This window comes from Desmodus rotundus, chromosome 8 (assembly GCF_022682495.2).
Source record: "Desmodus rotundus isolate HL8 chromosome 8, HLdesRot8A.1, whole genome shotgun sequence".
In the NCBI taxonomy this organism is placed as follows: domain Eukaryota; kingdom Metazoa; phylum Chordata; class Mammalia; order Chiroptera; family Phyllostomidae; genus Desmodus; species Desmodus rotundus.
In genome coordinates this window covers 101,806,542-102,083,540 of record NC_071394.1, presented here as the reverse complement: position 1 = coordinate 102,083,540, position 276,999 = coordinate 101,806,542, and the positions used below count along the sequence as shown (strand labels likewise).

General features: G+C 43.4%; 7 protein-coding genes and 2 pseudogenes across 17 annotated transcripts; 2 read left to right on the top strand and 7 right to left on the bottom strand.

Moving 5' to 3' along the window:
• Window positions 1-3,166: 3,166 nt before the first annotated feature.
• On the bottom strand, window positions 3,167-17,756 carry LOC128781474 (cilium assembly protein DZIP1L-like). Its single transcript, XM_053929263.1, has 6 exons — window positions 17,631-17,756; window positions 16,780-16,929; window positions 13,416-13,550; window positions 7,729-7,791; window positions 6,394-6,532; window positions 3,167-3,201 (listed from the first exon to the last, which is right to left on the bottom strand). Exons 1-6 carry the CDS (start codon window positions 17,754-17,756, stop codon window positions 3,167-3,169), a joined length of 648 nt encoding a protein of 215 aa, XP_053785238.1.
• A 752-nt stretch (window positions 17,757-18,508) lies between these two features.
• LOC128781473 (cilium assembly protein DZIP1L-like) lies at window positions 18,509-22,397 on the bottom strand. Its single transcript, XM_053929262.1, has 2 exons — window positions 21,897-22,397; window positions 18,509-18,646 (listed from the first exon to the last, which is right to left on the bottom strand). The coding sequence occupies exons 1-2, from the start codon at window positions 22,395-22,397 to the stop codon at window positions 18,509-18,511; spliced, it is 639 nt and encodes a 212-aa protein (XP_053785237.1).
• A 4,057-nt stretch (window positions 22,398-26,454) lies between these two features.
• Window positions 26,455-28,101, bottom strand: LOC112309672 (heterogeneous nuclear ribonucleoprotein M-like; annotated as a pseudogene).
• Window positions 28,102-33,204: 5,103 nt separating this feature from the next.
• Window positions 33,205-40,598, bottom strand: A4GNT (alpha-1,4-N-acetylglucosaminyltransferase). The gene is made up of 3 exons (XM_024565706.3): window positions 40,542-40,598; window positions 39,007-39,443; window positions 33,205-33,993 (listed from the first exon to the last, which is right to left on the bottom strand). The coding sequence occupies exons 2-3, from the start codon at window positions 39,415-39,417 to the stop codon at window positions 33,379-33,381; spliced, it is 1,026 nt and encodes a 341-aa protein (XP_024421474.3). The 5' UTR covers window positions 39,418-39,443; window positions 40,542-40,598; the 3' UTR covers window positions 33,205-33,378.
• A 9,094-nt stretch (window positions 40,599-49,692) lies between these two features.
• Window positions 49,693-63,309, bottom strand: DBR1 (debranching RNA lariats 1). 2 transcript variants are annotated; one of them, XM_024566096.4, is made up of 8 exons: window positions 62,862-63,306; window positions 62,002-62,126; window positions 59,775-59,855; window positions 57,368-57,453; window positions 55,659-55,883; window positions 53,148-53,228; window positions 52,760-52,905; window positions 49,698-52,319 (listed from the first exon to the last, which is right to left on the bottom strand). In XM_024566096.4, exons 1-8 carry the CDS (start codon window positions 63,056-63,058, stop codon window positions 51,626-51,628), a joined length of 1,635 nt encoding a protein of 544 aa, XP_024421864.2. In that variant the 5' UTR covers window positions 63,059-63,306; the 3' UTR covers window positions 49,698-51,625. The 2 variants fall into 2 exon arrangements, with proteins under 2 accessions (XP_045056006.2, XP_024421864.2); XM_045200071.3 differs by lacking the exon at window positions 53,148-53,228 and having other exon boundaries at window positions 49,693-52,319; window positions 62,862-63,309.
• An 8,946-nt stretch (window positions 63,310-72,255) lies between these two features.
• Window positions 72,256-172,293, top strand: ARMC8 (armadillo repeat containing 8). 3 transcript variants are annotated; one of them, XM_024566146.4, is made up of 22 exons: window positions 72,256-72,540; window positions 95,102-95,178; window positions 106,046-106,117; window positions 107,500-107,642; window positions 107,745-107,842; window positions 112,217-112,309; window positions 117,399-117,479; window positions 118,930-119,005; window positions 119,102-119,192; window positions 120,811-120,871; window positions 122,804-123,004; window positions 127,742-127,837; window positions 143,220-143,302; window positions 143,609-143,690; window positions 147,178-147,264; window positions 149,780-149,872; window positions 152,316-152,465; window positions 153,627-153,722; window positions 163,123-163,218; window positions 164,611-164,683; window positions 166,047-166,140; window positions 170,153-172,293. In XM_024566146.4, exons 1-22 carry the CDS (start codon window positions 72,496-72,498, stop codon window positions 170,184-170,186), a joined length of 2,022 nt encoding a protein of 673 aa, XP_024421914.1. In that variant the 5' UTR covers window positions 72,256-72,495; the 3' UTR covers window positions 170,187-172,293. The 3 variants fall into 3 exon arrangements, with proteins under 3 accessions (XP_024421914.1, XP_045055604.1, XP_045055605.1); XM_045199669.3 differs by lacking the exon at window positions 166,047-166,140; XM_045199670.3 differs by lacking the exons at window positions 95,102-95,178; window positions 166,047-166,140.
• LOC112309916 (small ribosomal subunit protein eS8 pseudogene) lies at window positions 89,682-90,417 on the bottom strand (annotated as a pseudogene).
• A 2,799-nt stretch (window positions 172,294-175,092) lies between the features above and the next one.
• On the bottom strand, window positions 175,093-194,467 carry NME9 (NME/NM23 family member 9). Of its 3 annotated transcripts, XM_071222297.1 has the most exons (13): window positions 194,236-194,467; window positions 193,926-193,962; window positions 192,194-192,221; window positions 188,652-188,709; window positions 187,742-187,845; window positions 186,250-186,321; window positions 184,429-184,545; window positions 183,197-183,296; window positions 180,513-180,595; window positions 180,113-180,205; window positions 178,978-179,132; window positions 177,426-177,562; window positions 175,093-175,491 (listed from the first exon to the last, which is right to left on the bottom strand). In XM_071222297.1, the coding sequence occupies exons 4-13, from the start codon at window positions 188,674-188,676 to the stop codon at window positions 175,475-175,477; spliced, it is 903 nt and encodes a 300-aa protein (XP_071078398.1). In that variant the 5' UTR covers window positions 188,677-188,709; window positions 192,194-192,221; window positions 193,926-193,962; window positions 194,236-194,467; the 3' UTR covers window positions 175,093-175,474. The 3 variants fall into 3 exon arrangements, with proteins under 3 accessions (XP_071078398.1, XP_053786335.1, XP_053786336.1); XM_053930360.2 differs by lacking the exon at window positions 192,194-192,221; XM_053930361.2 differs by lacking the exon at window positions 192,194-192,221 and having other exon boundaries at window positions 175,094-175,491; window positions 183,221-183,296.
• An 11,658-nt stretch (window positions 194,468-206,125) lies between these two features.
• MRAS (muscle RAS oncogene homolog) lies at window positions 206,126-264,015 on the top strand. 6 transcript variants are annotated; one of them, XM_053930247.1, is made up of 7 exons: window positions 206,999-207,297; window positions 223,016-223,103; window positions 233,590-233,800; window positions 253,013-253,166; window positions 254,796-254,895; window positions 259,238-259,317; window positions 260,656-264,015. In XM_053930247.1, exons 3-7 carry the CDS (start codon window positions 233,608-233,610, stop codon window positions 260,753-260,755), a joined length of 627 nt encoding a protein of 208 aa, XP_053786222.1. In that variant the 5' UTR covers window positions 206,999-207,297; window positions 223,016-223,103; window positions 233,590-233,607; the 3' UTR covers window positions 260,756-264,015. The 6 variants fall into 6 exon arrangements, with proteins under 6 accessions (XP_045056034.1, XP_045056031.1, XP_053786222.1 ...); XM_045200099.2 differs by lacking the exons at window positions 206,999-207,297; window positions 223,016-223,103 and adding an exon at window positions 206,126-206,145; XM_045200096.2 differs by lacking the exons at window positions 206,999-207,297; window positions 223,016-223,103 and adding an exon at window positions 206,485-206,749.
• Window positions 264,016-276,999: the final 12,984 nt, after the last annotated feature.

Here is a 276,999-nt window from a genome sequence, read left to right as displayed (position 1 = left end):
TCATAATGATAATATGCATGCTCTGGTTAAAAGCAACCATGAGGAAGCAACAGCATTCAAACCCTAGTCTGTACCAGACAGGGCATTCAGTGCCTGGCTCACCCACAGCCACCTGCTCAGTGTGTGTGGCCACCTGTGCACCAGTGATGGACGCTTAACCCAAGGGATGCATACAGAGGCCAGACTGAGCCAATTCAATTCCCTCAGTCGGAATTACAGACCCATGAGCAACCAATGAGCAGGCAGCACAGAGAGGTCAGCACACAAGGTGGCATCTGAGGCAACCACTGGAAGAAACAGAGGAAGAGACTCCACTGCCACCGGGACATGAGGGGAGAAGCTGCGTGGGTTTCCATTCCTAGACACCAAAGGCGCCTTCGTTGAAACAAATAAGATGAAGAAGCCTACATTGTAAAGAACCACAGCACCTTCCTCAGCTTAAGAATGCCCCGTGTTACAACGGTGGCCCCCGTACTTACTCTCTTTCTCCCCGTGCTTTCCTGTCTCTCTTGTAGGTCGTTCCCCAGGGTTTGCCCGACTAGCTTCCGCAAGCTGATGTTCTGCCCCTGAGCTTCCAGCACTTTCTTTGGCTCATCTCGGGAATCCTCTGACTCTGTAGCACAAGACAATCACCAAGGTCAGCCTTGGGTACCTGAAACCTCCATCCCAAAGCCCCACTGCACCCACCTGGCCCTCCCTTCCCCAGGGGTCCTGGTTTTCAGCTCATGACCTCAGGGCCACTAACCCAATCCATGTGTCCATCCTGGGTCACAGGTGGGATGTTTCTGTTCCTGGGCACCTCTGCCCAGACCCCCTACCAACATTCCGGACTCTTATTCCCTTCCAGTCTGGACCTCTAAGATCTGGGCTCATTCCTGCTCCCAGGACAACTCTGGGATGCAAGCTTTTGCCTCACCCTTGAGTCCTGGCAGCAGTCCTTTCCTTGACTCCATTCTGATCCCAGAATCCAGGCCCTATCGGCTGCCACCTGCAGCCACAGCCAGCCCCTCCAGATCCCCTCACTCCATCACTGCATCAAATTTTATCCCTTCCTGGGGATAACATGGTGTACAGGATGCACGGGTTCCTGCTCTCTTCAAGTTTACTGTCTAGGTCAGATGCTCTCCCTCCAATTTGAATGTAGTAGACATCCAAATTCAAAGAGGTTCAAAGGCTCATACATTCCCTACCTGCAGCCCCCTCCAGAGATGCTGATTCCGTAAGTCTGGGGAAGGACTCTGGAATCTGCATTTTACGTTGCCCAGATGATTCTGGTGGTGGTGAGCCATAGACCACAGCTTAAGAAATACCCACCCACAGGGTAACAGAACTAGCAATTACAATGAAATGTGACAATTGCTACAAAGGGGCCATCCCGCTGAATCTGGGAAGCCTTCCTGAGTGCTCTTTTGGTCCAGTGTGGGGCCACTGCAGTCAGAACTGGACCAGCCCTTGGATTCACTCAGGGGACATTTACTGACAAGTCACATGAGTGCGAAAGGCCAGTGCTGGGTTCTGGGGCCACACAAGAAAATGCTCAAAAAATCACACTCAAAGGTGGTAACCAACCCCAGCTGTACATCTGAACCACCTGGGCCCCATCCCAAGCTAGTTCCATCAGAATCTCTGAGGTTGGGCCCCTGCCTTCATATTTATTTATAAAACTCCCCAGATCATCTAAGAAACAGCCAGGCCTGAGAACCAATGGTTCCAGAGCAGTGGTTTTCAAAGTGTGAGCCACAGCACAGGCCCCAGCTGCTAAATTGTGGGAAATGCAGATTCTCAGACCCCACCCCAGCCCTACTGCATCCACAGTTTGGAGTGGGGATCCCTGCAGTTTGGGAGTAAGGGGACCCCCTTCTTACATTACAGTCCTGGCTTTCATGCCTCTAGTTCCCTTCACCCACGGGTCAGGTGGCCAGATACACTTAACAAGAGACCATGGAAACAAAGAAGAGGGCAGCAAATCTGTGTCACCATTGGTCACCAGGGAAGGAAACGAGGTCCCACCTTCATTGAAAGAGTCCTTGTCCATGTTCATAGCCTTCGGGCCCTTAGCGCCCCCTGAGGAGACAGAACACTTAGTGACTCTAATACATTGGACCCCATTCCCGCCTGAGAGAAATTGCGGGACAGCATGTGAGAGCCAGTCAGGCGAAGTAAGGTCACTGGTCATTTCTTTACCAGAGAGGGGCAGGCAGGAGCAGTGGTCACAACCACAGACAGTGAAGGCAGAAGGTACAGAGTTCACAGTCCAGCCCTTCCCCTCACTAGCTGACCAGGCCTTGAACCTCTCTAAGTCTCAGTCTCCTCCAGAAAATGAAGATGTCTACGCTCACCCCACATTAAACCATGGGAACAGGGTAATAGGCAATGAATCTGAAGTGCTGAGGAAGCACATGGTGCTCATCCAAGTCCAACACTGTGAAGTCTGGGGCCACAAGAATAGTGCTCCACTGAGTTGGTTGCAAAGAAGAAAGGAAATGTCTAGCCTTGAGGCAGGGCATGGGAGGACACTTGTGGGTTTGCAATAAAAGGCAGAAGGGTAGCTACAGGGATAGGAAAGGAGAGACAGGATGGATGGAGTAAAAACAGCTGGTTTCTTAAGGGGAGGGCAAGGTCTCCAAGCAAGAGCAGTGCCCTGTAGGTTACTGCCTGACCTTCAATGGAGCACCTACACTCCATTACACACTCACATGCACACACACCAGCACACCAGAGTACCCAAGAGAGGAAAGTGATACTCCAAACAGGCCATATTCACATAGATCTGGGTGAACTTGCTATACACCAGGAACAAGGTAAAGGTCGATGGCCTAAACCACAGGCAAAGTGAAATAGAAAGCGCCGGTTTATGAACCCTGCCTATCAAACACACCCCGCGCCCTGGCCCCCCCAGATTCTTCCACTAGCCATGTCTCCATCTCTCTGCAGAGAAGAGAAGGCCAGACAAGAAACCCAGCCACTGCAAGGAACACCCTCAGCACAAATGCCGGGCTGGAGCCCTGTCTGTCCCAAAGCAAAGGTCTTCTCATCGTCCCTCGCCCAGCTGGAGACTCTGGCACCACATGCCCTCAGCCTCATCCTAGAGACTTATGGGTGAGGGACAGGAAAGAGAAAAGGCCAAGAGAGCAGCTGAGATTGTGACAAACAACCCCATGCAGACTTACCCTTCACCTTCCTGCGTGATGAGGTCCGGGTCTGCAAAGATGGAGAACACAGCACATTACAACCAGCAGGGAACTCTGCTCTGAGCAGTGGTTTTGTCTAGCACCATGAAAAAGGGACAGCCTCTATCTCCATACCACCTATCGGAAACTGGAAGGAGCTCACTGTTCACCAGCCCAAAGCCCAACACATCTCATGACGTTCGTATGTGAGATGGATGGCACCAAGATTGACTGGCAGGAACCAGAATGGCACCGTGCTTAATTTCCCCCTAGTGGGGAGGCAGGAATGCCTTCTCTTCAGAGAGGGACTGTGGTTGGAAGGTCAGAACCCCACAGAAGCAGAGTGGGAAAGTCAGTACTGGTGCCACACTGGGTGGAAAACATGCAGGGCAAGGTAGGTGCCACCCCACAACATGGGCATCTGAGATGATGCTCCCTAGGAGCTAGGAGGAGTGATGAGAACAGTCACCAAACCATCTCCTCAAACCCCTTTTCCAGAAAGTGCTTCTTATTCCTCCTTCTGTCACAGTGACAATTGCAATGGTGGGAGATTATAACCCACCCCACCATTCTTTTGACATGGTTTCTGTAAGTGCTGACTCAGACTGATACGTAGATTGTAGATACACAACATGTGCGTGTGAAATTCCTAGGAACTAGTTTCAGAAGATACAGATTCTGACCTTCAATCACCACAGCTCCAGGTTTACTGACATTCATCCATGGAGCCAGGATGACATGAGGCCAGGATGACGTGAGGCCAAGATGATTAAACCAGGATGATGCAAACGAGACCATCACTTACCTTACCAGAATGGATTGCACATCAGCACCTTCCTCTGAGTGTTAGCTTTCACAGCAACAGTCAGCTGGACCTGCTTTCACTACCCTTCCATGTGCATGGGGCAGACACAAGTGACAGCGTGACCCCACACCACAGCAAAAGCTGACTGTCCAGGTCTGGACAGGGAATTCTGGACTAGTAATGTGTAATGCCAAGAGATGATGGCAGCCAACTGGTTTGGGTTTAGGTTTTGTTCACTTGTTTGTTTTTGTCACATGGAACAGATCAGGAATGGAAGCTGATCTTCAGAATAACATAAAATCTGATTCAAACACACAGGAGGGAACAAGACACACAACAGAGGAAAACTCCTGACCATCTTCATGTCCCTGGTTCTAGCATATTCCCGTACTCAGCTGCTCTTCTACCTTGAGTCCTGAGGGACACCGTATCCACCCTCAAGACAGATTCCCTCCTCTGCTTAAGTTAAGTTGTTTTCTATCACCTACTGTCTAAAGATTTCGTCCTTTGCCTCTGTCTATTGTAGACACTATAAAACAAACTATTCATTTTATAGGCTCCCTTGCAGCTATAGCTCTGCATGAGATAGTGCTGTTTTCAATAAAATATTAGCAGAAGTCTTGGAAAAAGACCTTTTCACCAACTTCTTCCATAGAATATGGTTGTGATAGTTCAGGCTATGGCAGCCATCTTTCAACTATGAGAGCAAGCACAAGAACAAAAACTAAACATGTAGAAGATGGTAAAAGAGTAAGAGTCTGGATTTCCAATGGCATAAATGTGCTGCCAAAACAAGGCCAGAAACAGTGACCTCATTTGGTTACACTTAAAAAAAAGCAGCCAACTCTCTTCTGTTTTGCCAATACATTCCGAACTGAAACATTTACAAACAAGAGTTCTGGATATCATAAGGTAAAAACCTCCAGACTGAGACCTGAGCAGCCATAGCACTGAAGAGCTTACTGTTTTGGGGGGTGACAATGCAAAAAACAGCAGAGGAGTGGGTAGTGTAAGTGGCTGAGAGAAGTGCAGCTGGGAGAACAGAAAAGCATCAAAGGAAGGGAGGCAAGAACAGAAAGAGTGGACTAGACAGTGACAGTGGGGGCTCAGCCCCCAGGAAGCTGTGGGGAGGGTGTGGTCAGCACCAGAGCAATGACCTGAGGCCACAGGAGGGCCTCAGCTGGGGAAAGATACACCTCTGTACATACCTGGGGCTCAGGTGGGAAAGTGAGGCCAGCTGGGCAGAGAATGTCAGTAACAGGCAAAAAGTCATGGGGCCAGGTCTAAGGAGAAGGCTGCTTAGTAAACAAGAGGGGTGCCTTTTCATACCCTAGTTTATGTGACAACCACCTCAGAGGCTGTTAGTTTAGGAGAAGGCTATTGGTGAAGAAGTTAGGTCTGAGAACCCAGTGAGAAGAGCACAAGCTTTGCAGCCCACCTGCGGTGCTGGGATTGAATCTACCCCCTGTCACTACAGAGTGCCCTGTGTGGACTCCCGTGAGGCACCTTACTTCTCCAGCCTTTCACTATGGGTCACATGACTATGAGGAGAAGGTAAGTCTACCTTGAAGAGCAGGTGTGATGCTTATGTGGAACAACAAGCCAAGTGCCGAGCGGGTGCCAGCATTGAATATGGTCCCTGGCATCATATGAACCCATCTACCCGCAGCCCCTGAGGACATTGGGCACATCTTCAGCATGGAGGGAGGCAAGCTGCATCCTCACCCCTTTGTGTCCCTCAAGCCTGCAGATTCCTCTCTCCTTAAAGAACCTGACTAATTCCATTGTGTAAATATACCATAGTTTTTGGATCCACGCGGCAGAGAGAAAGAAGGAGCTTATATCCTTTGCAACAGCATGGATGGAACTGGAGAATACTATGCTAAGTGAAATAAGCCAGATGGTGAGGGACAAATACCATATGATCTCACCTTTAACTGGAACATAATCAACAGAAGAAAAAAGCAAACAAAATATAACCAGAGACATTGAAGTTAAGAACAATCTAACAATAGTCAGGGGGGAGTGGGGAGGGGACAGTGAGGAGAAGGGATTACAGGAACTACTCTATAAAGGACACATGGACAAAATCAAGGGGGAGGGTGGAGGTGGGGGAGGGAGGTGGGTTCGGCTGGGGTGGGGTGGAGGGGAAAAAAAAAAAAAAGAACCTGACTAATGAGATAAAGAGCAGGAAGTCCAGAAGAATCTAAAGAGACCCTTGCAGGGAAGAGGCCTAGGGGCACCAGAGGCTGCCTGGGAGGAGGGACAGACCTACCATCTCCTGTGCAGTAATGAGCCTGGCTTGTTCTTGCATCTGGGTGCTGAGGGACATAATGTGCTGCTGGGATTGGGAAGCTGTTACATGTAATTGGCAAAGGATGTCATGTAGTCTCTCATTTTCTTTCTGTAGTTTCTTACTCTCCGTCTGGAGCTTCTCGTTTTCTATCTTTAGCATCTCATTCTCCTTCTCTATCTTCTCCTTTTCCTTCTGCAGCTTATTCTTTTCCCTCCTCAGCATCTTGTTTTCCTTCCGCAGCTCCTGATTCTCATCCTGTAGCTGGTGGGCACAGGGTGGTTAGTCAGTCAGTATCACAGGGACCTCCGAGTGCCCAGTGTCTGTAGGTCCAGCCCCTGTAGGCAAACTCTGGTCAGGGTTTCACTGGGAGCAGGGTAGAGGGTTTCCTGACCTGGGCAGGTGTCTTTATCACATCACTGACTACATTCCAGTTTGGGAACCTTGTCAAGCTGTGCCTGAGGAAAAGGGACAACTGAACACAGGCTGCAAAGATCAGGGCACAGGGGCTCTCTGTCTGGTGTGGCCACCCACGGAAGGGCAGTCAGGGAAGTGGAGGTCATTCAGAAAATTAAATGGATGTTTTTAGGTGAAAACAGAAGGTGAAGAAAATGTGCTAACATGCTGTCTGTGGTTAAGAGCAGGAAGAAAATGAGAGAATACTTATATTTGCATGAAGAAACTAGAAGAGTATGCAAGAAAACAATGAAAGTGGTCACCTGTGGATGGTGGGTTTAGGGGGCAAGTAGATAAAGATGAGGTGGAAGGGAGACTCATTTACCTTAATATATTCCTCCTGCTTGAGAAATAAACTGAAATGCATTTCCCAATTTAAAGTGTTTCAAATGAAATACACTCATCAGACAGGATTACTGGAGTGGGTGGCTACTATGTGCTGCACTCTGATTCGTGCACTTTGACCTTCTTAGCTCTTTGTAGGTAAAACCTAAGGCTGCTATTAATGGGCTCCCTCTTCAACTTGCCTCCTCCTCAGGGGCATTTTTATACTTTTCTCTGCCCTGAAGCCTGGTGCTTTCTGTTCACTGGTCCTGGTACCTGAGCCCTTCCATTGGCGCTGTCCCTGAAATATTACGGAGGTCCACAGCCACCTGGTTCTCTCCTGGGTGGGATTGCAAAGGAGGGCCTGAACACAAAATGACCAGGCAACTCATCAGAGGTTTATGGCAAAAGCCTCCTTGCAGGGCCTCACAGGGTCACTGCCAAGGGGACCACACAGTAAAGGAAGTGTTGGTTCAGAATACAAGGCCTGGAGTTCCGTTTCTGGACAGGGAAGCTGCTGTCTGTGCAGCTGACCCTTTGGTGTGCTGATGAGGGTCAGCAGCCAGGAACAGTATCAGCAACAAAATACTTGCCAACCAATTCAAGCTCAGAAGGGGAAGGTGTGCTGGGAGAAGATCATGGGAACCTATCTCCCCTGCAAGCCACCCAATGAAAACTACCTCTTTGTTATTAGATGCCAATTCTTCTTCCAATTCATGAAATGTCCTCTTCAGTTCTCTTTCCTGAAAAAAAATTACAGCTCCTTCACATATTAAAATATATTATAAAACTGCCCTGGCCAGTGTGGCTCAGTGGACTGAGAGCCAACCTTTGAACCAGAAGGTCGTCGGTTCAAATGCCAGTCAGGGAACATGCCTGGGATGTGAGCCAGGTCCCCAGTAGGGAGCACAAAAGAGGCTACCACACTGTGATGTCTCTCTCCTCTCCCTCCCTACCCCTCTCTCTAAAAATAAATAAATAAAATATTTTTAAATATATATATATATATTATAAAACTACAGGAATTAAAAAGTACTGGCTCATCATTAGGAAGACAGAACAATGAAAAAGAATAGGAAATTCAGACCAACAGGTGAACACATGGAATCTTAGTCTGGGGGAGGATGGACTGCTGACTAATAGTGTTTACACAAGTAGCTAAGTGCCTGGAAAAAAAAAAAAAAAAACCTATGAACTTGGATCCTTATTTCTATCTTAATCTGAAACAAAGTCTAGGTGGCTCAAAGGTTTAAACATAAAAATACAAGTGACTGTCAGCAAGATGGTAGAATTAGAGGTTCACCTCTCAAACCACCCACAGAAGAGATGACCTTTATGGGAACCTGGGAATCCAGCTGACGGCTTCCAGTACCTTGATGGAGCAAAAGATCACAGAAGAGATGCACTGACAGGAGAAGAACTGTTTCACATTACTGCGTCAACTCTCACCCAAGGTAGCACAACTCAGGGCCAAGAGAGATTTCCCTAAGCTTGCAAATTTTCCCTCAAAGGAAAAACCATCCAACCACTGCCCTGGCCGTGAGGGATGCTGCCCAGGAAGCCCACTTCTCTCTCACAGCCCCCAGAAGAGAGGGCATTGGCATGGCTGAAATCGGTGTGTGACTCTTGACACACAGGTCTCAGCAACTGGCCACAGAGGGTAATGACTGGCTTGTGGACACCAGGAGGTATGGCAGGAGAGAAGGTAGAAGGGTAGAGAATTAGTATGCAGTTGAAGTTCAGTTGTTATCAGCTTAAACCAGACAGCTGTAACTATAAAATGTTTTATGGAAGCCTCATCCTAATCACAAAAAAAACACCTATAGCAGGTACAAAAATGATAAAGAGAAAAAAGAATCAAAACATACCACTAGGGGAAAAAAGCATCAACTCACAAAGGAAGATAGCCAGAGAAAAAGAAAATAACAAAGTAACTTCAAAAAGTCTGATAACAACAATATAGTAATAGTAAGTGCTTATCTATCAATAATTACTTTTTTTGATATATTTATTGATTATGCTATTACAGTTGTCCCATTTCCGCCCCTTCACTCAACTCCATCCTGCCCACCCCCGCCCTCCCACGTTCCCCCCCTATAGTTCATGTCCATGGGTCATACTTACAAGTTCTTTGGCTTCTACATTTCCTACACTATTCTTACCCTCCCCCTGTCTATTTTCCACCTATCATTTATGCTATTTATTCTCTGTACCTTTCCCCCCTCTCTCCCCCTCCCAATCCCCTATTGATAACCCTCCATGTGATCTCCATTTCTATGGCTCTGTTTCTGTTCTAGTTGTTTGCTTAGTTTTGTTTTGGTTTTAGGTGTGGCTGTTTATAACTGTGAGTTTGCTGTTATTTTTACTGTTCATATTTTTGATCTTCTTTTTCTTAGATAAGTCCCTTTAACATTTCATATAATAAGGGCTTGGTGATGATGAACTCCTTTAACTTGACCTTATCTGAGAAGCACTTTATCTTCCCTTCCATTCTAAATGATAGCTTTGCTGGATACAGTAATCTTGGGTGTAGGCCCTTGCCTTTTATGACTTGGAATACTTCTTGCCAGTCCCTTCTTGCCTGTAAGGTCTCTTTTGAGAAATCAGCTGACAGTCTTATGGGAAGTCCTTTGTAGGTAACTGTGTCCTTTTCTCTTGCTGCTTCTAAGATTCTCTCCTTCTGCTTAATCTTGGGTAATGTAATGATGATGTGCCTTGGTGTGTTCCTCCTTGGGTCCAGCTTCTTTGGGACTCTCTGAGCTTCCTGGACTTCCTAGAAGTCTATTTCCTTTGCCAGACTGAGGAAGTTCTCCTTCATTATTTTTTCAAATAAGTTTTCAATTTTTTGTTCTTCCTCTTCTCCTTCTGGCACCCCTATAATTCGGATGTTGGAACGTTTCAAGATGTCCTGGAGGTTCCTAAGCCTCTCCTCATTTTTCTGAATTCTTGTTTCTTCATTCTTTTCTGGTTACTTTTTATTTTTAAATTAGAGTTAACATACACTACTATATTATTTCAGTGTACGTACAATGCAGTGATTACACACTTACATACTTTACAAAGTCATTACCCCAATAAGTCTAGAACCCATCTGACACCACACATAGCTGTTATGAAATTTTTACTGTATTTCCTATGCTGTACTTTACCTTCCTGTGACTGCTTTTATAACTGACAATTTGTACTTCTCAATTCCTTCACATTTTTCACTGATCTTCCCAACCACCTTCAATCTAGCAACCATCAATTTATTCTGTGTCTATGAGTTTGTTTCTGTTTCATTTGTTCATTTGTTTAGTTTTTTATATTTCACATGTAAGTGAGATCACATGCTATTAGTCTTTCTCTGTCTACTTCTTTCACTAGCATAATCTCCTCTAAGTCTATCCATGTTGTCTTCATGCTGTCATTCTTTTTATGATTCTTTTTGAGCCCTCCCCTCACACAGAGCCACTAAGCAGAGATGTAGGCTGCCCTGCCCTGCCTATTACTAAGGCACTGCCCTACACACTTTACCAGTGCTTTTTCGACAACAGGCCACACTACTGAGGGAGTCAAAGCAGCTCCACCTAATACACAGAAACAAACATAGGGAGGCTGTCAAACTGAGGAGAAAAAGAAATATAACCCAAATGAAGGAACAGAACAAAACCCCAGGAAAAGAACTAAACTTAAGGCAGATAACCAACCTATCAGATGCAGAGTACAAAACACTGGTGATCAGGATGTGCAAAAAGCTCAGTGAGTACGGCAACAACATAAAGGAAGAAATGAAGATCACACTAAGTGAAATAACGAAAAATCTATCAGAACCATCAGTAGAAGGGAGGAAGCTGGGATTCAAATTAACAACTTGGAACATAAAGAAGAAATCAGCATTCACCAGAACAGCAGGAAGGAAAACGAATTCAGAAAACCAGACATAGTATAAGGACCCTCTTGGACTTCTCCAATTCATAGGGATGCCAGAAGGAGAAGAGGAAGAGTAAGAAATTGAAAACTTATTTGAGAAAAATCATGAAAGAAGACTTCCCTAATTTGGTGAAGGAAATAGACATACAAGTCCAGGAAGCAGAGAGAGTTCCAAACAAGTTGGACCCAAAGAGGACCACACCAAGACACATCATAATTAAAATGCCAAAGGTTAAAGATAAGGAATCTTAAAAGCAGCAAGAGAGAAGCACAGAGTTAACTACTACGACTACCCATAAGACTATTGACTGATTTCTCAAAAGAAGCTTTGCCGGCAAGAAGGGACTGGCAAGAAGTATTCAAAGTGATGAAAAGCAAGAATCCAGCAAAGCTATCATTAAGAATTGAAGGGCACATAGAGTGCTTCCCAGACAAGGTAAAGCTAAAGGAGTTTATCATCAACAAGCCATTATTACCTGAAATTTTAAAGGGACTTATTTAAGGAAAAGAAGATCAAAACGATGACTGTAAAATGGAAACAAATTCACAACTATCAACCACTGATTCTGAAAAAAAACAAAAAAAACCTAAGCAAACAACCAGAACATAAACAGAATCATAGATATGGAGATCATCTGGGGGGTTATGAGGAGGGAGGGGGAAAGGGAAGAATGAGGGAAGAGGTGCAGGGATTAAGAAGCCAGTCGGTGAAAGACAAATACCATATGATCTCACCTATGAGATGACGCTAATAAACAAAATAAACTAACGAACAAAATAGAACCACAGGCATGGGAACATGGAACAGACTGAAAGTGACCAGAGGGAAAGGAGAGGCAGATAATGGTGTAAAGAAGGGGAAGGGACTAGACAAAGGACATGTATGAATGACCCATAGACATGGACAACAGTGTGGGAATTGACTGTGGGAGCGGAGCATGGGCAGAGGATGGCAAAGGGAGAAAAACTGGGACAACAGTAATAGAATAAGAATAAAAAATGATTTAATTTTAAAACACTACTACGAAGCATGTGTAACACCCTTAAAACTAAAATTGGAATTATAGCATATTGATATTCTTTGAATAAAAAAGAACCTTTTTTTTAAAGAAGCATAATTTTCAGGTACAAAATAGGCAAGGGATGTTCAGAACAATATAGGAAATGGAGAAGCCAAGGAACTTATATGCACAGCCCACGGGCATGAACTAAGCAGGGGTTGGAGGGGAGGAATTGCTGGAGGGAAGTGGGGTTCCAGGTTGGGTACAGGGGGATAAAGGGGGAAAAGTTGGGACAACTGCAATAGCATACTCAATAAAATATGTTTTTTAAAAAGAACAACAAAAGGATGGGTTAATTTCCATGCATTATACAAACTCACAGATTGGTAAGGATCAGTAGAAAAATATGCAAAGAATGTAAACAGAGTTCTTAGAAAAGCATGGCTTTCTTCAATGGAAAACTTGTGAAACATCAAGCGGTGGAAACACTTTACTGCTAATTATTAGGTATGAAGCTCTTTCTTAACAAGCTGCAGAGCAGAAAGAGAAGCACAGCAGGACTATTGACTGTCAATGGCCCTTCCTTGACATGGAAATAATTGTCAGTGACACAGACCATACACCGTTGGACTATTAGAGATTCATCCAGTTGTGGCCAGGACCATGTCCAACCAGCTCAGAAGAGCAGATTAGACTCAAGGCTTCCCAAATCCATAATGTTTGTTTTTCATTTGTTTTTAAATGATTTTATTTATTTATTTTTAGAGAGAGGGGAAGAGAAGAAGAGAGGGAGAGAAACATCAAGGAGAGAGAGAAACATTGGTCCATTACCTCTGGGAAACAACCTGACCAGGACTAAATGGACAGACCAGGCATGTGTCCTGACCAGGGACTGAACCAGTGACCCTTCACTTTACAGGACAGGACCCAGTCTCCTGAGCCACATCAGTCAGGGCCCGATTCCATATTTGTTGACTTTACACTGGTCGCATGAAATCGGCCATGGTGGGAATACTGACACCACAGAAAACTGCAAATGCTACAAATCAAAGATCTTCTAGCTCCATAGAGCCAGTTGTGAAATACCACCACACCACTACGTCCATCCCAAATATTTTCAAATCCAGCAGTTTGTTACACTTCCTAAGAGTTGTTTTCAACTGGGTTGGAGTCAGAATGAGGGCAAGGTTGTTCAAGAAGAGACACAGCTGTGTGCATTTTGAAAAAGATCCCAGGTAAATCTGATATTGTACACAGATATATCATCAGTCTCACTCGAGCACCCCAAGACTCCTATTCGGTGCTTTCTTGTATTGGCAGACGGTCTGAAAATACAGAAATTTTGATGTCTCTCAACTGTCCTAAAACCATTGAACAAAGATGAGAAACTTTGTTGGAGGACATAGGGCTGTTGGCTGGCTTTAGGAGGAAAGGCACAGAGGATATCTGCTCACCTGAATTTTTGCCTTCTTGAGAATTCTCAGGGCCTGCAACTCCTGGGTCTGCCTGAGCAGTTCCTCGCACTCCACATCCTGCAGAGCCCCGAGGTTGGAGCACACCGCACTGCGGGACTGCGGGGCCGCTGGTTTCTGAAAAGGCCAGGGTATGGTTTTGTTTAGATGAAGATCTAATCTTGGTTTTGTCTTTTACATCTGGAGCAGAGTCAGATGGGCACATCTTACCCCAACCACAAACTGCCAACCTGTGCTCATTAGATATCGGCACAGCTGTGAGCATCCACACTAGTCTGATTCTCCTTCTCTAGTGTTCTCTTGAGGGCTCAGGCCAGGCCTGAGGAACTCCCACAGATGCGCAGAAAATGGACCGTCTTACAGTATTTTTTACAATCACTCCAAATGGGATCGTACCTGATGTTTTTCCCTCGGAATTTAAAAAAATATATTAAGATCTTGTTATCCACCTACACAGAATTTTGTATCCATTTTGGCTCCCATGCTGTAATAAAATTAATATTTAGGAGAAAGTGATTCAAGTTCAAAGAAAACTGCAGATGTAAAAATTATGTTCTCATTTACCAAAACTCAGAATTTCCTAACTGAAAGTCACCCTTTGACCTTTGATGAAGTAGTTTCTGAAGAACCCCAATTCAAATTCATGCCTATGTATCAAATGCCTGGTCAGCCAATGGAACAGAACAGAGAGCCCAGAAATAAACCCAAGTCTTTGCGGTCAATTAATATTTGACAAAGGAGGCAGGAGCACAAAATGGAGCAAAAATAGCCTCTTCAACAAATGGTGTTGGGAGATCTGGACAGCTACGTGCAAAAAAATGAAACTCCATCACCAACTTACGCCATACAGAAAAATAAATTCGAGGTGGATAAAAGACTTAAATATAAGTTGTAACACCATAAAAGTCCTCGAGGAAAACATTGGCAGGAAAATCTCAGACATTCCATGTAGCAACATCCTCACAGACACGTCCCCTAAAGCAAGGGACATAAAGGAAAGAATGAACAAATGGGACCTCATCAAAATAAAAAGCTTCTGCATGGCTAAAGAAAACAGCATTAAAATAAAAAGAGAACCAACAGTATGGGAAAACATATTTGCCAATGATACCTCAGACAAGGGCCTGATCTCCAAAATATATAAAGAACTCACACAACTCCACTCCAGAAAGACAAACAACCCAATTAAAAAATAGGCAAAGGACTTAAACAGACACTTCTCCAAGGAAGACATACAGAGGGCCCAGAGACATATGAAAAGATGCTCAGCCTCACTAGCCATCAGAGAGACGCAAATTAAAACCACAATGAGGTACCATCTCACACCAGTCAGAGTGGCCAACATAAACAAATCCACAAACCAATGTTGGAGAGGATGCAGAGAAAAGGGAACCCTACCTAGTGCACTGTTGCTGGGAATGCAGACTGGTGAGGCCACTGTGGAAAACAGTATGGAATTTCCTCAGAAAACTAAAAATGGAACTGCCCTTTGACCCAGCAATTCTGCTGCTGGGATGATACCCTAAGAACCCTGAAACACCAATCCAAAAGAACCTATGCACCCCAATGTTCATAGCAGCACAATTTACAATAGCCAAGTACTGGAAGCAACCTAAGTGCCCATCAGCAAATGAGTGGATCCAAAAACTATGGTATATTTACACAATGGAATTCTACGCAGCAGAGAGAAAGAAGGAGCTTATACCCTTTGCAACAGCATGGATGGAATTGGAGAGCATTATGCTAAGTGAAATAAGCTAGACGGTGAGGGACAAATACCATATGATCTCACCTTTAACTGGAACATAATAAATAGAAGGAAAAAGCAAACAAAATATAACCAGAGACATTGAAGTTAAGAACAATCTAACAATACCAAGGGGGGAGTAGGGAGGGGACAGTGAAGAGAGGGGATTACAGGAACTACTATAAAGGACACATGGACAAAATCAAGGGGGAGGGTGGAGGTGGGGAAGGGAGGTGGGTTCGGCTGGGGTGGGGTGGAGGGATGGGAGAAAAGGCAGACAACTGTAATTGAATAACAATAAAAAGTTAAAAAAAAAAAATGCCTGGTCAGCCAGCACCTTGTCAAGGGAAGTGTGGAGTCAGGATGTATTAGATGAGCTCGGGAATGAGGGTTGAGGAGCTGGGGATGGAAGCATGAGGTCCATTTGTGGAAGCAGCTCCTAACTTTCCCCAAATGATCCCTGACCACACTGGGGGAAGCATTCAGGACAGGAGGGTCCTGGTCACTATAGGGGAACACACACACAGAGCTGTCATTTCAACCCCACCTCCTCCGACCCTCCACTTTCCAAATCTGAGTGATATGACCGAGCCCCCAAAATTCCAAACACAATCCATGACAATCCCCTTCCAGAAAAGTTGCCATTTTAGGCAAAATATGGAACAATTATGAGAAACACTATCAGCTCATTTTCAAAAACTAGATTTTCCTTGATGTTCAGAGGACCCATAGGAGCTAAATACATTCTGAAGATATTTCTCCTTAAAACTTATATCCTGACACAGTTTTAGTCATACCGGTTTACACACTAAGATATAGTCCAAGGGTAATTTTAATAAAGTTGCCCTGAATAAACTCAATAATATACCCATTAGGTTTAAAGAGCTAGGTTCCAACCCCAGCACAGTTCTGTCTCTTAAAAGCTGTGTGACCTTGGGCAAGCTATGTGGCCACAGTGTCTTGACCTGAAAAGGAGGAATGTTAAGAGCTTTAAAAATACTTGAAAGACAAAATTAATAAGCTCATGAGGAACCTACTTTGAGAGTGTTATGGGGTGTGATAGTTAGGAACGTTAAAAGTTAATGTATATAAGGTACTCTGCACAGGAGCTGGAAAACTGTAGATAAGTCGATAACTGTGAGCTATTTGTGTCACCTCCACAGACCCCTCAGTCTTCCTGTCATGCAGCCAGCACTCAGCAAAAACGTGTTTGAAGAAAATACATTCATTTAAATTTTGCCTCATTTCTTGTCCAGGGACAAAAGTCCTTTGCATAAATAAAATAATGTCTAGGAAGTTCTTACTTTATACCAGATAACATTAACTGCTCTGTGCTAGTTTAACCCTCTCAGCAACCCATCTTACTGAAAAGAAACTGAGGCACGGGAAGGTTAAGTAACTCGCCTACTGTCACAGGGCCAGTGTGGCATAGAGCAGAGATGCAATCCCAGACACTGGTCTGCAGCATCTGGCCTCACGGTACCTGAGCCCCCACATGGCAGAGGAAAGACAACTAGCACAAAACAAGCAAATGAATTTTGAGACCACAGAAGCACATTTTCAACAAAGGAAATTTGAAAAGTCTTTTCCACTGGGTACCTCTTCTAATGGAGAGTCAGGGAGGACAGAACTTTTCAGCTCATCCCAAAATACTTTTTTTTGTTGGTTTATTTCCTCAGATAGCTCTTCTTTCCACTCCTCAAACATGGCTTTAGCGTCTCTTTCCCTCTGACAGGTGGTCTTTGCTTCCTACAAAGAACATCAGGAACAGTAGAATTATTAATCATGGCAAATATTTACTGAGAAAATACTAGGGCCCCTTGTCATGAAAGGCACCATGGTGACACACAGAACTTTTGTACCACAGTCCCTGTTGCATGCACTTGGAGTGGGCCAAGTTTGATCTTAATTTCAAATCCCTTGAGGATAGAGATTGTGTCATTTCTGTCTCTCAGGTCCTCAGAATGGACTGAGCCTGGCACAGTGGATGCTCAGTGAATACATGCTGAGAGACTGAAGGGTGAATGAATAAAGGAAGGAATGAGTAAGACAGTTTATGTGTTTTCATTTTACAAATATTCACTGAGAACCTCCTCTGGGCTGGATTCTGGAGCTTTCACAATAAGACCCATGCTTTGTCCTCAAAAAGCCGAGAGTGCAGTGTAAGAAGTTAACAATCAGGTTCAATACCTTCCAAGGGTGCAGAATAATGCAGGAAACTTCAACTCCCTGCTCTACTTTTGGCCAGAGAGGTCTGGCAAAGTAATTGAATTTTCCTTCCCAGATGATCTAAAATCATTTGTCTCTTAGGGAAGATGCCACCCTAGCTCTGAACTCCCAGCTCCTAGAAACCACCAGAACTCAGCCTTGTGGGATCCATGTGCAGATAAATCCCAGGTTCCCAGGCAGTTAATGACTTGAGTCTCCTGATGTCTACTCTCCACACCTACCTGCAGCTGCCGCTGCTTCTCCAAGAGGGCTGTCAGCTCCTCTTGAGTTGATGTCAGCTGGGCCCGCAGGTCTCGTACCACCTCCTCCTTAGACTCTTCCTGCTTCTGTGACTCTGTGGGGTCCATGCAAGCAGAGGATGACCAGTTTAGGGGAAAAATTCAGTGGAGTGTAGTCCCTTGCCTACATCACCAATTATACACCTCGGTCTGAGACCTGCTTTGCCACTTACCATGTACATTGAGGGAACATGTTTTAAAATGCTAAATCTATTCTTTGAAAAAGAAATTAAAATGAAGGAAAAATAAGATTTATTGTGGGATTTTTATATTTATATTTTCAAGTCTGTATTGTATGTTTTAACAGCTATTTCTTATGAAACCTTAAAAGAAATGGTTATAAAGCATGCAAACCTCTCCATGGGGAAAACATACAGCTTTGTGCCTCAATTTGGAATTTACAACAGTAAAATTAAAGTGATTATGTCGTAATCAGACTATGTAATAATAAAGTCAAAGAACTGGTCTGACTGCTCATTAAGCCCATGTAAGCTCATTCATAGTAAGCATCAGAGAACAGAAGATTCGTAGCATGAGGGGAGGGAAGGCCCCTTCTAATTCATTTAGTCTAACTGCCCCACTCATAGTGAAAGCCACTGAGACTCAGAGGGGGAAGCACTGACCATAGTCACAGAACTGAAAGGGACAAAACCAAGACTGGAACCTACCTGTGTGCCCCCCTGCTCTTTAGCTCTACACACATGCTCAGAGACCCTCCCAGCCCCAAGTAAGATCTCCAGGATGGATGGCGGGATCACCCCATCCTCCAATGTATGATGAGGTTCTGACGGCAGCTTAGGTGATGTATGTGCCACCACCCACTAAATTCCAGTCAAGGTCCTTCCACGGTCCCAGAAGGGCCACCTGGACTCACCGCCTTTCGCCGTGCCCTCATGCCTGCGTTGAAGGTGGCTCCACAGATAGGAGGCACTCAGGAATGTCTTCTCACACAGATGGCACTACACAGAGAGGAAGCAGTGGGAAGTGCAGGAGTAAGTCACCTCAGTCAGCCTGGGATTCCACCACTGTCAAAACTCCCATTACCTTGGGACCACCAGGTTGCTTCTGATACAAAAAAATTCATTTACTGAGTAAGGCGGTCATGTCAACCCCCCAGATGTATATACTGAGCTTTAAACCACTACTAGTATCCTAAGGAACTCTGAACACTGACTAGCCTTGGGATGATACTAAGAAATTTTTGTTGGTTTTTTATGGTGTGATGATGATACTGTGTTTATGTTTAAAAGTGGGGATGCTTGCCATTTGGAGATATATACTAAAATATTTACAGAGAAAATCATATGATGAATATACTTCAAAAACAGTTCAGGGCTGGGGAGAAGTGGGTAGGGGAATAAATGCAACAACATTGGCCATGAGTCGGTAACTATTGGGCTGGGTAGAGTGCAAATGAAGGTCCAATATATTACTCTCTCTATTGTTGGGTATGTTTGAAATTTTCCATAATATAAAGTTTTTAAAAGATACCCTTGTCCAGATCCCACCCCAGGGTTGACAACCACCAGAGCAAGGACACTAACAACAGCATCTCTGAGTCCACCTCACTTTCCTCATGTTTTTCAGACACTGCCAATCTACCCCATCATCCTTTCACTGTGAAATTTCAAACTTCTTCCAACACTGCACTGCGGGCTGCCATTGTCAGACAATAGAGGACAGGGAAAGATTATCTGCAGTCTTCACAAAAGAGCAACTATGACAGAAATGGCCAGTGGTCTCCCAATACCCGTTGACCTTTTTCCTTAGCAACAGAAACCTTGATTTTTAGCTGGTCATAAAGCTGATGAGAGTAAACACTGTATGTCCCGTCCTTCCTTGCCAAGAGGTGTGGCCATGGGACAAAATCTTGTCCAATGACATGCAAGCAGAAGCAGTATATGCAACTACTGGGAAGTGTCATTCAAGGAAGAGACACAATATTCCTCCCCCTGCCCCACCCTGCTGAATTGAATGTGGACTTCGGAGGTGGAATTTAGGCAGCTATCTTGGACCACAAGGTAGAAGTCACATGATAAGGTTGGCAGAGAAACACTTAAAGATCTGGGTCCGTGACGGTTGTGGCATTTCACACTAGCCCCAGAATGCTTCCCTCTAGACTGCATTCATAACAGGGAAAAATAGACTTAGATCTCGTTCATACAACTAGAATTTGAGGTTTTCCACCACCCACAGTCAAATATAAACCTACATTCACACCCTGGATTGACAGACTTTGCCTACTCAGGAATTCTAAAATAACACAAGTTTCTTGTTTTCAGAAGCAATATGAGGTGGGTGGAGTGGGGAATAGTTTAGACAGCATCTTATTCCTCATTTCAAGTCCTTCCCCTCATCACACCCTTGCCTGCTTCCCCGTTCCCACCTCCAGCAGCCCACTCAAAAGACAGGTACCTGAAGTTGGACAGCCGCCACTGACTTCATACTAAAATGCACTCCCTTCCACATAGTTTAAGGCCACTGTGACCTGGCTCTGCTCTCCTCTCCTGCCACACCTCTCACCAGTCTCCTGCCCAAACCCACCTCAGGCTGTCCAGAGTCATTATCCTGAGCATCTTTCTCACACTGGCACCTTGGTTGCCCCTGCCCATAACATTCCTTTACAAAACTGTGCTCAACATTCAAGGCTTATTTAAACACCACCTCAGGAACACTCTTCCTCTCCCACCTCTGTGCTCCCACAGCTCCTCAGCCATTTACCTTAACACTTTCTCCACCTACAAAGGACATCTGTTCATTTCTGGCAGTATATTAGCCATACCCTCTTCCTCTGATAAGAGCACCCAGCTTTCTTCTGGGGAGTTACCCTTATCTTACACTCAAGGAATGGCCTTCAGTCCACCCCAGCTCCATGAAACACGTGACCGATACCAAAGCCAATCAGAGCCCTGCATTTCCAGGGCCCTGTGACTGGCTGAGGCACTGAGAGCATGAAATACTAGCTGGGGTTCTGGGAACAACTTTGGCCCTCTGGCAGAGCAACCTTAAATCCTGAAAAATGAGAAGTTGGCACTACTGCAGCCCAACTTGCTACCACAGGGTCAGGATCTCTCTGAGAGTGGAATCCACCCTGAGGAAGAATTGCCAAGAGCTTCACAGAAAGAAACGAGATTCTGGTGCCATCTTGTTCATGGGAAAAAGCCCCACCTTTGGGGCACCGTAACCCTGGATTTTTCAGTTAAATCAACCAATAAATTCCTTCTTGGCCTAACCCAGCTTAGATTGTTGTTTGGTCACTACTACTAAAAGGGTTATGACCCTTATGTCATAATTAGCAATTCACCAATTATGTCAACTACCACCCCATTGAAATGATTTCTTCTATCCCACCTACCATCAAACTATGAATTTCTTGAAAATCTGAACCAGCATGATTTGTGACTATATCCTCAGTGCCTGGCACCAGGTCCAGACAACATGACAATTTATTACAGGGCAACTGTCCCCAAACCTCACTTTCTATGCAAATACATGCAAATGCTCAAATGCCACTCTGGCTCATGAAAGGTCATTTGGTTAAATAATGGAGATCCTTTTCCAGAATGGGCCTCACTCTACCAGTCCCTTGCCACACACTCATCACACACACACACACACACACTTCTTACATACACCCTTACACAGCACTCTCTACATGCACACACAAAGCCCTCATGCATACACACATATACACTCACACCTACCACACATACACACACCTTTAGACATACATACACCCTCTCATTCACACAATCATAAATATATCTTTATATGTACACTCCCACATACTCACAAGCACACATTACACACCACACACTACACACACATACCATACACAAACATACCCTCCAAATATTCACATACACACATGAGACACACATATTCACAGCTTCCATAAGCACACACACATGCCCCCTTCATACATTCAAACATGCTTAGACACAACCTCTCCATTTGCACACATCTATACACACACATCCCTCATATACTCATCTGCCACACCTGTATGATCTACACACACACACACAGTAGATATAATCTAACCAGACATTCAGGCTCTCTGGCCATGAGGAGCGTCTCTAAAATCTGCTCCTAACCAATGACTATGGCCCATAGAAGCCTCAGGGCTCAGGGGATGGTGTTGCCCAAGTGGCCCAGTGGCTGGCCACCCAGGCCTCCCACTCTCCTTGCCCTGTTGATATTCCTCACCATATAGTAGCTCTGGCCACCTGACTGTTGGAGAAGATGGTGCAAATCTTTGATCTTCTTGCGCAGACGGTGCCTTTCCTCCTGCAAACCTCTGAGCTCTTCAGCCCGGCAGTCCAGCTCCTGCTGACTCTGTGACTGCTGGCTCAGGCTGGCTTGCAGGTGTACCTCCAGCTGGGTCACTCTGGTAGTCAGGAAGTCCTGGCTGTGCAGCAGGTACTCGATGGAGAGCTGCGCTAGGCGCAGCACGTTGAGCAGCGCCTGGTCCAAAGGCTGCGAACAGTGGCTGCATACCTCCTGGTCCAAGGTGCAGAAGGTGATGTCAATGAGGTTCTCCTGCAGGGTGGCCACATCCATCTCCCGTGTCACACGGCCCACATCCAGGACACTCATGCGCCTCCAGTCCATGTTCCTGTTGCGAGGCTGGAACCTGAAGGGAGGGATTGTGTAGGCCCCAAAGATGGAGTGGTGGGAACCCTCAACAACAGTAGCAAGGACCTGCATGGTTAGTTAAGCCCTGGGGTGGCCACCTTGGGAGAGTGCCACCAAGGTCACTGTAGTAAGTGAAGGAGCTCAGATAGGACCTGAAAAATGAAAAGAGAGTCCAAGTTAGGCAAGGTGTGTGGGTTGCATGTACCAGACACCTGGCCATCAAGTCCTAAGTGTTGAGGTGAAGGAGCTGAACAATAGTTGCAATATGCATGCTACACACCTACTCGGCCAGAGCCATGGAAAGCAAGGGTATGGATTTTACAGCCACTCAGTTGTGGAGTCAGATCCTCAGCCTTGGGCAAGTCCCTTCACATCTTTAGCCTTCTAGGTCTATTGGGACTTCCAGGGCTCACTTTATAGGTTTGTGGTTAGGAATGAGGCAGGGGAAGCACACAGCCTAGTGCCTGGCACCTAGTAGGTCCTCAGTGAATCCCCCATGCCCAAGGCCACTGCCAGAGGTCCTTTTGGGGAAAAACTGTCAATTGTATAAGTTGGTCCTATACAACCCTACACTGACATCAGGATAAAGTCCTGCAACTTGCTATGGGTGGCAGAGTCACCTAAGGTCTACCTCGTTCCCCAACCACCACCACACTTCTCTAATTACAAGATCATAGTGGATAGGATTAAGCTACATTTCCCAGTTTCCCTGCCTGTAAGGTATGATCATATGACTACGCTCTGTCTAGGGGGGTGTAAGTGAGATGGTGTCCACCACCGCTGGGCTAGGGATGTAGGGGCACTTAAGACAGTGGCCGTGTTTCTGCACTCAGACTGAACTCAACCCACAATGGTATTTTTTTCTCACACTTAATGGTTTCCTGAAAAGAGTTCCAGTTTTTGTCAAAGACTCAAATTCTAATCTGCACCTTCTAGGTAGACATAGAGATTGTTCTCTCTCTTTGAAAAATAATTTGGCGAGAGCAACATGGATTTTAACTCAACATTTTCAGACAATAAACACATACAAGTGTGTAAAGGTGCTTCTGTACAAGTTGACATTGCAGTGTTGTTTGTAATAGCAAAGTATAAGAAGAAGTATAAGAAAGCAAAGTACAAAGTGCGGTAGAGGACACAGATGGTATCTCTATACGATGAAACACTATGCATCTCCTGATGAGAATAATGCAGCTTTACCTGAACTGATAGGGAACAATGGGATTAGGAATATATGTGTGTGCATGTATATGTGCATATACATGTATTCAATTCTGATTAAATGATACATTAACACAATTTTATGTAATAACTTACTAAATAGATATGTATACCTATATATCTATATATGATTATATACAGATATATTTGAATAGATATAGATATGACAGTTGTGTGAGGAGGTAAATGGAAATCTGAAATGGGGATAAATAAATGAACAGAACGGTGGTTCATAGATAGGAGATGGGTAAATAGTTAAATAGATAAACAGATACATATATAGGCAGGCTTTACAAAAACCAATGATGATTATATATATATGAATGATTCATATTGCCATCCATGTATAATAAAATTAATAAAATATATGAATTTATGCTGTATGATACCTTATTTCATAAGCATAGACTACTTCTAGAAAAATAGACAAAGCATTATCTCTGAGCATGAGAATGGAAGTCAGGGAACCTTTGTTTTCTACTTTTTACCTCGCCATACTATTTAAAGTTCTATGCATCATCATCTATTATTTTTATGATTTTTAAGGAAAAAAATATAATTTATTCCCTTGAGGAACTTAAAATCTGGGGCAAGAAGAAGTACATATGATTGTACTTAAGTTCTTTCTAGATCATGTGATGCAGACTTTTAAGTGCAATAGAAAGAGAAGGGAAAGGTCACCGAGGAAGGAGAAAGGACATGAGGAAATGGTAGTGGTGAGTTTGCAAAGAGGGGAAGGGCCTCCAGGAAAAGTCCTGACCTGCCTAAGCCTCTGTCTTCTTTTAGAAAAGGTGGTTGGAGCCCTGCCCTCCAGACCCCCAGGGTGCTGCGGGAACTGAGGACAGGCAAAGGGAATGAACTCAGTACTAACACCAGCTGCAGTGCAGCCAGTACCAGCCTTGGTGCCACGTACCTGCTTTAAATACAAACCTACAAACAGCTCTTGCTATTCCCATTTTACAGACAAAGAAATTGATTTCTGGAGAGGTAAGAGGTGTGTCCCAGGTAGCATGACCAGAATGGAAGAAAGTTGGAGGTGCATCTGCTTCCAACACTTGTGAACTCTGAAACACCCAACGTGATTTTTGAAACCATTTGTTTTAAAAATTTGCTTTGATCAGATCATCACTCCTTATGCCTCAAACTCATTCATTCATTCACTCACTCCCCTGCATTTATAGCATGCCTTCTTGGGCCAATCCTCCCCTGGGAGACGGCCCTCAGGATGCAACTGACCCACCTTTTCCATTTTGGCTCCCATGCTTCTTTCTCACACACTCTTCCCCAACGCACATTCAAAAAGTAAAACCCTTCAACCACAAGCACCTGTACCATGGCCATGACGAGAAGACTGGCACATTTCTACCTTACATGTCATATTATTTTTAAAAAAGGGAAATAAAAGGCAAGAGAACAAAACAGAAGTGGGCTAGATGATGCCATGTTCAGTTCAAGCTACCATCATGTCACCAGAACCTCAGAGACAACTGTCACAACAAGCTGCACCTTGGAGCAACAGCAGGTGACCAAGCATGTTCATGCTGTGGCCCAGGGTAACAGGACATGTGCTTTCTGTCCTCCTTCAGATCGGGAAACTCACCTGAGAACTCACTATTCACCTAATCAAGCTTTATTCTTCAGGTGTTTGCTCACAGTTCTCTCTCTCTAACAATGAGGCCTAGAATGATCCATCATCAGGTCTCTCAGCTCTTCTCCCTCCTTGCTCCTCCCAGCCTCTTTCTTAAACAGTTACCACCCTTTCACTCCTCCTTTAAGACTCAGTGTCCCAATGTCCCTGTCATATTCTGCTTCACCCACACCCATCTCTCCTTGCACTGTCTCTCTGGGGATGAGCTCATACTACCCACAGCTTCAGCTACCATAGGCCTGCTCGAAGTACTCAGACACTCCCAAATCTCTTTCTTGCTGGTCAACCTGTCTCTTGGGACCATTAGAACAAACCTTCCAATACTGATTATAACACAAATTGCAAATCCAAATTCTACCAGGCCCAGGAAGGTAGCTTTAAATGCAGGAAACACGCCAGGTATAAGAAAAACCACAGCACAAATTTCATGATAAACGACAACTGATTCTCCATTTTGATGTCCAAGGTACAATTAAGCACCAGATTCAGCTGGGACCTGGTGAGAAATACAGATCTCCTGACTTATTAATTCAGAACCACTACAGTAGAGAGTGTTGGGACAGGAAGTGCTAGCTATTGTGGCAAAATGGGAGTGCATGCCCTGTTTAAAAGAGGCTTCCACCACTGAGCTTCATCCACATGGGAATGGATTTCATGGGTTCCTCATGGGCTCACTCCAAATTCCTTAAGGAGACATTCACAGATTTCTTGGAACTCTTTCCACACCAGCTTCCTAGCTGCATCTTCCACTTATCATATTACTTGCTCTCTTCCTTTTTTTTCAGGAACTGGTATTTCTTATCAAAGTCATATTCAATATCAACAAGTGCTTCTGAATTAGTAAGTCTGGAGATCTGTATCTCACCAGGTTGCAGCTGAATCTGGTGCTGCTGGTCCATGGACCACACTTGGAGAACTGCTGCCTGATCTTGGACATCGGGATAGACAATCAGTTGCCATTTATCATCAAGTTTATACTTTGGTTTCCCTTTTACGTGGCACATTTTCTGCATTTAATGCCACTTCCCTGGGCCTGGTAGAACAAGATGCCACAGCTAACAAAAATATTGCACACATTGCAATCTGAATTCAAACAGTCAAATGGAACCCCAGTGATGAAAACAGTAACTCAAATTATCCCAACAAACAACTTTTTAAAGTATCTTTTTAAATATATCTTCATACATTCACCAACAAATTAAAATGGTTGCCAAAAAAAACAAAAAAAACAAAAACCAATTCAGAGGTCTGGTATTGATATTTTTAAAAGGCAACCAGTAAAGCATTTCTATCAATTTGAACATCAGTCTCTCAGCCACTCGGCTTCATCCCATTCATCACCCACCAGTCTCGTTCAGCCACCTCTGGTGACTCAAACTTAACCACACAGAATCCCTTGGACTTCCCATTCTGCATCTTGATGTTGGCATATAACACATGGCCACGTTCGTTCAATTTGTCTTTTAACATTTTCCATGCCCAATCAAATGGGAGACTTTTCACAACTATTTGGCGGGCCTTCCTGGCTACCCCAGGAGCATGGCCTCCAGCTAAAACAAAGGAAACTGTGATGCTTTTACTAAAGTTGCCATGTTCCATCTCAGTGGCATGGTCAAAGCTGGCACTACCACCGCTAACCATGACCAGGCACATGCCGTCAATGCCAGCATTCAAAGCCAGGCCTATGGTGGGACCCCTGCACTACAAGCTGTTGGCACCCACATGCTCCTGCTCCACAAACTCCCCATGGTTGGCACCCATGTGTTCCAGGCCCATGCACTCCAGGTCATTGGGTCCCATGGGTTCCAAGCCCATGCATTCCAGGTTGTTTGTGTCCACCTGCTCCAAGGTGGTGGCCATGTGATCCAACACAGGACCCATGTGCTCAAGCCCATGTACTCATGGTCTGGGTGGCCCACAAGGTTGATGGATGAGCCATGCACTCAATGCCAGAAACCATGTGGTCCATAACCAGGTCCATGCACTGGATGTCAGAGCCCATGCGATCCATGCCCTACCCCAACCTGTGCCCATGCCCTCCATACTGGCACCCCCAACACAATCAATGCTGTGCCCAATCTCCTCCTTGCTTTGTAATGATCTCTCCTCTTTTCAGTGCATCACTTAGGATTTCCTTTATGCTGCCCATGTTCATCCCAGATACAAAGTGACCCATGTTTTCCATACCACCACCAAGGGTCCCTTCATGCCTCCTGTTTTATTTATTCCAAATCCTATGCTTTCCCTTCCCATTCCTGTGGACCCTGTGTTTCCCATGCCAATGCCTTTATTCACGCGATTGGCATTGACATGCCGCCCCCCCTGTCCTCACCACCAAATCCATGGGAAGTTGCTGTGGACGCGCAGGAAGGACAAAAATCTCCCTTTGGTAAGGCCCTCTTACCCATTTCATGTGCATTGGTCTATCCAAATACCAGTTGGTCATTAAAAATACATTTAGCTAGTACAGCTTCAGTGGACGGTTCACAAGTAACAATGCCTATTCCATGACTTTTTCCACCTTTATCCTTAGACCACCTGCCACCACCACCACCACACCAGCCATACTAAAAACCTCCTTCACTCTTATCAGCCGACTTCATAACCCAGATTTGCTGCACACACCGAGCTTCCAAGGCTTCCAGCCTTCCGCCCTGCTCTCCTGGCGTCTTCACCCTCAGGATTTTCTTCAGCTTTCAGGGTTCTTCCACTCACAGGAGGCTCGTTCAGCATTTTGGCAGCTTCTTTCATGCTCTCTTCCATCTAGAAACCAACAACCGCCCACCCCCCGATGTTCTTCAGCGTCCATTCAGAGCTCCACCTCCGTTACCGCACCAACCGCTTCTCCAACCAGGGCTTTGAGTGCCTGCCGTTCCACATCAAAAGGTATGTTTGTAATGAAGGCTCTGTGTCTTTTGGTTGGGTTGGCATGTGACTCAGAGCAACTGCCTCCTCTTTTTTGTTTGCTCCTTTCTCTCCTCATCGGGAGCAGGAAGTCACCTGCTCCCCGCTTTCCGGCTGAAGCCAGGTTGGCGCAGGCGCACTGTGCGCGCCGCGCTCCGCCTCCATTTTGAGTGCGGTCGCTGCCCCCTCGGCCGCTCCAGCAGCCGCGCCGCCATTTTCTCCCCGTCGGGGTTTGCGTTGCTTCCTAGACTGTCTTAACTCTGGACTATTCTTTGACAGGCACTGTTTTTAGTGCTTTATAAAGAATATCGTGTCATTTCCCAACACTCCCGGAAGAGGGAGATTATTGTCTAAGCCACACAGAAGGAAGAAGCTTGTCGGAGGTGTAGAAGACGGGACCCAAACCCAATCAGCCTGGTTACAGACTCTGAGCTCCTGGCCGCTCGGACATGCTGCCTGTTGCTATAGCTGGCGCTCTCCACATCCTTCTGCCCACACTGAAGGTGAGTGCACGCTTCAAGGCCTTGCTCACACGTGATCGCCATCATAAATCCGTCCCAGGCCCACAGTCAGCAACTCCTGGCCCACCTCCGGGCGCCCAGAGCACAGAGCACGCTCTCCGGGGGTCGCCCTCATCACATCCTGTCCTGTGCTGAGGTGGCTGTGCAGGGTCCCTCATCCATCCCGTCAACAAATGACTCCTGAGCCCTGACAATGTGCCCGTTACCTTGATTCGTACTGAGGATTAATGGGGACCTCGGCGACAGGCTCAGCCATTGTCGACAGAAATAGTTAGAAGTCCTCCATGCAGAGATAATAAAGCTTTACAGGTATCATCCCCTTTAATTCCCACAACAACCCAGGATACTGGTGAAGGAACAGAAAGAGACAACAAGAAGGCAAATGACTTTCCCACAGTCGTACCACTAGTAGGTGATGGTGTCTGACTCCAGAGTTTGTTCTCCAGGAAGAGGGGAAACTACACAGAAATTATTGTACAGAGTGGTGTGGGGGTAGGAGCTAGGACAGGGTGCTGTGGAAGAACCAAGAGGGGACCCAGCAGATGTTTCTGTCTCATTTCTCCCCCCACCCGACCTCCACCTCCTGCAGCTCTGAGGCCCACAAGGGCTGACACCTTGTCTTATTCACATCTGTTGGACTCCAGCCCCTGCAATATTACCTGCAGCCCAGATGGCTATTAAACTAAAACAAAGTTGTCAAAATCTTAGACTGTCTGCCTCAAAATTCTATATTCTTGGGGTCTTGCTGAAGTGAGGCTATGGACCAGCATGAATTAGGAGAAAGGATAAGAATGGAGTTTGGAATCCTTAATTTGGGCTCCTCAGAGTCAAAGGCTGTTCACACTTCGTAAAGTGATTGATTTGTTGGCCATCTGTGTCCATAGCTTAATCCTACTGACCACTAATGAGAGCTCAGGAGGCCTTGTGGGTGGGCTGAGGCTCACCAGCGAGAAGCCCCAAAGCCCACACTCACTGTCAAGATGTGAGTACAGTGTTGTCGCCTCCCGAGCAGCCCTAAATCCCTCACGTTGACACTCTGAGTGCAATCTCTGAAACTGATGGTGGCAGCCCCGATGCCCAGTTATGCAGGATTCTAAATTAGTGGTCCTAGTTCATGAGGTTTTACTAACCCCAAACGTCTCCCTCTTGTCTTCCACTGAAATCCCTACAGTGCAATTCTCAGTTGTCCTGAGGCCCTGACATCAGTGGGTGAGGAAAACTGTGGGGATTGAGGATTATGATGATGATAGCAGCCACCCTTTGCCCCGCACTTATCTATGTGCCAGGCACTGTGCCAGCCTTTCAGACTACTCTTTCTAGCCATCCTACAGCCCGGTATGTAGCTGTGATTTGCCTCAACAGATAAACATAAACACTGAGGCTCAAAACGCTGTGGGATCTCCCCGAAATCGCACAGCTTCTGAGTAATAAAGTTCTGTTTGACTCTGTTTGACTCTGAAGCTTTTGGTGTATGGTAAACGACCTCCCGATGATGGTGGTGGTGATATGTAAATAATTTCTCAGGATGGAAATTACAGTACCTGAGATTTCTTCACTGACAGCAAGCACTGAAAGGTTATAGCAAATCTCAATACAGTAAGCGCTGGAGACCTTCAATTCTCCCTGGATCTCCACAGACTCAACTTCACAGCTGAGTCCAGAAGACAAAGTCAACTGAGAATGTTTCCGGTTACCTGGAAACCACATTCCCTGTGGGGGAGGGGATAGAACACATAGTTTCTCCACACAGAATTAGTAGAGGACTGCTTCTCCCACATCTGGGAACAGGAACACAGGCAGAAATGACTGTCATTAAAAAATCTGAAGCTTTGTCATCCATCTCTCAATGTTTTGATGGGTCCCAAGAAATCCCAATCCCAGACCTATGTCATCCATTAGTGAGACCCAAAAGAATGGTTCTTACGCTAGCATTTCAAAACTCACTGCCTTGTTCAAGAGATCGTTTCTACCTAGGGCAGTCCGCAGACACAGAGGGAGCCCCTGCTTCACACATTGTAGGTGAGGGGGGTTCACCACCGCCTAAGGCAGCAATCCCTCTGGGAAGCAATTCCTGGAGGCGTTGCAGTTCTTTGAAACCCATTCACAAACTTCAATAAAATTGATCAAACAGCTTTTGTTTAAATGCAATTCTGGCTGATTGTTAAATATCAATTGGTAGCCTTGGGGGACTTCTGGAGCTGCTACTGTTTAGCCTCCAGCCACCAATCACTGGAACTGCACAGATACTCCCCAGCTGTGCCCTCCCAGGGCCTAATTCCTGGTAGTTTTCCTAAACTGCCTGGGTCATCTAACTCCTTCAGGAGCCAAGAGAGTGGGCAGAGTTCCCCAACTACTGGCCCCCCAGCTCACCCTGGCCCCACATCTGGGCTCACTCTGCTGTGCTCAATGACTCCCAGTAGTCTCCAGCCACCCTAGGACATTACCAAAATCCAGGTGGTGGCTCTGGCTCCTCCAGGTGAGGATGCTTCCCCAGCCTGGGAAACCACCTTCTCTCCAGGGAGGAAACAGAGCCACATGCCACCTCATTGCTGCCAATGGGACAGGGACAAGAGAACCTCTCAGCATCAGTAACTTGAGGCCTGAGGTGTCCAAGGAATCCCTCTCTCCAGGCAGGCGCCCCAACCCACTATGAGAAGTGGAGCCTCTCCCCTCATTCCTTTGGGATGCGCTATTTTTAGATCTGAGAGGAGGGAAAAGGAGGGAATGCCAAGTTTAATCCCTTAGGAAAGTCCAGGATCCATGTGAATGGCACAAAAGCAGGGGTACCTGCAGACTCCTAGGCAGACAGCCAAGGCCACCAGCCCTAAACTAAAGGGACCTTCCTGGTTTCTGATCCAGCTCCACTCTAGTCTTTTGAGTGAGCCCCAGGCTTGGTCAAATGTCAACTATCCCCCTCCCCTAACCTGCTGGCTTGTCCTGTGCATCTAGCTGTAAAGCCCAGGACCAAAGAGCTCTGTCTCTCCAAAATCAGTCCTTGATCCCGTCCCATAGCCAGCCTTGGCTTTACTGAGACTCACATTTCTGGGAATGTTTTTAAGGCCTTTCTCCCATCTGAGCCTCAATCTGCCAGGCTCTGTATCTTAGGGCAGCCAAAGCAACATCCTGTGGGAACATGTGTTGGCAAGGGTGTGGAGACTTTGGAAGCCCGTGCATTGCAGATGGGAGTAAAAAATGGTACAGCTGCTGTGGAAAAGAGAATGGTGATTCCTCAAAAAATTAATCATAGAACTTCCATAGGGTCCAGCAGGTCCCTTTGTGTCTGCATATTCAAAAGCATTGAAAGCAGAAACTCTGGTATTTGCACATATAAGTTTATAACAGCATTATTCACAATAGCCAAAAGGTGAAAGCAACATGGACATATGAATGTAGTAAAAAATGTGGTACATACATACAAAAGAATATTATTTAGCTTTAAAAAGGAATGGAATTCTGATGCATGTTACATGAACCTTGAAAATATTATGCTATGTGAAATGAGCCAGGCAACAAAGGACAAATATAACATGATTTCACTTACATCATACCTAAAATAGTCAAATCCATAGAGATATTCAGGAAACTACAATAGTGGTTACCAGGGCTGAGAGGGGATGGGTAGGGAGTGGGGAGTTAGTGTTTAATGGGCACAGAATTTCACTTTGAAATGATGGAAAAGTTCTAGGCGTGGATAGTGGTTTTGTCTGCACAACAATGTGAATGTACTTAATGCCACTTTACACACTTTAACATGGTTAAAATGGCAAGCATTACAGTATGTACTTTTTATCACAATTTTTTACATGTTTTTTTTTTTTAACTAGTGGGGCAGGGACCAGGAACAAGTAGGAAGGCCTGTGCACATCTGCCCTGGTGGGGCATCTTGTTCCTTATCCTCTCCAGGTCAGGGTATGCTTTTCTCTCCAGGGATTCCTCCTGCTCACTGCAGGGGAGGGAAGAGCCTGGATCTCTGGCATCAAAGATTCATTTACATTACACATTCCCAAGCTGTGCAACCCTGGGAAAGTCACTTAACCTCACTGGAAAGTGGGGAAAAATGAACTCTACTGAGCAGGGTCATTCTGAGAACCAACTTAACTAAAGCATCTCTAAGCTCAGCCCAAGGTCTGGCCATCAGGGAGTGTCCTGCAAGTTCAGTCCAGTGTGAAATCTGTGGGGAGCCTTTGCTTCCCAGCTCTCTTCCCAGCATATCCCTGAAGTGTGCAGAAAGTAGCTGTGAGGGTGCCTGTTTGTGTTTGCCATCTCTACCAGCTTCAATCTCCCCATGTATGAGTGCAGTACCTGCTTTACAGGGCTGTTCTGAGAAAGTGGACTTGACATGGGCCCCAGTCCTCCTTGTCTGTGAGGCCAAAGAGAAAGACTCCAGTCTCAGCTGACACCGACCTGCCACCCCCTACATGCGAGAGTTCTGGAGCGCTGCTGTGTGCCAGGCTCTGTTCCATGTACCAAGGAGACCAAGAGGTGATAGAGGACTAGATCATGTTGCCCTGGGAAGCTGTCACCCTCTAAGGTGCTACCTCTGCCATAGCATACACACGATTTGGTGGCACCAGGGTCAGTGTCTGATGCAGAATCAGGCCAAAGGTCTCTGGGACTCATCTATGTCAGACAGGGGAAGTTAATCATAACTGACCTATGGGTAAGGCCCTATGCCCCAAGGGAAAGTGGCAGTCAAGGGAAAGCATGGCTCTCCAGGCAGTGCTTAGTTTCCTGATGTAGCAGCAACGAACCAGCATTGGCTCTATTTGTTCCCTGGACCCAACTCCCTGGTCACCAAGCCCTCTGGGCCTTGAATCAGGTCCTTATAGGTCCTGGGACAGTACTTGCGGTAGAGATTCTCCACCAGCGTGTTGCTGCCTCTAACCACGCCCCTCCCTTCCTGGTTCATGTAGTTCCACAGATGCAGGGCATAGGAGTTATTGAAGCTGGGGTCTGTGTCCCAGACCTCATAGTAGCGCCTCCACTCTGGGTAGGAGATGGGGTAAAATCTTTGGGGGTGGAGAAAGGACAAGTTCGAACACCTAAGGTCATTTGCCCCCTGGAAGTCTTCAAGTTTGCACCACAGTCTCAACATCCTTGTCATCAAATCGGGTCCCTGGTTGCCCCAAATGAGTGAGTTGTAGTGTTCAACAAAGTTCTCCATGCACTCCCACAGGAAGGTGTGGTGGGGGAGGAATCCAAACACGCCGTTACTAGCATACCGAGAAGCCTGTGCAGCCAAAAAGTTCTCCTCGGGGATGGGCCTGACGGAGATGACGTCGGTGTCCATGTAGATGCCCCCGTACTTCCAGATGATGGCCAGGCGGGATGCATCTGAGCTGACATGCAGCCAGTTTCTCTGTGCACTGGTGTTGATCTGCAGGAGCAGGTGCGCATCAGCCCCCAGCATCAGGGAGGGGGGTGGGGGTCAGAGCAGGAGGCCAGGGCCTGGGAGCTGGGGAGGGCCAGCAAGCCAGCTTCCCAAAACTTTATTGGCCAAAAGCCCAATTTTGAGTATTTACCAAACTTACCCCTTCTACCCCATAAAGTTGACTTTCAGTAAACAGTTGACAGCAATCTGGATCCATGGGAAGACATTAGTGGCTCTTAAAGATTTCTTGAAATTGTTTTTTAAAAAACGAAAGCAGTGGAAAGGTAAAGTAGAAACCCAAGAGGGATGTCACAATAAACTCTATGAGTCAGTTTTAGTGGGTTGTAATATGTTGGGTGTTCGTAAGGACTGTGAAGGGGAAAAGCTGGTGAGGGGGCTATGAAGGGGCAGGGTGGAGCAAAGTCGTGCTTGAGTTCCAGCAGAAACTGGAAGGAAGTGAGTGGGTGAAGTGTGCTGACAGCTCTGAGGAGGTTCTAGATAGAGGGAAGGGCTAGTGTGAGAGCCCTGAGGCAAGAGCGGGAGGAAGGCCCTGTGGCCAAAGTGGACTAGTGAGGGAAGAGGGGCAAGAGATGAGATCAGAGACGCGTTGGGTAGGGAAGGAGGGCAGATTATGTGGGCTCAGTAAAGATTAAACTTATTTGGGAGATTTGGAGGAAAGGAGGGATATGATCTGAATTAGTCTTCAAAGGGCCCCACTCGCTGCTCTCTGGAAAACAGACAGTGAAGTGGGTTGGGAGGTGGCAAAGGCAGGAGCAAAGAGGCAAGTTAAGAGGCTGTGGAAATAATCCAGCAAGAGGTGAGGGTGAAGGAGGATGATAGTGGAGGAGGTGAGAGAAGTGGTCAGGTCCTGGACACGTGGCAAAGAGCAGCTGTCTGATTTCGGCGGATTGGTCGTGGGGCGGGAAAGCCTGGATGACTGCAAGTGCTACCAGGTGAGAGACACGAAAAATACTTTTTAAAAGAATAGAAATAACTCATAAGAATTGGCAGTGCTCCCAAACGAATGCTAAACATCTGAATGCAAGAAAACAAAAGAGAATTTTCTAAATTGAAATATGTTGATTAAAGATTAAACAGCAACTCTTGGGTTTGACAAGCAACGTGGTGGTTGCCAGAGGGAAGGGGTGATGGGTAGAGAGGGCCTGATATATGATGATGGAAGACGGTTTGACTGTAGGTGGCGGGCACACGGTGCAATGTACAGACCTAATATGATAGAAATGTACACTGGAAACCTCTTTACCAATGCCACCGCAATGCATTTAATTTTTTAAAAAGCCAAATAGCCTTCAGAGGCGAGATGGCGGAGGAGTGAATGGAAGCCACATTAACCTCCTCTCGTGACCAATTCAGAAGGCATTTTTGTATACCACCAATAAAATATCAGAAACAGAAACCAGAGAAAAAATTGCATTGATATAGCAACAAGAAAAATAAAGTACCAAGGAATAAACCTAACCAAGGAGATAAGAGACCTGTACTCAGAAAACTACACAACACTGAATAAAGAAATTAAGGAAGACAGAAAAGGAAGCATATCCCGTATTTATGGATTGGAAGTATTAACATTATCAAAATGTCCATACTGCCCAAAGCAATCTATAGATTCAATACAATCCCTATTAAAATGCCAATGACATATTTCACAGATATTGATCAATCATTTCAAAATTTTATATGGAACCATAAATGACCCCAAACAGTCACAACAATTTGAGAAAGAAGAACAAAGTAGGAGGGATCACAATACCTGATATCAAACTATATTACAAGCCACAGTAATCAAAACAATCTGGTACTGGCATAAGAACAGACACATAGAACAATGGAACAGAATAGAGAGACCAGAAATAACCCCACATCTCTGGTCAATTAATATTCGACAAAGGGGGCAGCAGCATCAAATGGAGTAAAAAAAGCCTCTTCAACAAATGGTGTTGGGAGATCTGAACAGCTACATGCAAAAAAATGAAACTCAACCACCAACCTACACCATACACAAAAATAAACTCAAGATGGATAAAAGATTTAAATATAAGTCATAACACCATAAAAATCCTAGAGGACAACATAGGCAGGAAAATCTCAGATAGTCCATGCAGCAATATTTTCACTGATCTGTCCCTTAGAGCAAGGGACATAAAGGAAAGAATAAACATGGGACTTCATCACAATAAAAAGTTTCTGTGCAGGTAAAGAAAACTACAGCAAAATGAAAAGGGATCCACCTGTATGGGAAAATATATTTGCAAATGATACCTTGGACAAGGGTTTGATCTCCAAAATATATAAACTCACATGACTCCACTCCAGGAAGACAGACAATCCAATTAAAAAATGGGCAGAGAAGAGACATAGAAGCCCGCCTCAATGTGGGCATTGGACTGAGGTGAGCTAAAACCCAAGAGTTGGCCCCAGGGTGAGCACCAGAAAGGGCATTATGGTTCTGGCTACTCACCCCATCCCTCCCCCACAGTACTCAACCCTGGGCATCCTCAGGGGCTACAGTTGCCAAATCAGTGCAACACACCTGGTGGTCACCAGCAGCTGATGACACTTTGGGCCATCCCTAACAACTGGTCCCCAGCTGTTCTGAGGTGGCCTCACTGGGTCAGGACATGCCACACCCAGCTGCCCCAAGGGTAGTGAGCTCAGCCTGTTGTTGTGCCCAGCAGGTTTGGATGGGACAGACACCTATGAGCTGTGTCCCAAGGCCCATCTTGTCTCTAATGCCCAACATAGCAAAGCTGAGCTTAGAGAAACCCAAACTGTGTTGCATAAAATGTTAGCTCCAAGAAAATATTTTCGTCATCCTGAAAGTGGGTTCCATGCTCAAATAAGTTTGTAAAATGCTGGCATGAATCAAAGTCTCTTTGGTTCACAACTGCACAGAGCCTTTAATCTCCTCATGTGTACAATTAGTTTGTGAGAAATGAATAGTGTGTAGCATCTCCCAAAATAATTTGAGTAGAGGTCTCTTTTCCCAAGGAGCACAGTTTAGGTTATGTTAGTTGAGCCCAGAAGTAGGGCAGCGGGGCTCTGAGCCAGCAGACTGTATGATCTTGTACAGCGATGGAGTGCCCTCTTGCAGGAGAGCACTGAGACCACAGGGACCCAACAGGCCTGTGCCCTGAATTGGGTTCTGTTCCACTACCAGTCCCTAACTTCGGCCTGTCCTGCCGCTGCCCAGGACCACACTAGTCACCACCTATTTGTCAGGATCTGGTGCTGGCAACTGCAATGAAATCTCAGTCTGATGCGTCGTTCCACCTCCTCCTTATGGGTCCTGCTTTGAAACTTCCACATGCTTCAGAAGAACAGGTGGGAAGACTGGGATCTAAAGTCACATGGGGCAAGAGTGACACTGATTAATTCCCTACCTGCCCACCTTCCCCCCACACACACTTGTACACTCAGTCCTTCCCCTTAGTCTAGAAAATGTCTCCAGCTGACAGCACATAGGGGCAAGGGTGCAGGGGAATGAGGCAGGGCTGAGGGAGTCTCCCTTTTTTGGACCTGAATACTGAAGTGGGCTGAGTAACGGTGGACAACCCATGCAAATGGACATCAGGTCCTGAGTCCTGGAACCCACAACTGTTACCTCATGGAAAAAAGGCCTTTGCAGATGTGATAAACTGAGGATGGAGGGATGGGGAGATTATCCTGATGGGTCCTAAATGCGATTACTGTACATGTGTCTTTACATAGTGAGGGGAGGGAGAGTTCACACACATGGGACACGGGGTGTAGAGAGGGAGGCAGAGACTGCAGTGACGCCCACCACCACCACCCTACCCCCCACCCCCGCCCAAGGAAACTCCTAGGGACCCCCCAACAGCTCAGGGAATGGGCCCTGCCGGCTTCTTGCTATGCACCCTGTGAAACTCACTTGGGACTTCGGTCTCCATGACTGTAAGGGAACACATTTTTATTCTCCCGGGTCACCAAGTTTGTGGCATTTTGTTATGCACCAGAAGAAACTAATACAAGTGCCTTCATAAATGGCCTCAATTGTGCCTCTTGGCCTGCGAAACCTGAAGTCCTGACTTTCTGAATCTTTCCAGAGAAAAGGCTTTCTGGTGTTTGATTTAGCCTAGGATTAGAACTTAGGACTTCATATGGCAAGCAAATGTTATCATGTATTTTGATGTCAATTTTTAATTACTTAAAAAAAATTTTATTTATAAAATTAACATTCTCATCACTGAACTCACTCCCAATTCATACTAAAACACCTGCTATCACTGTGTGCTCTTCAGGCCCTTTTCTTTCAAATAGATTGGGGGAGGGGTGTTGCATAGGTGAAATAATTGTGATTGCTGCACAATGCATGAGTATTTTAATCCCACGTCGCAGTCTTCATAAGACAACACAGTTGAAACCGCATAATGGAATCATTGAGTGGTTATCCTGTAATTTCCTTAAACATTACCTGACTGTGGGTCCTCATAAGAGAAATATTTAATTGAGATATTATTTTTTTATTATGCTATGTTACTAAGATGAAGATTACAAAATTCCCGAGAGTTTCAGCAGTTTCTCGATTATATCTTAATATACCCAATCTCATATAGCTGCACTCCACCTGATCCTTTATGAGTTTTCTGTTTGCATGATTTTCAAGTGAAATATTGCCTGGTTTCCCCTTCAGATGCAAAGAAGTTTAACATGGATAAGTTTAAAACTGACAGTAGAAAAGATACAGAAACTCATTCAGTTAAGAATAGTCTCAAATGTAACCCACATACTAAGGCAGAAAGCTGGACGCAAAAGACAGCAGGCTAAAGGTGAGTCTAACTTAAGTCTCTCTTGATTACTTGAATCAGGGCTCAACACCATGGAAAGAAGGCCAGGCAAGAGTTAAAGGATCTGGGTTCTAGTCTCACCTCTGAAACTGAGTCCTTACCCTCAGTTTACCCATCTATCAAATGTGTAGGTTGGACTCATTTTCTGTGGTTCCTCCCAACATGGGCGCTCTAAGATTATGTGAACACTTACTTGAGTGTACCATGAAAACAATGGTGTGTCTTCAAACAGCCTTTTCATATCCAAAGGGAAGAGGAAAACATTGTCTATTGCTGAGAGGAGGGAAAAGGCTAGGGAGGTGGAGTTTGGCAGCATCTGCATGGAATGACTGAGACCCTTCATAAAGAACACCACCGGCTGCTCAGGATAAACTTTGGCAGCCGACTCCACAGCACAGGAGACCAGCGGGGGAGGCTCCATTCTCTCAGAGGTCTCTAGGAACACAATGCTGCGCCCCTTGCCCAGGAGGGCTCCTAGCCCATGCTGGGACTTGTTGGAGGCCAGGCAGGAGAAGAGGCAGCTGGACTTCAGGGTGAGCTGATAGAGGAAGCCGCAGGAAAGCAGCAGGATGGCCAACAGGAAGAGCTGGAGCTCCTTTAGCATGTCCACCTCTCCCTCTCGGCCTGCTCCTTTAAGTCAACACAATTAATTAGAAATTGCATTCACAAAACCAGATAAAGATAGCACACAGAAAACAATACAAGAATATGACTTCAAAGCTTACATTTTTTTAAAATACCAAATAAAATATAATCCGATCAAGTCCCACAATATTAAAAAGAAAAATGCATTAACTAGAGACTAACTGGAAAATTTAAAGGTGATTCAAAACAGGAAGATAATTAATTCATTAATAGGAAAACTATTGATCGCATGCATTATCTTATAGCTTAAAGAAGAGCCCTGGCTGGTGTAGCTCAGTGGATTGAGTGCGGGATGTGAACCAAAGGGTAGCCAGTTCCATTCCCAGTCAGGGCACATGCCTGGGTTGTGGGCCAGGTTCCCAGAGGAGGCCACGTGAGAGGCAACCACACATTGATGTTTCTCTCCCTTTCTCCTTCCCTTCCCTTCTCTTTGAAAATAAATAAATAAAATCTTAAAAAAAGAAGAAGAAGAAGAAGAAACACTGTATGATCATTTTGGGGAATAGATGCCAAGAACAGGAGATTTGACATCCATACATGATTTTTAAAAAGCACAAGGAAACTTGCTTAAGCTGACCATGTCCACTAGAACATACAGCAATCATCATACTTAATATGAAGCATTCAAAACACCCCCATTAAGACCAGGAGTATGACACAGGTCTGTCTACTACCACTGTTTCCATTCCGCATACTGCTGCTACGTCTAACCAAGGCAATGAAACAAAGAAAAGAATGTCTACTATGAATACTAGAAAAGAAGAGGTAAAAACATCAGTAGTTGTAGAAAATATGATTACCCACCTAAAAAATCCAAGATAATTTACTAAGAAACTAATAGAATTAAGAAAATTAACCAAGGAAGCAAACTGAAGGCTAGAGTTAAATAACTTGCCCAGACCACACAGTGAGCAGAGCCCTGCCTCCAACTTGGGTCTCTCTGTCCCCTTTGTTCCCCCCTCTCTGGAAGCATTAGCTCTCACTCTGACTTCAGAAGAATGGAGGTCTCACTTTTTCGGTGGTCTGTTTTTGCATTACATATGACTCTTTTAGAAAACACAAAACCAATGAATCAGAGCTTACCTTTCAGCCTGAAAATTGCAACTGCAAATACCTGAGGTCTTAGCAATGACGACAAGTTTTTTCTGCTGTACTTTTTTGATAAATCACCACCTAATCTTCCAGTTCAACAACTGGTGGAAGTAAATCATTGGCAGAAGATTAACAGTACATACAAGAAGCTCCTCCCTTTAGTAAATTCCCCCAAACACAGAGACTTAAAAACAATAAGGGGTTCACATAACTTTTTCAGGTGACCCACACACTAAATTCTGCCTATCTGTGCATCTCTCAGGAGGGTTATAGGATGACGATTTCACCTGGAGAAGACTGTATATAATCCTGGAACCAAAAGCTACTGCATCTGAGCAAGTTTGTTTCAGTCAAAATCATGGGCAGAGATTGGGAAAACTTCATCACCAGGCAACCCTGTAACTTGGTCTAAATTGTGCAAACACAAGGTTTGAGTAAAAAAAAAAAAAAAAAAAGGAAGGAAATCCATCCCCACACGTAAGCAATGGACAACCCTGTAGTCCAGCGTCCTGATGATTTGGAACAAGAATTCATTCTCCAATTTCAGTTGCAGTGGCTTCAACAAGGGTCCTTTTGCCCTGAGGTCCCTTGTGGGGTCTCACAAGGTCAGTGAGGTTCATCATCCTCCACTGATGTGGCAATGCCCACATGTCCAAAGACTGTCATTCTCCTGTGGTCTGCTCCCCAGTGCCCCTGACACAAGTGCATAGTGATCCTCTTTGAAGCCGTCCTCCCTCTGGGAGTTGCCTCCCTGCAGTTCAGAGCCTTCTCTTGGCCATGAACAGGTATCCACAGCTCCTCCCGGATGCTCTGGTGTGACCAGGGAAGGCCCATCCTGAGCAGTCTTTGGATCCTGACACAGCAGGTCCTATATCAAAGAAGGTAAAGCTGCCAACTCATCAATGGCTTCTTGTTTTCTATGTGCCCAAGGCTTTCCAGGAATAGCTCTTTGGGTCTGCACACACTCCTTTTCCATTTAGAGCTGAATTTCTTCTCTGGACCTCATCAATTCTAGGCTCAGGGTACCTTGGCATCTTTCCAAAGTTCCCTGACATTGGATGGATGGGTTGTTTTTTCCTTCCAGGTTGGGGTCAGGGGTTACAGATGGGTAGAGCAGAGCTCTGGCTCCTTGTTCTGGGATAAGTACAGGGCTCCATTTGTGGAGTGATGCATTCCTAGGGCCTGCATTTCAGGTGGGTCACGTACCCAGTGCCTCCCAGCTATCTTCACGATGGCTGAAACCATTGAACAAGCAGTCAAGGCATAGGTCAGAGAAGTAGATGGTGGTCTTTGTCACATGGATGAAAGTGAGCATTAGTGATGCAGTGACATCCCAAACACAGAAAGTAGGACTTGCCTGACCAAGAACCAACTAGGGGGTAGGAAGGTCACTGAGCTCAGAGGCATGCCTCCATGCACCACAGGCTGAGGGCACCAGGGTGAGTCCCAGAACTGCTCAGAGCCCCAGCTTCTCTGCCCAGTGTGGAAAGGGCCTGACCTCTGGCTCACTGCGGGGTGGAAGGGCCCTGCAAACCAAAGAAGCAGGTCTCACTTTTCACCAAGGACAAGAAGAGAAAAATAGAACACTGTTACTGTAGAGGGCACTGGGACTTTCTGATGACAAACATTAAGTTGTTGTTGTTTTCAGATGAGTGAACTCTATTTCCCTGGGAACCTTTAAGAAGGAAGTCCTCAGCCCTGTGTGAGAGCTGATGAGATGTGCACAGAGGCCGGCAGCCAGTCATTGGTACCTGGGGCCTTTTTAGCACCACTTTTCTGATGTCCTTCCTGAGTCTTTCTGAAGAGGACTCCTGTCATCTGAGCCACTCTGCCAGGAAGTTCCCAGGGCCCCAGCTCCATCTCTTCAACCCTTCCCTCTGGTGTGAACAGAACTGCCTTCCCTTCCTTGTGCTCCACTCTCCGCCTTACCTGACCTGTATTACACTATCTTTGTGCAGGCAGGTGACACAGCAGCAGCTCCTCACCTGGTTGCCACAGGTCTCTAGAGGCTCCCAGGATGGGCTTTGGAGAACCTGGGGCTATAGCTTGCATTAGTCCCTTTACCCTGGGTGCCAGTGATGCGCAGCTCCCACTACTATCTGCCCAAAGGGAGGTCCCTGCTCTTTGAACCCCCATGACATTCTTTTCAAAATTCCTCCAAATGTCTTCACCACACCACACCAGGCTTTCTGCAGCCAGCCAAGCAACTGCTAGGAATAGATATCTGAGTAGAGATGTGTGAAGAGTTATTCATCTTTGAGCAGTGGGTGAGTCTGAATACACTTGTGAAGGACACCTATGTGTCCCAGTATTGTCTACTTTCCCAAAAGGTGTTGCCTCCTGTGAGAGAGTTCCTGCTCCCTCCATTATAATGTAGGCCAGACTTAGCACAGTGGGCTCTGGAGCCTGGGTGATTGTTATGGACTGATGAGACCTTAGGAAATGTGGATCGATGTAGCCCCAAATAAATGGACAGGATTGGGGGGAAAACTTGTGAATCAGTGGGCATTTTTTTACATTCAATATTATTCCAGTATTCTTTTTACTTTTCAACACTGTTCTTTGGCTGTTCAGAGCTAGTCTAAAGAAAAGGCAGTATAGGGAGGAAAACCATGGAAGAGAGCAGAGATTTCCACAACTCTCCTGCCCCGCAGATAACCTCTGATAATCCCAACTGGGACAACTTCAATGTTTGGGCCTACACTCCCCCCACTATAAAGGACTCACTGTATCAAGAAGGAAAAGTTAAAGGAATTTTTAACAATAAATGTTTGTTAAACTGAATTACATGTGAAAAGTGCACCTCTTAATTCTTAGCTTCTTTGTACTCCAATTTATTGCAAGGAGGAAATATTCAAGCCACCAATACTTGTCCTGTTTACTTTGGATCCCTTAGAACCACAGTTCCGGTTTTTAACATATTTGTTAAGCAAGTGGGACTGTTAACGTTGTTAGAACATTCAGCTGTTAACAGTGCAAAACCAATACACAGAGTGATATCTTATCGACATTGCCAGTTCCTTTCCCACTGTTCTGAAGCTGCAACAAAGACTGGAGACCAGGGTTTACGTGAGTGAACAGAGGCAGTTTGTGCGGAGGTAGAATCCATGGCCTAACACTTGGGAGCCCATGAGAGAATAACTGAAGGACACTGACACGTGACAGTAACAACATTAAATCCTGAAGAGAATTTTTTTACTGAAAATCAGTGAATTCATGCCAGCACAAAATCCCCTGGTCCCATGACACTATTTTAAACCACTCTGCATTTCTAAGAAAGTGGTTCTAACCTTGCATTTCTGGCAATAATGCTTTTTATTCTCCACTCAGTCTTATCAGTCCAACCTGCTCCTGTTTACAAAGCCATGCCCAGCTATGAAGAATGTATTTCTGGGTTCATTCTGGAAATTACTCTGATCAACCTGTCATTTCCCCCCATTTAAAATGTACTTGCAGATAAAAGAAGGGACAGGGGACAAGGGCAGGGAGATAAGGGAAAACCGTTGCTCTCAGTGAAGTGGTTGTGCACCAGACACCACCTTCAGGCTGAAGAACGGGGTCTGCCAGAAGCCAACAGAGAACAGGGCTCCAGTCTGAGAGTGAGGGCTGCATGAACGAGCTTTGCTTTCAAGTTCTGTAAGTCAGAGTTTAGTTTCTTATTTCTGTAAGGAATTGGAAGCATCTTAGAGCCACCTGTGCCGAGCATCCACGTGGCAGGGGAACTTTATAAACACTGAGTGGCTCAGAATGAGCGCCACCCAATATGGCTGAAAGAAACTGTTATAAACTGAAGGTTTGTGCCCCCTACTGCCACCACCACCAAAATTCTTATGATAAAGCCCTAACCCCCAGTGTAATGGTATTTGGAGGTGTGGCCTTTCAGAGGTCATTAGGTTTGGACGAGGTCATGAAGGTGGGATTCTTACAAGGAGGGGAAGACGGAGAGATCTCTCTCCCTCTCTCTCTCTGCCTAGGAGCATTCACCAAGGAAAGGCCACGTGAGGACACAGTAGGAAGGCAGCTGTCTACAAACCTGGAAGAGAGTGCCCTCCAGGAACCTGATCTTCACCTTGATCTTGGACTTGCCAGTCCCAGAACTGTGAGCAATGAATGTGTGTTGGTTAAGCTATCAGTCTACGGTATTTTGTTAGGGCAGCCCTAGCTATGACAGAAGCCCCACAGTGAGCTTCTTCTCTTTAATCTCATTCTATATGTTTTCATGAGAATCTGTTTTTGAGCCATGGAGGAGACTGGAGCTGCTCTTAAGATTTGGAGAACTGAGATCAGGCCTCCAGTGGGGAAAGGAAAACTTCATCTGTAACAGAAACCTGTAACAGGTAGAACTGTCCTCCCTGCCTGAGACCTCCATGCCCCTCAATCTGTCCTCTTGTTATGCCTTTCCTCTCCAAACAGAGGACCCTGGTCTCCCTCATCTCAGTGCCTGGCAGTCATGTGCCCCCTGTTCCCAAGTCGGAACCCAGGGAGTCGTGCTTGACTCTTCTCTCTCCTGGTAGAAGTTATGCTAGTTCAAATCCTTCAGGAAGCAGACCCCAAGAAGAGATGAACTGTGCGAGATTTTATTAGGGGAAATGCCTGTATGAGAGAAAATAGGGAGGGAGCTGTGTGAGGCTGAGGCAGCTGTCAAATCACAGGGCGAGCCTAAGAGAAGCTTGGGAGGAACTGTCCTAGGCTGCCTTGCCCAAGGCTGTTCTTGTCTCAGCAAGGTTCAGCGAAGCCATCAGGGAATTCTCAAACCAAAGTCATCCACTAACGGAGTCCCATGTCTCCCAGGAGCAGGTCTACCTCAGTATTCTTGCTGCACAGTCACGACTAGGAGAAGCCTGTGGGAGGGGTGGCCTGGGCACAGCTCCGTGGGGCATTGCACAGCACAGCAGCTGGGGCCTTTGGTCAGGGATGCTCCCTCCAGTCACAGGTCTGGGAGGCACATACTCACAGGTGTCACAGTGCACCCCTTGGGCTTACACAGATCTCCTTCCCCACATAGTTTTTGGGATCAGTGTTTCCTGGTTCCTGCAGGCCCTTCTTCCCAAGGGGAAACTAATAAAGGAGGTCAGAGGGATCAACTACAGCCCCTGTCACTGTAGTTGATCTCAGGGTTGCAACACAACCCACTCCCTCCTCCAATATCCACTCTGAATTCCCTTCACCCTCAGAGCCACCTCAGCAGATGTCGGTAGCTTAGCTGGTTGTCCATACAGCTCACCTCCCTGAAGTGCCTGAGCCCTTGACTGAACTATCCTCTCTCAGTTCAGGGTTGCTGCACAGGTCTGTTCATAGTTATAGGAGGGAAAGGGAGCACCAGGAGACCTCAAGGAGGACCTCTTTATATTTCTCCTGGCTGCTATGACATGAAAAGATAAATTTCGGGGGGTCCCTAGGCACAAGAAGTCCAACATGCCTTTCGGCAGTTTGTAATTCAGGGAGTCCCTTGCAGTATTATCTGGCAAGCAACTAGTCTATTTGGGATCAGAAGTTCCAACACTGAAGAGCCCAGATTTGCAGGGACAGAAGTATGAAATCCTCCAATAGGTCGTTAGGAGTGGCGACCAGTGGGGCCACTCCTATTTATACCCCTTAGTTCCTGGGTCTGTGCACTGTTTCTGTTAGGAACAGAGCACCACACACAGGTCGCTGCATTGATATAAATATTCTGTGTTTTGAAAGATGGCACCACATTTCTCAGAGTGTTTTCTCCAAGCTAGCACTTCAGCCATTCCAGAAAGGCCATTCCAGACAGCTGCCTCTGGATGGTGGGATGCGTGAAACAACCAGTAGATCCTGTGGTCATGGGCCCACTCCTGCACCCTCACTGTAAAGCGACTCCTGCCCGAAGTCAAATGCTGTGCTATATGAAATTCCACGCCACTGGGTCAAGCATTCATAACCCCAGGTAGTACAATGGCTGAGGCTTCGCAGACAGGAAAGGCAAATTCATACCCAGAATAGTCATTCCTGTGGAGGTGAACCATTGGAAGAGGTCTAATGTAGTCAACTACCTGGGCACCAAGTAGCCAGCCAGGGTCCTCAAGGACTGGCACCATTTGAAGGACTCAGTGTCGCTGACAAGTTGGACATTCAGAGGCAGAGAAGCTAGGTCAGTCTTGGGAAGGGGGGTCTATGCTGCTGGACCAGTGAGTGTCCCCTCTCTTGCACCCACAGCCATTGCTTTCATGTGCCCATCACTCAGTTCTGGGCTGGTGACGGATTAGCTTTCAGCAGTACACCAGCATCCCTGCAAGGTTCTCACCACTGCTTTAATTGCACTTCTCTTATACCTAAGTGGGAGTTTGAGCATCGCTTCATATATAAGTTAGCTGTCTGTTTTCCTCTTCCTGTTTAAACTTACTTCTCCACATGAACTTTAAAATCAAAAAACATGCATTTATATTTTGATTGGGAATCATTCTAAAATTATGTACTAACTTGGGAAGAATTGGTATCTAAAATGTTCAGTCTATCTATCCAAGAATAAGAGATGTTTTTTTTTCATTTGTCAAAGTCTCCTTTTGTATTTTTCAGGTGTATTTGAAGGTTTTCCTCAGTATAAGTTTTGCACATTTCATGTTGTCTTGTTGCTGTTTATATCACATCACTCACTAGTAATTGTGTATGTGGAAACTGTCGAGTTGTTATGTTAATTTTACATCTTATTATTCACCTTACTTTATTTTTTTAAATATTTTATTTACTTATTTTTAGACATAGGGGAAGGGAGGGAGAAAGAGAGGGAGAGACACATCAGTGTGTGGTTGCTGGTTGCGTCCCCTACTGGGGACCTGGCCCTCAACCCAGGCATGTGCCCTGACCAGGAATCGAACCAGTGACTCTTTGGTTTTCAGGCAGGCACTCAATCTGCTGAACCACACCAGCCAGGGAATATATACTTAATTTAATGTATTAGTTTCAGTTTTGATTTCCTTCTGTTTTCTACCTTAGCTATCAAGTCATCTTCTTAGCTATCAAGATAAGAAAAAAAGATTCTGAGATGTTCTAAATTAAACAAAACAAAACAAAACAAACAAAAAACCCAGCTGCCTGAGAATGAGAGAAGGAAACAGAACAGTTAACCTCTTAGTAATAGCTGTGGACCAGCTCTGATGATTCCTGTAACCCCAGGAGCCTTTGCTTCTTATTTACACATGAACTTTCCAAGCTGCTGCCCACAGTTAATCCACAGGAGTGGACACTTCTTTGAGGACCCTGATACAGCTATCCCAGAACTAGCCCCACTTCACCTTCTCCTGTTCCGTTGTCTATAGCTAATGTCAATCCTTTCAGAAAGGCTGACATCTTCCTCCTTTCTACCTGATATATAAAAATGCTTGCAAAACTCCAGGACAATGGACATGTCTTTCCTACCTAGTCATGCCACTGGTGGTTTAGAGTGTGAGGGGGACCAAGAGTTTTGCCTTTTGGGATATTGATTTCAAGCTGGTTTTTAAGAAACAAAAAACTCAGAAAGAACCTTTGACCCTTCCCCCTTTCCTGCCTAAGAGATTAGAGATTATTATAATCACTTTAGCATTAGACAGTAGACTCTAAGACGGAGCCTGTTGGCCACCCTTCTCCCCATGTCTCATTCTTTTCTGGACTGCCTAGCAAAAATTACCTGCCATGTGTGTTCTGCTCTTCCTCACCCACCTGTAAATTGCCAGCTCTCTTGGAAATCCCATCACTGCCCCTCTCCCTTTCTCCTTTGTCCCAAAAGACATTCACGCCCAATTTTGTCCAGCTTTGGAATTTTCATGGTTATGTGACTTTCCCATGCACATGTATTAAAATTTGATTTTCTCCTCTTAATCTGTTAACTTGATAACTAGCCCTGCTAGAACTTAGATGTAGGGGGGCTCCATCCCACAGAGCCCTCCTGGCCACCACAGATGAGAATAAATCTACCAAGACATGTTCTGCTTGGGGAGGAAAGGTGGCCAATCTTGAAGAGAAGGGCCTCAGGCCTCTTCCTCAATGGGCTTTTATTGGGTTTAGTTTGCATAGTAATACAGAGTGTATAGGTAAAGCTCATCAATCATTGTCAGGCAGTAATGATCAAGGAACAGATCACATTCAAAGAACTATAAGGGCTTATTCTGAGTCAGGGTCAGATAGATAAGAGTGACGCCAAAGGGCCATAAAACTTTGGGAAACAAACTCATTTTATGCTTGGACCCTTGTCATTTAAATTGAGGGTATTCTTAGCAAAGCAGGTTTCACAGGATTTTATGCATTCTTTCTTAGGCCTGATTGCCCCTGAAACCCCAGTTCCAGCACAGGGCCGCACCTGCCTCCGGCACAGTTTCAGGCTTGAGTCAGGTGGGGGATGAGGGCAGCCAAGAGATTAGGAGATTTTTTACAGATAGAATAAGGACTCAGGCTATGACAAAGGGGTGAAGGTCCATCACCCCTTTTCTGTAGTCCCCTAAGTCCTTCCCTGATGGTCCCTTCATGACTGTACCTATTTTAGGTTGTTCCTTCCTTGAGGAATCTTACCCATCATTGACTATCCAGCCATCCTCCAGGGACCAAGCAGGGTGAAGTAAAGGGGGCACAGGCTGCACCCCTGCTGGGAGGATAAGTTTTGTCTCCTTAGTGGCTTATGGTCCCAAGGTCTTTTTATTCGGCCTTAGCCATGGGGGGTTACAGCTTCTGAAACCAGGCAGGGTGGTTCCCAACACTTAGAAAGTGAGAGGAAAAGTATTATTTTTGTTACTCCTCACAACTCCATTCCCCAAGATTGGTCTCTTTGGCTAGCAATTGCTTCATAAACCCTTTCTTTTAAAAGACTTTCAGCCATGGAAGTTAAAATATTTTAATACATGAATGTGCCTCCTTTGTAATTCTGATTCCCCTCCTTGTTTTGTCTGATGGCGCTTTCCATCAATACAATGTTAAAATGTCATGGAAGTAGCAGGGGTCCTCATCTTGCTCCTTGACTTTGACAGTGTTTCCCTGTTAAACAGAATACTAGATTTTACTATTCGAAAAAAAAATCAGAATTGGCCCTTGAATTCTGTCAAAATATCAGTCATGCTATATGATCTGGAAATATAGTATAGATTGTTTGCTAATATTTTATTTTTATTTTTATTTATATTTTATTTAGGACTTTTGCATTAATATTGTTTGTGAAATTGGCTTGTTTTGTGTGTCATTTTTATCTAATTTAGGTCTCAATATTATACAGTACTTGTTTCATATAAAACAAAACTTTCCTTCATTTTCTGTATTTTGGAAAAGTTTACATAATATTAGGGATTATCTGGACTTTAAAAGATTTGGTGGTTTCTTCCTGAAACCATTTGGGCTAAGTACTTTTATAACAGTAATCTTTCTTTTATTTAATGTTTTATTTATTTACTTTTTTAGACAGAGGGGAAAGGGAAAAAGAAAGGGAGAGAAACATCAGTGAGTGAGAGATATATTGCTGAATCTTGCACATGCCCTACTGGGGACCTGGCCTGCAACCCAGGCATGTGCCCTGACTGGGAATAGAACTGGCAACCTTTTGGTCTGCAGGCCACTGCTCAATCCACTGAGCCACACCAGCCAGGGCTGTAGGGGTAATCTTTAGATAACTTTCTCTATTCCTTCTATGGAAATGTTTTTACCTTCTATTGCTAATAGGGTAAATTTCAGAAAATTTGATTTTCATAGGAAATTAATCATTCATCAAATTTATATATACTGTATCAAGTTACACAGAGTAATCTTATGTTTATGTAAATATCCTGCTTCAGTGGCTATTTCTCTCATTTATTTTTTAGTATTTGTGCTTTCATTTTAATGCATAAGCTACAGAAATTGTCCATTTCTTTTGAGAATCACTATCTATTAGCTATTACTTGTTTTATATCTAATTATGTACTTTCTTCTTGTATCTAAATTAAGAGTTTCTGAGGAAAAATACTAAATGTCAGGCATGATGGGATTCAATTAAATCAGTGATGGTGAAATCCGTAGCTTTTAAATACTTTATATAAATAAAGAGAATTAAAGTAGGTGAATTAAGTACTTAACTCAAATAAGAAAGTTAACAAAATGGAAGGCAATATAGATAAAAATCCCGAAGTCCTGGACCATTTTCAAGTCAAGAGCTGACAAGAGGACAGCCATCTGTCCCATCGCTCTAGACTGTCCCCTGGACTTGCACTACTGTGGGATCGTGAGAGCCTGGAACAGTCTTGGATTCCTTGACTCCCCACCCAAAAAGTGCAGGGCCACAGCCTCCTCAGGCAGTTTACCCAGAGACAGGTCAGAGGTGGACTTTTTCCACGTGGCTCTTTAAAAATACGTTAACACTAGCAGCCATTGTGCAGCATGAAGGGCAGCATTTGTGCACCTCCATCCCTGCTCATAATTAACAGAAAGCTGAACTGTGCCAAAAACAACCTACGCATCGTGACGTACGCACGGTTACTACAGTCACATTAAAATGAAGGCTAAGGCTGAAACGTAATGTGCAAAAGTCAAGAGGGTTATATTAATTGCAGTACTTCGGCATAAAATTTTACGTTTACAAATGTTTAGTATTTAAAGTAATTAATTTCCTGAAATCTTATTTCCCATCTTCAATTTCAATTATATTTGACAGACATTAAGAGCCAACCAAGGAAAATATTTACAATAAATAAAAAGAAACCATACATAATTATATATACAATAATGACTTAACTTTGTAAAACAGAATAGAAATATGCCATATTTTATTAACCAAAATATTCACAGTAGTAGGAATTTCTGGAAGCAAAAAAAAGCCGTGTTAGCCATCTTTATAGTGCCGTCTTATAGGAGAGTGCCTGGCACAAAGTAGGTATTCAATAAGTTTTGCTGAAAAAAAGAAACTGAGTAATATCTGTCTTCCAAAAAAGGGCACTCAATCAGTAAATAGATGAAATTTTAATATGTTTGTATCTGAAATATATAAAGGCCTAAAGGCAAAGTCAATTCTCTGTATAACTTCATTATTACAAAGTTAAGTCCTGAGTCAAAAACCCAACTCTAAAAATATAGTCTTAAAAATCACGTATCTGCATAGACACTGAGACCTATGAACTGCCTTATGCGGCATCATCATCCTCTGCTGCAGCATAGATGGCCTGATTCCTCCTCTTAATTTTCTTTCTCTGTTCAGGTTCATGCTCGTCACTCAGCCGCTTCAATGGCACTTTGGTTAAGTCCTTCCCATCTCCAGACTCCTCAGCCTCACCAGGTTTCTCCTCTCTGCCCATTGGGGAGCCCAGTGTATCATCAGAAGAAACAAACATGGAACCTGGCAAGATCCTGACATCAGAGAAGCTTGCAGAAAAGTCAGAAGCTTGATCAGAAGAAGGTTCTAGGGATGTTGTATTCATGTCACTATGTACACTCACAAAACTATCTTCATCTTCCTCTTCTTCATCTAACATTATTTCATCGGGATTAACAGAGGACAGGGCAGATGTGTCTGTGTTATATTCACTAGGATCTTCTCCGGAGTCATTACTCCCCGCTTCATCCTGTTCTTCATATTCACCACCCAAGTGGTGTTCTTCCTTGGCCTTCTGAAGACTGACATTGATGTCTGTGATGCCAAGTTTGGCACAAAACTCAGTAGTCTGCGGACTGATCCTATGAACCAGCTGCATCTGTGTCTGTGGCTTGCTTGGGTCATAGCAAGCAACTGTCACACTAAAGTTAAGTGGAACTTGGAGGTCACAATTCAATTTTTCCAATACTTCATTCATAGCTTCTTCTGTTGCACTATAATCCCACCTATAAAAGAATAAAACAATGGTATTTTATGTTTTATTGGCCTCAGATAATAAATGATGAACTCTAACTATGAACTTCAGGCGCAAGGATAAAAAATAAACCATATATCTAAATTCTATTTAGTAAAATTATAATTCATTTAGTAAAGAACCATTTTGAAATAAAAAGTTAGTAGAAAAAGCTGTCCTTACACCCTAAAGCAAGTATAAATTATTTTAATATGTGAACCAAATCTCCACCATATTATAGTTTTATGCACACTTAATCACTTACACACTTAATTGGGTTAGTGTTCAACGATCCATTTTCTTATAAAACTTGAATTATTCTTATACTTATTTAATAGTTTTCCCCTTAATCAAAAAAAAAAAGGGGGTGGGGACACAAAAACCTTACATGCATGGGGAGAGCAAGTCCTAAACAAGGTCACACTTACTTACCTTGAATGCAGACCATTATTTTCAGGCATATTCCATAGGCGCCCAGTCACATTAATAAGACTGTTTGTAGCCCTGAGAATAGTGAGCCATTCAGTATCATACTCCAAGTGAGTAGGAGCACTGGGGTCATGATCTATTTCTATTACCTACAGGAAGAAATTGGTAATTTTAAGAAATAATGTTCTATGGATTTCAATATAACAATAAAAGTTCAAAGGAATTTAATTCAGTAGCCTAAAAATATTAATGTAATATAAATATCCCAAAGAATTCTTGGACAATATAAATTACAAAAAGCACTAATTAATAATTCAGAAAACAAAAATTATTTTTTTTAATTATTGGAAGAGTAAAACTATATTTCAAAGTTATTTCGTTTTCTTTTTACCTGAAGAAAGTCTCTATGTGGTAAGCATTTGTCCAAGGCTAAAAATTTGGTTGCTTTGGCAGTCTGTCCTTTATCCTGGGCCTAAACAATATGAACCATGATTTAGGTAAGAATGTTAAAACATCACAGATAATTCATACGTTGAATAGGATGGAAATAATCCCTGTTACACAAAGTTGTGTGTCACTGGAACAACTGTTACTTTTCCAAAGCAAGTTAGTTCTATACTCACTTGTGCGGCAATGGCACTTAAACTCTCTGGGCTTCAATTTCCTTACAAAAGTCAAAGCAGAAAACGATGATAATAATGTTAAATCAAAGCATTTAACACATAAATTGAAGCATATAACAAAAGGATTAAAGATAACAGAGCAGCTTAAAAGTAAATTGGCAGAGCTTAAAGCACACAACTTTGAAGAAATCATAGAAGAAACTGGCATTACCTGGAGTTAGGCAAAGATTTTTTTAAACACAACATCAAAGGCAGATCTAAAATATCCATAGAATGAAATACTATTCAATAGTAAAAATGAATGAAATGCTGATATGGGCTACAACATAAATGAACCTCAAAAACAAGCAAATACAGGGAACCAGGGGCAAAAGACGATATATTTTATGATTATATTTATATGAAAGGTTCAGAAAGGGCAAACCCACAGAGACATAAGGCAGATTAGCGGTTGTCTGGGCTGAGGGTGAGAACAAGAACTTGACAGCAAACAGAACTGACAGCAAAAAGGATCTTTTGGGGTAAGGGAAAGATTCTAAACATTATGCCATGTTTGTACAAAAAAATACTGAGAGATCCACTTAAACTAATAAATTTTATGTAAATAGTACACCAATAAAGCTATTTTTTTGAAAAGTCAATTGTCAGAAAGAAATACGTAAGCGGTCACAAACACAAAGGTCATATTGGAAGCAGTAAAAAAAGGACTCACTGAAAATAGTAAGACACAGGGAGGAAACACTACAAGGAAACAAGCTGTGGGACGACTTGCTGAGGACCAGATATCAAAATTCAGTTGTGAAGAGAGACTGAGAGAGGTGGAAGGCACAGGGATTACGGCAGATCTTGGCTGCAGGGCAGTTCTAAAGAAAGGTCATCTTTGTGTTGGTGGCAGAGCTAAAAGAGGACATGGCAAAGTCAGAGGAGGTTGCAAAGCCAAGGAAAATGGATCAAATATGTTGTTAATACAGAAAGCCAAGTCTCTGGATGATGACAGGAGATGGAGTGGGGGGAAACAGCAAATCAGACATTTCAATAAAAATCCAAGCATGTCTGGAGCCTAAGAGAGAAGAATAACACAGATGTGGAAAAGGTGACTGATACAAAGAGATAACTTGGACTTTGGAAAATGAAAGCAGTAACCTCGCCTCCTTTTCCCAGTGAAACTGGGGAGACTAAGTCCACAACAGAAAGCGCCTACGGGAGTGTTTCCAGACAGAACCTTCCAAACTGTGTTTGGGGAACATAAAGTGTGCCTCTACCACTGAAAAGTGTTTGGTTAAGTAAGTTTGGGAAGCACTGGAAATCCCAACCCACTCTTGGAGTAAGGCAATGCCCATTAGTAAACTCAGAAATTCTAGAGAGCCTCTGAGAAGAAATCTCTAACTTTGTTAACCCATTTTTCTGAATGTTTTCCCTTTGAAATACTTTATGGGAATGTCAGAGTTCAGTGGGAATCAGAGATGAGAGAAAGAACAACATATTTCCATAAAAGCCTCATTATAGGCATGCATTTATTCTCTATCTTCCATCAAACACTACCATCCATGCAGTTACCCAAGGAAAACTTGAGAGTCATCCTAGATTCTCTCCTCCCTCCATGACCAAATCCTGATGATTTTACTTCCAAAATCTCTCTAGATCCTGCTTCACTCCCAATGTTCCCTTTGCCTTAGATTAGAATCTCATCTTTTGCTTAGTCTCCTCTACCTCCTATTTTATATTCCTCCAATCCATCTGCAAAACTGCTGCCAAACTAATTTTTCAAAAAAGAAAATCTGATTTCATCCCTCTCCAACTTTCCCTATTCCTTCCAGTGAAAACCCACACTCCAGAGCGTGGCCCAGAAGGTACCTGGGATCTTGTTCCAGCGTCTGTGCCCCAGGCACGGGACCCAGCTGCAGTTCCCAAAGCACCGTGCGCTCAGACTTCTGCCTTCGCACACATTGGTCCCTCTTCCTAGATTGCCCTCAGCGTCTACTTCTTCCTGGCACCACCAATTCCTTCGGACAAGCTTCTCTCACTTCAGCTCTCTGTCCACATTCCCATGTCACCATTTCCCAGCTCAGGTGCTCCCGCCGCACCCTAGGATTTTTGTCACAGATTTATTACACTAATTATCATTGCTTGCTTGTCTCTTCCCACCACCGGAGACTGAGTTACTCACAAAAGGAAAGTTATCTTGCATTTCCTTCTGTAAATTTACAACTGTGTCGACAGTGCGTAGCCCGTGGATGTTCAGTAAGGGTTAAACGAAAGAATAAATAGTGTGTTTTCACCTGATGCTGCATCAAGGCTGCAAACTTCACGTGAAGGTGGGCGGAAAACCAGTAAGTAGGTTTTAAGTGCTCTAAAAGCTCCGAGGCGGCAGGACTTCCTAAGGTGTTATTTTCCACTTCTTGTCGGAAAAAAGATTTAGTCTTAAGAAGTTGCTTCTTATTTCCATAATGGTATATACTTCTTGGCCAATCATGAGATAAGAATATGTCCATAGGCTGCTTCAGCTTTAACAGAAGAAAGAAAAAACAAAAACCCACACACAACTCTTAAAAACAGATGAACTACAAGCAATCCCACTTCCTTCTCTCCACCACCACACAACCATTTACCCACTTAGATCTCTGGATTTTTGTGTGATTCATTCTAAGGATCTTTATGTAAGGAAGTCACAGAAATACTAACCTACTCATTCATGGAGGCAAAAAGAAACAGCTTTCTCTCTGCCTTACAAATCATCCTTATTTTCCAGGAAGGCAGGTCAACAAAGGCACACTTCAGTTAAACTGCCAATCAGCTATGGTCTTTAGCATTGGGATTCTAAAATATGTAATAACCCTTTTTGTTAAAGAACCTACTGTTTTAAGATCCAGAGCCACTAGATTTCACAAGACATCTAACATAAATGATACGGTAAACCTAAAGATAGAGTCTACTTTTTTTTCTAATGGACTCACATAGTATACACCCAAAAGACCTCTCTTTACTACATAAATCATATCAGACGTATTTAAGGTAGGTGGTGTCTTCGCGGTGGACACAAAGTATACTCCATATTTGACTCATCCCAGCACCACCAAGTAATCTGAAACAAATTCTTGGAAAACTAAATTTAAATAAGTAATTGTTCAATACAAAATATAAAAAAAGATATGACTAACCACTGAATAACTAATATGGACAATAAGTGCAATGAAAATTCAGTGAAGCGTGATGACTTTAAACTAGAACACCCGTTGGAAAGTGGTATCTAAGCTGGGTCTTCAAGGACTGAGGGTTTTGGACTGGTGAAAGGGAAAAAGCATTCAAAGTAAGGAAGTGTTATGAGTCGGGCATTAAAGAAATGCCTGTGAGCGTCGTTAAGCTCCCACAGAGGCTGTGTGGTACGGGGGCAAGTGCCCAAGTTCACTCAGACTCGCTCTACCACTTAACTACTTGGGGAAATCTTGTGCAGGTTGCTTATCTATCTGAGCCTTGGCCTCTCACCCTTAATGTGACAGAATTTGAGCGGCAATGATATGAAACATCATGTGTGCGAACTGCTTAGCCCAGTGTCAGGTGCCGAAAGGGTTCTCAGCCAAAAACCTAGCTTCGCCAACTCTCCAGTTAAGCCAGTGTTTCGACACCATCTTCACAATTTTCCCATATTTCTGCCACCTTTACTATTACTTTCTACTTAATACCATTATTAAAAATAAAATGGTTTAATATTTTCTTTAAAGTGTCACTTTATGTCAATATATATTCTTTACTGTTACCCTAAGTAATAATATCTGGAATCATGGATTAAGTGCTTTATTTACTCACTAAAATAAATTTATGACCGTAAAAAAATTTTAATGTTCATATGTGAACTTCCTAAAAACAACTCAAAATCCAAATTTCAGAAGTACTGAATTAAGCTCTTCATGAAAGTAATAAACCAAACTGATCAAAATACCCTTTGACTTTAACTTTTTTTCAATTCTGCCAAAATGTACTTTTTACATACCTGTTTTAATTTATAGACTTCAATATTTCTCACATGATATATACTCCTTATGGTAGCTGAATTATAAGGAGGGCACTCAAAATGACCTTAAATTGAAGAAGAGAAATAAGCAGATTCAACACCTTCAAATACTGCAAGTATAAACAGGTACATACACTTCCCTAAAACTAATGTCTGTTACCAATGCTTTTGGTTCTTAAAAATTTGTAAAAAACAGTGCTCTTAATAACGCTGATATTTTTGACTAGTAAGTCATCACAAACTATAATTCTAGATAATTGGGGGCTTGTAATTTTTAAAATTAAATTATATTTCATTTTGGAGTACACTGTTCATTTACAACCTTTAAAAAATACCTTCAGAAAGGTATAGAGTAAAAATTGTTCTTCCTGGAGAGCGACAAGTGGTTGCCTAGGGCGGGGCGGGAGTGGGGATTAACTGCAAATAGCCACAAAACTTTTAGGAATCAAAGAAATGGTCTAAATCTAGATGGTGGTAAAATCTAGATGCATAACTCAATAAATTTACTAAAACCACTGAATTTTACACTTACAATGATATACAAATTTTACCAAAATAAAACTGCCAGAACAATGCGAGGGGCCCTTCAATCCCTATCCACCAAGCCATCAGCGGCACCACCCGGAGGCAGCTAGTGTGAACCAGGCTTCAGTGTTTCACTCCAGGAATACCATCCATGCGCATAATTTACCTGTGTCTTCGTCCTCCCCTTTCTCATACAAATGGCAGTAGACTTCATACATGTTCTGTGCCTTGTTTTTTCACTTATTTTGGAGTTCTTTTCCTATCAGTTACACATAGATCTGCTTTTTTTCCCTTTATATTTTTAATGGTTTTATAGCATGATACTGTATAGTTATATCAAGATGTATTTAACTGGTTCCTACCTCTTGCTACTATACACAAAACTGAAATAAATAAATTTACATACATCATTTTGCACATGTGTAATCTACCTATAGATACATCCCTGGAAGTAGAACTCCTAGGTTGGAGGACTTTTATAATTTCCAGAGATTACCAATTGTCCCTCCAAAGATTGTTTCCAATTTGCACGCTCACCAGCCATGTAGGAGACAGCTTAGAATCATGGGGAGCAGGGCACTGGGAACAGACTTGTGATTTAACAGTTACATTGAGGATATAAGTTTTAAGTGACCAACTTAATTCAAGACATTTTTAAATCAAATGTGAATCCAAGCTATTCCGTTGGTTTTAAAGTCAAGGTATAATTCATTCAGATATTGTAGGATGAGTAAGTACAGTTGGTGTTCAGAAGACCCTTAAACAACATGGGTTTGAACTGTACAGGCCCATAGGTCCACCTACAGATGATTTTTTTTTTTCCAATAATACCTGTACTGTTTTTTGGTCTGCAGTTGGGAGTCTGCAGATGTGGAGGGCCAAATGTATATATTGATCTACACCATTTTACATAGGGGACTTGAGCATCCATGGATTTCAGTATCCACATTGGTGGTTGTGATGGGGTGTCCTGGAAATAATCCCTCACAAATACCAAGGGACAAGTTAAGTTTTGGGGGAGTCAAATTTATACATGGATTTTTGACCATGCATTATTAAAGGATCAACTATACTTACACAACAGAATACTATTCACAAATTAAAATGAATATATTAGAATTACATGTATCAACATAGATTTCAAGGATATATTAAAGAAGTTGCAGAAAGATACATTTAAAATGATACATTTATATGAAGTTGAAAACATGCTATATAATATACTGTTTAAAGCTGTTACATATATGGTAATGATATAAAATGATCAAGTGATTGATAAACACCAAATTCAGAATAGTGACTGTCTCATGAAGAAAGGGAGGGGTGAAAGGAGATGAATGGGATTGAGCACTGATAATAATGTTTCGATTTTATCTATACTGTTTTATTTATTTATTTATTTACTAATTTTTAGAGAGAGGAGAAGGGAGGGAGAGAGAGGGAGAGAAACATCAATGTACGAGAGAAACATCAATTGGTTGCCTCTCGCACATGCCCCAGCTGGGGACGTGACCAGCAACCCAGGCATGTGCCCTGACCAGAGATCGAACCGGCAACCCTTTGCTTTGCAGGACAACGCTCAGCCAACTGAGCCACACCAGTCAGGGATATTTCTAAAAAATCAAAACTAAAAATGGCAAGAATACTAAGACTTGATAAAAGCTTGATGGTGGATACACAGATAATACATTCTAGTGTCCTCTATATTTCCATATGCAAAAAATATTTTATAATATAAATTTAAGAATAAATCAGTCAGTGCATAGAAAAATTTGAATGTAAAAGTCAAACTATATATTATGCTTAAATACCCTGGGGCATGCAAGTTTTAAAGTTTAAAAACAATTAAGAACAACAATACCTTTTCGATAGTCATGAGATTTGAAGATACCAGAGATTCCACCAATCCTTACACCTCGGTATTTTACAACACCTGCCAAACCTGAGAAATTGCACAGTTAAATAAGATTACTATAGGCAAAGGCAATCTCTTTACTAACTGAATGAACCGTTTAGAGGCCTAGAATTCCATGCAGTCCTAAAATTATTTGAAAATAAAGTATCATGTGAGGTTACTCTTTTACATAGTAACATGCCAACAATATGTAAGGTAGACTAGGGAGAAGAGGCCTAGAAGCAGATCAGTCAAGAGACTAAGCAGAAAGAATAAACAAATAAGATAGAATGCATTGTAATTTGTTACCTAATGGAATATGAGGGTGAGGTGTGGGAATAGACAAAAAGTGTCCTACGATGGATTTATATGTTATATATCTCAAAGTCAACAAGTGTAAGGTATAAAGAACCTGCAGTTTCTGTATTTCATTTCTAAATAATCATCTCCAGACAATTTCACTTTTTCATAATGTTACAGTTGTTAAAAAGTTCATCAATCAGTAGTGAAGTACAGAAATTAAATTTCTGTAGTTTTCAAAAACACCTATAAACATTTCAGTAAAGAGATAAAAGGACTGTCGCAGGGGTTTCCAACGTTTTGGCATCTCTGGGCCACATTGGAAGAAGAGTTGTCTTGGGCTGCACATTAAATACATTGTAACACATAACCACAAAAAAATCACATAATGTTTTAAGTACATATACAACTTTGTGTGGGGCCCCATTCTCAGCCATCCTGGGCTGCATGTGGCCCATGGGCCGCAGGTTGGATACTCCTGGTCCTAAAGGGACTAAAATTGAACCCGTATCTATTCAGGTCTGTAAATCGAAATGCAGATTATAAGCAATACAGAGGATAAAAGGAACATGTTAAACAATTCGGTGAATTCCAGTAGCTACAACCAGAATGGAGGAAATTCTGCAAGAAAATTTCCATTTTTCTTCACCAAATAAATGGCATGGGGGTGGGAAGGACAGACAGAAAGGGACAGGTATAGCCTAAGAGACTTCAGAATCATGACAACACAATGAAATGTGTGGAATTCGTTTGGATCCTATTTGAACAAGTAAGCTGTAAAACAGACATCTCTGTGATAACTAAGGAAATTCAAACATGAACAAGGCAACAGATAATAAGGAATTACTCTCTTTAGTTAGGTATAATAATGGTACCACAGTAATGGTATTTTTAAACATCCTTACCACTTAAAAAATATGTACTCAGTATTTACATGTGAAATAACCTCTTGGCTGGGATTTGCTTTAAAATACCCCAGTTACCTTCTCCCACAAAATAGTTTAGGGGAAAATAGGTTGAAATAAGGACGCCGAATGATAATAGTGGCTGAAGCTAGTTAATAGGTATAAAGATGCATTATACAGGTATCCCCAGCTTTTCAAAAATTTGCATTACACCACTTCACATTTATGAAAGACCTACATTAGTACCTGTTTTCACTAACTGAAACAAATGTGAAGAGGATTTTTGCTTGCACAAAAAAAAAAGGTGAAAAGCCAAAAGAGCATTCAGGATTTGTTTTGCAGCATGCATCCAGAGCAGGGAGAGTGGCCCCACCAAGCTCCTTCCCCGGTAACTACAGTCAGCATCAAGCCACCATAGCTTTGAACTGGGTCTAAGCATCTGTGCTTTATCTGGACTTATTTTGTGCATCCATCAGTGAGATGTGTTCTACGGTAGCACAAAAGTCTAAGAACTTGTAAGAAAGTTACACTCAGCATAAAACTGGATGTGATTAAGCATATTGGTAGGATTTGGTAGGTTATCTTCTGGGTCTGGGAACACTAAAAAATTCTGCATGTAAATTAACGAAAGTTTCATAGCAACACCCTACTTTCAGATAGTGGGGGAAGCCTCTACTATTATCTATTTTTGTGTATGTTTAACAATTTCCATTATAAAAACTTCAAGTTTTTTAATTTAATAAAAAGTGGGGGGGGGGAATAAAGGAAGTGAAAACAGTGTGGAAGGACTTTGCAGTTATATTAACTATTGCTTAAAACACCAGATGAAGCATGGATGTATTTTCTTGATTACCTACTTAACCATTTTAATTTCCATATTAAGTGAATCCCCAATACACCATACATCTCAAGACGCTTCCCAACTGGTATACAAATATTAACAGGCCCTTCCATCCTATCAAACCAAGGACTTACCCACAAACACATACCTAAGTAATAAATGTTTGGTGCCACCCAGCCACCATAGGGTAACTCTTGCAAATGATTCGAAGCTTCATGGTTTCCCCCAATGAAGATTGTGAGAACTGGGGCCTTTTTCTCTCCAGAGTAATACCTAGAACATAACAGTAAAGTTGCCTGTTGGCATAGCAGAAATGAAGCACAGAGAAAAGCAATTAGGTGTGCCTATACAATTAGACATAAGAGAAAAGCAAAATAAGGTCTTAAGGAAAAATCCGAGCTCGTCATGAAAAGTTAAAAAGCTCTTTTTAAATGAATTTCCCATATGGGAGGATGACTTTGTAAAGTATATAATTGTCTAATCACTATGCTGCACACCTGAAACTAATAAAAAAATATTTACTGTAAACTGTGATTGAAAAATAAAATAAACATTTTAAAAATTGCCTACCTTTGTCCTTAAGAATGAAGGGCTGTCACTTTGGGTTTCAAGACAATGAGGTCAAGAACTTAGTTAGTTCACTGCTATAAACCTTAGCTTCTAGGACCGGTTCTAGCACATAGCAGGGGTCCAATTAAAACTCCAGGATCATGAAATGAACTAGTCCCAGAGACCTATCAAGTAGTTGATTAACCTGTCAGCTACTTCCTTCGCGTTTTGCCCTCAGTTTGCGACCCCTTCCGAAAGATAAGACAGGTGAATGGAGAGAAGAAAAGTGACATTTACGAAACGCGGGTTCCGAGAGACGCACAGCTGGAACAAAGACGGGAACCAAGGGAGACAGCTAGTCGGTGGCAGCGGGGAGTCGAGGACAGTCCGGGTTCTTCCCCACGGCCGGCCAGTCGCACCTCGCGGCGCGGGGCCCGAGGGCCGTGCCGCGCACCTCACCTGTAGAAGGTCTGCATGTGGCGGTACTTGGGGGGCACAGCCATGCAGCGCAGGTCTGCCTCGTTGCGCACCGCCTGGAAGTCGCCGCAGCACAGCAGAAGGTCTATCGGCCCGGGGCCGCGCTTCTCCGCCAGCGCCAGAGTCTCGTAGATCTTGTCCAGCTCGCCGTGGCAGCAGCCGGCCACAGCCACCCGCATCCCGCCGGCCGGAGACGGGGAGGGCGGCCCGCAACGCGCTGGAGCACCGCAAGCCCAGTTCGGAGAGCACAGACCAGACTGCTCGTTCGGCTCCCGCCAACGTCGGCGGAGCCACCACCTTGTAGAGACGCCTGCACTGGAATTGACTTCCGGCTTCAAATCTCGCGAGAGAGCGACGGGCAGGCACGCTAAACCCCGCGGTTCCGAGGAGCTTTCCACGGGATTCGGCCGTGCGCGTCTTCGCGGGTCCTTCAGTTTCAATCTGACAGATAACAAAAATTACGTCAAGAGTCAAAATAAAAATAGAAGTCCCCAGAAGTAAGAGTTCAGTTTGATAAAATTAAACCAAGCTAAATAAGTGAGCAGGTGCGATTGGCTAATTCCCTAGGATGAAGCGCTCAGGGCAAAGATAAATGCCTGAAAATAAATTAGAAATTAAACAAACAAACAAAAAATTAAAGTAATTTTAAAATAAAACGTAAAAACTCACTGAGGATTTTTAAATTATCCCCCCAAAGATTTTCCAAATTTATCAGGGTTTATTGTTTGTCCTATTTTGTTCAGCTACCAGGGACTCTACATTTTCCTAGCAAATACTTGTTTGCTTAAGGAGATGAGAGTCTCGCAAACCTCTCGGAGGAAAAAGGACCAAACTGTCAATTGTCGAATGAGTGGCCCAGACAGAACAAACAAAACACCTCTGACAAATCTAATCAATAAAAGTAATCTCGTCGAGATAGTGCAGAGGGTAGTTAATCAATCTCTGCACAACTTTCTTCCCCGCGCGGACGTCGCACTTCACGGACAGGCCTGTGACCGGGAGGCGCCGGGGCGCCCGCGTCTCCGGGGGGCAGTTTCCGCCGCGCGCTCGCTGGGTCGCGGGGAGCTGGCGGCGGGCGGCGCGGAGCCCGCGGCGGCTCCCGACCGCCTCCCTCGGCGCCGAGCGCCGGCCTCTGCGGCCAACGCCACTGGCGGTCGCAGTTCCCTCCAGAGGCTGGGCCGCTGGCGGGACACGGAGCAGACGGCACGGGAGCGAAAACGCGGCGCTCAGTGAGCGGCCACCAACGACGATCAGAATCTCAATGTCCACCTTCTCAGTCATGGTCCCAAAGTCAAGCATCTTTAAAAGCCAAATAAAAAAATAAACAGTATTCTAGAAACAAAGACACCAAAATGAATTCAGAATGAGGTAGATACATGCAGAACAATGGCAATAAGAAAACACTGGAAAAGTTGTCAAGACATAAATCCATTAAAAGATGCTGTACCTAGGCTGATTTGTAAGCAATTTCTTTCAAATTTATAAAGAGGATATAACTTTCATGATATTTAAATGGATCAAAAGGGTAAAAAAAGAGATGGTAATCTAATGTTTTCAATTATTTTTTACATCTCATTTTCATTTTGTATATTTTTAAAATATATAAGAATCTATGCTTTTTATGATATTGCTAAATTTAACTTTTTCCACTTAATTTTTAATCTACAAGAATTGTCCTTTTCGGGATCATTATTTTCTCCATGTAAAAAATTTTAATTGGGGGCTGACTTAAAGAAACACGAACAAATCCAATCTTAAGCACACATTTTGATGTATTTCTGCATATATAATCGCACATAACCACCACCCATCTCAAAATATAAAATATTGCCATCATTCCGACAGATTCCCTGTGCTTCCTCCGAAGCCCCTTTCCCCCAAAGGAAAGCACTAGTCTACCCTCTATCTCCACAGATCAGTTTTGCTTGTTTCTAAACTTCATATAAATGTCAATACAATCACGCACTTCTTAACAGGGATACATTCGGAGAAATGTGTTGTTAAATTATTTCCTCTGCGTGAACTTCACGGATGTTTCACAAACCTACATGGCATAGCCCAGTGATTTGCAACGTTTTTCATCTCCTGCCACACAAAAACTAACTACTAAAAATCTGTGGCACACCAAAAAAAAATTTTTTTTGCCAATCTGACAAAAAAATAGGTATAATTTTGATTCATTCACACAGGACAGCTCTTGTTGTGTTGGCTGTTGTCATTTTTTTTATTTGACAATCTAAGGGAAAAGAGGTCAGTGCCCCTGACACAATAGTCAGGTGTTGCATGTTTTAAAATTCTTGCAGCGCGCTAGTGTGCCATAGCTCACCAGTTGAATATCACTGGTATAGCCTACTATGCGCACACTGGGCTATATGATATAGGCTGTTGCTCATAGGCGACAAGCCTGTACAGCCTGTTACTATACAAAACACCATGATATTAAATCAAACACAAGATAAAGTGACGGCCATCAAGAGATACAGTAAAAACGTATGAGGCTTCTCCCAGTGTAACACTGCATATCGTTTGTTTGTTTTTTTAAACATAAGCCATGCATATGATTTTAGAGCAAACTTTTTTTTATAAGTAGAAGGAATACACTCTAAAACAATGGGAAAAACACAGTTTGGTAAATATACAAACCAGTAATGTAGTCACTTATTGTCATTATCAAGTACTATGCACTGTGCATGATTGTATGTGCTATACTTTTATAGCACATATACTGTTATATATGGCAGTGCAGCGGATTTGTTTATAAAACCAGCATCACCACGACACATGAGTAATGTGTTTTGCGATGAAATTATAACAGCAATGGTGTCACTAGGTGATAGGAATTTTTCAGCTCCATTATAATCTTATGGGACCACTGTCATATATGTGGTTCCTCACTGACCAAAATATCATTATGTGGCCATGACTGTGTACAGTATGGATTCTGTAGTGTCTGCCTTTTTTCACTTAACGTAATGCCTGTGACATTCAAACAGGAATCTGTACTGTAGATAGATACAGGCATAGTATGCTGTTTCTGATTGCTGTGTAGTATTCCATTGTGTGAAAATACCGCAATTTATTTACATATTTTCCTGTTTAAGGACATTTGAATTATTTCTAACTTGGGACTATTATGAATAAAGACACCATGCACACTTCTATAAAATTTTTTTGGTGGATATGGCACTTACTTCCCTTGGGTTACGCCCAGGAAGGGAATCTGGGTAATAGAGTAGGCATATGGTTAGCTTGAATAGGCAGGGTCAGTTTCCAAAGTGGCTGTACTTGTTTACACTTTCCTATCTAATATAAGGGCATTGCAATTATTTTACATGCTCAACAGCACTTGCTATTATCTGTTCCATTTTACCCATTTTGTTAGGTGTGCAATGGTATCTCCTGGTAGTTTCCATGTGTATTTTACAGCAAAATTGTAATATACAAGTTAATTTGAATTATTATTTTGTGATGGATAAAAGCCAATAACAATGCCATAACATTCAAAATTTTGTAATCAAAGAAGGAAATAGAAGGCTATAAATAGAAACGAAGAAGTGCATCATGGCTCAGCCCCTACTCTTCCTGACCTACACCCTATGAGGGAATCAACAAACTTGAAAATTCTCACTGACTTTCTCAAATCCAGAGAGAATCAAACTAAATAGAAAGCCTCACCCCCTTCCTATTCTCAATGAGAAGAAGTGGGTTGGTCGTTGGAGAAAAATGGAGAGAACAAACAGTGAAGATAGTTCTTTTTGATGGATGTGAAGGGCTATTCACAGAACAGGAAGGTGCTCTCAAACTGTGTGTATGGTTCCATGGTGAAAACAAACAGATCTTAGATCTGATGGGAAAGAAATTCCTCGAGTCTATCAGAGCAAACACAATATGTAAATACAGGCACCCAATAATAAGCAAGATGAAAAAGGGATCACGTGTCAACTATGGAAACATGTTGAGAAAAGCATAAACTGAGGTGAGGCTGAGCAGAACTGTTATTTAAAACTTCTTAGGCACAACCAGACGTTCGTTTGTAAATACTATTCCCCTCTAAAAGAAATCAAGTGTGATTATTGAAGTGGTTGACTCCAGGGCAGGGAAAGTACAAAATGAACCTGCAGCATCTTGTGCCAGAAAGCAAGGACGTGTTCAAAGAATCTGGGATGTCAAAGCATAATGATGGAAGGTTTTCTACTCACCGAACCTGAAACAATTTCAACATCAAAATGCATATTCATAGTAACAGACTGTAGCCTATTGAATAGAGTAGGAATCTATTATCCCATAATGATGTAAAAAAATAAATAATGGGGAAAAGAGAGAGCTCTTATTATATAAGAATGCTGTGTATGGGATAAAAAAAAGAATACTGTTGTTCCCACATTGTAAGTTCTACTAGCTGGGCTAATAATCAAATTAATAGATACAGATCAACAAAAGAAAATAAGATCTGAATAGGTGCACATATGGAAAATCCACATAAGAATGAAAATTTCAAAGACAGTGAGGTAGAATTCGGTATATGTGTCATTTTGGTCAAAGGAGAAAAGGAGAGCGGGGGCCTGGTATTTTAAAGGAAATGAGCAGTCTCTGCAGACACATACATGGCAGGTAAGTTCTTGTTCCGATGGAACAAAGGGTGATCTAGCTACAGGCTCCTGCCTGGATCCTTCCCATCTATCATACTCAAATTAGGCTGAGGGGAACACCCTAAAATTTCCTTTCTGAAGCAGGCTTTTCCACCTGAATCTCAGGCAAGTAAGAGATGGGGCCAAAATTTCTTCCCAAGTTTTTGTTCCTTAATAACCAGATAAAACCAATATCCCAAAAGGCTGCTTGGGATGGCAAAACTTTGGGCCCCTTCAGCTGATTGATAAATATAGAAAGAAAGTCAGAGTTAGAAATCATTGTTTGAACATCACAATAATCATTATCTTCATCATAATTGTTTCAAGCATGAATCTTTAATGAATGCTAGCACTACCGGGTAAAACTTTGAAGAGTAGTAGGATACTAACACAGTCTCAATGTATCTATTATTTGAAACTACTTACATGGTCACAAAATATCTTTCCAAAAGATACTTATTGTAACAAAGACAAAGAGGGATTTTACACTAGAGATATCAGGCCACACCACTTTAACAGTGTTCAAAGGTAATCTCACTAGGAATGGACAAACCACATCATATACATTCTGATATGACATATATTACATCTATTGTATTTCTAGCAGAAATATATAACCTGAACCTAATCTTGAAAAGCAGCAAGCAAATTAAAATTGAGAAAGGTCTTTAAAAAATAACTTGCTTCTTTTTTTACCAAAAAAATCATGAAAGGAGAGATTGAGAAATACTAAAAATTAAAGGAGACTGAAGATTTATGATAAGTGAATGCAATGTGGTGCTATAAAAGACATTATTAGGTCCACTGGCAAAATCTGAATAAGCTCTATAAATTAGTATTGTTTCAGTATTAATTTTCCGATTTTGATAATTTTAGTCAGTTATATAAGGGAATTCCTTTTTAAGGAAAACATACTGAAATTATACCTATATATCATATGCTTATGATACATATTTATATATCAAGAACTACGAGATAGCTCTTGGCCCACCTATGTATTTCCAGGTCTAGAAATTAAAAGGAACTACATTTCATTTCCTAGACACCTTTTGCTAGCTGAGGTCTGAATTAGGTTTTGCAAATGAGAAACACATTTGTGAACCATTGAACAAACAAAAATTAACTTCCAAGGCTAAAAGTTTTTCTAAACGAAATGTTTTACTAGGCCATTGCTAGCAAAGACAAAAAGACTGGGCTTGGTGTATAAGGCCTAAACTACCCACCGCATGGCTAGGCAGGAAAGATACGTCCTTCGTCCCAGTATTTTCTAGTGTTTTTAATACATCAAGTAAGGGGCAGAAAGATGTTAGCCTTTCTGAAAGGATTTAGATTAGCTATGAATCTTTAGACAAAGGGGATGGGAAAAGGTGAAGTGGGACTAGTTCTGGAATAGGTGCATCAGTGTCCTCAAAAAAATGTCCACTCCTGTGGAGTAGTTTTGAGCAATAGATCAAAAAGTTCATATGTAAATAAGAAGGGGAGACTCCTGGGATTACAGGAATTGTCAGAGCTTGTCCATAGCTATTAACAGCCTAATATTTCTGTCTTTCTCCCATTCTCCAGCAGCTTTTTTTTTTTTAAAGTTTAGAATATCTCAGTTTTTCCTTCTTGTCAGAGATTAGAAGGTAGAAGAAAGGTTTCTTTCTCTTCTGGTTTTGGCAATGATGGTGGCATCTTAGCATCCCAGGCTCCTTCAGTGGTGGTGAACTTCCTGCAGTTCCTGACCCCAAGTAAAATTCTCCCTCCCTGTTTGCATCTTTAGTCTTTCCAGCCATTTTCTAATCTTTTTGCTTAAAATACCTAGAATGTGTTTTGTTTTCTTGTACGTTGTATTAGGCAAGATGTTGTTCAAGGAAGAAGCAACAAGCTGGTGTTTCCAACCATTAAAAAAACAAAAAACCAAAAAAACAAAAAACTCCAGGAGGAAAATATCCACAGGTCTTTTTTGACAAAAAAAAAAAAAAAAAAAAAATTGACCTGACAGTAAAATCCAGCCAAACCAGAGCTGAAGAAAAATAAAGGACACAGAAAGGAAGAATTGTGTTTAAAAGATGGATGATTGAAAACAGAGCAGAGAAAGGACGTAGGAAATGCCGTGGTGAGGGTAATAGGATACTTAATGAATAAATATAGGATGGTTCTGGAAGACCATACTGGCATGGTGACATATTGAGAAGAAACCTTCATAAGTAAGTGAATGAGCCACGGGGATTTCTGAGCAATGAGGCTTCAATCAGTTTATAAAAGGTTACAAACATCGGGAAAAACATCTATTCTTGCTATCTGCGTCTTAAGATGGAACGAGGTGATTATGACACCTACCACCACCAGATGGCAGCACACTTAGAAAAACCAAGGAGAGCACGTCTCAAGTGATCAAACTAAATGTAAGCAAAACTCAGAAGGATAAAAGAGTTGTGTGGTGTCTCTAGCCTCTGAATCTTAAACTCATTAAACATTTCATTAGACTTTCTAATTTCATCAGAAAACAGACACACACACACACACACAGACAATCTCTCTCTTTACAGGTTATGTGACTTCCAGGTTCCATTCCTGAACTGAACATGGTGAAAAGATCAGATTTACACTGCTTAAGGTATCTTTGTTTCTCCATTATGAAACACGTCTGCCCACAGATCGTGCTTCTTCACATCAGGTAAGGACGTCCTCTCTATTCTATGCACAAGGACGATTCAGGAGGATGGAGAGTTAACAGCCCCAGAGAAAACGTCAACAAGGTTGTACAGGATGCAAGTGGTAAATAAATGTTCCAGCCTCAAGATGTGGATGGACATTCTGCATGTTTCTCAAAGGTCCTCAAGAAATAAGCAGTGCCTTCAATAATGGATGTTTACATTGTCTTTCTATCCTTTCTTTTCTCGCTCTCCGTGATCCATCAATTCTGTTCCCTGGAAACTCTTCTCAAATAAACTATCAGTACCCAACTCATTGTCCCAGGATCTGCCTTTTGGGGTGCCTAAATTAAGGCAAAAATTCTCTCAACAAACATTGAGTAAGTGACTATTCCATGATAGGCAGCGAGATAGAAGGCCTAGAAGATAAAATTCTTAGTCCCTGCCATGAAGTGTATAGCGGGGAAACAAACAAGTAAAAAATTATCAAAAAATACAATGTATTGTTAGAGACACTGTGTTATTGGCAAGAACAGAGTGAGGGAGGAAGACATGAGGGAGGAGTCACCTAACCTAAACTTGGGGGAGAGGCTTCCTGCAGGATGTATGGCTTGAAGTAATAGATGAAGTGTGGATCAAACACACCTATAACAATTTTATATCATGCAAGTATCAACCGAACATTGAATTGATACCTCTGTGTAATGGTTATGCTCTGCACTGTTGTGGTATGTAGTATGTGACATGATTTTAAGTGATGCATGGATGGACATTTAGACTTCTTTGTAGTTATTATGTTAATGTGTACCAGAATAAGAATAAAGAGCACAATAAACTTGATTTGACAGGGTATTATGGTTTAGGATGAAGCCAAAATTATTTCATGAATTGAAATTGGCTTTAGAAAAATATTGAGTGAATAATAATACCTGGGCACAGATTGACAAAGATTGTGGGGATGGTACGCAGATTACTAAAGTTTGGGGCATAGTGTTGTAGCAGAAGGCAAATCTAAAATGAAATTCCTGCATTCCAGAAACTCAATAGTTTGTTAGGGACACACAGACCCATAAGCAAGGCTTGAGTAACGCTACAATAAATTTAGAAACCAAGTACCTGAGAAGATAGGGAAGCAGTGAGGAGCAAAGCAAAGGAGAGGCTAGAGGCTACCGGATTGGTTGGAAAGCTATTGCTGTAGTCCAGGGGAGAAGACAGTCTGAGTTAGAGAGTGGCTATGGAAGTGGAAGAAGAAGTGACATAACAGGCTCATTACAACCATCCTGTAAAAACCTTACTGGTTGCGAGCATCACAAAGGTGAAACTGGTCGGGCCAAGTCCAGGGCAGTTTTGTAGGTACGTACACACAAGTACACATATAGTGGCAGCGTGGAGTTAATCAATCAGAAATACTGTAATTAGAAATATATATATATATATATATACATATATAGTTTTATTTGGCTTCAGTTATCAGCGTTTTAGCTGATATTCAGATATTTGCCGCCATTTTCCCCTACTTGACCCAGAGGCTGGAGAAATGCTAACACTTATATAACCCTTTCTACGTTCCAGGCACATTCTAAGACCTTTGTGTTCTTCATCCTCATAGCCCCTGTTTAACAGAAGAGAAAACTGACTTAAAGGACGTTACGTAGCTTGCCAGAGGTACTGCAGCTGAGACATGAAGTAGCAAAGATTAAACGCAAGTGTTCTGACTCTAGAGTATCTATTCTTAACAAAAGATCAGAATAAGTGGGTAGGGCAGACAATGCTAAAGCAGGTCACACTTCAGCGTTGGATTGTGAAATACTCAGAAGACTGTACTGAGATCGCGGTTTCTCCATAGGTAAAATGGAGATAATTACGCCACAAGTTTGGTGCAAAGAAGGAGTGAGAAAAATGTGCAAATGAACTTCAAATTATATATGTGGCTTCACATACCAGTTTTTCAGAATAGGAATACGCGAACTCAAAATTGCTACGATTCAGTCTTGAAGCTAGTAGAGACAGAGCGAGACTCCGCCCCCGAGGCTCCGCCCACAGTGAGCGGCAGGTGGGGCCGGCAGATATTCTTTGCGCATGCGGAAACTGCTGTCCGCTCCCCACCTCTAACCCAGGCTGAGAGTAGTTGCTGTTTATTAGCCGACGATTCGTAAGGAGGCCACAGGCGCGGTCTCCCTTTGTTCTCCCTTCTGCGGGCTCTGGCGGTACTTCGGCGGTGTCTAAAGCGTGATCTGTTCTCGTCTACCTGCCTGACTTTCTGTAGAGGTGCTGTCGTTGGCCGAATAGTTTGTTGTCGAAAGTGCCGGCCCCCGCGCCGGCGTCCGCTGCAGCCGGGTGGGAAGGCTCAAGATGGCGTGCCTGTTGGAGACCCCAATCCGCATGAGCGTCCTCTCGGTGAGTGACCTGCTGCAGCCGCCAGCCTGGGAGCTCGGGCCCAGCCTGCAGCATTTACCCCAAACGCGGTGTGCCTCTGGGGCATCACCCCCTAGGGTCACCTGCGGCTCAGCTTTGGGCTGGGGAATGAAAGAGGGTGGGCGAGTGTGATAGACGGAACGCGGGCCGAGCCAGAGACGTCTACTGTCGGAGCTCCCACCGGTGCCGGTTCTTAGTACCGCATCCAGGGTGGTTGGGCGAACGGGCAGCTGAGCTGGTTTGGCCGCGCGGTTTGGGATTTGCCAGGCGCTTCACTGAGCTTTCCTCTTAGCAATGTCAATTCTCCAGGGCCGAGGGCTCTGTCCTGTGAGGCGCGGGGCTTGCCGGTGGCCTGGGAAGAAGCGCCCACCCTGCCCCTTGCGGCTTTGGCAAGAAGGGATGCGGGCTTCTTGTTCTCCACAGCCTCAGAGCTGCCAGGCCAGGTCTGTGTGGCTTCTGTCGCGTCCCAGCACCCGGACACTGTTTGGAGCAGCCTTGCTTCTTGGCAATGGGGATTACATATCAGTTACAACATCTAGCGTGTGTAGTTATTAGTTAAGACCCTTTTCTCTGCTGGGGAGGTTGTAGCCCTGAATCTAAAGGAACTTGTGCTTGGCATTCCTTTTTCCTTTACGGGGAGACCTTGGGGGGAAAAATCCAATTTTCCTATTATTGAAAGAAGAGAACATATTGACATGCCAGGAAGTAATACCTAGTTGTTGTTAAGCTTAAACAAAAATAAAACAAAACACGACTTTCATTATGTTGCTCTTGAGAGATCCAGGACCAGAGGTGAAAGTTACTTTGCGATAACTTCGAAGGGTTTTGCCTCAAATTAGATGCGTCTAATTCTGAGTGGTCAGTTTATCCATAGTCTCTTTGCTATTGCTGGAAACAAGTAGGTGTACCCTGCTTGACCATCTTTTAGACTGGTTGTGGAAGGCACTCTGATATTGAGAGGGTAATTGGATTATAGATGACTTGTCAGGTTCCTAGAGTCTGCGACTCCCAACTGTTTTCTTTTCTCTTCCCTGGCTTCTCCCACAAATACACTCAGCTATCAGGAAGCACCTAGGACAGACATTTGCTTATGATTCGGGGTTAGAGCATTCTGGCATACTGCAGCCTTGATCATTTACTTTTGAGGGGGAGGCTGTTAACAAATTTCTCCCCTAATCCATTTTAGTGGTCCTTTGTCTTATTTTTAAATTGCAACTGGGAAATACTGTTCACCTAAACATTAAATGAGATTAACCCATTACTCCACCTTTGATTGCAATATCCAGGAATGTTTTGTGGGAGAGCAGGCCAATGACTTTTCTCTCATATGTTTTTAAGAAACTATGCATCTCCACTGTTCTCAATTCCCTTTTATTATCTTGTTTATCTTTCATTTCACCTGAAGCTTATTTACTTTTTATACATTATCAACTTGTACCTACAATTGAAAATTTTGATTTGTTTCACTTCCTCTGTAAATATTTCTTGATTACTTTTATTCAGAAACTTCTTGAAGAGTATTCCCTACTTTTAGTGGAGATTTGCTTTAGTCCTAGTCTCACTGGGGACTTTTTTTTTTTTTTTTAGATTTTCACAAGTCCCCAAGTCTAGTTTCTTTGTTCTTTAGTCCTACAGCTTTGGGAAGTCATACCTTTGGATAAATGACTTAAACGGTCTAAAGGCACTGATTATACTAATTTAAAGTGAAGCCCATTCCTTTCAAATTTTTGAAATACAAAGTAAGGTGGAACAGGAAATATTAATCAGCAAGTATCTTTGAAATAACTGATTCCGCTAATAGGTTACTTACTGTGCACCAGTTATGTACAACACCCTGTAATGTATACTTTAGAGAATGCAAGGGTATGGCCTCACGGGGCTCACAGTCCGAATGACTCTATAGCTTGATAAGTATAACTTAAGTAAGGGGCAAATCATATCATTTTAAAGGATTTTATTCAAGGCTCTTTTTACCTTCTCCTCTGAAAGATCTTACTCATTCTTGTAATCTTGGCTGTGATCAGCTAGCACATGTACATTACTAGCCTTGACTTTTCTCCATTTGGTCTCACATCTTCAATTGTGTGGATGCTATCCATGACTTCAACAAAGCACATTCCATCTCCTAAGAGGACGTGGTCATGACTTCCATTTTTATTAATGGTATTCTCTTTACCTGATTACTCACTGTAAGCCTCTTGACCTATCATAGACTCGAGTCCCTTATATGCCCCTATGTCTGATTAGTTCTTAAGTTCTGTTGGCTCTTTATTCTTAGTGTTTCTCACATCTCTCTGTTCCCACGGTCATCCTCTCATTCAAGGCCTCAGCATTTTGTGCCTGCATTTGTACAGTGTCCTCTCAAGTATTTTTACTGCCTGAAATGTCTTACCCTCTCAGTTCAAGTTCATTCTCCACATTAATTTTTCTGCAGAACACATTGGCATGCCACGTCCCTGCTTCAATTTTTAGTGGGTTTTTGTTGCAGAAGGGCTGACATTTCATTTTCAGCTTTGGATAGAAGATTGCTTATCCTTCTACAAAAACCTTCTATCCCATATAAACTGGCTTTCTCAAGATGAAGTGATCTAGGGTTCTTCTAAACCCCAGTAACTTATTGTCTGCTTGATCATTTGTACATACGAATTACAGCTTTGTATAGATTTATTCATGTGATATACTTTGAGCTTTTGTCATTTACCAGGCATTGTGTCGGTTTAGGATTACAATGGCAAACTACACAGGCCTGTCTCTGCCCTTTTGGAGATTTTAGCCTAATGGGGCGGGGTGGTGGGAGTAGACAACAAGTTGTCACACAGTTCTTTGTTTGTGAATGGAGGTCAGTGTATGAATGAAAGATACAGGATGCTGTTACAGCATGTGGTAGGGGACTCTGATCTAATGTGGAAGGCAGTGAGGAGAGTTAGGGAGATTTCCCAGAAGTAACAATGAGCTGAGAGTTCAAGGATGAGTAAGAACAAACTAGAAAAATGGAAGAGTATTCCAGGAAAATGGGAACTGCTTCTGCAGAAGACTTTATGCCTTTAATAGTTATTCTATCTTATCTTCTTAGTAGATTAATTTTTCTCTCTTAATCCCATGACTATTTATGGCACCAGGTTTTGTGTACTAGGTACTCAATAAATGTTTGAACTGTCTGTTTTGGGGAATTGAACAAACTCTCCAGCTCTTTCTAGGCTGCACCGTGGTCATCCATATTGCTCTTTGGGTTCACTTAGCCTTACGTCACCCTTTACAACAAATTTATAAGTTCTCTCATGTTTCCCAAACTTTTGGATGACTTAATATTAATTGCATAAAAGGTTTAAAAACCTTTTTATTTTGAAATAATTATAGATTTACAGGAAAGTGGCAAAGATGATAGAGAGATTCCTGTGTACACTTTGCTCAGTTTCCCCCATTGCTTACATTTTGTATAACTGTAGTATAAATTGAAGCCAGGAAATTCATATTGATATAAGTATGTGTATAGATCTGTATCATTTTATCACATGTGTATATTTGTGTAACCCCCACCACAATCAAGGTGCAGAACTAGTCCATCATCACAAAGATCACGCAACCTCTTTGTGGTTACACCTTCCTACTCCCTCTCCCCTACTGTCTAATCCCTGGCAACCACTAAGCTCTTCTTTATGTCTATCACTTTGTCACTTTTTATAATGTTACATAAATAGACTTAAACAGTATATGACCTTTTGAGTTTGGCTTTGTCATTCAACATAATACTCTTGAGATTCACTGTGTGTATCAGTAGTTTGTTCCTTTTTATTGCTAAGTAGTATTTCATAGCATGAATGTCCTATGATTTCTTTGGCCATTCAACTCTTAGACCTTTGTAGTATAAACTTTGGCAGTTTTTTTTCTTTTTGTAATGTAAGTGCCTGACTTAAGCTTTGGTTGCTGAGGCATCCAGGTCAAAGAAGCATTCACTTCAAGGATGGCTGTCTCCAATAAACACTGCCAGCCACCAGACTAGATAAAGAGCCAGGCCATCTCCCTCCTCAGAGGTGCCTTTGTTTTAGAGATTTTGGTTGATTTCAATAACAGGCCCTTTGGGTCATTTGGTTTTACTCTTCCTAAACTTCAAATCCTGGTTTTTGTGTTTTAAATTCACCAATAAAGAGTGAGCCAGTGAAACCCTAGGCTCCCAGCCTCTATCTCAATAGAAGCAGGACCCCAGCCCCATGTGCACATGTGCTTCCCATTCCCTCACCCCATGGTCCTGCAAGGAACAAACCCTTGTTTAGCTTTCTGCTGGTTATTGCTGTTGTGACTTGCAAACATGAGAAGTATCACATGTTTGCATGTACTTTCAAACATGAGAAGTACCACAAAGGCCTGTTCAACCACAACATCGTTTAATGATAGGATGAGACCAGCACACAGTAACATTTTGGTTGTTTACAGTTTTTGGCTATTATAACCTTCTATGAATGATCATGCACAGGTTTTTGTGTGGACATAACTTTTGGTGTCTCTGAGATAAATGGCCAGGAGTACAATTGCTACATTGTATGGTTTAGTTCTTAAAGAACCCAACAAATTTTTTTAGAGTAGCTATACCATTTATATTCCCACCATTAATGTATAAGAGATGCAGTTTCTCTGCACCCTCACCAGTATTTGATATTGTCATTATTTTTTATATTAGCAGTTTTAATAGATGTGTAGTGATTTTTTATCATATTAATCTGCATTTTCATAATGATTGGTAGTATAAAAAATATTTTCATTATTTATTTGCCATCCATAGTTTATTGAAATATGAATGAAACATTTCAGTGAAATATTTCTTCATGTCCTTTTCTCCAGTTTTTAATTGGACTGTGTTTTTGCCTGCTGAGTTTTGAAAGCTCTCTATATATTCTAGGTGAGAGTCCTTTGTCAAGTCCTTTGCAAATATTTTCTCCCAGCTTATCTTTTTATCCTCTTATCCATAGGTAAAAAAATTAATTTTGATCTGAACTTCACACCTCGTACAAAAACTAATTCAAAATGGATCATAGATTTAATTGTAAAAATAAATACAACTTAAAAAAATCAGGAGAAAATCTGCAGAACCTTAGGTTTGGTGAAGAATTCTTAGACAAAACACCAAAAGCATGACCTGTTTTTAATTTAAAAGATTGATAATTGGACTTAAAATGAAAATGTATGCTTTGTGAAAGACCTTGTTAAAAGGATGATTGCATATTACTTTGATCACTTTGTAATTATTTGAGAGAGAAAAGGTCATAAAATGCTTTTGAATAGGGTGTAGCCGATAGAGACAGCTGAGACACTTATTAATTTTAATTGTCTTCTTTATAATCTTTCCCCAGTATATCATTATGCCTTTTTAACAAGCAGCTATTAGAATTGTATCATGTATTCCAAGTCTGGATATTCTTTGATTTTGTTCTGTCCCTAATGTCTATAAGCATTCTGTTGGCCTCATGTTGCATATTGATTTGCTCTCTTCCATGGACAACTGACAATAGTTAGGAAGAAAGTTTTCTGTGAAGTTTTAAGCCCAGCCAGCCCATACGCACAAATTTGGCCTCTTGATTTTTAGTAATAAATGCAAAGTGATACATGGTCAGCACATTTTAAAGTTTACCATTAGTTTACAAAATACCAATAAGCACAGGGTATGTCTAGAGATGGTATGGACTTCCTAATCTTTATTGGCAATGTGTGAAGAATGGGAGATGCTCAGTGTACAATGTTTCCAGACATCTTGCTGTCTCTTTAAGGAAAGATTGCTGCCTGAGTTCAGAAAATGAGTGCTCAGGAGGTCCTTTAGGCTTTACCAAGAATTGGACGTATCTTCATGTTGGGTCTCTTCAATTTCACTTGGAGATCTAGCCTTCCTGTATCCTCGTTCTCTTTAAAAATTTTTAAATAGTGTCATGGCCCAGGAATTTCAGCAATTTTGACTTTTATCTTTTTGATGTCTGAGTTGGCAGTTATTTTGCAGTGCTATCTGTCATGCTGACTTCTGGGTAAAGATAAGGAATTACTGACAAAGGAAATTTTCTGTTACTTTCTGGAAATTGGAGAATAGCTGCCTTCATCGAACGGTGTTACCGTGATCATTGGAACCATTTATAGGAATGAAAGGTATCTCAACTTGAGAGCTGTTTTTCAGAAACAGCCTCCACGTGTCTCTTTGATAACGGAAAACTCTTTTGACCTCATTCCATAAATGAGGATTCCTCCATCAGAAGAATCAAGAGTTGGCTTTATCCTGTAGTATATTCATAATACTGTTATCTTCTACTATGACTATACTAAAATATACTGGTATGGATATACTAGAATACACTAGTATTTATCCTCTAGTATGAATATACTAGAATACTCTCTAGCATGTTCATAATACAGGACCAGAGGGAATGATGAGATTGGCATGCTTTCTATTAAAATGAAAGGTTGTGGTCTACTGGAAGAATTTCTAGCCTCTAGGATCTATTAATATTTGGAGATCTTTACCACCTGGAAAAGGATTATAGAACACATGATTCTTTTGTTTTAGGAGTGTTTTAAGAATTTACTCAGCTTTCAAAAAGTTCTAAGTGGTGACTGACTGGATACGGGGAATGAGGAAAAGGAAAGCGTCATGATCAAGATCAAGCGTGATTCACAGGGTGTTTCCCTTTACGACTAGGTGGTATCATCTGCTGAGATGTGAGGGTTAGGAGAGGAATGTGTTAGGGTAGTAAGGAGGGAAAATGAATTTTATTTTAGACATTCCAAGTTGGAAGTGTTTTCTGGACATCCATTTAGAGTTGTCCAATAAACAGTCGCATATTCTGGAGTGTTTTCAATACCACCAAACAATTCTCCAATTCTCTGTGGACACCACCTGGGTGTTCTACAATTTAACTCAATTCTGATACGATCTACCTGGAGGTCGTGTCAGATCCCCAGGTTAAAGGTCGAGTCCTACGACACTGCTCCCGTTTCAGACACCAGTTGCAAGTGCAGGTTGTTCTTCTGTACCACCGACTGACCAGCTAAAATCAGAGGTTCCCAAAGTCCCTCCTCAGAGTCGATCATTTGTTACCACAGTTCACAAAGCTCAGGAAGACATTTACTTTTGTCTGTTCGTTTGTTATAAAGGATACAAATGAACAGTCAAATACATAGGGCAAGATCTGGAAGGGTCCCAAGTGCAGGAACTTCCGTCCCTGTGAAACTGGGGTCGGCCACCCTCCTGGTATGTGGAAGCGTTCACCAACCTGGAAGCTCATCAAATTTTATTCAGGAATTTATATAGAACTTTGATTTGCAGCCCCTCACTCTTCCCCTTCCCAGAGGTTGGTGGGTGGGATTGAAAGTTCCAGCCCTGTAATCACTAGGTCTTTCTGGTAATGAGTTCCATCCTGACACTATCTTGGGGCCTCAGCATAATCATTCATTAGCATTAGCTCATATGCTCAGAAGGGGGCTCCTTCTGAATAACCAAAGACATATTAGTCAGGAAATTCCAATAATTTTATGAGATCTGTGCCAGGAACTGGGACAAAGACCCAATATATTTATTATACTACAGATACAAAGGTCTAGTGCTTGAAACTGGGGTGATCATTATTTGGAAATTATCTGCATATTTATCGGTGGTTCTTAATTAACCATTTAAGGATAACAGTCTCAACGTCCTGTTCCCAGAAAAACATACATCTGCCTAAGGAATCACATACTTTCAAGAGATTCAGGGATTCCCTGAAACCCACACATCAATTTTGAGTTAACAGTTCCTATTCTTTACTCATCCTAAAGTCAATCACAAAGTCATATATAGCAAAATGTTAAAGTCACTTGAAATCACTTTTAAATCCATGTAAGATACCATGTGGGATTCTTGGCTCTGAAGAACCATAATCTGTTGCCCAGAGTAAGTTGGTGATCTTCTAAACGGTGTAGTATATCTACAGAAAGGGCTTTGTGTAGCAGATGGTGTAGCAGACCTGGGAGGCAGAGCTCAGTTAGCTGCAGACCCAAGTGAGGGCAAAAGTAAGGCATGTGGGTCTGGGCACAGGCAGAGTGGACTAGATAGAGATCACAAGTGGCGCATAATATTGGCATGATTGTCATAGGCCACAATGTGGGTGATAGATCAGACAGCTCCAGAATGGCATTATAATAGGAAAGCTAATGCACCAATTGCTGGAAGTGGTGGGCTGACTCTGAGTCAAGCACCATGGATAGCTCCGAGGCAAGGATGTTTATGCCTGCAAGAGTCTGAAGCAAATAAGGCCTTTATAAAATCAGTAGACAGACAGTTAGCCTGTCTGGACAGTACTACTTCAGAGGTATACCATGAGAGATGCTACCCAGAATCTCTAAGTCGTTACATGATTGCAGTCTTGAATAATAATTTAAATTATTCTTAGGGTCCAGGATAACACCACATTCGTCTGAGAAGTCTCACTCATTCAGGATTGAGACACAGGCATTTGAATGCATCCTAGTGGGTTCCCTGAAGTAGCTTATCATTTTTGGAGGCATTTAAATGAACCCCAGCCAACCCAGAGAAAATCTCAATCTTTGTAAAACTCCTCACAACCGTTGTCACTCTTATGCCCCAGAGGTGGTTCTTGCTGTCCTAGACCTCCAGATTATGCTGTTTTGTACCATACATCCTTACTTAGTTTATTTACTCTATCTGGGGGGATGTCTTCTTGGCCCTCAGTCTTCAGACATTCTGTCTACACTGAAGAGTGAACAAATAGAATTTAGTAGTGAGGGGGAGCCTTAGATGTTATCTAGATGCATATGACTATTTGTGGTTTGTACGTACCTCAAAAGGATAAACAGTGCTGTACCTGATTAGAAAAGAGCACGAATGCTAAATTGCTCCCAGTTCTTGTGACCACCCAAAGTATGTTTATAACAATTGTTGATATTACACAAGGACTATATTAATATTTCATTACTTTAAAAACTCACAGGTAAAGTAAAGGCTACTCTTCATATCCCTTTTAATCTAGTTATGCCTGGATTTTCTATTATTAAAATCCCTTTTCGTGTGGGTGTAAAACTATGGAATCTTTGCCTGGAAGAAACCTGCAGGTAATCTCTAGTTCATTCTTGTCCTTTGTTTTTTAATTGGGGAAAACAGAACCAAAGAGGTTGAATTGCCCACTGTCACATGCCATTATATAAAGTGTCAGAGTCAGATTTCCAAACACCTAAATTAAAAAAAATTGGGTGCACAGCCTTACATTTTAGAATTTTATTTTCAGACATTATGAGCACTGATTTATTATTTATTTTAAAATATATTCTCTTAACATGTAAAGCCCAATTTTCAGTCAGTTATTTATTGAGAGGTCAGGGTTGCCTCTTATCTGAGAAGATAAGTATTTTCATGGTTGTGTTTGTGAAATTAAAGCAAATTATACTCTAGGCATCTGGATTATCATAGTAAATTACTTCTACACTGATGGGACCCAGCCGACTGCAAAGCGCCATTTTATAAACTCCCAGGTTGCTAGAGACTACAGAAAAGCAGGGCATCGATTAATGGGGGTGGAGGGAGGTGCTGTGAGCCTCTAGAAACACCAAAGCATTAATTCATGATTTAAAAATGTTCAGGATAAAAATAGTTGCAATACTATTGATGGGTTTAAAATAATTGAGAATCTGATTGAGTTCTAATGGGGCCAGAAGTTTACCAGAATACAAGAACTGTTTGTTGTGAAAAGAAAACAAACCAAAATCTTGGGTTTTAAATAGTACTTGGGCATTTTGTTCTATTTTTTCTTCCTTTTGGAGGCAAGTAGGAATTTCGGAGTACATTAGAAGGCCATGGTGGCTGTCTTTAAGAAAAAGGTCAGTCTTTGTTGACGGTATTATCCTTATTGTATTGTTCCAGAGGGAGGCAGATATCTTCTTTCAAAATTAGGAAAGAATTATGTCGCAATTATTTTGGTTTAATTGTGGAATAAACCCTCTAGCAGAGAAATACTACGTAGCACCAGAACTCTTCAAAGTAACAGTATTTATACAGCAGTATTTAGGATGTTGTGAGTTTAACCATCTCACCAAAACCAAAGAGGAGGACATATGATTTGAAATTAAGGCACAGGTTAGTAAAATGCTGAAATCAAAGTACTGATTACTAACTTCTGATTATGTTTATTGCTTTTTATCTTTCTGCCCATGCAGATTATGGAAGCCCTAATCTCTTCAGGGGCAAATACAAACACATGGAGTGTTGCTGGGCTTGAAAATGAATAATTATGAATTTGGCATTTCAGAAAATTGTCAAAGTAACCAAAGGAAGCATTATATATTTTTTTGGACTGAGAGTTTTGGAGACATCGGAAAATCAGATTTTGGTTTCAAATCATTTAGGAGATGGAGACAGGTTTCTGGGGCTCCCAGCGGACTGGAACATGAGCTGTTTTAGTTAGTGGTTCCCAAATGTACCAAACTTAACGCCCTTTTCTTGAAACATATTTTGTGGCACAGCTTGTCTATCCTAAAGTGAAATTCATAGATAAGTTAACTATCCTCACATGTAACTTTTAAAGAATTGCCATAATGTTCCAGTGTATTAAGGAAGAAAGAGCAGGAAACTAATATGTATCGTTTAAATTAGTAAATACACAGGTACTACTATTCTAGAAAGAATAATAAAGTAGTGATGTATTTGCAAATATATGTAATTTGGCTATGATTGTGCTGCTGCACTACAGACTGATATAGGTATGATGTGATGGTTACTTATATGCAGTAAGTGGGGTTTTTTTTATGTGACTTTCTGAAATGAACAATGTTTGGTAAAGTTCCTAATAAGACAACGTACAACTTTTTCTTTATTCATATGGGAGTTACATTCTTGGAAAATTGTATAATAAAATAATATGGAACATATTTTGTATTTATGTGTAAAAAAATGCAGTTAACTTGAAAGCTCAGATAATTAAAAATGGTTTTCTTTCCTACTTGACTGCATAGTGGAAAGTTTTTTGGAGATATGGGCCTGTTGTCCCATATATTGTAGAACACCTAGTATCCTTAGTCCTTGCCCACTAGATATCAGTAGTACCAGTTGTCATTTTAACAGCTAAACCACAGCTGCGGACTTACAAAATGTATGTTAGAGAGTAGTGCTGCCTGTGTTTAGGACTGCTAAGATGCTGGGAGCATGCAGCTCTCTGAGTGGCGTGTGTATCTTAGTGTACCTCCCTCTTTCTCTCCTGCACTTCTCCCTTTCCCCAGTTTGTGACAGTGTATGTACAGGGTCCTACACAAATAACGCCCCCTTTTTTTTACAAAATTGTAAGCATGTACTTCTGTAACATAACAATATCACACTCAAGCACACCACATGACATTTTAGGTAAAATGTTTAAATTGCTGTCCATCTCATGCAAGATATTCATGTACCCTACAAACCAGACTCAAGCAGGCGTTACTTCTGCTCTGCTGGACCCTGTAGTATAAAGACATGGAAATAAAGTGTTTCTATTAAACATTTTTCCCATTAGCATGTATAGTGCTCTAATCTATATTAACTTTTTAAAAAGATTTTATTTATTTATTTTTAGAGAGAGGCAAAGGGAGGGAGAGAGAGAGAGGGGAAACATCAATGTGTGGTTGCCTCTCAAGCACCCCCTACTGGGGACCTGGCCTGCAACCCAGGCATGTGCCCTAGACTGAGAATCAAACCAGCGACCCTTTGGTTTGCAGGCCAGCACTCAGTCCACTAAGCCACACCAGCCAGGGCTATATTACTTTTTTATTATGTTTATTGCTTTTTGTCTTTCTGCTCATGCTAAAAGGTAAGCTCTGCAAGTGTGGGCTTTTCTTTTTTCCTTAAGGGACAGGGTTTTTGTTAATTACCTAGAACACTGCCTCATAGCTGTTTAAATATTTGTTGACTGACTAAATTAGAGTACAGCTTCAACTTTGCTTTGTATTTCTAAGTGCATACTATATCATTATAATACTAAATTGCATTTCTCAGACACACTGCATTGCTTCAGAATTCTCTTTTGCATGTGTTGTGCTCTCTACCTAGAGTCCTTGTCGGTTTTTTTTTTCCTTTTTCCCTTGGCAAATTAATACTAGTCTTTCAAATTACTCATCCTTACTGCTTAGACATCACCTCCCATTCCACCCCTAATTTCAGTACTTCTGTTGGTTGTATCTTTGAGTTTCTATCTTGTATCGACTTTTATGGTTACCCTAATCATGTGTTACAAGTTATGTTTGTAACTTGCTTTACATATCTGCTTCTTTTTCTGGGCTGTGAACGCCTTGAGGGTAAGAGACTCCATCTTATCTCTCTATTACCAGGACCTAGCATAACACCTGGTAAATTAAAGATATTCATTCGCATGTTGAATTTGTCTGAAATAGGTCTTAAACTTCCTATTTTTTGGTAGTACGTCTTTCATTTCTCCCCCAACCAAGATTTTATGTGCTGAATGAACATTATGAACAATTTTTTCTTGAAGTTCCTAGTAGTTTGTGGAATAATTGATATTAAAATTTGATTGGCAATCATTAGTTTAAAGTTTCATTTCTTAGGGGTCACAGCTTTCCCCTTGAGGATTGTAATATTTTAATTTCTACACTACAGACAGGTATGAATTAAATGAGAAAATGGATAGGGTAATGCTTTGCAAACAGTAACATACTAAACAAGTGTCAGGTATTATAAAAATATTTGTCTCTTTTTGGGGTGTTGTCTTTTGGGGGTATTGGTTGTATGGGAGAGAGAACACTGTATATAAAATGATTACTCCTTAAACTATACATTGCTATTCTTCACTGTGATCTTATATTTTCTCTATGTCCATGGTATAACACCTAAAGTTAGTGATAAAAACTACACAGATTATTACTTTATACATTTTTAGTGATTTTTAGAAATCCCAAGTAATGAAAAGTTTAAGTTTTTAAGTTTAGCACTCAAATGTGTATTGTTAAATACATAGCTTTCTGTTAGAGAAAGTTGCTAGTAGATGAGAAAAGATATTTTTGTCTGAATTATAAGATTTAATCATAAATATGAGTAACCAAGAGGAGCACGAGCACACTCATTAAAGCCATTTATCTTTTTTGTACAAAAATAGAATTTCCATGAAATCAGTATTTGTATGGTATTTTTACAACATATAAAGGGTTTCCCGTATGTTATCTCATTTGATCCACACTGTGAGCATTGTGGTAGCATTGCCATTTTATAACTGAAGAAACAGTCTCAGAATTTTAATTTGCCCCTAAGTCATAAAGCTTGTTAAGTGGTAAAAGTAGGACTCAAACCTAAGTCTTAAATGCCAAATCATTTGTTCTTTCTACCACATAATGCCTGAGTAAGTTCGAAATAAAGAACATTATATGATAATCAAATATACATAGAGTAAGACTTTAGTGAAATAAAAAGTAGTTTGATATTTTCTTATTTACCTTAAATTGTCATTTTTCATTTTTTCATTGTCTAATACACTCATTGTTTCACCCCCAAATTTTAGTTGGACACAAGTATTTCTTCGGTTTTTGAGTTAAGTCCCATTTGTGAGAAGTCTGGGACTTAGTAATTTTGTATTTAAAACCCTTCCTGAAAAATTTGTTTTGCAAAATGCAAGGTTTTAATTCACCCCAGTCATGGGTAGTTTACTCAGAAGGGCAAATAGAGACTGTTCTAGTTTGCCTTTTCAGGATGTCTGAGCAGTTTTCTGACTGACTAAGTTTTTCCCCTTTTCTTTCGTATTGCTAAAGAAGAATGACAGGTATGGTTATCATGTAGCCCAAAGCTCTTGGTCTATGTGTATTCTGTGACAGTTATTTTAGTGTTCCTGCACTATGATAAACTTGAAGGTCCGTTATCTATTGTATTATTGTGTAAGAAATTACCCCTAAACTTAGCTGCCTTAACAGAACATTTATTATCTCACAGTTTTTATAGGTCAGGAATTCAGGTGTGGCTTAGCTGGTGCCTCTGTCCCAAAGTCTTGTGAGGCTGCAGTCAGGGTGTCATCAGGAGCCGCATCTCACTTGAAGGCTCAATTGAGGTAGAATCCAATTCCAAGTTACTGGCAGGGTTTAGTTTCATGTGGGCTGTTGAACTGAGGAGAACCTCAGTACCTTGCCAGCTCTTGGCCAGAGAGGGACCTCTCTCAGTTCCATGTCATGGGAGCCTCTTCATAGAGGACAGCTCACAGCATGGCAGCTGGCTTTGTCAGAGAGAACTGAATGACATCCATCGCATCTGCTGCATTCTCCACATTTGCTAGAATCAAGTCACTACATCCAGTCTTCACTCAAAGTGAGATAATAATACACAGGGCTTGAATACCCAGGAGGTGGGGATCATTGGGGACCAACTCAGAGGCTGCCCGTCACAGATGGTCACTCTAATAAAAGGGAAATTGCTTCCACATGATGGAATGCAACTCATTACCTGTTTCTGTTTTTTTCTTGCAAGAAGAAATTTACTTCCAACTTCTTTTTTAATGATCTGTACCTGTTTGTGCACACAGTAGATTCAGCTCTTCCTAGAAGAAACTCTAACTCATAAATGTGCTGTCTACAAACGTTATGCTGAAGGGATCCACGTACGTTTTCACATAATATAATTTGGGTGGCTGCTATTAAGCATAAAATATATAATAGGTTTTTAATATGCAAGGGTGGGCAAAAGTAGATTTAAGTATCTACTTCTGTTGGTTGTTGCTTAAATTACCAGCCATCAATACCTAAAAGATAAATTGTAAGTAAGGATACAAAATAATATGACAGATAATACAAGTAATACAATACTTAATAGATAAATACTAATATAAGAATAAACAGTTTTGTATACTCCCAACTGTAAACCTACTTTTGCCCCTCACCCCATACATTTGTGGTCGCTCTATTACAGCTTTGAATGTGTAAAATGAGTTCATGTTTTGAGGGCTTGCTAGGGCATTTGTTTGAAGCCTTCTGCCAAAAGGCAGAGGTCATAGTCTGACCCTGGCTAGCTTTGCTTTTTGTGTGTGTGTGTGTGGGCACATAGTGTACCCTGAGCTTTTAGCTGGTTACTTGACACATTCACTCTGTTGGTTGGGAAAATGGAGGAATCACCATGTATACAGTTCCTTCCAGCTACTGGAAGTTATATACACATAATAATGTAAAAGGGCATTGGTTTTCTGAGGGGAGAATAAAGGCACATCTTGAAAGATCAGAATATCAGAAACCCTCCCACCCTTCCTGCATGGGCAGGAAGGAAGACGGAACCTCAGTGTGAATTTCCAACCCTGTTTAAATTTAACTCTCTCATTCATGTCTACTTCTGTACACTGTAGTGTACCTGGAGGAAAACATAGCCATGCTTACTTAGTCTCACTTTAAATTTATAATCATGACCCCTAAGAGGGCTAGTGCTGCCTGGCAGTCCTGGTACATATTCCTGGCTCATTCAGTGTCTTACTCCTTCTCTTTCTTCAAACCAGTAACCTCCCTATCCTACCCCATCTCCACCCTCACCATTTTTACTCTAAAAAAATAGAAGTGATCAGAGAGAATGTCCACAAGCTCTCAACTACCATAATGAGCTAATTAATTTCCTTTGGTTATTGTACTTTCCATGCTGTATTTGGTTAGTTAATTCCATTCCCTCTGAATTATACGTGAACATTGTTCCAGAAGTTCTCCCCTGCCCCATTGCACCATCAGTTTTTCTTCTCTATTAAAAATTTTTTTCCACTAATAGAATAAGCATGCTGTAATTATTCCATCTTTAAAAACAAAACAAAACAAAACTCTCCTGACTCCACTTTTCCTTCTAGCCGCTCTTCTATTTCCTCACTCCCCTTTTTAATGAATCCCCCTGAAAGAACTGTCTGTATATCCTTTTTCTAATTCCTCTTTTCCCATTCTCTCTTAAACCTTCTCGAAGCAGGCTTTGGCCCCACCACTGTACCCATACTGCTATTATCAAGATCACTCATGTCCTTAATGTTCCTAAATCCAACTGGTCAGGTTTTAGTTATCATCTTAAGCTACATATCAGTAGTATTTGGCGTATGTGATTACTCCCTCCTTGAAACATTCTCTCATTTGGCTTCTTGGATTTCCTTCCACAACACTGGCTACTTCTTCAGAATTCTCCAGAATTCAGTCTTCAAGGGTTGCTTTATCCATGGTTTCTCCCTTATTGAACTCATCCCATTAATATGCTGACAAGTCCCTGATTTTATATCTCCAGCCCACAACTCTCTCCTAAACTCTAGACTTATATATCCAACTGCCAACTTGACATTGTCATTTGCATGTCTAATAAAATTCTTAATTTAACATGTCCCAAACTGAACTTTTGATCTTCTCACTCAAACCTGCACCACCCACAATTTTCCTCATCTCATTTAACTGGCAACTCAATCTTTACAGGTTCTCAGGCAAGAACCTTAGGTTTTATCCTTCATTTCTCTCATCTTTTACATCCCACCTCTAGTCTGACAGAATATCCAATTTGACAGTCATTTCAGCTTCAATATTTATCTGGCATCTGAGTGAATCTTACTACCTCCAAAACTCTTGCCGTGGTCCAGGCTACTATCATGTCATTGAAATAATAGCATTTCTGATTATTGAAATAGCCTCCTACTTAACCTCCCTGCTTTTTGTTCTCTGACTCCCTCCACACATTTGTCTGTTCCTAAAATTGCAGCCAAGAGATCCTTTTAAAACAAGTCAGATCATGTCTCTATCTTCCCAAAACTCTAATTGCTTTCCAACTCATGCCATAAAAATCAAAATTCTTGCAGTTACCAACAGGACTCTATACCAGTGCTGTGCAGTGGAAAAACAATGCAAGCCACACATGTAATTTTAAATTTTCTAGTAGCTGTGCTGTAAAAGTAAAAAGAAAAAAATTAATTTTAATATATCTTATTTAAACCTATGTATCAAGATAGTATTTCCACAGATAATTGATATAAGGAATTACTGATGAAATTATTTTGCTTTTTTATAGCAAGTCTTCAAAATCTGGGGTGTATCTTATACAATTTGGATATTGAATTTTGATTGGAAATACTTGTTTGGTATTTAGGTTTCATAAAAGTTTGCTGTTGAAAAGTAGATTTACATAACTAAGTAGTTCTAAACACTCTTAAAAGTTTTCTAATATATGAATCCAGTGTGTGTGTGTGTGTTGTTTGCTTTTGTTTGTTTATTTGTTTGTAGGGCAGCAGACACCTTTTTTACATGAGCTAAGATAGGAAGGAGGAGAATTTATTTGCCTTTCTGAGCTTTGGTTTTCCTCAAGGAGAACTCTGACTCCTTGCCCTCTGGCACGTAGTTGTCTGCTCGTCTACATTGGCCTGGTCTTGCAGTGATGCATGCCAGGAGCTTGCCCTGCTGGAGCTCCTCTAGAAGACTGCTGATTTCGGCATTCTTCTTCCTTTTATCATTTCATCTGAATTTCCTTTGATCATTTTTTTGTTTAAAACCTCTTCCTCCTCAGGAGTCAGCTTGGCCCCTGTCTTGCAGCCCAGGGGCAGTGCTTAGTGGGACTCACCACTGTCAGCAGTGCTCTGTCTGTCATTGAGTACGCTGCAGTTTTTTACTAGAGTGTTGGTGTGGACCAGTTTGTTGTTGGATACATTGTAGACAACCTCAATAATCCTTAATTTGCCTGTACAACACTCCATACCCCCGGAGAAGTTGTCCACGTCTAGTCTGAAGGCACGGTACTTGTTACCTTCTGGCACGAGGACTGTATGTGTGCTGTGTGGGCCAATCTTAGTTTTGGCAGCAGGGTGTCACAGCTCATATTTTTGCTTCTTGTGGTAGGGCTTTCTCTTGCGCCTGGCGCTTGTGCCAGTTGTCCCAAGAGATGCCCATGGCTTGGTGCCATCTGGAAAGAGCCAGTGTTGGTTTTTAGAGTTTAATTTTAATTAATTAAAGTTAAAAAAATTTAAGTTCAGTTCCTAGCCACATTTCAAATGCTCAATAGCCATATAGGATAGTGGTAATTATATTGGACAACACAGCTCTTTACCAGCTGGCCCCTGTTTGACCAAAAGTCTCCTGCTTTCTCTTTTGCTCATTCTGCTCCAACTGTGCTGGCCTCTGTTGTTTGAGCACAGCAGACACTTCCCATTTCAGAGCCTCTGCATTTGCTGTTCTCTTTGCTTAAAAAGCTTTGCTCCCAGATAGCTGCAAGACTTAGTCCTCTACCTTCTTCAGGTTTTTGTTCAGATGTTACCTTCTTTTATTTTTCCCCAAATTATAAGAGAAAGTCTATTTAGAGAGTTACTGGGGCAGTTAAAAGTGAGCCAGAGAAGAAATGGGCTAAGGAAACAAGTTACAGAGGCAAAAGAAGGGTCCTTTGAGGGTGGGGGCGGCTTTTCCTGAGCAACCTATTTAATATGTGTACCAGTTGCCTTCTCTCTCAAATTCTTACAAGTCCAGGCTGTCTTTTGAAAGAAGAGAAAAAGAGGGCTGAGAGGGGAGAGATGACCTGATTTACACAAGAAAGCAGTAAAACAATAGGGATTGTCCCATACAGACAAATAAATGAATATGTTAGGCAGAAGAACAAAGTAAGGTAAATGTGAAAAAGTGACTATATTGCCCAACTTGCTAATACCTAGGCGGCTCAGAGGATTGTTTTTTGTGTACATGACTGACCTCCTTATAGATTGTAAGCTCCTTAAATGCAAAGCTCTGCCATAGCATTCTCTTTTACTTTCTTTGGCACCTAGCACAGAACTTCAACCAAAAGTCCATCTGAACTCTGCACTGATGGGTCACCTCTTGGTTGGCCTTCTGTGTTTTACATTCTGTGGTCACCCCTCTCTCTACCTTCCCTCCTTTTTCAGTGCCAGCACCTGATATACTTGCTGATGTTATATGGGTGTTGGCTTCACATGTCCTATGGCTGTGATTATGACACTGGTTTTTTCTTTCCTTGCCCATTCTTGTGCAGTCTTACTCATTTTCCAAAACCGACTCCTCTAAGAAGGCCTCACTGAATCTCCTGGTTTATTGACTCCCTCCTCAGTGCTGCCTTTATGTTTGTATACATCTGTTTTGTATTCAAGTAGGGAATATAAATATGTAAACACAATTACAATAGAATATGCATTATTGAGGGCAGCGACCAAGCCTTACTAATTTTTTTTTAATATTTAATGACTTCTTCAGTGCCTTTACATATAGTAGGTACTCAGTGCTTTTTAAATGGAATGAACTAGGCACAGAACACTAAAGAAAATAGCTATTAATGGGCAAAATTTGTGTTGTTTAAGATACAGGTTTTAAACTCAACTACCTTTTTAAAAACACAATGAGAGGCAAGAGATGTAGGAGCTGTGGGAAAATATATTGAGAGGAGCAGTAAAATCAAAGATTAAACCCAAGTAGGAGGGAGGCTAAGGGGCTAAGGAGCTGAGGAGAACTTACCGTGTTAAAAAGCCCGGAAAACACATGTGCTCAAATGGAGTGACAAAACTTACCTGTTTTTATTGCAGGAATACTATTTTCATTTTAATCCTGGAGGTTGCTCTTGATGTATTTGTACAGTTGCTTGCATCCCTACTTCACATTTGACGATCTGATTTCTAGATAAAGATCATCCCTCATTTGTTAACCAAGGGATTTGTCCTGACTCTGTGATTCTGTTATTTTGAGGAAATCAGATCCTGTCAGCAGGTGTTTTCATGGTACCCTGTTAGAATTTTCATCAGTCTTGCTTTTGCTGCCATGTCTTTTTTTTTTTTTAATTTATTGGGGTGACCTTGGTTAATAGGTTCATATAGGTTTCAAGCATATATTTCTTTTCTTTTTTTTTTTAAAGATTTTATGTATTCTTAGAGAGAGGAGGAAGGGAAAGAGAAAAAGAGGGAGAGAAACACCTGTTGGTTGCCTCTCACACACTCCCCGACGGGGGACTGGGCCCACAACCCAGGCATGTGCCCTGACTGGGAATCAAACCAGCGACCTTTTTACTTTGCAGGGCAACACCCAACCAACTGAGCTACACTGGTCAGAATTGAAGTGTACATTTCTGTGGTACATGATCTGTAGATTGCACCGTGTGCCCACCACTCAAAGTCAAACAAATCATCTTCTGTCACCATATATTTGGCCCCCTTCGCCTTTGACTACTCCCCGCCCTCGACCCTTCCCTCTAGTCACCACCATACCGTTGTCTTTGTGTGTCTATGAGTTTATAACCCACATTTGAGTGAGATCATATGGTTGTTAGCTTTCTGTGACTGACGTGTTTTGCTTAGCATAATATTCTTAAGGTCCATCCATGTTGTCACAAATGGCAGTATTTTGTCTTTTCTCATGTCCTTAGTATACATGTACCATATCTTCTTTATCCAGTCCTCTATTAAAGGACACTTTGGTTGTCTCTATGTCTCTCGGCCACCATGAATAATGCTGCAGTGAACATAGTGGTGCATAAATCTTTGCAAATAAATGTTTTCCAATTTTTTTAGGTAGATACCTAGAAGAGGGATTGCTGGGTCATAAGGTAACTCTATTTAAAGTTTTTTGAGGAACCGCCGTACTGTTTTCCACAGTGGTTGTAGTGGTTTACATTCCCACCAGCAGTGAATGAGAGTTCCTTTTTCTCCATAACCTCCCCAACACTTACTACCTGTCTTATTGATAATAACCATTCTAACGGGCATGAGGTGGTATCTCATTGTATTTTTGATTTGCATTTCCCTAATAGCTAGTGAAGTTGAACATCTTTTCATGTATCTGATGGCTGTTTGACTTCTTGGGAGAGTTGTGTGGCAGGTCCTTTGCCCATTTTTAAATGGTGTTTGTTTGGTGTTGAGTTGTATGAGTTCTTATGTATTCTGAATATTAATCCCTTGTTGGAGCTGTTTGCAGATATCATCTCCCATTCAGTTGGTTGCCTTTTTGTTTTGTTGTTGGTTTCCTTTTCTGTGCAGAAGCTTTTGAGTTTGGTAGAGTCCCATTCATTTATTTTTGCCTTTAATTCTCTTGCCTTTGGGGTCAAATTCATAATATGTTTTCTATGACCCAGGTGTTTAAGTTTAGTACTTCTGTTTTCTTCTGTGTACTTCATTGTTTCTGTTCTTATATTTAGGTCTTTGATCCATTTTGAATTAATTTTTGTACAAGATGACAAACTGTGATCTAGTTGCATTCTTTTGCGTGTGGCTTTCCAGTTCTCCCAGCACCATTTATTGAAGAGGCTTTCTTTTCTGCATTGTGTGTTTTTGGCTCCTTTGTCCAAAACTTTTTGCCCATATACCTGTGATTTATTTCTGGACACTCAATTCTGTTCCATTGATCTGTGTAACTGTTCTCCAGCCATTACCATGCTGTTTTGATTATTGTAGCTCTGTAGAATAATTTGAAGTCGGGTACTGTGATGCCTCTGGCTTTGTTCTTTATAAGTGGAGTACATTTTAAAGTGGGCGTTTGGGTAACCTATGAGTATATTTTGGTTGCAAGCTCATAATATGAAAATATGCTTTGATTTTGGATTAACTATATTGTCAGGAAATTAGAATTTATGTAGTTTTTCTTCACAGTTGCTTTTGGTGACTCAGAAGCTTAAGCTGGCCCTGTGTCTTGGCAATTAACTTTTTATTGATGGCATTCTGGGTAAACTGGAAAAGTATTTTCTCCTCACTATAATAATTTATTGCTAATGGGTACATGAGCATATTCCAGCAGGCATCAGAAAGAAAAGGCAAGGGACAAAAATGCTTTTTCTCTGGTTCTTGGACTACTAATAATGTTCTTTTAAAAAAAATAATGTTAAATATTGAAAATTAAATGTAAAAAATCACTGTTACCTCCCAAAAATAAGTATTAAAAGAAATAAATAATAGAGCAAGCCCCATGATACAAATAAAAGGAGGTAAGTGTCTCCCCTTGCCCTTTATGCTCTAACTCTCCCCCTTCTATCCAGCTTTAGCCATTTCAGACTAGCTAACTGTCTCGGACCTGAAAAATCACTCTAATTCTTAATTGTCTTCCCCTCACAGAAAGTGCAACAACTCCTTTGTTTTTGTTTTTATTTTTACATATGTCTGTGTCCTGGCAGCGCAGCTACGGTGCATCAGTCTGAGAGTTTTCCTCTGGCACCTAGACTGTCCCTCATAGACCATTCATGAACTTCTTATCCTTCTTCCTTGCTGAAAGCCAGATTTTCTTTCCCTTGAGTGAGTACTAAACTGAAGCAACATTCCTATCTCTTATTCATATGTAGGTGACATCCAACAGTTAGTTAAGAAACTTAACTGCTTCTTAACACTTAACCCTGTTCTGTTGGCAAAGGTTACAGGTCTCACCACAAAGGTCCTACTGTCCAGTTATGTTTTCGCTGAGAACCAGGTGTCTTCTTGCTTCCTTGTCTTATTATTTATCTTGTCACAAGCTTTTCTCGGAATGATTTAATATAAGTATTTTATAGAAATTCTAATGCATCTACCTTAAGTTAGATTATATAGCTATTTGATGTGGGTGATGCTGTGAATTTGTGATTTGCATGGCTTCAGATGTCATAATTTTTCCCCCCACTTTCTAGGAAGTAACAGCTAGCAGTCGCCACTATGTTGACAGGCTATTTGACCCTGATCCCCAGAAAGTTCTACAAGGTGTCATGTAAGTAGTATGTATTTAAGAGTCTATCAAAAGTCATGTTTGTTTTCATGTTTGAATCTACCAAATACTATAATTCTGAAAATGCAGGGTTATAACTTTTCTTCTGCCGTTTTGGAAAGACCCCTTAACAGTAATGATTTAATATTGTACTGTTAAAAATTGTCTTTTGTATAGTTGTTAACTGACATGGTGAGCTTCATTTTTTTTTTTTTGTAGAATACTTGTTTTACTTTTTAAAGAATGTTTTCTGTGGTGAATGCTTTTGTGACTTTAAAATTCAGCAAAAGCAAGAGAATAAAATTGATGATCTTTTATAATTGGGAAGGGTTAGGAGAGTAGCTCAGAGGATTTTTTGTTTGCTTGTTTTGATTTTGGTTAACTCATTGACTATCTCTAAGGTTTGAATATTGTGGTAATGTTTTAAATATCAGAAGCTAGAAAGCAGTTATTACAAAATTTAAATAAACTTTTGATAACATAAATGCCTTTCTTTTCTCCCAAATTCCCCTGTGTTTAATGAGAGGAAACATTTTTAAGCAACATACTTGAGGTGTTTATGCTTTAAAAAGTTAAGTGGGACAAGTATAAGGTTGCAGCTGATTGAAAGATGAATTCTCCAAAGAGCAGATTATCATGCTCTTCACACCTTACTTCTGATGGATCAGGTCTAGCCTTAGACTCCTCATAGGGTCAGGAACCACATAGCACCTGCAGGCCTGAACTCTGTCCAGAGGAAGGAGCCAAAAAAGGGTCAGGATGAGATACATTTGGGATAGCAGCAAAGGCACTAATGAGTCCCTTTCTTCTTCTCTTATCCTGCTAGTATTAGCCAGTAGTACCTTCAGGTTACTCTTGCTCAACCATGGTATGGAAATTTCTACTGACTGCAGTTCTTAATGCAAACCCCAATTTCCCTTCTCTCACCCCCAACCACCAAGGCATTGTAAAAGGGATACCTTGGGGATGTGATTTGTAAAGTGGAGGCAAAATATTGAATAAAAGTGAATAAAGCTGTTTGTTCAAATTGAGCTGGAAGGAAAAGTTAGCAGCTGAATGGACACCCAGCTGGGATACTTGACACCTATCTTATCTTCACAGCTTCTCAGATTACTGAAACAGGAGATGGTACTTCATGCTTTCTTATTCTGTTAACTTTGCTTTTGTCTCCTTAACTAGGTGGCTTTATAATGATTTCATGAGACTAGTTTGATTATTACCAGGAAATGTGGTATTAAATGAATCTGTTAAATCCATTTGGGTTGTACTTACATACACAAAGTAGTTGAAGGGATAGGTTTAATTTAATACTTCTCCTTAGACAGGCAGACACTCCACACACAATCAGACAGTTTATATTGATAATCCTAGAAATAACTAAGTGATTTAATCTAATCACTAGATTAAGAATCATTTAAGGTTCCTCAATAAATAGTTGAAAATGCCAGACTCATTAAGTGCTCAGTGATTGATGTAGAAGATGATGTTATTATTTTTATCACTGCTACTATAACCATAGTAGCATTTAGGAGAATAACTAAATTTATCAATCAATGATTTTGTGTAGAAAACCTGTACCTTTGAGTTGTATCTGATATGAGTAACTAATTCTAGTGTTAATTCTTTATTTCAGAAACTCTTTATTTACCAAAGAACACTGTAGCTTCTTGAAAATTGATAAAATATCAAGTAACGCATATAAATTGGAAAGAGTGAATTCTAACAACCATTTAAAGTGTAGTTTTCTAGCCGTAGTGCTTCTTAAAAACGTATCAAGTTTCAGACATTTAGCTGTCAGCTAAGACAGATAAGAAAGGCTTTTTGTGAAGGGGTGGTGGAGTGGAAAGAATATGGAGTTGGACAACATATACTGTTGAATTCCTGGTTCTGACATTTTGTGGTGGAGTCTTTACTGTCTGTGTGCTTAGGCAAGTTACTTAATTTCCTCCAGCCTTAACCTCATCATCTGTAAAGAGAGAGTAATACTGCCCAGCTTGCCAAATTGTTGGAATAATTAAGCCAGACATACAAAATTCAGTACCTGGTATGTTGTGGATACTACGAATTAGCACTTAAGCAGTTGGTCAGTATTGGCCCCAATTTAAAACAATTTCAAAAATTAGATGATTCTCCTCAAAGAAGAGGAAAGAAAATGCAAATAAAAAATATCAGACATAAAACAATTCAAACTGAAGGAGAAGAGGGAGAAGGGCTAGACTTCTTGATTCAGAGAAGACAATGCGAGTGATAACACATTCTGGCAAACGGCATTGCTGCTTACAGTACTAAAATCGGTTTATAGTTTTAAAGAGACAGATCACCCAGAATCATTCTACTTTATGTCAGAATAGAGCTGGCCTTACAGGGCTATGTGTAGTGTGTTTTGATAAACCTTTCTTTTTCTCAGAAATATTTATTGTTTCTGACTTAATAATTCTTTCCTGAATTTTGGAACTGTCTGAAAATTAATTTATATACAGGTTCCAGCACAAATAATGCCTCCTTTTTTATTACAAAATCTTTTATTACAAAATCATAAGCAAGTAATTCTGTAACATAACAATATCACACTCAAGCAATCCATATGACATTTTAGGTGAAATGTTCAAATTAAAGCTATAAATTATTACACCCATATTAATTATCCTACCAAACACACTCAAGCAGGTGTTACTTCTGCTGGACCCGGTAGAGTCAAGAGAATAAGTGACTTATATTTTTATTTTTAAGTAATCTTGTCTAATATTGGAATAATACAATGTTGATAGAGGAAAGGGGGAATCAAAATGAGGTTTAGGAAGAGAGAATTGACCAGTTTTTTTCCTTTTTATGCACACTACACAGACACTGTTGAGTCAACCAGAGACCATTACTAGACCGAAATAGGTAGGTAGAAGGGAGGTGGCCACAGAGTGTAAACAACCACGGGTGGCCTACTAAATTTAGGGAAGGAAAAGACAGAGACTGAAGTAATAGGCTTTGAATCCAGAATATCCCATTGGAAAGATATAAAAGAATTGACAATTAGCTTTAGCAAGACAACAAGAGTTTTTATTATTTTTATAGCTATATTGAACTGATTTTTCCCAATAAAATTGTGAACATATAAAACATACTAGCAGGAAAAACAAAAATGGAAGAAGTTAAAGGTGAATAGTGGGTTTTCATTATGGTCTATAACTAATCTGCTCAGCTGAGTTACAGGCATATAGCCTTAACTGAAAATATAGGGAACTTTTTTGTAGACAACATCACAAAAGGACCATTTTACCTACTCAGTGAGTAGGTAATAGAACCAGAAACAGAAGATTAGACCAGATCTCTGTGGTAAACTCAGGCAGCCAGTTGTGGACACTGTAGAATTATTCTGTAGTTTTCACCACCTGGCCATTTCTCAAAAGTGTCTTCTGAAGTATATTTTATTGTACTGATCAAATCAGGTTATTTTAGTAACCTTTCCCGGAAATTATGTACCTCTGGTTTCAGTATGATACAGGGAGGTTCCATTTTCTTACATGAGGCGAAGATATGAGCTCCCATAAAATTAAGCCTTTGGTTTTTAAGAAATTTTAAATTAAAGGGTAAGTTTTAGAATAATTCAAAACAAATATCCTCATAAAAAATAAATACATATGTATTTATATATATTTATTCCCTTAATACTTTTTAATCAGTTACTTTTAAAAAGTGTTGTAGGTAAACATAAACAAAGATGACTTTAATACCAAATGAAATGGAGTGATTCTAAGTCTTGTTTAAAACCGTGTATTCTGAGACAATTCAGTCAGAGAATTATGATTTAAAGGCTGGCAAGATTCTTCAGAAATTACTAGATCAGATTGACATAGTTTTTACGTATAGTTAGATAAGCTGTTTGTATATGTGGAATTAACTTTGATATATAGAATATCTGTATATTTGTAAATGTGCATATATCTTTTCATATTTCTAAATCACTTAACTATATATAATATGTAATTATGTATAACACACTATGTATATATAATATATATATAGCCATATTATTCCACAGTGCTCTAACACATTTTTGATGTTCTTTGGAATGATTACATGGATTCAAATTATTATTATTTTGGCATTTTTTATGCAATTATTAAATGTCACTCGTTGGAGAATATCAGGTGCTTTATAATCTTATATTGATAAAATAAACAGTGAAATACAATAACTCCTAATTTCTGAGCAGGTATTTATACAAATTGCAACTGTATCTGACACTACATACATTCCAAAAATCTGTACCATAGGGTAATTTGTTTATAAGAATGAACTAAATTACTGCCAATTCTCAGTTCTGTTTAATTTATACATATAGTAGGTGCACAATAAATGGCCGAGTTGAGTTGAAGTTCACTATAAATTTCTCAAGTGTCTCTTGGATTAAAGCCTTATGTTAAGCATGACTTTAGTTATTTTTGATCATCTGTTTACTTATTTTTGATGACCTATTGATCATCATTATCAAGTTCTTTTAAAATTGGCAATTCACATATAGAAATAGTAACTTTTATTGGAATATGACTATATCTCATTTCCTAACCATGCTTGATAATAGAAAACTTACTGTACTTGGATGTTTGGATATTATATATATTCTCCAAAAATAACATTATAATAATTATAATTAAAGAGACAGAGCAGTGACTGTGTTTGTAATTTGTCAGGTCCTAATAATTTAGTAAGTTGTTTATTTACCACATTGCCTTATTCTAGCTAGTCACAAATAGGTATTTTTTCCTTGTTTGATGGATGTCCTAATGAACAGTGAGTTTTCATTAGTAGGTCAGACTGTATTTATACTTAGATGGTAGTTTTCAGTATCCAGTGTATTTTTTGGCTACTTGACACCTATTAGACCAAGAGTGAATGTACAATATTCCAAATAAGAGCTTCTTCAAGTAAGCCAAAAATAATGCTGATTCAAAGTGAAGGTGACGAAATGGATCTTTTAGCTACAGGTTCCCATCTTCAATAATTTTGTTTTTAGATAATAGTATATATTCATGTAAAATTTACTCTATTTTGATTGTTTAGGAATAAATATCCTTATACCTGATTGACTGAAACTATGTTTCTCCTGCAGATCTACATCTTAATTATTTTCTTACTTTTGCTACTGTTTTAATGGCACTGTGCAATGTTTACTTTCTTGGTTTTGATCACCATCATTATACTCTTAATTTAGACATATGCTATTGTAGGCACTGTATATATTGTTTCGATATCTGAATCCTTTCTTTTCACCATGCTTAATCTCTCTCAGAGCAATGAAAGGTTAGCTTCCATGTAAAATTAGGTGCCTCTTGAGTTCCTATACAAGGGGAAACCGCCCCCAAAATGGAATTTATTTACTAAAAATTGTGAATTTATTCTTACATGTTTAAACTTCAGTCACCTTCAAAGTACTCTCCACTTGATGCAGTATACCTATTGAGATGTTTCCATTGCTCAAAGCAGTTTTTCAACTTGTCGATTTTGATGCCTTTTAGTGCTTCTGCTGTTTTTTGTTTCACCTCCTCTTCCACATCAGCAAAATGTTTCCCTTTGAGGACTTTTTTCATCAAGTGAAACAAAAACAGTCACTCAGGGTGAGACTGGGTGAATAGGGAGGGTGGGATACAGGGGTTATGCCATGTTTTGGTCAAAAACTGCTGAACACTCAGTGCACTGTGGGCAAGTGTGCTCGTAAATCCCCATCATGAAATATGAAAATTTGTTGAGAGAATCTTCAAAAAAAAAAATTTACTGAAGCCGAATGCAGCCTCTCACAACAACGCCAGCTGGCACACTGATACAGATGAGTTCCTGGAGCACTCATCTGGCAGTGGAAGCTAGTACTACAAGGGGTCCTCCCTCCAGCAGATAACTCTGGTTTTGGGGGGGGATCCCCCTCAGATTAGTGGGCAAATTTAAGATTATAGCCAGATTTTAGCTTAAAAAAATGTTCCCTAACACATGCATGTCTCCTCTTTTCCAGTCCTCAAAGAATGGGATATCACCAAGGCTTACTTTTTAGTATTTCTATCTGGATATTCTTATCTCACCTCAGAGATAATTCAGTGTGTCCAAAATTAAGAGAGATCCTTGTCTTGCCAAGGGATTTATTCTCCAAACTTTCTAGTGTTCTCTGCACCCAGACTTGAAGTACTCACTCAAGATATGTCACATAACATTTTCTGCACCTTCAACTCACCTTGTTAAATGCTTCCTCAAACGTCCTTTGTATTAATGATTCCTGTGGTTGCTACCCTAACCAGTGTGTCACAGAACCAGATACCTGGTAGACTAATTCCTTCAACAAACATTTGATGAGTGCCTACCAGGTGCTAGGCATCATGCTAGTGTGGGAATTTATAAGGATGAATAATGTACTCACTGCTCTGGAGGATCCAAAAGTCTAAAGGAGGAGACAGATAGCTAAAGAGACAGCCCACCATAGTTTGATTAGTGAATGTTATGATAATGATAAGTGCAGGGAGTCTTAGGACCACAAAGGAAGGGCATTAGCCATTGTTTCTTGATTTTAGTATTATCTGCATTCTAATCCATTCCACATTCAGCTTATCTTCCTTAGTTACTGCTTTCTTCATGCTTGTTTTCTGATCAAAAACATGATTGTTCCTTAATCTACCTCCCTTTAGTTTGTCTGTTCTCCCTATGTTTTCTAATATTATGTCCCCTTTATCTTAAAGGGGACACTTTTCAACCCAGGCGCCTGGTATGGCCCCAGAAATATGCCATTTTTACTTTCAGTATGATCTTCTATGAATGGCTTTTCTTTTTGCTTTCCCCATCCATTTGTCCAAATCGTTGCCATTTTCTTAGGTTCCTCTTAGTTCTCACCATTGTCTCAAAACTTGTTAAGCTTGTCCTTTTCATATACTTTCCTCAGCCCTATAAGCACTCAATTTATAATATAGCCTTACATTGTTAGTATTATTTTGGTCTCTCCAAGGAAACTGTAAACTCTTTAGATCAGGCATCCCATTATATGATGCTTTTGTATCCTTCATAGAGGTTAGCACATGGTGAGCTCAAAACTAATTGTTGAATTTCAGTAGTGTATAAGTAGGGCATTTCCCCCCAACATTAAAAGGTGGTAGACATGAGATTATATTTCTTTGATTTAGTGGGAAAAGTATGTCTTTTACTGAAAGTTAGAAATACTCTTTATTTTGTATAAAAATGTAAAATTGAAATGCAGGAAGAAAAAGGGAAAGCTATTTCCTGACTTCTTTTGTTTTATTTTTCTTTTGATTAGATTGTTCTAAATGCTTGATATACCAGAGGCAATGGAAATAATACTTGGTATAAAAAATATGGGTTGAGATCGGCTCTCTCATTTAATGTGGAACTCTGAGAAAAGCCCCAAAGCTGAGTCTAACTTCCTCATCTGTAAAGTGTAATCTTACTCAAGGTTGTGATGAATATTAAATAAAATAATTTACTCTATTTTGAATATATATGGAATGCTCTATAAACTTCAAAGCAGTATATAAATCTTGCATAGTTTAGCTGTGCTTCCATCTTGGATAATAGTTGTGAATTTGCATTTTACAAAAATACGGATTTCTGTATGTCACATTTTATGATCTACTGATAGTAACGTCTCTGATAGTTCCAGGTCAGGCTGGCTTTGTTGCCTCTCAAGACAGATTTCTATCCTAACGAAGTAATGAGTGTGCTATGATAGAGGGCACCGGGGAGGGACACCTAACCCAGACCTGGGAGTTGTTGGGGCCTGCTTCTAGGAGGAAGAGCCATGACATCAATGTGCAGCCCTGAAAAATGAGTAGTTAGCCTGGGAAGGGTATAAAGGTATGAGGGAGGGGTTAAGGAGATGAGAGAATAGCTATAATCTGGTAACAAGAACCTGCATCTGGTTGGCTCTGAAATGAAATCCTATACTGAACTTAGAACTGCTATTGATGGGTATATGTGATAATTATCATCTTTTTTGATTTTAACTCTTTTCCAGAAATGATCTTATAGTATCCCTTTATCCTAGTAGCAGAATAGAATTTATTTGCTGGGCATTAACATCTCTTCTTCCTTACTTATCATAGACATATTTTACTTATTAGAGCCAGGGCAAGAATTGCTTTCTTTAGACATTGGTCCATCTTATTAGTTGTGTTCTCTTTAGTCTAGATTTACTCTGTACCTACCAGCTGGCTCCTTCATGTCTTTTTTGCAAACTATTAAGAGAACTGGACAATTGGTCTTGGAAGGGTTATTGTTTGCTTTTATCTATAAAAACATTTACTCTGACATGGTGTCAGATATTTAAGATATGTTTACATGGTGGGAATACCTCATTTCTGCTTAGGTTAGCAAGAATGGGGGGAAATCTGGGGAAATGTTGTGGTTGGGAGTTCCAGAATAGAGAGAGCATCCAGAATGGAACCTGGCACAAAAGAGACGCTCGATAGATAGCTGCTGGCCAAGTGGATGTGCTGCACTGGTATAGGCAGGACATATTAAGGGAAGGGAATAAGACGAGAGTAAGTGGCGAACTGCTGGGTTGGGGTCTATAAGCTGATGGTTGCAAAGAAAGTCTCTGTTCGGAGGCAGGAGCCTAGATGTACAGTCTGCCACACCTATGCTTTGCTAAATGAGGCTTTGACATCACGTAATTTTAAAATCATGAATAAGAACTTAGTAAAAACCTTGGTAGGTTCATTCAGTTTAATACCCATAAACAAAAAATACTCCTACTATCCCCTGTGAACCATATGGAAGATCTGATGAATAGTTTACAGAGAGAGATCAGGCCGTGAAAAATAGCCCTACCCTCCGGCACCGAGCTAACGGGAGAAGACTAGGCAGGCGTGCAGTGTTTGCCTCAAGACTTGTGCAAACGCTCTTCCAAACTTGTAAGGAGAATAAGCTTTCAGCAGAGCACTGTGCCATAGTAGTGTTTTTCTGCAATAATCTAAGAAGGTAATTGAGGAGAAGGATATAATTACTACCAGGGCTTTTGATGCCAACGAATTTCGTTGGTTTTATAAATACATAGTGACTGTAACAATTACTTGTTGATTTTTTTAAATTAACTTTTTCTCCCTCTGTTTCCTACTCTGCTTTTTATAGGTCATGGTTTGCCAACTATAGAACTCTTTTAGGATTCTCATGTTCAATGTTCGCAAAAAAAAATCTTACATATTGTAGAGTTCTGCCACCTCAAAGAGGAGAAGTCAAAAAAAGATGTTGGTCAAGTATCTAGGGGAGCTTAGTTTGGGTTAGAAAGACATGAATGAGTTAAGAACTTTGAGGCTCTATAACAATGGGCTTGTGCTATCAGACCTAACTTCTCCTTATAAATATTTTGTAACATGCCCTATAGTATGTTGAAGTTAAATCCATAATAATATAACCTACTCACATACATAACTCTAAAAATAATGCCTTCCCTACTTGTAATAGTAAGGAAAATTTAAAAAGAAGGTAATTTATAATGTTTCAATATATAGATGCTTAGGTGTGACTATATTAGAAAACTTAACGAAGTAGTGTAAATGCAGGGGCCACAGATGTGGGCTGATGGAGGCTTGTGGTACTGATGACTCATGATCCAGGAGTGCCGCTGTGCTAGTGAGCTGACTTTCCAAAATGTAGCGACTCTTAACAAGGAGTATACACTGCCTTTTATTTACAGGGCAGGTGCAGTACTGAAAATTAGAATTTTTTAAAACACTGAAAAATATGCTTTCTATTTGTAAGACTATGACCAGAAATTTCCAGACACCTCATAAACTTTCGAAATGTCTCTAGGGGGCTGTATGCCCTCTTTCCCACTTTGAGAACCACTGCTATGGAGATCACATAATGTTCCAGTTTTTTATATTAAGATAGGACTACTGACCGATCAGGGTATTTAAAAAAATTATTGAATGTATTGTTTTTTATTAAACATTTTATTAGTAGTACTAGGTTTATTTTGAGTTATTTTTTCCCCCACCTGTCCTTTGAAACCAACCAGGTTTGTGAACCATTTGGTCATTGATAGAGATACTCTATTAACAAAGTTTTATTCCTGATCAAGTAAAGATCCGAGTGTAGCTGGGGAAAAATTACTGCTGAATATGAAAGAAATATCAAAGGATTTTTTAAAAATTTAAATCTCCTTAAAAGACAGTTGGCTGCTTAAGCAAGCATAGTAACAATATATTATGTTGTTTCTAATTAATTTAAAAATAAAATGTGTAACAGTAGCAGCACAAAGAATGGATGGGGAAATGAAAGTATTATACTTGCAATACTCTTACAATACCTATGAAACAGGGATGATATCCCTTGAAGATTGTTGAAACACGCACATTGTAGATTGTAAGGCAAACACTAAAAAACCCCCAAAAGGTACAGCTAATAAAACAATAAAGGAGATAAAATAGAATCATAAGAAATACTCAGTTCATAAGAAGTCACAAAAAAGAGTGAACAAAGTCATTCTCCTTGAAACAAGGTCAGATACGTTCTGTGGGCTGGTTGCTTTTACTTTGTACTCCCAGATCTGTGAGTGAAAATGTGGTCTATATTTCTTTATATTTAAAAGTTCAGTGGCCTTTTTTAAAAACTCAGTTTTGTTTTGTTTTCATTGGGAGTCTTTTGCCCAGTACTCAGGATATCTCCCATGTCCCCCACTCCACTACCTGCTTTACAGTCCTCAGGTTCACTCCCTTCTCTTTGGCGTTCCAGGGGGAAAAGGGTCAATGCTTTGACTTTGTCACTGACTTCTGTACTTGCCGATCCCAGATGTTACATAATAAAGATAAAGGGGAATGATAGATCTTTGATTTTTTTTGTGACATCTCAACATACCTTACCTTTTCTCTTCCCCTGAATTCAGAGACATGAAAAATGCTGTAATTGGAAACAACAAGCAGAAAGCCAACCTCATTGTTTTAGGAGCTGTTCCAAGGTATGTTTGATATCATTTCCTTTTCTGCTGTTGATACTGATTCTAATGTATTTCTCATTCTCAACCATAGAATGATCTTTTTCCTGTATTGCCTATCCTATTTTTGGAAAGCCTCAAATTTCTTGAGTTTCATGAAGCATTTGTAAGAAACAAAACAAGTCAAAGTACCAGAGAATGGACTATGAAGTGACTGTGTGAATGCCTTGTTGAAATTCAAGATCATTGACCCTGCAATAAAAGAATGTGTCACACCAGCCTAATTCATTCTTCCCTGTCTACTCAGAGCCCTGGCAGTTTTTGTATGATTGGGTAACAATTTCTCAGGTTTCTCAAAATCTTTTTGTAACTTAAAAGAGAGACAGAGAGAGAGGGAGACTTGGTTGGTTTTTTTGTTCCGTTTTTCTTTATTTGATTTCTAATAAAATTTGCTGTTTTTTCAGTTAACAGAAAGTTTTATTTCTTCTGATGACCTAATAAGCTTCCTTTTGGTGGATAATGACAGTTGTAGAACTTTCTATTTGCCTTTGCTCCACAGAACTAAGCTTTATGTGCAGTTGCTATAAGTTTTCACTGAGAATCTTTAAATATTTTGGGGGGTTTTTCAGTTCTTTTTTATCTTTTGATATGGGATTAATGGTTGTATTGTTTTTATCATAACCAACTTCAAATATATACTTTGGTAACCATGAAGCAGTCAGTAGCCTTTTTTAGGGAATTAGTGTTCATTATATAAATATGCTTTAGGGAGCATGAGAGTTCTGTCTTAGAATAAGAGAGGTAGTCATAAGCGGTAGATGATTAGGGTTAGGAGAGTAGTTATTTGTCAGGCTGTGCTGGAATGGAAATGCGAGGACCACCTGAATCCCCAAATGGGAAAATTGGAGATGGAAGAGAGCTTTCCTTGCTTGAAGAGCGGCACAAGGACTCTGACTAGTCCCTCTAGACTGGATCTCTGTGATCTGTGAGCTATAGCTCTGGTTATTTAAGGTCCATTTCTAGTCTGAATGGAAGACCCAGCAGCACTTGGCATTGGTTGTCTTCATATTCCGAAGTAGCAGATAACATGGACTTGTGATATTGCTGTTTCTACAGAGGCCACTTTGGACAACTTTCAGATTTATAGTTCTGATAAACTCTTGAGAACATATGATAGTTCTTTTTGCTCAAAATGAAGAAAAATCTCTTCTAGGTTTTTCCCAGATGTTTCTTTATTAAATTAGCAGCTGATAAAACAAATGACCATTTCCTACCTTTTATAAACTTATCAACTGTATTTTTAGTATGTACAATGTATCGGTAGCCTTTTTCTGTCACATTACTTTCAGCTAATTCACTTTTTAAGTTTTTTAGTCTCTTCTGTTTATCAAGTTCATTCTTTTTAGATTGTTGTACTTGCTTCAGCAAGAAACCTCAAGTACAGAGCTGAAAACTGAATGTGCAGTGGTATTGGGAAGTCTTGCTATGGGTACTGAAAACAATGTCAAGTCTCTACTAGATTGCCATATTATCCCTGCCTTACTGCAAGGTATGTAGGGCGGTCATTTTTATACAAGTAAAACTTAGAATCAGTTTGCAGTTTTAGATACGGGTTGAAAAGATGAGTCTCAAATCTGTTTTCTATTAATAGGACTATTGTCCCCAGACCTGAAGTTCATTGAAGCTTGCCTCCGATGCCTGCGCACCATCTTCACCAGTCCTGTCACTCCAGAGGAGTTACTGTATACAGTGAGTTCCAGTTGTTTCTGAATCATCTGTTACATTTCACTAACATCTTACTTCTCATTTACTTAGCATCTCAAGACTCAACTGTGTTATGTTATAAAAAAAATCTAAAGAAGTACTTGAGTTCTTGCTCATTTACAAATGTCAAATGATCTAGGCTTTGTGAAGAAGTGAAAGATAGTCTCAGAACTTGAAGAATTTACAAGCTTTCTTTTTTTTTAAAAAAAAAAGACCCATTTTGATCTCTTAATATATACAAGTTAAGACAATTTATTTAATATTAAATGAGTGATAGAGAGTTCTGTTCACTCTAGGCTAAATCCAGGAGAGAAAACTTTATAGAGAAGCTAGAATTTGACCTGGGTCTTAAATAATGGATAAGATTAAGAGAGTAAAGAGGCCAGTCTAAGAGAGATCTGTGTAAGAGAATATGCGGGATTGTGGGCAGGATAGTCTAATGCAGGAAGGGCATGAGTATTAGCATCAGTTGGAGAGATGAAGCAGAATCAGTTTGCCAGAGGCTTACTTGCAAGGCTAGAATCACATGTGAGAGAATCCAGAGATCTTTGGAATCATTCAGTAGGTTTCATAAATCTCAGGGTTTATTGGGGGGAGAGTGTTTTTTATCTGTTGATAACTTGGGGCTTTCTTAATGAAAATTATCCAGACCAATATTTTTCAAATACTCTTATCCACAGTCCACAGTAAGAAATATATTTTCCTTTGCCACTCTGTGCATATTGTGAATTTGGGTGTGAGACAGAGTGAGAATGTAAGTGAGAATCCTGAGGTAGTCTTCACAAAACAATTCGATAATTGTGATGCCCTCCGATTTCTGTTATATCCTTTTTCATTTTTAAAAAATGCTGGTTGTGATTCTCTGAGCTAACACAAAGAATCAGAATGTCATATCAGACACATATGAATCAGAGATCTTGTCCAGAATCATGCTTTACAAATATTTCAAGAACATAAAGAATCAAGAGGCAGAGGGAAACAATCAGGAAGAGGGGACACGGCACGTGGCTTCATAATCCGTGATTCCCACATCAGACACATGTTCCTCTGGCTGGTAATGATACATAAGTATTGTAAGGGAGGTTTGTGAGTCACCTCATACAGCAGGGAGGCTCTAAATGATGAAACATCATAATTTTTTACCTCAGGGATTTATGTGACATTCTTCAGGGAGCCATGCCTCATAAATCTGTAAATCTATTACTACAGTGGTTTTTAAACTGGAACATGCACCAGAATTGCCTGGAGGGCTTATTAAGCATAGATTGCTGGACCTTACCTGTAGAGTTTCTGATTCACTAAGTCTGGGGTGGAGCCTGAGAATTTGGATTTCTAACAAGTTTTCAGGTAGCTTAGATGCTGCTGGACTACTCTTTGAGAACCACTGGTACTGTAAGCAATCATAAATTGGAAACATTCTCCTCAAAGCATTCCACAGGACTTTCCTAGTAAATATCAGTTCGTCTTCCTAAGTTCCTATTGTCTTGTTTACAAAGAGGTTGAACAGCCCCTGGTCTTTACCCTAGAACAGGGTTTTCAGCCCATGTGCCGCAAGAGGCACATTGATGTGCCTCAAGAATTTTTAAAACATGCAATACCTGACTGTTTCATAGCGGAACTGACCTCTTCTTCCTTAGATTGTCAAATGAAAAAATGACAGCCAACACAACAGTAGCCATCTGGTGTGAATGAATCAAAATTATACCTATTTTTTGGGTGTGCTGTGGGATTTAGTGGTTAGTTTATGTGTGCCATGAGATGAAAAAGGTTGAAAATCACTCCCCTAGAAGTTTCCTCTAAACCCCCAACCCAATAATAGAGGGAGAAATTTACCCTGGCCAGCCGTTTTAACTGCTTCTTCCTCACACTCTAAACTGGTTTCATAACTTACTAACGAATCATGGTGCATAACTTGGAAGACTCTGGTTGACGCCAGCATAACTTTTTTACATAAGAAAAATTAAGACTCGGGGACATTGGTGACTTTCACGGTAAGGACATGTAAATTATGAAACATCTCAATTTTTTTTCCTTCCCTTTTTTTTTCTAGTTTTTTTTTTTTTAATCCTCGCTCAAGGATATATTTATTGATTTTAGAGCAAGAGGAGGGGGTGGGGGAGAGAATGAGTAAGAGAGAGAAACATTGATTGGTAGCCTCCCTTACACAGCCCAACTGGGGATCGAACCCGCAGCCTAGGTGTGTGCCCTGACCAGAGATCAAACCCACAACCTTTTGGTGCAGGGGCTGATGCTCCAGCCAACTGAGCAACCCTGCCAGAGCGAAGCATCTCAATTTTGTGCCTCAGAGACAATGGAGAATCCATGAAAAGTGTTGGGTAGAATAATGACAGAGTAGTGTTTTCAGTATAATTAACTGCCATCCGTGAGTTGGATAATGAAAAGGTCAGCTGCATAGTAACTCAGGCACTAAACTGAAGACAGCAGTTGAATTGGAAAAGGGCAGGATGTCTAGTTTGAAATTCCATTTATCCAATGGGCAAATTATAACTGTTCTTTTCCTGTTTACTCATAAACTGCAGATATATAACAAAATGGGCAGAAAGTGGGCCAGGTGTGAAGAATGGGATAGGGATTGTTGTAACAGGGAAACTGAGAGGTAAGAGAGCAATGGGGGAAAGGAAGGAGGTGAAACTGGTTTTAGGAGCCTAATAGAAGCTTTTTTTTATCTTCCTCTTGATTGCCAGATCTATCTTAGCTGTTACCTACATCCCCATCTTCTACTTCCAGCCCCCATATTCTCTCTTCCTTTTCTTTCTTTCTTTAAAAAGATTTATTTATTTTTAGAGAGGGGGACAGGAGGGAGAAAGACAGGGAGAGAAACACTGATGTGCGAGAGAATTATCGTTCGATTGCCTCTTGCACAGCCCCAACCAGGGACCTGGCTCATAATGCAGCCATGTGCCCTGATGGGGAATTGAACTGGTGACTTCTCGGTTCATGGGGTGAGGTCCAACCCACTGAGCCACACCAGTCAGGGCACTCTTTCTCTTCTTTCTGTGCATTTAGTACCTGACTTTCTTTGAGGTTTTCTAAGTTTTTCTTTGTTTTTAAACTGCTTGTGTCAACACAGAGGATTATACTAACAAGGGGGAAGATTCTGCTTGGGAATCAACAGCCTTCTCTTTTTCTACTTAGTTTTTATATATCTTGGACATTCTTTTCTTTCTCAGAGAAACCCCAAATCTTGTTCATCCCAACAGTGTTATTCTCTTAAGTTTCCGTCCTTGCCGTCTGTTTTCTTTTATTTATTTTTTTAATATTTTATTTATTTACTTTTAGAGGGGAAAGGAGGGAGAAAGAGAGGGGAAACATCAATGTGTGGTTGCCTCTCGAGCACTCCCTGCTGAGGATCTGGCCTGCAACCCAGGCATGTGCCCAAGACTGGGAATCAAACCAGCTACCCTTTGGTTCGCAGGCCAGCACTCTGTCCACTGAGCCACACCAGCCAGGGCTGACTTCTCTTTTCTTTTGTCAAAGTATAGTCTATGGACCAGCCACATTGGCCTCATTTGGGAGCTAGTTATAATTCATGGTCTTAGGTCCTACCCCAAACCTGCAGAGTCATAATGTGCACACAAAAAATATCTTCCTGGAATTTGCATGCACATTCATACTTGAGAAACATAGCTCTAGGACTCTTGACGGCATTGGTAAGGATGCTTGAGTGTAGTCTCCTTTCCATCTCTGGTTCATTTCAAATCTCCTTTCAACTTTCTATTTCTTTTGCATTCTGAGAAAAGAAAAAGGATTCTTAAGAAACTTGCAGCAGGTTGGGTAGATTCCTCTTTTCTTCTGTACATCATGTATGTTAATTGTCAACAGTAGGTAGAGTGTATGCTATAAGGGAGAAGTTGCTATCGTGAAGATTGAAATTAGCTAACTGTAATCATTATGAGAGATTGTTACTGATCACTGATACTTACCATAAAGTCTCAGAGATCATAATTGCCAAGTTTTATTTTTATGCACTACTTCCTCCCTAGAAGCTATCTATTATTATATATCTTACTAGTTATCTCACATTTGGTTTCAGAACAGATTTCTGTCAAGTCTTACTAAAATGATTTTGTTTTATTGTGGGGATGTAGGCTATTTAGGGGAAAGAAATTGAGAATTTTCTGTTCTTCTCGAGGTTGAATATTAAAGCCCTTCTCCTTTTTCTTTGCCCACACAATTTTGATGGCCTTGTTGCTTTTGTTTTCCCGTGTTCCTTAAGCAGACTTGATTTACTGTCATTAGAGGCTTGCACAGTACAGTATTAAGAGGAACTAGTGTGTTAGATGTACTCTCCAGTATCTAAGTTCCTTGTTGCTGTGCTCTTCTTCCCTTCAACTCCAGGATGCTACGGTGATACCACACCTCATGGCACTGCTTAGCAGGTCCCGCTACACGCAGGAGTACATCTGTCAGATCTTCTCGCACTGCTGTAAAGTAAGAACTGGAATAAATATTCTCTGTGATGTAAAACTTTATATGCCTTCAGGAGATGTGCCGCCTTTGTGTATCCTGTCAGAGATAATCTGTACATATAAGCAGACCTATGTATGTATCTCCTTCCTCCTTTTTTGACATAAAGTAGACCATACATACTTTCTGCACCTTGCATTTTTTACTTAACATATTTTGAAGGCTATTGCGTATCAGTACATAAGGAGCTCCCTCATTCATTTTTTATAAATAGCCATATAATATTTTACTGTATAGATGTACAATAATTTATTTAACCAGTCCTCCACTGTTGGACATTTAGCTTGTTTCCTGTCTCATATTATTACAAAACAATGCCTCGTATGTAAGATATTTTATAAGAAATGGAATTGTTGAGTCAAAGAGTGTGTGCATTTGTAACTTTACCATGTGTTGTCTTGTACAGAGGTTGTACCATTTTATACTCCTACCAGCAGTGCGTGAGGGTTTCCCTACCCCCTCAGTTTCCACATTGTTGGAAATTATTTTAAGTGATCTCATACAAGAACTGGGAGGTTCTTCTGCTCTTTGTTGAGGAAATTTCTGTTATTTAAAAGGGCCTGAACCCAACCTGAAGAGTGCTGTGAGGCTCTAAGGTGTATTCTGCTTCATAGTTTACACTTGTTATTCTTTTGCTAACAATGGGTGACTGTTTAAGATCTTTCATAATTTCTACACATTTGCTAACTTCTAACCAGATAGTTTATCATCTGAACATTCTGTAAGTTGTTCAAGACATTACTCACCTATCATTTAGAATCCAAATACAAAATGAGGAGTTCGAGGAACTATAAGAAAGGAGGGAAAGAGAAGTGAACACCTATATCCTAAACTAGGAATATCACAGATCACATTTAGAACAGTTTCCCAGGTAAATGAAAATTAAATAATTTTGTTCCAGAAAAATTATGTATTGATTATAATTTAAATGTTTAAACTGCTTTTCAAATCTTAGAGGAATATCACAGCCTACATAATTCTGTTTAAGGCATTTAGAATTTAAGATTTTTGTCAAAAATCTTTGAGGTTTCTCCTCGCAGGTTGCTCTGACTCACAGGACCAGGGATGTCAAATGATCCCTTAATCTTTTGCGTTGGGCAAAGAAAGGCTTTTAGAAAACATAATTTTTGTTGCAATTCATTTACTGAAAATGAGGTAAACTTAACAGGGTCTAGAATCTTCCAACAATGAAATGATGTCTTGTAGCCAGCACTGGCAGGTAGAAAAGGATGCATCATTAGAAATCTTTAAGCATCTACAACTGAGTGCTTGAGAACACAACATCTACTAGTTATAGCTACAGTAATCCCGAAAGGGCACTGAAAATTGGACCTGGATATATGTAACTACTACATGTCAAATTATGTTAAATTATGAGCAGTTTGAAAAATCCCATTCCTGAAGTTACCCAAATTGCTTTTAGAATTATTCATTAGAAACTTCTCACCACTTCTAGGTTTGCTCATCTGAAACTCATCAGTGCTGGTTTAGCTGAAATCATGGATAAAGGAATACCATTAAATCACAAGTTCTTGTGCTGGAGAGAAACTTATGCTGAGCAGGAATTTAGAGGCACCCTTATGCCACTAATAGAACTAAAGATAACAGAGAAATTCATCTTAACTCAGCTTGCTTTTAGCCTGATAGGAACATTTGCCACTGTAATTAAATGACCAAGTTCAAGTATTCTGAGATATAACTAGACCTCAGGAAACATTATAGCATTTATAAACCCAGTGACAATAGAAATAGCCTATAATACAATATTAATTTCTCTACTGAGATACTAACAATATGTGTCTTCGAAACAACTGATCTGATGATTTCTGTATTGTCATTATTATAAAAACATGTTATTTTCTCTTCAGTTTACATATAAGATTCATAATAGAGTTTTAAGACTCATTCACAAGTTTGCATGTACTGGTATCAATATTAAATAAATTTACATAGTTTGGGGAGAGGAGACAGAAAAAGAGGAAAGATTACTAAAGTGTTTGTGTGATAAGCTAATCATAATTATATCTTCGAAATTTTCTCTCCCTGATTTATTAAGAAGCAGAAAGGTCTAGTGATAATATTAAGTGGAGCTCTGACTTCTAAATTGTCACTTCTTAGGCAGTTACCCAAATTTCTGACACCTGTCTTTTGGAGTTTTAGATCATGAGGGCTTACGCACCTCATACCCTGTGAATGCTGCCTTCCTAACCCTAGGTTCACGCAGGTTGATTTGGAGAGACTAGAGAGACTTGCTAAGAATCAAACAACAGCTCCTCCTTTCTAGTTGCTGCAGCTGCTAATTCCTTCCTTGCAGTTGTTTTTGCACAATCCTGTGTAAGGCCACAGAGAGGAGGAAGATCTTTTGTAACAAATATTTGCTACAATCTTTGGGGCAAAGAATTTGAGGAATTAAAAAAGTACAGTTCATCTTGTTAGCAGTAGGGAACAGTTTTGTTCAGAGAATTGCATTGTGCTTGATCTTGTCATTTATAAACTTAACTCCATCAGTAAACATATTCCATGAGTGATCCAGCTCTCAGGGGGAAGGGAAGATGCTTGCACGTGGATATTCATTGGCATGATGTTTATAATAGTAAAAAACTGAAAACAATCTAAATGTCTCACTACAGAGTACTAAAGTATGGGGCATTCATGCAATGGAATGAGGCCAAAAAAAAGAAAAAGAAGGAAATGAGAAAGCTCTTTATGTACTGATATGAATGATCTCTGAGATATATTATAAAAAAATAAAAGAAAAGAAATAAAAGGTTTAGGGCAATATATATAATTTATATAGTAATGTATATATAAATACTTTATATATAATATACATAAACCTATATAGTATTGTACCATTTGAGTTAAAATGGGAAAAAAATATACTTACGTATTTGTGTGTGTATAAAATGTCTTGACAAATATAAAAAACATATTAATATTAAGTCATCTCAAAGCTGGGAAACAGATTGGCTAAATGCAGAGGTAGAAAAACAATGATGTGCAAGGGGCGGAGGCAACACCCTGCCTACTTAGCTATTCTTCAAGCACTGCCAGTATTTAAATTGGGATGTTAAAATTTATAAGGAAGGCAAAAAAATTTTAGTATTCTGACATGTCAGCCAAGACTAATTTAGGCTCATCTTCACAGTTTATACTAGTTACTTACTTGCTACTAGGTAAGAGAGAAATGGCTCAGATTCTTAAGAGACCCTTCTTTTCCTTGGTTCCCCCATTACAGTCTCCACCACTACCTTTCTGTTTTCTATTATTTTTTACTGTATTTTTTCCATTACCATTTATCCCCCCATACCTTACTCTTATCTCCATCCCTTCTCTCCTTCTGTAATCACCACACTATTATCCATGCTCATGAGTTTTTTCTTTCTTTTTTCTTATTCGCTCAATCCTTCCATCCCCTCTTTGCCCCCTCCCCAGAACTGTCAGCCTGCTCTCTCTGAGAGTCTGCCTTTATTTTGCTTCCACCACTGGCTTTATAATGAATCAGCGAGATTCTCCAGTTTCCAATGAGATAGTTCAAAGTAAAGCATTTAGAACAGTGCCCAGCACATAGCAAGTAAATAAGAAGTACCTATAATTATAATTGTAGATGCATGGATGAGAATGAGGTAGAAAGACAGAGCACACTTCCAGCCTGTGTCCTAAGAATGCCAGTATTTTCAGTTATAAGGGCAAGTTTGCACTATTAACTGAACGGAGGTATAGTGATAAATACATCAAGCAATTGTACTGTGGGAATTTATCCTCATTCCCTAACAATCTTCACCGAGATACAGCTTTAATAAAAGTCAACAAAACATTGCTTATTATAGTGAGACACTAGAAACTACCTAACATATGTAATTGAGGTTTGTCTGAGTAAACTGTGGATATCATATACTTATTAAAAATAAGAAATTAGAAGTTAGAAGTGTATAGAAATTAAGAGACAGATTGCTGAAGTTTTTTTTAAAACGACTCTTTTAATAGTATATAAAATATTTAGATGATTATTATTCACAAAATAGAATATGGCTGTTTTGTTATTCAGAAATATGAATGCTAATCTCACTTCAAATGATGGGTATTTTGGTCTAAAAAGGAAGGAGCACCTTACAGTAGTTGTTACTTGGCTGAATGGTGGGGTTGGAGAAATTGGTCTGAAAGCTTCTTCCAGAGTAGTATCTGGTTTCCTGTGTAAACCCAGACGCGTAGTCTCCCTTTCAGAGCTACGTTTTTCTTTTCTGAATAACGACAAGCATTACACACCACCCTTGTCCTGGCTTTAATTGATTTTTCATTATTTGGGTGGGTGGGTGGGTGGACCATAAAATTAGTGAATAAAAACTGAAGCAAATTCAAAGCCTTGCTTTAATCTTTAGCTTCTGCCACTTTAAAGACATTCAGTAAATTGATTAGTAGAAAACAGTTGATGAAAAATAAAATACCTGGATTTTTCTATTCTGTACCTATCTACCCTAAGAAGTGGTAATTTTAAGAAGAGAAATGAGATAGAAACAGAAACCAAAACACGTCCTTCACTTCTCAGTTATGGAGTATTGTGTTTCCCGCCATCCATTGCTCAAACTGCCTGATGTGTTGAGATTGGTTAGTCCCTGCTCCAGTTCCTCTTGCAATTATTTAGTTTTAGAAATCTCCTCACTAGTTCATCAGCCTTAAGTTGTAGGAATGACTACCACTGTGGGTGAGGGTGTGCCCGCGAAATGCAGAATTCATAGTTCTGTTGCCATGGTAGTATCTATTTTAGAATTGCAAAGGGCCTGTACCAGGATAGCTTCTGTGTCCCCTTCCTTCTTGGGAGGAGGGAAGGAGGCAATAATTTTACACAATTAGGATGAAGTAAGATATGGCAGCCCCTTGCAAGACTAAAAATAGTGTCTACCTTCCTTTTGGGGGAATGTGTTTATGCCAGAGAAGGAAGGGTAACTGAGAATTCTGCCTTGATTTGAATATGGTTTTCTACATGTAAGTAAATGTCTTATTGGAATGAATCATTGCTCTTTCTAATGTATTACTGTATTCTCTTTTCTTACAGGGTCCAGATCATCAAACAATTTTATTTAACCATGGTGCAGTTCAGAATGTTGCTCACCTACTAACCTCAGTATCTTACAAAGTAAGATGTTAAACATTATGTCCAGATTTTCATACTTTATTTGATATCTAGAATATTGCTGTAGAAAATTACATGTTTTATTCCTAGATAGATATTGTGATCAGTATTTCCTTTTTTTTTCAGTATATGGTTGTGGCATGAGTTGCTATTGATTTTCACTTGTGATCATTAATACTCTCTTCCAGTTACGTGTCTGTGCCAAAGCTGATACCTTGAAGTATATTGGAGCAATGGCTTGCTATGTCAGGAAAGACTTTGGATTTCATATTTGAGACCTTTATTTAGCCACAGCGACTCACTCAATCTTGTATAGCACATATGCATTATGTATATCAACCTAAAATATATTTTGTTTTGTACTTTTGAGTTAAAAAGTCAAGAGTTTCTAGATTTGTTAATTAAATTTTTTACTATCTCTTATATATAGGTAAATGTCATGATATATTGTCATTTAGCTAAAACTTTAGACATTTCATTATTGTTCAACTAGCAAATTATAGCAAATATTGGGACATTGTCCTTATTGTGTCACATTAGAGCTGGGTATAACCCAGAGTTTCCTGTAGAGCAGAGAAGTCGTCATTTTGTCTTCTCTCCACTTGTACTGATTCTAGTTTGCTATTTTGGTCCTTAGCTTTAGTACATACAGCCTGCTACTATGTATGCTGTCCCTACCTCAGATGCGCAGAGTAAGGATAGGAGTATTGCCCAAGTGAGGGACATGTTTCTTTACACCTCATCTACCTGTCCTGTCAGTCCCAGGTTCCACATAAGAATATCAGATATGGACTCAGCCAAGGAAGTGAGGATTCCATCATCTGGTGAAAACTGAACAGAAAGACTAAAAAAATAACAGCTCTCATAGGAGCTCCTGCAGATTGTAAAATATGTTGTATGTGGCCAAGAGTTTGGGCCCTTGGTATCATCCCAGACCAGACCAGTCCTGGTTTTAAGGGATGGTAGCACAATTTATAGATGTTTTAGTTAAAAGTTAAATGAGTTTAGTCCTTTTCAAACTTTTGTTGTAACTTCGTTTCCTTTTTTTCCTCATCCCCATCCCATATACAACTACAAGAGTACTCTTTTTTTTCCTCCTTCAGTTCTGTTTTTTGTAGTTTGGGAAAAAAATGTCCCACTTGAAAGGCAGATGGTAATTGTGTTCCCTTTGCTTTACCAACATTGTATTTTGTACAGTGTTCTTTTAAATTTGTTAGCAATTTACCTAGTTCAATTTTAGTTGCTACTTTACTGCTTTTACTTTTTCATTACTTCAAAATTCATTTGAACTTACTGCACTCTTTAGATATACCAGTCTTACTTCTATTCCCTTGAGTCCTTCCTTTAGTACCCTAGCAGATTGAAATACTTATTTCTTCAGAAGAGTTTAGATGATGAGACATTAAAATCCATATTTACAAAATTTAAGTAAATTGTTCATTTACTTTTACAGGTTCGAATGCAAGCACTGAAATGCTTCTCAGTTTTAGCTTTTGAAAACCCCCAGGTATCGATGACCCTGGTAAATGGTAGGCTGGTACTTTTAGTGGCACCTACATGATTTAATTAGTAAACTTTGTAGATTTAAAGAATTCCTTAATTCTTGTTGTTGGTTTTATTTCTAGTTTTGGTGGATGGAGAATTGTTACCACAAATTTTTGTGAAGATGTTACAGAGGGATAAGCCTATTGAGATGCAACTCACATCAGCAAAATGGTAAAAGTCAAGACAATGTGGGAACAAAGATAGGGTTTTATCAATATCTTAGAGAATTTTTGAACAGACTGATTATGATTAAATCAGTTTCAATCCGTCTTGTTTTGGGATTTAGAAATTTGAAATTCATGGAGTTGTTTCACATATCCTTAAATGGATATGAGTTTTTACTCTATTTACTCAAAGCGTGCAGAACAGGAGTTCTCTTATAACATTTAAGACTGTCTACAGAAAATTACTTTATTATATTCCCCTTCTTATTTCAGTTGAAATAATACAGAATTAGATGAGAAGTAACTGACACATATTATGCTAAACAGTAAAAGTATTAAGCCATGAAAGTGTAATGATACAGAAATATAGAGTGAGAATTAATTGATATTGATAACCGAGGCATGATTTCAGAGAATGCAGTTTCCTCATTTTAGAAGAAACAAAACAAAAAAATCCTCATAGAGATGTAACAGTTTATAAGATAGTTACATAAAGTTCTTACTAGCATAACTCCTGGCTCATGTAAGCCTTCAATACATGCTAATTCTGCAGTTACCAGTACTTTAACAGATAAGTTGAACACCTGTTGTTTAAGATTCTATGCTAAATGAATGATTTCGTTTCAACATTTAAGAAGCTGTGGCTCTAATATTTTGGTAAGAATGAGGAATTTTCAGTGAATTACCCATGAACCATGAATTGTTTTTATTTTATGTTTTTATATTACTTGTATTTTTTGTTTGTTGGATTCTTTTGAGTATTTGATTCTTTGTTAGTAAGGTAGTCCTGTCATGGAACTGATTTTAAAAATCAGTGGGGTAACAAACAGCTATAAAGAATTCAACCCTCTACAACATAAGTAAAGGGATTTTTATTGATTTGTTTATTGCATTCCCTAGAAGCCAGGACATTTTCTTTTGTTTGTTTGTTTTTCTTTTTTCCACTCAGCTTACTAAAGGAATCTAAATGAAAAAGAAAATTCATAAATTAAGTTTCTGAAGTCCTTAATGTTTATTACCTATTTAGGGAGTGCAAACTAATTGTATATGCTTATTCAAAGCCAGATAGAATCGTGAAGGTAAATTGCTTTTCAGTAGAACTAAATCATTGGCTAATTTTTAAAGCCGCTGCTGGTAACTTCTGAATAGTTTAGTTAATTTCTTATGGATACCTATACATGTTAGAAGTTAAATGCTTCTTCTGTGATACTTTTGCTGTTGAAGTTAGAATATCTCAACTTCTTTTAAACTTGTTTTGTTAGCTTTATATTTTAATGTTTTTCCTTTTTATTATGGAAAAATTAAAACATAAAAACATATAGAGAAAAGTATAAAGAACTCTAAGGTGCCCAGCACCTAGCTTCAAAATTTATCACCTATTAGGCCATTTATTTAAAAACAATTTTGTAGATTTTTTTTAAATATCTGGCTTACTATCTGTATACCAGTTAGTTTTCTCTGACTGTTAAATTAACAGAAGCTCAGATAAAAGAATGTCAAACCTCCCTCAAAATAAATGAGAGTAATTGTCCCATTTTTGGCCCATAAAGTCTTAAAGGGAAATAATTTTCCTTTTAAACCTTTAAAGCACAAGAGAAAACTAACTTTCTGCCATCTTATTCCAGTTTAACTTACATGTGTAGAGCTGGCGCAATTCGGACAGATGACAGCTGTATTGTATTGAAGGTGAGCTATTAATTCTCTACAAGCATGTGAAAATTATCCAATCATATAAATGTTGAATATAAGTAAGTTTTGGCATTCCTATTTTTTTACACATCTGTCACTATGGTATGTGTGCATAAAATAAAATAATAGTAAACACCATGCCTTTTCTTTTCAGTGAAATGCTATGTAGTTTTTAAAAATTAGTTTTAGATATGTTTTGAAGGTCAAAGTGAAATAATTATTTCCTTGTCATACCTTTTTCATTTCTATGATAATAAGGAGGACGTAAAAATTGTAAAAATATGTAAAATTCAGGTGAAATAGAAAATATATTTTAACCCTTAATTCTTACTGTTTTGTAGGAAACAGTTCACTAGCTCTGTAGATGAAGACTTTATATCACCCTCATGGCAGATTAATCAAAAGGCATAATGAGAAAGAATAAGTAAATAGCACATGAATACAATTATTACTATTGATGTCCAAATCATCTAGAAGTCAAAAATACCCAGATAAGAGACTAGCCCTAAAAGTCCCAAGACCTGGAATCTGATTCTCGCACTGCCACCACTGCCTAGCTTGATAACCTTGGGCACACCCCTGATTATTTTGGTGCTTCAGACTCCTAATCGTGAAAATGGAGGCAACAACTCCTGCTCATCTTTCCCACAGGGTTATTGTGAGAGTATTTAATATTCTAAACATATTAAATGTCTTACTAGCTAGAAAGAACAAAACAGGTATAAATAAATTATGTCATTTTTATGAATGTGAGATCTCTCACTGTCGGCATTCAAAATTAACCCAGGGTTAAAAGAAGATCAGTGTTTGCTTTAGGAAACAATTCTGCATACAGTGCTAAGCGCTTCTGTGTGAGGACCTTGGTTTGTTTTCTTAACTGCTTTACTCGTCCTTTTCCTCCTCATTGGCCACCTAGGTTAATAGTATCTTCTTTGTGTAGTAGTTGTGAGCATGAAATTCAGTAATCCTTGAATTTCCGGCATTGATAAACGTTAGTAACTGTTCAAAGAAAAATAAGAATAAGGCTTCCTCTTGGAAGCCTAGGCCTGTATTGAAAAGACTGAATGAGCCTGAAATCAATAATAAACAATAAAGTGCTAAACTGTGGTAAAGATAGAATGGGAACCTAGAAAAGAGCAAAGCACAGTTGACTATGGTAGTTGAGAAAGTCTTCCTATAATTATAACATTGCAGTTTTTTACTTCCACGTGGGATATTTTTATTGGGAATCTAATGTAGATAAATAACCAACCAAGACCAGTACCAAGATTTTTGAAGGACTTCCAAAGTAAAATTGGACGACTAGATACTAGTCTTTCCAAGGAGCTCTGTGGAAAACATAGGAACTGTAATTAATGCATTTCACTTGAATTATAGGAGAACCGATGGAATCTGAGTAATGGTAAGATCACTGAATTATTAAAGCTGTATTTTTTTTGTAACTGTAGAAATTAACCCCCAAACAAAATATAAAAGTCAGCCCAGCTATATTACTAAGAAAAAAATAGCGTACTTTTTCTAAGACAAAATTGTTCCTGATGAAATTGCTGCATGACAATTAGGTAAATAAATACATATGTGGTACAGGAGCATCAGACACGATTTATTGGGGATTCTGAAATGTCTTTTATAAAGTTGTACAAGTAACACTTCAGTCTTAATTGATCACAAAGCCTAATTAGAGTTTATATTATTGTACTTTGATTATATGATTAGAGTTTAGTGTGCTAGCATGAATGATTCAATTGCACCAAATTTTATATATTTTTACAGTAAAAAAACCTCTTATTCTCTGTAAGTCTTTATTGAGAATTTGATCACAAGCATGACTCCCCCCAAAAAACCATTGAGTTGATTCAGTCACAATATGCTTTCCATCAATCTTTTGCCTTTACCAAAAAGCAAATAATTAATTTCACTACCTTTCAGACATTGCCTTGTTTGGTTCGAATGTGCAGTAAGGAGAGATTACTAGAGGAGAGAGTTGAAGGAGCTGAGACACTCGCCTATCTGATTGAACCAGATGTTGAGCTACAGAGAATTGCTAGCATTACCGATCACCTCATTGCCATGCTTGCTGATTATTTCAAGTATCCCAGCTCAGTGAGTGCCATCACTGACATTAAAAGGGTATGTTCTCTTTTCCTTTTCAGCAGCTAAAGAAAGGGATTTGTAAAACTTACTTACTGTTCACTACTTTTGAACTAATTACTTTGAACTAAATAATTATAGTTCAAAGCCCTTTTATATAAAGGAATCTTTTACCTTTGGTAACATAGATAATGTTGCTTAATGAGTTTTTGAGTCCAGTTTGTTTCATATTTATTGTCAGAAAATTTTTATTAAGGAGATAATTAGGGAAAAAGAACACTGGATCCCTAATCCCCAACTAAAACCCCAAAATAGTGGAGTCTGGTCTCTAAACTGGTTACTGACAGTGTATCAATTTTATGTCATCCTGTTCAAGTTTCCACAGTCACCTCTCTTGCATTGTTCTCATTCTTTAGGTCAAGGGTGATCTCTTGTTATTTGTGACTGAGTGGCCTTGTTTTACTCTTCACCACTGTCTTCCTCTTTTGCTATCTCTTCTAAATTTTGCCATCTTCTTCTCTTTCCTTTTTGCAGTTTCATACTGTCCTTTGGGCCTATTAGTGACAGCTAAAGCATCATTTCATCTTTAGACTGAGACCAGCAAGGACCAAATTGTGCTAACTTACTCTAAAATACAAGTTCCTTAGGATAGGTAGATATGTCTTTGACTTGTTTTTCTGAGCCTGTTTGTCATACCTGTTTCTCTAAGCAAAAGACATAAATATTATGTCACAGAACATTTATTTAAGAAGGTTATGGTAGACAGAGCATTGCCTCCTAATTAGTAACCAGTACTATTTCATGAATGTGATTGTATTTTTGATATCAGTGGTCCCAACGGTAAACTTTTAAAAACTATTTTCTTGATCTCTTCCATGCCCCTGAGTTCCAAAAAAATTCATCTGACAGGTAACTATTCCTTTGGCATTTAATATTGAAAATAAAATAAACTATTAAGGGTATATCTTCTCCCTGTCTCAGGAAGGGCCTGACATACCTTCACCGATATCTATGTTAATGTATACTGCCCTCTGTGTATTAAAGTGGTGTGTGTGCTCATCATTCAGTACAATTGTGTTCCCAGTAGAGTTGATTGGTTACCTTGAACTATTTGTCTTGTCTGTTTACACTCTGGTTACTTGCCCACACCGAGAGTGTCTCACTGGTACAGAGATACATGTTTAGGTCCTAACTGGGGCCTCATGAACAACCTTAGGTGACCATCCCAGCAAGGCAAATAGAACACCTTGTTGGACAGGAGAGTGAAGGAGCATAGTTATGAGAACTTCTAGCCTATGCACGTGCAAATCATTTAACTAGTTTGTAGATTATCCCTCCTATTAAGATTTCGCCATCTTAATTTTCATTACAGTAAAACTAGAATAATAAGTTTTAAAAATTATCTCCTTATGTCAACCAAACTTGTGTATTAGTTTGTTTTGTTATCTTTATTTTTGATGATGGATTATCTAGTGTTTTCTGACCATGAAAAAGGATAAATAATTGACCCAGAGAGAGAAATTCTTACATTCTAATAATGCGTGATTTTCATGGTAGACCAGTCCAAGTCAGTATTCTAATATCTGTTATGGCTAGAAAGTAGTTAAAACGTTAAGAATAAATATTTTAGGACTTACCCATCAGAATGAGTATTCCTCATTATATATTGGGAGGTTTCCTTCCATAATCAATCAATGACGGCTTTGATCAGAATATTAATGGAACTACTTTTAAGAATTTCCTTCAGAACTACACTAAATGAGTTTCAGGATTTTTTAAAAAATAGATTTTATTGATTATGCTATTACAGTTGTCCCATTTTTTCCCCCCTTAATTCCCCTCCACCCTGCACACCCCTCCCACCCACATCCCCCCCACCCCCCAGTTCATGTCCATGGGTCATATATATAAGTTCTTTGGCTTCTCCATTTCCCATACTATTCTTAACCTCCCCCTGTCTATTTTGTACCTACCATTTATGCTTCTTATTCCCTGTACCTTTTCCCCCATTCTCCCCACGTCCCCTCCCCGCTGGTAACCCTCCATGTGATCTCCATTTCTGTGATTCTGTTCCTGTTCTAGTTATTTGTTTACTTTGTTTTAGTTTTTGTTTTTTTAGGTTCGGTTGTTGATAGTTGTGAGTTTGTTGTCATTTTACTGTTCATATTTTTTATCTTGTTTTTCTTAGATAAATCCCTTTAACATTTCATATAATAAGGATGTGGTGATGATGAACTCCTTATCTTGACCTTATCTGGGAAGCACTTTATCTGCCCTTCCATTCTAAATGATAGCTTTGCTGGAAACAGTAATCTTCATGTAGGTCCTTGCTTTTCATGACTTCAAATACTTCTTTCCAGCCCCTTCTTGCCTGCAAGGTTTCTTTTGAGAAATCATCTGATAGTCTTAAGTGAACTCCTTTGTAGTTAACTGTCTCCTTTTCTCTTGCTGCTTTTAGGATTCTCTCCATATCTTTAATCTTGGGTAACTTAATTATGATGTGCTTTGGTGTGTGCTTCCTTGGGTCCAACTATTTTGGGACTCTGTGAGCTTCCTGGACTTCCTGGAAGTCTATTTTCTTCCCTAGATTGAGGAAGTTCGCCTTTATTATCTGTTCAAATAAGTTTTCAATTTCTTGCTCTTCCTCTTCTCCTTCTGGCACTGCTATGATTTGGATGTTGGAACGTTTAAAGTTGTCCTGGAGGTTCCTAAGCGTCTCCTCATTTTTTTGAATTCTTGTTTCTTCCTTCTGTCCTGGTTGAATGTTTATGTTTTCCTTTTGTTCCATACTGTTGATCTGAGTCCTGGTTTCCTTCCCATCGTTGTTGGTGTCCTGTATATTTTCCTTTATTTCACTTTGCACAACCTTCACTTTTTCCTCTATTTTGCGACCATACTCATCTGTTTCTGTAAGCATCGTGATTACCAGTGTTTTGAACTCTGCATCTGATAAGGTTGGCTATCTCTTCATCACTTAGTTGTATTTTTTCTGGAGCTCTGATCTGTTCTTTCACTTGGGCCATATTTTTTTTGTCGCGGCGCACCAGTTGTGTAGTAGCGGGCACAGCCTTCGGTGTTCACCAGGGTGGGACTACACACATTGCTGCATTGTGGTGCTCTATGTGGGGGAGGGGTCCAGGAGGAAAGAATGCTGCTTGTTCAGCTCTTGGCCAGCTTTCAGTCACTTCCCCTGCTACCCACAAGCAAATCGGACCCTTCAGGTGCCGATTCCCATGTGATTGGGTTTGTGTATGTTCTAGGACCCTGTGGGTCTTTCCAACAAACTCTCCTGTGAGGCTGGGAGTTCCTCCCACCACCACAACCCCCACAGATGTTTTCAATCAGAGGCTTTGAGGCTTTATTTCCCTGGGCTGGAACCCTGGGCTGTGTGGTCTTTCTTGCTCCCCAGTTGTTGTTTCTCCCAGTTTGTCTGCACACAAATGTGGGGTCACCCAGTCTGTCAGCCGCCTTGCGGCAAGTCCTCTCCGCCTGGCTGCCCATCTCCGCCCCTCCTACCCGTCTGGAGGAATGTTTCTTCTTTAACTGCTTGGTCGTCAGACTTTCTTACAGTTCGATTTTCTGGCAGTTCTGGGTGGTTTTTAGTTTTTAAGTTATTTGTTGTCCTTCTTTTGGTTGTGCAAGGAGGCACAGTGTATCTATCTACGCCTCCATCTTGGCTGGAAGTCCCCTTGAGTTTCAGGATTGTTTTGTTTTTCTTTTGTTTGTTACTGTAAATGTCGCCCAACTGGATTTCCCCATCTTCGTACACCACAATCAGTGACAATTAACTTCAAACTCGCTATATATTACAGTCAGGGGTTTGTAGCTAATGTGACAGTTAGCTCTGAAGGAGGTTTTAAAAGAGGGTTTCAGAATGTTTTCACTAACACCTATATATCTTTCAAAGGGTGAACCTCTTGAAGGCAAATCATTTGGAGAAAGTGGTAGTTGGATGAAGTTATAGCTCTTAGTTATAAAATTATTTACATTATTAATATGCCTTGTATATTTACTGGGTCTTAGTCACCAAAATTGTCCTGGGAAGATGCTTCTATTTTCTTATTAGTGGTAGTTTGGTGATAAATCACGTGTATGGAAAATTGATACCTTAGAAGCCAGTTATACATATGGAAAGATAGCATTAATTGTGTCATACCAGTAGGTAATTTTGATAAATTTATCCAAAAAAGGCCCCTGAACATAAATCACAGATAACTGTAATACACAGTGATGAGCATCATGATACATTGTTTATTAAGAATTTTCACAAAAGTTTTTCCTGTTTCTAAAAGTTACTTATATAGTGAAATTAGGTTGGCACTACTCTTAATGTTTGGGAAACCTGCTAAAGACACTGTTGCAGCAGCACTCAAGCTGTCAGCCGTATTCCAGGGCAGCACGGCCTGGGTGTGCCTTGTTTTTGAGGAGGGCATTTCAAAGAGCCAGTGCAAGCAAGCATTAGTGCCACTAAAGTTACCATCCCGGATCACTGGATTTTTACAGCTCAGAGGCTCACAAAAGTTTTGGATATACTAGTGTCAAATATTGTGGCATTCACTTTTAGACAGAAGCAGCGTGTATTCCAAATCATGCTGACACAAACACGGCTAGGTCTCAGTCACGTGAGCAGAACCCAAAATTAATCAGGAATTCAGTGAGAGCACTAGTATGTTAATAGGCGTTAAACGTTTTTTTCTTCAACTCTGCTCGATTGGTTCTGTGGAAAATTTAATTTGTGGACTGATTCAGAACACACCCTTTTCTCCCCTCCCATAGCTTGATCACGACTTAAAACATGCTCATGAACTCCGCCAGGCTGCATTCAAGCTCTATGCCTCTCTCGGAGCAAATGATGAAGACATCCGGAAGAAGGTGAGTCTGGGAGAGGGGCGTCCCCCAGTCCTGACAGCCAGCAGGCAGGGAGTGACGTCAACCTGAAAGTCGTGGTGAAGAGCACTAACAGTGACTGTTTGAATATAATAAAGCAGAGTGACTAAAGGCATAATTGAAGAATGAATGGGACCCGGATTTGGGGGGTTGTTTGTTTGTTTGTTTTTAGAACATAGAGTGGCATGGCCGTGCTGGAATGACAAATAACTGGTGTGCTTTTTTTTGTGTCATTAATATGGATTATTGTGTTGCACCTTTTTGCATGTGTTCTGATAAAAATCAATTCTAGCACTGTGAAGCTTCAGACACCTTGAAAGACCTAACACTAGAATTGTAAATGTTATTTATGGAAATACTTTCCAATACCATTGAGAAATTTAAATCTATTGTATATTGTTCTTTGATATGTGGCTTAGTTATGTTTTGATTTTTTTTGCTACTGTGCAAGTTTGATGTGAATAAAATCTTTGTGGAATGATGATTTTATGTTTAGTGAGTGGTCATGTGAATTTCTAGGTCCCAAAAAAATGTATCACTGGTATAGCACCTTATGTTATTACAGCCTAGTCCAACACTGAACTCATGTTCTTGATGAGAATAGTTTTAAGCAGAAAATAAAGTATAGTGGTAAGCTCTGACTTGGCTCCCTCCTCAAACCGAAAGACTGGAGCTCTACCACTCAAAAAATATATATAATTAATAAATTTAACACAAGGCTTTTAGGAACCACCAGTAAAGTAGTCCCACATGTTCTGTCTTGATGAGCCATAGAGGAAGGATAAATTGGGCATTATTTACCAAACATGGCATTTACTAAATTTTTCCATCTGTATTGATATTTGTGAGAGAAATCACAAAGTATGGAGAATTTACCATGATTCAGAGTTCTCAGGCTTGTAGATAGGAAGTATGGAATAACCATAGGTTTTAATGAAATAAATTGAAAAGGAACCATTCTTGAAGAAAATTGAAATAAGCAGTAAGATTAGATATGTGAATAGCTTTGATTTAAAATTAGTGCAAAAAACAACTAAGCTGAATGTTTTCCACATATCTCAGTTTAGTTCAGTTAACAAGAGATTTTTGACTTGAAGTGTTCTTTAGTAAATGTCTTTGAAAATCCTTCTTGGCACCTCTAAGCTTTCATTTGTAAACTGTTACTTAAAGGCAAACATACTAGTCATATGGTATTCCCTGTGTCTGACAAACATGATATTTGGATGTTGATTCTGATATGTTTCATTCAGTTTAGGTACATGGTGTATTGCAAAGGAAGAGGCTTTTATGGCAACTCATATGAAACATTTTTAAAAATTGACATGGTCTGTATAACATACACATAATGATTTGTTTTTGGATGGTTATTAGGGCTCGTTAGAAAGAGGAGAAGTGTTTACCCTTTCTTTAGCTCAAGGTCATGCCATGGACTGAAAGGGAGATAGATAGATGGACCGTAATGGGGGGCTGGGGAGAATAGGATGTCCATTGTACTTCTTTGTACTTTTTTGTTAATAAACTGTTGTTTTGGAATTAATGACTTAATCTGTGATATCATGTTCTAGAAATACAATATAATAGTCTGATGATCAGTAGTCTATTAAAAGTTGTATTTATAATGTGTATAATTTCCTGGTAAGTCTAAATCCTGATTAATTTCTGTAGAAAGATGACAAATAAAGAATAAGTTATAATTATTATAGTATTTTGTGTGATGAAGAAAAGATACTGTGATTTTTTATATAATGGGGATTATACAGAGTTTTTAGGAAGATATTTAATTTCTGGAAAATTAAGTGTTTGAATAATTTATAGTTCATAACAATTACTGAAGAGAAAAATTGTAAAATGGAAAATATAAATAATTTTGCGATAAAATTTACATGAAAATGTTCTTAGGAGTGGAGAATCCTTATTTTCAATGCATAAAAATGATGATAACCCTTTTCCTTTGAATGCCTTTATTTCTATTCCATTTTTTGTTAACATAATTATTTGGATAGATTTTTATTTACCTTTACCTTTTTATACTTATACCTTATTAACTTTGATTATATTTATTTTATTGAAGTAAAATATATTATTTTATCTTTTCATACAATTTTTATGCTTGTCAAGATAGAATTTCAGTTTACTGAGTTAATGAATGGAGAATTTCTGAAAGAGATTTCAAGGGCTGTAGACCCACCCACTGCCCGCCACCCACAAAAACACAAAAGCTACAAAAACACTTCGTTGCAGGATAAAAATATGAAATGTTCAGTTGACCTGCCTTTTAAACTGACAATGGGACTGTAATTCAGTAAATACAGGAAGTAACATATATTCCATTGCCCTGTTACGATCATTTCAGGAAATGAGGCAGATTGAAGAACAAAAAACTAAAGCTAAGAGGTAGAGACAATGAGAACCATAGACAGCTGTAAAGGAGAAAGATACAGGCCTTCCTTCTTCGTGGAATTATGTCTCTATCTTATTACTTCTAAAGACCTCTGAAGGCCTGCTGTGATTTCATTTCTCAACACCTTCTTTCTGGGACAGGCAAAATTAAGCTGAAGACTGAGCTATGACCTATAGGTCAGAGGTAACAAGCCTGCTCTGGAGCAGTGTTAGCGTATTCCCATTAAAAGATATCAAGTATATAATTATTCCTGGAACCTAATAAGCACCCAGTAAATATTTGTTGAATAAATATACAAATGAAAATGCAGAAATCATGCACAGAGTGACATTTCCTTCAATATGCCTGGATCTCTGTGTATCCTGTACAGAGCAAAGTGGCGTTCTAATTTCTAGCTTTGCATCCTTTATCGCTCTGTGGCATAGTTACAGTTTTCCTGACTTCCTGTGGCGTCCTGTCAGAGAGTGAAGGAGGGTGAAGAGTTCTGCAGGGGAGAATAGAAAACATTACCATTGGCTGTGCCGTGAAGAGGCAGAAGCCCAAGAAAAGATGGACCACTGAGGTTGACAATAGATGTGGCGTGGCCATATTCAACTTAGAATAATTCAAGAATTTTGGTTAAGGTAAGCGAGGGCGGAGGCAGGAATGGAGAGCTCAGTGGAAGAAGGGTCCAGAGCACGATAGCAGTAACTACCCTGCCAGCAACGCAAGGTAAAAATTCACTGTGATCTCTGCCATGGGGAAAGTCTAGTTTTAGTAATAGCCTTTACCACATAGTAATCCTGACTAGGAAGCAGAAGTTCAGTTAATAGGACAGTAAAAAAGAAATTAAGGTACCTAACAAATCAAGTACTGGCATTTCAGTTAAAACCCCAGTCAGTGGTTAAGTCATGCAGAGGCAGTGGTGGCAAACAGTCCTGTAATTGTGAAGCTGATTCTCTTATAACAGAAAATTGCTCCTGTGAAGAGCATCACTTGGTTGGTACCTGTCAATCATAAAAGAGGCTGGAAACTGTAAAGGCTTGTCTCTCTTTACTCTCCTCAAGAAACTAGTGGAATTTCTTAGTATACTTTGAGGAACATTAGAAATAGTAAATATAAATTAAAATTCAAGGAAATTAATAAACAGGATGTTATTTTTATTTTTGATAAAAATAATATACATTACAAATCTTAGATGTAGTACTTAGTGTAGCCTTTGCTCCTTTGAGGTACCTGACTAATGGAGCCTTTCAGGAAGCCTTCCTCTTAGATTTTGAGTGCTTATATTACAGCTGGAGATCCCTTTTGAGGGACTAGGATGCAAGCTCCATGAGGGCAGGGATTTTTTACGTTTTGTTCATCACTGTATTCTCAGCGTCTGCAACACTGCCAGATGCATAGTCAGCACTTAATAAATATTTGAAGAATACATGAATGAAAAAATGAATGAATGGACAAATAGATAAATGAATCATGTTGCAAAATTACATTATTAAGCACCCTTAAATTATATATGGGCTTCCTTACAATAAGAACTTCTATCATTTTACTAGCGGTTCTATGGGTATGTAAGGAGAGAAAATTTAAAATAGGGGAAATAAAATCTGGTCATATAGAGGAGGGGTTTCACTATAGTTAGCATAACAGAAATGCAGGAAATTCCCATTGTTCAAGAGGCAGAAAATCCCAAGGACATGTCATCTACTCACTTTGATATAGATAAAAGAGAACATGTTTTATGGTATGATGCTTGTTTAATTTTGAAATAATTTTTACCATGTCTTAGTTGTTTTTTCCTTTCTAAATGTGTCATTTTAAAATAATGTATATTATTCACAAGTGTGAATCTGGACCCATTTATCTTCTAGGGATAAAAGTATTATTTGGTTTGTAGAAATTAGCCTGACTCAGGAATCAACCTATTCTGTAAAATACACCTGTATAAAATAATTATCTTCCCAATTAATGAATGTCAGATTTTTAAGGTCAGTAATTTTATCCAATTCTGCATAGATTGATTGAATTGCCTACATTGTGTGAACATTATCTGATGGGAGGAGGGAGGAGAGATGGCAGTGCAGTGAGATGAAGAGCAGTAAGACGCAGCCTTAAAACTCAGCATTTATAATAAAACCTGTAAGTTAGAGAAGAGTAAGGAATGGCCAGTAAGGATTTTCTAGGGGCTCAAGGAATTATTTGGAAACAGTTAAAATGGACCTGGTGATATCAGTGGGGCTTTTCTTGAATCAATTTGGAAATCAATAATTTAATATTTTTGTCATTTTTAATGTTTTCTAATTGCTTTTTATTTTATATTTTCAAGAATTGAAAACATAAAAATTTAAGTTTTATTCCTTGTGGGGGGGTCATCCAATCACACTGGTTTTATATGACATGTCAAGAAGGTAGCCAAGCATGGATATTTTTTTTCCTTTTAAACTGGACAGTTTTTAAAATAAGTATAGGCAGAGAAAAATAAAAGGAAAAAAAAACAAGAATGAGAATTTGTCTTCTCCCTTCTTTTTCCTAGCAGAGAAGTTACATCTTCAGGGTCACCGTGAGGATGACGATACAGTGTATTTAAAATACTTAGCATGGTGCCAGTGAGCACTCAATAAATGGAAGCATTATTAGAATATCTTAAATGACTCCACTGGAAGATTAAAAATAAATATATATATTTAAAGTCTGTTGGAAAAACTGAATAATATTGGGGCAGAAATAAAAATGGTTTGCAATGGAGACAGTGACTTTATGCTATAAATTTCCACTTCTCTTATTTATTCTTTGTAGTAAAAAGAATATTTGTACTTCAGAAGCATAGAGGCTCACTCTTTAGCTTATCTCTTATTAATGATAAGACACCTTCTTACTCTTAAAATTTAGAATATATTTAAAGTTTTAGTTTTCAAAACTTTTTGTTTGCTTATAGCATGCCCTTCAAAGCACCAAATAATACTGGTGGCGGGGGGGGGGGGGGGGGTGGGTGTGGCGGGGTTGGAAGTTAAATAGAATATACAATGTCCATCAATGATTTGTTAAATTCATAGGTAATAGCTGTGTTAGGAAAGTATGGAAGCCAGATTCTAACTTTGGTCATCTAAGTATTGATTATCTGACTTTTGGTTGCCGTAGATGCTATTTCTTCAAAGAGTTATTATTCCTATGAAACTCTCTTAAATACATATGTTCAGATTTTGAACAAATGTAAACTCTTCTCTATATTTTTAAAGTTACAAGATTTTAAAGTACCAGTATATTTTAAAATTTAGTTCAATTTTTAAAAATATATTTCTGCCATCTTAGAAACTTGCTGAGCATTTCACTTTGAACATTTTAATCATTTGTTATACCTTGATTTTATTATTAATTAGTCTTTTGGGCAACAGTACAATTATATCATGAATTTATATTTTTTAATATTTTGCAAAGTTCAGTAATTCTAAATGGTCATTTAAAAGGCACAGTGTCAAAATTTTTTGTCTCTGCCATGATATCAGGCAGATGCAAGGAGTTATTTCTGAGCCTTAGCCTGCAAGTTGAAACAAACACCTTGAACATTTTGAAGGTTTTCGGCGGTACCACAGAAGTAGCACCCTTCAGGACTTGGCTCTGTTACTGAATAACAACAAATTCATTCAGAATTCAGAATCCATTGACTTAATCTGTGGTAAAATTGTTAGTTATCGTCTTAAAGCTAATCTACCAAGGAATTCTAAGTGAGCTCTGCAGCATTCGTTCATGCTGGTAAGTACTTTTAACGAGTTAACCACGGCAGGACAAGGTTTGGCCATTGCCCACAGTATTGAGACCCTTGGCCTTCTGCATGCTGAAAGAAGCAAACCTGGGGAGTGATAATGCTAGATACATAACAGAGGTATTTGTAAATAAGTGATGAATATTGATTTCAGAGTTTCATTAAATGGAGACATAACATGAGTGTTACACTATTGATTGTGATATTTTACTTGCATAAACTATTTGATTACAATTCCTGTTCTTATTTTAAAGTATGAAGTACAGGTTGGTTATTTTGTTACCTGGTTACAAAGCATCATAACCAGGAAAATATATCATTTATCTCACATACTTTTTGGTACAAAGTGGGTAATGAGATGCTTTACGTACACCTGTTTATTCATCTGGCATTTATGATATACCTTCTCCTGTTGCCCAGGAATAAAGCAGAAGACTGGTGTGTACCTTGTAGGAGCTTACAATTTAAAGTAGCTAAGGAGATGAGCCATTAGATTGCCATATAGTAATTCCAGGGCCTCATGTGTGTATAAAATGTCTTGTCTACACTGAAAGCCAGTTTTGCCATGATTGTTACACCCAGATATAATTAAGATGTGACTATAATTAAAATAGCCTATACAAACGAGTCTGAAAGAGTCCATCTCCTATAAAAAAGTTCATTTGAAAGCATTCTTAATTTCTTCTTCCAAAACATGAAAATTGTTTCAGAAGTTTTGACCACAAAATTTGGGTTACTTCTGTGTCAATTGAAAACATTTTTGTAAGGGGCCTACCTAAATGTGATTACATTGTAAATTAATATTTTAGAAAGGAAAGAGGCTTCCAGAGTAAATAATGCCATAGAGGGGCTATTTCAGCATTTCATTTTGTAGACAGCTTCTGTATGCAATAGATTTAAACATGAGGCAACATTTTTAAATCCTTGGAACTTCTTTTGATAGTTATCCTTTCCTTGTCAAACTGTGTAACATCCATAACTAGGAGTTAAGCTCCATAGAAGCAGTATTTGGCACCCAGTAGCTTGTATTTATCGAGTAAATTGTGTATGTCTGGATGTTAAATTCAGCCAGCCAGCTGGTAGGGTGGAGGAGTGGGGGCTGAGCAGGGCCATTGCGTTGCACAACTCCTGCTCAGGGTATCATTCCGATCCCTGGAAAATAGTCAGAGATGGAGGGGAAGTCTCTGGTTCTCCCATTTGAGTAGTAATTTCTAATGTTTTTATTTCTGTGCTAAAATGAAAGGATAATTCAGTGAATGTTTAAGTTCTGTTTTGCCATTAAATTAGTGATTGAACTTTAAAAATTGAACTTTTGCCCTGGCCGGTGTGGCTCAGTGGATTGAGTGCCGGCCTGCGAACCAAAGGGTCACTGGTTCAATTCCCAGTCAGAGCACATGCATGGGTTGCGGGCCAGATACCCCCCCAGAGGCAACCACGCATCGATGTTTCCCTCTCTCCCACCTTTCCCCTCTGTCTAAAAATAAATAGTCTTTTTTAAAAATTGAATTTTTATATGTAGAGAAGTCTTTTTTTATAGAGGAAGTATTGATCTATTTTTAGACATTATAAGTGTTTCTCACAATTGTGTTTATATTTTTGGTTTTGGGGGAAGGAAAAGTCAGGCCGAGAGAGCCCCCATTTTTTTTCCCCCAAAGTGTAGAAAAGTTTAGAACTTGGAGTGTTTCTTCTACATAATTAACACTAAGTGAAAGTTTCCCAGCTCTTATGATGAACAGGTCCTGACGTAGAAATTACAAAATACCAGCTAACAAGGCTTAAACGCAAGAAAAATATAGAAATTTAAGAATAGTCCCACCATAAGAACTCCGTCCTCTGCTCTCACTGTAAAGTGAAGTAACACTTCTCCCAGACCCAGTCAGGCCCAGGAGAGACCTCATGTTAATTTAGTTCCGCACCTTCAAGGGAAAGGACCAAAGGAGGACCTGCAGATCCACTCGCAGGAGGTTTTGTCTTTTCGTTCTCTGGCTAAGAAGAGAGACACTATTTCTCCTACCTCGTGCCTCCCAAGATTGTGGAGTTAGAGAAATTTGGTGTGAATGTGGATGTAGATAGCAATGGAAGAGTGAAAAAAGGGGAAGAAATACTTTGTAAAATGTTTGCTTAAACTCCAGAACGTAACCTATCTGTTTCAAGAGAAGCTGTGTATCTTTTAGGGAAAAAAAGAGCCTTTGGAAAAACTATCCTTTATTTAAAAAATAAATAAGGAAAATGTCAAAAAAATTTATTTTGGGGCTTTGACAAAGATACAGAGTAAGCTGTGGTTGGGAAAGTATGCAGTTATAGAACAGATGTGGTTTGTGGCCTGTGAGTAGTAGAATATTAGTTCCATTTAGTAGTATCTATTGAAACTAGATCCTGATTCTAGAATGCATATCATCAGGAATTTAAATTGAAAAGTCAGTGGATCTCACTCTCAGTTTCTTCACAGTGTTTTCTTGGCTTATCTTTTCGTCATTGGCTTGCATCCTCTCTGACTCTTGGCATTTGTACCCATAACCCAGGCTGAATTTGTCACTTTTTCTCTTGGAGGTCCTGTGATAGATATCTTTTTTTTTCTTGTCAGTTCAGTTTATTAATGATGACTTCTCTTGGCTTCTTATGGTAACTAATCTTTATTGGCCTAGGATTTTTAAGTTCTCTTCTTTCCCAGTTTAAAAAGTCAGATCTCAATTTACTTATGAAGGCTAAGCAAAAATCTCATTCTTACAGCATAGTGAATAGAAAGGATCTCACACGGGAAGTAAGAAAATCCAGTGGAGCCCCAGCTCTGCCCCAGTGTGCTCAAGAGAACCTGGACCAGTAACTTAATATTTCTGAACTTCAGAGACTTCACTGAATAACGAAAGAACTTGGATGAGTTTATTTCTAAGACTCCTTCGGATTTTAACATTATTCAACCAAATTAACAGCCATAAGTATGTTTAGTTCTTTCAGAAAGTTGTGTCTGCTGCCATCAATACTGTGCAGAAGAACTGAGAAACCAGTTGAACCTGTTTAAGAGCAAGCTCTGCAGCTGCCCCTGCCTGATGCATGGAAGGCCATGTGCTACTGGAGTGTTGTTTTGTTTTGCTTCATTTTACTAGAGGGGAAATGGCATAGATTATACTCAGGAATTATAAATTTAGGTGCTTGAGCATTTCTGTGATATGCACAGCATCATGTCCTTTAGTTAATTTTTCTGTGGCAGAATCACTGTGGTCGCTTCCTGAAACCTTGGAAAAGTTTGGTCTTCCATTTTTAGGAATGGATCCTTCACAGACCCCTACTGATTCTACTCAGTCCACCAGATAAGTTAGTTGCGCATGCTTATCTCGCTCTCTTGTCTGACATGCTGCCTTGTTATTTCTCTTCTTCCTCCTCAGCTCCACCCTATTTCCAAAACCAGTCTCTCGACTGCATTGACATCAGAACCATGTTCATAGGGTTTATTTCCTTGACAAGGTTAAGATGAGGGGCTGCACCTTAAATCAGTGGGCCCTTGAAGGGAAGACTCGAGTGCGCCCTGGTCTCGTCTGCATTGGCACTAATGAGACTGAAGCGTGGCTACCCACCCCATACAGGTTCAGTCTCTGTTGTAGATCCTTTTTTCTCTCCAGACCTAGTCTTTCCCTGACCTCCTTGTGCTATATCTTTCTTGGCTGTTTAGTCCCTGTTGCTTGAACTAGACTTTCTGAATTTGATACCTCATTCTCCTAGATCTTACATGGCTGCCTCTTCTAACATACACAGTTTGATTCTAAGTCTTCATTCTTTCTGGCCAGTTCTGAATTGTTATCCTCTACCTACTGTCATCCTCTTTCTGAGCACTTTTCACAAAAGCCCATTTGGAATTAAATTGTGTTTGCCTGGCCATTGTGTACGTTAGCCTGAGCAGTTGATGCTAAGAGAATGCCACCTTTGCCATCCAGTTCCCTTGCCTCTATGTCCACCCACTTTGAATTTTCTGAGAAATTTGGTGGCACCACTAAGAATCTGGTTTCAGTTTTCACATCCTCTGCTTGACTTGGTTCAGAGTCCAAGCTGAAGTTTCCAGTACCTGGAAAATACTTTATCGTAGGTCATGCTGGAAGAATAGTTTTGTTTATTTTTTCAAAGACCTCATCTCTGGCTGTCTTAATTTTTCACATGCTCTGAGGAAAAGATGGTGACTGATTTGGTCACAACAAGTTGTGGGTCCAAAAGAGCTCATGGAGCGTTGGGGGATTCCCTTATAAGCCAAAGCCATCTTGTTCATATTCCCACGTATTCAGTGGATCTCTCTGCCTTAGGTTAAGTTTTGCGTTTTCTCCATTAGCCTCTAGGCTGACTTCACTCCTCTCCCACAGGCCCCAGGGATCTCCTGTCCCGATGACAGAGGTCTTTGTTTCTGTCGCAAAAGATCCTCATCTACCCCTGCCAGAGCTGCAGTGTCAGAGACAAAAAGCTTAGCAAAAGTGTAGTCATGAAGACGAAAGACACCAGCAGAGAGGAGCAAACACCTGGTCCATTAACCTAAAGCTGGCTCAGTTTAGGAGATAGCTTTTATTCTTAATGTGATTTAATTCTGTAGTTAAATTTGTAGCCCAGATCCCTAGGAAAGCAGAGAAAGCGATGGCCTCCTCCACTGTGAGGGTTCAGTCTGTCACCGTCTGTGTGACAGAGGGTCTCGGTCTCTGTCGCTCAAAGCAGATCCAGAAAGCTGTGCCACGGGGCATATGTGTTGAGCTGTGGCCGAGAAGTCTCCAACAAGAACCATGAATGAGGCAGAACAACTTCTGGTTCCATTTGGCATTGCTCTTACATCCTAGAAGGACCTAAGATCCTTTGCAGGCGCTAGGACTTGGCTGTCGTTACCAAAGCTGTGTAGCACAGTTCCGGGGTCATTGAAAGGCACCATGGAGACTGTGTTATATTGCTGTCTGCTTTCCAGCCCCAGATTTGAAAAACTATCTGGGGCTCTGTTAGTCCTTCACGTGAGTCAAAGAGCTGTGATAGCAGCCACTGCTAGCTCCTCCCGCCTGACCTGAAAAGTTTGTCTCTGGATTCAGTTTCAAACTTTTCCCTGTCTTGTAATCACATTTTTATCCTCATTTTGGTCAGTGTATACATTTCACAATGCTCCTTTTATCCCTGCTGAGATGGTCTCAATGTCCTCAAGCATATAAAATCATATAAAACTGTTGGGTCATGTTGCTCATTCACATGGCCTCTTAGGAGATCTGTTTGGATTGGAACCCTAGGTTCACATTCCGATTTTCCATATATTTTTCCTCTTGCTCCTAGACTGGTATTTTGATGGGGAAGTGGACCAGACACTCGAGAAGTGTGCTTTCTGGAAGCCTAGCAGGGTTACCGGAGTCCCTCCATCCCCCATAACAAGTTCGGTTACAAATCCAGGCCCCCTGCTGTGGATGTTTTGATTGACTATGACCTGAGAAGGGTGACCTAGTGCCTGAAGGAAGCATACCTCCAGATAGTTCTGCTGTTTTACAGTCTAATTCAGGGAAGGGTTACCAGCCACCTTACAGCTGTAACTTCCTTCCCAAAGTGTCAGCCACCACACCCCGAGAAAGTTTGAAAGTACAGAGCTCTGCTCTCCTGTTCCTGTGATCGGTTACTAACGTAGTTCTCCACGCTTCTCTCTGTCTTGAGCTGGAATAGCCTTTAGTGAGGCCATTCGTGGCCTTTTACCAAATGCTAGTAAAACTCCCATTCTTGAGAGTGGATGTTTCCAGATACTTATTTCACTCTGTCGGCTGTGAGCCCCATGGCACCTGTCGTTCCTACAGTGCTCTCGCTGACGTCGCGTGGAGTGCTGCAGCACTCATTAAACGGGTGACTGCGCATGCCTATTCAGTACTGGAAGTTGGGTGGGAGCATGGGCTCTCCCTCACCGCTGTATCTTCAGGTTTTGAAACCATGCCCTGCAGTCAGTGGGTGCTCAAATATTTGCTGAATAAATAAGTGGGCAAGCAGGTGGGAGCTGTGCCCTATTTGCCCTTCCTTGCCTTCTCCCTGGTTTTGACCCCCTAACTAGACCTGCAGTATCTCATCTCTTCTAATACCTTTCTTCCCACGCTGCTTCTCAAAAACATCATAGTTTGGCTCAGACTGTCATTTTTATTTGCCTGCTGATTGCAGAGGATTGGAGGTAAAATAATCATTGCTGTGTCCTTTCATTTTACTGACGGCCCAGGGAGCTAAAGCGAGTTGCTCAAGCTTATAGAGCACATCTTATCTGCCTACATGATTGCCACACCTCCCCTGTCCCTTGGCAGATTGACATCTTCAGTTGAATGTGGCCAGTAAACGTTATCCAGAAGCTTCTTTCTAATCTTGCCTATGTCCTAAGTCCCTGGAGCCAGTTGGAGAGTAACCCTGTGGTGCCTGTCCCCACAACCACCACCATTTCATTTCTGATAATATGGTTACACTCGGTACTGGCAACTATTTCTCCCAAGTTACCACTCCTCATTCCGAAGTAAAAATAATTTCTCAAGCCGTTAGAAAGGAGCATTCAGGCTTCAGTATATGGCCACCCAGTGTCTGAGACTTTTGTCCCAGGTTAGTGTCCTTTCCTTGCTGAAGGTCCTGATTTGGCCTTGACTGTTTCAAGAACAGTGACTAGTGCTTGACTGAAGTAAGCTGTCAGCCAACCAGTCTTTACTGTTACCCCAAGGAAATAGTCATGGGTCCTACCTGGTTTCTTGGAGTGAGAATGGTGATGGAATGAACAGAAGGCATAGTGCAAAGTCACTTGACTGGGTATTCTGGAAGAGATGGAATCAGATTTAACCTCATTTTAGTACCTGGATGACTGGGGAAATGCAAACACCACTAGCAGAGAGAGAGGAACAGACACGTAGGCAAAGTGCAGGTTTAGGGAGAAAAGGTAGACTCAGCATGGGACGCAGAGAGCATCAAACATCCAGATTGTATTTAGCAGGCAGTTGGAAGTATGGAGCTAGAAGTCGGGAAAGAACTCTAGGGCAGAATTGCAGATTAAAATGCAGAGAACTATCCATATCAAGCTAATGGTGAAGTCACAACAATTTTATATGTGTAGAGTGAGAGATGAAGGGGGCCTTGAGACACATATCCATTTAAGGAAGGTATGGGAGAGAGGACTATAACTTAAAGAGGTTAATGTTGGGGCATATATATCTTTTAAATAGAGGTGAAAGTGAGAGGTGGCACAGGCCAAGGGAAAGGACCCAGTGGGGTGGGGCAGAGTAAAGATGCAAGAAAGAGGTGTGGGGAGGTAATTTCTGGATCAAGGTGCAAGGGCTTCGAGCTTGAAGTACCCACGTTCAGTGTAACAAGAATGAAGACGAAAAATATGAAGTCATTGTAATGAGAAGGACATTTAGGCAACTGTGTCCCAAACAGAAAGCTATTTCCCTGCAAAAATGAGGTGGATGCAGAGGGACTCAGTGCATGAGAGGGGGAGGAAGAATTTGAGATAGGAAGTAAACATCCTAGGGAATGTGGGAATCTGCAGGTGAGTGCAAGGCTGGGGGAGCAGAGGGAGGGTCCTGCCGAGACAGGGCAGCCAGGTTTGGTGATTTTCTGCTGTAATATCAGCAGTTTGGGGTGTGAAACAGGAATGATTGGTGGGAGGACAGTGAAAAGAAGGAGTTTGTCTACTAAGTGGAGTATCTGAATAAGAAATCTAGGTCAGGGAGAAAGCTGTATGAGGGTCAAAAAAAGTAGGCAGTGGGAAAGGGAAGAGTTTTAGGGACCAGAAGGGGCAATGAGGACAAAGGGCGGATGTGCGGAAAGGTAAGGATGAGGTTAAGTTTGGTCTTGGGTGAGAATAGATCGATATAGTATGTTTTCTTCAGCCACTTACAAACCTGCAAATCACTGTACAAAAATTACCATTACTACCCTACAGCTACAGTGTGGTTCCCTGTACTTAATAGTTCATGTTCTTCTCCCCATCACCCTTAATTTCAACTCCTTTTTTTCTCTTCCTATTTGGTTTGAACATCCTGAGATTTCCTACCCCCTCCTGCTCTGAGGTCAGCCTTCTAACTCCTTTTGTTTTAGAATAGGTCAGTCGGTGATGCTCAATCTTGGTGGCACCCTGGACTCTACCTGAGCTTTAAAAAAAACATACAGGTCCCTGGGCCCCCCATCCCAGAGACTCTGACTTAATTGGCCTGGGATTTTTTTTTAAAAAGCTCCCCAGGTGATCTTCCCATGGGAGCAGTGACTCCCATTAATGTGTTGCCCATATTGGGAACTACCTGTTGAGCACAGGACTCCTCCTCTAGCCAGGACCATGTTACAAGCATGGCTGAGCATAAGGATTCTGGAGTCAGCTGCCTGGGTCCCCATTTCAGCTCTGTGATTCTAGGCAAGCTCTGTATTACCTAAATCCTTGGTTTCTTCATATGCTGATGGGAAGAATCATAATCATGCCCACAAAAAAGGTTAAATCAGATAATGTAATGTACTCACTCATACCACACCTGGCACAAAGAAGTACTCAACAAATATTAGTCTTGTTAATATTTGTATTGTGATTGCATTAGCATTTTTAATATGTTGCCTTTCCCTAGGACCACACAAGTGAAACTTAATTTCTTCACCACACTATTTATTTTGTATCGACACATTGCTTAATGAAGGAAGATCGTAGGCTATCTTGTTTTTAAATTTTTGAAAAAGCTTCATGATTGTAGTGACCACACGTAGCAGGGCTTGGTGCTGTAGTGAAAAATGGCAAGGAATATTTTTCTAAATATTTAACTTAGTTTCCATTTGCTTGGTAAGAAAGTAGCCAGCAAGTGACTCTTGTCAGAAATCCACACATTTCATTTCATAAAGGCTGCGTGTGGACCCTGACTTCCCTAGAATCTCACGCTGGCAGGAACCTGTCCAATAGTAGTTCGGTTGTATATTTCACTCTTTCTCAAGACTGTTTACGCAACACCTCTGCGCTATTCATGCCATGTAATTGTTGTTTCAAGTGCTTTTTTAAATAATCAAACATAATCTGCCCCTTACACCTGTCATTCAGCCTGGTGTAGGTCCTTAGGGGTAGCCCAACCTTTCTGATGAGATGCCTGCCCCCGCCGCAAAATGATGGTTCCAGAGGTAAAAAACTCTTGCTCAAAACAACATTAAACTTCTAATGACGTTATCTTACTTGCATTTACAAGCAGTGAAGTTTGTCATCTTTGTGTTGTTATTTATGCAGCATTAACCTTTTTCTCCAGATCATTGAGACTGAAAATATGATGGACCGAATTGTGACTGGCTTGTCTGAGTCTAGTGTCAAGGTGCGGTTAGCTGCTGTCAGGTATGAGCTTTAAATGGTCTGAATAAAAATCCCCTGCCATGTGTTTAACCTGTTTCCTTTCTGGACCTTCACCAAGTAAGCACAGAATCCAGGTGTTACTCAAAAGTCTGCTCAGGTGAATTCAGTGTATAGCATTTTAAACAGAAGCTAGTCTAAAAAGCCCACGAAGATTTCTGACGTAGTTGAATTAATAACGTCTGTGGATATACTTGAAGTGGATGTTAGTAATTGTGAAATGCCAAGCAGTGTGTTTGAAAAGTGTAAGTTTCAGCCTCTTGTGAAGCTAATTTTGATTATTCTTTGTAGATGTTTGCACAGTTTATCTAGATCTGTGCAGCAGCTTCGAACCAGCTTCCAGGATCACGCCGTGTGGAAACCTCTAATGAAGGTAAGGAAAGAAAGGGTCAGCAACTGACACCCATTCCCACGGAGCCTTTAGGGAGTAGCTGACAGCGTTCTGTGGTCTAGAAGTACGTGTGATTTTTGTGTAGAACGTTTCGAACAGTTATTTCCTCAAATCTCAGGTTCTAAGCACCTTTAGACCTACAGAATGCGTGTCTGAGTTCAGCATCTCATGTGTGACAGGGGCGTGCCTGCCTGGTTTTCTTCTATTAAATAAAACTTTAGTTACTTACCTGATCTCCCTATGTGTTTAGTATCACACTTTGGACTTACATCCAGTCATCTTTGTAATTTTTAGTTATAAAAGGAGACGATGAATCAGCCATTTATAGATATAATCCGTTCTTAGTCCTTTGGCACTCCCTTGATACTTTTTAACACAGCTGTTGCCTCCTGTTTCTCTACTTCAAAATAACTTCTTTTGGTCTTAGGTCTTTTCCGGGGTCGGAGGCAGGGGGTTGTTCAGGTCAATTAAATCTTAATTGAGACTCAGAATATGCATCAAGTTGCTGCTAATATTATTCCTGATACATTACAGAACCACAGGCCAACTTGGCCTCTGGTCCATCCTTTTTCCTTTAAGTGACCATACACCTTGCATTCAATCAACAGAATTTTTTGTTTATGTTTTTGGTTTCTTTGTTTTGTTTTTTAGTACCTGCTAAGAAAGCCTCAGGGCATGGTAAGGCTACCACACCTTTTTACTGTAGAGCTCTTGCCTTCAGCTTAAAGCATCAGGTTACAGTTGGAAGCATCTGTGTGGTAGAAATAGTCACTGGAGGCTTCAGGCAGGAAGACTGTGGAAAGAGAGAGGAGCAGCAGGAACAGAAACATTACATTGTGGTTTGTGCAGGAAGTGTAAGGGGGCCTCCAGGACTGTAGTGCAGGGTTGGGGTGTGGGCACTGGTGAAGAGTCGGACCGGTGCTGTCTTCAGTTGGGTGATTCGCCTGTTGCCACTCTTTCTTGTCCTTAGATTGCACCTTTTTCATAGCAGCTTAATCTTGATTTATTGATTCTGGCCATTCAGGATTTTTTTAAGTGGTCCGTTTCCCTAAATACCTTTCAAATATTTCTTCCCTAATGGCTCAGCTCAGTGCCCCTCTATCAAGTGAATCAGAAGTGCAGAGACACGTGGTTTCTCACCTTTTACCTGGGAAAGGTTTGGTGAGCGATCTGGAAGGGTTTTGTGCACTTGGGTACGTGTGGGTGTACTTACTCTCAAACTACTGCTTTGTTGTACATTTAAAGTATAGATAGTATTAAAAGCTCGGAAATAGATCAGTAATTTATTTTAGATATTTCAGTTCCTCGTACTTCAAAGACTGTTTGCCTGTCTATTGATTTTTGCCCTTTTTCATTTCCATGTTTTTAAGTCTTGGTTAGCAAACCACAGGAGAGTAGCCACTTGATTTTAATTAAAATTTGTATCTGATCATTTTTTGTCAATATTTTGTGAAACTCGATTTGGTCAAAGTTAGATATCAGCTTGTAAGTTTCACATGTTGTGTCTTGCCCTACACAGAGTAAATGCTTTTAAGAATTTCTTAGACTCTCTTCTCTTTTAGTTTATTGTTCAATGTTATCTAATTTGAAAATAAAACGATAAAAGCACATTAATTTCTATAAAACAATATTTTAAAAAGTGAATCATATCAAGCAAAGCAGCTTTTTAAAGCCTTGGTACACACTCACACATTTAAACCAGTATTCTAAGTAGTGTGATTTTGGAAATGATTATTGCTTTTATTTTACAGAAATTCATTGAGCACCCATTTTGTGCTGTGACATTTGGTTGACACCGGCCAGGAGAAATTAGGCCATAGGTATATAGATTATTCCTTCAGAAGCTCAAATTCGTTAATAGAAAAGGAGATTGGCATGGCCACACAGAGAATTTGAACAGTGTGGACAGTAATAAGGGTCCTAAGAGAGGCCACAGACAGTGGCAGTGGTTGCTCAGAGGAGGACAGAATGACTTCTGCCTGGAAGGGCTCCAAGGAGGTTTCTGGAAGGGGATAGCCTCGCAGCATGGGTACGGGGAGCACCACGCAGGAAGGTCATGGAAAGGCATGGAACGGTGACCAGGGTCTTAGAGGGGGTTGTGGCACACACAGAGATCAGCATAATATATGAGATTTGATCTTTATCAACTAGCTAACAATTCCCAGGAAAGTTAAAACAGTATCTTAGGAGAACTGCTTCTGTTTTGTAATTCTTGCTTATTCTTAACTTGAGAACTTCAGCTTTAATTTAGCTGAAGAAGCTAAATATATATTTAAAGAGGCAGATAATATATTTAACTCTAAGTTTTTTGTGTGATTCTCCATTCCATTGTGCATAGCTAGAGCTCCTATGAATGCTTTGGGATCACAAGCCTTATCCAGATCTGACCCCAAAGGCAGAGGACTTTGGTGGAATGGTTATTGCATATAAGTGGTACTGTTTGTGAAGCCCTTTATCTTAGAATCTAGAAAGAACAGGTTCTGATTAAAGCTAATGGTGACTAACATTGGTCATCATGCTGTGTTGTCATCTGAGTCCAGTGCGAGTCTGTGGCATTTAGTTTACTCGATGCCTGTCACATGTGCCTGGTCACAGCACAAATTATGGCAATAAATTACCTTTCTAAAAACCTTACTTATATAGCCAGTAGCATGTACCAGTTACCGTTCTAAAACCTTTTTGTTTATTAATTCTCACAACAACCTTATGAAGCAGATACGATTATTATCCCCATTTGACAGCCCAGGAGTCCACATACCTATTCATTGGCTGAGCTGAAATTGGCACTCAGGTGGTCTGTGTTCTTATCTTTTGTGCCATGACGCTTCCCTTATTATTCACCCTATCACATTTTATCCTAATAGCTCTGTCAAGGAAGTGTTGTTTAATTTAACTCAAAAGCGCAGAGAGGTTAAGAAATGTACTCGAGTGCACACATCTCATACATGGGGGGGTAAGAGTTGGAACCAGGCCAAGTGATTCCAGTCTCCAGGACTAGCCCCCCGCATTACCCTGCCTGTGCAGCAGCTTCATCCACCGTGCTCCTGGTCAAATATAAGTCTTTCTAGGGACACTTCAGAAAGTGCTGGGCCCGAGGACAGTTCTGTGGTTTCAAAATCAGCCTGATTTGTTGCAGTAGAATGAGCTAACTTTCCCTAAAGCAGTCCCATGGTTTTCAAACTTTTTACATGGGGCACACCTGCCTGACTTGTGTCTGTCTGCTTTTCTGTGCAAGAACCCTCACCCTGGCATTGGAGCTGTAGCTTCTCCAGCAAGATAGATGTGAGGGTCATAATTATAGCACGAGGTAAACGCTCACACGATGTCAAGTGGGTCTTTCCTAACCAGCTCTCTAATATGGGAATTCAGGTTGAAAGATAAATTGGGCTTTTTTTCCTCATTATTGTTAAGATCTCACCTCCATGTCTCCAAACCATTAATAGCATCCCTTTTTTTTTTAATTCCCTAGGTATTACAAAATGCACCAGATGAAATCCTAGTCGTAGCATCATCCATGCTATGTAATCTTCTTCTTGAATTTTCTCCAAGCAAAGAGGTTAGTATTGATTTTCTCTTCCTACACCTTGCCCAGTCCTGCCAAGACCTTGGTCAAATAATCTTCACAGTAGTTGACATTGAAATTTGAAGATTGGGTTTAAAAACTGTTTCTGAATTGCTTGATGCTGCAAAGAAGAGGGCAGCAAAATAAATCATTTTTAAATATGGTTACTATAATTTTCTGTTATGCCTTATATTCTGCCTGGCATATTCAGATTATTTAAAAAATATTATAGTTTACAGTAACTCTAAACTTCCTACAACTGCAAATGTAAGAAAATTACAAAAATAATAGACTATTTTCAAATTATATTTACTAAAGAGTAAATAAGTACTCAATTTTGTGTAAACCAGGGTTATAAGTGATTTCAAGGAGATACAAAGGAGGGAGGAAGCCTTATAGTTAATTTTATCATGGTGAAGTGTCTCTGGTGTGCCCAGTCGTGAACTGAGGTTTAGACACTTACTGTGCACCGAGCAGTCCCATTTTTGTTGGCCTTCTTTTCTGAACTGTAATACCTACAGACTTCTGACTGTAATTGGGAAGGCATTAGTAACGGGCGGAGGTTCAGAGACAGCCATTCAACAAGCAATAATAATCTTGGAACAGAAGGGGAGAGACTGACCATTATTCTGAAGGAGACAAAGGCGAGACAAAGGCGAGACAAGGGCGAGACAAGATGCCAGAGCTCCCATCACTTCTTCTCTGCCCTGGTGGTGGGGCTCTTGGTCTGATGACAGTCCAGTTGCAGTCAGTGTGACACCATTAGTCGTCCTGCGCAGCTGTTGTGATGCCTCGGATCTACCTTCAGAATAGTTAGGGTCTAGTTAGGAAGTAAGGTAGATGATTGGTTTTTCATATTAAAAATAAACTGGCTTATAGCTAGCAGTACTGTGTTGTATATTTCAAAGTTGTTAAGAGAGTAGATCTTAAAAGTTCTTACCACCAGGGACAAAATTGTAGCCATGTGTGATTATGAATTTTAACTAGACTTATTCTGATGATCACTTTGCAATACATACTTATACTGAGTGATGTTTTATACTTGAAACTAACATAATGTTTTATGTCAATTATATTTCAATAAATAAATAATAAGCTGGATTTTGAACTGGAAGGTAAGGAAGTGCTTTAAGACCATTATTGGGCCAGGTGACTAAATTGGAATATGGATTGTAGATTCAATAAAAGTATTGTTTTAATGTTAACTTCTCTGAATTTGGTAACTGTTCTGTGGTTAGCTAAGAGAATATTCTTGTTCTTAGGAAATGCACATTGAAGTACTAAGGGTAAAGGGGCATGATGTATGCGCTCTACTTTCAAATGGTTTGGAAAAGATAAAAAAGGCAAATATACTGACAGCTGTGAGAGGGGAGGGGGAGGTAGGAACTGATTAAAAGGTGAAGGGATTAGTCAAAGAACATATATGAAGGACCCATGGACATGGAAAGCCATGAAGGGACTGGTTATCGAAGTGGGGGAAGGAGGGGTGAAGGAGGAAAAAGTGGGACAATGTAATAGCATAAACAATAAAACATTTGAAAAAGAAAAAATGCAAATATAGGTTTATAGAATGAGAGATAAGGAATAAGCAAAATGGTAAGGCAAAATATTAAAAATTGGTTAATCTGGGAAAAGACTTTATGTAAGTTCCATGTATCAATCTTGCTACTTTGTATGTTTGACCTTAGCTGAAAATAAAAAGTAAAAAAGAATACCACAATTTGTACGAGTAGAGGAATGTGTATCTTTGGAAATGTCACCGTGGAAAACACTGCTGTTTCTTGGTGTATAAGTGTCCATTGTTTAAGACATTTTCTAGAATCCACTTGACAAATGGCCTTTTAAGCATTCATTGGTGATGAAAATCAGCCCTCTAGGATTTGAACTTTTAAAAAATTAACAAAACTCATTTTCAGCTAAGTGTCATAAATTAAGCAAGCGGGCTAAAGTGTGCTATTTTAGGTGTATTATTGAGAAGTAGTCCTGAAAGTAGCTCTAACAGATGAATTCTGTTTGGAATGAGATTGACAATTTGGAAGGAAGATGGGTTATCTTAAGTTCCATTTTAAATCAGCCGATTGCTCCATAGTCCCAGCTTGTAAACAACTCGTGACCTAGTGAGATCGCATGCCTGCCCAGAGCAGGAGCGATGGGCTCTCAGAAGATGGTGAGAACGAGAGTGTGGGCCTGGATCGTGGAATCGTAGAGCGTGTGTAGAATGTACGGATGATTAGGCTGTCTCCTGAGTCTTTCAGGACTACCAGAGAAGCAGGAAATGACAGGGATTATTTGTATTTTTAGATTTGAGAGAGAATAACTGTCTTTGCCATTCTCAAGGTGATTTTTATGGCCACCTCACTCCCTGCTCTGTGAAAGTTGCATGGATTTGGGTAAGAATGGGAACAAAATCATAAGCAGAGTGCCACGGTATATACACATGTAGCTTGCAAACCTGAATTAAAGCTGTGTTGTTGTGTTTTCTGTCTGTTTTTTCCCTTTCCAATGGCAGCCAATTTTAGAATCAGGAGCTGTAGAGCTGCTTTGTGGATTAACCCAAAGTGAAAATCCCGCTTTACGAGTGAATGGAATTTGGGCTCTTATGGTATGTTTCACTCTTTTATGTATGTCATCGCTTACAAAGAGAATAGAGCTATTTGCAAAGGTAAAACTAAAGCATGTGTTATTTGAAACATCTGGATTTTTTTTAAATCTTGCTATTTTAGCCCAGCTTTCTAATCACCTAGGACCTAGAGGACTCCATATTCAGCTTTCAGATTCAAATATAAGCAACTTACTTGGCCACTGTGGGCCTCTGTTCTCCTATTTATTATTAAGGGAGGTGGACAGATGTTTAAACTTGACTTACCTAGTTTTGGAAAACAAATCTTCCTCATCATGAACATTCTGATATACGTATAGGGCTACCTACTTTACAAGGCACTTTTGTGTCTCCTTTGCTTTTTAAAATTTTATCTTTAAATTACAGTTTACATTTAATATTATTTTGTATTAGTTTCAGGTATATAGAATAATGGTTAGGTAATCATATACTTTACATAGTGGTCCCACTCCCCACCCCCAATATTTCAAGTGCCCACCTGGCACCACACATAGTTATTATAATATTATTGACTGTATGTCTGTGCTGTACTTTACATCCCCATAACTATTTTGTATGTGTCTCCTTTGCTTTTTATAGCAACTTTGTGAAATAAGCTAGGGAATATGTATATTTTACAGGTAAGTAAACTAAGGCACAGAGTGATTGAATAACTTATCCATAGTAACAGAATTGGTGCATAAATTGTTTCTAGGAAGTGATTTATAGTAATCTAAATTTTTTAAATTTATAACTATGAAGCCAAAGAACCATTTATCCTTAAGATGTAATAAGTAAAATTCATTGAAATTGAAATCTTACATAGATTTTTAAAAAACACAATTAGAGTAATCACAATTTAACTATCATGTACCAGACACTAGGCAGGTGTTTTATACTTACCTCTAATTCTTACTCTAAGTTATACTGGTATGTGTCCACCTTACAGCAGGGACAGTGGGGCATAGGGAGGGTAAGTGAATTGCCCAAGTCCTCAGAACTAATCAGTGTTGGAAATGGGTTTGAACCTGTCCCAGGCCCGTTCTCCCTGTTCCAGCTTATATCTGCTGTCTTTTCACATGAACTATAGGATGGAAAAAAATCATCTTCTAAGAAAGTACTGAATCCAGTACCTTCACACTTATTTTTCTCCTTAACTTTGCACCAGCTTTTAGCACTTTTCCTTCTTGAAAATCCTTCCTAGGACTTAATTTCTTTTCTACCTAGCTTCCTCTTTAACAACCTTCCCAGGGGACATTCCCTGAAATTTCAATTCCCAGTTTCCAATTCCCTTTACACTTCGGTTTCAGGGACTTCATCCACTCTCATAGTTTCAACTTCCACTGATAGATGAGGTTACTTTGAAATATGCACAGCCAGACATGATGCCCTGTTCCCCAGTTCTATCACTTAACCTATGAGACTACATTTGAGGGCTCCCCAACGTGTACAGTTTTTTTTAGTGTTGAAAATTGAATTTATCATCCCATTCCTCAAGTCCACGTTGACTATTCTTATTCTCATCAATCTCTGTATCAACCAGCCGCTGTGTTCTGTCTCCACTTAGTGTAAAACCTTGGAATCATCTTTGGCCTTGTCTCTTGACATCTCACCCAGTACTGTTCTTACTCTTCCATGCCCCTTGCATCATTAGGTATCTTTGTGTTTCATACATCTTAACTCCTTAATTAAAAATAAGTTCCTGGAGGGCAATAACCACATAGTATAGTAAGTCTTTAGTTTACAAGAGATTTTTGTACCCAAAGTTGATTTATGACTTATTTGGAATATACCATTTTTTTCCTTCAGACATGCAATTGTAATTTCAGGTGAAGCTGAGGTAATCCACAATGTGTCCAGAAAGGAGAAAAAAAAAATAGCTACTGGCCATCTGGGGTTGCTGGTGGGTTGCTTGGATACAGCCCCTACCTCCTGTGTGACATGGCCTAGCCGCGTCAACACCCAGCATAGTACTGTGAACACAACAGGTGTCTCATGCCAGTGAAGTTAACAAAACCCACTACTTATTTTCATCCGTCATAAGCATTGATTTTAAGTCATCCTCAAAATGCACAGCACAGTGTGTGTAGTTGTTAATGGTCGTTTTGTTATTAAAGTACACAGAAGGCAACTTGATAACCATAAGGATAAACGCAAAAGTTATCATGGATTTTGTATTTATTTGAGAAATCTTAAGACACTCAAATGTCAGTGTCAGGAAGTCATCATATTCCTAATGAAGGAGTATTACACACAAGTGACCATTGTTTTTCCCTTGACAGACAGAATTAAAGGTAATTAACAGGAATCAGAAAAATAATGTGACTTATACTTGAGTTTTTTGCAGATTCTATTAGTACTTTAAAAATAATCAGAGTTACTATTAAAGTACAATTTAATAAAGCAAATGTAGACATGATTCTTGAAATTTCTTTAACCCTTTCAGAATATGGCATTTCAGGCTGAACAAAAAATAAAAGCAGATATTTTACGAAGCTTGAGTACTGAACAGCTATTCCGGTTATTATCAGATTCAGATTTGAATGTGCTGATGAAGACACTGGGACTTCTTAGAAATCTCCTCTCTACTCGGCCTGTAAGTAAAATCACTGAAGTTTCCAGATCAGCTACCCCAACATGTGCATTATAAAACATTGCCCTCCCTTTCCTCTCCAAGTGTGATCGAAAAACTCCTTCCCAGAGAAGCAAGGACTTGACGTCTAGACTGTCACCTTCATAGATGTTCTGGGAGCTGCTTCACCAAAGCGCCACCTGACGCTTCATTCCTGCACTGCCTGTCCTGTCTCCTTCCCCTTCCTCCTTGCTGCATACGAGCCTGTCTTAATTCGTTACTTTATTCTTACCTGGTTGGCTGGCCATGGAGGGTTTTCTTACAGCCTAATCAGTTACCTCTGAGGCCTCTGATTCTTTCACTTAGAGAATCTCCCTCAATGCAATTCCGTAGACATGCATCCCCTGCCCCCCACATGTACTGAATTGACTTTGGAAGACGTCACTGTGGAGAACAGTGGATATATGGCAGAGCAGGAGAGGCCGAGCTTGGCTGTGGAGTCCCTCTCCTTGTTCTCTAGTGGTCCCTGAGCAACACTGTCGGGGGCCACCATGTAGATGAAAAAACATGAGTGGTCCCTTCTCTGTGCCTCACTTGTTGTTTTGTTTTTGTTCAATTTATTTAAACTAAAAGGAAAAGAAAAAAAACCAGTTCACCCATGTCCCCCAGCCCACCCTCTACCCCTTACCTCTGACAACCACAAAACTGTATCTGTATCCATGAGCTTAATCTTCTAATTTCTATAAAAAATGTTTTTATGTTATTATGTATTATTGTTTATATGTCACTTGTTTTTTTAGTTATCTTTGTACATTTATGCCCCAGATAGCAAATGTATCTATACGATATTGTCCATGTCTCTGGCTTCCCCCATCTCCTTCACCCATTTCTATGTGCCTTGTTTTCTTCAATATTTTGGGGCTTGAGGATCCCATGTGATTGTAATTCTATGGTCAATCAAGACAAGTCTATGCTCTCTTCATCTTCAAGTCATCAAAAAAAAAGTGTTGAAGGCAAAAAACAGCTTCAAAATGTAATACACACTGTTCTTTGATACCCAGTTCTATACTATATGCTGTGGTATTCTCTATGGAGAAGTTGTGTATTTAGAAGCCTTCTGTTATATCCTGTGGTTTGTTCCTCTGTTCCCCAGGTGGTAATTGTGGATTTCCCATTGTTTTGCAGCATATTGATAAAATAATGAGTACTCATGGGAAGCAGATTATGCAAGCCGTCACTCTTATTCTGGAAGGAGAACATAACATTGAAGTCAAAGAACAGGTACGTGTTCCCTTTTTTTGAGGAATATCTTCTGATTATACCAAGAAAGGTTTTCTACCACCCTTTAAACTCTCTTTAAGAATTCTTCCCCCTGCAATAGAAGAGAACATGACCCGAGTTTATAGTTTCACCCTCCAGGTCATGTACTGTACACACTGTCTCTGTACCCACAGGGACCACCGCCTTCGGTCATTCTAGAGTGAATCCTTTCTCCAGGGCTCTCCGTTTCTGGTCCTCTCTACCACCGTGCTCTGACCTCAAATTCCTGCAGCTCCCTGATAAAATAATCCCTTACGCTGGAAAAAGTTTTGTGTCTTTATTCTTTTACATTTCTGTTCTTTATTTGTATCCCTTACCCCTACTTTTTGTTGAATTTCGGTAGGGCAGGTTTAGGGTAGGCAAAAAACCAGAAGCTATGTATTCATGAGAGGACAGTTTGGGAAATACTTTTCTGTAATTCCCTGGGATTACTATAAGATGTTTAACATAGTACATATTTTATTTTGTTATTTTAAAAAATCACCTACATACTTAAAATTTTAACACAAGATCCGAGGTAAAGATACTGTGCAACTGTCTAGCATAGGTGTTGGCTATGGGTGTGTTCGCTTTCAAAATTCATTGTGCTGTACACCTCCATGTATGGAAGAAACTTGCCAAGTTCATCAGTTCTCGAGTTAGAGTCATTCAGCAGGCTTTAGAAGAACAATCCAGAAAGTCAGAGTGATAGGTCTGAGGAGCCGAGATTGAATTCGTAAGCAAAAAAAAAGGTGATACATTTAACAAAGTGGTTTTAATACAGATACTTTAGATGATTTCTCTTAGAATTCAATAACAACTTTTTTTGTGAAAAAAACAACACAGGAAAAGTATAATTTCATAAGCATCACTGAAATTAGGTCGATTGAGATTTATTACTGGAATGCAGCAATGAAGTACACACATTGTTCAAAAGAAACTTTCTACCCAGAAAGCATAGGAATGAATATCGTGTATTAAAGACAGCTCGCCTAGATAGAACTCCTCTAACTTGAAAAGCGAAGCAAGGTAAGGCAGGGTTTAGGTGAGGTCAAAAGAAGAGACCAACAACATCAACACTAATGTTTTTGGGCAGAACACAAATAATACATTTACAAAGTTCTAGTGTTGGTTTAAAAGTAGGCAGCTATGGAAGGCTTAAACTATCTAGTTGTTAGCTGGTAGTTTAATTCCTGCTAAAAGCATCTGATAAATTTCATTTTCTTTTTTATTAAGGTGTGTTGATATAAAATTAGCTGCATGTATTTAAAATGTAGAATGTGATAAATTGGCGCGCACATACTGTGAAATGACCACTGCCTTTAGATCAGGGACAAGGCAATTCTTACCAATCCTGTTCAACATGGTGCAGAAATTCCTGCCAAGCACCGTAAGGAAAAAGGAAAAAGGAGAGAAAAGGCATATAGGTTGGAAAGAAGGAAAGCTATTCCCAGAGACATGAATATCTATGTGGAACATGCTGTGGACTCATCAAAAAACCTAGAGCTAGTCAGTGAGTTAAGCAACGCCACAAGATACTGTAGCAGAATCCATTGTATTTTTAGATAGTAGCAGTGAACAAGTGGATGAAATTTGAAAAACAGTACCATTTACAGGAGCTCAGGAAAAATGAAATACTTACATAGAAATCTCTCAAAACAGGTTCAGGATCTATATGTTGAAAACTACAAAATGGTAATGAAAGAAACCCAAGACCTAAATAAATGGAGAGGTATATACTATGTTGAAATGTCAGTTTTCCCCAGGTTGTTTATAGATTCACTACAGTCCCAATCAAAATCCCAACATGACTTCCGGTAAATATGAATACAGCTGTGAGTGTCTGAAACCTCTGTCTTTAGAAATAGATTCTAGAATCTCTTGGAAAGGCAAGGGAGCTAGAATGGCCAAAACAATTTTGGGGGGAGAAAAAGAACGAGGTTGGAGGATTCACAATACCTGCTTTCAAGTCTTAACTATAAAAGTCATGCCGTCATGACAGTGTGCTGACGGGCAGCACGTGTAGATTAACAGAGCAGAGTCGAGTCTAGAAACAGGCTCACACGGGTAACAACGATGCAGGGCAGTCCAGTGGAGAAAAATGGTCTGTTCACCAAGTGGTGCTGTGGGGAGGCGGGGGTAGGGAGAAGAGGGTGAAGGGGAGATAAACGGTGACAGAAGGAGACTTGACTTGGGGTGGTGAACACACAGTACAGTGTACAGATGATGCAGTAGAGAATTGGACACCTGAAACCCATATAATTTTATTAACCACTGTCACCCCAATAAATTCAATACAGTTTTTTTAAAAACAAATGGCATGGTAACAATTGCCAAAAAAAAAACCTTTGAACTCTATTTTATACCTTAGACAAAAATTAACTCAAAGTGAATCACAGACCTAGTGTGAGAGGTGGAACTATATGGAACTATACACTTTAAGAAAAAAATGCAGGAGAAAATCTTGTGGATCTTAGATTAGGCAAAGAGTTCTTAGACATGACACTAAAAGCATTATCTAGTAAAGGCAAATGGACTTCATCAAAATTTAAAACTTCTGCTGTGTGAAAGGCACTGTTAGGTGAGTGAAATGACAAGCCCTCCACTGGAAGATCATTTACCTGACCAAAGGCTTGGTTCAGAATATATAAAGAACCCTGGAAACTCAACAGTAGAAAAGACAGCCTACCAAACATAAAAACCGAGCAAAGATATGAACAGACACTCCCCAGTGAAATTTCTCTACACATCACTTGGAATGGCTATAATTTTTAAAACAACAGACAACACAAGTACGAGCAAGGATGAAGACATCTGATGGGAATGCAAAATGATACATTTTGAAAAATAGTTTGGCACCTTCTTATAAGTTTGAGCATATACTTACTAGACAACCCAGCAGTCCCATCCCTAGGCATTTATTCATGCAAAATGAAAATCTATGTTCATACAAAAACCTGTATGTAAAAGTTGATAGCAACTTTATTTGTAATTACCAAAAACTAGAAACAAACCAAACATCTCTCCACTGGGTAGTGATTAAACAAACTGTGATACATCCACATAATGGAATACTAGTCGGCAATAAAAATGGACAGATGTTGCTACAGGATTCCAGGGCCTGAAGGTAGGGGAAGAATTTGACTATCTGGGGACAGCGTAGGGAAATTGTGGGGACAGAAGTGATGGAACTGCTGTGTATGTTGAATGCAGGTTGTGGTGATTGTAAGACTCCATACATTTTTCAAGTAAAGCTAACACTAAGAGAGTGAATTTTACTATATTTAATCATTGTATTATCGGTTTTTACCCAAAAAAAAAAAAAAAAACCCTTTTGGGATTGTGGTTGCATTGAATTTGTGGATCAATTGGAGAAGTGATATCTTAGTATTGAGTCTTCCAATTCATGAATACAATATCTTACCAATTCAAGTTTTCTTTCATTCTTCTTAGCAGTATTTTGTAGTTTTCAATATATAGGTATTACACTTCTTTTGTCAAATTACTCCTAAGTATACCATATACTTGATGCTATTGTAAGTGGTATTTTTAAAAAATTTATTCCCGGAGGAACCAAGATGGCGGTGTAGGTAGACACACTGCGCCTACTCGCACAACCAGAACTGACAGAGAATCGAACAGCAAGGGGGACCGACACCAAGGAAATAGAAAGTGAACATTCATCCAGACTGGTAGGAGGGGCGGAGACGGGCACCGGGGTGGAGAGGACTCGCGTGGCTGTGGCGGGACTGAGACTGGCGGAGTGTGGGACAAATGGTGCAGGCAGTCCGAGCACTAGCAGACCCTGCGGCCCCACATTTGCACAGATAAACCCAGAGGGCCGGACTCAGAGTGGTGGGTAGCACCCCACATCCCCACATTCGCACACATAAACCGGACAAACGGTGGGCAGCAAAGCAGACCGTGCAACCCAGGGCTCCAGCTCGGGGAAATAAAGCCTCAAACCTCTGATTGAAAGCGCCCCTGGGGGTTGGGGCGGCAGCAGGAGAGACTCCCAGCCTCACAGGAGAGGTTGTTGGAGAGACCCACAGGGGCCTAGAGTGTGCACAGGCCCACTTACTTGGGAACCAGCACCAGAGTGGCCCAGTTGGATTGTGGGTATCCGAGTGGAGGATTGAAATCCGGAGGAGAGTGAGGCGGGCGCCATTGCTCCCACTCGGCCCCTCCCCAACGTACAGCACCACAGCACAGCGACCAGCATTACCCCGCCCCGGTGAACACCTAAGGCTCCGCCCCTTAAAGTAGCAGACACACCAAGACAAACAAACAAACAAACAAAAAAATGGCCCAAATGACAGAACACTTCAAAGCTCTAGAAAAAATACAACTAAGCGAGGAAGAGATAGCCAACCTATCGGATGCACAGTTCAAAGCACTGGTTATCAATATGCTCACAGAATTGGTTGAATCTGTTCAAAAAACAGATGAAAAAATGAAGCCTATGCTAAGAGAAACAAAGGAAAATGTACAGGGAACCAATAGTGATGAGAAGGAAACTGGGACTCAAATCAATGGTATGGACCAGAAGGAAGAAACAAACATCCAACCAGAAAAGAATGAAGAAACAAGAACTTGGAAAAATGAGGAGAGGCTTAGGAACCTCCAGGACACTTTGAAATGTTCCAACATCCGAATTGTAGGGGTGCCAGAAGGAGAAGAGGAAGAACAAAAAATTGAAAACTTATTTGAACAAATAATGGAGAACTTCCCCGATCTGGCAAAGGAAATAGACTTCCGGGAAGTCCAGGAAGCTCAGAGAGTCCCAAAGAAGCTGGACCCAAGGAGGAACACAACAAGGCACATCATAATTACATTACCCAAGATTAAACGCAAGGACCTACATCCAAGATTACTGTATCCAGCAAAGCTATCATTTAGAATGGAAGGGAAGATAAAGTGCTTCTCAGATAAGGTCAAGTTAAAGAAGCTCATCATCACCAAGCCCTTATTATATGAAATGTTAAAGGGAGTTACCTAAGAAAAAGAAGATCAAAAATAGGAACAGTAAAAATGACAGCAAACTCAGTTATTAACGGCCACACATAAAACAAAAACGAGAGCAAACTAGGCAAACAACTAGAACATGAGGGTTGTCAATAAGGGAGTGGGAGGGGGAGGGGGGGTAAAGGTACAGAGAATAAGTAGCATAGATGATAGGTGGAAAATAGACAGGGGGGAGGGCAAAAATAGTGTAGGAAATGTAGAAGCCAAAGAACTTATAAGTATGACCCATGGACATGAACTATGGGGGGGGGGGAATGTGGGAGGGAGGGGGGTGGGCAGGATGGAGTGGAGTGGGGGGGGAAATGGGACAACTGTAATAGCATAATCAATAAATATATTAAAAAAAAGAAAGAAAAATTTATTCCCAATCACCCGTTGCTGGTATATAGAAATACAGCTTTTGTGTATTAACCTTGGATCCTGCAATCTTGCTAAACTCACTTTCCAGTTTTGGTGTGGATTACTTAGAATTTTTTACAGATGTCATACGTGAATAAAGACAATTTTACTTACTACTAACAATCTGTATGCTATTGCATTGTTTCTCTGGTCTTACTGCTCTAGTACAACTTCTATACAGTGAATAGAAGTGGTGAAAGTGGACGTTTGCCTTATTCCTAAAGTTAAAGGAAAGGCATTCAGTCTTTTATCATTAAATATATAAGGTGTGATCTTTCATACCTTTATTAGGTGGAAGAAATTCCTTTCTCTTCCTAACTAATTGGGAGTTTATATCATGAGTAGATCTTGGATTTTTTTTCAGTCAATTACTTTTTCGGCATTTATTGGTATGTTTTTGTTTTGTTGTAGTTTGAATAATACGGCAAATTCTACTTACTGGGTTTTAGCTGTTAAACTCATCTTGAATAAATCCTACTTGGTCGTTATGTTTTATCCCTTCCATATATTGTTGGGTGCAATTTACTGAAATTTTGTAAGGAATGGTTCGCATGTCCGTTCGTGACAGAGCTTTCTTGGAACGTCTTTTTCTGGTTTTGATGATGGGGTAATGCGGGCCTCAGGAATAAGGTAGAGATGCTCCTTCTTCAATTTTCTGCAAGAATTTGTGAAGAAATACTGTTCTTTCTATTTTAAATGTTGGTAAGAGGTACTAGTGAAGACATCTGGACCTGGCATTTCTTTTGTGGAAAGGTATTTACCTGCAAATTCTATGTCTTTATAGATGGAGGACTATCCGGGTTATCTCTTTCTTCTTGGGTAGCTGGGGTATTATGTGTCTTTCAAGAAATTTGTCCATTTCATCTACATGTTAAAATTTGTTAACATAAAATTGTTTGTAATATTCTCGATCTTTTTAAAGTTTGTAGTATCCTTTGCAGTGTCTCCTCTTTTGTTCTTTATTTGGTGATTCCTGTTTTCCTGATCAGTCTGACTACAGGTTTATCAATTTATCGATCTTCTCAAAAAAGCAGCTTTTGGTTTCGTTGATTTTTCTTTTCTCCCCTGTTACTTTTCTATTCTCTATTTCAGGGGTTGGCAAACTGTTTCTACAAAGAGCAAGATAAGTATTTTAAGTTTTGTAGCTACTCAGTCTCCGTAGCAACTGTCCAGCTGGTCTGGCCTGAAGGTAGCTATAGCCAAAATGTAAGCAAGTAGTGTGGCTGTCGTCCTATAAAATTTTATTTACAAAAACAGGCAATAGGTTGGGTTTGGCCCACAGGCCGTAGTTTGTCAGTTCATACTCTCTATCTTTGATTTTTCAATTGTTTGTGTGTGTGTGTGTGTGTATAGCTTTTATCTCTGCTCTCTATATCATATGTAAAACTGGCTTGGCCTACAAACTAATAGATCTCTTTAAGATTTGATTTCTTATCTCCATAGGAATGTTTACAATAGGGGTTGTGTGGGCTGCAAAGCAGAACGGTGGTCCACTCTGCCATGCTCTACAAATCTGAGGACGCGTGGGTGTATTGTAACACTCTGAGAGGGGACTCACTCACTTATCTTGCTGACCCAGCCTATTCTGAGGAGTATGTCCATAAATCTCCCCTTATATTCTGTCTTATTGGGTAAGAGTGGGGTAGTTCTAAAAGGTGTTTGCCATTCATTTTTCCTCTTCCTAGAAATACCTAAGTCGTGAAGCCCTTAACATTCTTATCCATGGTTAGAGTCATTCCTATTATTTCCTCTCAGGCTGCTCTGGCCAACTCATAGGACTGAGTCTTTCTGGTGAGGAATAGGCAGAAAATTGAGAACAGGAGAGAAAGTACCTATGATTCTTCCACATGCTGCCCCTCCCCACCTCTCAGCCAGGCTTCCCTTCTGTTCCCATCACTTGGCTTCACTCTCTGCAGTTTGGTGTTGTGTTGATAAAGCCTGGTAGCGCCTCATTGATGAGGACTGGCTCACTGCCACTGATGAGTATCATCCTGCTGGCTTTTTCTTGGAAGGTGGGATTGTTGTAAAGCTTCCTTTTCTGAGCCTTTCTATAATCACATGAAGAAAGAGCAGAACTAGAAGAGTCCTCATTTTGCCTTCGTCACTGAGGCCAGTGGTGCCAGGTGTGGATGCAAGAATGTTGGGAAGGAGGAAGAGATGAGTGGATACTTACTGTATGCAGCAACCCGATCAGACGGGGCTAGAATGTAGGACGAGCAACCATCAGTTACATGAGTCTGATGTCATCTTGAACTTGGACCCCTTAAAAACAGTTGATTACCATCTCCTTTCCAAACTGATTACTCCTGTGAATCCCGTTTGTCATGCTCATGTTTGTCCCCTCATAGGATTGTTCCCACAAGAGACTAACCAGAAGTGTGTATCCATTATTATTAATTTTCTTAGGCATAATGATAGCAGTATAGTATGTAGGGAAATGTCGTTATTCTTAGTATATTCTAAAATACTTAGAGGTTAAGTATCACGATAATTTTCAACTTTCTTCGAAATGGTTCAGAAGAACGAAGTAAGAAAATAAGCACTTCCACATGCAAACACATACATGCGTGCAGACACCCTCACCCTTTAGAACAAATACGGTGCAGCGTTTGTGATGTTGCATCCAGGTGACAATATATGGATAGGTGTTCATTGTGCTGTCTGTTCTAACTTTTTCAAAATTTAGTAATTTTTAATAATAAAAAGTTAGGGAAGAAAATAGTCCCAACCTGTTTATTCCCCTTACTGCTTCATCTGTCCTGAGAAATTCAAGGGTGTTGTGCCTGGCAAGACTTCTGACAGCCTCACCAGGTACCAGATCGCTTGGACATCTAGCTTCTTCCCCAGGTCCTCTCTCTCCCACTTCTGGGGCATATCAAGGTCTCTTTCTGTGATGTATGTGCCTCTGAGGGTGTCTTCCTCTAGTACCAATGCGGTGGCTGTCCTCAAGATGTGCGTCCTGCCAGCCGTCCGGTCTCCACATCAGGCCCACTCTCAGAGGAAGAGACTGGCCGCAGTAGCTGTCCTTCCACTCTGACAGCCAGACCAGCAGGAGGCAGGATTAAAGTACAGGTGGAGGACTGCAGTAGGGATCCTGAGCCAGTGCCGGCCTTAGTAATTCAACAGACTTTACCGAGCACCTACAGTGTGTAGGCGCTCCCCACGGCATCGAGACGGGACAGGAATACGATGCACGCCCTAACTTTGAAGCCTTCACACAATTACATTTCAGTGTGGTGTGACTGAGATAAAAACAGACCTGAAAAAGCACAAAGTAAGCACTTGATACTGCAAGTCAGGGAAGGTTCTTGGAGGGAGTGACACTGAGGCCAGGAGCACCGTCATTCAGGAATCATGCAAAGAAAGTGATGAGAAGTGGGGCGGGGCGGGGGTGGGAGGCCTGAATTCAAATAATTTTCTCCAACTTTAATGCACAGTTTGTTTCCCTTCTGTTCCTCTAATAGGTTTCAGAAAAGTCGAGGTCCTAAGTGCACATGGCTAGTGGACAGGGTTCAGGCCTTTCCCCAGAAGGGCATGTGCTTGTGAGCAAGTAGCATTTGGAGAGAGAGGGAGGGGACTTGGAACACTTCCGAAGCTTGCCCCAAAGAGACTGCCTCTGTGAAGAAACCTTGTGGGGCAGTCACAAGAGCTTCTTTTAGAAATGGAGTTTTCGAGAAAATAATAAATTATGTCTTCCCTTTTATTTATGTGATAGCATGAACTTTAAGACATGTGTGCCTCTGCCCAGCAATGCCTTATGCCCAGAAATACACCACTGAAATGTGTGGGTTCCTTAGGCGTTGTTACTCTTGTTGACAGTGAGGCCAGGGGTGAGAAATCAGGGCATTTAGACTGGAACCTGTAAGAATCCAGTCTGGGAAACTGCCCGGATTCCTGAGAGAGCTGAGTCTTGGGACTTCAGAGTTTTCCTGATCGCTGGCCCTTTGTTCTTTTCCAGACACTCTGCATTCTAGCCAACATAGCAGATGGGACAACGGCAAAAGAGCTCATTATGACCAATGATGACATCCTGCAGAAAATCAAGTATTACATGGTAGGCTTTGGTTTCCCTTCACTGCTCTACACTAGCTGCGCATCAGAAGGCAGGGACTTCTAACGGATTCAAGGAACTCTCTTCCAAGCTGAAGAAAAAAAAGCAAGAGCAAGTCCTAGAAGCTTGTGCCACTTGACAGTATTACCACCCACCTCCTTACTCTCTACCCTTGTCATCTGGTTGCCTCCCTCTTACTCAGTGAAGACTTGGGCGTTTGGCTTTCTCCCAGCATCCCCCAATCCCTGTCTTCCCTCAAGGGTTTAATTCTATGTGAATGAACCCTCTAGCTCTCTGACACCTATTCTTTGACCTGGTTACTGTCAAACACATTTTGCCACTTACTTATAAACATTTTAGCCACCAACTCTTACGACGATGCCCTTGATCTTATCACCAGGAACTGCCAGTTGCCAAAGTTTGGGTATCAGACACTTGTCCTCTTTTCACTCTGTCGATGTTGTGTAGCAAAGCCTGACCGTGGTGAGCCTGTGTTCTCTTTGCCTGCCACGTCAGAGCCAATGGCTGTAGACGGTGGCATAGACCCAGGCTGACTGGTTCATATTAAATGCACATTTACAACCCAGAGCGGCACTCGGCACTGCCTGGTACCCTCCTGTGATTCTCAGCAAGCTAGCGCCCTCGTTATCCACAGGAGTAGGTTCTTACCTTCCATTCTGTTTTATTTTTTAAAGATTTTATTTATTTATTTTTAGAGAGAGGGGAAGGGAGGGAGAAAAAGAGGGGGATAAACATCAATCTGAGAAACATCAATCCGTTGCCTCTCGTACGTGCCCTGACTGGGAACCGAACCAGAAACCTAGGCATGTGCCCTGACCAGAAATCCAACCGGCAACCTTTTGCTTTGTGGGGAGTAGCAAAACTCGGTTTTGCTATTTTTGGAGATGTTCCTATAAAAATAAGAGTAATTTAAATCAGATAATCAGTCGCTGAAGAGACAGATACAAAATGTATATCCATCCAATTTATTGGCTGCTATGACCTGAAAGTTTCCTAATAGAAATAAACCATAGCTTTAGCCACAAGCATAGAATTGCCTTATGTCAGTGTGGCCTCAATGATAAATTACAAATGGCACCTATGGCCCTAGAGGTGTTTTGTGTGGCCAGCCAGAGGGTGTCTAAAATTTGAAGGTAAATGTCTTGGCAAGACTTCACTCCCGAGTTTGCCAGATCCTCCACCATTTCCTGTTGTCTACAATCCAACCCATTTACTCATCAGTGCTAACCTTGTGGCCCCTCAAGACATTTGAGTTTGAACCCCCTGCTCTAAACTTTTAGGCTGTCGGGATTATTTATAGTATGTCACACATGCACAAAAATAGTCTAAAATGAGATTACCTCCATTTTCATTTTCCTTTTCTGCATCAAATAGGGTCATTCACATGTCAAACTGCAGCTTGCCGCTATGTTTTGTATATCAAACCTCATATGGAATGAAGAGGAAGGTAAGAGATTGGTGAGATTTGTTCTGAAGAAAATTGTGGGAAGAAAGTCCCGCTCAGGGAAGGCAGCAGCCGTCCCTGAGATCCTGGGTGTAGAGGCACCGCTCACCAGGCCCCAGGTACCCAGCAGCGTCGCCCTGGGAAGCTGTGGGAGGAGCCTGAGTCAGCTGACAGTTAACACTGAGCCCCCACCTTGGAGTCTACACTGTAGAAGTAAGTGGCAGTCCCTGCCCTTGAGAGAGCTGAGGAGGAGGACAGTGAGACGCACTTGGAGAAGATGAGAGGCGAGAGTGAGTGGGAGGATAGGCCTTTCGCTGTGTGCAGAGGAACATACAAGGACTAGGGGCAAATACGCCGAGTGGAGAAGAGGGTGCAGTGGTGAGAGATGAAAACCGCGGTGTGGCTGTGAGGCAGTCCTCCTGTCAGGAGGCCCCTGTTGGTCAGAGGTTCTCCACCTTGGCTGTATATTAGAATCTCCTGGGATATTTTTGCTTCGGACCAATTAGTTCAGATTCTGAGGAGTGGGCTCCGGGCGTAAGTGTTTTTTAAAACTCCGCAGATGATTCCAACCCTCCCAGATACAGGAGAGCACTGGGTCTCGGTGCTGGGTTGGCATAAAAATCACTTGGGGAGCTTTTTAAAATGCAGATTCTGGGCTCCACCTCTAGAGATTCTGGTTCACTGGGTCTAGAGGGGGTCAGCGCATGAGTGAGTCACTGTAGCTCTTCAGGGGGGAGGAGACTCCAGGCGGATTGCCCTGCTAAGCAGTGCATCCAGAACAAAGGAGTAGAAAGAGAAACGGGATTCTAAGTACAGAGCCTAGATCCAAGTACCGTCCGGGTACCAGGGAAACAAGGCTCCCCTCAGGAGGTTCTAGTCTAGCTGGAAGATAGACCAGAGCTGTATGAAGTTGGAACTACCACATGCTAATGAGATACAGCACGAAGAGCTGGGAGGTCAGTGGAGGGTGGAAGAAAAGGGAAAGAGGAGAACAAGATTTGTTTGGGGTAGCAAGAACCTGGCTTGGTGTGTCCAGAAAGAAGTGATAAAGCTGGAGCCCGATGACAGAGGACATTGTGCCAGGCTGGAGAATTGGACCTGAACCTGACAGTCCATGGAGAAAATAATCAAGGAGCAAAACTCAGGGTGGATTGCAGGGGGGAGGGTCTAGAGGCAGAGAGACCGGTTAGAACACTGTTGGAGTATCAAGCAGTAGGGGTTCGGACTACACAGAGAGGGGGAGGCCAAGGGGGGTGGGAGGGTGGAGAGTGCAGGACACTGGTAGGTTCTAGATTGTTGACTGTACACCAAGGAGAGCAGCTGCCTGGGTCATGTGCCCAGTAACCTGTTAGCTTTAATCTCTTAGGTTCACAAGAACGCCAGGATAAATTACGAGACATGGGCATTGTAGATATTCTACACAAACTGAGTCAGTCACCAGATTCAAACCTTTGTGACAAGTGAGTATCAAAAGGGCCTTGCTTTGGGGCACATTGGATTCTTTTATGAAGAATTTGAATTGTTTAGTAATTAACATGGCCAAACTTAAAATCTTTTAGATTCTTGGATTCCCTTTTTAATTTTCTGTGAAGCAGCTATGACATTTGAGTAAGAGATAAACTAATAATTAGCAAATTAATATAGATCCTCATGTTACTCTGAATTAACACGAGCCTGGGCCAGCTTAGTACGTATCTGGAGAGGATCCAGAAGCTACTCCTTTACATCCCCATAATCATTAGAATAGAAATGCATGTGGCCTTTTGGAAAGCAGAAAGGAAGGTATTAATTAATAAAACATTGACTCAAAACCTCACTGTGCACCTGTCATATGCCAGCCTGGCCTAGCTGCTGGGGATACAGCAGTGACAACTAAGGAGTCCCTGTTGTCAAAGAGCTCACCCTTTACATCAGAGATTCTTCTAACCTCAAAATAGCCAAAGTGTTCTTCCTCGCAGTGTGCACTCCTCTATAGCACAGCCTTCATTTTTCAGCTCACTTCTCTGTGTAATAGTAACAATAGCAAGGAACATCAACTCTTTCGTTCTCCTACTCTTAAGCATGGCTCAGAAGCCCGCCATGGTTTGGCTCTGCCTTTCTCCTCCCCTGCGTTCCCCTTCCAACCCCGTGCCCACCCTACCTGCCCTCTACCAGTATCACACTTTCATGGTCCATCTTGATTTGCCATCTCAGTCCCCTCACCTTGGAATCCCCCATTCATTCAACAGACATTTGTTTGTTTTGTACACCCTCTGCCAGGCACCGTTTTAGACATCAGTGATATAAAGGTGAATAAAATTAATGGAGTCCTTGCCCTCGTGGCACTTACATTCTAGTACAAAAGACAGACAATAGGCAAACAAGTGTGTAATGTGTTAGCAGGTAATAAGATGTACTATGACTAGAAAGCAAGTTGAGGGGCTAGAGAATAAGAAAAGTTCTTTTCATACAGATTAGTCAGTAAAGGCCTCTCTGAGGATGTGACATTTGATCAAAGACCTGGATGAAATGAGAATCTACCAGGCAGATGTTTAGAGGAAGAGTGTTCCAGGCACAGGGGCAGTGAGTTCAAGGCCCTGAGGCAGTAGTGAGGTTGGCATGTTCAAGGAATGGCAGGAAGACCACAGGGGTTGGAGAAAAAGAGAAAGGGGGAGAGTGAGAGAAGTGGGCTCAGGGAGGTGGTGGGGAGCAAGTAAGGAGCCTCGTAGCCCATAGTAAGGACTTTGGATTTTATTCAGAGTTTAACAGGAAGTCATTGGAGAGTTCTGAGCAAAAGAGACATCTGATCTGAATTTTTAGAGCATCTCTCTGGGGGCCGTGTATGGCATCATCTGTAATAGGGCAAGAATGGAACAGGGAGAACAGTTAAAGGCTATTGTCATGTACATAAGAGACGAGGGTGATAGTGGTAGAAGCACTGAGAAGTGGTCAGATTCAGGATTTAATCTAAAGGTAGAGCCAACAGGGTTTGTTCAGGGATTTGATACAGGATGTTAAAGAGAGGAAAGAAAAATGCCTAGAGTTCTAGCTTGCGCAATTAATTGCATAGGGGGTTGTCGTTTACCAAGACGGTGAAGACTATGAAAGAAGTGGGTAGGGGTAGGGAGAATCAATAAATCTTGTTTGGGCATGCCAACTTTGGGATGCCTGTTAAATAAGCAAGGGACTTGGAAGAGTGGGGCTGCGCATATAAATTTGGATGGTATATAAAACCACGGAGCTTGATGAGGTCACCGAGGGAGAATAAGAGAGGAGAGGAGAGGTAAGGACCGTGCTCTGGGGCCCTCGAACATTTAGGAGAAGATGCAGAAGATCAGCACGGGAATGGAAGAAGCACCCCATGAGGCAGGCAGAGATCCAGGTGCATCGGTGACCTGAAAGCAGAAGATAATGCCTAGACAATGGCCATTTATCCTTTAAAACTCCAGGAAGTCTTTCCTGATACATTCTCCACTCTAACCCCCAGCCTATGCCAGGGATCCCTTGTGTGCTCCCATTGCTCCCATAGAACATATCACACACTGTGTCATAACCGACAGCCTGCTTGTCTGATCCACCAAAGGGAAGAGGCGCTTGGTAACTCCTCGAATGAACACCTGTGCCAGACTCTGGAGCACACAGAGCTGGGCCTGTGCCTTCCTGAAGCCTGTTTTCCAGTGTGTTAAGGAAGAGTGAGAAATCCCTGAATAACTATAGCCCAAGGCTGCTGCTCAGATAAGTGTCTCATCAAACGCAAGTCAAAGCCAGCCATGAAGTGAAGGCTGGATTTGAGCTGTACCTTGAGAACCTCCACCTCCACCTCCGCAGCAGTAGTAACAGCTGCTGGCTTAAATGATGGGCTCTGTCAGCCCATCCCTTCTGGCCAAGAGCCAGATTATTCCCTGAGCAGCACTCTTATGTTTGCTCAGAAAAGATAACAGTTCTGCTGCACATCACCTTTGGGACGACCTGGAACACTGTAAGAGGCCTCTCCAGCATGATGCAGGGTAGGCTGGAGCCCCGGCCTGCATGGCTTAGACCAGTCTGGCATTGCTTCTTCAGATTTGTGTGGCACATAAGTTTTCAACATCGCTGAACTTGAACCTCTGGAAAAATCAAGGTCTGAGCTACCCTACCTACGTCCATCTAAGGAAAGATGACCTTGCCTCCTTAGATAATAATAGATAGCAGAAACAGTAAGAGCACGGTCTCAGCCAACCTCTGAGAAAGATCCAGAAGGAGTCTGAATTGGCAGATTTAAAGAGTAATACAGAGTTTTGATCAAGAACCTCTGTGGACATTCCCACCATGTCACACAGTAAAGCCTATTATCTAAAGTAGACATCTCTCAGGTTCCTTCTGTCGTTAAGGCTTTGGGAGCCTTTGACTTTCAAACACTTACAACTGTTGCTAACCAGCTTTCCCCACCCCATGCTCAGAGGGCATCAGGTTTTGGGGGTGAGTAGATGGTCATTCGGGGTAGCATATGACATCAGTCATGAACTTGTTTCTGTAGGAAGATTTCCTTGTAGAACCCAGCTCACTCATACCTTGGAGACAGCCTTCGGATGGGTTGAACTATTGGAACTATTATCTTTATAGAGTCTTAGATAATTGCAAGAATATCCCTTAGTATACCTCTTTGGAACCTATAGATCATATCTATTACTTTGCTATACAGAAACCGCACTTGAGTCCAGCTTACTGCATGCCCCGTCTACTCGCTGCTTTCAACAGCTAATAGTAACTGAAAATCTTAGCCTTTCCTAATTAACATAGAAGGGAAGGCCATTGCTAAAACCTGACTTCCTAATTCCCACAATTGCTGTGTCTTTAGAAATTTTGCTAAGCTCATAACAGGAGTAGTAAAGGAGGCCTCCTCAGCCCTAGCTCCAGTCACTGCCCACATTGTACCTGGTCCTCGGCAACTAGTGTGCGTTCAGGCACCATATAAACGCACACCCCACGTTGATCAGTGTCATCAGGAGGAGAAGTGATGAGATGGTAACCGGTTTTGAAGCATTAGAACCATGATGCTGCCTCATCCCATGAGCTCTCGGCCCCTTCCACGCACCTTCCAATCAGCACCTAAACACCTTCCTGGGTCAGTTTTTAGTTTTGTAAACCCTCAGTGTCCTTCGCAGTGTCCTGGAGCACTAGGTAAAAGCTTCATGGCAATAGACCATAATTCCAGTTCCGTGACAACTATATGCCAGTGACAGGAAAAGTACGGCGTCACTGGGCTGCAGCAGGTGTAAGAGCAAGAGCAGCCCTTTCTGAGAACCTCAGGAAGAGGGACATAGCCACCTTGGGTTGGAAGTGTCTTCTGACTGCAGATTTCTGCCCCGTAAGGCAGGTGCCCAGCTGGCCTCACCCCGGTTCACTTTGGGGAATCTAACATTTTAGACTCCCCCCACTACCATCTTCAAGCCCCAGGTTTCTTTCCTCATTTATACTTCTGAGATGATGACCAAAGGAACTTTGTGGTTTCAGGGCCAAGACGGCACTGCAGCAGTACCTGGCGTGACGCGAGCCCCCTGGGCGCCTGTGAGCATCCCCCATCCTTGTTAAAGGAAGTACAGGAACTAGCCTCATTTGATTCCTTCTATTTGCACAAGTCACCTTGGACTGCAGGGAGCTGTTTTGCAAAAGCAATTTGGTAGGCTTAGATCTCAAATTCATCTTGAGAACATATTTTGGAGGTAGTAATTTCCTCAGAGGACTATTGTGTTTTGTTTTGGTTTGGTTTTTTTCCCGAGCTACCTGGACTCTTTATTAGAACAATCAATCGTTTTCCTTTGGACCTACAATTTTTTGCCTATGCTGCAGCCACTTTGTGAGTAAGAATGAATGTGTCTGTGCGTACGCAGCTGTGTGTGTGTGCGTGCGCGTGTGCGTGTGCACGTGGGTCAGGATGAATGGATGTGTGAGGGGGGATATCTTAAATTTTTCTTTTCTTATTTTGTGTGAAAATCTCTTTTCTACAGATTTTCCAGGGTTTAAGCATTGCTTGCTGTATAAAAGAAGAAAACTTTACTGAATTATATACAGTTTGAATGAAATGTTATTTTAAAAACAAAACAATTGTTAAGTGTTCCATAAAGGTTATGTTGAATTTTGGTCAGATGAATATTTGTAAGTAAAAAATATATGCATTTCTGAACCTCAATTTACATAGATTTTCTTTATAAAAGAAGAAAAAAATAAAAAAAAGAAAAAGGAAAGGTTGGCTGTAGTTGGCCTGAATAACAGGCATGATACATGGTGCTGTGCAAAATAGCAAGCTAGCATCTTACTGCCGTCAATATCAGCCTGACTCGATAAGCTCTCCGACTTCCAAGTCAGACGGACAGGGTGGAGTAGAGTAAGGGGACAGATTCAGCTTAGGTCTTTTGAAGCATCAAAGGGAAATATAACTACTGATAGTGAAAGCCCAGCCATAGCTCTGGTTCCTTGGCGGGAACTGGGCACCCAGAGCCTCCCAACTGCCCTCAGTTCTGTCATTGGTGTAGCAGTATCTGGCAAGAGTTAGAACCAGTCATAGAACCTTATGCTCACGCTAAAGTAGCTTATCACTTCCTGGAAACAAAGTCTGGTCGCCTCGTGCTTCCTGAAACAGCATATATCACTATGAAATTCAAGAATGTTCTACAGACCCATCTGTGGAAAGAAGCCAAAAGCAGGATAGTTTAGAAAGCTGTTTTTCTCTTAGCAAAATGCGGCAAATTCCATACTAGTCACTCAGGACTGCTGTTGAGTGTCCTTTTGGAAAATGATATAGAAATTTTAGTGAGAGATGTGGCTAAGATTTTTTCCTGCAAGAAACCAAAAGCACTGAAGTTTGGAAGAAGGACAGGGACTCTCCGCAGAAGGACTGAAGATGAGTTCTTTTCATGGCGAGTACTGCTTAGCCCTTCTGCACCCCTTAGCTTGGCGCCTGCTCCAGCTGCTGGGTCACCTTCAAGGTGAACTCAACAGAGGTTGCTCTTGACTGTTTGAAGGTAGAACCAGCCTTCCTTTCCCTTTGTTAAAGAAAGTCAAAGGCACTGTGGTCAGGAAGCGTGGTCTGCGGCCCAGAAGCTTGCCATGAGTGCGTGCCAGTGATGGGGTCCCAAGCCCACCAGCCACTCCTGATGAGGGTGCTCGCCTCACAGCCACCGCATCATCCTGTACCTTCCTTGGAAGACTCAGATGTGTCTGATTGCAAATGAATGTTTTTAAATGTATTTAATGCAGTTCTTCCTGTTCTCAACATGACCACCCAAGATTCAAACACAGAGATTTCTAAGTTGTTCTTTTTTCAGACCATTGTTGATTTAAAAATCGATCACAACTGGCACTTGGGTTTTGTGCAGCTATCGGTGTGCTAAATGCGAGACCACCCTTGGCTGGCATTCGAGACACAAAACACTATAGAGTTGGTATTTCAAAGTTCCGGGTAGTAAATATAAAGAAACCAATAATGAATTGCTGAGACAATCCTGAACCCAGATAACATCAGAAAGCTAAAGGCCCAATGAAATAATACTTTCACACTTCAGCTCTGTGGATAAATCTTGCCTGTGGCTATAAACAGATGGTCAAAGAAAAAGTGCTTTACTATAATTAACTTTTCTGATTTGAATGAAGGAAAATGTATTTATTAAAACAAAGCTGTTTGCTGCTCTACACAGGTGCAGTGTTCAGTCAGCAAGGAGGTGGGAGGAGTGGGGCGTCTTGTGTCTTCACCCGAGTTCCTAACTAAGCTGCTCGCTCTAATACTGCATTCTGTTTCTCCTTTTGTGCCCTGATTGTAACCCAAAATTTATGAACTAGAAAAGAATGTCCAGTTTAATAAGTTGCATTTTTTTCCTTGAGCACTTTATGCAGAACAACACATGTTCTTCTGGTAGTGTTTGGATGATATGATTTTAACACATGCTAATAAAAGCCAAGAAAGACCATGGCAACTTCTATAAAGGAGTCTGTTTTCCAAATGTCCAGAACATTAGGAAATATTGGAAGGTAATGTGTACTGCTTCTGCAGCCTGTAATTTTTGGTGAATAAGAAACCAGAAAGTGACTTTGCATTTCAGAGGGGGTGGCTGGTGCCCAAGGGTCACTACAGTTTCCAGGGGCCTCTGTGGAAGTCTGGGGGCCCCTCTCTTCCTGGCCTCCTAAAGGCCAGCAGACCCCTTCCAGGTGGCCACTCCCAGCCACCAGGATCTCCCCAGTGTTGTGTCCGCCCCCTCCATCCTCTCCTCTTCCCCTTAGTATGCCACACCTCCACTGCCACCTGGACCTGGGCCCAAAGTTTGGCAAATGACCAGCTGCACGGCACAGGAGCAGCTGCTGTCCCTCCGCGAGGATCCACAGGCACTTCACTCACTGTGCTGCCTTTTCCTCATCTCTAAAATGCAGACACACGCCTCCTGTCTCTTGGTCTCACTAAAATAGAGAGAAAGCCAAGGATCCCTGCCCCAGAGCACAGCAGTTGGCTGGGGGGGGGGGGGGGGGGGGCGGGTTGAGGTGATTGGCAGGAGAGTGAATTTCCCTGTCATGGGGGAAACTTGGAATTGAGGCCTGAGGAAGAAGAGGAAAGAGGGTCTGGCCCCAGACCCTGACGGAGAGAGGACAGGGAGCCATCTCAACACCTTGCCCCCTAGGTTAGAGGCTAGTGTTGCCCCAGCCCCTTTGCACTAACTTTCCCTCATCTCTGGGTAAAGAGGCACATGTCAGTTCCCAGCTTGAGGGAAGTTGTGGTCCATGACCTAGTTCGACAGAAATCTGAGGGACACCACCCTCCCCGCATTGAGGGCCATGTGCAGCCTACTTGGGCCACCTGCCTTTCTTTCCCCCTCTGTCTCTGCAGCCCCTGGCTCCTGACCTTGTCTGCTAGACAGTCTACCCTCTCACCTAGCAGAGGGCCAGAGCTCTTCCTTAGAAGGAGCCACCTTCCTTGACTTCATGGGGCTGGGCCTGCCCTCCACCCTGTCAGGTACTCACACCAGGAGCTGAGAGGCTTTAACGCTCCAAATGATGGCCATTGTGCAGCCCCTGGCTTCTGTGGGAGGAAGCCAGGCCCAGGGTCGACGCCAATAAGTCGCATCCTCAGAGAGTGAGCTGACATTTTAGCCACTCTCCGAAGCGGTCTCTCCCCGAGCCCCCATTCCTTCTGCCTTGAACCTTCTGGACTCTGAGAAAAACACCCTACTCTGTAAAGGAGGGAAGGGTGTGTCAACACTCCTCCCGTTCTGGCCTGTCACCTAGTGCCCTCTGCGTTCTCCATCCCACCCTGCCACACATACAAACACACATCGTCCCCCCACCCCAGGCTCACGTCTCTCACCTACCCTTCCTCCCTCCCTGCTTTCAGAGGCTTTGGTCACTCCATTCCTCCTCTTCAGTGATGGAAGATCCTGGCCTCCCAGCTTCTGGGAAGATCAAATAGCTGTCAGCTGGGAGCACCCCACACAGCTTATTTGGAGCCACACGACACCCGCGGTGTGGAAGACCAGGTGTAGGGCTCTAGTGATTCTAGTATTTGGCAGCTCTGAGGTGGGCACAGAGCAACTGAGTCTCCCTCTTGAGCCCACTCGCAAAGGGGAGAGCACACCCCATGGTGAGCTGGAGTCTAGGGGTGGGAAACAGTGGATTCAACTGGGGACGGGCTGCATTGTGTCACACGGGGGTCTGCGTGCAATGGCCATGGGTGTTCCCATCACAAAGGGCTCTGGTCCTCACTTTCACGAAGCCCAACTCACCCCGCCCCATCTGCAGGGCCAGCACAGAGTGCCTTGCGCTGTGGGCTGCGGAAAGAGTAATGCCCCCGAGAAGAGCAGTCTTCTGGGCGCTCACTGCACATTTAAAGAACTTCAGGTCAGAGGAGCGAAGTTCTCTGGAGAAAGCCAGCAAAGAAGGAAGTCGCTGATGTTCGCCTGGTGATGTAGAAAACAGCGGCTTAATGAACTTACAACTGAACCAAGGAGCACACTGGTAAGAGGGAAGGGCTGTGCGGGTTAATGTTCATGGGGTGATAATAGTCACTTTTTACTGGAAACCTGTATCTCTCAAGGACACAACCATGGAGGGGCAGCAAAACCAGGCAATTTGGTGAAAACTGGAGGCAACAACCTAGGTCCATGAGGAGCTCTCGGGTTTTAAAATTAGGCTTTAGCCAAAATCAGAACCCAAAAAGATGGGGGAAGGGAGTGTTAAGAAAATTCGGTGGACCCTGCTTCCCAGTGTGATCCCAAGCAGCGCCTCCTGAACACACCCCGGTTTTCTGCGGACGCAGAGGGCAGGTCTGGCAGCACCGCAGGACTGTGCGCGGCTTGGATTTCCAGCCGATCTCCCTCTGCCTCCCAGTCAGTGTGCCCTGGAGGGTCGCGTCCAGTCCTGGGCACTGTTTTCAAGCTCATAGTTACCAAGTGAAGCTCTAAAATTGTTTATTCATAAAGTAGATTTATTATTAGGGAAACACTGCCCTATGTAGCTCAGTGTCCCCCGCGATGACAGCAGAGTGTAATAACTGATACCCACTTATTTCAGTGAAATCCCAGAAATAGCCCCCCCAAAAGTATAAAGTATATGTTTATAGACTATTTACCAAGGCAGGAAACTATGTATTGTATTTTCATGGAAGATAGCTAAACTAAAAAAGTTTCAGCGCTCAGAAGAGTACCATCCGATCCTAGAAGTTTCCTTACGCGCAGCAGACACAAATGCACTGGCATTTCACTTTGGGGCCTCGCCCTGGGTCACGTGCTCTGGAGGCAGCACATCCATCCAATCCATGTCCTCAGGGAAGGGAAGCACCTCGGTGGGGCTCACTGCTCATTCTTCCTTGTGGTCTGTGGGACGACAGATGCTCTGCAGGACTTCTGAAACAGCCCTGTCCCAGTCCTCTGCCCCACACAGCACCCACAAAGAAACAGGCAAAGGGGATCTAACTATAACACAGACAGTAAAATTAGGTGTCAGGGTCAAAGCAATAGCAAAGAGAGGTCCTGATGTATGTGTCAGGGACTAGAAATTAAAGAATTAGGAGAATGAGTAATATTTGTTGAGCACTTAATATGCATCAGGCATGAGGCTAAGAACTTGACATCTTTTGTCTTCACAACAGCCCTGTGAGGAAGATTATTATCACAGAGGTATCATTACGGGGCTATAATGGGTCCATCATTATTTCTATTTCACAGATGAGGAAACTGAGGCTCCATAAAGGTAAATTAACTTTGCAGAGGCTATTCAGCTGGTAGATAGCAGAGCCAGGATTCAATCCCAGGATTACCTGTCTCCAGTGTCCTTGATCCCTGCCCCTTAGGAGAAGTGCCGGGTCAGTTGAAAGCACACTCTGTTCCTGCCCACTGGGAAGGCGTGGCGCAGCCTTGCCCCAAAATGGGCAGAATATCAACTCTGCTGGGAGGCTGCTTCAAAGTCATGCCCACAGAAGGCTGTGCACTTACTCCCCGGATGTGATCTGGGCTCAGACCCTTCCGAAATCCTGTGCCCTGTGCCGTTGTCACCTGAGGCCCAAAAGCCAGCCTCATGATCTCCCAAAACTCAACCCAATGGCCCCGATGAGTATTCCCCAGCCAATCCACTCTCTTTGTTGTGTTCCTCAGTCTTGGATCTGAGTCAGACTTGCTTGTTCCGATCACCCCCCTGAAACAGACGAACATGTCCCATGACCCTGGGTACATAAGGAAATGCATCATGGGCTCTCTGAGGGCAGGTGCTCAGCGGAAAGCCAGCCCCAGCAGTGCCACCATCACCAGAGTGAGATTCCTCCCAGCAGGGGCATGGATTTAAAGAACCACAGCGCGCACTTGGATGTGTAAACTTCGTACTTTCCGTGATTTCTCAGCTCCCTGAAATCCACTGCGCTCTCAGCTAGTCCCTCAGCTGGCAGTGGCACGGATGAAACGAGGGCCACACCTGTCCAGCCCTACCTTGCCCTCAGAACACCTAGACTGACTTGGCTGGATTCAGATCTTGAGAAAACCATGAACATACCAAACATTTAGGTAAATAAATTGGTTAAAACCCAAACATTTGGGCACCACAGGTTATTACTATTTCAGATCTGCATGTAGTCTTCTTCCAAAAATCCCCCCACACACACACACACATCCTTTGCTTTGCCCAGGATATTCACCCTCTGGCCCCTTCCGCTTCACCTCAGGCTCAAACCAGGAATGCAGACCTCCACAGCAGGAGCAGGGCCAGGCCTGGTTCTCCCACTTGTGGACTGGGGTGAGTCCCATGCACTTTGGACTCCTTAGGTTTCTCACCCAGATTGGGAGGGAATGACCCAGCGTGGTTTTCCCAAAATGCGGGTGCTGAGGGATGTGAGGGTGACAGCAGGCTCCAGGCAGAGGCCTTTCTGTGTAACCCTCTCCTCAGTGACCCCACCGAAGGCTCAGCGTGGGGCCTGCAGGGCACAGAGGAAGGGAGGGAATGATATCTGGCCCCTGACTGGCTTTGGTGAAGGGTTCCAGTAAGTTAAATTTCCCCAGTGATTCTCATAATAAAATGCAAAGTAACTGCAACAAAAACATGGCTTCGGAAGAAGGCAGAAAAAAGATGTAATGAGATTTAAAAACAGCACTGTTGCTCTATGGAAAGGCCACACTGATCGGGACTGCTACTGAAGTTATATAATGAATGGCTCCTGTTTTCCGAGCAGGACCTTACCAGACTGAAGACTTGATCACCACAGAGCCCCGCCCCATATTCACTAAAGATTTTAACAAAGACCAAACCTGCCTCGATGACTTACCCAGGGGGGCTTCTGGAACTTGGTCTGAAAACTTAAAACCGGGGAAGAGCAAAGCCAGTTCTCGGCAGGCGGCTCCTGCGTCCCGGCTTCCATGGACCGCGTTGAAGGGCATTTCTGTGCCGTACTGAGCACGGAGACTGGGATCGTTGGCAAAATGTACAAGACACAATTGTTTCATTTCAAAAGAAATGTTTTGCTCTCTGGCAACATGGTCTCCAGCTACCAATCAGCACCCTGCATTTCTGTGAAATGGCTTTCTCTCTGTTGGAAATGCCAAGAACAACAGCCAGGACGATACTAGCTGACATCTATCCCGTCACGCATTCTGGGCACATTGCCGGGAGCTTCACATACACGCTCTCATTTCATTTGTGCCCCAGCCCTGGGAGGGAGCCTGTCATGAGCCCCAGTCTGACAATGGTGTGAGTCATGGTGTCAGCCCAGGAGCTGCCATTTTATTGGTGTTACAACCACAGGCTGGCGGCCTGCTGAGGCTTCGTATAGGTTTGCACAGTTAATCCCCCAGTAACCCACCGCTAATGCCAACATTGCTAGGACTTCCAGTGTGCCAAGTACTGTCCTAAGTGCTTCATACATATACATATGCCCATTTAATCTTCCATCAACATCTGATGCAGGTCCTAGGCTAGGACTCATTTTTCTGATGAGGAAATTGAGGCAGAGATCAAAGCATGGCCCAAGGTCACACAGTCAGAGGGAGAAGAGAGATTTTGAAATCTGTCTCAACCATGACACTCTAGGGCCTCCCATGATAGATGCTGATATCCCCATTTTACAGGTGAGAGGACAGAGGCTCGGAGAAGGGGTTGCCTAAGTCTGTGGTAACCTAGGCTCTGAGCACGGGGCTGTCCTTCACTAGCCCAGGCCTACTTATGTATGAGTGTTCCTGGCTCTTTCAACTACAAAGCACAGCCTCCGTTACTTAGCCTCTTGATCACTTCTTTCCTGTTGGCTGGGCCTCTCCTGGTTTTAAGGGAAAGACTCAGTGGCTTTGGCATGGGTGGTGCCAGGCTGGAAGCGCACAGGGGCAAGGCACAGACCAAGGCAGCCTAGCACAGTATACAGAAGAGTGTGCTTACACTCAGGACACCCAGGGTGGGCAGTAGCAGTGGAGGGCGTTGAGACCAATGCGTATTTCTAGGCTCCACCCAGAGTCTGACTTGGCAGGCCTGGGGTCCTGGAATCTACTTCCTGAGTGAGTGTTGCTGGTGGTCCTGAGACCACACTATGGGACCCTCTGGCTGCAGAATGGACAGTGAGGCTTTGGTCCAGCAGCAGCCTTCAGAAGAGGGCAGAGGAGGCAGCAAGAAGGCAGGCCACAGGAGACACTCGGTGAAGGGCTGGGGACTGGATCAGAGGTGAGGCTCTGATCCAGTCATGGTCTCCCCAAATATATAACAAAGGGGGTGTTCGTGGCCATCAGAGAGCCCTCTGTGTTACCCACGATTCTGGCTGAGCATCAAGTAAGGCGCTCAGCTTCCTTGGATGCAGGTGCTGAGATGGATGAAAGGACCCCAGCTAGTGATATCACCTGTCAGGTTGCTCCCTCCTTGCCACGTCAGGGTCACAGGGTCCCATGAAGTTTCGCCAGGCAGTGACAACATCCTCGGTGCCCTCAGTCCTGGTGAGGATCAGGAGGTGGCTCGGTCCGCTGCACATGTGATGTACTAGCTTTTCAAATGCCTCCTGGAAACAGGGAGGGGAAACAGGGACCCAGGGCAGAGACCCTGGGCCTGCAGAGGGTCAGCGGGGCCCATACCACCCACAGGATGGGTGGGGGGTCAGTAAGCAGCCTTGCTACCAGCCATCATGCCCATGGAGGGAGGCTGGGAAGGATGCTGTTGATACCCCACCACACCCAGAGAAACCAAATGTAAGCTGAAGGCAGGAGGATGAGATTTTGAGGTGATTCATTGGGGGTTGGACGTGAGATTATAATAAATTGGGTAGGGGCATTAAAAAGACCACATATATAAAAATCTGTGGACACTGGATGACCAAGGGGCGGGGTGTAGTTGAGACTTCATTTATTTATTTGGGGTGTTTTTTGGGGGGGGTGCAGTGCCTTGCAATCCTTCCCCCTTCAAGGAACAGCACTCTGGGGTTCCTTTGGGGAGCAGCCCCTCCCCCATCACTCGGCCCTAGTCTGGCTGACAACTATAATGCCTGCCCACACCCCACACCTCCCACACACCCACGTCACCTGAGAGGGGGGCTGTGACCCTCGCCAGGCCTACCAGACCCTCCCTCCGAGGTCAGTGAGTCAGGCAGACGGAAACAGAGTGGCTGAACCCGAGTTCTCTGACAGCGGCAGCTAAGGTGACTGACTGCCCGTGAGGTTTCACTCCTGAGATCCCTGCAACTGTCCTGGTTTTTCTTCTCCCCAGAACCTCCTTGCTCAACTCCTCCTTCACTTCTGGGAGCCTTGGAGTATCACTTCACTAAATTCCTTATTTCATTACGTAAGGTAGAATCAAATCTCTTCCTGCAACCAAAGAACTTTTACCTGATACAGCCTATAGTATCATTCTGAGAGCTAATTCACAGCTATTCATATTCTTGTTCTTCATGATACTCTATTTCTCCCAAACGACTAGCAGCTATAAACACACTCGAAAGAGAAAGGAACGTGAGTGCCTTGGACACGCAGGAGCGGGTGAGCTGACCTTTCCGGCTCTGTGTTGGTAGAAGAGTCGCATTTCTGCCTCTGTCATGGTTCTCTCTTCACTTGTTAAAATGTCAAACCCAGCTTCCTGGATCTGCAGGGTATATATATATACACAAATTCTGAAAGGGCAAATCAAGCTCAAATTCACATCGAAATGGGTTGAAAAGGAAAAAAAGATCATGGGAGAAGCAACATTGAAAGCAGTGGCAACCCTCATCTTTAGCATACCTTTCCTGATTAGATGTAAAATTTAAATTTACTCAAGTGAAATTTTGGTTTAAGCTCCTTTAAAGCTTTCTTTTCCCACTAGAAAGAACACAGTACAGGATGCCCCGCCCCTGTTTTTCCACCAGAGAAGACATGAGGACAGACTGCGGGGTAAGTATTGTCTCTCTTACCTTCATAATAATCTCACCAGTCTTTCCGTGGACCACTGCATCTGGTTTAATGATCGCCAAGGTACAGGTCTTCTCTGACGAAACTGTAATAAGACAAGGATGATGCTTCAGATGCTGGGCTCACTGCACCCATCTTTGAGGCTCTCAGGAGGCCATCTGCTGGGGCCACACAGCCTTTGCCCACAGCTCCTGGGGCTCCGTCGCTTGGCCTCCTGGCTGTGCCCCTGCAGACCTGGACTTGAGTGTAAGCACAGGTCTGGCTCCAGACCTCAACCTCAACCTGGCTGCAAGGGACCCAAATCTGGGAGGGAAGGGGTGAGAAGAGGGGAGAGCAGGGGTGGCCAGGAGATCAAAGAGTCCCCAGGAATCCAGAAACAGCTGAAAGAGTAGGCCCACGGGGTGGGGACGGGGGAGCAGGAGCAAAAGCAAGGCAGGCCTGGCTACTCTGTTCCTTCCTATCACCCTCCCATGCTCTTGACCTCTAACCGCTGGCTACTGTGTTCTCTCCTCACTCTGCTGGCTCCTCTGCCAAAGCTTCTTTTTAACTTTCCTGGCATGTGGCCCCGATGGCTGCCCGAGGCCTGAGTCGACATGACCTTTCGGTGCCCGCACATTGACCGAGTTGCAGCTCCAGTCTTCTCTGTCTCTGTTCAAATTCCCCTGAGCGAAGATGGTATTGGCCAGCTCACTGTTTGGAGCCAAGACACCAGCCGTAGCTCACTGACCAGTCTCCTGACCGGCTGTCCTTTACTTAGGTCCCATCAGCTGTGGCGCTGAGGGAGGTGCCACATAATCACAGTTCACTGCTCAGGCCCACGCAAGCTGGAGGGAGCCCGTGTCCAGTCCATGAGTCCGTCCCTGTTGTACTCCTGTTTGTATGAACTTGGCCTTGGTGAGCAACCTCCACTCTGCACAGACTCTGTATCCCCCTATCTACCTTCTGTTCTCAACTTTTCCAGCAGTTCTATTGCAATGAAACTTGACAATATTTGAAAATCTTAAAAACATGTACTGCAAAGGTGTGAGTTATTTTAAGCAACTATTTCATTTTTCTGTGAGTACTATTTATAGCATCCCATGAGCACTCAGACTTTGAGGGACTCTTACAATAAATCTCCTTCTAAATTGACCAGTGAGTGAGATCAGCTTGGAGGTGTATGGTGAGAAGAGAATTGGCTGGAGCAGGGGCCTGGAGAACTCCAGCTTGAAAAGGGAGCAAAAGAAAAGAAGCCAGTGTGAAGAGGAGGCCGAGGAGAGGCCAGAGACGTAGGAGAAAAACGAGAAAGGCATGCTATCTCAGAAACCAAGACAGAAGGGGATTTTGAGAAGGAAGACATGGTGAACATCATCCAAGTCTACGGAAAGATGCAGTAGCATATAACTGGGCCCTGACTGGTGTAGCTCACTTGGTCGGGCATCATCCCGCAAACTGAAAGGTTGCCACTTCTATTCCCAGTCAGGGCACATGCCTGGGTTGCTGGCCAGTTCCCTGGTTGGGGGCATGTGAGAGGTGACCAATCAGTGCTTCTCTCACACATCGATGTTTCTCACTTTTTTCCCCTCTTTTCCCCTCTCTCTGAAAGTAAATAATGACATCTTTAATAAAAAAAGAACATGACTGGAAACTGTCCCTTGGGTTTGACTTAAGAAGGTCCCTGGTGCCCTGGTGAGGACCAGTTCGAGGAGGGGCAGTCTCAGAGTCCAGATCAGCAGGTCAAGGCAGCGGCAAAGGTGGGGTGGCCCAAGGAGTGTAGACAATGTTCAGGGAGCTCAGCGTGACGGAGAGGAAGGCTAAGGGCACTGGTAGGGTTTTGCGTGGAGAGACTTGATTTGAGAGGAAATAATGAAGTGTGGGGAGAGGGTGCAGAAACAGGAGATAATCTAAAAAAGGAGGCAACAAATATTTCCTACGAAAGCCAAATCAATGATTTTTCTTTGCACACTTGCCCTTTCTTGCTCTCCTAAACTGGGCCTCTTTCCTTGTTAGAACCCAACTCAAACCGTCCTCACTCTCCACACACAAATAAGCAGCCTTTCTACTTCATGCGGTGATCAAAATCTCCCTTCTCTTTCCAGCTCGATTCCTGATCTTAACTCTGGCTTCCTCTGGAGCCTCACTGACTTTCCCTCTTTCCCTGCCACAGCCTTGCTAACTTCTGGCTTCTCTTCATACTCTCAGGTCAAGTTCTTCTCCTAGTGGAGGTCCAAGAGGGACTGCCCTGCCCAGCAGTGTTGAGTCGTGAGCTGATACATGGGGAATAAGAAGTAGAGGGTACAGGGCTAGGGGAGGGAAGGTGTTCAGTACAGCTGACTTTCTGATACTTCAGAAAAGTAAAAAACAGAAACTTGAGTTCTTCAGCTCAAATAAGGACTAAGGAGACATGAGCATCATTAGTTTACAATATTAACGTTGCTGTCCTCCATTTTATTAAATGGCATTTTTCCTCATGCCCAGTAATTGCTGTGAAAGTCACACTTGTTATATTTAAACATGATCAGAAAGCTGTGAAAAGTGCCCAAGATGCCGTTAAAGGACGGAAGGGAAGTCTGATATGATGTTTGAAGTCAGGTGACTGGAAACTAAATGTTTTATGGTTAATCTTCCCAGAGTTCAGATTGACTGACAAACTGACTACTCATATTTTTTTAAAAACATCAAATCTGAGTCTGCTTTGCCTTTTTGCCTTGCTCGTTGGTTCTGCACTCACCCACGTCCTCATCTTCACCATCGTCCTTTTCGTGGGAAAAACATTCCTCTTCCTCGGAAAGCGCCTCATCTTTAATCTAATATACATTGGTCATCAACAGAAGGTAGTTAGCAGTAATTAAAATTACTACAAAACCTTCCTGCAGAAACCAAAAAAATAAAGGTTCAAAATACACAGCAAAACAAGGTGGTCAAGATAGTCAGTCTCGGAAACCACGGGATCCTTTTTTAGTAGTTGTGTGATGGGGGCGGGGTGGTGAGGGCGTCTGGAGACAAAGAAATCCGTGCTGATCTTAAGGTTTAGATTCTGCCAGTTTTCACAGGCACAGATACAAACACAGAGTTGGCAAGAAGACAAAGGAAGAATTGAAATGCTAGTAAATGTTAAGCGACTGGCTACACAGTGCAGGGAAGTTGTACAGAGGGAGCTCATTCTCCCCAGGAAAGGCACCGGCATTTGTGATCAACTTTCTTGGGGGAAAGTTGCCAGTTTTCATGGGGGAGTGGGTATGATTTGATTCTAACCCATTCTATGAAAACAGGGCTTTGCTCTTTGGAATTGAATATGAGACCTTGACAATGGGCACTGAACATGGAAGCTCCTTTGGCAGATGCTCAAAGCATCAGGAAATACCTCCCTCTACCTAAGGTGTGCTGTTTTTCAAAGCCAATTATTTATGAAAAACTCAGTCTACGTTATCATGGCAATAATGTATCAAAACCACAAGTTGTGACCCACCCTGTTTCTCACGGCCCCGACAGAGTTAATGTCTAAACTCAAGACACGGGCCCTTGGGATCACAAGTAAAACTTTTAGGAATGTGAGGTGATGGGAGCAGGTCACCGGGATAGATTTCACCCTGAGGCTGGACTCCACCGACCACTTCTCAATTTCATAACTTTATTTTCATTTCTGAATTCATTGTCAGTGACCCAGAAAGCCCTGTGACAAGGTGAAGTGGGGGAAGAAAGGGACATGGATAAAAGAAGCTAAAGCGTTCCGGATGAAGGGGACGACTTTTTAAAGACTTCAAAATGCACACGTCATGATGGGCATAGCGCTCTCCCCTGAACTCTCGGCGAGGGCCCGGGTGGGCATTTAATGAAGCTTCCAGCTGACAGCTCTGGGAAAATTAGTGGGGAAGGGGAGGGAATGGCTGGCCTCGAGCACACCCGTGAATTTGCTGTCTGCACAAGTGACCTCCTTACCACTTTCCGTTCTCCGCCTTCAGCCAACACCTTCCTCTCGGCCTCCAGCTGGTCTAGGATGGTTTTCTGCAGCAGTGGCGCGTTTGCTCCTCTAACCACAGCCACCAGCTTTCCCCCCTGGGATAGGACAAATGTGCCGCTCAAATCACACGAAACTCTCTTCCCCGGTACTAATCTCTTTCAAGAGCCAGCGAGAGTGTCTAAGTGCTTTCTTTAGGAGTGTGCCCGAAGTCAAGGGCCATCGACCCCAGGCCGGCAGCCTCCATCCATTTCTCTGCCTTTTCCCCCATGCTCCTCCTTTCAAAATTTCCTTCAGGGCAATGGGGAGTTAGCTCAGGAAGGAACATGGCCACATAGGATGTGAGTTGCCCATACATGGCCCATTCATTCAACAAATACCTATTAAGCACTTACTCTGCCAAGCACCAAGACCAAGGCAAAGAATATGAATGCTAAACATAAAAAGACATAGTCATGTCCTCAGTGAATGGGGAGCTGAGTGGGGGCAGAAAGGTGAGCATGCCAAACAAACAATTACAATAAAATAAGATCATTGCTTTAATAGGGGATGTGCAGGATGCTTGGAATTCAGGGGAGACACGATTCCTAACTCCATCTGGGTGGTCGGGGACACTTCACAGTGGAGGCGGTGTTTGGGGTGAACCTGAGTTTCCTGCTTTCTCTTGTTCAGCAGTCTCTATGCACATTGCTCACGAAGGAGTGATCTGGGGAGGGAGAAGTTCACGTGGAGTGGGTCCTCCTCCGTTTCCATCCGCCCCTCAGTGGACCACCACAGGGCGAGAGCCTGTAAAGTTGCCCGTTGGCTCGGCACAGGCTCCAGCCTGGCTGATTGTGATGGTGCTTCCATCACTGTGGGCTCAAGCAAGCAGACCACTGTGGTAACACCCCCTTTTCTGCGAATCACCGCAATGTCAATTTGGCTGGGGGCATGTTCACCTCAGCTGCTTCCCACGTCTCCTTCCCACCCCACCCATGTTTCATCATGTAACTTCAGTCTCCTTACTGAAACCCAAGGCTCAAATAGTGTTTTATCATAAGCTCCCAATCTGCAATCCTTGTGTTGCTGAGGGCAGGGGCCCAAGGCTTCCAAACTAAAGAACCCTGGCCTGGCTGTCAGGAAGCCTGGGGAGATAGGCCTCAGTTTCCCTGATGTGTGATGAGGGGGCTGGACTGGGTCAGGAGGAAGGTCAATCAGTTGCCTTCAGGGCCTGGCAGGTGCCCTAAACCTAGGAGGCCACGTGTGACAGTGGGCCCTAAGGCTGTGGGGTGGAGATGTCACACCTGAAGACATCTAAATGATCTTCAGTCTGAATAGTTTTTCTCATTCCTGACTTTCTGAAAACAACCTTCACATTTTATGATTAAATAACAGTGAATGCAGAGCTCATCCATGCCATAAAGGAGTATTCATGTTTGCTGTAAGGTCCCCTCTACGGAGCAGACGACAGAACGCTTCAAACTCTGTGCTCTGGGAGTGAAACCTCAGCCCAGGGTGTTCATGAGCCAGGAGCGTTTCAGTGGCTCCTCTCCTTTCCCCTGTACTGCCTGCCAGTCAGGAAGCTGCCCTGCTCAGAGGGACCTCTTCCTGCTGGGCCAGTGGGTGATGCCCTCAGACCACCAAGCCGTGACTTCAGGACATTGTCCTTAGCCAAAATCATAAAGACAGTCAAGGAGAACACTTGTTTGCATCAGTGTGGCCCCTTGGTGGCTCCCAGCGAGAATTAAGGCCAATAATACTCATCTATCTGAACTCTAATGATATGCAACCATCAAATAGTCTGGTTCTGAAAACGTACTTACTGCATAAAACAGAAAGGTTGGCTCACACCTCCCGCGGTACTTTTCCAGGACGTCAAGACAGTCAGCCTCTGCCTAAAGAAAACAAGCTGTCAGCAGGAGCCTGGGCACAGCAGGAACAGGGGCACGACGGCAGGAAACCACACAGGACAATCCACACACACCACACATCACACATAGCATACACATACTACATTCTCACATGTTCACCGGGCACCACACACACACACCACACACATGCCATATATCACACACGTGCACATCACATACCACACATCACATATCATGCACTGACACATCACGCACATACCATACCACATCACAACCACACATCACAGATATAACTACACACAGCACACATCACACACCACACACACACGCATCACACACCCCGTAACTGCCCCTCCCCAGATGAAGCCCTGGCTTGCTTTCTTGCTTCTCTAGTTGTTTTTTCATCAGTATCATAACAACTTATTGGCAAAAATTGTTGGCAATACACTTTTTTGAGGAACATAGGAGGGGGAAACAAGGGTTTCTCCTGCCCTCCACCCAGCCTCTCCTCCAGCACAGGAAGCCCACTGTCTAAATCCCGCTGCTGCCAAGGCGGGCAAGCTCAGAGGCGGAAGGTGCTCCGACTGCCTGTAGCGCCTGAGAAACCCAGTACGTGGATGTCACGGCTCAGTCCAGGCGGGTCCTCCACACACGCTGCAGAAGCGTCCAGACGGACTCCCCAGGGAGGCAGGAAGGGCAAAGTCCTCGAAGTCAAACTTGTTGGGGAATTAGCATGAGGTATATTTTCTCCTGGGTTCCGTCTATGAGCCTCAAACCCCTGGAGTGTCTCTTGCACATTTCTCTGGAGTTTGCTCCATGTCCACACACGAATCCAAGTAAATGTTTACTACCAGCTCCCCTTTATGGAGCAGAGGATAGAAGTCTTGAAAGCCTGCTCTCTGAAAGTGAAACTTCAGCGTTCACGGTGTGTGCAGGCCAGGAAGGAGCAGGCACGTTGGATTGGCACGTCTTCCTTCCCTGCGTACAGCACCCAGACCTCCGGGCCCAGACTGGCTGTCCGCGAGGTGGGGGGTGGGGGAGCAACCTTCATCCCCCCACAAACTGGGAAGCATCCTGACAGATAAGAAATCCACAGCTGATGCCTTTTCAATGATGTGAAAAAGGGAACTTACCCTTCCTGTTCCCATTTAATTCTTTTTTTTAAAGGTATAATTTATTTTTAGAGAGAGGAAAAGAGAGGAAGAGAAAGAAACATTGATGTGGGAGAGAAACAGATCGGTTGCCTCTCACAGATCAGTTGCCCCTCACACACCCACAGCGGGGGACCAGGCCCACAACCCAGGCAGGTGCCCTGACCAGGAATCAAACAGGCAACCCTTCGGTTTACAGGCCAGTGCTCAATCCACTGAGCCACACCCTCCAGGGCTAAATGTTTAATTCTTATTACAATGTTGTATGACATTCTGCTAAGAGAAGATCTTACCAATGCAAAGTGCAGAAGGTCCAGGCCAACTTCCATCCTCATCTTCTGGAAGAGGCTCACCACGGGTTTGCAGGGGCCACACCAGCCTTGATAGACATCGACAACTGTGCGGAACCGGGGAGCAGGAAGGTTCAGTGAGCGCCAGCGTCTGCCATGTTAGGCAAAATTTATACCTGCACATTCTGCCTCCCTCAGATGGGTGTCTGCAGGGGTATTAATGGTTATAGGGATTTATGGTCCCATCAGAGTATGAGCAAGCGTGGAAACACAGCTATCCCTCCTTAGCAATTCGGCGGTCTGAGTTCTACACATAACAAAGTGAGTAGGATAGGAAATCATTTACATAACATGGGCCCTTTCCCACAATGAGTAGCCCTCAACAAATATTTGAATTGTACTGAAACCACCTGTTCTAAAAGGAAGAAGTCACTGCAGGTGACCTGTCGGCAGACAATCAATTCTTGGCTACCTTGATAATATAAACACAGCTTTGACCTTTTTCCCTGTGAATTGAAAGTGACTTGCTTTGGGCAAAGGAGAGTTTTATTTACTTTGTAAAATCAACATTGTTCCCCTGGAAAGTGAATCTGATAGAGACCTAGGTGGAACTCGGATGCCATTGTCTTCTTCGGTCCCATCGGTGGCATGAGCCAGGGTGGAGTGTAAGGGCACCTGTCTTCTACTGCACTCGCCCACGCGGCCTGTTATCCGATGGTACTGACTAGTGCCCTGATCTGAACTTACCAGCAGATGTTCAGGCCAGATCTATATATACAAAGAAATCACCTAGCTCTTTATTCATGAAACTCAAGGTTACAGGAAAATGGTGGTCTTTATAGGTTTTCTCTTCATAGTAACTGTCATTTAGCAATTCTGAAATGGATGGATCTCAACAATTATCTTAAATTACCAGTTAGTCCTTTGGAACTGAGCATATCCTCCCAAAGCTCCTGGGTGCTGATGTTGACCTAATACCAAAGAGGAACAAATACTATATTACTGAGGGCACTGACGGGGAGATACTTCGGCATATTTGCTCCAGATCATATTCATTCTCTCTCTGTGTCAGTGAAATAGTTACAAATACAACTCAAGCTGTCCTCTCTTCCCAATCTCCTTTTCTCCTTCCCTCTCTTCCTACCTCCTCTTCCAGGAATAACCCCTATACTGAGAAAATCCCAGGCATTTTTTAAGAAAATAATTTTTACTTGTTACTTGTTCAGAAGCAATATTTAAAATAGTTTTGTGCCTGTAAGTGTAAATAAATAGTAACATACTGTGGATATTCTTTACAATTTGTGTTTTCATTCAACATTAAGTTTTGACATTCGTCTATATTTGTGCACAGAGTGCTACTCATTTGTTTTTTCTTTGTCTTCTTACACATTTTACTGAGATATAAAATATGTGTAGTGAAGTACACAGAACTAAAGTGTTATGGTTAAGTGACCTTGGGCAAATCCACGCACCCGTGTGACCACGCCCCCATCACAACACAACACTTCCATCACCAGAGCGGTTCCTCAGCTCTCCTCCCAGTCACTCCCCACTCCAGGTAACCCTTGATCTGCTTCCTGTCCCAACAGACTCATTCTGCCTATTCTAAAACTTCACAGAAATGCAATAATACACATATAACATTTTGTGCCAGCTACTTTCATCAGCATATTTTGGGGATCCACTGGTGTAGCTGTGCGTAAGTAGCTTGTTCATCTTTATTCCTAAGCGTATTCCATTGTATGACTGTATCATACTTTGCTTGATAGATATTTAGGTTACTTCCAGTTTGGACTATTATGAGTAAAGACTTATGAACATTCTTGTTAAATCTTACTGTGTTCATGTTTTCCTTTCTCTTTGGTAAGTAAGTACTTAGGAGTGGAATTGCTGGAACATAGGGTAAGTGTATGTTCAGTTTAATAAGAAACTTCCAGCGCTTTGCCTACAGTGGTTGTACCATTGGAAACTTCTGTCAGCAAAGGTTAAGAGTTCCGGATGCTCCACATTCACGCGAAAATTTAGTGATGTAAGTCTTTCTCATTTTAGCCACAATAACAGTAATACAGTGGTATCTTACTGTGGCTTTAATTGCATTTCCCTGGTGACCAATAGTGTTCAACATACTGAATGTACTAATCAGCATTTGCATATCTTCTCTGAGAAGTGCCCATTGGCCTGTCCATTTTCTTTATTGGATCATTGGCCTTTTTATTAGATTATAGAGGGTTTCTTAATATATTTTAGATAAAATTCTCTGTCAGATACAAGTATTGTAAATATTTTCTCTAAGTCTGTGGTTTGCCCTTTCATTTCCTTAACAGTACCTTTTGTTGAACAGAAGTTTTTAATATTGATGAAGTCTAATTTATGAAATTTTAGTTTTATGGTTAGTGCTTTCTATTGCCTCCAAAAAAATTTTTTTTCCTCGAAGTCACAAAGATCCTCTCCTATTTTCTTTTAAAAGCTTTATAATGTAAACTTTTACATTTAAGTCTGTGATCCATCTGAAATTAATTTCTGTGTATGTTGCAAGGGAAGGATTGTGGTTAATTTTTTTCCATGTAGATATACAGTTGTTTCTGCAAAAGTTGTTGAGAAGATTTATTTCCTAACTATATTGCTTTGGTACCTTTGTCAAAAACCAATTGACAGTGTAAGTATGGGTTTACTTTGGAGTCAGTTCTGTTTCATCGACCTATTTGTGTATTTTTACACCAATATCACACTATTCTGACCACTGTAGCTTTACAATAAGTCTTGGAATCAGGCAGTGTGAGGCCTCCATATTTTTCCTTTTTCAAGATTGTTTTGGCTATTCTAGGTCCTTTGCATTTCTGTAAACATTTTAGAACCAGCTTGGCCATTTCTGCAAAAACTCCTGCAGAGATTTTCATTGAGATTGCTTTGAGTCTATGGATCAATTTAGGAAACAAGTGAAACATTAACTCAACTCTTCTAGTCCATGAACATGATGTTTCTCGTCATCTATTAAAGCTTCCCTAATTTTCTCAGCAATTGATTGGAATTACTTGGAGCCAGTTGGATTGTTTGAAATTGGTTGGATTGGTTGAAGCCAATGTATACATTTTGCACATCTTTTAAAAACCATATCCAAGCATCCACATCAGAAATAATTGACAGTTGAATCTATTGCCCATTTCTTCACAGTTTTCTCCAATCTACAAAGTATTCTGGTTTACATCAAAAATTAAATGCAAGGAGAAATACAAATATCCTTCTTTATGAATAGTATATATTTTGCATAATGTTTTTATTTTGAAAAAATGTCAAACTTACAGAAAATTTCCAAGTACAATATAGAGAACTTTTTCCTCTTGAATTATTTGAAAGTAAACTACCAACATAATATTCCATTATTTCTGAATACATTATCCTACATAACCACAATACAACCATGAAAATCAGAATATAAATACATATATTTTTACTCTCTAATCCTTAGACTCCATTCAAGTCTTACCGATCCTCCCAATAAAGTCCTGGTGGCAAAAGCTCTAATCAGAATCATGTGCCAGACTTGTTGGGTCTCTTTGGTCTCCTCAGTCTGGAATAAATAGTCCTGTAGTCTTTCTTCAGGTGTGTTTGGTGTTTCCTTCTGATTACAGTCAGGCTGTGCATCTTGATTGGTTGGAGCTGGTTGGGTTCATTGGATTGGTTGGAATTGATTGGAGCTGGCAAGATTGGCTGGAATTAGTTGGAGCTGGTTGGATTGGTTGGAGCTGGTTAGAACTGGTTAGAACTGGTTGGAATTGGTTGGAACTGGGAAGAGTGTCACAGAAGCAGAAGAGTGTTCATCTTATCAGGTGACATACAATTTCCATCTGCCTCATAACTGCTGATGTTCACTTTGACCACTTGATTAAGGTGGCCTGTCAGCCTCCTCCACTCTGAAATTATTCTCTTTCCCTCTGTAATTAGTAGATTGTATGCTGGGTCCACAACTACAGTCCTGAGAAAAGTGATAGAAGGGTTCCAAAGAGCCACTCCCCACCCCCAACCCCACCCTGTCTCTCATAACAGTCACTTTCAGAGGCTCAGCGGTCCTCGGGGCACCCCTGTGAGGGAGTGAGCCACGCCAGCCATGCGGCCAGGACTCTTTGGGCAGTTGAAGAATCTCCCTCCTAGGAGCAGGGCAGGAGCAGGGCAGTATGGGGAACACCCAGGCTCCGTTAAGCCCTCCCTACATTTGGTAGGGAATGAATGGGGAATGTGTGGCACCTTTCAACTACACTGTCTCTGGATGTCCTGTCATTTCTGTCTCAGCCATAGAAGGAACCCTAAATAGTTTTACCCAGAGAGAGAACAGGGTTCCTGGGTTGGCAGACCCCAGAGCATTGCTTTCAAGGTGTTGACCAGGTGGAGAGGCAGCGCCTGCACAGATGCCTCAGGGCACACCCCCTGCCCCTCTTCCTCAGCAGATGGAGCACTTACTTTGAGAACTGCATTCAACTCAAGAGCTCTGGGGAAACATGTGAAAAAAAATTGTTAAAAAATGTTATTAGGCCCTGGTTGGTGTGGCTCGGTGGATCGAGTGCCAACCTACAAACCAAAGGGTCGCCAGTTCGATTCCCAATTGGGGCACATGCCTGGGTTGTGGGCCAGGTCCCCAGTAGGGGGCACACAAGAGGCAACCATACATTGATGTTTCTTTCCCTCTCTTCCTCCCTTCCACTCTAAAAATAAATAAATAAAATATTTAAGAATGAATGAATGAATAAATAAATAACTTTTAAAAATATAAACAAAAATAAAATTCTCAATTAAAAGATGTTATAAGCCCAAAGGGGACATAGGGACATATCCCTATATAGACTCATCTCATGCAAATGATCATATGAGGCAAAAATCTTAGAGCCACCACAGACAGTATTCAGACCAGCTTGGAAGTGTCCAAAGAAGTTTTGTCACAACAGCTCCCTCTGCAGGTTATGGATTACCCCCCTTCCATTTACATAAAGGGTATAGACGCACAGAGAGACTCAGGAAATCGTCTGTGCCACAGTCAGTGCTAGGAACAGGTGCTTAGTATTTATTTACAGGTGGAATATACACAGATGGCAAGTTTCATAACTCTAGACTATTAAAACATTAAGGATAGAAGTCCCTGAGGGATAATTCCCCCAACATCCTCATGCTACAGATAGGCAGTTATGTGGTTCATCCAAAGTCCCAGAGTTGGCTGAGAGTGAAGAAATACATCAAGTCTTTAGGCTTTCAGTCTAAAGCTCTTCCCTCCCCCACCCTACCCCATGTACTACCCTTAGACTGACGCTGCTTTTTCCGTTTTTTAAACCAATAGGCTTTTGAAATTCACGTGCAAAGTGCTGGTGCCACTGAGAACAATGAAAGTGAAATTATGTGTCTCAATACCCTGCCTCTCTACTCTCCAGGGGGTGATTGTAGCCTGAGCATTTATCCTGATAGGCAGGGCTGACTATTTTAAAGGTTGGGAGACGTTTTAAAGTTTGCTTTAAAATGTACCCATATTTCAGATCATCCAGATGATCCCTTATGACAAAGCACTCCCTCCCAATTCCACGGCCCATGCCTGCATGTGTTCACCATCACCTTAGAATCACCCACAACTTACTGTCCAAGACCAGGAAGAAAGAAAGAGCGGATGCTGGCTATGGATTCACTTGTCCCAGGGGCAAGTGAAGTGAAGCACTCTATATGACAGATGCAAAGCACATAAAATATCAAACATAGAATAAGCAAATGATTGACCAGATCAGTCGTGGGAGAACTGGGTCTCCGGAGAGCACAGAGTTACAGAGGCATGCCCAAACTCAGAAGAATCTATATCGTATTCTTGCCGCAAGTTGCAATTATATTTCAACAAAAAATACTTCACATCGCATTATATGGATCAACATTTTCTTGGTTTTGTACTTTTATTTTAATTCATGTTAGAGTTTCAAGGAAGCATAAGCACTATAAACATAAAGAGCTTAAATCGAATGTTATGCTTGTTTATATTTGAGTGCACAAAAACATTATCATCACTCGGAATCCGAGATCTATATTCGTGTTTGAGAACACGTCTGTCATACATTGCTGACAAACAGAATATCACGTCTATACTGCACTTCCTGCTCCACGCCATCCTCCTCATTCTCCACCCCCAACCAAGGGCTGGAAGCATGTGTCCCTTGAGGCTTACCTGCAGGGCAATTTCTTTCTTCTTGCTGCCCATGACTCTGCAAAGACAGAAGCCCTGTTACTGCTGGCTCTGGCCTGCGCCCCGCCCTCCCCCTCGCGGGAGATTCATGACAAACTGCTGTAGGAAGGAATCAGCTAGCCTGCTGTAGACAAAGACCCCCGCCCCGACATCTCCCCACCCTCCTCAGCCTTTAAGGTAAATATCAGTGGCAGCAAATAAATGCACCAATGCAAAATGAACACCCTACAGCGGAAGGGGAGCCTGCAGCCCACGGGGCTCTTGTGGCTGGCGGGGTTTGGGGTGCACTTACTGTGGATTCGTGAAATCCTTCCTAGACGCGGAGCCCACTGAGGGGTGCGTGCAGAGGCTTGAGTTGGGGCGCCAGCAGAAGAGTTTGGGCGAAAAAAGGGCCACAGAACACTGTTATTCCTACTGTTAAATGTATTCCTGGGAACTTGAACTACCGCGAACGATCTCTCGACAAGTACGCAACGTGCAGCAAGAGTTTGCAACCCAGTCTTCAGCGACCCAGACACGGTCGTCATGGCAACACAGACCACAGTGAAGTGAGCCAGGTAACAAACATTCATATGTGGAAGCCACTCCCACTCTGGGCCCAGTGAAATGGCAGAGTAGAGTCCCACCCTCTGCCCTCAGAATTGGACTAAAGGAACATTCTCATTGGCTGAAGTGTTTGTCAGTAACTGGGATTTGGACCCACCAAGCAGAGACCGGTGCACACGTTGGTATAACAAAGTTGCGTCCCTAAATCCTTGCATTCCTCCTGCCCCACCAGGGCTGGTGTGCACTTATTATTATTTTTTACAGTTATTTAATGCAGACCAGGCAGGGCGGCTTCAGTTTTTAAGGGGCTCCCTTTAAGACAGAGAATACAAAATTACAAATTCAAAATTAGGTATGAAAGTCAAGTGAAACATATAGAAAACAGTTACAAACATGTTGTGAGTAGTCTACACAAATTAAAAGATAGAGATTGTCAGTGGATAAAAACTAGTCCCAACTGTGTGTTGTCTGTAAGAAATCCATTTTAAATAAAGAGACACAGATCAGTTAAAAGTAAAGGGGTAGGGAAAGCTCTGCCATACTAACACTGATCAGTAAAATAAAATAAAATAAAATAAGCTGGAATAGCTACACTAATTCAGGCAAAGTGGGAGATGTATCAGGGATGAAGAGAATGCATTACATAATATTAAAGGGGTCAGTTCTCCAAGAAGATACAACAATATTTAATGTGTATGCATTTAACAAAGCATCAAAACACATGAGACAAAAACCTGATAGAACTGCAAGAAAGAACAGATACTCCTACTATTATAATTGAAGACTTCGCACCACTTTTTTAGTAATGAACAGTTCCAGCAGGCAGAGAATGAGCAAGGATATAGTTGAACTGAGCAACAACATCAATAAACTTGATATAATTCACATTTAAGAAATACTTCAGCCAACAACAGCAGAATACAGATTCTTCTCAGGTCACATGGAGCATTCACCAAGTCAGACCACATTCTAGGTCATAAAACATATCTTAACAAATTTAAAAGAATAAAAAATAATACAGAGTATGTTCTCAGACCACAGTACAATCAAAGTAGAAGTCAACAACAGCTGATAAAAGAAATGGAAAAGATTTAAATAATGGAGAGAGATTCCATGTTTGTGGATAAGAAGAATCAGTATTGTTACGATGTTAATTCTTTTCACTATGATTATAGATTAGACAGAATTTCAGTCAAAATTTCAACAAGCTATTTTGTGGAAACCAACAAACTGAATCTAGAGTTTATATGAAACGGTAAGAGATGCAATACAGCCAACATGAGGCTGAAGAAGGACGACAAAGTTGGAAAACTCACACTAGTGGACTTCAAGACTTCCTATAAAGCTACAATAAGCAAGACAGCATGATATTAGTGAAAGAATAGATACATAGATCAATGGAACAGAATACAGAGTCCAGAAATAGACCTACATAAATGTAGTTAACTCAGCTTTGACAAAGGGACAGAGAAAAGTCAGTGGAGAAAGTAAAGTCTTTAAAAAAAAAAGTAGTGCTGGAGTAATTGAACATCGATTTGCTGTAAATAAATAAGTAAGTAAGTAAGTAAATAAATATGAACACAGACCTTACACCTTTCACAGAAATTAACTCAAAATGGATCATAGATATAAACATAAAATGGGAAAGTACAAAAGTTCCAGGAAAACACATAGGAGAAAATCTAGGCAATCTTTGTGTTTGGCAATGACTTTTTAAACACAATACCAAAAGCATGATCCATGAAAGAAAAAAATTGTGTTAGACTTCATTAAAATTAGAAACTTGTGCCTTGCAAAAGATTTAAGAGAATGAAAGGACAAGTCATAAACTGGGAGCAATATTTGCAAAACACATATCTGATAGAGGACCTCTATCCAAAATATACAAAACTCAACAAAAAGAAAACAAACAACCCAATTTTAAAATGGTCAAAAGATCTGAACAGATATTTTACCAAAGAAGACATACAGATGAGAAGTAAACAAATGAAGAAGATGCTCAACCTCGTTTGTCATTAGGGAATTAGAAATCAAAACAATAATGATATATTTCTATGCATCTATAAGAATGTCAATTATCCCCCAAACTGACAATGCTAAGTGCTGGTAAAGACACGGAGCAGCGGGTGCTCTCACTGGTTGTTGGTGGGAATGCAAAAATGGTACAGCCACTGTAGAAGACAGCTTGGCAGTTTCTTACAAAGGTAGACATAGGCTTACCATCTGATCCGTGGTCGTGCTCCTACATCTTTACCCAGCTGATCTGAAAACTTACGTGTACACAAAAACCTGCAGGTAAATATTTATAGAAGCTTTATTCATAATCACCAAAAATTGGAAGTAATCAAGATGCCCTTCAATGGTCAATGGATAGTCAAACTGTGGCACATCCATGTAATAATGTCTGTAAGACACAGCAAAAAGTGGGTCTCCTAGGTGCAAGAGCTGTTTGTTGCCACACTGTGGTGCTTACACGGTGGTTACTCAAGCTCTTGAATGGCTTGAAATCTCTCTTTGAACTTAGTTCCCCAAATAAAATTTAAACCAGGCACTAAACTCTTCCTGTCAGCACACTAAAAGAGAGAAACTTTTAATTCTTTTTGAACAGATTAAGATTTCTCACCACATGGTCTCTACTATAAAATGTAGCCACATCTTTGCCAGACTAAACCACAGAAACAAATTTCGGGGAGCCATATGTCCCCACTTTGCCTGGGACAACCCAAGTTTCCACCTGTTGTCCTATGTAATTATTAATAGTAATCCTTTTTACTTTCATTTAAAAATAGTTTGTTTATTTATTTTTAGAAAGGGGGAAGGAGGGAGAATGAGGGAGAGAAACATCTACGTGAGAGAGAAATGTTGATCGGATGCCCCTCACACGTGCCCCAACCAGGGACTGAACCAGCAACCCGGGCATGTGCCCTGACCTTCCTCTTTGCGTGACAACGCCCAAGAACTGAGCCACACTGGTCAGAGAGTCCTTTTTACTTACAAAGGTGTAAGTTTAGAAAACACAGCACCTCTTCAATTTGTCCCTAGATGGATCACTCCAGCTTTCTACATCTCAATTTAATGAAATTTCCATCTTTTACATATTTTATGATATGTGTCAGTGATTTGATTGCTTTGCCCAAACAAAATTTAAACCAGGCACTGAACTCTTCCTGTCAGCCCTCTAGAAGATAGACACTTTTTATTCTTTTTGAAAGGGTTAGATTTTGAAAGGGTTAGATGTCAGATGTCTTTTTTAAAGACATCTGCTTTAATTAGGCCTACCCTAAGGGAAGTCCTTTTCATTGTTAATTTTGCTTTTGGAATCCAAAAGACTGAAAAAACAAAACCTCATTCCTTATCCTGCAAGTCACATTCATCGCCACAAGGTGGCAATTTACACAAGGGAAACCTTCCTGTGATCCAGATTGGACCTCAGAAACATTTTCTTTTCCTTTTTTCCTCTCAGCAGTGTTTATTTTACTCTTGTATTTTGGTTTTAGGAAGAATGTATGAAGAATGCTTTCATCCCCCCTTTTAATGTGTTTTTGTTATTGTCTCTTAGATTTACTCACTCCCTCTCCTCATGGTACCTGCAGGAGCCCCTGGTGTGGGAGCCCTCCCTCCTTCTCCCTTGCTTCCCCAGCTGCCTCTCCATGCTCCACCCAGAGCCCCTGCAGGGTGGGCTCCCACTCTTGGCAACAGAGCCTGTGCTCTGGGGGAGGGGCACAGCTTCCTGAGCAGCCAATGTTTCTTGCAAGAAACTGGATGATGTCTTGGAGTCTGGAGAACACCACTCGAGTTCATGTGCCAGGCATTATCCAGGTGGGGGATGTGCCGAGTGTCCCTCACACAGCTGTGTTCTGATTCCCTCAGCAGTTGGGACCCCAGGATCTTAGCCTGGTTTTACAAATTATTTAACCCTTTCATCTATTTTGTCTATATTTTCCTTTATTTTACTCAACGTATTAGTGTAGGTGAGGATAATTTGAATTTTTAAGTATAACACATACAGTGAAATGTGTAAAGTATGCTAATCATGAATGCATAGCTTGATGAATTTTCATATTTGTATATGTCCACATAACCACCACCCAGATCAAGATAACAAATTTTCCAGGCACTTCTGTCCCACTCGGTTATCACTGCCCCTGCCCAAGAGATCATCACTGTTCTGACTTCTATCACCATCGGTCAGTTTTACTTTGCACTGGACTTCATGCGTGTTGTCTTTTTGATCTGTCTCCTTTCACTCAACATGATGTTTGTGAGATTCATTTGTGTCGTTTACATATCAGTACTTCCTTGTTATTTATTGCAGGATAGAATTTCATTGTACAAATAAAGCAAAATGTATTCATCCTTTAGTTAATAAACACTTGAGTTGTCCCAAGTTTTTAGCTATTATGAATAAAGCTGCTATAAATAGTCTTATAAATGTTTTTTGGTGAATATTTTTGGTAATTTCTCTTAGGTATATACCTAGAAGTAGAAATGTGAAGGCAGAAGGCAGGTGTGTATTTAGCTTTAGTAGACTCTACTAGACAGTTTTTCTTTTTTAAAAAAATTGTATTTTATTGATATGCTATTACAGTTGTCCCATTCTCCCTCCTTTATTCCCCTCCACCCTGCACAGCCCTTCCCACCCGCATTCCTCCCCCCTTTAGTTCATGTCCATGGGTCATACATATAAGTTCTTTGGCTTCTACATTTCCTATACTATTCTTACCCTCCCCCTGTCTATTTTCTACCTACCATTTATGCTACTTATTCTCTGTACCTTTCCCCCTCTCTCCCCCTCCCACTCCCCGCTGATAACCCTCCATATGATCTCCATTTCTGTGATTTTGTTCATGTTCAGTTGTTTGCTTACTTTGTTTTTAGGTTCGGTTGTTAATAGCTGTGAGTTTGTGGTCATTTTATTGTTCATAGTTTTGATCTTCTTCTTCTTAGATAAATCCTTTTAACATTTCATATAATAAGGGCTGGGTGATGATGAACTCCTGTACCTTGACCTTATCTGGGAAGCACTTTATCTGCCCTTCTATTCTAAATGATAGCTTTGCTGGATAGAGTAATCTTTGATGTAGGTCCTTGCTTTTCATGACTTCGAATACTTCTTTCCAGTCCCTTCTTGCTTGCAAGCTTTCTTTTGAGAAATCAGCTGATAGTCTTATGGGAACTCCTTTGTAGTTAACTGACTCCTTTTCTCTTGCTGCTTTTAAGATTCTCTCCTTATCTTTAATCTTAGGCAGTATAATTATGATGTGCCTTGGTGTGTGCTTCCTTGGGTCCAATTTCTTTGGGACTCTCTGAGCTTCCCAGACTTCCTGGAAGTCTATTTCTTTTACCAGATTGGGGAAGTTCTCCATTATTTTTTCATCTGCTACAGTCCTCTGCTCTCCCAACTGAGCTATCTAAGTCCCCACTTTTCATTATTTTTTCAAATAAGTTTTCAATTTCTTGCTCTTCCTCTTCTCCTTCTGGCACCCCTATGATTCGGATGTTGGAATGTTTAAGTTGTCCTGGAGGTTCCTAAGCCTCTCCTCATTTTTTTAAATTCTTGTTTCTTCATTTTGTTCTGGTTGAATGTTTCTTTCTTCCTTGTGCTCCAAACCATTGATTTGAGTCCCAGTTTCCTTCCTGTCACTGTTGGTATCCTGTACATTTTCTTTTATTTCACTTTTCATAGCCTTCATTTTTTCCTCTAATTTGCAAACATACTCAACCAGTTCTGTGAGTTTCCTGACAACCAGTGTTTTGAACTGTGCATCTGATAGGTTGGCTGTCTCTTTGTCGCTTAGTTGTATTTTTTTCTGGAGCTCTGATCTGTTTTCATTTGGGACTTTTTTTTTTCTGTCTCGTCGAACTTGTTACGTAGTAAGGGGCGGAGCCTTAGGTGGTCACCAGGGCGGGGCAACTGATGTCGCTGCTTTGTGATGCTGCATGTAGGGGAGGGGTCTGAGAGGGAACAGTGCTGCTTGCTCCCCTCTCTGATGGTTTTTGGCCACTTCCCCCACTACCCACAATCAAAGTGGGCCCTTCTGGTGCTGATTCCCGGGTGGGTGGGCTTGTGCACGCTCTAGGCCCCTGTGGGTCTCTCCAACGAACTCTCCTGTGAGGCTGGGAGTTTCTCCCTCTGCCGGCTCAATCCCCACAGGTTTTTTTCAGTCAGAGGTTTTGAGGCTTTATTTCCCTGCGTTGGAACCCTGGGTTGTGCGGTCCTGTCTCACTCCCCAGTTGTTCCTCCCGGTTTATCTGCACATGAATGTAGGACCGCCCGGCTCCTCACCCAGTCCGCAAGCCGCCACCTTGCTGTGAGTCCTCCCCACCCGGCTGCCCCTCTCCGCCCCTCCTACCAGTCTGGATGAATGTTTCTTCTTTAACACCTTGGCTGTCGGACTTCCATACCGTTTGATTTTCTGTCAGTTCTGGTTGTTTTTTGTTTTTAATTTTGTTGTTTTCCTTTTGGTTGTGGGAGGAGGCACAGCGTGTCGACCTATGCCTCCATCTTGGCCGGAAGTCTACTAGACAATTTTTCAAAGCCAGTTGTGCCTCTCAGCTCCAAATCCAACCTTAATTACCTGCCTTGTGTTCATGGAGCTGCACCGCACAAACATTTCTCCTTTGTCATCTGTCATAATGTTAAGCTTTGTCAGCAGAGAGCACAGACCACCACTGCAGGAGCAGGGCTTCTCTTCTTGGTCCTGATGTGCTCACTTGGCAGGTTCCTGCAGCACAGGGTTGCTGCACACGTGGCCACACAGAAGAACATAGCTCATCTTTACTGGAAGCTTCCTCCAGTCTCCCAGAGGGCAACTTTCCAATGCATCACTCCTGCAGGAAGTCTTCCAGCAACTTCCACAGTGTAGCACCTTTCCATGGAAGGCTTCCCTCAACAACAAAGAGGAATGCTTTCCAGGGAATTTCGCCTGCATGGAACTTTGGTGAACTTCCTCACCCAGTGAGCCAGGGTTGCACTGGTTCCAACAAGGTATGGATCTTAGCTGGTGGTAGAAAGTGAGGGTCAGGACATCTTACAGGTTTGTTCCTTCCTTGGGTGCTCTGCCTTAGCCCTAGAGGATGCCCTCTAGATCTTCTTTAACTATAATTCTTTAGAGTTATCTTTCCCCTTAGTAGGTAGTCCCCTCTTATACTTAATAATTCTGTACATTAAAATTTCCTTGTCCAAATCACTGTGAATATACCATTTTATGCTTCTGCCAGCAATTGTATGAGAGTTCCAGTTCCTCTACCATCAGTTATTTTAAAGTCTTGTCTACTAACTCCAACATCTGAATGATTTGTGTATCTGTTTCTATTGTCTATTTTTTCCTTTTGCTTATCAATTATGTTTTCATGCCTCTTCACCTGCTTAGTTATTTTTTACATTGTATATAGGTGGTATAGAGACTTCAGATGATGTGATTTTCCAAACAAAGTGTTCCTTCTTTCTTCCTTTAAGCAGATGGGGGTGAGGGATGATAATCTCAGTTCAGTAAAGAACTGAGCTGGGTTGGGGCTGAGTTTCAGTTTTTACAAGACAATCCATCCCTGGTTTCCACCTATTCCTCATGTGTGGATTTTGATTAGGAACCTTCAGGTCTCTCTATCTTCAGCCATGAAAGACTGTGGAGGTTCAGCTCTGCTCTTCAGAGGTTCCCAATCCAGCTTTCCTGGCTCTGTCCCCTTGGAGATTTAAAATCTGGCAAATATCACGAGGGTGGAACTGGCCTTGTGTTTGAGGCAGGCCCTCTCTTCTTGGGGAGCCTTTGTTTTTTAAGCATGATGGGACTACGGAAGATTTCACTCTGCTTACTAGAAGCATTCCATGGCCCAGAACACAGCAAATGTCATGTGGAGAAAATTGGTTGTATTTTTAAGGCCACCTGTGTTCCAATTTGTCATTCAAGTACCATGTGGCCACTAAAAGCTTTGCTGGTTTCTCTTTCCTCCATTAGAGATCTCCCTTCTGGGCAAAGCTTGATCATTAGCCAGAGCCCCAAACTGGCAAATGTGCTGGGGGAGGGGAGAGGGAACAGCTGGAGAGCCTCACTTCATTTCACTGCAGCAGGAGCACTGCGCCTCCACAACCTACTACTCCCACCTAGGAGAGAAAATTTCCTAGGCCTCTGAAAATTCAAACCCTTTTCTCTTTTCAAACTAGTGTTATAGCATATATTTCAAAATCTTAGAGTTTCTTGACTTTAGAAATTTCTTAGACAAATACTTAAACCCAATTTCCTGAGTTTTCTTAGACAAACTCAAATTTAGTTTCTTAGAAATTTCTTGACAAGTTTCTGCTGTAATGTCACTACCTTGAGGCTCTGTGTTGTCAAAGTACAAATCAGTGTTCTCCAGACCGTAGGTCACAACCCATGAAATCAATGTAGAGGTCTTGCTGGCATTTTTCAGTGAAACAGAGTAGAATAGATCAGAGTGCAACACATAGTCAAGATATGTATTGTTTCATGAATTTTTTTTATATGTATATGTGTGTTCCGGTTTGCAATGCAAGCCTTTTTCTTTCCTATGAGTTGTAGCCCAAAATATTTAAAAGTCACTGGGCTTTAATATAAACAAAGGAAGAGCCATGGGGGTGAAAACAAACATATTAGTTGAGTATGGACAACTTTTTGGAAAAGTTTGGCCATGAGTGGGAAGTAGACTGATTGAAAACTGCTCTTCTGGCCACTAGAGAGCAAGAGAAGCCCATGTGAGGGATGAGCCATGAGCATCAGGGACCACAAGCATCAGGGAGGGAAACTAGGCCTGGCTCTGAATAGGGCCAGGAGCAGGGTGGGGAGGAAGTCACAAGGAGAGCTGAAGATGAGAACTGACTGAACATGGATTAGTAAAGGCTGTGAAAACCCTGAGCAAAGACCATGTAGTTCTTGGCGCCTTCAGCCCAGGGAAGAAAGGCCTGTACTTGGCATGGAACAAAGTTCAGCTGAGGGGATGAACAGACATGGGGTGGGGTGAGACTCTTCTGCTAACCCATAATTGGTGCTTTTGGGGTCAGCAAAAAGATCCAGTTTCAGCCACAGGCCTGGAGAAACTATGACAGAATGAGTGTTAGTATCCTCTTCATCTTCTCCCTGCTTTCCCAACACCAAACACACAAGCCACTGACCCGCCCATCAAGGCCAAAGACATAGTAGACTGTCTTTCAGTCTATTGGTTGGGTGGGATTGGGCTTGGGGTCTCCTTACGCCTGAAACAGGGTGGGTAAGACCTTCTGCACAGGTTGTTGGGAGGTGTACAGGCCCGTCACTATGCCCATGTCTGGCACACCACGAGTGCTCAGGAGCCTAGAGTTGCTTTAACCCCCAGGGACCACACTGGGGCTGGGAATTCTGGGGGAAGATTGTGCCACAATGACCTGGCTGGCTCCTGGCCCTGAAGTGCCCCAGCCCTCCAGGTTTGCCTACTTAACCCCCAGGCACCAGCTTGGGTCTGCTCTCAGGCATGGCACTCAGCAAGTCTCGGGACACAGAGGCCAGCACAGGATACGTCGCAGTGGATGAGGCACATTTGCTCCTGTCATTGAACAGGAAAGTTCTCCTCTGGGTCAGTCCAGAGCCTCTGATGTTTGCCCCATTCTGGGAACAAACATCCTGTGGCTGGCCTTGGCCCTCAGGACCTGAAACCTGGACATGAATCCTGCCAGGTTTTTTGGCTTCTGCCATGCCCCAAGCACACCTACCTCAGCCATTCAGATCTGCTGGAGTTTTTGGAAAGACTTCAGCTCAATCATGCCTCAGCATATAAGGTTTTCTGTCTCTGAGTGGTTTATCTGATTGTTATTTGTCTTTCAATCCCTGGTTCTATCATCACCTCTCACTCCTCTTCCCTGCATTCTGGCATTGGTTTTGGTACCCCTCCTCTGGGCTCCTGTGCCATCCCCACTCTGTGCTTTTTAAATTTTTCATTAATTTAGTTTTAGAGAGAGAGGAGGGAGGGAGAAAGAAATGTTGATCCTCTCACATGCCCCCAATCTGGGACATGGACTGTAAACCAGGCATGACCCTGATGAAGAATCGAACTAGCAGCCTCTTAGTTTGTAGGATGATGCCCAACCCACTGAGCAGCCTCTTAGTTTGTAGGATGATGCCCAACCCACTGAGCCACCCCAGTCACAGCTCCCAGTGAGTTTCTTTTCCACGCCACTCGTGCCTCAATGGCACTCTGGTTTTGCTTGGAGGTAGGTTCTGCCACAGCACCTCGTACACAGTAGGTGCTCCGGCAGTGTTTACTGAGTGAATGAACTGTCAAACCTAGGTCTCACTTTTCTGTTCAGTGACCCTGTTCTCTGAAGCCCCTATTTGCCAGCAACTGAGCCATGTTTTCTTTCAGGGTTCAAAGAGCAGAGGAAACAGCCCAAATGGGATAGGCTCCCTGCTGAAGACCCTAGCCACAGCCTGCAGGGGTTAATCTCATCATTAGTGAATCTCAGGTACCTGCGTGTAATTACTAGCTGTTTAATTCCATTTCTGAAGAGACAAATTATTAAAGATTTGGGTATGAAAGTGGTAGAAAGGTAAATCTTTGACTCCTGTGCAGATGTCTCTGCTCAAGCTGTGAGCAAGTCTGGCCACTGCCAGTCAGTGCCCAGAAGAGAGTGTCTCTTCAGAGAAGAGCCCCTGAAGGGCTGACAGACAACCAAAGCAGGCAGACCCCTGCCCGCCTCCCCCACGGACTGTGGTAAATGGAAGAGGGAGAAAGAGGCAGCTTTCAGGGCAAGACCCAGCCAGTCAAGATGGACATCTGTCCCTCAGGCCCCTCCTCGATCAGTCCTGCTACCCCCTGCCAAGGTGACATACTCTTGACTGCATCCAATTCACATCCACCTGGCACGGGGACTCTTGGGGTCCGCGGTACCTTCAGAACAGCAGGGGGAGTGGGGATGCAGGGGGCACAGTAGCTCTCAGCAATTGGCTGCATGACTACCTGGGATGCCAGTCGAAACCTGCATCACACTGGGAGCCCCAGCATGGCATGAGGAACCCAAGGAAGTAAGGTCCCTTTCGGCCTGGGTGGAGGGTGAAGGTCTCAAAGTGATAAGGGTTCCCTGGATGTGTAAAGCGGGTTCCAAGTCATCATCAAGGTCCACCCACAAAAGGAACGTCCTCAAAAATGACACTGATAAAGCTACGACGAGATGCCACTTCATCCCCACTAGGATGGCTTTAATAAAAAAAATGGCAGATGGTAAGAAGTGTTGGGGAGGACGTGGAGACACTGAAACTCTCATACATCGTTAGTGGGAATACCAAACAGTGTAGCTGCCTTGGAAAACAGGTCGAGGAGACCTCAAAATATTAAACATGGTTAGCATGTGACCCACAATTCTACTTTTAAGTACTTATCCAAAAGAAATGAAAACATATGTTCATACAAAGACTTGTTTATAGCAGCTTTATTCATAATACCCCAAAAGCACAAACAACCTGTCTGTCAGCTGCTGAGTGGATTAACAACGTGTGGTGTACACATACAATGGAGTATTATTCAGTCACGAGAAGGGATGAAGTGCTCCCACTTGCTGCTCTACAGATAAACCTAGGAAACATTGGGCAGCGTAAAACGCTGGCCACAAAAGACCACATGCTGTATGATTCCATTTATATGAAATGTCCTGAAGAGGCAAATCCAGAAGTAGGTTAGTGGTTTCCAAGGGGTGGAGGGAGGCGGAAAGGAGGAGTGACTGCAAATGGGTACAGTTTGGGCGGGGGGGGGGGGGGGGGGGGGGGGGCGGGAAGCGGGAAGCGGGTTATGAAAATGATCTGGAAACTGATAATGTGACGGTTGTATAACTTTGCGAATAAACTACAAACCACTAAACTGAATACTTTAAAAGGTAGAATTTCATAATATGCAAATTGTATCTTTATTTTTTAAAGAGGGATAAATGACGCCAGTGGACGAGTTAGCGGAACTGAAACAAGGAAAGGGGCAGCGCGCGCGTGTCGCCTATCCCCGTCGCATCCATCTGAAGGAACTTTGGGCCCAGGAATGGTGCCCCAGGAGGGCCTGGAAAAGCGAACCCGGAGGCGGGATCTAGAAAGACACACGCCCGGGGATTCTAAAGGAACGCGGTTAAGGTTAAGATTCTAAGGGAATTCGGGATTGCATAGGACTGGAGAGGCTCAGAAGTTGTGGGCCCAGCGGAGATTTAAAGGTTGGAGCGCAGAGGCTCTTAAAGGGGCCAGGACAAATTCCCATTCCACGTCCACCTTAAAGCCAGCTCCACGGGTGGGACCAGGGTAAGTGAGCAGGACCGTGGGGGAGGCACCGGTGCCAGCCTCGTTCTGTGGCTGGGCTCGCGCGCCCTGCAGCGGCCTGGGGACTCTGTGTGGGGGCCGGCACTATGCGGGCAGCGCGTCCTGGCTCCAGGGTGCAGGCTGGGACGGCTGGGTAGCAGCGTGGGGCCAGCTACCCCGGCATCCCGGCAGCGCTCTATTTTTAGCAGGCGCTGTTGCAATATAAGGAATGCACGGCGCGGCAAGCGCTCCGGGCGCTCACGGGCTGCGCGGTCGCTTTAAGGAGGCGCCAGGGTGGGGACCGGCCAGAGAGACCAGCAGGCGGCGGTCCCGGAGCCCGTCAGTCCGGCTGGAGCATGGAGGAGGCGACCTGAGGGCCCGAGCCCAGCCGGGGCTGGAGCGTGCCGTGAAGACGGGGACAGGAGGGGAGAAGAAGGGAGGGCTCCCGGCCTCGCGACCCCAGCCAGGGCTGGCGCTTTGTTCCGGGGCCGGAGGTGTGGCCACCCCCGGCTGGCCACGCTCTCCTAGCTGAATGCGCTTTGGGACTGGCGGTGAGTAGCCTTTGGACCCCACCACAGGCTCCCGAATAACGGTGTGCGATCGAGAAATCGGCCACGACTGAGACTCGAGTGGGGAGGGCCTGCCGACCTCCCAAAGAGCCTCTGTTATGATAATCGCCATTGGGTTCCTTGTCTGCCCCAGCGAGAACCCGCAGGGAGGTGGGCAACACGGCTGTGGGGGTGGGAGGGCCCTTTCTCCCCTTTTAAAATGGCGTTAACAAGAGCTGGATCCGCGGGTGGAGTTGTCAAATTCAGCTGAATAACAAAAAGCAGCCTTCTTCAAAAGCAACTGTACACTGCACTTGGGGCTCTGGTCACAACTAGGGCCGGGCTCATTCATTGACCAGAAGTGGCTGGAGCGCCCACTGTGTGTGGGGCACAGTGCCAGCTGCTGCTCCGCGGGGAAGGTAGGGGCGCAAACCGAGCCACAGCCCAGTATGGTCGGGCCTGGGATCAGGGAAGCTCAGGGGTTCTGGGAGTAGACAGTGTGGAAGGCCAGGGAAGGCCTCCTAGAGGAGGTGATGCCTGGTAGGAGCTTCCAACGGCCCTATTAAACTCTGTGGCTGGGACCGAGATCTGTGCTGGCTGGGGACAAAGCTGAGCCTGGAAAGGTGGACAAGGGCCACCTTTGTCCTGGAAAGGTGGACAAGGGTCACCTGTGATGAGGACCATGAAGTCATCATGGTCCTCATCACAGAGCTCTGGGCTTGTCCTTCTTCCCACCACGGGCCCCTGCTTGGGCTAGAATAGTTCTCGCCATTCCAGGACTCAACTGTCCTGGACATGACCGGGACAAAGCTCAGCACTGTGGCCTCACAAGAGTGACCTCCCTGGCAGCAGGAGTAATAAGGAGATCTGATTTGCAGCTCTATTGAAATAGCAGCCAACAGGGCTCATGCAGACCAGACATGGATGTGCTTGATCATCATTTGACAAGACTCCTTCAGAAAAGATTTTATTTTTATTATCCTCATATGCAGGTGGTGAACTAGGGCTAAAAGGGTCACTAACGTGCCTAAGAGCCTTTCTTAGAGATCATGCTTTAGACCACGCAGCTGTTGGGGACCCTCCTGTGAGGGTCAGGCTGTGTTATGCTTTTGCTCTATTGACATTCTCTGGTGGGTGGATGTGTGGGGCGGTGAGCTGTTGCTGTGTATTAATAACTGACACGTGTCAGGGGCTTTGCTCTGAACAAAGCACTTTCACTGATACAGTTCTTAAGAGTTTCTCCTGCTCCTCTTCTGAGGGAAGAAACTTGAGCTGGCTAACATTTTGTAAATCTCCTAATTTCCTGTAAATCGTGTGTCCCCGCTGACTGGGGTTAAAAATGCTTCAGGCCATGATTTTCATCCTTGGGTATGTTCTCACTGCCCAGCGGCCAGTTAGCTTCTCTGTCTGTGGTTTATGGTGTTGTTTGTCCTTTCTCTGCCAGGGCAGGAGGCATGGGGCTTTCATGCTCTGGGGGTTTCAAGGCTGCAGGGTCTGCCAGCCTCTTTCTGGGGAGGAGTGGGTGTTGAGCAAACCTGGTACTCTGTTGGAAACTGCCTCCCCGCCCCCCACCCTGCGGCCTCAACATTTCCTTATGGAGAAGGGGGGTCAAGGCCCTCTGCTGAGCTCTGGTGAGGCAAGAGGCAGTCTTCCAGAGTTGCCAGCTTTGCCTCTGCATAAAGCAGTTTGTATTTTTCCACTACTCATGTTTCCATCTACATAAGACATTTTTGTGACAGGTATAACTTTTATTATTAGCTCTAACCACAAGTATTTTACACCTTCCGTTATCTGAGCTGCTTATAAAGTGACAAATTATTTATCCCTGGGGTTGGTTCCTGAGCTTGAGTGGTCCTGGAACCAGGGAGGACCCTGGGCTCTGAGGAGCTGAACTAGCTTCCAGGGTGACTGACCCTGACATTGGCCAGAATCGCATGTTGACCAGCCTGCTAGATCGAGTGAGTTCTCAGGGAAATGTGACCTCTATTTTATATTTCACATCTGGTGTGATCATTGTTCTACCCGTGAAATGCCCCCACATGGAGTGTGCCTTCCTGTAAGTGATTGAAAACATACCTGCTTGTGAGCATTGTGTCGTTTATCCAAACCATCCTCATCTGAACTAAGTGGGAACACATTCTTGGGCAAAGCTGGGATGTTCTCAAGCTCCCAGAGGGTGTGCATTGAGTTGTACAAGCTCTATCCCTGCCAGGCCCAGGACAGGCATCTGGCTGCCTATACAAAGATACAGTTACTTTGTCCGGGAATGTGAAAAAAGAAGAAGCTGGCAGGGGCTCGTTCCCTGTACCTGGGGCTTCTGGCAGGTGCCCATTCTCTAGAGGCTGAGCAGACAATTCAAGCTTTGAGAGGAGTTTTGTTGGTGGACCCTGAGGACTCACCAACCCTCATACTCTTGGGTGATGTCACTGGGCCCTATGATACTGGGTCAGTAGGAATGCTTTTGGCTGCAAATAACTGACCCCAAGTAATAGTGGATTAAACAGAGTTTAGATCTCCCAAATGCTCTCAACTCATGTGAGGTCTCTGTACACAGGGATGGGATATCAGTGCTCCTTCCAGCAAGTTCTTTCATGGGACAGGCAGCTTCTTCATTATGCCAGTGAGAAGCCCAGAGAAAAATTGCTTGGATATACAAAATTGAGCATACAATTCAGGGGATACGGGGATCTCCGAAAACTAGTCCTGGATCCCCATTAGATCCCCTGGTCTAAGCCAGGTTGCTTCACTTCTGTTTACCTAGGACTTACTGTGTCACTTTGCCTTCCCATCAGGACAGCATGCCTTCGTGATAGAGATAATGTCAAGAATGAAAATAGAGTAGGACAGCTGTCAGTTCTCAGCCTGAGTTGAAGTCTGTGCAGTCAGCCAGAGAGTCTGTCTTGTGGAACTCTGACCAACAGGGCAATGCTGCCACCACCTCATGCTTCAGACAGACCAAGTTTGCCCTCCTTGGTGCCCACCATGCATTCATGGGTGACCATCTCCAGTCTTCTGGGTAGCATTGCTGCTGCCTGTGATGAGGTTTCCCTGCCTATTCTCAGAGACTCCACCCCCTGGCCCTCCTTGGCCTAGCCCTCACCACTGAGCCCCTAGGCCCTTTTAACCGTTTAGCATGATCCAAGGCAGCTTCCTGCAGCCATCCGTCTTGTAGGGGTCATAAAGTAGCAATGTTCCTTTAGTATTCATTGTCCTTTAATATTCTTGGTAGCTGCACTAGGTGGGGCCTGCTCATGGCCAATGGCCAAATGACAATGTGGGTCATTACTGGTTGCTGAGGTGACATTCTGGGTCTCAGAGAGGCATATTCTCATCAAGAGAGCCTGGCATCTGTCTATCTAAATTTACATCCGGGTTGTATTGCCAATGAGATTTCGGGGAGCACCAGGAAAGGGTTTGGCTGTGCAGCATGGTGAGTGAAGGAGGGTGGGCTAGAGAGGAGTGGGGAGCTCTGAGCTCTGGTTTCAGCCCTCTGTGACTATCTATAGGGCCTTGGGAGGGTCCTGTGCTGCAGGGGCCCAGGCGCCATCTGTGACTTCTCTGCTGAGCCCTCAGGGTTGTCAGGGGGATTAGATGAAATACACAGATGAGAACATGCTTGGGGAAACAGAAAGGGTTATAAAAATGAAGAGCATTATCAGCATTCAGGCGACCTTCAGATAACAGAATCCTAGTCCCAGAGGGGCCCCTGGAGCCTATGTAGACTGGGTTCAGACCCAGTAGAGCACATTTCTCGTAGTGGTGAGGGTGATGATTCTAGGGGGGACACATACAGCTCTTATTAGTTTTATACTTACTATTAAAAATGCAGGCATCATATCAAATCTTTTTTTTTAACAGATATGTAGCCCAGACTAAGGCTAAGGAAAGATTGTTAAATGATCCCTTGAGTAAAGGCTGGGAAACTTGCAACAGGGGAGTCCCTCCCAAGCAGCCTGTGAGGCTTCAGCTGGATCCTTCTAGAGACAGGGAGCTTGCTGCCCCTCAAGTCAGTCTACTCTGTTGGGGGATATTCTCACCCTTGCAAAGTTCTTTCCTTTCCTCCCTTAAGCTGTCCCATTGGGTCTGTCTCACGTGAACCTTTGACACTCATGCTTTTCTCCAGCACCAGCAGCTCTGTCGGCTTCAACTGCTCCTCAAATGGCATGGTTTAAAGACAGCCTCTCCGTGTGTCCGTCCTCCCACCTCTCCCTCCCTCCCATCTTTCCTCCAACAAAGACCTGTGGGCCAGACACTCTGTATTCGCCACCTCTAAGCCTCACAGTTTGGCTGTTTGTTAGCCTTTTATAGATGAGGGAGAGAGTTTAAGCAGGCCACCCACAGTCCTACCCTGAGAGAAGGAGAGCCTGGAAGGAGTCTTGCCAGTGTCTGCCTGGTCCCGAAGCTAAGGCTCCTTCTTTCACTCTGCACTTCTCCCAGAACCGGAGGACCAAAAATGACACACCTCTTCTCTCCCGCTGCTCATGGGACACATCCTATGGGGACCTGACCATATACAATCAGTGCTGAGGAGAGCGAAGGCCTCATGAGGAAAGGGGATGGATCAGCCCATGCACAGGGATATTAGGAGGCAGCAGAACCCATAGAGGTGCAGAAATGGCTGCTTGGCAGAGACAGAGAACCCGATGACAGTTAGCCACTAACCCCTAAATCATTTGTGCACTTGGTGTATTTTTGAATGAAAAAAAAAAAGAATGGAAAAATATATGGGGTCATATAACAAACACCATGTACCCATTACCCACTTGATCCTTGCATGACTGCAGGACTTAGAACATGTCCCTCATCCTTAGTGTGGGCCTGTCCTCAGCCTGTGGTGGCCTTTTGGAAATGCCATCTGGTTGTCCATCAAGGTTGTTGATGGGTCCTCTTGTTGCCTCTGACTGCACTGGGGAGAGAGCGCAGGGGAACAGGATGAGTGTGCGTTTTTAGATTTAACCTTTTTCCAAAAAGTGGATGCACCCTCAGAAAACACCTGCCTTGACCCTTGTGGGCTCAGGCCAGACTGCAGAGCATAATTTAGCCGCAGCTGCCCAAACTGAACTGCCATTTAAAGGGTGGGTGTATATATTTAGAAAAGAGAAAGAATAAACATGATTTTCTTTTTATAATTAGACGACAGCAACTCGTTGAGTAGCTCATCTTAAATGATCTTTAACAAAATACATTTTCTATTCTAAAGTCTAGAACTACTTTAAAAGGAAGAAAGACTACAGTACAACATAGAACCTTTCTAATTCCTAACTTCACCTTTCCATTTCTCCCTTCCCAGGAAGAAGCTGCCCAGGTGCCTGGCCCCTGGTGCTGGGAGGGTGGGGGAGGGAGAGGCAGCCCTCCAGCTGCAGAGGGTGGAAGCTCTCCATGACAACGGGAGGCATTACTCACCCAGCTGTTCACAGCCTTCTCCTTTCCACCCCCGGCTGCCTCCAGAGCTGGAGCCTGATGCCATCCTACTTGAGTGGAGCTTGAGCTGAGTTAGAACATTTCGCAGAGTAGTGCTTTTTAAATCTGGGCAGAAAAGATTCAAACACTTCTGGAAAAGCCTTCCACACTCAGGCAGATCCCACTTTCAGGGAGTCACAACCCACTGGGGGCAAAGATTTGAACTAATTTGGTAATAGAACACTGGGGACCTGAGGTGGCCCTGGAGTCCTCTTCATTAAGTGGTGAAAACGCGCTGAAGTGTCTTCTGCCAACGCTGCAAAGCCAACAAGGGCTGGGCACCCAAAGACCTTGGAGAATCTGCTTTGTTGGGGTTTGTCTCCCCATAGAAGTAATCAGAGACTGCACCAGTGAAGGCAGTTAAACACATTATAAAACCAATTCCTATCTGACTATACAGACATACACATACACATTATGTTTGCAGACCCCTTATTTTTTTTCAACTCCTGATGGTTTTGGTTATTTCTTAAAGTCCTCCCCTCATTTCTAACCATCTCTCTTTTGGCTCCAGCCTTAACCTCTCTCGCTTAGATTGCTGCAAGAGCATTGCAAATGTTTCTGTTTCTGATTTTACCCCCTCTAAATGCATCCTGCAGTTGACCAAAATGAGGTATCGGGCACTTTGCTCCCTTACTTAGACACCTTTTGATGAGTAAGAAGAAGGGACTAGTCCTACCAGATATTAAAATACACTAGAGAACCAGAGGAATTAAAGTTGCGTCGCTCCGACATAGGAATAAACAGGTCAATGAAGCAGAAGAGTGCCTCCCCCAAAGCCTGCCCCCCTAAATCTTTTTATTTGAAATGAGGCTACAGGCCCACATGTTAAAGGAAAGTTCTGGTTTTAAAAGAAGCCACTATACACACTACGGGTTAGACTGCCCCTTGTGTCCAGGTGCCCAGGTGGAGAGTGGAAGTATTCATAGGCATGTGGAGCTGTGTAGAGGTTGCTGAAGGTGTGGTGGGTTGGGGAGGCCCACCCACCCCTTAGGAGCTGACCCTTTTGGGGAGTCCTGGGGGCAGGTTCTTGCCTCCCCAAAGCATTCCATAATCATTTCAAAAGAAAATTAATTTTAATTCAGTTTAGGGTTTTTTTTTCTTTTTATCCTTTACAATGTCAACACATCTTCTTGAAAAGCCCCCATTTTAGATAATGCACAAATTCCTCCTTTATATTTTCATTCCACTGGAAATGAGGTCCCAAAGAAGAGATGGAGGCAAACCCATCTTTCTTGGTGAGCACCGTTCCCTCACAAGTAGGCTCAGCAGCCCAAAATAGCCTCTGTCATGTTCTTCTTTCAATGCCTGCTTTATTGGAACCGGAGATGATGAAGAAGGGTGGAGCCACTGTCCCAAAGCCTTGGGGCATCTATGGAAAAAAAAAAAAAAGAAAAGAAAAACCTTGTATGAGATCTGTCTGCTCAGCCATCCCTCCACACCCACATTCCTCAGGTTGATGTTCCTTGGGCAGCCCAGCTGGGAAGACCTCGTGCCCCTCACACCGAAGCCCTTCTTTTCCTGCCAAGGAAGCCAGGCCCCAGGTGCCCTGGTGGCACTCCCAGAGTGAAGGTCAGCTCGAATCAGAACCTTCCTGCCCACCCCCACACCCTGACCCCCAGCCCCACCCTCCTGAAATGGACAGTGGCCTGAGTCCACTTCTCTGGGACTGGGTGGGTGTTTCCTGCATGTTTGAGATTTTACGGAGGAAATCAAAATAAAGAAACAAAGCCTTTGTGTTCCTTCTGGACTCACACGGGCCGGCCGGAGGGATGGAAAGGAGGAGCGGGAGCGGGTCACTTGGCACTTCAACAAAATAACCATTCTAATAAAGCATTGAACAGGGACATTTTTCTATTTAGGGTTGGTGCGATTGAGTAGGAAAGCGGAGTGGAAGACTGGGAGAGCCTCTCTGAGTGGAAGGAAAGGGCCCCAGGGAGGGTCTCGGGCAGGGGTCTGGACCCACTAGCAGGGCTGCCGAGGAACTCTTACTCCTCCCTTCCCTCCTCGGAAGACCCACAGGACAGCAGGCAGGGACGTGGGCATGGGCTCCAATTTCTGCCTCCTCCCTGTTGTCTGTGTGACCTTGGGCGAGTCCCCCCTGCTGTGAGCCTCCTTTGCCATGTTTATAACAGGGGACAATACTGCTGTAGTGCAGATGCCCCAGCCACCACGTCCCTCTTTTTACTCTAGTTTTATTATATGGGTCAGACCTTCATCCCACATATGTGGAAAAGGGGGAGGTGCTCCCCCCAGTATTTCTTTATTCTTCCCAAAGGATTCCTCCTTGTAGAAGTTCTCTGAGTATATAATTTCTTTAAAAAATTGCCCAAACATCAACAAAGTCTACAGTATTTCTAGGGATCTCAGGGTGGGGACTGTGCCCACTGGCCTTCTGGCCTCTGGCAGGGTCAGCTGCCACACTTTGCATGCGCTCAGTAGGCTTTGGCTTCCTCATTTCCTGAGCCCCACTAAGCCATTAGGCTGTTGTGTGTAACAGGCTTTCACCAAGGGCTGATAAGAAAGGGGGTTACCCATTGCTCAGAATGGGCAGAAGTTAAGACTTTTCAGACATCCTCTCCATGTCTGCTCACGCCCTTGGAGAATTTCTCCCTGGCTGTCTGCTTCCTCAGGCCTCATTTACTGCCATTTTCCAGGGGCCAATTTTCCTAGACACTTTCCCCAGAACTTCTGAAAACTCCAAATTTCCATTGCTTTTGATTGCAGAGCAATAATGACCGCTATTCTAGACTCAGCTGTGGGCCTGCGCTTTTACATCTGAAAAGAGCCATTAAAGATCTAGTCTAAGTAACAGTTAAGCACCCCAGCCCTACCCCTTTACTTACCTGCAGTAAGAACCAACAGGGGCTCTGGGATTAGTACTGTCATTTATCCTGGCCAAATCGAGCTCTTAGGTCACGCCTTCTTTCCCAATGGCCAGAGCAAACCCAAGTGTTAATTTTTCCCCCTCCTGTTAGAACATTTTGCAGAGTAGTTGGGATAATTAGTGCTAATGTAGGTCAACAAATATTTACTGAGCACCTTCTTTGTGCAAGGCATGTGCTGGAGACCAGAGATACAGTGGAGAATAGAACAGAGGCTAGGCCCTGCCCTCCTGGAGCTGACAGTCGAGTGGGGATGACACGTTAGTTACTTCATAAACAGTTAAGCAACGGAGAACCAGCGTGCAAAGTGCCGTCAAGACAGTTGGGTGTTTTGTAAGAGTATGACCTAGTCTGGTGTGGGGGCTGGTGGGGGTGGCCAGGGAAGTACATGGAACGTGTTTAGCACAGGGTCAGGACTCAATAAACAGGCATTGTAGTTATCAACTCTGGCCACAGGACTCAGCTTGATTCTACCTTCGGAAGGTTGCTGTTGCCACTCACCAACAATAGTTTTGCATAGAGAGATTTACAATATTTCCAAGGTCACTCAGCTAATATGAGGCACAACCAGGATTCCGAACTGGGCCTTTTGGATCCATTTCCATGCTCCTAATATTTATTCTTCCTCCTGCTTCACCCAGCACAGATGGTCCTCATCAGATGGGCCATGGGGTGGGATGTAGCTCCGCAGCTTTTCCCTTTGCCTGAACCCCTGAAACAAGCCAGCATGGATTGTGGGCAGTGATTGTTCCTCCAGTCCTCAGAAACAAAATATGCTTCTTTCGCAAACCCTGGAAGGTCTCAGCAGTAATACTTCAGTCCTGCTGAGTGGCTGGGGTCTCTCTGTAGAGCAGGATCACCGAGGCGATTCAAAGGGAGCACCTGTCTCCCCCTTCCCCTTCTCCTGAGCGCTCTGGGATGATCCAGAAAACGCAGTTCCATGCGTCTCCAGGCACTCTTCTGGCCTGTTTGGTGAAGTGGGGTCTTTGGCAAGAGTTTACAACATACATACAGATGATGATAACAATAGCAAACACTTCATGTGCCAGGCACTGTTTGAAATACTTGCATAGATTAGCTCATTCTGTACTTCAAACAATCCTGTGAGGTGGATACTCTTATTCACAGGTGAGGAAACTGAGGCACAAATGGGTTGAGCAATGCGCCTGAGGTCGCCCATCTACCTAGCAGAGGGGCAGATGCCTTCATTCCTGACCTTTTATGAAAGTGCTGTAGATAGAAAAAAGGGACGCGAGGCTGGCTCCTCTGCCAATAGCGGCTTCTGGATGGGTCCTACCCCTTGGGAATGGAGCACTCCTGTCCGCTCTGCCGTTTGTCCCCTCTCTGCCATCCAGGGCTTGCTGTCCAGCTTGGCCAGGCTGCTGACCAGGGCAGGAAAAATGCTGCAGCTCTTCAGAGATTGGGGAGAGAGATGTGAAAAGTGGCCTCCTGCCCTTCCAGCTGAATGGGCCTCAAATCCAGAGTTCAGAAGAGTCCCTGAGAAGCCATCCCACCCTACCTGTAAACCGGTTCAACCTCCAGAGCCAGCCAGCCAGACCCACCGCCCTGAGGCCAGCTTCTCAGCCTTTGCAGAGGAAAATCCCACACTGCCCCAGGCTGCTCATTGCCATTCCCGCCTCGTTTTCAGGAAGTTTCCCTCTTATTTTGCCCTTGCTCCTTCTCTAAGTCTGATTACTCTTTAAAATGGAGATTAGATCAGCTGTCCCCACCTCAGTAAAGAGCCCAGACCCTGTTTCTTCTCATTTTTTAGGGGGGGTCAAACATAAAAATTATCACATTTTTCATTAATGGTGTTTAACAATTTGAATGTAATTGATGGAAACAAGTCAAAGCAACAGTCACTTTCGAATGTGCCTTCTGCCCTCCCCCTCTCCGTGTTCTGACGCACCCCAGGGGTGGCCTGTGCCTGTCCCCTCACAACTGCTGGACTGGTCTCCCGCTGGCTGAGTAACCCTGCCCCTCGTCCCCAGTGCCATTTCCACTTCCAAAGTGGTGAGATTTCACACCGCCTTGCGGCCAAAGCCAGGCCGGGCCAAAGCATTGCAAAAAGCCGTCTGCCTTGGAGTGGCCGTGCCATGCGGTGTGTGCGTGTGCGTGCTCGAGGCGCGCTCCCGGCAGCCAGGGGTGGCAGCAGGTGCTCTTGTGGGCCAGGGCCACCCAGGGCGGTGATGTGTTCAGCTTCTATGTGTGTAAAACTTTTAAATTTGTAGCCAACATTAAAATATCAGTCTCGCATAAAAATCCAGATTCCTAGCTATTCTTTCAAAATGTGGACTATCTGGCAACCCCGTTACAGATGTGCTCGTGCTGCAGCTGTTAACTGGTGGGGGTAGCAGTGGTCTCCCGTTAGCCACAGGCCCCACCTTTCCCTATTGGCCATACCTGCCCTCCTTCTCTAATGATGGGCCTGGCTGCTGCCTGCCCATGAGTTCAGGATGTCCATTTGTTTCCTGAGTCCCTCTTTCCACCGCTGCAGGGTAAAGCAGTTGGGATGTGGTCAGCCAGGACTTGGGGGGCTGCAGTTTAGCCATAGTCATCCCTGACAAGAAGCATCCACCCAACAGGCAGGGGCTGCTGCTGCTGAGGATACCTGCCTCTGGCGTTCAGGCCTTCCCTCTGCTCTCTGCTGCCACCTCTGTTCTTCTCCCATGCCGCTTACCAAAGGGCACTGGTGTGAGGCCGAAGATCCATGAGACAGGGAGCCCTGGTCTGGGACAGCCTTGAGGGACAACCCGTGAAGTTGTGTTCTGGTTCGCTCCACACAGCCCACTCAGGAGAAAGGTAGTATGAGAGGATTTGCCTTGTTGCCATCCGGAGACTCTGGGGGTGGGGTGGGGTGTCCCTAGCCCAGAGGCAGAGATGATCAGGGAGCTGGGCCCCAGGAGCTGCAGGGCGCTCCGTGTTTGGGGGCATAGGTGGCAGGAAAGGAGCCCCTCATTGTCACCTACTCCTCCTGCTGGGTTGGTGCCCATGTGTGTCTAGTGGGACTCCTCACATGGCATCTCCCTTAGGAGGGCCACCAACTCACTCCTCTGGCCTCTGTGTGGCCCACGGGCATAGCACCCCCACCACCTCTGCCCTACCTTTCACCCAAGCCAGACTCCTGCCCAGCTCCCAGTGCCGACCCTGCATTTTGGAAATGCAGACAGCACCCACATGGAGTGTCTCTGTGCAGAAAGTTGTGCCAAGGCTCTAGGGGGACCCAGAGATAAAGAAGAGCAGGTCCAGCCCTCTGCTCCCCCTGCCCCACCTAGCAGGGGAATTGTGACAGGAAAACAGCTCCCTGCCCCTTGAGCTGAGGGGAAGGAAGAAGGGCACACTCCCATGAGAGACAGAAGCTTTGTGGTCACTTACAGATGCAGATGTGTGGCCTTGCACAAGCCACAGAGCCTCTGTGACCTCAGGGTCCCTCATCACTCACTAACAGGAATTAACCAGTGCCTTTGTGGTGAGGTGGCTAAGAACAGTCAAATGGAGCAGTGGCTGCAGAGCCCTCTGGCTGCCACCTGCCCCACCCTGGGTGGCCTTCCACAGACACAAGCGAGGTGGCTCAGTGGGAGGAGGCCTGGAGAGGTAGGAGAGGGCCCAGGAAGGAGGAGGGATCACTTTGGGACTCTGGGTTTAAGAAAGGCTTCCTGGGGGAGACGGGAGGCCGCTCCTTACAGAGGGAGTGTTTTCACTGGCAGGGGAACCGCAGTGCAGGCAGACATTTGTTGGCAGACTTCGTGGTGCCCTGCCAGGGGCTGGAGCTGTGACAGGTCAGGTGCCACCTCTCCTCAAGGATGCTGTACTAGGAATAAGCAGGGGCAGAGGCTGCACCAGAGGGCAGGGGTGCCTGCATGCCCTGTCAGCAGGGAGAGCTCCAGGCGTCCACGGGTGGTTTTTCCAGGAGGCGCAGTGTGTGTGCTCAGGGAATGCTTGAGGGACGACGAAGCTGGCGTGGTGGGAGGGTGGTGCTGGTGGAGGGGGCCCAGGCAGAGATCAGAGCCTAGCCACTGAGGTGGGCATGCCACGTGCCACAGAGTTGCCAGGCCTCAGCCTCAGATTTGAGTAAAGGGATGCTTGAGCCTCTGGGGGAGAAAGAGAAAGAGAATGCCAGGCAAAAAGGCGGGAAAGGGGCTCTGGAGGCCAGGGGGCAGTGAGTGCAACGGGCTGAGTCCAGTTTATGAAGTGTGGGGCCTGAGCAGCCCAAAGAGGTACAGTGAAGACGCAGACTCACAGGAGCCTCCCCTTGGTGGGGGCTCAGGGGGCAGCTGAATCTGAATTGGAGCGGGTAGGACAGTGGCCTGACAGGCTTTGGGGAGTATGAGGACCCTTCTTTGGGGGGATCCCAGAGCATCCTGAAGCTGGCCTTCCCTGGGGGGTGACCACCAGCATGACCTTCCAGTGAGCCTGCAGATTTCTAAGACTGAGAAGTTCTGCGTAACTACAGGTGAGACTTTCCAGCCCTAGGAAAATATTAATAGGTCCCCAGGACTGAAAATAAGAATTTAAGCATAAAGTCACTTCCTCCTTTCTGCCCCTAGCTGCTGCTCAAGGAAGCTGTGTGCCAGGCTGTAACAGAGGGTAGGTGGTGAGCCCTGCCTCTGACTCCTGGGTTGAGTCTATCCTTATTGTCAGTGGTTGGGCATGGGAACACCCTGGGGACCTGGGGTGGAACCTCTGAGACCATGAGGGTCAGGTGGCCAGGTGGCAGCATCCCCACGACTCAGGTTGCCAGTGGGACTCGCTGTTCTGAAGGGTTGTGTGGACCCTGAGACCCTGGGGCCCTTGTTGGTCCCTTTGTTCTGAGAGCCTCTCAGACCCATGGGGTGCCCCAAACTAGCTGGGTGGTGAGCGGCACAGAGTTTTAATTTTCAGTTGCCAGGTCTGGGTGCCAAATCTCAGCCTCGCCGGCCCTTTACCAACTGTGCCCTTGGGCAAATGCCTGACTGTATCTCTCCCTCTCCCCGCTGGCAAAATGGGGACATTAAATCCAGTGCACACATTCTTGCCTTCAGGCCTTTGTGGCTGTGCTGCACCCTATCTGTGTGACCTTCCTGCTCCCGCCTGACCCTGTAGCCTTTTCCCATCTGCTTCCCCTCGCCTCTGAACTTCTAGAACACTTAGAGTTTGTCCTGTGCAAGTTATCCAGCCTCTGCTGGTCATTTCTTGCTGGTTAACCACTGTGGTCATCAGAAAGGTTCCGGAGCCTTTCAGTCGGGCAGCTCTCCAGCCAGCTGACATTGTGCCCCTGTGGGCCTGTGTGGAGGGCAGGGTGGGAGGGCTTCCCGGGCATGTGGGGGCCTCTGTGCTCTCCCCTGCCTCGCCCTGCAGCCCGGCACTGGTTGCTGCATTATTCAGGGCTGTGAAGCAGCCACTGTGTGCCAGGCACTGTACTTGGTGCTAGAGATGCAACCACAAAGATCCCTAGTTGTCTAAGAGCCAAGAGGAGCCTCCTTCCCACTCCTCTTGCCCCTGCCAGCCTGCTACACCTGGTGCCTCCTGGGTTTTTCACACCTCCCTGCTCTGTATCTTTGCAGCTTCTGTTCCCTACCTGGGATAGCTTCTCTTATTGTTCACCTGAGCTAATACCTATGTGGCCTCCAGTATGCCATTTGTCTCTACCAGGAAGCCTTCTGCAATGCCCCCAGGCTGGGTGAGAGGCCCCGCCCTCCTCTTGCACTCCCACATAACTTAGCCCTGTGTGCTGTCACCCTCTCTCTGTCTGCTCCCTCCCACACCACACACACCATGAGCCTTAAGGCCAGGGGCCTGCACTCATTCAGCCTGCTCTCCCCAGCTCCCAGGACCAGGCACACTACGTGCTCTGGGAGCACTGACTGGGTGTGCGAGTCTTCTGCAGTCTGAGCATGTGTGTATCGTAAATATGGTGACTTGTCCAGGTTGCTCATCCTGGATCATAAAACTAGGCCCTTTCTGGTGTCATGTGTCCTGTTTTTTCTTATCAAGGAAGCATCCAGAGAGGGGCTAGCTTTTACAATGGAGAGCACTTTTGGATTTAAGGACCAGAGAGGGAAGCCATATTTTATGCTGAATTCCCAGTATTTTGGTATCTTCCATAGTTTATTCAGTGAACAAGCATCTCCTGAATTCTTGGGGAAATGTCTTTGAGGAGCTTAAATCTCATCCATCATTCAGCCAGCAGCTATATGGGGACTTGCTGTCCCATGGCATTGCTGTGGGGAGGACAGTGGCAAGCTGAGCCGTGATGCTGCCCTCCAAGGCAGGATGGGGGAGCTGGGACCAGCCTGCAGATGGCTTGCGAGGAGAGGGTGGTGATGGGCTGAGTTGAGTTGTTACCTGTGAAACTGCCAATTTGCAGACATGAGCTCAGGAAGGACTGTGGAGAACAGGGAGGGCTTCCTGGAGGAAAGGGGACTTGGAAGGATGCTGACGTTTATTGAACACTCACTATGGGCCACATGCTGGGCCAAGCAAATAAATGTGTAGCTTTTCATGACCATCACGAAGCAAATGCTGCCACTGTCCCCACTTTTACAGAATAGGCAACCAAGGTACAGAGGTTGATAACTTGCCTAAGGTTGCAGGCTGTCTGAGTCCATAGCGTAAGCTCCTTGGTAAAGGGTTCCAGGTGAGAGGCTGGCCCCAAGCTGGGGAAGGAGCAACCTGTGTGTAGGACCACAAGGAGACAGGATGGGGTTGGGGCATTGACCAGCACAGTGGAGAGGGTCCCACACACGGATGCTGGAAAATAAGGGTGTCAAAGCCACCTGGTGCTCCCACAATGCAGGCAGCTGCCTGATGCCCCCCAGCTTCCTCCCTGGTCCTCAGTGCAGGAGGCCACCTGGCAGTACCCATACCTGTGTCCTGTTTGTAGACTTTATCCCTGTAGGGATGAAGGGCATGTCTGCTTTCAGTGACTAATATTTGCCTTGGGTGCCTCTCGGGCACTGACATCCTCAGCTGCTCCTCCTACAGGGACAGTGACCTGGCCTCGGGGGCCTCTCTGACTGTGACACCACCTCCCTGGCTGACTGCTGACCTTTCCCCTGAAACTCCTGGCTCTGCTGCCTGGGCTGACTCCACACCCACCCAGCCTCTGGCAGCCTCGACAGGATGCCCAGCATGACGGGCTGGCCCTGGGCTCGGGAGCCACACTACTTGGTTCCAGGTCCCTGCATTGCCTGCGTGACCTTAGAAAAGTCATTTTGCTCCTTTGTGTCTCAGTTCCTTCAACTGTAAACTGGGGATAATCAAAGTCACACCTCATAGGGCTGTTGGGAAAATTAAATGAGTAAATTTGGTAAAATCTTCCAACAGCATCAGGCATATCGCTACATTAAGTATTTGTATTGTTTTTAACATGATCACTCTTATAATTCTTCCATCAGGTGGTTTCTGAGCACCTGCTCTGGGACTCAGTGCTGGGGATAGATGCTAAGCTCCAGGCCCTGTCTGGGAGGCACTTTCACACTAGTGGTAAGACCAGTATTAACAGCTGTGGTATAAGGAAGCACGAGGTACTTGGAGACTGTGAGTAAACCCAAGGGCATTGTGTCCCACATCTGGCTGACTTTGAGCCCTGGCCTTTGCCTGGATCTCCGGATCCTGTCTGACCATTTCTGCCCGCAGTCCGGGTGTGATGTGTGATCCCAGCAGAGGAGGTTGGATTTGATGTGGAAGAAAAGCAGGGGCTGATGTATTAACAGAAGACTTAGGTAATGCAATCTGTTAGCCAACAGAAGACCTGATCATCTCCAGAGTGGTGCAGTGACATGCTGGGCTTGCATTAACAAAGAGACAGAGGGCTGGAGCTAAGTCTGGAGGAGGAGAGAGTGAAGCCTTGTGGGATATCTCCAGACATAAGCAGGAAGGCTACCCCTAAAGGTCCTGAGCTCTTCCCATGGAACATGATGGCCACTAGGTGGGATGTTTTAAAGGGGACCAGGAGAGTTGTGGTTTAGATCTGGGTTGGCAAACAAGTTTCCTCTCTGGACCAATCAGTCATCCAGTTCTGGCTGCCAAAGGTGCTGCATGAAAAGGGTTCTAAGACTGAGCAGGAAAGAGGACTGTGATCGATTAGTGATGTCTGCCATGGCTGTGGGAGTGGGAGGGGCTGAATCCATGTCACAGACTCACCATCTAGAGCCAATGGTGTTTAACGTCCTTTACAGCAGAAAATAATACACACAGTTGGGTGGGTGGTTCAGCCTTAATCATGAAGTGTGATGAGGGCACCGGTAGCTTCCTGAAAGGGTTGAGTAGTGCAGTGACAGTGCTGGGCTCGGACCAGCAAAGGTGTGAGCCAAAGGGCTGGAGCAAAGTCTTGGGGAAGAGAGAGTGAAGTCCTCAGGGAGACCAAGTGGCCTGGACCCTGGCAGGGCCACACACCATTTAGGCACAGTGGCAACTCAGCAGCCCTGGGGAAGCTGCCCATTTCTGGGAATTGTGCAGAGGGGAAGGGCAGCTCTTGGAATTCGGAGCCATTTCCTCTACATGGGTTGGGTCACTCCCCACACTGTGTCCTTATCCCCCTGAGCTGGGCACACCCAGATATCAGAGAGATGAAATTAGCTTCCCAGGGCTGATTCAGCCCAATGTGACTAAAAGTCCATTTACTCTCCCAAGAGCTCCGTTAATAGAGAATATGTCCCCTTCTTCCAGCCTTATGTACCCAAACAACTTGTAGTTCACCTGATGGGGTTCAGGAGAATCTTCAAAATGATTAGTATAGAAATAGAGAAGCAAAAGCTGTACAAACTAAACCTTCAGTAAAGGTGGCAGCATCCCTGGGAGAGGCTCGGGGTTGGCCACTGCCCCAGCGTTGAGTCCGTGGTCCTAGAGTCAGGACCAGGGAAGCAGCCACAAGGATGAACCCTATGGGTTAGTGAGTCACAACGGCAGTCAAAGAAATCCTGTGATGTTGCAAAACTAATTGCCAAAACAGTTCAAGGCAGTGTGATGTGATGGTTCCAAGCATGACCTTTGGTGTCCAACCAAGCCATCGCAGACATCCACTAAATGGCAGCGGTGTTACTGCTCTGTGGCCTCTTCCGGGCACCATTTGTTCTGGCCAGGACTGTCTGACACTGCGTGGGAAGTGAAGGTGGCTGGGGAGATGCAGCGCGTGGAGAGGCCAGGAAGCCCATGGACCTTTGACAATGTCTACAGCTGAAGGCATTTCTTTCACATGCCCACTTAGAAAAATGGGCAGTGTTTTGGGGTATTCTTTTGGGAAGTAAGATCTGTCAAAGCCATCGAAACTGGGAACCTGGGGAGGAGGGGAAAATTGGTGATACAACCACTGAGGACTGCCATTTGCTGAGAGCCCACTGCTGTCCTAGGCACTATATCTGACACAGTATTGGTCACCCGGCAGCCCTAGGTACTCTTACAGCTGTGGATGGGGCAGGTAAGGGGTCCAAGTCACTGGCGTCTGCCAGACTGGAGGGAGACCAGGTACAACTGCTCTGCATGTCACTGCAAATATTCCCTTGCTGGGAGCCCTCCAGTTTTTTGGGTTTTGTTTTTTTAAGCTGGGACCTTACACATTCTTGAGCATCCTGTTTTCCTGTTTTATAAATGGGGGAACTGAGTCTCCTGGAAATTAAGAAACTTGCTTTAGGTCATACAAGAGGTCCGTATCAGAGACATGAGTGAACTCCAGCAGCCAGGCTGCAGAGTTGAAGGCTGTTCCTCCATCCAGTCTGTTCCCCTGAAGAACCAAGGGAGGCTTTGCACAAGACTGCTCTCTGGAGGTCTGGGGCCCCCACCCCTCCTCTAAGCACACCTGGAAATTGCTGGGTGAGGAAGTTATTCTGGGGTCATCAGTCTCCCAGCCCCACCTCCTAGGATGTGAGCCTGCCAATCAGAAGAACAGACATCACCCCCTGCTTCCTGGCCCGAGGGAGGATGGGTGAGTAGAAGGTTGCTTCGGGGCAGTGTGGAGTCATTGACAGACCTTGAACATGTGCTGGGCCCTGCCCGGTCCTGTGAGAGGCAAGAAGGTGAGGAGGCATGGCTCTTGTCCTCATAGAACTTCCAAGCTGCTTGGGGTTGGTGAATCTGCCACTCAGGAAACAACTTCAAATTATGCAAGATGGAGCTAACCATGGGGAGAGAAAGGAGCAAAGGACAGATAGCAGCCCTGAAAGCTTATTTCTTGGCTTAAAGATGCTTAAAGTTTTCACAGACACATTATCAGGATTGTCGAGGCAGCGACACTGCCTTTTAGGAAGAAGTTTCCAGTGGAAGCAAGGGTTTGGGTTGCCTGTGGTCTGGGAGGGGCTCTCAAGAAGTGGTTGCCATGGGATCCAGCACCCATCTGCCAAGTGGCTGCAGTTCCAAAAGTTGGTTTCTGAGTGGAGGGGGCTGCCTGGAACCTCAGAGCCATTTCCCATGGAAACAATGTTCTAAATGATGGGTGATGTTCCCACACAGGCTTATTTAATCTGACTGAAATGGGGCTGAGATGGTGGGGAAGGTTGGGGGGGGTTTCTAATGGGGGAGGGGCAGGAGGCTGGGAATGGGGAGCCTCAGAGCAGAGGAACCATGGGAAAACCCTCTCTCTCTACACACATACACACAATGAGGCTAGAGAACAAAATTTGAGCTCCTCTCAGCTGGGCACATTTCAGATATTTAAATTATATGCTTGGGCAATTCTGCAAAATATGATTCTCTAACCAACCCCATCTCACAAATAAGAAACTGACACTGTGAACGGGAACACACTCAAGATTATTCAGCTGTTTCATAGGAGAGGATCCAGCATGGAAAATTGGTGGGGAAACTTAAGGAGAACCTTATGTCCACCTTATACCACCCTCCCACCTCAAAGGGGCTATCCATGACCCCTCAATGGTGAAGAATGAACATTCTGTATTTTATTTAATTATTTTATTTCTTGGGTAGTGGTTTAGCAATAAAAATCAATGAAAACAATAGTATTTAATATGCTCTCCAGTGGGAGAAATTCTGACAAATGGAGCAGCACCAGAAAATTTATTGAGTTATAAACATTCATGTATTTGAAGCAAATTTATGCTTGAAGTGATACAAATATAATTTAATTATTTGTATATAAATCTTATTTTGGACTGTCACCTCACTCACAATTTGCCATTAACAAATTATTTTTTTAATTTATTTTTATTTTTTATTTTAGAAAGAGGAAGGGTTGGGAAGAGAGAGAGAGAGAAGCATCGATGTGAGACAGAAACCAGGTGCCTTCCACACATGCCCCACGTGGGGACCGAGCCCGCAACCCAGACATGTGCCCCAAGTGGGAATTGAACTGGCGATCTTTCAGTTTATGGTACAATGCCCAACCCACTGAACCCACGTTGACCAGATCATTGGCAAATTATCTGAGTAAATTCAATTCATATAGATTTGTCTAAACTCCTCTCAATTCAGTTTCCTAAGTATATCATTTTAAGCATTTTTGACGTTGAACAAAGTGAAAAGCAATATGTTTAATGACACCACAATTTTTTCAAAACTATTTTCAAACAAAAATATGAGATAGTGATAAATCAATTACACTGTCTAAACATCCTAAATTTATAGTAACAAGTACAATACCTGTTATTCGCATTTTAATAACTAGGAAGATACACAAGAACATGCTGCTGCAGGCAGGTCTCAGAGGTACTGCAGCCGGCCGACCACAGTAATGCGAGGGTCCCAAGAAAGGGAGTTGTAATATTTTTGCCGGTGTAGGGTCTTGCCTTCAATTTGTGAAAAACGTAACATCTGTGAAGTGCAATAAAACAGGGTATGCGTGGCCCTGCCGGGGTAGCTCAGTTGGTTAGAGCGTTGTCCCGATATGCCAAAACTGCAGGTTCGATCCACGGTCAGGGAACGTACAAGAAGCAACCAATGAGTGTATAAATAAGTAGAACAACACATTGATGTCTCTCTCTCTCCCTTTCTCTCTCTCAAATGAATAAATTGAAAAAATAAAAAATGAAACAAGGTATGCCTATAGTAAACTATTTTTTATGAAGCAGAACACAAGTCTTTGGATATGTTAACATCCTAATGTTAAAGCTATGACTCACTTGTTGTGCATATTATACTTACACTGTATTCTAATTCTAAAACTGTTTTTAATAATTTTTTTAATTTTTCAATTACAGTTGACATACAATATTATATTAGTTTCACCCCAGTGATTAGGCATTATATAACTTACTAAGTGATCATCTCAATAAATCTCATACCCATTTGACACTAATATACAAAGTTATTAGAATATTATTGTCTATATTCCCTATGCTGTACTTTACATCCCCATGACTATTCTGTAACTATCAATTTGTACTTCTTAATTCCCTCACCTTTTTCACCCAGTTTCCCAACCCCTCTCCCATCTGGCAACCATCAGAATGTTTTCTATATTTATGCGTCTGTTTCTGTTCTGCTTGTTCATTTATTTTTTTTTTAGATTCAATTGTTGGTAGATATGTATTTACTGCCATTTTATTCTTCATATTTTAATCTTTTTTTTTCTTCTTCTTCTTAAAGAAGACCCTTTAACAGTTAATGTAGTACTGGTTTGGTGGTGACAAACCAACTCTTGGCTTTTTCTTGTCTGGGAAGCTCTTTCTATGTCCTTGATTCTAAGAGATAGCTTTACTGGGTAGAATAACATTGGTTGTAGGTCATTGCTTTTTATCACTCTGAATATTTCTTGCCACTCCCTTCTGGCCTGCAAAGTTTCTGTTGAGAAATTAGCTGACTGTCTTACGGGAGCTCCCTTGTAGGTAACTAACTGCTTTTCTCTTGCTGCTTTTAAGATTCTCTCGTTGTCTTTAACTTTTGAATTTTAATTACGATGCATCTTGGTGTGGGTCTCTTTGGGTTTGTCTTGTTTGGGATTCTGTGCTTCCTAGACTTAATGTCTGTTTCCTTTACCAGGTTAGGGAAGTTTTCTGTCATTAATTTTTCAAATAGGTTTTCAATTTCTTGCTCTCCCTCATCTCCTTCCAGCACCGCCATGATTTGAATGCTGGTACACTTGAAGTTTTCCCAGAGGCTCCTTATACTATACTCATTTCTTTTCTGGGGGGGGGGGGATTTTTTTCCTTGTTGTTCTGATTGGATGTGTTTTTTGCTTCCTTATATTCCAAATTCTGATTTGATTCTTGGCTTCATCTAGTCTACTGTTGATTCCCTATTGCCAGCTCTGTGGTTGGGGAGGGGCTCAGAAAAGGAACAATGGCCTCTGCCAGCACTTTTGTCTGGCAGAAAGCTGCCCTCCCAGCTCTCTCCATGTTGCCAGCCAATTCAATTTCTCCCATATGTCCCAGGTTCCTTTCAAGCTGCTGCCCTAGTGCTGGAGCTCAGAGCGAGTGAGTCTGAGTAAGTCCATGTGTGGGCCTTTTAAGAGGAATGCCTGAGACTCCAGAAGCCCTCTGTCTCACTCAGCCACAAACCCTGCTGGTTTCTACAGCCAGATATTATGGGGACTTCTATTCCTGGCACTAGAGCCCTGGCCTGGGGGGCCTGGTGGGGGCTCGGACCCCTCACCCCACAAGGGGGGCCTCTGCAGCCAAGATATCCCTCCCAATTTTTATCCGCCACCTGTGGGTGTGGGACCAGCACGTTCAGCATCTCCACCCCTCCTACCAGTCTCCATGTGGCTTCTTCTTTAAATCCCTAGTTGTGGGACTTCTATGCAGCTAGATATCACATGGTTCTGAATGATGGTTGTTCTGTAGTTCAGTGGTAATTTTGATGTGGTTGTGGGAGGATTTGAGTACCACATTTACCTATGCTGCCATCTTCACTAGAAGTCAAGAACCGATATTCTATAGTGATCTCCAACGTGCTGTCTAGTTGAATAGACTGTGAATGTAGGCATTTTGCTCCTTAACTACCAACCAACTTTTTATCCTGTGGTGATTTTTGACACAGCTTGTGGTGACTTTTGACCTAGCCTGTGGTGACCTTTAAAAAATCTTTGTCTATGCACATGAGACCAGCATATTTTGTAGGAGTGTAGTAGGCACTACACTCTTTGGCATTTTGACTGCCCTCCCCAATTACGAAGACATCATTTAGCCAGGGATTACTGGGGGGGAGGTTGAGGACTGGAAATACATGCTCCTCAGAAGAAGATCCAGCTGAAAGCCTTATGAATTGGGGAAGTTTTCTGGACTCCTTCTCCCATCCTGGAACACCTTATATTTTTCCTGGGCTCACAACTGGTTCCAGAAAGGTCCTATTGGTGTGACTGGTTCAACCTGGTAGAGGAAGGAAGACAGTCCCAACCCCTGGCTGGGAGAGTTGCCCTTTAGAGGCCAGGCCTGTGGCCCGTAGGTGGTCTGACGGTTGTTCAGATGTGCCAGGGTTGAGCTTCCAGTTCCCTTAACAAGCATCTGTTGCATGCTGGTGCTGTGCCAGGCTTTGTGGTACAGACAGGGGCCAGTACACGCTCTGCCCTCTTGTACAGAATAAATGTATAGAAGATTTTAGGTGTGATGGTGGCCTCTGCACCAGCGGCTCTGGGTCTCGATCCCAGGGTACAGGCAGTGCCTCTCAGGGGGATGCAATTCCAGGGCTCAGGCCTGACCTGTGAAGAGGTGTTTGCTCTTTCTGCAGCCTCAGGGGTGTACAGAGGACTCAGTGTGACCAAAGGGCACACTGGAAGAACACAAAGTCGGCTGGGGGAGAGAGTAAAGTATGAGAGGCTGAGGCAACAGGTACCGACCAGTGGAGAGGTCAGTAATGGCAGCCAATGCTGGAGCCCAGACTCCACCCATCAGCTGTGGGCAGCACTGAAGGGTTATTCACCACAAGGGATCCAGTCCAGTTTTGGTGTTAACTGTGCATTCTAACCCTGTTCCATTGAGTCTGAGATGGGAAGGAACCCTCAGTTGGCTCCCTGTGGTCTATGAGAACTCAACCCCCAAATGCTGGACACTGTGGGAGAAGGGGGCCCTCATCTGACTGTTTTCTGCTGGCCGCCTTGCATGACAAGCAGAGGACAGTTTTTAGCAAGTCCCGGGGTGATTCTGTTGTGGTGGTCTGAGCGCCGACTCAAAGGTTAGGTTCACGTTCTCTATCATGTTTACTAGTGTATTTCTTATCCTGTTTTATTTTGAGAAGAAAATCAAGAGAAATAATTTTCCTTCCCAATACCTTCCCACTCACTTAGTATTTTTTGTTCATGTAGCTGCCAGCAGTGAGTGGAAGGGAGCTTTAAAACCAGCCTCCTTCACAAACAAGCACATTTGCCCTTGCCCAGTGTCACCATTCACCCCAAGTCAGGACAGCAGCTGAGGAGCTGACCACTCTCCCCCAACCTGAGAGGCAAAGGAAAGAGGGAGCTGGCTCTCTCCCACCTTTCCCCAAGTCTGTCTCCCTCCAACTCCTCAGTGGCCCCTTGATCCTCCTTCTCCATCACGTGGGAGAACTCTGCACTGAAGCGTCAGCCTACCCCACCTTTGTGCGGAGACTAGGAACCGGATGCTGGGCTGCAGCTGGCCCCTGCTCCCTCTATCCTGCACCAAAGGAGCTTAAATCTCCTCTTGAAAGAGAGCGAATCACTCATTTTAAGGTGGCCTGAACATTTGATTTTGTTGGGAACATTTTCATATTGTTAAGCTTTTCTGGTATACAAATATAATACATACTTCTTATAGAAAATAGAAAATTAAGAAAGTGCCCTGAAATCTGCATTAGAGAGAGTCACGTGCCAGGCCTCTTTCCACCTGGATCCACATCCAGATGTGTAGGTTCATAGGCGGGTAGCTTCATGGACATGCAGTCACATATGCTCGATGTTCTGCAGCCTGTTTTTTTAATACATAATGTCAACTTTTTCTAGGTAAGTGAGTATCATCTTTTAAAAATCATTTGTGTTTCAGTTACAGTTGACACACAATATTATGTTAGTTTCAGGTGTACACCCCAGTGATTAGACATTATATAATTTACTAAGTGCTTATTCCAATAAATCTCATATCCATCTGACAGCATACATACTTTATTAGAATATTATTGACTATATTTCCTATGCTGTACTTGCATAGTATTCCATTGTGTGGAGAAGTTTTTCTTTAACTTACCCCTCCCAACATTTAAGTTATTTTCTTATTTTTTCCTGATTGTTAACATCTTTTACACTTGTCTGCCTATCAGCTTAAAATAAATTTTCACATGTTGGTACAGCTGCAAGACAGGGTATGTCCATTTGAAACTTCGATATATTTATGCAAGCGTCGTCTCGGTCCAGCGTGGACAGATTTGCACTCTCACCCTTACTTCCCCACGCTGCAGGGAAATCCTGAATGTCAACACCAAGCTTCAGTAACTGCAGAAGATTACACAACGACTCTCGCCTGGAACCCCATGCAAATCAGCGTGGCCACAGAGCCCACATTTGTGTCCAACACCCTTTCTGTTGAAATGTAGACTTGAGTACTCTTCTGGAGCTGGAAATAACTGTACAAAGCCAGCCCTTTAATCTGCTAGGCAAGGGAACCATGGCTCAGCGAGGTCATCAGCCTTCCCAGACCGCAGTAATGCACACGGACACCCAGTCCAGTGTCCCCCCAAGGCCACTACCTCCATTTACTCTGCTATGAGTCCTTAAGTTTCCTGGTCACACATTCACCGTGGCTTTCCCCCTCCCAACTTGCGCATACACTGGGGAGGAGGATGAAGCTTTCACCCCCTCGGCTCGGGGTCAGTGCTCCTGCTGCCCAGGAGGTGGTTCTCCCTGGCAGGGCCGGCGGTTAGCAGTGTAGGTCCCTGGCAACAGCCCTCAGCTTGTTCTTTAGGTAGCTCTGCCCTTGCCCCCAGTGTTTAACATTTGGTGCTGTCACCCCCCTCCTCCTGGAGCCTGTGGGCTCCCTCCCTGGTTTCCCTCTATTTTTTCTGAGTGCTTCTTCCATGCCCCCTGCCTGCCTCTCCTTGTTGTCACTTTGTGACACTATTTCCAAAGGTTACTCCTTGTCTGTTGCCTCTTCACAATCATTCCTTATCTGTTAAAGCCCAATTATTCTCAGCATCCTGGCCCCGTATTTCTAGCTCCCTCCTAGTCACCTTAACCCAAGGTCTCTCAGCTTTGGCACTATTGACATTTTAGCATGGGCAACTCTTTGTCGTGGGGGGCTGCCCTGTGCGTTATAGGATGTTTAGCAGCATTCTTGACCTCTGCTGACTAGATGCCAGTAACACCCACTTGGTTTTGCCAACCAAAAAATATCTCCAGACATCAAGCATGTCCCCGGGTGGAGGGGAGAATTGCCCCTGTTTGAGAACCGTTGCCTCAGCTGGGCTGCATGTCATTAAAACAAAACCAAGCCCTGCTCCTCCCCTCCCCCCTCCCCAATTAGAACAGGGTCGACCAGATGCCACGAGATTCTAGCATGACTTTGTGCATAATAAAAGTCAAGGAAACTGAGGGACAGAGCCAGGATCACAGAATTCTGAGATTTGGAAGGGGCCCCCGAGACCCTGAACTCAGGTGTGCTAAGCTGTTGGGGCCTTCTTTCCCTTTAAGCAAAGACAGCCTCAAACCCTTCTTAGCACCGCAGTCCAGTGGAGCAGAGTTGATGCGAAAGGTGAACCTCTGTGCTATCCCTGCTCAGACTAACACCCTCACAGGTACAGGGCGAGGTTCAGTGCTGGGAAAGCTTCTTTGACTTGGCTCTTGGCCGTGCTTATTAAAGATCACATGGCATCTAGTAGTACTGTGTCCCCAAGACCAAGCCTGGCACAAAGCTGGTATTTAGCAAATGATCGAATAAATCATTCTAACAGTGATTGGCTCGGGGTGGTGGGACCAGGGGTGACATTTTAATTTTCTTTTGCAGTTTTTTATTTTCAGAACTTTCTATAATTGAGAGTGATTATCACTCTATAAAAAGGCAAGAGAAGCCATGAATACTTACCCCTAGGTCAGAGGGGAAAAGGTCCGTGCCTCATTCCACCTGTCTTGCCTCCCCAGGTCTGACCCACCAGAAACATGGCAACCAGCGCCGTCCCCAGTGACAACCTGCCCACGTACAAGCTGGTGGTGGTGGGGGATGGGGGTGTGGGCAAGAGTGCCCTCACCATCCAGTTTTTCCAGAAGATCTTTGTGCCTGACTACGACCCCACCATCGAAGACTCCTACCTGAAACACACAGAGATTGACAATCAGTGGGCCATCTTGGACGGTGAGACCTGGCGGCAGCCCTGCGAGGGCCTGAGGCGGTCCGTGCAGAGGGTCGGGAAGGCTGACAGGCTTCGGCAGGGCATGATGGTTTTCTGCAAGTTACCATTAGGAAACAATTGGTATTATGAGACAGTTGGTACAAGGCCATATATGGTTTCCAGGGTGAATTCTGAACAGCTTTGTAGAAACCAAAATGTGTATTCAACAAAGAGGCAGGGCTAGACTCATGCCAACTCAGTAATGTCATGTTTGTTATTTCTTGCTGGTCAGAAGCTCTGATTAGCATTCACAGATGTCTGTAGCTAATAAAAAAAAGAGGGGGAGAGGGATAAATTTCTTAATCAGTATAGTTTATTTGGTATTGTCCCTTGGTGGGAAAAAACCTTTCATGTGACATTGTGTCTCTAGTTTAGGCTAAATTGGTCAAGATTAGCAGTTCTCCAAGTGTGGTAGCCAGGCCAGCAGCATCAGCATCCAGGGAACTAACTGGAAATGAAAAACCTCGAGTCCTACTGATTCAGCAATTCTGAGGGTGAGGCCCAGCGATCTGTGTCTTAATAAGCCCTCCAGGTAATGCTGAAGTTAGGGAGCCACTACTCCAGATTCTTCGTAATTATGACTCCATACACTAAGCCTCTCTCTTAAACAAAGAGCCATTAATCATAGAATGTCATTGTAGGAGGGAGGCTTTGAAAACCACTGGGATACAAGTCCTCTGTCAGATATGTGATCTGCAAATATTTCCTCCCACTCTGTGGCTTGTGTCTCATGCTCTTAGCAGGGTCTGTCAAAGACCAGATTTTTCAGTGTTCATTAAGTCCCCTGTATCAGTTATTCTTTTGTGGATCCTGCTTTAGGTGTTGAGTCGAAGAAATCATCACTTAAACCAAGGCCACAAAAGTTTCCTCCTGTATTTTCTTCTAGAAGCCTAATGGTTTTAGGGTTATCATCTTCCCCGAGTTAATATTTTATATGGTATGAGGTATGGAACAAAGCTCATTTTTTCAGTATACGAATATGCAATTGTTCCAGCACTATTTGCTGAAAAGATTGTCCTTCCCTGACTTTGTACCTGTGATGAAAATTGTTCGTCCGTATATTCCATTTCTTGGATCTATATGTCTGTTTTAACACCGGTACCATCCTGTCTTGATGACTGCGGATTTATAACGAGTCTTGAAATCAGGTGCTGTTAAATCTCCAACTCTGTTCTTTTTCAAAGTTGTTTTGGCTCGCCAAGGTCCTTTGCATTTCCATATGAATTTTAGAATCTGTTAAATTCTAAAATTCTAGATTTTGATTGGGATTGTGTTGAATCTATAGCTCAACTTGAGAGAATTGACATCTTAACAATGTTAAGCTCCCTGCCCATGCGCGTGTTATTCTCTCCATGTATTTAAGTCTTCTTTAATTCGCTCACGAGTCGTTCTGTACTTCTGAGTGCATAGGTCGTTTACATATTTCATCAGCTTTATACCTACCTCTGTGATACTGGGTTTTTTTTATTTCGGGTTTGAGTTTTTTGTTAAATACTATAGAATTTTTTATATCAATCTTATAACCTGCAACCTTGCTAAACTCACGTATTCTAGCTTTTTCGTAGGTTCCATTGGATTTTCTGCATAGATGATCATGTCTGAGTAAAGATATTTTTACTTCTTTCCAGTTTGGATGGCTTATTTCTTTTTTTTCTTGCCTTATTTCACTGACTAAAGACATACTTGTCTTGTTCTTGATCTTAGAAAGCTTTTCACTGTCTGCATTAAGTATGATGTTAGCTGTAGGGTTTTCTTTTTTAATAGATACCCTTTATCGTGTTGAAAAAGTTTATTTTTATTCCTAGTTTGCTGAGTTTTTATCGGGAGTGGATGTCGGATTTGTCAAATGCTTTTTCTGTGTCTATTGAGATAATCCTATGATTTTTCTTTTTTAGTTTGTTAATATGTCAAATTAACATTTCACCCCTGGGATAAACTTTACTTGGTCATGATGAATTGTACTTTTATATGTTCTTGGCTTTGATTTGCTAAAATTTTGTTTAGAATTTTTGCGTCTATGTTCTTGAGAGATATTGGTCTGTAGTTTTCTTGTAATGTTGAATAATGGCGGCTTTATTGAATGACTGGGGAAGCATGCTCCCTTCAATTTTCTGGAAGAGTCTAAACAAAATTGGTATTATTTCTTTCTTAAATGCTTAGTAGAATTTACCTAAGAGGACATCTAGGCCTGACTTTTTTTTTTAGGAAAACTTTAAACTACAAATTCAATTTCTTTAATAGATACAAGGCTATTCAGGCAATCCCTTTATTTTTTTCAGTGAACTTTGGTAGTTTGTGTCTCAAAATTTTGTTTAGGTCATCAAAGTTATCAAATTTATTGACATAAAGTTGTTCATAATACTCTCTCTCTCTTTTTAAATCCCCACCCAAGGGAATGTTTATTGATTTTAGAGAAAAGAAGGGGGCAGGGGTGAGAGAGAGAGAGAGAAACATCAATCAGTTGCCTCCTGTTCACACCCCAGCTGAGGTTTGAACCCACAACCTAGGTATGTGCCCTGACCAGGGATTGAACCCACAACCTTCATAGTATAGAAGGATGCTCCAACTAACTGAGCCACCCAGCCAGGGCCATAATATTCTCTTATTGTCTTTTTATTATCTGTAGAATCTGTAGTGATGCTACTGCTCTCACTCCTAATACGGGTAATTAGTGTCTTTCCTTTTTTTCCTGATGCTGCTGGCTAGAGATTTATCAATATCACTGATTTTCTCAAAGAACCAGCTTTTGCATCCATTGATTTTTCCCATTTGGCTCCACTGATTTCCACTCTCATCTTTAGTATTTCCTTTTTTGTCTGCCTATTTTGGATTTAATTTGCTCTCTTTCCTAGCTTCTTAAAGTAGAAACTGATGTCATTGATTCGAGCATTTGTTTTTTTCCTAGGTATTCGTTTGATGCTATAAATCTCCCCTAACTGCTCATTTAGCTGCATCCCACAAAATGTAATAAGTTATGTTTTTATTTCATTCAGTTCAAAATGCTTTCTAATTTTCCCTTTGATTTCATCTTTGACCCATTGGTTACTTAGAAATGTATTATTTAGTTCTTAAGTACTTAGGAAATTTCCAGAGATCTTTCTGTCATTCATTTCTATTTTTATTTCATTGTATCAGATAACATACAGTATATTATTTGAATTCTTTAAACTCATTGAGGCTCTTCTTATGACCCAGGATATGGTCTGTGTTGGTAAACATTCCACGTGCGTGGGGAAAGAACATGTTTTCTGCTGTTACTGGATGAAGTATTCGATCACTGTCAATTAGATCAAGTTGGTAGATAGTGTTGTCAAAGTCTTCTGTATCCTTATTGATTTTCTGTCTAGTTGGGCTGTCAATTACTGAGAGAGCAAGAGGTGTTGAATTTCAGAGCATTGTTGTGAATTTGCCTATTTTTTCCGATCAGTTTTTACTGCATGTACGTGGACACTCTATTATTAAGTGCATCAATGTTTGAGACCAGTACATCCTCTTGATGAACTGACCCCTTTTTTGTTGCAAAATAACGTTCTTTGGCTCTGGCTTTCCCTCCCTGCATCGTGGCCTGGACACTCTCTGCAGGCTGTAAGCTGGGCACTCACAGGTGACCTCACCTCTTTCATATCTCACCTCGCAGGGGTCACCACCTTTTGTTGCCTGATGTTCAGTGTCTTGAAAACCATTGTTTTATATACTTTTGTCTGGGTTTTTTTGGGGGGTTGTTTGAGGTAAGAAGGTAAATCTGGTCCTTGTTACTCCATCTGGACCAGAACCAGACCAAACCATCACTTTAAAAAAGAAATACAACTTTGTGTATATACTAAAAGCCACTGAAGTTTAAAGTGAAAAACGTTTTTAAAGGATGAGTATCATGCTCTTTGAATGATATCTTCATTTTACAAAGCACCGTCCTTCGTGGGCCTGTCTGCAGCCCTGGAACTTGGAACAGTTCCGTCAGGTACCTGAGGGCACCAATATGTTCCCACCTCAGGGACTTTGCGTTTGTGTTCCCTCCGCCTAGAACATTCTTGCTGCCGAAAGACATTACTTCACTCAGGCCTCCGCTCAAATGTCATTTTATCTGAGAGGCCTTCCCTAAGCAAGCCATCAACAGCAGTACCCCATCACGCCTGTGCCCCTGACCGACTCTTTTTCCTTGTTCTCCCTTTTACTGTTGAACATATATTTGTTTAATGCGTTTATTTGTTTGCTTCAGTGTTTATCATTCCCCGCTAAAATATACATTTATGAGAGCAGGGACTTTATTTTATTACTGCTGTGTCCTCCGCATCTAGAATACTGCTTGGCTCCTGGTGAATCCTCAGTAAGTGTGGAATGCCTGAGCGAATGAACGAACCCTGAACACTATGCGTGCAGTCACAGGTTTGATGTGCTAGCTGTATTATTTCTAACACATGTTAAAATAAATATATATAACTATTAAAATTAAAAATTTATGGCTTTGGCTGGCTTAGCTTAGTTGGTTAAAGTGTCGTCCCAATATGCCAAGGTTATAGGTTCAATCCCTGGTCAGGGCACATACAAGAAGCAACCAATGAATGCATAAATAAGTGGAACAACAAATTGATGTTTCTCTCTCTCAAATCAATTTAAATTTTTTTAAAAAATAAATTTAAGAACTTAGATTTATGAACTTTCTAAAATACATCACCTATTTGAATATATATGTGGTCTGTCCAGAAAAAGTCCAGCCATTGTTAATATAATGAGAATGATTTGCGTGACATCGATGTAATCTGGCAGCCAAGGGGAGTGGACTGGAATGCACATGCGTGAACAATGATGACTTCACTGTACTAGTCAATGGGGGAGGTAGACACTGTTGAGTGAGCATGTGTACTGTGTGGCTGTCACATTCAAAATAACTGAGTGAGTAGAGCAATGAATCTGCATCAAATTTTGCATTAAGTTTGAACATTGCTCCATGGAAACTATTGGATGATTCATAAGGCTGCAGCTATGGGCACTTGGTGATTGGCAGCTTCATCACGTCTCGTGCAGAGTTTCTTGGTGAAACATCAAATCACCCACGTGACTCAGACCCCCTACAGCCCAGATTTGGGGCCCTGCAACTTATGGCTTTTCCCAAAACTAAAATCACTTTCGAGAGGGAAGGCATTTCAGACCATCAATGAGATTCATGAAAATATGACGGGGCAGCTAATGGCAATTAGGAGAACTGTGTGAGGTCTCACAGTGCCTACTTTGAAGGGGACTGAGGTGTCATTGTCCTTTGTACAATGTTTCTTGTACCTAGTGTCTTCTTCAATAAATGTCTCTGTTTTTCATATTACATGGCTGGATACCTTCTGGACAGACCTTGCTCTTGGAGATATACTGAATTAAAGGAATGTAAACAGGTTTCTTTACTATATGACTTAACCTTCGATATGCAAAAATACATTGCAAGCATATTGGTGGGATATATTGTCTTTACAGTTTCCTAAAGGGACCATTTTCTGCCCATCATTCTAGGCTATTTCCACTGAAAACATTCTGAAAAACATCGCATAATGGATGTAAGAGAATAACACCATGCCTGGTATTTAGTCAGAGCTTAATAAATATTACTTCTCTCTACACCTACAAAAACTTTTCACACTTTTTAAGAAGTAACTTATGAAAAAAAAAAGAAGTAACTTATGGCATTATATTTACTTCTGAAGGGAAAAACTTTTCCTCAAGGGAGGTTTTGAGCAAGGGTTTGTGATAACGATGATAGCAGTGGGAGAGGGAAGGGAAGCGTGGCCAGGCACTGCTGTGTAAGCGTGGATTTGGGAAGCCTGTGTTCTGAAACCCTGAGCTCCCCTTAGGTGCCCACCTCTAATCCTGCCGCCAGGGTCAGGCCTGACTTAGGGCGTCGCCCACCTGGGCCTGCCTCAGGAGCAAAGATGTGATTCCCACTCTCTTAGGTTAGCCCACTTCTCCGCTCTACTAGGTCTTCTCCTAAGAAAAGGAAGGCTTAAAACATTGCAGCTAAATATTAATTAGTCCATCATTTAAAAAGATGCATCATATTTAGGGAATTTTAATCGAAGGCTGGTTGGTTAGGCTCAAGTATAACCCTGACCCCTTCTGGGGTGGTTTGCAGCCCTGGGGTGAACAGGACTTTGCATGGGCATCCAGAGCCCTGAGGTCTTGCTTCCCTGGAGGCCACACCATGGGAAGGAGGGGGTGGGCTAAGCCTGGGGCACCTACTAAGTGCTCTGAACTCTGGGGTTCTCTTCTTCCAAAATTAGAAAGAGCAAAAGCATGGCAGCATGATACTGTCAATGGTAGTGACAACGATGATGATGATGAAGGGGAGGATGATAATTACAATGACAGTAGTGATGTTTATTGGGCAATTACTGTGTGGAAGGCCCGAGTTAAGCACTTTCCATATGCTCTCTGTCAATCTGCACAAACACTACTACAGTAGCTTGTGATGTTATCTCCATTTGTAGATGGAGAAGGTAAAGCACAGTTTCAAAGGGCCAGCAATGGTTTGAACCCCCCTTGGTCTCCTGTACAGTCAGTCTCCCACCTCACACAGATGATCCCTGTGCCTCTGGGAATGGGAGCTGAAATAGGGGGAGGGGGAGCAGGGGGTGTGGCCTGCATCATCAGGACACATTTACCTGCCCTTTTTCCTCCTTGTCCAAGGTCCTTCAGAGGGCCAGGGGCTCCTGTCCTGATGTGAATCTCAGATCAGAGATTCCTGAGCTTGATAGGAAGCTTCTCTGTGCGAATTATAAACCTGTTTCTTGTTTTCTTTCAAGGATCCTCATGGCCCTAGTCCTCCCAGAATCCCAGAGACAGGAGACGGCTGACTTTGGGGCCAGCAGCCAGGCTCTCCAGTGCCTGTGAGACCCCCAGGCTTTGGAGCAAGTCCACTCCAAGTTCCTTCCCACAAGGGTTTGGGATCTTTGTCTCACCTCTTATTATTGAGGGCCCAGCTCTGGGAACATCTCACCGTCAGGTCCCCACCTTGGCTGTGGGATGGCATCAGCTCCCCCATGTCCCAGCTCTCTGGCCCTCTCTCCTGGGCTCTGACTTCAGACCCCACTTCACCCTGGCTTTCAGCTGTGTGGCTCACTGTACCCCAGTTCTCAGGCTTCGTGAATCAGAAAGACTCGAGGCTGAGCATAGTGCTGGAGGGGTGTGTGTGTGTGTGTGTGTGTAGGTGGTAAAATATACATAACATAAAGTCTACCATCATAGTCATTTTCCAGTGTGGGGTTCTGTGGCAATAAGTATATTCTCATTGTTCTGCAACCCCACCACCAGCCGTGTCTGTAACTTTTCATCTTCCCCAACTGACACTCCATACCCATTAGACACTAACCCCCAACCCCCTCCCCCCAGCCCCTGGCAACCACCATTGAACTCTCTGTCTCTATGAATCTGGCTATTCTAGGGACCTCATCTAAGTGGAATCAAAGCGTATCTGTCCTTTCGTGACTTGCTTACTTAGCACAATGTCGTTAAGGTTCATCCATGTTTTCATATGTGCCAGAATTTTCTTCTAAGACCGAATAATACTCCACTGTATGTATGCACCACATTTTGTTTATCCCCTTACCCAGCAATGGACACCTGGGCTGTTTCCACCTTTTGGCTGTTGTGAGTAATGCTGCTGTGTAAATGGGGGTGCACATGTGCCTGCTCCCGTGCCTGCTTTCAGCTGTTTTGTTTTGCAGTCCCGTGTGCCCCTTTCTTCTGTTAGGCTGGGGCAGGGAGGTGCCTGAGCTCTGTGGTGTCAGCCCCCTCACTTTACACTGAGGAAACTGTGGTGCATGTGGAGAGGGACTTGCCTAGGGTCAGACCTAGCTAGAGACAGAGCCAGACCCTGGGGGCTCTTGACTCTGCCAAGCAGGACCCCTGTCCTGTCTTGCTACCTCCTAAGCTGGCCCAAGTCTCAGATTTGCAGGGTAGGATGGTGATGAAATCTTCTACCCACTTATAATAAGAGCAGGTGTTTCTGGGCCTTCACGCTCATATGCACCCCCCAGCCCTGCTCTGTGCCCGGCCAGCCTCTGGAACCTTTCATCTTTCTTCTATCCACAGAAAACAGCAGTGGGCCTGGAGTCTCCAGACACCCATCCCACCCAGGGGCTCTTGGGCCCAGCTCTACAGCCACTTGTTCCCCTATATCCACCACAGGGGCTCAGTCTTTGCAAAGAGCAAAAGCCCTGGCTCTTCTCCTGCACCCTTAGAAGCTGGGACATTTCCACCCTGGCTTCTGCCCAAACCTCAGACACAAGTGCTGTTGTCTTCCCGGAGGGGCCCGGACCTGGCTTTTCCCCGAACACTAGAATCCACATTCTTTCTAGGGAGAGCAAGGGGAAGATATTGGAAGGGCAATGGGAGGAAAAGGAACATTCGTTGAAAGTTGTTTCTGAACCAGGTTTTGCATGGTGGGCTTCCATGCTTGGCAGCCCTCAGGTCAACTACACAGTAGGCACTTCTCCATGGCTCCAGCTAGGGGTGAGGTGTCCTCCCCTTTTCCTGCTCACAGTGATATGGGAGGAATTTTCCTCTTTTTCTGCTGGCCTGAGATTATGAAGTCCAGCCCTGCAGGCCCCTGCCTGACCTTTATGCTGGTTTCATCAGCCATCACTGCTTGAATGCCTCTAGGAATGTGAAGCTCACCAGTCTCCAAGGCACCTGGGGCAGTGCTTGCTGGTAGAAAGCCCTTCCTTACATTGCTGCCAGAGCTGCCTCCCAAGCTGCCTTTCGCCATTGCTCCTTCTGCCCTCGCAGCAATGTTCGCAGTTACCAGTGACCAGACTTTCCTTGAAGGCCAGACCCAGTACTAAGGGCTTTGCAAATACTGTTTTATTTAATCCTTGGAACAGTTCTGCTAAATTGGAATGTGCCCCTTTGCAGGCGAGTGCAGCTGCTCTTTAGCCAGTGTGCACCGCTCCTACCGTACCAGTTGATAAGATGGTGAAATACTTCTATACCATGGGAAAATTGCTGCCACCGCTGCTGCCCTGTGTCCCCAAGGGCCCCAGTGCCTGTCCAGCATCCCTCTGATTGGTCAAGCCTCTGCAGGCGAGGGCAGTAAGACTCAGAGTGGGGAATTACACGTCCAAGGTCACACAGCTGATTAGAGCCCCATTTCCTCTGACCCCAAAGCCAAGGATCTTAATCTCCCTCTGTGCTCACCTTAGCCCCACTAGGCAGCCTAGGAGCCGAAAGACCCACCACTAGCCAGTGACCCAGAGTCAGCTAAGCAAGGCTGAGTGATGAAGGTGGAATGCAGCATACGCCCTCTCCCTTCAAAGTCCCAGCACAGCCTGGGGTCATTCCAAGCTTGTCAGCACCCCATACCCCAGGTGGTTTTCCTCTTACACTGCTGACAATCAGGCCCTACACTCTGCAGTTCATTTTGGGCTTTGCCCTAACTCCAGAATAGCACATGACCAGCTTGCGCTGAGTGCACCAGCCCAGCAGGTTTGAGATCTTACCAGTCTGCCCTTGTGTTGGGGGGTGCCACCAGCTCCAGGCCCCCAGCGCTGGCTCCTCAGTTAAAGACAGCCAGGTGCCAGGAGCTCAGCAAGGCTCGGACCCAGACAGGCATGGTTCAAATTGTGCCCCTTCTGCTCATTAGCAGTATGAACCTGATCTGGTCACTAACATTGCCCTGCCTCAGTTTCCACACATGTAAGATGCTGGTCCCCTAGAGTGGTCATGTGGGGGAAATGGGATTATAGGTCAGCACTTTGCCTCCCTGTCCCTCTCTCTGCCCCCGCCCCCTCAGGCTGCATTTGTCCCTGCGTGCTCGTGAGCTCCTGGTCGCACAGCTGAGTCCCCCTGCTGCCCTTTCCCCTCTTTCTTCTTTTCCCTCCCTGAGAATGGCATGGGGGGATGATGTCCTGGGCCCCTCTAAGAATCCCCCAAAGCCATGGTCCATCTCCCTGAAAGAACGTGTACCCACACATGCAATTTGTCCACCAGTTCAGGTTTGGTGGGCCTCATGAAAACATACCCCAAGGCCCTCTCACCTCACTCCCCAGCTGCGTCCCCAGGGCCAGGTGGTCAGTACTTCTCCCTTGATATCATCTGAAGTCAAGTATTGGCAGGTTTCGGCCACTGTCAGAGGGAATCTTCCCCTAGCACGAGGGAGCCAGCCACACCAGCCACTGGATTTTAGCTCCCACCCTCCGAGAGTCCCAAGTGGCTTGGCTGTCTGTGCCCTGCCTGCACTTTGGAGAAGAAGAAAGCAGCTCTTTTTCTGGGAACAGCATTTCCGCCTGGCCTACTCCATCCACGCCCTTACCCAGAAAGGGGAGTGCAAGTCACAGTGTTAAAGAGTACTCATCACTCTTGATGCTCAACTAGGTGGCATTATTTCACTGAAGTCTTTTCCCGGGAAGGGCCCAGGCTTCCCCACCAGACTCCCTGTAAAACGGATGCAACCCTCTGCCTCCCACGGAGGGCCTGCGGATCAGAGACATAGACAACAGCAGGCATGGTCCTTGGAGGCCTATTGCCTCTAGAAATGGTCATCTCTACTGCACGCCACCCTGGAGAGTACATTACGGAGGTTAAAACGGCAGTGCTCAGTGACTTCCCTTAAAGCTGGCCTGGGCGGTTTGAGCACAACAACCGCGCTGGTACAGCATGCACATGATCTGTCCGGTCAGCGGGCAGTTCCTTTTTGAGCTCTCATTCGGTGCTGAAGCTTTTGGGGTCCCACCCTTTGGTGCTCCACCCCACGATGGGGAGCGGAGCCAGGCCTGAAAGCACAGACTTGGGAGATCCGATGGCACACACAGTAAGAAGGCTTCAGTGACAGAGGTCAGAGGCCCAGCGCTCAGGAGGGGAGATGGACTGTGGCCGGCTCGAGGGCATTGGGAGAGCCCGTGGAGAGGCCCTGTAGTTGGAGGTCATGGCTTGGACAAAAGCTTGGAATCAGGATGCAGCCTGGCTGGTTCTGGGGGGCCACACCCACGCCCTCTGTTTGGAGAAGAAAGGCTGAACCAGCTGGGGCAACTGGGCCTTGGGGATGCGGGAGTGGCCCCCTTCCCAGCATACGGCCTTAAACAGATCCCTTTAACTCCCTGAGCCTCAGTTTCCTCACCTGAACTAGAGGCCAATAACACCTTCTTTCCAAGGCTGCAAGGAGGATTGAGAGGGCGTGTGTGTCTAAGGCCCCTGGCACCGTGCTTGCTGCCAGTAGGAATATGGTGGATGGACCTACTTTTAGCCAAAGAGCTTAAACTGTACCCTGGGCTGTAGGCCAAGGTCAGATACCCTAGACCCCATGCCAGGATTTGCCTGCCTGTAGTAGTCTTGGAGAAGGAGGGCAGTGGAGGAGGAAAGGGAGGGAGAGAGAGAAGTGGGGGAGGGGAGGAGGGCTCAGCAAAGACTCAGGCTGGTGACCTCTCCTTGCTGGCCAGCCGCCTGCCTGGGGCCCTATGCATCACACCAGCATGTGGAGCTGGGCTCCTGAAATCTAAGAGATACAAGAGCAGCCCCAGGGTTTCTATTTCAATCTCCCTCAGCAACACTGCTGCCCCATCAGCCTTCAGGTGGGAGTACTGGGGCAGGCCAGACGGAGGAGCACAGTGCTGACCCTCTGTCTCCAGAATCTCTGTTACTCGCTTCCCCAGCCCGGCTGCCTGTCTTACACACATGCTCGCGCTTTCTCTCTCTCTCTCTCTCTCTCTCTCTCTCTCACACACACACACACACACACACACACACACACACACACACACAGAGGCAGAACACCTCCTGTCCAACCGTGACTAATGCTTTCTGTCTCGGAAGTCCTCCCACCTTCCTGACAGCAGGCAGGGGGAGTACAGGCAGAATTGTTTCCTAAGAGCACAGCTGCCCACTACCTTCAGCCTCCCCCAGGAAGTCTTGGAGGCAAGGCTGCTGACAAGGGGCCGGTGGCCAGGCATTTCCAGGTGTATGTTTGGGGAGGGGACAAGGGATGGGACCTCACCCCAGACTGGGCCCAGCTCAGCCCCCACCTCCTCCTCCCTGGTTGAACATGCCCTCCTGGGGCCCAAGGTTTGGAATTTCCAGGTGCCCTCAACTCTCCTCTCTCCCCGCAGCCCCCCACCATTTCCTGTGTTCTGTGTCCTTGGTGTGCCCCATTTGTTCTTTTCTCTTCGACTCAAACACCCCTGCCTCCAGGGCCTTCCTGCCTACAGAACCGTCCTGCTTTGACTGCCAAACTCTGATTATATCCCTTCCCTCTCTGAACCTTCAGTAGCTCCCCAGTGCCCACACAGTTCAAACGTATTAGTTTAGCACCCAAGGTCCCCAGCCTATGGTGTCTCTGTCTTCTTTTTCAGCCTCCTGTTCCCCCTCCCAAACCTTGTTACCCCAGCACCCAGCCTCCTCGCTGCTCTCTTTCCCAGCCTCCAGGCCCTTGCTCATGCTCTTTCTCTGCCCAGAAGACCTTTCCCCAGGCCCCATCTTTTCATGTTCTTCCTTCAAGGTCAGGATGAAATGTCTCCTCTTTGCTAAAACCTTCCATTAGCCTTCCAAGCTGAAGAGACCGCCCCTCCACCCTTCCCTAGATCTCCCATAGTATGTACCAATTTCTGTTTCATATTATTATTTTTCTTCACTCCAGCTGGCCTCTAAGTATCTTGATAGCCAGATGCATCTTAGTCTTTAGCCTCTCAAAGTACCATGCAGAGCGGTTGGCACAGAGTAGGCACTTAGAAAATAATTGGCGCCCTGGCTGGTGTGGCTCAGTGGATTGAGTGTCAGCCTGCAAACCCAGAGGTTGCTATTTGGATTCCCAGTCAGGGCACTCGCCTGGGTTGCAGGCCAGATCCCCAGTAGGGGGCTTGTGAGAGGCAATGGATTGATGTTTCTCTCACACTTCAATGTTTCTCTCCCTCCCTCCCTCCCCCCTCTAAAAATAAATAAATAAATGGGACTTCATGAAAATTAAAGACTTTTGTGTTTCAAAGGACACCATAAAGTGAAGATACAACCCACAGAATGGAAGAAAAAAAACTGGAAACCATGTATCTGATAAGAAAAGCACTTGTATCTAGTATACCTAAAGAACTCCTTCAACTAATAATAAAGATACAAAAACCCAATTTAAAAATGGGCAAACGATATGAATAAATATTTCTCCAGAAAATATGTGCAAGCGGCCAACATGCATGAAGAGACGCTCACCATCATTAGCTGTCAGGGAGAGGCAAACCAAAACCACCACGAGACACCAGTTCGCAGCCGCTGGGATGATTGTAATCAAAAACAGATAGCAAGGGCTAATGAGGAAGTGGAGAAATTGGAACGCTCATAAATTGTAAAATGGTGCCGCCACTTTGGAAAATACTTTGTCAGTTCCTCAAAAGATTAAATATAATTACCATATGACCAGCAAATCAACTCCCAGGCATATATCCAAAAAGAAATGAATGCCCACACAAAAACTTGTACACAAATATTCAAGAAACAGCATGACCCGTGTGAGGGAAACAGTGGAAACAACTCAAACTCAACTGATGAATCGATAAGCAGATGCCGCGTATCCGTGCGGTGGGATGTTACTCAGTAATACAGAGGAATAAAGGACTGATGCATGCAACATGAATGAACCTTGAAAACACGAGGCGAAGCGAAAGAAGCCAGTCCCCAAAGACCACATATTGTACGATTTCATTTATATAATGTCCAGATCAGGCACTTCTAGAGAAAAGAAGGCATATGAGTAGGTGCCCAGGTTTTGGGGAGGCGGGGAGGGAAGATGGTGTCAGGAGGAAATGGAGAATGTGCGCCCATGGATACAGGGTTTCCCTCCGGGGTGACAAATGTGTTCTAAAACCAGTTGCGGTGAAGGCCGCACAACGCTGTCAATGAAAAACCACTGGGGTACTATTGTAGGCTGTAGGAGATTTACATATGAATTGTACCTCAATGCCATTGCTGTTTAAAAGAGAGCTGCAGGATGAATGTCGATCCTGGCATGTACATTTAAAGAGGTGACATTAAAGTTCCAAACCCTTAAACAAGCATGCTTAAAATGAAAATAAATAAATAAAATCTTTAAAAAAAAGAAAAGAAAAGAATTGACCAGTGGGTGACGGAGTCTACCTCCCAGGGCTCCCATGCGGGTTGCTTCCCTTCCCTGCAGTGGGCGGCCGGGCAGGTGCCACAGACCCACGTGCTCTTGCTGCCGAGTTTGTTAGGGTTACGCTGGGCTCTGACAATGAGTTAGAAAGTTTCTGTGTTTTCCGTGCTCTGGTGCGATCTGTAGATTACAAGAATAGCTTTCTTGGGGTGCCCTTCATGGGGTGGATTTTATTTCATCGATTTCATCGATAATTATTGGCCTATTCAACTTTTATATATTTTTGAACCAATTGTGCTTCTTTATATTTTCTTAAATGATCTGTTTCATCAAGAATCAAAAATGTATTGCTATAAAATTGCACATAGTTTCTCTCATAATTAAATATATATCTATACTAATAATCATTGGCCTTTTATAATTCCAAATGTTTGTCTTTTTTTCTTTGATAAGACTTCGTAGAGGTTTTTTTTTATTGGTCCTTTCAAGGAATAAGCTTTTTATTTGTCGATATCAGTACTTTTTCCTTTCTCCCATTTTCCTAGTTTCTACTTTTAGCGATGATTTCTTATTTCTTTGGTTATATTTATTTTTCCTGTTCTAGACTCTTGATTTAAATGCTTGCTTAATTTTCAGTCTTTCTTGTTTTCAAAAGCGATTTAAAGCTATATTTTTCCTCTGAGTGTCACTGTGGCCTCACACCAGAGGTTTCGTTACTGTTGATTGGTGTGCGTTTCTAATTGGCTCTCCCTTTAACTGGAGAGTTCTAGAGTGGGATAGCTTTCAAATTTTTCAAGTGTGTAGATTCCTTTATGCTCATGTTTCTGTTAATTTCTGATCTTATTGCATTATAGGCAAAAGATGGCTTATATGATGTCTGCTTTCTGGAATTTGTTGACATTTTTTATTTATAGCCTAACATATGGCCAATTTTGTGATGATTTCATGGGTATTTAAAAATGCTTATTTCCTGTTTGAGTGTGAAGTTCTCTCTGCGTCTTGTCCAATTGTCTGTCTATCTCAAAGGGAAGTCTGTTCAATTCTCCCACAATGATTATGGAATCTGCCAATTCCTGTTTTTAAGAATCATATGTATAAATAAGTATGTGTGCACATATATACATATATAGATACATACATATATACTTATTTATATTTTAGGCAACATTATTAGATGCTTAGATCTGTGATTTTGGTACTTCATGGTTTTCCCATTATAAATACCCTGGTTTGCCCTGTTTATTGCTTTGGCTCTGAATTCTGTTTGTGGATGCACGTGGCTGGCATATTCTTTCATTTTTTTATCTTTCTGTGTCATTTTATTTTACACATATATTTGTAGTAGTAGACAAATGGATTTTGTATTAATTATCTGCTCTTTTGAGGTATAATTGACACATAACATTATATTAGTTTCAGGTGTACAATGTAATGAGTAGGTATTTGTATATATTGCAAAATGATCGCCACACTGAATCTAATTGACACCTGTCATTATACATACTAAGAAAAAAATTTTCTTGTGATGAGAACTTATAAGATCTACTCTCTTAGCAACTTTTGAAGGTACAATACAGCATTTTTTTTTACTGTAGTCACCATGCTTTAAATTATAGCCATGGTTTATTTATTTTATAACTAGAAATTTGTATCTTTAAACCACCTTCATCCATTTTGCTCACCCCTCTCTCCCTGCCTCTCCTCCCTGCCCCTGTTGACCACCAATTTGTTCCGTGTACCTATGAGCTCCTGACTTCGGTCTTGGAGATGGTTTAGGATTTGACACCGAAAGCAAAGGCAACAAAAGCCAAAATAAACACATGGGACTACATCAAACTAAAAAGCTTCTGCCCAGCAGAAGAAACCAACAACAAAATGAGACAGTAATGGGAGAAAGTGTTTGCAAGTGTATAGGGACTCATACAATTCAATAGCAAAAAAAAAAAGAAAAGAGTCCAGTTATAAAATGGGCAGAGGAATCTGAATAGACATTTTCCCAAAGTAGACATACAGAAGGCCAACAGGTACAGGGGAAGGTGCTCAACATCACTAGTTACCAGGGAATTAAAATTGGAACCACAACGAGATATCACCTATCTGTTAGAATGGTTATTATCATAAAGACAAGAAATAAGAAATGCTGGCAAGAATGTGGAGAAAGGGGGAAACTTGGTACACTGTCGCATGTAAACTGGAATGTAAACTGGTACAGCCACTATGGAAAGCAGTAGAGAGGTTCCTTAAGAAATTAAAAATAGAAATACCATGTCCAGAAATTCCACCTCTGGGTATGTACCCGAAAAAAATGAAAACACTAATTCAAAAAGATACATGCCACATTTATTGCAGCATTATTTACAATAGTCAACATATGGCAACGGCCTAAGTGTTTATTCCATATGCATATACATAATGGAATATTATTCAGCCATAAAAAGAATGAAATCTTGTCATTGGCAACTACGTAGTTAGATCTTGAGAGCATTATGCTAAGTGAAATAAATCAGATAAAGACAAATACCATATGATCTCACTTATATGTGTAACCTAAAAAAAAACAAGAGCAAAACCCCCCAAAAAAACTCTGAGCTCAGATACAAAATATCTTATTTTCACAGGTGAACTTAACCCGTTTTCATTTATACTCATTAGCTATAGTTAGATTTATTTCTGCCATCTTATTTCACATTTATTGTTTTAACTTTTGTATGTTTGGTTAGTTTATCATTGCCTTTTGTTGGGTTGGTCCCAGTTCCTTTGTTCCGTCTTCCTTTCTAATTATTTGGAAGTTCTGAATTTTACTTCTGTCCTCGTGGTTGTTCTATACACGCACCCATACACATGTGTAGATATACACACATGCATATGTACACACACACGTGTGTGTGTATACTCACATTTTCTATCACCATTGGGATGTAACCCAAACGCGGCGAGAACTGCGGCGGCGATTTACGTGTTCTCAGCCCCCATCCTCACTTACGGATCATCATGGATGTTATTTCTAAACTCATTCATTTTCTTCAAACTTTGTAACATACTTATTTAGACTTAAAGCTTATATTTCGCATTTGCTTATCATTATTTACAATACTCATCTTCCTTTTTCATGGATTCATTTATCACTTTGCTGGAGTATATCCTCCAAGGATTCTTTTAGAAAGCATGTGTAATATAATTTTTAAGACCTCTGATGTCTGAAGTGGCTATTTTTTCTTTCCAGAGGGTTCATTTTGATTTTCAGCTTCCTACCGAGGCTTTTTTTTCATTCTGAATAATTGTATTTTTAAATATCCTAGGTCTTTGGATTTTGTTTTAGATCATGTACACACTCAAAATCTATGAGTATATTAATTACAATATTACCTTAATATCTTCTGCTGTTCAACACAGGTCTTCCCATCCCCCCTTCAGCCAAATCCATGCCACTTCCTCTGTTGGCAGTTCTGAGTGGGGTTTATTTAGAAAAAAGGCTTCGCTCCCTCCAGGTAAACATGTAGTCTTCCTGCCCCTCCCTGGGAAGTATTGAGGAAACTGCCTCGGTCTCCCCTACTGGTCCTCAGCCGTAGATACTGTTTTCCGAGCCCCTTCATTTTAAATCCAGATCAAATAATTCCAGTGTGTCAGAACTCGAAGGACCTGAAGTTCAGGGGCCCGGCCCCTCATTTATTACGTGAGGAGAACAAGGCTATGTCGAGAACTGAGCCTCTCACACCCTGTTTTCACCCAGGCTTCCCGATCACAGCATCTGATGGCACCATTTACTTGGCTCAGGCCCAGACAGCCCTTGTCCCCAGTGATGTTCTCTGTCACCCCCTACATCCCCACAGTCCCTCTGGAAAGCCCTGGCTCTGTCTTAGAAAATGACCTGAATCGGGGCACTTCTCACAGCATCCACCCCCCGACCCCTGTCACCCTCTCTTGCCTGGGTTATGCACTAACCACCTCCTAACTCATGTCTCTGCTTCCACTCCTCGTCTGCGCTTGCCCAGCATCCAGGGTAAGCTTTTCAAATGTCTTTCAGATCATGTGACTCTTCAGCCCAGACTCTCCAGGGGCCCCTGTCTTGCTTAGAATGACGTAGGCCTTACCCTGGTGCAGCAGGCCCCCAGACCTCCCCCCCACCGCCCCACTCCCCAGGCCATCAGGCTTGCCCTGGCGCACCTCCTCCCTGTGTTTCTCCTGCCTGGAATGCCCAAGGCCACTTGGCCCTCTGCCTGCCACCACTTAGTCACTGCTCAAATATCATCTCCTGCCAGATACCCTGCTTCCCTATCAAAATGATACCCACTTCTGCCAGTTACCTCCAAGCAGCCATAGTGTTCTTTAGAGTAGGTAGTCATCTCCACTGGGAATCGTATTATTTATTCATTTGTTTGTCTGTCTCCCTACTAGATCATAAGTAATTGTTACCTGTGACCAGCTGCTCCACTGCCTCCGGGGAGAGAGAGAGTTCGGTCTGGTCAGAGAGTAGAGTGAGCTGGGGGCAAGGATTTTGCTTCATTTACCCCATATCGATAGTGACTACAACATTGCCCAGCACATAGTAGGCTCTCAAATATTTCTTAAATGAATGAATACGCGGATGATCAAAATTGGATAGACTTCACATTCATTCACTTATTCATTCAGCTGCCGTTTGGGTACTGTTTGTGCCAGGCGCCACCCGAGTAGATGGGTGACCCACACAACCAGGTCCCTGCCTCTGGATGCTGACGGTCAAGCAGGGGGCCCATTAAACAGGTAGCAAGAACAGTGCCAAGAAGGGTCTGTACAGAGGCGGGGAGAGTCATGGGGCCTCAGATAGCAAAATGCTGTGTGTCAGAGTCAGCTGCCAAGGCAAGGGGAGTGGAAAGAAGGAGGGTTTGGGGGAAGGAGTCCCAGGCCCAGACATGGGGAGAGGGCCCCAGGCAGATATAACAGGCTCCCAGCAGACACCCTTGCAGGGTGTCTTTGTGCCAGGCATGGCTCTGAGGGCCTTAGTTCATTAACTCAGAACAGCCCTGACGATCCCCATGTTAGGAAATGGAGCAGCGGTGTGGGGGTCTGCAGGCCACGGGGGGCTCCAGAGTGGCTGGTGACAGCCCTGACTGGCCCCCTCCCACCCTAGTTCTGGACACAGCTGGGCAGGAGGAGTTCAGTGCCATGCGGGAGCAGTACATGCGCACAGGGGACGGCTTCCTCATCGTCTACTCCGTCACAGACAAGGCCAGCTTCGAGCACGTGGACCGCTTCCACCAGCTCATCCTGCGTGTCAAGGACAGGTGAGCACAGCTGGGCCAGGCTCCCCGGCTCCTGGCTCAGAGCAGGTTCTGTCTGTCTGGCTGGCTCTGGCTCTGGCTCTCTCTCTCAGGTTTTCAGGTGAAAGCTGAAAGCTGAGGCATGGAGGGGCAGAGCTGACTTCAGACCTTGGTCCCCCCGACTCCTATGCTAGTTCTTTCTACAGGATCAAACTGCTTCCAGGGCTTCGAGGGGTCATCCCCTCCCATCCCTCCTAAACAGTCCCACCAATGAATTAAGGGGTCATAAGAAACATCTGTTTTTCAGTTCCAATTTAACCAATTTTTTACTACAAAGAAAAAATGAGGATTTTTTCCTCCAGTATACATTATAATTGGTTAAATCGCATTTGAATGTGAGCTCCTAATTAAAGGCTTATTTTTTTTCTTAGCATTATATGGAGTAGTTAAATAATTTGGAGTCTTTTAAGCCTGATTGTGTTTTTTTCTTTCAGTTAATTGTATCTTAAAGAGGCAATGTAAAGAAAGTAAAAAGGGCAAACTGAGCAAATCTCAGTAAATTTCAAAAATTCAGTTAACACCTACTTCAAAGGCAAAGTGTTAATAACTTTACAAGGTAAAGGAACACACAATTCTCTCTCCTTCATACATGCACACCCACATACACTCTCACACTCACACAAAACTCTAGAAGAGAAATGTGTGTTCAGCCCCTGACTGTAGGAATCTCGAAGGAGAAAATATAAATGACTGAGATGTACATAACTACTGTACTTTTCGGACCATAAGACACACCTACGTTTTAGAGGAGGAAAACAGGAAAAAAAAATTTTGAAGCAAAAAAATGTGGTAAAATATTTAATAACATAAATAACATAATATTTCACCAATGTAAATGTAAGCTACATTCGGACTATAAGATGCACCCCCCTTTTCCTCCCAAATTTTTTTGGGGGAAAGTGCATCTTATAGTCTGAAAAATACGGTATTTAACCTTCTAGCTAACCAAAGAAATGCAAGCAAGGGAAAATGATAAAATACCATTTCACTTGTCCAATTATAATTTTCTTAATGAAAATAGCCAGTGCTGACGCAGCTGCTGCTGGACTGGCATTTTATTCACTTTGGACAGCAGTTGGGCCACATATGTCAGGGGGAGTCTTCAGGGTAGACGTGTCCCTTGATCCCACCCTTCCTTTCCTGAGAGTCATCCTGGTTGCAGCTGCCATTCATTGAGTGCCAGCTGTGTGACAGCCCCTGGCCCTGGTGCTCTTCACGGGCCATTACTGATGGCCACAGCAGCCCCACATGGTTGGTGCATGACGGTGACCGAGAGATGGAGGGGAGCAGGTCTGGGAGCCTCGCTCCTGGCCCAGCAGCCCCTCAGTGCCCTCGCTGACAGTTCTGAGCCAGGGGCTTCCCTGAGGGGCCTCTTGCTCATCTTGCAACAGTCCTAAGCCTTTCAACCAAGACAGCCAGCAGCCTTCAGGCCTCTTTCCCTTCCTGGAAAGTCAAAGAAAGGACTCAAGTCAGCCCCAGGCCACTGAAAAGGCCGCCGCTGTGTGCTGTGTGATGCTGGAGATCTGGCTGCACCACCCTCACTCAGGGTGGGGGCCGCGAAAACTCACGAGCTGCTGATCCTTTGTTTCCCAGGGAGTCATTCCCCATGATTCTTGTGGCCAACAAGGTCGATTTGATGCATTTGAGGAAAATCACCAGGGAGCAAGGAAAGGAAATGGCGACCAAACACAATGTAAGTTTTGTGTGCGTGTGTGTTTGTGTGTGTACTGAGGGGGTGACAGGGGATGTATGGAAGTCAACACCCCATCACTCCTGCAGTCCTGTCTGTGTGAAAACTCAAGCCTCGTACATGGTGGGCTGCGTTCCACAGAAAGGCGTAGTGGACACACGCGATGTGGGGTATTTTGTGAAACGCAACAACAGACCAGGAGAAAGCACCCTCTTGTCAGTCATTAGAGGCTCTAATGTGTGGAGCAGGAACCTGCACAGTGGGCTGCAGACTGGCGTGCAAGCCCCCTCCTGGCCCCTGACGCAGCGGATTGGTCTGTGGGCTGTGCAGAGGAGTTGACTCTGTCCCTTCTCTGAGCCAGCTGCCTAATTATGCTCAGAATTCTCAGATCAGCTGCCACTCACGAAGCCCCGCTCTGTGCCAGGCGTTGTGCCGGGGGGCGCTCCTCACAACCACACACTGAGGTAGATTTGATTGCTTCCACCTTACAAGTACTCAACCTGAGGTTTTCCCAGGCCACACAGCGTCAGCAGCCTTGATTCTAAAAACATTGGTTCTGTTTTTAGTTCGCTGTGATGCCCCTTTGCCATCTGGATGGTGCTGGGTAGGGTCACTGGACTTCCCACCTCTGCCCACATCGGCACAGCCCATGCCCCTGGCCTCACTGGTCAGTTATGTGGAAGTCCGCTGTGCCTGCCAGGAAGGCTGCCAGGTGGCCCTGCCCTCTGCCCAGTGGGCCTGGCTCTGTGAGTAGAGGAAGGGGGCTCACCGAGAGGTCGTCCTGCTCATCCCTGCCTTCTGCGTTTATTCACATGTTCATTCAACACTCCTAGGCCCTGGGAAACACAACTCCTTTCCTTCTAGTGGCAGGAACAGACAATAAGCAAAGCAAGTTACAGTGTGTCAGAGGTGACATGTGCTGTGAGAAAAGGGTAATCAGAGAAGAGGGTTGGGACTGTGGGGTGGAGGGGGTGCTTCCCCTCATAGGGTGGTCAGGGAAGGCCTTGCTGGGAAGGCTGTGTGTCAGCGAGGAAATAAGCCCTGTGGGTATCAGGGGAAAGAATGTTCCAGCAAGGGCATACTCAGTGCAGAGGCCCTGAGGCAGGAGTGTGGGGAATAGCAAGGAGGCCCATGTAGCTGGAGCAGGAATGGGAGGGGTGGGTAGCAGGCATGCAGTCAGGGAGGTGGTTTAAGGCTTCTGGACTTTCACTGGGAGTGAGGGGGAATCCTGTGGAGGGTCTTGGTGAAGAGTGATGCGGTCTGACGCATGGCTGAAGAGCCTTGCTCTCGTGGCCACGTGGAGAGTGGTCTGTGGGGACATGGTGGGAGCAGGGCACCAGTCAGGGGCTGCCATAACCCGGGTGTAGGCTGACGTGGGCCTGCGTGGCACTCACAAAGGCAAGAAATGGTTGCATTCTGAGTGCAATTCTAAGAGACCCATCAGAGTTTGTTCACAGATTGGCTGGGGGTGAGAGAGGAGGAAAGGAATCAAGGATGACTCCAAGATGTGGGGCATGAGTCACTTTCAGAAAACTAGAGTTGCAGTAACCGGGCCGGCGGAGACGAGGAGCTTGGTGTTAGCTCTCGTTAGTGCGAGCAGCCAGGGAATAATCCAGCGGAGATGCCAAGACAGCAGTCAGATATGCCGGCCTGGAGGTAAAGCTGGGCAGTCAGCAGCATGGAGATAAGTCAGCACCCACAGGAGTGGCTGCACACAGTGGGGGAGCCTGGGACTGAGGCTGGGACACTCAGTGTCTGTGACATGGGGAGCGGGAAGGAAGTGGCAGGAGGGACTGAGCGCTCGGTGATGTGCGAGGACCAGAATGCCATGGCATGGAGCCAGGCAAAGTCCCTGCCTCGAGACAAGAGACGACCAACCAGGAAGGGTGCAGCTCAGAAGTCTCTAGATGAGGCTTGGAAACTGACCACTTACTGATTTAGCATTAGACTCAGGCCCCCTCCACTGGCCCAACATCCTGGACAGAGAGGCCTAAGGAGCCATTCCCACTTGAGCTTCACACAGTGACCTGAATAGGGTTTGCTAAGGCCTTTCACAGACCCCTTCTGTGTTCCTCCCAGCAGCCCTGGGTGTGGGGTGGGGAACAGGGCGCTGCAAGGGGGCAGCACCAGCCCCGTTCTGCAAATCAAAGTGAAGGAGACCCAGGAGGTTAAGTGGCTTCCAGGGGCCTCACACTGGTGAGTAGTACCCCCACCCCGACCCCGAACCCAGGTCTCCCAACTCGTCTCTCAGCCGATGCTTCTAAAATCAATGCTGCTGCCTCATTTATCATTTGGCCAAATACTCTGCAAGCTACTATCGACAACATGCAAATCTTAGAGCTCATAAAACCAGTTTTTCTTCAGCTGACCAAGGCAGGTGGCCCCACCCAGTGCAGGAAGGAAGGAGGCATTTCCTAGTCCTTTAGTGGAGTCCAATGGTACTACTGTTCACTGCAGGGCTTCCCTTGGCTTAGTCTTGGTGCTACCAAAATCCTAGAGTTCTAAGAGCCAGCTAATACACATCAGCGTTTCTTCAGTGGTAGAGGCAGGACCCCCAGAAAGAAAGGGGAGGGGGTGTCTGGGGACCTGGGGGTACTACAGCTCATGTACTTCTGAGTGATGCGGTGGGACAGACAGCTGTGATGTGAGGCTCTGGAATCTGGGGCTTACGGAGCTGGCAGAACTATAGGACATGCAGGGGCGCCAGGTAGGTCCCAGCCCCGGCTGCAGGTGCCGTTCCGCTTCCCCTCTCCGTGTGCACAGGGAAGAGCATTGCCCTGGCCTCTCGAGGTCACATAGGACTCTGTCACCAGGTGTACTGGCACACCTACCACATGTGGAAGAAGCTCCAAAGGTGACCTCAGTATCCCCACCTGGAGAGGCCAGGTGGGAAGTGGAACATGAACCTGGTTCAAACCTTGAGTCTCCACAATGTGGCCTGGGGCAGGTATGTCACCACTTTAGGCTCAGTTTTCCCAACTGCAAAATGGAGACACTTGCTCACCTCAGATGGTTAAGATAAGGACTAAGGGAGGTCAGGGATGCTGAGCCCTACCTGGGAAGCCAAACAGCCCACAGCCATCGCAAAGAACATCCTTAAGTCCTGCAGCCTGCGGGGGAGGGCAGTCTCCTTTCTGGCTTATCAGCGGCTCAAGTATTAGTCAGATGAGTGTTTCCTAGGGGAGCCCTGCCCTTTGTGCTCTGACCTTCGAGTCCATCCCAGCGGCTACCACAGGCCCCTCCTCCTGCTGCTGCACCCGGTGTCTGACCTCTCACCGTGATGACTGCTGGAAAGAGCCAGTAGGACGTGTAGGACGTGTTCACAAATACTCCTCTAAAGTAACACTTATCTGCCCCACCCTGTGTTTAAAGTGCTGGTCATTTTTATTCTATTTACTGTGCTTCTCTTTTTCAAATGTGTTATAATGAAATGCCTTAATTTCGTAATGAGGGGAAAATTAGGAAAAATCCCAAAGTCCTTCAGTCCAGGCACACTTGGCTCACCTCCATCTCATGTGGGGAGGCCCGGGCATGCTGTGTGACCCCCGAGTGCTCTTCTCTCATGGGGCAATGGGGGTGAGCCCTTCCTGATTTTATGGGGTCCCTGTTATGGGTGAGGACGAGTGCTCAGGACTGTGTCCTGACCTCACGGGGCCTTTGTTCTCATCCCTCTGCCAGGCATGGTGTGGACATGGCCCTCACGACTCGTTCTGCAGGGTCACACTGGCCATATCTCCCAACGTGCGGCTGCCTTTCAGCCCGGTGCTGATTACTGTGCATCAAACGTGCAGACACAAGCCTTCAGTAACCGAGGCTGAGCTTGGAGCTCGGGGCTGCAGACAAGCTGGGTTGGGCAGCCTGGTCAGGGTAGGAGGCACAGACCGGCCAGCGGTCACCAGGGTTCAGCATCCTGGCCGTGGCACAGCCTTGCCCCAGCTGTTCCCACCGAGTCTCCTCTGGAGGCCTGGGAAGAGGGACAGAAGTCCCCCCGAGGTAGAGAAATAGACCTCAGAGAGAAGAATGAGGGGAATCAGAACATATTTTAGTTTGACAAATGAAAGTCTTTAGTCTTCAAGTATATAAAAAGATCATTTTAATTCTATTTTTAGGGAGCTATTAAATGTCTCTGTGGTGGGAGCACAAGAGGGACTTGAAAAAACTGTCAGTAAAACTTTCCAGCCTTGGTGAGAAGTCACCAAGGGGCCTTGGGGTTGCTGGAGCCAGGGTTCTGTGGGGCCTTTAAAAGCGTTCAGTTCCTCAGGACGTCTGAGAACTCGTGTTTTTAGGGAACAAATCTTTATGGATCTCAGTGCCACTTTTACCAAAAGTGAGCTTTGCCTTCCAGATTTCGTACATAGAAACCAGTGCCAAGGATCCACCACTCAACGTGGACAAAGCCTTCCATGACCTGGTTAGAGTAATTAGGTGAGTACCACACGCCTCCCTAGAAATGGGGCCTCTGTGTGCCGCAAGGTGGGCACCAGGAGGGCTGGAGGAACAAGGTTCCTGATCCAAGGCCTAGACTGGGCATTTTAGGGCCTATTTTTAGATTTCTTGTACCTCCATTTATTTCTTCATGCCTCCCCTCTTCCCACCTACCTTTGCCCACCCGACTACCTGTGAGGGAAGCCCATCACCAACCAAAGGGAAGTGCCTTCTGCCCAAGGCAGCAGCTCAGTCTCCTCCCTGGCCCCCCCCCATCCTTCACGTTGGCTGTGAGGCAGCCCCTCTGTCCTGCCGCCATGTGCCCCAGCCCCACAGCTGCCCTTTGACCTTTCACCTGAACGAGCCACATTCCGATTCTCTGGCCCAGGTCGCAGAGGGGTTGAGTGTGTGTCCCTTTCCAGACCCCACACACAGTCCGTCTTCAAGCATCACAGTCCCAGTCAACGGTCTCTCCTACAGCCCTCTGCATAGTCAGGGTTCAGTTGCCTCACGCTCAGGTGACTGAAACAGCCTCCCAGCTGCTCTCCCCATCACCCACCTTTCCCATTTCCAAAATCTGCACGTACAGAGCAGCCTAACCAGTGGTCCTCAAACACCACGCATTCAGCGTGTTGCCTTCGGCTGGTTGTTGTGAAACCCCATGCAGGGCCCCAACAGTGTCCTTCCCGTCCTGCCACCCCGCAGCCCCCAGCACATTAAACACGCACAGACACCCACGCGCTCCCCGGCCTCCCAGCAGGAGTGAGACGTTGCAGCCTTCATCTTACGCACTCTTGAGATGATTTTTCTCCTGGGCACTTTGCCTCCATTCAGGACGCGCTGTCACTAGGAGGTGGTGAAGTCTTGGTTACAGACCACTAGTTCCAAGGCATGGGAAAAATGAACAGAAAACACATACAAAGCTTTTGTGCTCGGTCGACCTGCCATTTTATTTAAAACACGAAACATGGACATGCAGGTCAACACTACGTAGCACGTAACATAGAGCTCGATTCAGAGCAGTGTGGCCACACAGTGATGGCGGGGCTTCTCTCCAGGAGGATGACAGGTTTTGCCCTCTCCCCCTCCCCACTTCCCTTGCCTCAGAGACGCTGCTCAGGCCTTGCCCTCCTCCAGCACCTAGAACAGCAGCACCTCTGTCCCCCAAGCCTCCTCCCCACCACACCCCCCTGGGTCCTGCACATCGGCCTGAGGCAGCCCCTCCATCCTGCCGTCCTGTGCCCCCAGCCCCACAGACCCACGGCCATGGGAGGAAAGGGACAGGGAGAAGTGAAGCCCATTCTGACTTTGATTTTTTGCCCTTCACTGTTTCAAAAGGCAACAGATTCCGGAAAAAAGCCAGAAGAAGAAGAAGAAGACCAAATGGCGGGGAGACCGGGCCACTGGCTCCCACAAACTTCAGTGTGTGATATTGTGATGGGCCCGAGGCCCTGGGCACAGTGACTGTGCACTGGCCAGGCCTCGGGACCCCTCTACTGCCTAACCTCACTGAAAACCATTTCTAACCATGACCCTTGACCCAAGGACTTGGCACAGGAAGGGAGAGAGGGAGGGTGGGCAGGGAGGAAATTGGGTTTGGCTTCACCAAAAGGGCACAGGCCTTCCTGTGTCTCCCAAGACACAGGGAAGCGCCGCTACACAGAAGCAGCACCTGAGCCCCTCATCCTGATTCAGCCCGATTCCTCCCCACCTCTTGGTGGCTGTGCTGTTTTTTGAACTACGTAGTGCTGGTTTGAGGTGGAAGCATTTATCCACCACGTACAGGGTGCAAAACAAGCCATGTCCCAACTCCCCCCTTGTCTCCAGTCCACGGTGTCTGAGATTGGGTGTCTTTTGTAGATTTTTAAATTATTTTAGTGATTATTATTGTATCAAGGGGGTCTGTGCCCACTGCCTGGTGAAGTTTCGAGTCTTCAGCAGATCTCTCTGACAACCCGTCTGGAATACTGTGGTTTTGTTGTTGTTTTTTAAACTGAGTTTTCCCAGCAGTGCCAAAACTCAGCTCAGTATGAAAGTGCAGTGACTGCGAGACTGGAAGTGAAGGGAGGCTGAAGCTGGAGGCCTCGGGAGAAGCAGACCCTACTCATGGCCTATAAGCTGGAGAGATGAGAGATGTGTTTACCTGGAGGGCTTTACTGCAGACGTTAGGAACCAACCTTATTTTGCTGAGGGGAGAGGCTGGCACGAGCATGTCGGTTCCAAAGGGGGCGTTGTCATCCTGGAAATGTATAAACTACAGTGAGCAGATCTGCACATATGTTCCTTTCTGTTCCAGTCAGTGTGGGTTCACTTCTATTCTTCCCGGCTGGTGATAGGGCTTCCTCGACTGGCCCGTACTGCCTGGCGCCGCTCCGACACCAACCCACTGACACAGGCCCGCGCGCTTCTCCACGTCAGAGTGGGCTGACGTGGGCGCCATCCAGGAAGTTCTGGTTCGTGCTGACTCTTACCCAGAAGTGATCAATACTGTTCTTTCTGAAACAGCACTAAGACTGAAATCATTTTCCCTCTGATCAACTGACGACCACTTCTTACACCCAGTAAATAACAGCCCCCTTTAAGCCTTCGCAAACTGAGCATCAAGTTGCCTTTTTGGCACCTGCTTTTATTATCCCCTTGGATCTCAACTATAATATATGATCGGAGGAGAAAGGAAGGTTGAGGTGATGATATCGCTCTCATACACATGTTTCTACAAGGGTACAGTCACCCAGCTCCCTGATGATGTCCACCTCCCCCTCAGGTGCTGCTGGTGAGAGCCAAAGACTGGAAGTGGGGGCCACAGTGGGGGTGGAGGGACAGCAGAACAGGAGTCCACCCCTGAAAGGAGGTCAGAAGATCAGGCAGCACAGCTAATAAACCTGATTTCCTAAATGTTACATATCAGGTCACTAGGCAAACTAGAACAGCCCTAGCAGGTGGCCTGGCCACTGTTTGGAGAAAGGACCCTGGGGAAAGTGAGTGCCCAGCTGGACTTCGGGACACCTGGGTCCCTCTCCAGTTTCGAAAGTGTGTTGAGTTGCTAACTCGGCATGATCACCAGCACTGTGCGGCCAGCCCAAGAGCGATTCTGCTGCAGAACGAAATCATTGAGACTTTTGCTGGAAATCAAACTTCTTTGTTTGTGTAAATGGCCTCTTTTTCTGTTATCTTAAAAGAAAGGATAACAAAGAACATTCCAGATCAGGCACCTCACAGCTTCCCTAGATCCTACAATGTTCATTAAGGGGCATTTTAAACATGAGCAGGACAAGGCTCTTTCCAACCCTGATGCTCCTCTGAGCCAGCAGCCAGTGTGCAGTTTGACGGCAGCTGCGAACTGGAGGTGAGGCAGAGGCGGGGCAGGAGGGAGGGAGTCAGGATGGAGGTGCTTTGCATCCAGGCAGTGGTGGGATGGGACCAGAAGCCCCGCACACAGGGCAGTGTCCACTGTTGGAAAACATCTCCGGGGCACGGGCCACCACCAGCACACCCTGCCTGCCGTGGAGCCCGCAACTCCCTGAACACTACACAGAGAGTCTTAGAAGCAGATCAGCTGACATAGAATGAAGCCCTTAGCCAGGAAGGTAACCAGGCAAGTGGGGTTCCAGCTACTTCTGGTCCCCCACCCCAGCCCCGCCCAACAGGGACAGTGCACCTGCCCCTCCCCCAGCCCCATCTTGCAGGGCATCATCCTGCCCTCAGCCCACAGCTGAACTCCGCAGTGCCCTAGAGAGAAACTGGTGAAGAAGGGGTGGTCTTCTGCAGCCTCTGCTGTTGAACCAATGGTCAGCCTTCATCTCCTATGACCTCGTTTTCCTCATAGGTGAGATGGGTGAATAACACTTTTAAAAGATAGTTCTTTGTGTTTTAGAGAATCGTGGGCCCTTGTGGCAGTGAAGCCTTCCAGATATGCCAGAGTGGAGTGTGCCCTGGGGCATCCTGGTACAGTTTCTCCATGGTCACCTGGCAGGGTCAGTCTGGGAAGTAGCTGGCCATGCTACTCCATGACTGAGGAGCCCAATGGGACTTGTGTCTTTTATGACATCCCAGTGTTCCCACTGTTTTTCCAGACTCCTGAATGGTACATCCCCTGGAGCTCACCCTTCCTGAAATCCCATCGCCCCATGCCTTTGCACTGTGTGCTCTCATATTTCCTTCAAAAATTCTGACACCCTCCCCCTTCAAGGGCTCATTTTCTCCCCAGCAGGTAATCCTAGCCATCCTCCCCATCCCCACGGCCTGGGGGTATGGCCACTAACTTCCTCTGCACTTTGCCACACAGGGGAAGTTTAGATGGTTTTTCTTAGGACTTTGCCTCCCACCTTCCTATGGCACTTGCTGTGGAGAGTGCCTGGTGGCCCAGTGTGGCCTGTCTCACTTTGCCAGATGTGACCCACTAACACCTGGCAGCTCTAACTCAGAGGCCCTTCATGTGTTACAGGAAATCCAGAGCCATAGACAGGCTTCCTCCATTGGCAGCCCATTGGATTAGAAATTCCATGTCGGGTTTACTTAGAAGGGAAGATACTTGAATAACAGAGCGCCTGTGAGCGCCCAGCTTCTGTTACACAGTAGTAACAGGTGGCCATTGTCGTGAAACGCGAGTGATGCCTGAAGATCTCAGTGATGCTTGAGCCTTTTATGTAACTTTTTATTAAGTCTTTGTGTATCTCAGCTCATTAATAAAGAAAAGAAGAGGAACACCTGTCTGTCTTAGTTCCTCTTATTCCAATATTCCTCAAGTTTTGCTGGGGACATTGTGAGTTGCCAGTGTCTGGCTCAGGATACCCATCTCTTACAGGCGAACCTGCAGTAAGGAGACCACTGGGGGCCAGGCGAAGTGTCTCCTTCCTGCAAGAAGCCAGAAGAGGAAGGCGGGTGAGTGCAGCAGTGTGTGGGCACACAGCCTCCTGATGTTTGGCAGCCCTGGATTTGAGCTCTAACACCAGCCTCTCTGTGCCTTTGAGCAAGTTCCCTGCTTTAAAGTTCAGCTGCCCTGCCTGTGGGTGGGGCAGGAGTGTGCCCCTCCTTAGCAGGCTGAGGGCTGCAGCTAGGCATGTGAGCTCAGGGTAAGGAGCCTAAAAATGGTGCTCTTAGGTTTGCTTTTTTTAATGTAAATATTTTTGTAACTTACTGACTTTTAGGGAGGTGGGGGTGGGGGGAGAGAGAGAGACATTGATTTGCTGCTCCATTTATTGGGTTGGCAAAAAAGTCCGTTACTTTTTTTCCATGAAATAAAAGACAATTTTTTTCATTTTCACCAATAACTTCATTGATTTGGATATTTTGAGTATGTCGGCTATCTCCCGCTATTGACTTCCGGTGGGTGGAGGCCAGGGGAGCTGCTAAACATCTTCCAATGCATAAGACAGCCCCACAGCAAAGAATTATTTGGCCAAAATGTCAGTAGTACCAAGAACTTTGCAAACCACTTTTGACATGTTTGATTAGTCACAGCACCTTCTCCATACACTGCACAAATCTTTTTTCTCATTTCAGTTGGTTTTTACCTTTCTTGAAATAATAAAGCACAATATGCCTAAAATGTGGCATATTTTCTTCCATCTTCAATAGTAAAGTGGCTACACAAAAACTCACCAATTTTGATGTTTTTAAATGCACACTGATATGACGGCTGTCACAATGCAGTCTAACAAAATTGTTTTGAATGAAGTTAAAGACAACTAAGTGCTACTAGAGGCATTGTATGGAAAAAACATAACGGACTTTTTGGCCAACCCAATATTTATGCATTCATTGGTTGATTCTTGTGTGTGTCCCGACAAGGGACCAAACCCGCAACCTTGGCCTACTGGGATGACACTCTGTCAAACTGAGCTACCCAGATAGGGCCATAAAGGACACCTGTTGGGTTGCCTGATGTTGCTTTTCCTGGAAACTGCCCCTGCCCCATCCACAGGATTACAGTCTTTTGTACAATGCGATTTCATTTTTTTATTGATTAGACCTGGTGAGTACTTGGTCAAGCCGTCTCTCTCTTCTGTATCATCAGGACTCTCTCTACTGGAACCTCCCCATCTTAAAATAAGAACAAAACCTTCCTTTGACCCACGTCTTCTGCCAGATACCATGCCTTGCTTCTCTGCTGTCTTTTGCAGGAAGCTATCTTAAAAGAATGACCTATACTTACTGTGACGAATGCCTCTCATTTGTTTCTCTTTAAACTGTTCCAAAGAGGCTTTCCCCCATCATTCTACTACCACACTTTTCAAGGTTTCCAGCGGCTTCCATCATGCTAACTTCAGTGGTTGGTTCGCATTCTCATGTTTGACCTCTTGCAGCATTGACACAGTTGATCAGTCCCTCTTCCTTGTTAAACTTTCTTCACCTGCTTCTGCCTCCCTAATCTCCTTTGCTGGTTCCTCCTTTTCCACCTAACCGGTTAACTTTGGAGCATCCCAGAGCTCAATCCTTGGTCCTCTTCTCTGCCTGAACTCACTCTCTTGACGATCTCATCCAATCTTGAGACTTAAAGGCCTTTTACGTGCTGGTGACTCCCAAAGGCATTATGTCCAGTTTGAAACTCCCAAACCCCATACTTATAACCATCTGCCTACTCGACATCTCTCTCCACTTGGACGTCGCAAGTAGAGTTTCTCAAAGTTAACATGTCCAAAGCTGAGTTCCTGAGCCTCGCCCGCCTGTGCCTGCTTCACCCATGTCTTTCCCTAGTTCAACCGAGGGCAGCTCAGTGCTTCTAGTCGCTCAGGCCAAAAGCCTCAGAGTCATCCTTGATTCCACTCTTTCTCTCACACCTCACATCCCATCTGTCAGCAACTCCTGCCGACTCTGCCTGCACAGTATATCAAGAACCCACCCATTTCTCATCTCTTCCACTGTGGACGCTCTAGCCCAAGCCACCAGCGTTCATGTCTGTTTCATTCTTGTCCTCCTACACTCCCTTCTCAACACAGCCACCAGGGAAAGCTTCGTAAAATGGAAGTCAAATGATGTCTCCCCTGCAGTGGCTCCTCTATCTCATTTTTAAGACATGTCTGAGTGGGCTACGCCACTGAACACCTAGTAACGGGCTGGTGTTCATTACCCACAAGAGAAGGGAAATCAGATATGTTTTGTCAGGCAACAAATACTGAGCTCTGAGCCACAGAGCAGGAGGACAACAGAGGACATTGAAACCCAGTCACTGTGTCACAGGGGTTCACAGTGTGACAGGGATGACCAACCACCATGATCTGTGCACTGAGAGGAATTCCCTGACCTGGGGGAGCCACGGGGGAGGGTCTTCATAAACCTTGTAGGTGAGGAGGTTGTTCACTGGCCAGAGGAAAATTTCAGGCACATACTGGGCCCACTAATTGCATTACTTTTGAAGGTTATAGGTTTCACTTCCTAAGATTCCCAGGTACATACCAGAACTACCTATTTAAAACAAACTCCAACTCCACCTTCACACATTTCCGAACACGCAGTGGATTAAAGTTCCCAGGTGTCACCGATGTCAGCATTACAGCATCTGCATCTTTCAGGAGCTTGTTGGAAATTCAGACTCTCGGGCCCTGATACAAACGTCTCAGTCAGAATCTGCACTTAACAAGAACCCCAGGTGATTGAAGTGCACAGCGAAGTTTGAGTATCAGTGCCCTAGAACACCAGCTCAGCATCAGAATGAAACCCAGCCCTGGACGCACTGTGCTTCAGGGCCCGGTTCAACCATGTCCAACCAGGAGAAGCCTCATGGGCATTCACCCCAGCAATTGGTTTGCTCCTCTGTCTGCAGCTGTTGCCAGATTCTGCCTGGCCACTCAGCTCAGAAGTATCCCCGCTGTCAGCACCTCAACTGTGGGAAGTTTTTATGCAAAGGCAAGTGGGCTCCCAGTTTGCCTCTCAAACACTCTAGCATTTTTCCTAAAAGGTGGGCAACTATGTTCAATGTAAAAAGCAAGAGCACTCTAACCATCGGAGCTGCGAACACTCACAGGCCCTCTTCTTCAGGCACACGGGATGTGAGCTACTCTGTACAAACCAAACCAGAGATACTCATTCCCCAGGACTTCCACTTTCTGGGCTCCAGTAGTGCCAAATTGCTCATTATCATGCTAATGTGGAAAATCAAACAAACAAAAAACAAGGCTGAGTTTACATGGATCCAAGAACTGCTGGATGCTTTCAGTAGAATGTATATCCTGGCAACACAGTGGTAAACCACCAACTTGGACTCAAACCCAGCTTCCTGGTCAGTCGTGCGCCTGAGCTGACCAGCAGAGGTGAAATAATTGGCTGAGTGGTTCTTGAGGTTTGGTCCCAGACCAGCAGCTTCACTGTCACCTGAGAGCTTGTAAGAAATGCAAATGATCTGGCCCTATCTCAGACCCACTGAGCCAGAAATGCAAAGTTGAGGAGGACTTAACAAGCCCTCCAAAGAGACTGATGCTCCCTAAGCTTTGAGAGCTCTTGAATTAATATATGGAAGTCAAAATTAAAAATCCCATCACCTGCAGGTAAATGGCAGCTTGCTTTGTTCCCACCTGCCAGGCAGCAGCTGGCTATCTTGACAAAGTTGCCCAGGCCCTTCCCTTCTCCTTCCTGCACCTGGACCCAAGGGACCCCGGGACAGGGATAATTAACCTTGGCTCTGTGGGGTGATAGGAGGGCTGGCTGACACCCCACCCCTGTCAGAATCATGCAGAATTATGTATATACTTGCAGTCTTTCGGGGACACAATCACATTTTATCAGTCTCACTGTGCCGCCCACTGTGAGAGCCCAGCAGAAAAATGAACTGGCCCCCTGAGCCTCCTTTTCTGACTCCAGGCCCTTCTGATAGTTTCACAGCTGCTGAGAGCAGGAAGAGGAAATGAAAGGAGCAAAGATCCATCTCCCCTTCTAAGAAGCTCTGACAAAACTCATTATTTGGTTGACACATCCCTGCACTCACCCCCACAACACCCTGAGGGAGGGGACCGGCCTCGCTTCTCCCAGTTCCCCCGGATGACTAAGTGTGTGACCCACGCATGACTCACTCTCTGCCTCCCCCACCATGGTCAGCACCACCTGCCACGCAGGCCCCCAACACCCTGGTCCAGAATTGGCAAAGAGGGGGAGGAAATCCAGATGCTGTGACAGCCCAGGGACTCCTTGGGTGCGAGCCCAGCTGGGAAATGGAGGCAGAGGAGGGATGTGAGGCAGGTAGCAAAGCCGTCTGGAGTCTGATGCCATCATCTCAAATTCCCATCCACCTACACCAGTGGTTCGCAAACGACTGTGTATTAGATTTAGAGTCACTTCAGGAGGTGGGGGGAAATCTTGAAGCCCAGGCCACACCCCAGATAACCTGGAGCAAGTGGCCTGGCTGGGGTCCCAGGTATGAAGACTTGTTAAGGCTCCCAGGTGATTTGGCCGTACAGCCAGGGAGGAGACCATGAGAGGGTTCCACGGCCTTCTGGTCCCTTGGATACAGTGGCTTCTCAGTGGTGACTGGTTAGTAGAAGAAACAACTGCCTGGAGGAGTGTGTCCGAAGCTTCCCAGCCCTTTGTAAATGGACACTGACCACAGGCATCTCGTCTTTTCATCGCTGCAGGCCCTTTCAGAGCCTGGCTCGACCTGCTGATCCATCTGGTCAGAATCTACCATGGTACCACACTCCTCACATCGCTTCCACGTCTGTGGGAGGCCTGGTGGTACAAAGTTAACACAAAGTTTATTAAATGAATTCATAATTATTGCAGATATCAGCAGGGACCTCCATACTGTAAAACCTAAGTCAGACAGGCTCCTACTACCGTTCTTCACTCCCAACCCCACAGCCTACGGCAGCACCCAGGCCAGATGCAGACCTCAAATATTACTGTTCCCAAGGGTCAGGCTCTCAGCGACTTCCACTTCTGTCTGTTCCACAGCCTCCCTACTCCGAAGTTCAGCTCCTGCCTCACTTTCCACAAGGAAAGCCCACTCTCAGTAACCGTCCCTGAGCTTTGTTGGGCACTGGGGGTGGGGGGTCCTAGGGGTGGTCCCTCTGCTCTCTGGGCCTCTTAATTGGCCTTCACCCCATGCTGCACAAGACCCTCACCAATCTGTCTCCTCCCCCACCATCAGCCCCCCATCCCTCATGTTCTCTCGCCCTCCGCTGGTTTGCTCTCCTTTGCTGTGATTCCGTAATCCCTTCCTGGGCTGAAGTATGGTTCCAGTTGTTAATAGGGTGACCGAAGTTTCCAGTTTGCTCAGGACCGAGGGCTTTTCTGGGACAAGGAACCTTAAGTGCTAACTCCAGGACAGTCCCGGGCAAACCAGTAGTTGGTCACTCTAGTAGCAAGAATAAAATTTTTCAGCTTGTTCTATGACAATACGAATCACTACTAGGTGGGAGTTCTCAAACTTTAGCAGCCATCATAATCATCTAGGAGGCTGGTTAAAATGCAGGCTTTTCTGATTCAGCAGGTCTGGGGTGGGGCCTGAGAATTTGTACTCATCACAACTTCCTGGGAAGGTGATGTGGCTGGTCTGGTACCACACTTCGTAAACCCTGAATTATAACCCACGTTACACACTCAGAGAGAAAATGCACAGCAAACACTCGTGACCAGCAAATGTTTGAGCCCTTACTGTCAGCCAGACTCTATGCTACCTATACATATTATCTCACTTAATCCCCACAGGCAGGCACCCTGTGTGGCAGGTGATATGGTATTTGTTTTATAGAGAGGAAACCTGAGGTTCAAGGACTGAGCCTGAACTTGCACCCAGTTCTATCTGGCTCCTCGGTTTGCACCGCCCCACTACCACCATGCTGAGCACAAGCCCATCCCAGCTAGCCACCCCACCCTTTCTCACTTCAACTTGTTTGAGGAAAATCTTTCCATGTGTCTCCCACATTTTCACCTTCTTCCAAGTGAGCTGAATGCAAACCAACTTCCCCTGGTGACTTGGAAATAGTGTTTTAAACCTAGTTCACTGTCATTTCCCTGAACTTTGGCACTGGACTTCTTCCAGGCACATAGCCTCAAGCCCTGTCCCTCCTGCTGCCTTTGTCCAGCCCTTTCTCAGCAAGGCCAGGGCAGCCTGGCTCTTAGACTAAATGAGACCCCAGAGCCCCTATGTGCAGTCTGGAGGCCTCTGGTCTCCAGCCCAGGGGAGCACCCCACAGACAGGGACCCCACTTGGCCCTACTCCCTTGTAGGCAGCCTGGAGGAGTCCTTGATGCAGGGCACTACAACTGTTCTTTGTTAATACAACAACTCCTCTCCCTGCACATTCGCCCCCACCAAAATAAAAGTCTAGAATTTTTGTTGTGTCTTTGTGGTTGGCATTGCTGAGATTCTGACGTTTTTGGTGCACGCAGGCTGTGTGGGCACGGTGGTGAGGGCACAGTACCCTGGCCTATCCCAGCTTTGCTGCTGGCTGATGACCTTAGGCAAGTTGCCCAACCTCTCTATGCCTCAACTTCCTCATTTATCAAATGTGGTTGATGATAATAATTGCACTGTTGGGTTATTGGGCTATTGTCAGGTTTGAATTAGATGTATACTTTCAGAAGGATATCTGGCACACAGACTCTATTTAAATGTTAGCCAAGATCCCAGAATCAAACCACTGAATGTTTCTGGAGTGCCCACTAGTAACCACAGGCACCGCTTACTGGACCTTGAGCAAGTACCAGTCATCATGCTTTGCACGGGTCACCTCACTTAGGCTTGGAGGAGCTGGGTGACTTGCCCAAGCACTCAGCCCTAGTAAGTGGGGTGCTAGGATCCCAGTCCCAGTCAACCTGTCCTCTAGAGTCCCCTCTGCCTCCCTTGTCAGGCAGGCCTTGGGCTGGGCATCAGCAAGGAGGCCCAGCCTCACCCCATCACCACTCTCCCTTAGATCACTGGCTCTGCCCCCTCCTCTGGCCACAGCTCCTCCCTCCAGCCTCTCCCCTGTCTGCCTCATCCTCATGTCCCAGAGGTCTTCACCTGAAAGGCAGCCTCCACACTCCACTCACTCTGCCAGCTGCCCTCGCTTCTCCTGGGTCCCAGGGCTCTTCTGAGGTTTGCTTTCACCATGTTCCTCTTGTCAATCAAAATAGAGTCAGCCTGCATGCCTGGCGAGTTTGCAGGAGGCATCACGAGGCTTAAAATTATCTATCCTAAATATTCCACTCTCCTACTGAAATCATCAGAGATGCAAAGAATAATGAACAAAACTTATCTTTGCATTCATAAGACACTTGGAGATGATCTAAGTAGACAATAATCAGGGACTAATTAAATAAACAATGTTGTGCCCATAAAGTGGAATATTGCCCAGCTGTACAAGAAGATGCGTGAACCAGCATAGGGACTATGCGTTTCTCACACTTTCATCATCCCTGGATGTTTTCATCTTTTTTGAAATATTTGCTTAGTGGAAATATGAAGAAAATGACATCAACTTCTATTTTATTTTCATTTATTTGACTGCCAGTAAGATTAGATTTTTTCATGATTTGTCAGTTTTTATTTCTTATAGAAATCCTATTAAGCCCTCTCCTCAACTTCTATTGGAGATTTCATTTTTCTCATTTATTAGTTTTTATGTATTAAGTTTACTGACCACTTATGTTATATTTATTGCAAAAATTTTTCCTAGAATGTAATTTCTCTCTTAACTTTATTTATCATTTATTTTTATACTATAGATTTTTTATTTTAAATATTCAAAGCTCTCATTTTATCCATTATGGTTTTTGCCTTTGGTATAATGCTAAATGGGGTCTTTCCTCATCTATGTATATGTTTATACTTTATATTTACACTTTTTTCTGGATGACCTCCTATCCATTAAATAATACAATGGAATTGTTCATACCGCATACCTTTATAGTGAAGATTAAATGTGCTAATTCATTGAAAGCTCTAGAAACAATCACTGACACATAGTAGGTACTTTATTATTAATTTAAACATTAATCATTGCAAAATTTATTCTGGAGTTAGGTGTGAAATATGTTTTAGCTTTGTGTGAAGGCAGTTGTCCCAACACTATCTATTCAATAATACGTTCTGTCCTCGTGAAAAAGCGTGTGCCAGAATGTACAGAGCTCTGAGCAGGGGGTGAGGCTACTCCAAAACTCCCTGCTCATCCTCTCACTCTTCCCAGTGCCAAGTTCAAGGGCTTTTCCCAACAGGTTTCCCAAGGATAGGGTGCAGAGCAAGACATGCTCAGCTGGCTGCTATCTCCATTCACAGCCCAGGTTCAGTGCTTCTTAGCATCAGTCGTTCTACAAACCCTTCACTTTGGCCTCTGGCGCCAATGAGATTCCTGTTTTCTCTAACTACAGCTCTTCCCACAGGCCACGGAATCTTCTTGGCCAAGGTCACCGACTGCCCCCCAACCTAGTCAGCATGACCAGGTAGGAGGAGCCAAGGAAAGGATAGGACCTTTGTTTTGCACTGGGTGGGAGTGAGAGGGTGAGTGGTTCTCTGCCCCCTGGGGGTCACCCAGCAAGGCTATCTGTCTACAGCTGATCCCCCGTCCAGTAAGGGCCAGATTTCCATGCTCTGAAGTTCAAAAATGTTAATTCTTCTTCCTTCTCTGTGAGGAAGATTTTCAGAAGTGGCTCACATTTTCTCTGAGGGGCATGTTGTCAGACGTTAGGGAAGGAGAGGAGTTTATTGACAGAGATGCCTCTTTTTGGTTAGGCGAAGAGCTGAATGACACTTGTCGAGGATTGCCCAGCCCAGAGGGCACTCTATTGATTGCCAGGGCATTTCTGTGAATGGCGCCCCCTGGCCTGCAGGGCCGCTAAGGCGAGTGCTGAGAGCTTTCCGCCAGGTTACTTCTCATTGAGTCTGATGAGGAGGCATTAAACACTTCTCAGGTGAGGAAACTGGGCTTCAGAGAAGTTAAATAACCCTCCTAAGGTCTCACCGGCCTGAGCAGCAAAGCCAGGACTCTAAGCGTGCCCTCCCTCCGTGCCAACCCCAAACTGGGCTCAGAGGACACTTCCTCACTAACGACGTGGCCTTAGCAGTTATTCCAATTCTGTGCCAGAGCTCCCTCATCTGGATAACAGGGGTCCTGCGAGTCCTTATCTCTGTCGTGAGGATTAAATGAGGTGGTGCATTCAAAGAGCTTAGACTACTCCCTGTCATACACATAGAAAGTTCTCAACACCCAAGAGTTGCTATTTTTAGCACTATTATTGAAGTAGCTCCAGCTGGTATTATTATCCGCCTTTGAGACCCCCTCCCCACCCCACCCCTGCCGGCTCAGAGCACGCGGGGGAAGCCGGACTAGTATTATTTTTGTCCACCAGGTGGCAGCAGCGCAGAGCGAGTCAGGCCGTTCCCAGCCTACTCTCCGCGTGGTTTCCAGGGAAGCCCTCGCTCTCCCACTGCGTCCCCGCCACCCAATAGCAAAGGTCAGACCCCTGTACCGTCTGCCAAGCTCTCACCTCCACCCTCTGGAACTTCCTGCCCTCTAGGGCTGCTTGTACCCAGATAAATGTACACCCTGGGGACTCAGGGTCTGGAACTTAACGAGTTCCCAGTGAACGCGTTTGCCAATGGATCACACAGGGACAGGCCTTCTCAGAAGCCCTTTGACGAAGCCTTCTGAGTATCAACTTCCCCACCCCAGACAAGGCTGGCTCCTTCTGGACACTTTGCCCTAGCAGCCAAACCCTAATCCTTCCTGGCTCATTTCAAATGCCTTCTGGGGATGGATTGCTTCATCTGCTTCAAGCTGCCCAGGTAAATACAAGGAGATGTGGGGGCCCTGTGGAGATTCAGGCAGGCTCTTTTTGACTCGATTCTCACCAGGCTCCACACACACTCAGTCCCACCACTACCACCACCTTAGAAGACCCCAAGTCCCTGACCGCTGACCTGTTCACCCGACAGCCAGTGTTTTACAGAACAGGCACCTCAGCCACAGATGGCGCCTATTGACAGGCAGATTCCAAAGCCCCACTTTGGGCCAGTGGTTCTCAAGGTGAGGTCCCGGGGCGAGGGTTGCACATCACCCGGGAATGTGTAGGAAAGGCGAGTTCTCCCCGCTCTAGGCCTATTGAATCAGAAACTGTGGGGCGGGGGCCAGCAATCTGTGGCTAACAAGCCCTCTGAGTGATTCTGTGGCTCTAGGAAGCTTGAGACATGCTGGCCTGCACTCCCCCCTCATCTCTGGCTGCAGGATCCCACCCCACAGACGTTGCCATATCTGTCTCTCCAGGGGTCTGGTAGGTCTAGTTCATCATTTCTAAGGGGTTGAAGTGTTCATCAATGGTGTGGTCGGTGGATTGTGTGGTGTGCCACCTGACATGGTTGTGATAGGTATTTTCCCATAAGAGGGTGCTCAAAGCTATTGTGGTTTTAGTTTTTATCTTGATGAAAACATTACATGTTTTCATTACAGTCGCTTAGCAACTAGAACCTTGACTTGTGACAGCCGACTCCACAGATGACACAGATTGTATGATCAATCTTGTTTCCGACAGCTATTCCATTTCCCCCCTCTGAGGCAAGGGGAGGTTGCACTGAGGCATTGATGTGACCGTGTTCTAGCGTGAAGTGGGAGGAGATGCAGACCCCAGCCCTGCAACCCCTTCCCCAGTGTTAATGAGAGCCCCTGCCCTGGGAAGGACCAGGCTTGGGATGGGGGCAGCATGGTTCCCGGAAGAGTGAGAGGTACTGACCCATTCTTCTGGAAGCTCACAACTTCAAAGAGATTATAAACGTTTGGTAGAAAGTGTGAACAGTTCATTTCTTTCCCTCCTGATCACTTCCAAGACAGGAATTTCATAGAACTCAGCATTACCATCCAAGTCACCCCAACACATATGGACATATGGTGAGAGAGGCAAGAGAGTCTTATTTCCTATGAAAATGGAGCTGGTGGTGCCATGTAGACAAGGGTCTCTCAATGGTGCTGGAAGCTGCCAGAAAATAGATTTGTATCTAATTACAAGTAAACTTGTATGTTTATTCTCAGAAACCTTCAACCCAATTCTTTCGATTGTACTGACTAGAAGTGTATCGGGTGGAATAGTAGCCCCCCCAAAGTCATGCCCAAGTCCTGCCCTCCAGAGTGTGGCTTTATTTGGAACTAGGGTTTTTGCAGATATGATTAAGCTAAAGATCTCATAATGAGAATATCCTGGACTTAGGGTGGGTCCTAAATCCAATGTCTGGTGTCCTTATAAGAGAAAGGAGACAAGATCAGAGCCACACCGAGGGGAAAACAAGTGACAGCAGAGGCAGAGGTCGGAACATTGCATCCACAGGCCGAGGAGCAGCAAGGACAGCTGGCGCCCACAAGCAGCGGGGAGAGAGGCAGGGAACGGACTCTCCTCAGAGCGCTCCGGAGGAACCAGCCCGGTCAACACCTTGATTTCAGACTTCTGCTCTCCAGAGCTGTGAGAAAATGAATTTCTGATGTTTTGAGCCACCCATGTTGTGGGAATTTGTTACAACAGCCCTAGGAAACTAAGACAAGAATATTCCATGCTACTTTCTGGCAATAAATATGAAAGCCTAGAAAGAAAATGGATGGTTTTCTCACAAAGTTTTTATGGCCAAATATGATGACCCAGAAAGAGATGGAAAACTCAAACAGTTCAGTGATAATAGAATAACTTGGAAAAGTTGTTAAAGATTTATCACTTTATATAGGGCACGATGCCAAGATTGTTTACAGCCAAGTTTTACATAACTTTCCAAAATAACTCCCTTGGTATTCAAACTATACGAGAACTATAGGAAAAAAGTCCCTAAATCATTTCATAAAGATAGGAATACCTTTGAATCAGTCTGATAAGCAAGTAGGAAAAGTAAATGAGAAACTTTACATATGAAAACAGATACAAACATTAATAAATCTGGCCATGTATAAAAGGAATTCTATGCCATGACCAGGATTATATAGTGTAAGGGCTATTAAAACAGCACTTCCTGAGGTCTGGCTTTTGGCAGAAGTCCCACAGGCCGAAAGCAAGAGCGGAGGTGTCTAGCACCTCCCTTTCTCCAGGGAGCTGCCTGACCTTGGTCAGCCCACTAGAACTCTCCAGGCCACAAGATTTCCTTGAGAGGTTGACAAGTAGGAGTGAGGAGGTGTTTGGAAAGTGTTGCCAATGAGCATCTACCCACCCCCCCGCCCCCTCCCCCATGCACACACACCTCCTCTTCTACCTAAAGTCAGAGAAGGGGCTCCTGAAACCTGAGGCACACAGGAACCAACAAAGAGTCAAGGTCAGAGGCTGGGGCTGGAGCTGCCCTTGTCTGATCAGGAGTGAGGACTGTGGTAAGAGAGGCCCACATTCCCAGCTTCAGCGATGGCATGTTCATATTTCCCGTGGGCAGCAGGTGGATCCCATGGCAGGGAGTGGTGTTTAGTGGAGACTCCCACACTGGGCAGAACGACAGACTGGGGACTGGGAGGAAAAGTTGACACTGCCACCTTGAGGAGGCATTGCCTGAGTCAAAGGGCTCTGTAGATGAGAGAGCCTCAGTGTTGCTGGAGAAGTCCCCCTCAGCGTGAGTGCAGCGCACCCCAAGGATACAGCACCAGGTGACAATGTACCAAACTAGTGGACCTTCCTGCTCCTCATCTCTGTTCTCTCCCTGAGGGCCCCCTGTGATGGTTAGTTTTATGCATCAGTTTGACTGGGCCAAGGGATGCCCAGATACTTGGTTAAACATTATTCTGAGTGTGTCTGTGAAGGTGTTTCTGATGAGATTAGCTCT

Coding starts and splice junctions, on each gene's coding strand:
- LOC128781474 (XM_053929263.1), bottom strand. CDS start 17,756: ATGGACCCCACAGAGTCACAGAAGCAGGAAGAGTCTAAGGAGGAGGTG. Junction 6,533..7,728: donor TGGCATCTAATAACAAAGAG/GTAGTTTTCATT, acceptor TGTGCCCACCAG/CTACAGGATGAGAATCAGGA. Junction 3,202..6,393: donor CGAGAAGCTCCAGACGGAGA/GTAAGAAACTAC, acceptor CCATCTTTGCAG/ACCCGGACCTCATCACGCAG.
- LOC128781473 (XM_053929262.1), bottom strand. CDS start 22,397: ATGCAGGTCCTTGCTACTGTTGTTGAGGGTTCCCACCACTCCATCTTT. Junction 18,647..21,896: donor GTGGCCAGAGCTACTATATG/GTGAGGAATATC, acceptor CTCTCTGTGTAG/TGCCATCTGTGTGAGAAGAC.
- A4GNT (XM_024565706.3), bottom strand. CDS start 39,417: ATGCTAAAGGAGCTCCAGCTCTTCCTGTTGGCCATCCTGCTGCTTTCC. Junction 33,994..39,006: donor TGTTTTCATGGTACACTCAA/GTAAGTGTTCAC, acceptor CTGCTCCTGCAG/ATCAACACCAGTGCACAGAG.
- DBR1 (XM_024566096.4), bottom strand. CDS start 63,058: ATGCGGGTGGCTGTGGCCGGCTGCTGCCACGGCGAGCTGGACAAGATC. Junction 59,856..62,001: donor ACCAAACATTTATTACTTAG/GTATGTGTTTGT, acceptor GCAATTTCTCAG/GTTTGGCAGGTGTTGTAAAA. Junction 53,229..55,658: donor CAGCCTTGATGCAGCATCAG/GTGAAAACACAC, acceptor CATATTGTTTAG/GCCCAGGATAAAGGACAGAC.
- ARMC8 (XM_045199669.3), top strand. CDS start 72,496: ATGGCGTGCCTGTTGGAGACCCCAATCCGCATGAGCGTCCTCTCG. Junction 149,873..152,315: donor ATGGAATTTGGGCTCTTATG/GTATGTTTCACT, acceptor TAACCCTTTCAG/AATATGGCATTTCAGGCTGA. Junction 163,219..164,610: donor AGAAAATCAAGTATTACATG/GTAGGCTTTGGT, acceptor TGCATCAAATAG/GGTCATTCACATGTCAAACT.
- NME9 (XM_053930360.2), bottom strand. CDS start 193,958: ATGGGCAGCAAGAAGAAAGAAATTGCCCTGCAG. Junction 186,322..187,741: donor ACCTTCTGCACTTTGCATTG/GTAAGATCTTCT, acceptor TGTTTTCTTTAG/GCAGAGGCTGACTGTCTTGA. Junction 179,133..180,112: donor ACCAACACAGAGCCGGAAAG/GTCAGCTCACCC, acceptor CCCTGTTTCCAG/GAGGCATTTGAAAAGCTAGT.
- MRAS (XM_045200099.2), top strand. CDS start 233,608: ATGGCAACCAGCGCCGTCCCCAGTGACAACCTGCCCACGTACAAGCTG. Junction 254,896..259,237: donor AAATGGCGACCAAACACAAT/GTAAGTTTTGTG, acceptor TTTGCCTTCCAG/ATTTCGTACATAGAAACCAG. Junction 259,318..260,655: donor GACCTGGTTAGAGTAATTAG/GTGAGTACCACA, acceptor CTGTTTCAAAAG/GCAACAGATTCCGGAAAAAA.